Source organism: Castor canadensis, chromosome 8 (assembly GCF_047511655.1).
Source record: "Castor canadensis chromosome 8, mCasCan1.hap1v2, whole genome shotgun sequence".
Classification (NCBI taxonomy): Eukaryota; Metazoa; Chordata; class Mammalia; order Rodentia; family Castoridae; genus Castor; species Castor canadensis.
In genome coordinates this window covers 63,389,859-63,678,216 of record NC_133393.1, presented here as the reverse complement: position 1 = coordinate 63,678,216, position 288,358 = coordinate 63,389,859, and the positions used below count along the sequence as shown (strand labels likewise).

General features: G+C 37.9%; 2 protein-coding genes, 1 long non-coding RNA gene, 1 other non-coding gene and 2 pseudogenes across 13 annotated transcripts; 4 read left to right on the top strand and 2 right to left on the bottom strand.

Annotated features, from left to right (window-relative positions):
- Window positions 1-26,444: 26,444 nt before the first annotated feature.
- LOC141425724 (uncharacterized) lies at window positions 26,445-30,348 on the top strand. The gene is made up of 2 exons (XR_012450795.1): window positions 26,445-27,017; window positions 29,799-30,348. It is a non-coding gene; the product is annotated as an uncharacterized lncRNA (long non-coding RNA).
- Window positions 30,349-43,074: 12,726 nt separating this feature from the next.
- LOC109681865 (peroxiredoxin-like 2C pseudogene) lies at window positions 43,075-46,140 on the top strand (annotated as a pseudogene).
- Window positions 46,141-49,914: 3,774 nt separating this feature from the next.
- On the bottom strand, window positions 49,915-50,015 carry LOC141426070 (U6 spliceosomal RNA; annotated as a pseudogene).
- Window positions 50,016-75,023: 25,008 nt separating this feature from the next.
- LOC141410556 (small nucleolar RNA SNORD31) lies at window positions 75,024-75,085 on the bottom strand. Its single transcript, XR_012435402.1, has one exon. It is a non-coding gene; the product is annotated as a small nucleolar RNA SNORD31 (small nucleolar RNA).
- A 25,954-nt stretch (window positions 75,086-101,039) lies between these two features.
- Window positions 101,040-185,548, top strand: Stk38l (serine/threonine kinase 38 like). 10 transcript variants are annotated; one of them, XM_074083059.1, is made up of 15 exons: window positions 101,146-101,197; window positions 101,681-101,820; window positions 149,122-149,266; window positions 161,195-161,246; window positions 167,342-167,464; window positions 167,650-167,733; window positions 173,348-173,471; window positions 175,125-175,279; window positions 175,601-175,703; window positions 175,881-175,942; window positions 178,567-178,684; window positions 179,103-179,226; window positions 180,165-180,260; window positions 182,626-182,717; window positions 182,813-185,548. In XM_074083059.1, exons 3-15 carry the CDS (start codon window positions 149,133-149,135, stop codon window positions 182,938-182,940), a joined length of 1,395 nt encoding a protein of 464 aa, XP_073939160.1. In that variant the 5' UTR covers window positions 101,146-101,197; window positions 101,681-101,820; window positions 149,122-149,132; the 3' UTR covers window positions 182,941-185,548. The 10 variants fall into 10 exon arrangements, with proteins under 10 accessions (XP_073939156.1, XP_073939158.1, XP_073939162.1 ...); XM_074083058.1 differs by having other exon boundaries at window positions 101,681-101,852; XM_074083056.1 differs by having other exon boundaries at window positions 101,681-104,176.
- Window positions 185,549-192,788: 7,240 nt separating this feature from the next.
- Bmal2 (basic helix-loop-helix ARNT like 2) lies at window positions 192,789-268,689 on the top strand. Its single transcript, XM_074083053.1, is given in 16 exon segments — window positions 192,789-192,878; window positions 211,340-211,498; window positions 212,916-213,033; window positions 228,501-228,658; window positions 234,899-234,978; window positions 236,971-237,063; window positions 238,154-238,271; window positions 239,094-239,237; window positions 246,221-246,461; window positions 246,922-247,043; window positions 247,179-247,329; window positions 248,484-248,542; window positions 249,392-249,500; window positions 261,205-261,280; window positions 262,476-262,584; window positions 266,925-268,689. Coding segments are annotated over 16 exon segments (1,905 nt in total). The 5' UTR covers window positions 192,789-192,847; the 3' UTR covers window positions 267,062-268,689.
- The last annotated feature ends 19,669 nt before the right edge of the window (window positions 268,690-288,358 follow it).

Below are 288,358 nucleotides of genomic sequence, written 5' to 3'. Positions count from 1 at the left end.
AAGACTGAAACTAGATCCCTATCTCTCACCCTGTACTAATATCAATTCAAAGTGGATCAAAGACCTTAATGTAATGCATGAAACTTTGGAACTACTACAGGAAAGAGCAGGGAAAACACTGGAACATACAGTCATAGGCAATAACTTCCTGAATAGAGCTCCAGTAGCTCTGCAATTAAGAGAAAGGATCACTGGGTACCAGTGTAATCCTGTAATCCTAGCAACTCACACCTGTAATCCTAGCTACTCAGGAAGCAGAGATCAGGAGGATTGTGGTTTGAGGCCGACCTGGGCAAATAGTTTGTGAAACACTATCTCAAAAAATCCATCACAAAAAAGGACTGGTGAAGTAGCTCAAGGTGTAGGCCTTGAGTTCAAATCCTAGTACTGAAAAAAAGAAAGAAAAAGGATTAACAAATGGAACTACATAAAACTAAAAGTTTCTGCATAGCAAAAGAAATGGTTAACAGAACATACAGGTAGCCCACAGAATGGGAAAAAAAATCTTTGCCAGCTATACATCTGACAGGGGATTAATAACCAGTTTTTACAAGAAGCTCAAAAAACTAAACACCCAAAGAATCAATGACTCAATGAAGAAATGGGCAAATAAACTGAATGGAAATTTTTCAAAGGAAAAAAATACAAATGGTCAAAAAACATATGTAGAAATTTGCAACATTTCTGGCCATAGAGGAAATACAAACCAAAAACACATTAGGATTCCACCTCACTCCTGCTAGAATGTCCATCATCAAGAACACAACAACCAATGTTGGCGAGGATTCAGGGAGAAAAGGAATCCTCATACACCACTGATGGGAATGTAAATTAGTGCAGTCACTAACAGAAAACAGTATGGAGGTTTCTCAACAAACTGAAAATAAAACTACCATATAGTCCAGCAATACCACTCCTAGGTTTATATCCAAAGGAATGTAAGTCAGGATTCAATAAAGACACTTGTACACTCATATTTATTGCAGCACTATTCACAATATCCAAGCTATGCAAATAACCCACATGTCTTACAACTGATAATGGATTAAAAAATGTGATACATACATCCAAAAACCCACAGAGAATGGAATATTATTCAGCCACAAAGGATAAAATTGTGTCCTTTTTAGGTAAATGGATGGAACTGGAGCTCATCATAAGTAAAGTAAGCCAGATACAGAAAGACAAAGGTTGCATGTTTTCTCTCATGTGTGGATAATAGATCCAATACACATGCAAGCATGATCACATACACACATATCCAATAGTGGGACTGTGCTACTCAGCGGGAGTTGATGTCTCTGAGCAATGCAGCCAGCTCTACAAACGTTAGGAAAACTATAAAGTGAACGCAACTGCTTCTATGGGGAGGATGTGTTGAAGGGGTACACTGGCATGAACCACCACAAACAGGGAGTTCATAGGAAGAGCAAAGCCTCTTGGTCTTCCAGCCCTTAGTCTCCCTCTAGTGCCCCCTATTGTCAGAGCTAGCTGGCAAAGCTGATATGGGGCTTGGCTGGTAAGCCAAGCACACTATGATCCAGACACTAGGTCTGCTGCCTTAGGGGGTGAGCGAGGGCTGCAGTTGATCCTGTGCTCTTTGTAACAAGTGTCATGTCCTTGAGTGGGGCTGTCAATCAGAAGGAAGAGTCATCCATTTCTAATTTTCACAGAGGTGTCATTGAAACTGGAGTTTTGGACTGAAGCCTCAAACTCCTGGACTTCCACATGCCAGGTCTGTCCTCTTGCCCCTAAATACCAAATAAAGAGACATGATGAAGGCAGAGAAAGGTGGTTTATTACAGGACTCAGGAAATGTAAGACAGAGTAAGCACTCAGCTCTTCTTCAGCCATCTTTTGGGTATAGGCATAAGCTTTTTTTTTTTTTCTAATTGTGCTTGTGCTGAGTACAATGTGGCATTTACAAAGGTTCTTACAATGTATCAAATATATCATACTTGAATTCACCCCCTCCACTGTTCTCCTTTATCCTCCCTTACCCATTCCTGGAATAGTTTCAACAGGTATCATTTTTCCATTTACATACATGTGTACACAGTATTTGCACCATATTCATCCTCCATACCCTTTCCCTACTTCCTCCCCCTTCCCACTGTTCCAACCCTCCCCTCCTTGCATGACCTGTTCTGCCCTCCTTGATTTTGTAAAAGAAAAAATAAATAACCATTTTTCTTGTTTAAGATAAAGATAGAAGAGCTTTAGTTTTAACTAGACACAGAATTAGGGCAGGGAAAAAAAAAAAGTAAGCATAAACAGTCCCAGTCACAGATGTGGCCTGATTGACCACTATGTCAGGTTTTGTTTTTTGAGGGTTTCAGAGAAGTTGTTGTCACTGTTATCACTTGAGGAGAGTAATCTGGTTCCCCTGAGATGATTACTTTTGCTCTAGGGTGCAGCCTTGTCCTCATTTGGTAAGTGGTCTGTTCTGCCAGGCTTTGCTGTTCCTATTGGGGTAGTTTTGTGTTGGAGACCAGGCATGAACCCTGGACTGGGATATAATGGAGTTTGCACAGCTTCTCCTACCATATTTTTCCCAGTACCTGGTGTCTTGACCTTTGTTCTCATCTCCCTGAAGGATACAACCTGCTGTGTCTGCATACCAGCCCCCTGATGCAAAACTAGATAAAGTACCAGAACTGTTTGGAGATTCCCTGATGCCAGATTCATCAATACCTTACGTAAGGTGTCCTGCGTGCCTTGATGATTTCAGAACTGATGTGTTGTAATTAAGTTTCTGTAGCCTTAGAAAAAATCAGCCCACCAAACCTCATTCCTTTTACCTTGCATCAAGAATTGTTTAAGCTTTATTTTTACCTGAGTCTTTTCCTTATACTGACCTATAAAATAAACACTCTGGCTCAGGTAGGTGCTCACTTTTCCCATCAGGAATGTGCAGCCCTCCCATCCCCAGCTTTTCTGTTTTATGTCTATATGTCTGTGTGTGTCTTATTTCTCAGTCCCTGCCACTCTTAGGTTCACGCATCATACCCATGCAGGTCGTGGGCAGTTTTGGCCCTTTGTCATAAAGATATTATCTATCATTCCTGTCCTTCCTTGATTCCAAGGTGACTGCAGAAGAGAATGGCTCAAAGCAAAGGACAACAGGTATAAAATGGATAGTGGGATGCCAAGCTTTTCTCCTGCTTTTCGTTAATTCCTGGACCCAAGTAAGGAGTCAGTGCTTTTCAGCAAAGGCAGTTTAAGCACCTCTTATATCATGTGTGTGTGCACACAAAGGTTCAAGCATTAGCAATCAATTCTTCTATCCATCTACTTGGCTGTGAAAAGCATGTATTTTTTATTTTTGCAGTGCTGGGATTTGCACTCCTGGCCTCAGTCTTCCTAGGCAGGCGTTTTGCTACTTGAGCCATGCCCCAGCCCTATAAACATGTATTTTATTATAATGGTCCCAAGTAACCTTGCAGGGCATCACCATGCAACCTTTTGCAGTTTCGCGTGCAGCTCTTCCATTCATTCTTCCTTCATTTCTCACCATGAGCACTGCTTTTGATATGCAGTGTGGGTGCAGGTCCCTTCTTGGTCAGATGCTGGACTTCTAGCTTAATGTCCAGAATAAGTCTTTACTGCTTCTTTAGATCTCTTTCCTGTTTTTCCCTCTGTTGCCTTTTCACTGGAGCCACTTTGCTCCTAGCCTGCTTTGTATTAACTTAAATGCATTTAACATTTTTATTTAAATGGAGGATTAGAAGAGCTTATATCCCAATTTAATGGATGACTGTAATAGTACTACTAATAGGAGGAAGAGATAAAGTGGCAGATTGTATAATCAAGATTCTTAATGATTTCTATAGACTAAAATACTGTGTTGATAGCAAAAAGATGAAATTTGTGAGATAAAGGAAGAAGCCAGTAGAATTTAAAGTAAAAATAAAAGAAAATTTAAATAAAATACCAAATAAAGACAAACTGTTTTTTAGGATCTCGCTATGTAGTGCAGGTTTGCTTTGACCCTTTGATACTGCCTCAGCCTCCCAAATGCTGGGATTATAGGCCACTATGCCCAGCTAAATCTCTATTTTTTAAAACCTGGTAGCAATATTCTTTATGTAACAGTTTTAGAAAGGAATCATGCCATTTAAAAAATCGGTAAACAATAGTTACTGAATAGAAATTTACATATTTAATTTTGGACAAATACTATGAAAATTATACAATATATAATTATCTATGTATATTAACTTATTTAGATATATATATGTATATACTTACACAACAAAATGTCAGTGCTGGTTATCTCTAGCTCAGGATTGGTAAATTTTTATTTCTTTTTTTTTTTTAATGGCACTGGGGTTTGAACACAGGGCTCACACTTGCTAGGCAAACACTTTCCCATTTGAGCCACTCAGCCAGTCCAAATTTTTAGTTTATTTTACTACTGAAAATATTATTTTCTCTGCTATGAATGTATTTACTTTGTAACAAGAATAAACTTTTTTTGAAAAATGAAGACAACCAATGAAAAGTGGCCAAATATTTGAGTTATAAGAAATTCTTATAGAAGAATTGTCTTCTCTACAATGGTTTAAAATAGATATAAAGCAACAATTGGAAATAAAAATGATCTGATGTGTCCCATTTAATGGAACATAAGTGAGGAATACTTTGATATATCATCACATATTTCAAACAGAGTGAAAAAATAAATGTGAATCTATAACAAATTTGTAGCAAAATTGTAGGATAGCTTTACAAATAAGAATCCATGAAGGGCTTTTTCACACAGGACTATTTCAAAAGGGTGATTTGTTTGGCAGAGAAGCAAACTGATGAGAAAATGTAGGGATTTATTTCTCACTTTTTTTCTTACTTAGATAATACATGGAAATAGCCAGGGGGAAAAGCCTTTAAAATGTATAATGCTTAGAGATGAAAAGCACTTCCTGTCAGATGAGAAGAAATATTTTTGATTGGGAGAACAGATCAAGATGAAATTTTGTTCTGCTCATATTTAGAGCAGAAATTAGATTTTAGGCAGTAGTTCCATTCTAATTTTGTTCTTGATGTATTGTTTGTTCAGATAAGCCCTTCCAAGCAAGGTCTCTATTGTATGTGTTCTGTATGACTGTGTGCTCATTATCAGAACATGACAAAAAAGGACTCAGTCATAATTATATCACCATTTGGGCCAGTAATGTAGCACAAGGTCCTGGGTTCAATCCCCAACCACACACACACACACACACACACACACACACACACACACACACACAGATGCAGTACCATAATTATACCACCATTAGTGTGATTATTGATTAATATCTGAATACCCTATTTGACTATCAGCTCTATAAGATTGTGGACTGAGCTGGGCGCTGGTGGCTGTAATTCAAGCTACTCAGGAGGCAGAGATCAGGAGGATCGTGGTTCAAGGCCTGCCCACAATATAGTTCCAGAGAACCTTGCTTGAAAATACCTAACACAAAACAGGGCTGGTGGAGTGGCTCAAGTGGTAGAGTGTCTGTTTCACAAACATGTAGGTCCTGAGTTCAAACCCCAGTCACTAAAAGAAAAAAAAATTGTGGTCTGTGCCTACTTCTGTTCATCAGTGTCCCCAGAGCCCAATCCTGACTGAAACACAGTAGTTACTCAACATGTATTTGTGAATGAATAAATAAATGAAGCATTTTAGATGTAAATAATTAGAGTAGATTCCTGGGTAGAGCACTAAGGAAAGTTTGGCATTAACTTCTTAGGTACTATAAGAGAATATTCCTGAGGATTTATCACCAGGAGATTAAAAGTCAATAATTTTAAAGGTTACATCAAACCAGAAAGCATATTTTAAAAAACTACCAGACAGTCAAAAAATAAAACAAAACAAAAAACTCTGGTAAGTTTCTTACAGAGATTAAAGAAGTTTAATACTTTCTTGAGCTCTATTTGAATATTTTTCTAAAATATTGTTCCCTTTTCAGATGATGTAAAAGAGCTAATTTTTACTTATTGTTTGGGGCCTCACTCTTTTTAGGCAAGTGCTCTACCACTTGAACCACATTCCCAATCCATTTTGGTTTAGTTATTTTTCAGATAGAGTATTGGGGTTTTGCCTGGAGCAGCTTCAGACCACAATCCTTCTACCTATGGCTCCCACCAATTTGGGATCATATTCACGACTATACCCATACCCAGCTTTTTTTTGTTGATACGGGGTCTCTCTTTTTCCCTTGGTTGGTCTCTTGTTTTTCTACCTCTTTAGTAGTTGGGATTACAGGCATATACCACCACACCTGACCCTACCTATTTTCTTGAGTAAAATGTTATATCTTTATAGTGTAGGATTTGGAACAAAAAGCTGCATTGAACCTTTCAATAAATAGAAACTTTAGATTACAAAAGAAAAAAACTTTGTCTTACTTTTAAAAACACTTCTTTATAGTTTTCTATAATTTCTCCACAGATTCTTGGTTATTAGATTTTCTAAGTAAATGTTTTGACATCTAATACCTCTATATACCCCTTCTCCCATTGTCTTACAGTGTTGAAAAAATACTGTACAGTTTCCAGTGGGGGTGAGCAAAATTTTTATTCACACTGGAAAACTGGGTCATGTTCATTTCAAAATCTTTTTTCCCTTAAATCTGAGAACACATTTGAAGGAAACATGATAGAAAGTTTTCTTCAGACCAGTGGGAAATTCTTATTAGGGACAGATGAAGCGAGCTAGCTAGACAAAACAGGTATTTCTAATGCTTAAAAAAGATGTGAGAGTTAGTGGGTTAACATCTGATTCAACAAGAGGCAGAAATAGAACCATGGCCAGCTGGCTTCCCTCAGATCTGTGTATTTAAATCTTTTTGTTATCAAAGAAGCTGTTATCAAAGCCTTGTGGCTTTCACACTTCCAATTCTTAGCAGGAAGGAGGAAATGGCAAAAAAGGGAGGTGGACTAGCAGCAGCTGGCTGTTCTCCAAGGGTTTTACAGGAGCCACCATGAAATTGTCAGAAACCAACAGCTGAGCTTAAGAGACAGAGTCGCTTGAAGACAAAAATCAGAAGTAACCAAGTAAAATCTTCCCAGTGACAGCAGTGATCTCATTGTATAATATACAGCTTTTCTTTCTTTCTAGTTCTTGAAAAATGCATCAAATTTAAGTAATCATCTGTCTTGCCCCATAAGGAATTCCGCAAAAGGTTTTGTTTCTGTTATTTGCTACACTGGTAAAACTTTAAAAAATTACTTTATCTAGGACTGGGGGTATGGCTCAAGTTGTAGAGCACCTACCTAGCAAGTACAAGGTCCTGAGTTCAAACCCCAGTACTGCCTAAATAAATATATAAGTAAAATGAAAGTTACTTTATGTACCCACCTCAGTATTTACCTCAATTTTCAGAAACAGTGTAATGAGTTGTTTTTAAAGTATGGTTATATAAAATAAAACAACATTAGTTTTTCACAATTAATGTAAGACAAAAGTGAGAAGAAATTATTAAACACACAAGATTATTTAAAATACCTTTCGGTGCCTTAAGAGATCTAAGATATTTGTTAAAAAAATCTCCTCTTCGCTATGTTTGAGATTTAAGAAAGTTTTGTTTTATTTAATTAGGGAAATTTAAAATGTTTCTTTATTTTCCTTAGAGATTCCCATAGAGAGAAAATAAACTTCCACAACCATAAAACCACATTTTATTTGTAATTTTTAACTTCCCTTTATTTATAATGAATATTCTTAGAGAAAATATAGGAGATCCAATTGTTTTAAAAAAAGAAAATAGAAACCACCCATAATTTCATCACCCAAAATAACTATGTGAACATTTTGGTGTCTGTTGGTTCTGACTTTTTTTTTTTACTTTCTCATGAAATGCATATTGTTTCAATAAAAAGTGGAATCATAATGCATCTTATTTTATGCAACATGCTTTTTCCATTAAAAACATACTGAAAAATTTATATTTATCTTTATAAGTTAAATATTATCTCAATATTTTAACATCTGTTTATTTTTGAACATCTAATTTGTGTATAATCTATTATGAAAATACTTATTAAATATATCATTTATATGAAAGGCATTAAAAGTGATTAATAATTTCTTCCACTGAATTTATGGGATAGAAATACTTCTGAATGTGTATGGCCATATCACCCTGAACACTTGTGATCTCGTTTGATCTCAGAAGCTAAGCAGGGTCATGCCTGGTTAGTACTTGGATGGGAGAATTACTTGTAAATTTGGAGAGAAAATGTACCCAGGATTATACTTAAATAAAACTTTATTTAGCAACATTTGCATAGAACTATCAGACACTATGCTAAGAACTTTAGAAATACTAACTCATAAGCTGGGTGCAGTGGCTCACCTGCAATCCTAGCTATTCAGGTGGCCAAGATCAGGAGGATCACAGAGGTCAGTCCAGGCAAAAAGTTCATGAGACCCCATCTCAACCAATGTCTGTGTACACTGGCACATCTCTGTCATCCCAAGCCACATGGGGAAGCATTCCAGACCAGCCCAGGCATAAGGCAAGACCCTATCTAAAAAAAAAAACCATGCATATAGGGTTGGCAGCGTGGCTCAAGTGGTAGTTCCTGCCTAGCAAACATGAGGCCTGAGTTCAATCCTGAGTACTACCAAAAAAAAGAAGGAAGGAAGGAATAAAGAAAGAAAGAAAGAGAAATATTAACTTTCCTGGGGCTGAGTGCAGTTGCTCATGTCTGTAATCCCAGCTATCCAAGAGGAAGAGATAGGATCATGGTTTGAAGCCTAGTCAGGGCAGAAGAAAAAGATAGGGAGACATACTTTTAAAGAACAAGCCAGATATGGTGGGGCATGACAGTAATTTCAACTACATGGGAGGTGTAGGTAGGAGGATCACAGGCTGAGGCTGGCCCAAGCAAAAATCCTATCTGAAAAATAACTAAAGTAGAAAAGAGCTAGCAAGAGCAATACCCATACCCCCAAAAGAAATATTAACTCATTTAATCCTTCTAATAATTCTAGGAGGCCATCCTATTAGGAGTCCCATTTTATAGATGGAAAAAATGAGGTAGGTGGAGCTTGGGTCCCTTGCCCAGTTTTTACTCAGGTAGTAAGTTGTACAGGTAGTCTTGCATCCAAGCCCCTGCTCTTGAAAATTCCTTTAAAAACCTCTTTTGTTGTTTTCTGGGTGATCTGAGAAATGAGGTTTGTGGTGTTCGTTAGGCACCAGGAAGAGAATTTTATGGACATTACAAAGACTTTTTTGGAGTCAAAGTGACCCAGAACTTCTCCATAAGTCAAAAATAGAATGCCAGGCCTTCTTTTGTTAGAATCAAAAATAGAAAACCTCATGGGAAGAAATGGTAACACCCTCTATTCAAATCTGTTGTGATTTTATAATGCAGTTTTCCAAAACATAATTATTTTGCAGATTGTTATTTTTTCCTCTTTCCTTTCACCATTTCATTGTGAAGTAAATCCAGTTAATATAATTCATCTAGTGAGAAAAGATTTTAAACTGCCTTGACAGTGATGTGCTCTCTTAAATGTTTGCCCAAACATTTGCTACAAGTTAATTCTAAGAAATCCTGTTCTTGCAACTTTCCATCCAAGTTAGTGAATATAAAGATGAATTCAAAAGTTGTCTATCCTAAAAGCAGACCCAAACCAGACAGTTAAAACCAGGGAAAGAACTGCCTGCCCACTGTCACAATGAAACAGGCTAGCGGAAACCAAAGGCTGTCTCCAGGGATAGGTCTTTCAGAAGTTCCCCATGGTTGCACCCAGCATCTGTAACAAGGGATCATTTGTTCTGAGGAAGAACAAAGGCCTTTCTCATCCTCCCTGTGGCTACCCTTCTGTGGGGAATTTGGCACAGCTCCTTGCTGCTATTATAGTTGTAGGGCCTGGAGTTCTCAGTGCTGTCAAAGCTATCAGCACAAAGTGCAGGATTTAATCCTGACATTTAAGAAGCCCTGTCAGGGCACACTAAGGGGATAAGGGATGTTCAGCCAGGAAATGGAACAACAGACAGCACGTGAGCACCATGAGTAAGACAAGGATCTTACTCCATCGTGTCATGGCTTAGAGCTGCTTTACACCTATCACACCAGACCCAAAGCACCTACAGGAAAACTTGATCTGTTGAACTGAAAAGATGATTTTACTAGATTCCACTGGAAGTTTCATTGAGGGGAAAACCTAATTTCTGCAATACCTCTCAGATGCACCCCCACCACTGTCATTGAAAAGAACTATTCTGGAACTTTGCTGCTCTGCTGATACAGCTAAGTTGCGGTTGATTCTCCACTGCACAGCTGAGAAGGGCAGAAACCATCTTTACAGGTAACATCACCAAACCTAGTTACTGTCCTCCCCAGGCATAGGGTTCAGCAAGCTTAAAGAACCAGGCTTAAAAAAGAAATGGAAGAGAGGAGAGTGAGCTCAGAAACTCTGCATAAATCAGATTGAAGTTTGCTCAATGTTAACATAGACGGGCAGTATAATTTCACCTGCTTAGTTCCATGGCATGCAGACATGGCAAATGAACTTGGAGAATCTGTGGAGTTATTGTTTGATGTCACTATGTCTTTCTAAAATGAAGAGAGTTGAAGTACACCAACTTAGATTTTTTTCTACAAGTGACCTCAAAACTGACAGAAAATGGAAAGGGGCCAAGGTAGAAGATTAGAAACCAGTAGCACCTTCTACTTCACAGCAGCTGGAAATCAAAACATCAAGAAAATAGCTTCTTAGCAGTATGTTCTGAGGGAACACACTGAAGTTTAATATTGAACAGAGACTTGGACAGAGAGGGAGAAGGAGGTCAGCGTATAGCAGCCTGGCTGTGAGGGGAAAGTAATGGGAAGAGGGAGAGGTACAGTGGCAAAAACTAGCACAGAAACAGATGTAAACAGAAAATCTGTCTGAACTTAGCTGATTTGGGAGTGCAGAGCATGCTGGCACTTGGGAAGCCCTTTACATTTCTCAACATAAAAGTATGGTGCTGTAGCAGGAAGGCATCTTGAGAAGGTGGCATCTAAACTGCTGTTTTAGGAAACTTAAGTTTCTACATTTTCCTTTTCCTTGGAACGCACAGCAGTATTACAACACTGTCCCTTCCAGCATCTACCTGTGCTCCCGTATGGCCCTGGTGATTCAGTGTGGTCAAGTCCATTGAAAAATATATGCAGTGGGATATAGGTCGGAGACATGGACCAGACTAAAGGCTCAGGTGACCATCTAAAGAGAGACAGTAGGCTGAGCAGACACACAATTGCATGCAGGGTTGGCCTCAGAAAAGCAGCTGTGGCTGCTGGAAAGCATGAGACCTGCTGTGCTCCCTCTGACACAAGGATTAGGCAAGGAGTTAAGAAATGTGGACTGAGAATGATGGCTTAGATGTTGATATAAAAAGTAAAAAAAGAAAATCACATCCTAGCCCACTGATGCTAACAGAATGACTTGTGATATAAAGCAGGGCATTGCTGACCAGCAGCCTTATAACCCATGAAAATGAAAAACTCTGTTCTAACCATCCCAGGTCTAAAACTCTCTCACCTGACATACGGGAGGAGTTAATAGTGCATAGTCCCATCTCTAGGAGATAATACCACATAACCCAGTTTTCCAGAAGTGACCACTTTCACTTCCATTGAGCAGACCCCATAAAAGCTTGAAGTCTTAGGAAACTCAGGACAGTGTCTCTTTCTTGAGTCCCATCCGGAGGGTGTACTTTCACTTTACTTTCATTAATAATCCTTCTTCCACTAAGGTGTCCTCTGTGTCCATCTTTGAATTCTTTCTCTGATGAGACCAAGAATCTTCTGGTCTGACTTAGTGGCCCAGATCTGGCAACAGTATGTTGCCCCCCTGTGCATGCATGTTTCACAGGGGATGGATGAGATCCAGATGCACAGTGGAGCTCAGTGTCAGCTGGGCCCTGGGATTACATCAAGTCAATCTATTTGGAGTAAATTCATCCAATAAAACTTTGGTTACGTGTTACCTGGTACTAGCAAATAGGGAAACTGAAAGCCATTCCAGTCAGCTTTGGATCCGAAGCTCTCACTGACTGACTGATATGAGCAACAGAAAAAGAAAAGGGTGACTTTCCCCCAGCCTTTGCTCTAAGGGGGCACATAACCCAAGAAGACACAGAAAGAAGTGCAGATTGCAGAGGTAGTGAATATCCACTCTTGTCTGCACTACAGGGGAGATACTACCTTCTTTTTTTTTTCTCTTTTTTAAAAAGACATTCTCTTTTTGTATTTGTTGATTGGTTCATGTATATGTGTAAGTACACAATATTCTTTTTTCCCTACTCTTTCTCTTCTCTTACTAGTAAAATACTTTTATATTCTCTGTATATATAATTACAGCTTTCAATTTATGCCTTTCTCCTGCTTTCTCCCTTTTCATTTTTTGAATATTATAACTTTTCTTGATTCTTATTTACCATTTTCTTCTAATTACTATTTTCGTTCTTTATCATATTTCTACCCTACCGTTCCTGTTGTTGTTAAAGAGTTGTGGATGTCATAGTTGGTACTTGTTTTTATTTCTATATGTGGTTCACTACTATTTGTTGCTAATACTGATATTTGTTTCTATGTGGTGCTGGGAATGGAGCATGACACCTTGAGTATGTTCTGTAGATGCTCTGTTGCTGGACTGTACTCCCAACCCAGCCAACAGACAGCACATGTTGCTCTACATTCAACCCACCCCCACTCAAACCTCAGTGAATACTTTAACTCCAAGAATAGGGGAGATTAAAACTCCAAGCCAGTGTTCAAGCTCCAGATAGGCATGGCTAGGGAATGCCTGGATACCCACTCCTGTATATTTACCTCTGCAGCAGCAACAGAGAGAAATAAAAAGATTGTGGATACTAAAGCTGTGGGAGACTGCAGTTGAATGGGTTGTTCTCATACTCATTCAGATCATACATTAGTGACAAGACTGGAGCAGTATTTCCAGAAGGTGTACACTGCCTGATCAACTACAAGTATGTCACTTTTGTGAGACCTATAGGGAAAGCAGGACCTTCAGGCTCCTACACAACACACACTGGGTCAGAATAAACTAATTCCCACTAAAGAAACAGCAGGGAAACTATATTACAAAATCCAATTGGAAATATGTTCAAAACTTCCAACAAATAGATATCCCAAGACACACCATCAAGAGAAGGCTGTTCCCTAAAAAGGCCCTCATATAAAAGTGGAAGAGATATTAATCCTAAAAAATGCACAAATCTCAACATAGAAATACAATAAATTTTTAAAAACTCGGCATAACTTTTCCAAAAGCCCCTAATTCTCCGACTCCAAAGATATTTAAGTGAGAATGAAATGCCATATAAAGAATTCAAAAGAATGACTTTTAAAAGAGCAATGAATTCTAAGAAAATAAAAGCAGACAGGCCTCAATAAAATAAAAGGGTGACTGACTTACATACCCTACTCTTGCCAATAGAAAAGTCAACCAGACAAAAAATTACAAAGAAATATCAGAAACTGCACTGTAAATCAAATGGACTTAACAAACATCTGCAAAATGTTCCATCCACCAACTACAGAATGCACATTCTCTTCAGCAGCACATAGAACTTTCTCCAAAATAGATCATATTTTAGGAGATAAAACAAATCTTAATAAATACAAAAAATTTAAAAATAATTTCTTGCATTTTATCAGATTATACTGGAATGAAACTGGAAGTCAACAGGAAGAGAAACTACAGAAATACAAACACATGGAGAAATCAAGGAGAAATAAAAAAATTCCTAGGGTCAAATGAAAATGGAAATTCAACATAACAGAAACTGTGGGATGTGCAAAGACAGTTCTAAGAGGGAAGGAGGGGAGTTTATAGCTCTGAGTACCTATATTAACAAACGAAAGAGATCTTTTCAAATAAATAACCTAATGATTCATCTCAAGTTGTAGTAAAACAAGAACAAGCCAAACCCCAAAGGAAAGAAATAATAAAGATCAGAGTTGAAATTAATGAAATATAGTCTAAAAAACCAGTATGAAGGATGATTAAAACAAAGAGTTTGCCTTCTGAAAAGATTAACAAGATTGGAGACAGGCATGGTGACTAATTTCTGTAATGCCAGCTATTTGGGAGGTGGCAATAGAAAGATCTTGGTTTGAGGCCAGCCCATGTGAAAAGTTAGTGAAACACTTACTTAAAGAACAAGCCAGGTATCGAGGTTCAAATCTGTAATCCCAGCTACACAAGAGGCAGAGGTAGGAGGATTGTGGTTCAAGGCTGGCATGGACAAAATGTTTGAGACCCTATCTAAAAAACAGCTGATGCAAAAAGGGATGGGGGCATGGCTCAAGTGGTAGAGGCCCTGAGTTCAAACCCTAATATTGTCAAGAAAAATAAAAGATTAAAAAGGCTGACAAAACTTTAGCTAAACTAAACAAAAGGGAGAAGACTCAAATTAATAGAATTAGAGACAAAAAGGGGGGATGTTATAACAGATCTTGAAGTGTCCAGGCACAGCACTGTGCAGCCTGCTCCCTCACACAAAGCCCAGTCAGGAGAAATCGGCTGTGGTGGCAGCAATGGAAACTAAAACAAGGGAAAGAGAGTAGCATGCCAGGGGCACTAAGCAGCAATTGGGTGCTTTTGAGCTGAAGCGTGAAGGAGAAGAACCTACACAGTGTGAGAAGAGGAAGGAGAAAAACATAAAAACAAGAGGCAGTCACTTTAAACTATAGGCTGATCAAAGTAAAAGGTACAGAACCTTCAATACAAATATACCTGTCTATGTGAAATGGCAGTCACTTAAAGATCTGAGTAAAGAAAGCTGATGCAGTAATGTATGTGGAGCTCTTAACGGATGCTGAAGGAAAGTCTAGGGGATGTCTACTTGTTGAATTCAAGATGGAAGAGAACACATAAAAAGCTGCTGACATTCTAAACAAGCATAGTCTGAGATTCTGAACATCAAATAAGATCCTGATGGGGAACACATCGGAGAACAATGCAAACAGTGGTAGGCACAACTGATGGGTGGCTATGGGACCAGGTGGCCCAGGAATGAATAATATCTCACCCAGTATGTTCAATAATTCTAACATCCCAAATGAGATTATCCATGCATTACAGGCTGAAAGATTTGGAAGCACAGTAATTGTGGCAAGTCTTGATAAAGTTGTCTGGAAGAAACTGAAGGAAGTAGTTAGTATGGCTGGTGTGGTGACCAGAGCAGACGTTGTAAAGTCAAAGATGGGAGAAGTTGTGGAGTAAGTGCTGTGACTTCTGAATAGTCCACTGAAGCTGTGCAAGTATGTTTATAATAGCCAGTTGCAATTTGATAGACCAATGCACAAAATGGGTGAGATGGCCTTACTGAAGAGAAATCCCCCTACCTCAGTTCCACAATATTACCATTGGTTTGGAAGCAGGAGGGCAAAGAAACTGGAATGTGAACCGGGCCTGCAAAATGGGATGGAAGGCAGAGAACTTGGAATGAATAAAATGGGAGACACCAAGGGACCCTTTGGTGGTGGTGAAACACAAGGTGATTTGGATCTGGGCTGAAGAGGGGCCAAATAAATGGTGGAGAATAAATATTTTTCACGTATAAAGAAGAATGAAATTGTGTCATTTGTAGGAAAATAGATGGAACTAGATCTCTTTGTATTGGGCAAAATAAAGCAGCTACAGAAAGACAAATGTTGCGTGATCTATCTCATATGTAGAATCTAGAAAAAAAGGTTTTTAAAAATTTTTATTTTATTCACATGTGCATACAATGTTTGGGTAATTTCACCCCCCTTCACATACCCCCTCCCTTGCCTCCCTGTCCCTTCCCTCTCCCCCGCTACCCCCTCGCTACCCGGCAGAAACTATTTTGCCCTTATCTCTAATTTTGTTGAAGAGAGAGTATAAGCAATAATAGGAAGGACCAAGGGTTTTTGCTAGTTGAGATAAGGATAGCTATACAGGGAGTTGACATGCATTGCTTTCCTGTACATGTGTGTTACCTTCTAAGTTAATTCTTCTTGAACTAACCTTTTCTCTAGTTCCTGGTCCCCTTTTCCTATTGGCCTCAGTTGCTTTAAAGTATCTGCGTTGAGAGCAACAAATGCTAGCTACTTTTTTAGGTGTCTTACCTATCCTTATATCTCCCTTATGTGCTCTCATTTTATCATGTGCTCAAAGTCCAATCCCCTTGTTGTGTTTGCCCTTGATCTAATGTCCGCATATGAGGGAGAACATACGATTTTTGGTCTTTTGGGCCAGGCTAACCTCGCTCAGAATGATGTTCTCCAATTCCATCCATTTACTTGTGAATGATAGGATTTCATTCTTCTTCCATTGTGTATAAATACCACATTTTCTTGATCCATTCGTCAGTAGTGGGGCATCTTGGCTGTTTCCATAACTTGGCTATTGTGAATAGTGCCGCAATAAACATGGGTGTGCAGGTGACTCTGGAGTAACCTGAGTCACATTCTTTTGGGTATATCCCCAAGAGTGGTATTTCTGGATCAAATGGTAGATCAATATTTAGCTTTTTAAGTAGTCTCCAAATTTTTTTCCAGAGTGGTTGTACTAGTTTACATTCCCACCAGCAGTGTAAGAGGGTTCCTTTTTCCCCCGCATCCTCGCCAACACCTGTTGTTGGTGGTGTTGCTGATGATGGCTATTCTAACAGGGGTGAGGTGGAATCTTAGCGTGGTTTTAATTTGCATTTCCTATTTATTGCTAGAGATGGTGAGCATTTTTTCATGTGTTTTTTGGCCATTTGAATTTCTTCTTTTGAGAAAGTTCTGTTTAGTTCACTTGCCCATTTCTTTATTGGTTCATTAGTTTTGGGAGAATGTAGTTTGCTAAGTTCCCTATATATTCTGATTATCAGTCCTTTGTCTGATGTGTACCTGGCAAATATTTTCTCCCACTCTGTGGGTGTTCTCTTCAGTTTAGAGACCATTTCTTTTGTTGAGCAGAAGCTTTTTGGTTTTATGAGGTCCCATTTATCTATGCTGTCTCTTAGTTGCTGTGCTGCTGGGGTTCCATTGAGAAAGTTCTTGCCTATACCTATTAATTCCAGAGTATTTCCTACTCTTTTCTGTACCAACTTTAGAGTTTGTGGTCTGATATTAAGATCCTTGATCGATTTTGAGTTAATATTGGTATAGGGTGATATACATGGATCTAGTTTCAGTTTTTTGCAGACTGCTAACCAGTTTTCCCAGCAGTTTTTGTTGAAGAGGCTGTCTTTTCTCCATTGTATATTTTTAGCACCTTTGTCAAAGACAAGTTGGTTGTATTTGTGTGGCTTCATATCTGGGTCCTCTATTCTGTTCCACTGGTCTTCATGTCTGTTTTTGTGCCAGTACCATGCTGTTTTTTATTGTTATTGCTTTGTAATATAGTTTGAAGTTGGGTATTGTGAAACCTCCAGGATTGTTCTTTTGACTTGAGTATTGCCTTGCCTATTCCTGGCCTCCTGTGTTTCCATATACATTTAACAGTAGACTTTTCAATCTCTTTAATGAATGTCATTGGAATTTTGATTGGAATTGCAATAAACATGTAGATTACTTTTAGGAGTATAGACATTTTTACTATGTTGATTCTACCAATCCATGAGCATGGGAGATCTCTCTACTTTCTATAGTCTTCCTCAATCTCTTTCTTCAGAAGCTTATAGTTTTCCTTATAGAGGTCGTTCACATCCTTTGTTAGATTTACACCTAGGTATTTGATTTTTTTTGAGGCTACTGTAAATAGAATTGTTTTCATATATTCCTTTTCAGTTTGTTCATTATTAGTGTATAGACATGCTAAGGATTTTTCTATGTTGACTTTATATCCTGCTACCTTTCTGTAGCTGTTGATGGTGTCTAGTAGCTTTTGAGTAGAGTTTTTTGGGTCTTTAAGGTATTAGGACCATACCGTCTGCAAATAGGGATATTTTGACAGTTTCTTTACTATTTGTATTCCTTTGATTCCTTCTTCTTGCCTAATTGCTCTGGCTAGGAATTCCAGTACTATGTTGAATAGGAGTGGAGATAGTGGGCATCCTTGTCTAATTCCTGATTTTAGAGGGAATGGTTTCAGTTTTTCTCTGTTTAATGCTGGCTGTAGATTTGTCATATATAGCTTTTATAATGTTGAGGTACTTTCCTTCTTTTCCTAGTTTTCTTAGAGCTTTTATCATGAAATGGTGTTGGATCTTACCAAAGGCTTTTTCTGCATCTATTGAGATGATCAAGTGGTTTTTGTCTTTGCTTCTGTTAATGTGGTTTATTACATTTATTGATTTTCGTATGTTGAACCACCCCTGCATCCCTGGGATGAAGCCTACTTGGTCGTGGTGAATAATCTTTTTGATGTGTTGTTGAATTCGGTTTGCCATTATTTTGTTGAGGATTTTTGCATCAATGTTCATTAAGGAGATTGGCCTATAGTTCTCCTTTTTAGAGGAGTCTTTGCCTGGTTTTGGGATAAGTGTAATACTGGCTTCATAAAATGTGTTAGGCAGTTTTCCTTCCCTTTCTATTTCGTGGAACAGTTTAAGGAGGGTTGGTATCAGTTCTTCTTTAAAGGTCTGATAGAATTCAGCAGAGAATCCATCAGGTCCTGGACTTTTCTTTTTGGGGAGACTCTTGATTGCTGCTTTAATTTCATTTTATGTTATAGATCTATTCAGGTGATTAATTTCCTCTTGGTTCAGATTTGGATGGTCATATGTATCTAGAAATCTGTCCATTTCTTTAAGATTTTCAAATTTATTTGAATATAGGTTCTCAAAGTAGTCTCTGATGATTTCCTGGACTTCCATGGTGTTTGTTGTTATCTCCCCTTTTGCATTCCTGATTCTACTAATTTGGATTTTTTCTCTCCTCATTTTAGTCAGGTTTGTCAGGGGTCTATTGATCTTGTTTATTTTTTCAAAGAACCAACTTTTTGTTTCATTAATTCTTTGTATGGTTTTTTTGGTTTCTATTTCATTGATTTCAGCTCTTATTTTTATTATTTCTCTCCTTCTATTTGTTTTGGGATTTGCTTGTTCTTGTTTTCTAGGAGTTTGAGATGTATCATTAGGTCATTGATTTGGGTTCTTTCAGTCTTTTTAATATATGCACTCATGGCTATAAACTTTCCTCTCAGGACTGCCTTAGCTGTGTCCCATAGGTTCCGGTAGGTTGTGTTTTCATTTTCATTGACTTCCAGGAACTTTTTAATTTCCTCTTTTATTTCATCAGTGATCCATTGTTCATTAAGTAATGAGTTATTTAGTTTCCAGCTGTTTGCATATTTTTTGTCTTTACTGTTGAGTTCTACTTTTACTGCATTGTGATCAGATAGTATGCACGGTATAATTTCTATTTTCTTATATTTGCTGAGACTTGCTTTGTGCCCTAGGATATGATCCATTTAGGAGAATGTTCCATGGGCTGCTGAGAAGAATGTATATTGTGTAGAAGTTGGATGAAATGTTCTGTAGACACCAACTAGGTCCATTTGATCTATTGTATATTTTAGATGTTGAATTTCTATATTGATTTCTTGTTTGGATAACCTATCTATTGAGGATAATGGGGTGTTAAAGTCTCCCTCAATCACTGTGTTGGAGTTAATATATGCTTTTAGGTCTTTCAGGGTATGTTTGTTGAAATTGGGTGCATTGGCATTGGGTGCATATAGGTTGATAACTTTTATTTCCTTTTGGTCTATTTCCCCTTTCATTAGTATGGAATGTCCTTTTTTATCTCATTTGATCAATGTAGGTTTGAAGTTTACTTTGTCAGAGATAAGTATTGCTACTCCTGCCTGTTTTCGGGGGCCAATGGCTTGGTAAATCTTCTTCCAGCCTTTCATCCTAAGCCTATGCTTATTTCTGTCGGTGAGATGGGTCTCATGTAAGCAACAAATTGATCGATCTTCCTTTTTAATCCATTTTGTCAATGGTTCTTTTTGATGGGGGAATTAAGTCCATTAATGTTAAGTGTTAGTACTGATAGGTATGTGATGATTCCTCTTATTTAGTTGTCTTAGTTGTTTGAAGGTTTGATTGTGTGTGCCTAAATCGATGTTACTCTCTACTTTCTTGCTTTTTCTTTTCCTGTAGTTTTGTGCTGCCTGCCCTTTCATATTTATGTTGGGTTTCTCTTTCTGTGTGCAGAATCCCTTGAAGAATCTTTTGTAGTGGTGGCTTTGTGGTCACATATTGTTTTAGTTTCTGCTTATCATGGAAGACTTTTATTGCTCCATTTATTTTGAATGATAGTTTTGCTGGGTAGAGTATCTTGGGGTTGAAGTTATTTTCATTCAGTGCCCAGAAGATCTCACCCCATGCTCTTCTTGCTTTTAATGTTTCTGTTGTGAAGTCTGCTGTGAGTTTGATGGGTTTACCTTTGTGTGTTATTTGTTTTTTCTCTCTTACAGCCTTCAATATTCTTTCTCTAGTTTCTGTACTTGTTGTTTTAATGATGATATGCTGTGGGGTAGTTCTATTTTGATCTGGTCTGTTTGGTGTTCTGGAGGCCTCTTGCATCTGTATGGGTATATCTTTCTCTAGATTTGGAAAATTTTCTGTTATTATTTTGTTGAATATTTTTTTTGTTCCCTTTGCTTGCACCTCTTCTCCTTCTTCAATGCCCATGCTTCTCAGTTTTGGTCTTTTGATGGAGTCAGTGAGTTCTTGCATTTTCTTTTCTCAGGTCTTGAGTTGTTTAACTAATAGTTCTTTGGTTTTTCCTTTAATTACCATTTCATCTTGGAGTTCTGAGATTCTGTCTTCTGTTTGTTCTATTCTGCTGAATTGGCTCTCTGTTTTGTTTTGCAATTCTGTTTTGTTCTTTTTTCTGTGGTTTTCCATATCCTGGGTTGTTTCCTCTTTAATGTTGTCTATTTTTGACCTGAGTTCATTTATCTCTTTTTAATCATGTTCTTTGTTTCACTTTGGTGTTTATACAATGCTTCTATTGTTTCTTTTATTTCTTCTTGTGCTTTTTCAAATTTTCTATTTTTGTTGTCTTGGCATTTCTTGAGTGTTTCCTGTACATTTTGGTTGATCATATCCAGTATCATCTCTATAAAATTCTCATTGAGTACCTGTAGTATTTCTTCTTTTAGTTTATTCTTGTGGGCTTCATTTGGTTCTTTGGCATAGTTTATCTTCCTTTTGTTGGAATCTGGATCTGAGTATCTGTTTTCTTCATTTCCCTCTGGTTCCTGTACTAATTTTTTGCTGTGGGGAAACTGGTTTCCCTGTTTTTTCTCTCTTCCAGTCATTGTCTTTGATGTTGTTATTATCCCTGTACTGTGTACAATTAAGTATTTTCTAGCTTGTAAAAATAACAGTGGTGATATTTAGAATGGAAGGGTGAGAGGAGAGGGAAAGAAAAGAAGTTAAAGAGTGAAAAACAAATACACAAACAAGTAAAACAAAACAAAACAAACAAACAAACAAAAGTGTCAAAAATATAAACAGGGAGTGATAGTGTACTAATCAACAGTAAGCTGAACAGGCCTTAGAGAGACAGAGAGAGGATTGAGAAAATAAAAATAAATAAATAAATAAAACTTTAAAACTAAAAAAAAATTTTAAATCTCCAAATTCAAATGCAATAAAGTTTCAGTGTTAATAATTTTGCTGTTCAGCCTCCAATCCTGGAGATAGTGTCTCAGAAGTAATTGTGTCATTGTCTCATCAAAGGGGAAAAAAAACCAAACCAAACCAAACAAAAAAAACACCATAATGTGTCCCAAGTTCAAATGCAATACAGTTTCAGTAAGTTTTTCAGCATGCATGTATAGTTCGGTTGTTGTCTCATCAAAGAAAGGGAGAAAAAAAAAGTCTGGAGACAGTTCTGTGAATGGCTATCTGAGGCTGTGGCTCACCTGCCCACTGCTGTCAGTCTGCTGTTGCTGGAGGCTTTATTTATGCAGATGTTAGGAGTGAGCTTAACACTCACCTAGCCCCACAGGCTATGTTTACTTAGAGTTCTCCTGTGCATGACCGCCACTGCTACAAGCTTTCCCCTTTCCAAGCATACTGGGGGAGGTGACACTGCACCAGCTTTTTCAGGCCAGCATGTTTATTTACAGTTCACATGGGAAGTTGGCCTTCCCCCCTCTCCTGTGGAGTTTTCCTCCCACTGCCACTTTTACAAGCTTTCCGGCTCCTGGTTGCTGGGCGTGTGCTGCCACTCCTGCCTTCTCCAGCTGGCTTATTTATTTACAGTTCACATGGGAAGTGGGTCTTCCCCCCTCTCCTGTGGAGTTTTCCTCCCACCACCACTTTTACAAGCTTTCCTGCTCCTGATTGCTGGGCATGTGCCACTGCTCCTGCCTTCTCTGGCCTGGCTTGTTTATTTACAGTTCAGTGATTAATTGCCCCTCCCCCCCTTCGGCTCTCAGGGCACCCCGCCTTCTTTGCTACGTGTCTTTTTTGTTATTGCTTATTATTCAGTTTCTCTTTTTTCCCTGGGTGGGGGTCAGTCTGTCCAGGCGGCTATGCTGATCTGGCCCAGGGTTGTCTGTGGGAGTACCGCGTGCCAATTAGCTCACCTTGTGGTCCACGTCTTCCCAAGCAGTCCGGACGCTGCCGTCTGGTGGTGGTATGGGAGCCCTCCTGGTTTTTCCGTTTAACGTGAAGTGCGAATGCTACACATGGGCTGAGGGTGTGGAGGAGTCAAAGTTTTGCCTCTTCTCAGTGGTTTTTCCTGTAATGTGTATCTCCAGTGTGTCTCCAAGATTTTACTTTAGGAAGCATGCTTTCTGCTTCCTCCCTCCTGCCGCCATCTTGGAATCTCTCCTAGAAAAAAAATTTTAAATGACAGTAGAAGGGGGACTATTAGGGAAGAGGAAAGTGATGAGGGAGGGGGACAGGGAGTGAGATGGTAAGAGGGAGGTGATTATGGTCAAAGTATGTTATAGCATTATGACAAGTCACAGTGAAACCATTATTTTGTACAATCAATATATCCTAATAAAAATGTTTTAGAAAACTGATGGAAAACACAATCTGAGAACTGGTGGACTGAAATCAACCAATGGAAGACACTCAGGAAGGCTATCAAGCAAACGTTTTAAAAAAGATGCTTTTCATTTACTGTTAGTTTGCTTTGAAAGGGCAGAGAGGATGATCCTTCCATCATTCACTCTTTCAGCAAATACTTATTGTCTACCAATCACCAGGAACATCCAGAGCTGAGTAAGATAAGTCCCTGCCTTTGTGTCTGTTGCAGCTGATCAGGGGAAGCAGATTCTGTGAGAGACCCACCCTTCCTATGTGGCCATCTTCATCATGAAGGGCTGGGGTTCGGAGTTATCATTGCAGTTCATGCTTTTAGTAACTGATAGACTTTGAGGCAACAGACTACCATAGCAGCTATCACTTACTAAATGCTTTACATATATGATCTGTTTTAAATTCTTGCAACAAACAGGCCTGAGATAACCCTGTGCAAAAAAAAGTAAGTGCATCTGTGTGGTAGATGACACCCAAATGTGATGTCAGCCTTTCTCACTTCCTGAGCAGGTGACTTTGCAGCTCACAGAGGCACAACAGTACTGGAAAGACCTGTCAAAAACCTAGTTAAAGTATCATCGACCTTGTTTTACAAAGAAGGAAGCAGATTTAGAGAGGTGAAATAACTCTTTTTCCAGAGTCATTTACTCAGTAAGACTTGACTTAAAGCCACATTTGTTTGTTTTTGAAGCACTGTTGTCCCTCTACAGTTTCAATTTGCCCTCTAGTTGTTTTGCCAAGGTTTACCAAATCCCTTCTTGATGAGGCAATATTAAAAGAATCCTCAGAGTCTATGACTTCTTATGTGTGTTTTCTGGGTGATCCTGGAAGTCTCCTTCTAGTCTCTCCTGTTAGAATTGTTAACAACAACAACTTAAATGCTTAATTTTTTTCCTGTTGACACAAATTAAATCCAGATCATTTAAACATGCAATTAAATACAAATATTACTTTTAATCATTATGTAAATCTTGTGGGTGAAGACAATAGACATCTATACCTTGTAAGTGGACTGAAGCCATGCACACCAGGGAGGAATATTCTGCAACCAAAACCCACAGAAGCCCAACAGATGGCATGCTTTTCTTTACAGGAAAGAAGCTAGAGTGTGGTAATCTGCCCTTTCCTTTAGAGGGGAAATCTGTGAGTGTTCTGCACTAATCTGGCAGGACTGTGGATATTTGTAGGGTTGATTTCTCACCCTCCAGACTATATATGTGTTAGGAAGACATCTCCAGGACATGCCACCTCTTCCTCATTAACATGTGCCCTTAAAATAGATCAATGGAATTTTTGCAGAATGTCCAGACAGACATTTCTGTGGCAAAAAATGGGAGAATTAATGTAGTCCTGGGGCAATTCCATGAATATGTATTATTGCCATGCTTTATGAATGCATATTTCTTGTCCTTTTCTTTGTCAGTGCTGGGGTTTGAATTCAGGGCCTTGTGCCTGCCACACTTCCAGTCCCTTTTGCTTTTAGTTTCTAAGACAGAGTCTCACACTTTTGCTGGGGCCAGCTTCAGACTGTGATCCTCTTACTTCTGCTTCCCAAATAGTTGGGAGAACAGGCATGCAACTGTTAGGTCCCTGGCACTCTTGGGGCAGGCGGAAGGTCCCGAGTCCCTAATAAATCTTTCTTTTCCACATGTGGTGTGGTCTTTATTCAGCAGTTCCTTACATCTGGTGCCAAAACCTGGGAGAGGCTAACAGGACACTCCAGCCCAGGGCTGCTTCCTTGGCTTTCGTGTCCTGCCCTCTCCCAGACCCAGACTGCTGAATTGTCCCCACATATCTCCAGACTGTGCATTTTGGGCCTTACTGCCTTGCAGGCTTTCCCATCCATCATTAGCCTCTCTCTTCCACTGCTCTCCACCTGACCTACTCCTCTCCTCAGACTCAGTAAGTGTCACCCTCCTCAGGGCTGCCTGCTCTGTCTGGTCTGGAAGTCGTAGCACTGCACCAGATATGACTCTCTCACCCACTGGTGTGCCCCTCTGCTTAGCATGGGGATGCCTGGCTAATTGGTTGGGCATTCTGTTGGACAGTGACCCAGGCCAGGGACGCCTGCCCTTGGGAACCTGTTTGGTGACACTTCCCCCTCCCTCTCACTCTCTCTCTCTCTTGCTCTCCCTCTCTGTTTTCCTTTCCTCCACCTAGGGTGAGAGCTCAACAGCCCCTCCAGCTTACTTTGACCAAATGGCAACTGGACGATTCTGCTCTCCTTGCCTGGGTCACATAAGGGAGGCTAGATCTTGATGTATATCTATATTGGCCTGAAGAGTAAACTCACCAAGGCACCTGCCTCTCTCTCTTTCTCTCTCTCTCTCTTCTTTTCTTCTACGTTATGGGGACCACACACTCTAAATTAGACGTGTCCATACCCCTGGGATGCCTTCTCTGCTCCCTCAGGAACCTTGGTCTCCAAGATGATATAAAACCTAAGTGATTGATCTATTACTGCGACACCGTTTGTCCTCAGTACAAGCTAGACAATCAACCCAATGGCCTGAAAACAGTACTTTTGATTTTCACACACTTAGATCTTGTCAATTTCTGCCATTGCAATGGCAAGTGATCTGAAATTCCACACATTCAAGCTTTCCTTTCTCTCCGCTCTTGACCCTCCCTGCTCCAATCTTGTAATGCTGTTCAAATCCTTGTTGCCAGTGACAAACCCCCCCTCAAAGACCAAAACTCCTCCTGACCCCTCTCCTGAAGACTCTTCTCTTACTTGTGACTTCATGGGCTCTGTCTGCCCACCTCCCAACTCCTCCCGCCAGTCCTCTACATCAATCTCTTCTCCCACCCCATCCTCCCATGACTCAGACCCCCCTTCTTCCACCTCTGCTGGCTCTCCCAAACATCTGCCACCCTATTCTCCTTCTACAGAGGTCACAATTGACCCTGAGCGGTTGAATCCTCAAGAACCAAGAACCAAGAACCAACACTGCCAGCCTTGCCCTCAGTTCTTGCTACAACCTCACCATTCTCCTCCCCACCCGCATCCCATACCTGTTCCCATACCTCTTCCCAAACATGCCCAACCCATCTACCCATTCTGGGAAGTAGCAGGAGCTGATGGCATTATCAGAGTTCATGTGCCTTTTTCCATGACTGACCTCTCCCAAACTGAAAAGGGGCTTGACTCCTTCTCTAATGATTCTTTAAATTATTAAAGAATTTAAATACAAACCCAAGCATATGATATGACTTGGCATGATATATGTTATTCTTTCCTCCACTTTAACTTCAGATGAAAAGGAAAGAGTTTGATTGGCAGCCCAGGCACATGCTGATGATGTCCACTGCACAGATCTCACTCTCCCAGTGGGATCTACTGCTGTGCCATGTAACAACCCACATTGGGACTATCAGGACCTAGCCATGCTAGCCACGTGAAATTATATGCTCACCTGCCTCCTTGAGGGGCTACAGACTGCTTCCTATAGGGCAGTCAATTTTGACAAACTTAGAGAAATTATCCAATGCCCAACTGAAAACCCTGCTGACTTCTTAGGGCGCCTTACTGAAGCCTTAACCCTTTATTTCCCAATCCTTCCCTGATATTCGAAAGAAAACTTAGGCAGAGGATGACCCTCAAACCCCCCAAGGAGATCTTGTGAAAATGGCATTTAAGGTATTTAATAGCTGAGACAAGGCCCAATACCAACAAAAGGCCCAGTTTTTTGGTGGCTCCCCTGAGGCCACCTCCTCCAACTTTGAGACGGGCTGGACAACAACACACACCTCCAGGGGCCTGCTACAAGTGCAACTGGATGGGACACTGGGCAAAACACTGCCCTTCACTTCGCCCACTGCCAGAATCCTGTCCACAATGTGGCCAGAATGGACACTGGAAGGATGACTGCCCCTCTTTGTCTCTGCAGGGTAGGTCAGTCTCCCATTCCCACTCTCAACAGAGTGAAGGCCTCATGGACCTCTTAGGCCTGGCAGCAGAAGACTGACATGGCCCTGGGACCTCAGCCCCCTTCAAGATCACTTTGGAGGAGCCCAGAGTAACTGTCGAAGTAGCAGGTAGGCCAATCTCATTCCTGCTGGACACTGGGACCAGTTATTCGGTACTACCTAACTTCTCAGGTAAGCTTTATCCTTCACAGATCGCCATGGTGGGAGTAGATGGTGTCCTCCACTGGCCAAAAACTACTGGGCCACTTTCTTGCTACTTATCAAGAAAGGTGTCCCCTTTACACACTCATTCCTTATCCTGCCCTCTTGCCCCACTCTGTTGTTGGGAAGGGATTGTCTCTCCAAACTTCATTTCACCTTCTCCTTTACAATCCCACTTCCTACTCAAGACAAGTCCCAAGTCTTTTTCCTAATGGTACTTACTAATTGCCCTCTCTCATCAGCTCCAAACTCTCTCCCTCTGCCTCCTGATATGGTAAATCCAATAGTCTGGGATATCTCCTCCCCTTCTGTTGCTTCCCACCACTCACCAATTAAAATATATGCAAAAGACCCTAAATCTCACCCAAACAGGCCACAATATCCCATCTCCCTAAAACATAGGTGGGGACTAAAGCCCCTCATTGACAAACTCCTAGACAAGAAGATTCTTAAACCCACCCACTCCCCATGTAATACCCCCATTGTACCTGTCCTAAAACCTGATGGCTCATACAGACTGGTTCAGGACCTGAGAGTTGTTAACTTGGCTGTGCTTCTTACCCATCATGTGGTACCCAACCCACATACACTATTATCTCGTATCCCTTCAGACACCTTCTATTTTTCTGTCCTCGATCTTAAGGATACTTTCTTCACTATCCCCCTTCACCCTGATTATCACAATATTTTTGCATTCACATGGGAGGACTCAGCCTCAGGGCTAGTATAACAACTCATCTGGACAGTCCTTCCCCAGGGCTTCAGGGGTAGCCCCCACTTCTTTGGCCAGGCTCTGGCATGGGACTTATCCTCTCTTGACCTTTAACCCAGTATTCTGCTCCAATATGTTGATGATCTCCTTCTCTGTAGTCCCACCCTTATCTACTCTCAGGACCACACCACCTTACTACTCAACTTTCTAGCACAAAAGGGCTATCGAGTTTCACCTTCCAAGGCTCAGCTTTCCCTACCACAGGTTAAATACCCGGGGGTCCTTCTAACACCAACCTCTAGACATTACAGTAGACTGGAAGGCCCACATCAGGTCATTAATTGTCCCCTCTGCTAAAGGAGAATTATTTTCCTTCCTAAGTCTGGCTGGCTATCTCAGGACATGATCCCCAATTTTGCTCTCTTGGCCCAGCCTCTCTATGAGGCTGCAAGGGGCCCTTTAACTGAGCCTCTTGACCCAGCCAAGCCTATTAAAACTCCCTTTCTGGAGGGGGTGGGGCTGGTAAGGGAGGGGGCAGTGGGAAGGGGGGGTAATGACCCAAACATTGTATGCACATATGAATAAAAGGAAAAAAAAACTCCCTTTCTTAAACTTCAACAAGCCCTCCTTCAGGTCCCTGCTCTCTCTCTCCCAAACTTAGATGACCCTTTCAAGCTATATGTCACTGAGAGAGGAGGAATGGCATTGGGAGTGTTAGGACAGATGAAGGGTCCCACCTTCACCCCTATAGCCTACTTATCCAAACAGCTTGACCCTGTTATCAAGGGCTGGCAGCCTTGCCTGCATGCTTTGGCTGTGGTGGCCCTATTAACTCAGGAAGCCTCCAAACTCACTTTTGAGAAACCCACTACTGTCCTGTCCCCCAGCTGACTGACCTCTTGTCTCACTGCTGCCTTTTCAACCTGTCACCCTCAAGACTACAACTCTTCCACCTCACTTTTATAGAAAACCCTGAGGTTATTTTACAAGCCTGCCCTCCCCTTAATCCTTCCACCCTACCTCCTGATGTCACACCCCTGGAACACGCTTGCCTGGAATCCTTATATTCTCTAACTTACTGTCAACCTCATCTGTCAAGCTCACCTCTGCTGAACCCAGACATTTCTTGGTTTATAGATGGCAGTTCCTCACTGGATTATACAGGCAGGAGATGGGCAGGCTATGCTATAGTGTCCCTCACAAATGTTACTGAGTCCAGTCCTCTCCCATGGGGTACCACCTCTCAAAAAGCAGAACTGATCGCTTTAACCAGAGCCCTCACCTTAGCTGAGGGTAAGACAGCCAACATCTTTACTGACTCTAAATATGCTCACCACATTATACACCATCATGCTGTTCTCTGGGAGGAAAGGGACTTTCTCACCACAAAGGGCACACCCATCACCTATGGCAGAAAATCTTAGGAAACTTGCCTCCAACAGACCCTGCTCCTTTGGCTGACTGTCTGCCTTACCTTAACCTTCTCAGGGAACTTCTCAAAGAGCATGCAGACCAGATCCTGCCCCACCCTCCAGAGGGCCCTATAACAATTTCTGTTAAACCAGGAGGATCTTTGACCCTCCCCTTTGGGACCTCGGTGGACTGGCCCTCATCTGGTCATTCTCATAATGCTCACTGCTGTCAAGCTCAATGGGATCCCCCAGTGGCAGCACCTCTCAAGGATAAAACATTGCCCACCAACTTCAGACTCTTCCACTACAGCAAAAGATGAGTACTCTTGTGTGCCACTGGACCCCACCTGGCTACGCCTCTCCCGCAAACTCTCTCCCTTTTCCACTCCTACATAAGTTCTTAGTCCTCATCTGGTTCTTGATTTTCTGCCATAGGTGAATTTAAAACAAAGAATTAGGGGCAGTGAGCCTAATTCTGGGAGCATGCATAGTACTTCCCTGCTTCCTTCCCTTGGTTATATGATCTATTAGGTCCATTATAGAGGCTACTCTCTTTAACCCTAGATGCCTCCAGGATCGCCTAGGGGAACTCAGCAGACAGATTTCTCACCAGATGCTACTACAACCTTCTCCGGCCTACCAACAACTGGCCTTATCTGCAAATGAAGCTTGGGAAGAACCATCTGCCTGTGCTCCTGGGGACCTCTCAAATTTCCAAATTCCAGCTGAACTCCCTTAATGATGCCCCCATTCAGTATGAAGCAGCTGGATCGATTGGCACCCATAATACCAAAAAAAGGCTGGAATGTTAGGTCCCTGGCATTCTTGGGGCAGGCTAACACCGAAACCAGACCCCCTGATTTATGACTGCTTGCCAAACTCCCCTTATTGTTTCCCTGCTTGCAAAATCTCAGGAACTTCTAGTTTCTCAACTAGCCAGGCATCCTGACCCATTCCATCTGGCGATCACAGATAATCGGAGACCAGGAACTTTCTCCCTATCTCATGGCTTGGCCCCTCCTATAAAGCCCACTACCCATTCCAGCCAAGCTTCTGCACTCTGAACCTGAGAGACAGTCCTGCAGTCTGTCCCCTAATAAATCTTTCTTTTCCACATGTGGTGTGGGCTTTATTCGGTAGTTCCTTACAGCAACATCATGTCTGGCTTGTCGTTGGGATAGGGTCTCACTAACTTTTGCCCAGACTGTCCTCAGATTGCATTCCTCATATCTCCACCTCCTGAATAAGTGAGATTATAGGCATGCATTGAGGGTGACCAATCTCAGCCATGCCCCCTGAAATGGGATAAAGTTTTTCTTTATTATCTTTGCTGGATGGAGGGAAGTGGGCAATATTATAGACTTCCATTCAAACTTTTCAGTGCAATTTCTTTTCTTCTAAGGAAAAAAAAGAATAAATAAAACTTGAGTGTGAGTCTTACCTTGTTCTGATTAGCAAGAGGCATGACTTAAAGGACTGCTACTTTGATCTCTGTCTTGTAAGGCTCTGTGACACATGCCATCCTCACAGACCCGCTTTTTCTTTCAGTTATATTCCAGCAGCTCACTCCAGCTGCCCTGTGAAGCTGTTTTTTTCTACCAGGAGGCTTCTTTGCTGTAGCCAACAGGAAACCCACAACAAATTTATAATCCCTCTGTAAAACCTGCAACTTTGTAACACAATCTCAGTTTTCACTTTACTTCCAACCCCATTTTACTTTTTTGTCGTCCTTACTCCTATTATCTAAGATTGCTTATTAAAATTAAATAACAGCATGCAAACCAAGTGCCAGTGGAACATGCCTGTAATCCTAGCTACTGGGAAAGCAGAGATCAGAAGTATGATGGTTTGAAGCCATGCCCAGGCAAATAGTTCACAAAACTCTATCTTGAATACCAACCCAAAAGAAGAGTTGGCAGTGACTCAAGTGATAGAGTGCCTGCCTGAGTTTAAACCTCAGTACCATCAAAAAAATAAATAATAGCATGCAAATTCATGTTTCAGGATCTACTCAATGAGCTTGGTGTGACACTTTTAAAGATAGAACTTATGCACATTGTTACAGAAAATCAGAAAAACTCATGTGATCTCCCACTAGCCAGACATAAGCTTTTTAGACTGTCATCTTTATGTATATGCTTTTGTTAAAAATGGGATTAGACTTTTTCTTTAACTTATTCTCATTTTATGTATGACAAACATCTTTTCATGTACCTCTTGGTGATTTTTAAAAAATGACCATGTGTGTATATTAATTCTACCACAATTAGTTCAACTATGCTCTCGCACTTGGACATTAAAGTTGTTTCCCAGTTTTGCTATTCTAAAACAGTGCTATGACTTACATATTTAAAGGTATTTAAGAAGCAGCAGTATATCATATCATAGTGGTGGAAAGAATAAGCTCTTGAGTCAAGATGATGAATTAAAATACTGTCTACCTGCTGACTACATAATCTTAAGCAACTAATTTAACTTGTTAAAGCCCCAGTCTCCTTGTCTAAAAGTGTAATAAGAATAAGTAATAAAAATACCTTATATATAATAGGATTTCTATAAGTATTCTTAGTTAATCTGTGTAAAGCAGCTAGAATAGTGCCTAGTTCATAATAACTGTCCAATAAAAATTGACTGTTATTATAGATAATTTTCTAGGATTAATTTCTAGGGTAGAATTGCTTTAGTGCAGCATTGTGGTGCATACCTATAATCCCAGCATTCAGGAAGCCCAGACAGGAGGATGGAAAGTTTGAGGTCAGCCTAGGATACAAAGATCCTGTCTCAAAACAATAACAACAACAAAAAGTACATATTTTTGAGGTTTTGACATAAGATGCCAAATTTAGACTTAGTATAACAGTCATAAATCAATATTTATATTGTGGCTAAAATCAATGATATCTATCTGGGTGCATAATATGTTTAATACCTATGTGGGTGCATAAATATGGATTGTTTTTTATTTATCTGTTTACTTTATTTTACTCTTTTGGCCATGCTGGGGTTTGAATTCATTTGAACCATGCTTCCAGCCCAGTGTGTATCATTGTTAATACAACAGGATAAACATAAGTATTCTTTAAAATCATGTTTCAATTTGGGGAATAATGTCAGAAACATCCAGCTCAAACTTGTATCAGTGAACTATAGTAACAAACAAGCCCATAATCTCAGTAATTGGAAACAATTTAGGCTATTTCTCCCTCAACTACTCACTGTAGTGTAGTGGTCATGGATGGAGGATGTCTATTACTTAATAAGTCATGGACTCGGATTAACCAGAATTCTATCGAGATAGATGTTTCCATGAACTAAGAGACAGAAAAAAGTGAAAACATTCCATGTATTAGCAATAAAGTAATGAGAGCAATATGTGTGTATGTTGTGTGTGTGTGTGTGTGTGTGTGTGTTTGTGTGTACGTGTGTGCGTGTGTGTATGTTGCCTATTTTCTATTTGACTTTCAGATCCATTCTCCACCCTTATGGATCTGGACATTAGGTCTGCCCATATTTCTTTTGTTGGCTAAAACAACTGAAATCCTTTGTGTTCAGAACAAAAGAAGAAAAATCAAGGTATTTGGGAATAGTCTTTTCTTTTTTGGTGGTACTGGGGTTTGAACTCAGGGCCTAATCCTTGTTTGGCAGGCACTCTACCACTTGAGCCTCTCCCCAGCCCAGGAAATAGTCTTAATGGCTACCACACACACTTGATTTCATTTTTAAAAAATATAAATGGCATATCCACATGGTTCAAAATTTAAAAGGTATAAAACATTATAGAGTAAAAAGTATGAGAGCTATTGTCAGGGCTGGGAGTATGGCTAAAGTAGTAGATTGCCTGCTTAGCAAGCATGGGGCCTTGAATTCAAACCTCACTACTGTAACAACAACAACAAAAAGCTATTGCCAAATTATATCCTTCCATCTTTCTTCTTCCCTGAAGCCAACCAGCATCAACAAGTTTTTTGTGTTTCTCTGGAGATATTCCATTGTGTTAGCAATAAAGTAATAAAAAGCAATACATGTGTTTGTGTGTGTGTGTTGCCTATTTTCTGTTTGACTTCAGATTCTTTCCCCACCCCTTATGGATCTGTCCTGTGCCCAACAGGGTTGTTTCTCCTTGACATTCCACTTATGGGTGGGTTTGGCCAGCAGGAGGCATCCATAGCACATATGAGGGACAGGAGAGGAGAAAGACTGATCTGTTTTCCCTTAAATTCTTTTGCTACAGAGCCATGATTGGGATAGTCTCTTTATAAACACACTGATAGCTGGGTAGCCTGTCTCTGAGTCTTCTTTTTTTTCAGTACTGGGATTTGAACTCAGGGCCTCATCCTTGCTAGGCAAGCACACTACCACTTGAGCAACTCCACCAGCTCTTTTTGGTGTTGAGTAGTTTTGAACCATTTGCCCAGCTGGCCTCGAACTGAGATCCTCCTGATCTCTGCTTCTCGAGTAACTAGGATTAGAGGTATGAGCCACCAATACCCCGCCTGCCTCCTCTGAGTCTTGATGTTTCACAAGGTTCTGATATCAGAGTTTCTCTTCTTAATCCTTTGGGCACAGGGATGGTAATGGCTCCCTGCAATGGCGAGTCCATGGGAGTTTTAGCATTTTTCTCCTCCTCTCTTATTAAAAGGTTGGTTGACAACCACTTAAAGTGTATAGTTCAATAGCTTTTCATATAGTCACAGACTTCTCAGTATCTTTTTGTGTTTCCTAAACTTTGATTGCCCCTTTGTGAATAATTCCTTCACTGAATTTTCTTCAAATTTCCATCTATGGCTGTTTCCTGATGGGACCATGTCTAATTATACATACAGTAGTGTGCTGACACCAGCTCATAACTGAGTAAGCCAGTCTTCAAAAGTCAAAGGCCACATATTTTCTCTCATATGTGGGAGATAGAATACAAATATAAGCAATATTATGAAAAACAGGTTACGCTAAGGGGAGGTCACTAACTGGAGTGAGAGGATAAAAGAAGGAAGTTAAAAAGGTGAATATGGCTGATGTACTTTCTATACAAGAATGAATATAGAATTTTTAAACCTGTTGAAATCACAATAAGAAGGGCACTAAGCTAGAAAGGAGAAAAATAGAGGGGATGAACCTATTCCAGTTATAATACATATATACATACACAGAAATGTCACAAGGAAACTCCCTGTAGAGCTATCTTAATAAACAAAAATGTATTTTTTCTTCTTTAGAAGCAGAGAACAGGAAGGTAAAAAAGGTCCTGTCTGGGTGTTGGTACCAGTAGTAGGAGGAGAATAAAAAGAAAGGGTGAAAGAGGGTGAATGTGGTGGAAATATTATGTACTATGTATGAAAATGGAAAAATGAGACATGTTGAAACTATTCCAGGAAAGAAGGGATTGGGAGATAAAGGAGAATGATGGAGGGGGTGAACCCAAGTATGATAAATTGTAAGAACTTTTATAAATATCACAATGCACCCTTAGTACAACAATCATTAAAATTAAGTAAATAAATAAATAAGCTTACAATTAAATAAGCCATAAGAAAGGTAATAAATACTAAAAATTGGGTCTGGGGGCAAAACTCAATGATAGAGTGAGTTCTCAGCTTACACAATGCTCTATGTTCAATCCCTATCATCACCAAAACAAACAAAAAGACTACAACCTTAAATATTCAACATTTCCTAATTATTGTGCTATAATTTTCTGTGTCTGTGTTCTTGGGATTATTTTCATCTGCTATATGTATACTGTAGGAATACTATATAATGGTGTGATGGAGGTTTGCACATCTCCCAACTCTGTTCAGTGAGGACACAGTGGTACCTTGAAACTGGCCATTGTGGGAGTACCTCTACCATAGAGGCCAGCAAATAACACAAGTAAGGACTTAACTTTTTTGTTGACTGTTTAGACTTGTGAAATTGATGGCAAAATGTTAATACAAAATAAACCTGAGAATTAATAAAAGCATAGATATATTGTTTCTAATATTTGAAATTACTGTTTCAGCAGTCACACATATCATTGACATGCCAATGAAGCTCCAGAATGTGTCCTCAATGTTTACTTTCATCTTGTCAACCAACATTCATAAAACTTCTCTTGTGGGGCTGGTTGTTGATGTTCATGTGCACACACATGCACACACACACACACACAGACAGAGTTTAGATAACATTCCATACTACCAATAGAGCTTTCTCAATTTTTTTTAGGCTTGCAGTATATGTAATTTATTGATAGATACTTAGACTGTAATTTTTGCTGTTATAAAATAATTCTTCAATGGCTCACTTATGAATCATTAATAAATGCATTTGTAATTTTAATAGCCATTGCTAAATTTTTCTCTATGAAAAGTTTGCCCGTTGATACTCTAACCAATAATATATAAGAATGTCCATTTTCCCATACCCTCAGCAATATAGTATACATCAAATGTTTTGCAATCTGTTATAACATTGTTAATGGTTGCTAATCCATCTGAGTTTTTCAAAATATAATTTTAGTTAATAAGATATGTTAAGGTTTGCATTGAATAATTATTGCAGTTCTATTTTGAATGGCATTATTTAGTGATTTCTTCGAGACGCAACATAGAAACTAACCTTTCTCAGGAGAAGACTGATCATGCCAGGAGAATAAGAACTGGAAGTTGAAAAGAAATATTGACAGGTAGCCTCTCTTGAAAGTAGGAAGACACAGAACTGTTTTTGAAGATTCATACTAAGAGTAGATAGGTTAGGCCAGTCATGTTTTGGCTCATTCTCTTCTTTCACAAAAGCTATAAGGAAGTATTTTTCTAGTAGATGCTGGAAAAAGTGAATGTTAGCTTATTTTTTAAAGTACATATAAAATAAAGTGACTATACAGCTGTGCTTAAAACTCCTGTATTCTCGTTTCCTAGGTCCATGCTACCCCTTCTGGAAAGGTGAGGAAGAGATGCAGGTAAAGGGAGCCTTGTTTCTTGTAAAATGTGGCTAGATCTCACCATGAAGTTCCTCTAGGACTTTGAACACAGTTTCCATTTGCCTGCATATGGCTATCAGCTGAGGTTTGAACAGAAAACTGCATTTATGTAATTTTACTTCCTCAGCATCTCTCTCTTTCCCATTCCCTTCTCACTTCAGAAAGAAATACTGTTTTCTGTAGATATAACTGATAGAGATTCAGTCCTAAAGGACATTAAGAGTCTTGAGACTGAAAGAAGTGTATAAGCAAAGAGTAAGCCCCATCTAGCCACATGTCCTTAGTCACATCACCTATGCCTTATGCTCACAGCTCACTGCTTAGTATTTTTGTGACATTAAGGTACTACTGTGGCCTGTGACCTTTAGCTTCCTCATCACAAAAGGGGATAATAATAGCTTTGACATCATAGGTTTAGTGTGAGGAAATGAGATAATCCATATAAGGTATAGAGCTAGAGCTTGATATATGTGGTATCCATTCTTTTTATAGAACTATGTATTATAAATTATATGCACCATTATTAAGAAGTGGAGATAAGTAATTCACAGTAGATTCTTCTGTTGCCTTTTGAAGTCTTAAGCTAAAGTACGTCATCAGATAGTCCTATATAGAGATCACTGGTGAAGTAGATCTGACTAGTGAATGCAGAAAAAACAGTATTCCTCACAACCACCATAATGAGGCTTGCTTCTGTCTGGTTTGGCCCATGATACATTTCAGTTGATCCAGAATTAAAAAGTATTTATTTTCCTGAACAAAATTAGAGCTTATGTGCTTTCATTACAACAGATATTCAGGTTTGATTTAATCTCCTAGGAGAAGAAATTTACTAAATGATACCCTCAGGTCATAGAAGAGCCTACTCAACTTAATTGAGTAAGCCTTTCATTTCCATAGAGTAGGTTAGACTTTCTGATGATTCTGCATTGGCATCTAGTTGACCAGGGAGTTGGTTGTACATAAAAAAGCATGGAATACCTCCTTTTGCCCATAGTTTAATCACATATAGAAAATGGAAAACAGCTTTGCCACAAAAGTATAAATATGGGGCAGACTGAGTGGCTTAAGTGGTAGAGCAACTCCTAGCAAGTATGAGGCCCTGAGTTCAAACCCAGTGTCACCACAAAAAAAAAGTCTAAATATGTCCTAAGATACAATAGCCTGATGACAGAGATTGTGTGTATCTCATTCTGCCTTTCTGTGTCTCTCAATCTTTGACACACACACACACCTACACACCACACCTCACACACATCTCCCTCCCCTCAACCTCTCTTTTTCTCTCTTGCATATGCTAAATAGGGAAGAAACTGGACATGATTAAAAAGACTGATCTTTGGAAAATAGGTTCAGTTCATCTGAGGCCAGATTATCTATAAGGCACAGAGCTGGATAATATGAATAATAGACAAAGAAGGCAAAATCAATGCTTTCAAGAAGTCACCATCTAAGGGAGCAGACAAGTAAGTGCAAAGCAGACACTAATAAAACGTGGGAAGTACTACGCTACTAGAGTAGGAAAAATACTGTGGAAGCTATGAGGAGACCACTAATTCCACTAGACAGCAGAGATGAAGGTCCTAAGGAAAATTTGGCAGAGGTGACATTTGAATTGGATCTTGGAGGATTTGCAAGATTTTTGCAAGAAGCATAGATAGCCGGCGTGAGTGGGGCAGTGATGCTCTGTGGTGGGAGATGAAGCTCAAAAGAATTACTAAGACCAGTTTAGGAAAAGTTTCATGGTCTTGTAATAGTGTGTGAGCATAAACCTGAAAGCAACAGGGAAAATAGAAGTTTCTTGATGGAGGCAGTGACCTGAATAGGATTAGTTTGAGGGTAGGTCACTGCAGCAATAATAGGGAAACTGGAAAATATGCTAGCCAAAAGGTTGTGGACACAGCAGAAGGCTCAAAATGTAGCTCTGAAGAAAATTGAAGAATGTGGAAGAAAACAAAGGAAAGGGGCTCCTAAGATGTGATCTCCTAAGATGTGATCTTCAAGCAGAAGGAGGCAAAAGAAGAAAGGGGAAAGGAAGAGAGTGATTAACAGTGTTAATAACTGTACCTTGTTGCAGAAAAAAACCCTCAAATCTACTGGACTGAGTAACTAGACCATTTATGGTGGCTGTTTTGAGACCAGCTTCAATAGAATGAGCAGGGTAGAAACCAGATATTGGGTAAAACATAGAAGAATAATTACAGTGTACAGGAAAGTTAAAGATAGGTGGAGCTGATGTTGCCTCTCTTAAGGAAGGTGGCATTTAGGAGCAACTGATGAAAACCATGAGAAATAGGAACTAAAAAAGGCCTAGTCCTTCAAAACAGACAGATGAGAAATAATTGCAGAATGATGTTATGCTGCCTCCTTGGTGATACCATTTTGTCCCTCAGATGTTTAACCCAGATGGCATGAGTCAATATCTATATTTGGGTATAAGGAGAACTACCTTTTGTACTATGAGCCAGCTAAAAAGTCTGTTGTGCTAGTCTGGTTTAGCTCTGCCAAAGTATTCTAGGCTGTGACTTCATCAACAGCCCATGGTAGTTAATCTGTTTAATATAACACAGCTTTGAATTCCATCACACTCACTTTCATGCAATGTAATCTTAATTAGCTTTTTTCCTCTCATTTGCATTTGCAGACAGTAGGATTATATTTGCAACGGTTACCAGTAGATTCTAAAAAGGCAAATGAGGAAATATCAGAAACAACCATAATCCAAGAGTTTACATAGAAGACTGGAATGATAGTAATAGCATCTATGAATTAAGGATTCAGGGTTTGCCAGACAGATTCCATAAAATATTGCTAGTACTCACTATAACCCTGTGGTTTCCAGCTGTAAAAAAGATTAAGTACCTTGCCTGTGTTCACTCAAATAGCAAATGAAAGAGTAGAGACTCAAGCCAGACCTGACCCTAAACTTGTTGTGCTCTTTTCATCAAAGTATCATGGTGCTCATTACTACAAATGAAGAGTGAACCAAGTTATATGTTATGGTTTGACTATTAAGTGTTCCCCTACAGGCTCATGCATTAAATGCTTGGTCTCCAGCTGGTGGCACTATTTTGGGAGGTTCTGGAAACTTTAGGATGTAGAGCCTACATGGAGGAAGTAGTTTACTGGGGATGTGACCTTAGGGGCTGAATCTTATCCTAGACCCTTCTCTGTCTCTCTTTTTGCTTCTCATCTGCCATGAGGTGAGTAGCTTCTGACACATGCTCTGTACCATGGGCCAGAATCAAAGGAGCCAAGAACCATGACTGAAACCTCTGAAACTGTGAGCCAAAATAAATTGTTCCTCCCTTAAGGCGTTTATGCCAGGTATTTCATCACAGTGATGCAAAGTTTAATACATCATATCAGTATGTTTACAAGTGATGGCCTTGACACTTATTTCTAGAAGCTTTTATTAGATATAAATTACCTGTTGAACTTTTATTTGGAAGTAAATATTATCAAATGCATGTAGTTGGCCTAGTCTGAATAGTAAATGACTCCTTATTTCCAGGAGAGATCAGATAAGAAGACAAATAAAAAACAAGGAGACTTACACAACATAAGCCAAATCCTAAATTTCAAAAGTGCTCAAGATGAGCTCTTATAAGATCATAACTTCTGAAAAAATTATTTTGGCAATACTGGCAACAGAACTGAGGGGCCTCTACCACTGAGCTACATCCTCAGCCCATAGTTTTTGAAATTTTGAAAGTAGTTTTTTCTTGTTTAAATTATAGTGAGAATGTATCAAAATTTTATTTCTTTTATACTAAACTCATCACTATGACTACCAAGCAAATATGAAATAATTATTTAGGGGGAAAATGCAACCAACATTTAGCCAGAACAGATCTTGGTGCCTGGTACACAGTAGCTGTGTACATATGAGTGAGTAAGCATATGTTTATTTTATCCCAGACACTGTGCATACAGTTGTTAACTGTAAACAGAAGTTAAAAGGAGGAGCACTGAAGCATTGACTTGGGGTATTTCAGGCTAGAATACTGAGTAATCAAAAGTATGATTATTGGTACTATTAAGGGGCTATCTCCCAATGAATCATTCCAGTCAAATTATTTTGGGGAAGCCATAGGAACATCAGAGTCCTGTAGACATCCTTGAAGCATTAACTGGGAAAATATAGGAGGGAGAACAAGGGAATGCTGCTTCTAAATTCCAGTTCCTAGCACAGTACCAGGCAATCAACAAACTTCTAAAAATATTATCAATCACTTAATCATGAGTATAAGTCATGTGTCCTCGAATCAACTTTCTAAGGCCACACTTTCCTTTGTAACTAAATAACAATGGCACTCTTCAAATTCTCATCCTGCTTAATGAACTATGAAATTCTCAAGAACAGGGCAACAGCCTCCTGTTCTCAATATTTAAACCTCAACACTAACATAGTAGTTGGCATATGGAAGGTACTAGGTAAATTGTTGAGTGAGTGAATGAACCTCATTATAGGTTCTGCTCTAAACATTTCTAAGGCCATCCAGGTAGTCCTGGTCTTCATTGGCATCTCAGGTCAGGATTGCACATCAACCATTCTGAGTGTCAACTGTTTCTCTGGGGTGCTATGATCTTTTCATATAGCTTTGCTTAATTATGGACACAATTACTCCTTCCATTTACTGAAGCGGTTTGTGGGTGAATTCAGTGGTTCTCAAATTTTATTCACCTCTTGAAGTTGTCTTCATAAGGTACTGGACGCAAATTTAAAATTATATAAGAAAACATTTGCTCCTAGAATCCACTCTCGGTTTCCCCACATTGCCTTCCTCTTCAGCTCCCAGGTGGCATCAAGCTGCTAGGACATGTTTCTTCCTGCCAATAAGAGTTCCAGGCTGGCGGAGTGGCTCGTGCAGAAGAACATCTGCCTAGCAAGCATGAAGCACTGAGTTCAAGTCCCAGTACTGCCAAAAAGAAAAGAGTTTTAGTTGGCTGTGTCTATTACTGGTGAAAGAGTGTCCTCCCAAATTCATGTCTACCTAGAACGTGTGACTATGACCTTACATGGGACTGGGTCTTTGCAGATGCAAGCAAGTTAAGATGAGGTCATTGGAAAAGGGAAGGTATCCTTATAAAAAGAGGGAAGGGACTGGAGGCGCAGCGCAGCTTAGCATGTGTGAGGCCCTCAGTTTCATTCCTCAGCAAAGGAAGGATAAGGACAAGGAAAAGAAAAAGGAAAATTTGAACTGTGGGGAAAAGGCTATGAACAAGTGAAGTTTGAAGCAGGGTTCAGTCATGTTGTTAGAAGCCAAGGGACACTATTACTGGCAAAATACTGAGCTCAGAAGGCTGTCACCTGTCTTGAGAAGGTAGAAAGAGGTGAAATGATCATTCCCTAGGGCCCTTGGAGGAGTGTAGCATTGTAAACAACTTGCTTGTGCATATCTAGCCTCCAGACTGTGAGAGAATACATTTCTGATGCTTTAAGACTCCTAGTTTGTGGCAATTTGTTATGACAGCCCTTGGAAATAAAACACTTGCCTGTTTCTTGACATCTCTCCTGTACCAGCCAGGGCCAAATGTGGAGAAAACAAAAAAGAAATCTGTTCACATCAAAATAATTGCCTTTCCTGACACTCTAGAAGTGGCATATTCTATAACAAGATTCTGCTTGTTTTTCTCAATTCTGCCTTATCACCTCAAGGTCAGAGCAGTGGTCCACTCTGTAGGCCCTCTGCTCTGAGAGCCTTCCCTTGCTCCCACATCTGAAGTAGTTCCACAGACACTCACTAGCACATTATTGGCTTCTAGCTTCTTCTTAGCAGTACCTGAAACCATTTTATTTACTCATTTCTTCACTGATGGATCACCCTCGCTTAATTTCAGCTTCACAGGAAGAGACTATTTCTGGTTCACAGCTAATGTGTCAGTAATAGCTGGGTTTGGTGTTATATTCCTGTAACCCCAGTACTAGGAAGGTAGAGGCAGGGGGATCACAAGTTCTAGACTAGCCTGGGCTACATAATGAGAATCTGTCTCTAAAGTAATTATTAATTAACTACATAAGTAATAAAAAGTGCCAATAATGAAGCCTGAAATGCAGCAAGTGCTCAAAAATGTACTGATTGACTAAATGAATTAGTTATTATTGCCATAGTTATGATAATGTTAATTCCCAACTTAAAGTGTAGCTCTTGACCTGAGAAATAAATTCTGCATCTTCCTAGCAGGGGGAACAGTTATGGAAGCAGTGTTTGTGTTAATAGGCTACAGAGGGAAGACTCAGAGAGATGATTTTATAATAAGATTTTATATATATATATATATATACATACATACATACATACATACATACATATTTGGTTTCTGTTCCTAGTTCCTTTAGAACTGAGGTTCTAAAACCTAGTAATTTTCTGAGTGATGGAGTGTCTTTGTTACTCATAACAAGCACCTTTCAACCATATTGGAGCCAGTTAACTCTTGAAAGGCCCCTAGACAGTTTCAAGATGGGGGCTTGTTGCCAGAGGAATGAACCATGAGAATAGATGGCTGGAACTTTTAGCTGGAAACCCTCCTCCTGACTTCCAGGGAGAGGAGAAGAGCAATGTCTTAATCAATTGTGCCTATGTAATAAAGCCTTCCTAAAATTCCTGAAGCAATGGGATTTGGAAAATTTCCAAGTTACTCAACAGAAGGTGCTGAGAGGGTGGCAAGTTCACAGAGGGCACAGGAACTCTATTCCAGCCCTCACCTTGGCCTATGCATCTCTTTCAGGTGGCCGTTCTTAAATTCTGTCCTTCATAATAGACCGGAAATAGGAAGTGAAGCGTTTTCATGAGTTCTGTGAGCTGTTGTTTCAGCATTGTGAAATCTGAGGAGGGGATTGTAGGAATCTCCCAACTTTACAGCTCATTTATCATAAGGATGGGTAGCCCAGACTTACAACTGGTGTCTGAAGTGAGGAAAGACCTGTGGGTCTGAGCCTGTAACCTGTGGCATCTGTGCTAACTCTGGGTAGTTAATGTTAGCATTGAATTGAAAGTTGGACACTTAATTGATGTCTAGAGAGTTAGAGATTGATTCATATGAGAGAAACCTCACATGGTTGGTGTCAGAAGTATTGCAAATAACAATTCATAGATGGCTTACTACAAACCTGAACAGAAGTGATTCAACACATTTTTCCTCACAGGCATGGGGAGAGACCTATAGACTGACAGCCTTAGGTGCTTACTTTAGTAAAATAGCAGGCATGAGAGTGTTGTCAAATGCTGTGCTAAATATATGCAAATAAGTAAAATGAACTGTGATGCAATGTTGAATTTACTGGTAATTGTCCAGGATTGTTTTTAAGCTCTGAATTTTAAGGCAATTCTGAATAGAGAGAAGCTTTTGTTTTACTAAGGTTTTACGGGAATATTCTTATATTCTTAGAGCTCTGTATACTGGAGTGCTTCAGAAAGAGCAAGCTGACTAGCACCTTGGGCTTGATAAGGTTGGATGCATTAGGCAGATCGACTTTTACACAGAAGTCCATTCACTGAGCTACAAAGACACAGCCAATCTGCACTTGACCTGCCAGGAGGTCAGAGGCACATGACCTCTCAATCCTTTTACACATCTCTCTAATCAACTCCTGCTCAGTGCTCCCAAGGGCAGTTGCTCTGCTTTTGGACAAGTCTTTGAAAAAGTATATCTTTCTAATGAAAAAATGGTTATGGTGTTGTGAAGCTACATACATTAAAATTTGTGTATTTTTTTGCAGAGCATTTTTTTCCCTTTGGCAGTATGTGGTTTGAACTCAGGGCTTTACACTTGCCAGGTAGGCCCTCTACCACTTGAGCCACACCCCGCCCCTCTTTGCTTTAGTTATTTTCTATATAGGGTCTCACATTTTTTCATATAGGGCTGGCCTCAGACTCCAATCCTTTTACCTTCACCTCCAGTGTAGCTGGGATTGCAGGTGTGAGCCACCAGGCCTGATTTTTTTGTTGGGATGAGGTCTTGATAACTTACTAAGATAGAGTCTCAGCCTATGAAGTAAAAATGTTTTGCTATATAAACTATTGCAAAAGGGAAACCATTAGAATATGTGTGTGGACATGGAGGGTACAAAGTACCTCTAAGTATTCATTAGAGTCCTGGGCAACCAACAGAAGATGGATTTGAAAAGGACAGTACTGGAGAGAAGGAGAAAACTTGGGGCAAATGGAGTGGCCCAGATGAGAGGAGACACTAAACCTGGACACAGGAGCAGGATTGGTGTAGTGGCTCAAGTGGGTAGAGTATCTGCTTAGTAAGTACAAAGCCTTGAGTTTAAACCCCAGTACCACCAAAAAAAAAAAATGTTTAAAAACTGTCCATCATCTCTGGACACAGGAGTATTCTTTGGAGAGGAAAGGACAGATTCTATAGCTATTTAGGACGTGGTATGATTAGGATACATGAAGTGTTTGATTATGTGAAAGGCATAAAAGAGAAAAGGAAAGATTAAATTAAATTATAAATTATATTAAGCTGTCTAGCCGGCGGCCGACCCGGCCATTAGGGTCCCGCTGAGTTGGCCGCACCGGTCACTTGGCAGGTCAGCGGCGGCACCGCCCTGGCCCTGGCTCCGGCCTCCACCGGACCCGAGAACGGACAGCCCCTGGAAGCCGCCGTGGCCGAGCTGCCCGTGCTGGACGCCTCCGGGAAGCGGGTGCCATTCGGTGCGCTGTTCCGGGAGCGCCGGGCCTTGGCGGTCTTCGTGGGGCGTTTCCTGCGTTACATCTGTAAAGAATACGTAGAAGATCTGGCCAAAATCTCCAAGAGTTTCTTACAGAGCCCTCATGTAAAGTCAGATCTGCTCTCGGGAGGCCTTCGGAGCCTGTGGCGGGCAGTGACTGGACTTCTTTTTGATTTCCAAGGAGACCCGGCTCAGCAAGGCGGAACCCTTATTTTAGGTCCAGGTAACAACATCCATTTCATACACAGCAATAGGAATAGTTTGGATAACAAATCCATAAACCCGGTTTTGCAGCTCACAGCATTCAGCAGGTGACCTTCACAAACAGACCTGCAGTTATCCATTTGTGACTTAATAATGGGAATCTGTCACTTGCAAATGGACGATCAAAATGTGATCTGAAATGCAAGGTGTTGCATCCTAATGTGGTGTCTGACTCTATGGGCTCTACCAGACGTGGAGGGGTTATGAAAGCACCAGGAGAACAGTTGTCAAAAAGGTGACATTTTTAATTTATAGGTTTAACAATTTTATATAGAATAAAAATAAATTACAAAGAAAATTTTAATGTTACATAATTATGAACACTCTTGCTAAAATTATTTTACGTTATATCCATTCAGAAGATGCTCTTAGCAATTAAAATATAATTAAAATTAAAATATAATTAAATTTTAATTAAAATACCTTAGCATATGTTAAGGGAAGTGAATGCAACCCAAGGCCATTTTATTCAGTGAAAAAAGCAGGATGTCAAACTCTAAATAGTCTAACCACTTTTTGGTATGCATATATTTATATTTTTGTATGCTTAGATGAATGACAGGAAATAAACACACCACCACATTGCCAGTGGGTCATATGTGTGGTAAGATTCTGGTGCTTTGCTTTGTTTCCCAGACGTGTCTGCATTTCCCAAGTATCCTCTATAAGCACAACTACTGTGTATGGTCAGGAAAAGGTCTCTAAACATTACAGACAGATCCCTGTCTCTGTGGAACCTCACAGAGGTGCAGGTGACACTGAATACAGTCCACAAGTTCCATCCTAACTGCTTTACTTAGAGAACATGAAACCGAACCTCCCAGAGCACCTGGTAACCAGTAACCTACTGTCCATTTCAATAGGATCTTATGTGGTGTGAAGGCAGTAGAGGACCAAAATACTTCTTTTACATTTTTTTTTCTTTTGATGTGGTGCTGAGGATCAAACCCAGGATTTTGTGCATGTTAAGTACTGAGTATCAGTCCTAACCATATATGTGTATATATATGTATATATTTTTTTTTCTTGGCGTGACAGGGGTTTGAACTCAGGGCTTCCAGCTTACAAAGTTTTGTTTTTCTTTCCGTTTTTTTTTTTTGGAGATGAGGGCCTCTCAAACTGCATTTAAATATATATAGTCACTATGCTTTCTGAAGGGGAATTTTTTTTCCTTTTTGTTTTCCAAAGGGGAATTTTAAGAATTGTTTAAAGTTTGAAATTTGTAACTTAAATGTACACTGTGTTCTCCAATTCCATCCATTTACCAGCGAATGATAACATTTCGTTCTTCTTCATGGCTGCATAAAATTCCATTGTGTATGGATACCACATTTTCTTGATCCATTCGTCAGTGCTAGGGCATCTTGGCTGTTTCCATAACTTGGCTATTGGGAATAGTGCCGCAATAAACATGGATGTGCAGGTGGAGAACATCATTCTGAGTGAGGTTAGCCTGGCCCAAAAGACCAAAAATCGTATGTTCTCCCTCATATGTGGACATTAGATCAAGGGCAAACACAACAAGGGGATTGGACTTTGAGCACATGATAAAAGCGAGAGCACACAAGGGAGGGGTGAGGATAGGTAAGACACCTAAAAAATTAGCTAGCATTTGTTGCCCTTAACGCATAGAAACGAAAGCAGATACCTTAAAAGCAACTGAGGCCAATAGGAAAAGGGGACCAGGAACTAGAGAAAAGGTGAGATCAAAAAGAATTAACCTAGAAGGTAACACACATGCACAGGAAATCAATGTGAGTCAATGCCCTGTATAGCTATCCTTATCTCAACCAGCAAAAACCTTTGCTCCTTCCTATTACTGCTTATACTCTCTCTTCAACAAAATTAGAGATAAGGGCAAAATAGTTTCTGCTGGGTATTGAGGGGGTGGGAGGGAGAGGGAGGGGGCGGAAGGGGTGGGGGTAGGGGAGAGAAATGACCCAAGCCTTGTATGCACATATGTATAATAAAACAATAAAAAAAATTAAACCAAACACTGTGGTTTGGTTGTTATACGTATGCACATATGTATAATAAAACAATAAAAAAAATTAAACCAAACACTGTGGTTTGGTTGTTATACGTTCCTAGATGATTGTTCACATTCCCAAATTACTCTTAGAGAACTTTTTGTCATGTTTTATTTTTCTAGTCTTAATATGTTTTGGGGAAGTATCCCAGAAATTCTGATGAACAGTACAAAATGAAAATACTGGTAATTATTGACAACTATATGCTGCTTTAACTTATAATACTTTTATATGAAGCATATGAAATCACAAAAATATATATTTAATGTATCCAGATATTTGAACATATTTTCACATCTGTATAAATGACCACTTGTGTTTTTAATCAATAAAATTGAAATTTCTCATAAAATTAAAAAAAAAATTATATTAAGCTATCTTCTCCCTCTCACCTTGCTTCCTGTGTCAGACCTAGGACCTTTTGTGTGTGTAGAAACTACCCAGAGCAATGAGGTTAATCTACACAAGAAAGAAAGTCAGAAAGACAGGGAAAGGGAAGAGTTTACAAGCAGAACTGGTGTCAGGGAAATCTGAGGGACTTCAGAAGAGAGCAAGTAGAGGTAGAAGTGGTCAGGAGATGTCGGCCATCTGATGTGTGAGTCCATCAGGACAGATCAGGAAAGAAGATTTCAAAAAATTTGGCTATATTCTCCTGAATTGGTGTCCCCTGAAAGGATTTGAGTTGCTTTTCAACTACTATGTGTTTTCAAACTAGTGTTTTTTGGAACATGATTTTTTTGGATCGAATCAGGAGTGGCTTGACATTTTTCAGCTTATAATTCAGTGAGGGATATCCAAGAGGAACCAAGGCAGTATCTTAGGTTTCTAGCTTAGATGATTAAGCAGTGCCACCAATAAAGAGTGGAGGAGGAGAAGCATGTCAGAGACACATTAACTTGCAGTGACTGTAGTGATATGTTCCAATAGATAGGTTGAGCAGACAGTTAGATTTGTGTGTCTGAGGCCTCAGATGGAGGTACAGGTTTGGGAGACTCATCACTCAGGTAGCTGTTACAATTATAAAAGTGTGTGAATTTGCCAGGGAGAACACAGAGAACAAAAATAAAAGAGAAGCCAGGTGTGGTGACTCGTGCCTGTAATCCTAGCTACTGGGGCCAGAGATTGGGAGGACAGCAGTTCCAGGCCAGCCTAGACAAAAATATTAGTAAGACTCCACCTCAATCAATAAGCCAAGCATGACAGTGCCCACCTACGATCCCAGCTATGGCAGAAAGCCTAAGTAGGAGGGTGGTACTCAGGCTCACCTGAGCCAAAAACACAAGACCCTACCTGAAAAATAAAGCGTAAAAGGGCTGGGGGCTGTCTAGCAAGTATGAGGTGCTAAGTTCAAACCCTAGTACTGCAAAAAGAAGAAGGAAGAAGAGAAGGAGAGAAACAGAGAAGGAAGGGAGGGAGGGAGGTAAGGAGGGAGAGAGAAAAAGAAACAGAGAGAGAGAAAGGAGGAAGAGGGAGAGAGAGAGAGAGAAAGAAAGAGAGCTAGGGATACAACAGGAGGATAGTCGCGGAGAGGGCAGTGAACAAGGAACTCATGAAAGTGGCCAAGAAGGAATGCTTAGAAAGACTTAAGGAATATCAGGAACACATAGTATCACCAAAGCTCAGGTATGAGAATTTCAATAAGTGTTCCAAAGCATTATGGTGGAAAGAGATTCACTAACATAAAGACAAAGTATAATCAGAGACTTCTCAATAGGCCACTGCTAACTCCAGCAAACCATGTTTTAGTGGAATGATTGGACCAGACCCTGGTTACAACTGTGAACTAAACCGTGAAGCAGCAAAGACTGCCAGCAGGTACAGGTTACTTTCAAAATCTAGATAGATGGAGGATTGAGAGAGGTGGCAGCAGGTAAAAGATGGTGTAGGGTAGGAGGAAGGTTTGGAGTTATCAACACTTTTTTAATAGAAAAATATGCTTTCCCTTCATTTTGAGCAGATAATATCAAATATCATTAAGATCATGGCTTTATAACTATGCTGGTAAGTTGTTTCTTTTCTATTAAAAATCTTTTTTGTTAAACTAACCTAAATGAACAAAATAACAAGCACACACACAAAAAGTCTGTCTTTCATTGGATCCCACTGGCTATGTAAGAAAAGTAAATATTCTGATTGTGTTCTATATATTTTGTTCAGATTTATAGGGATTCATCTGGTCATGACTACAGCCATCTTCTTGTAACCATCATTTTGCCCACCAGGTGATCCTTGCATGCATCCCTAGCCATATAGGACAAAGTCATTCAGATAGTCAGTTGAGCGTGGTGTGGTGGCCACTGAAATCCAGACCAGTAGACACTTATGTTGCTTCCACGCCTTGGCTCTTGTGAAAAATGGTGCAATGAACATGGGAGAGCAGATGGTTTTACAAGGTGGTACCCTCATTTCCTTTGGTTACAACATGTGCCCCGAGGAGGGACAGCTGGGTCATATGAGAGGACTATTTTCATTTCTTTAGGAACCTCCATATAATTTCCCATAGTGACTGTAGAATCTACATTCCCACCAATGTATGAGTTTCTATTTCTCTTCATTAGTTTCTTTTTTTTTCTTGATGATCACAACAATCCTGTATTTTTAGATCTGTTTAGTACCACCGTTATCAAAGTCAGACAAATTCCACATGATCTTTTAGCAGCATTCTTTTATCTATTTTATCTTTTGTTGGCATATATAGGGGATACATTGTGACATTTACATATTTGCTTACAACATATCTTTTTTTAAAATATGGACTGCTTCACAAATGTCATCCTTGTTCAGGGACCAGGCTAACCTTCTCTGTATCATTCCACTTTTAGAATATGTGCTGCTGAAGTGAACACTACAATATGTCTTAACTAGATTCACTCCCTCCATCATTCTCCATCATCTCCCCCTTCTTTCTTTCATACATGAATACAAAATACATCCAGTATATTCACACTCCTTCACCCTTTCCTTATGCCCTCCCCCCTCCTCCACATTAGTTTTTAATTTAAACAAGATAACACTCAGAATGGGTATAAGTGGTGGGAATAGAAACCCTTACAACCTTTTTGTATCAGAATATTTAAAAATGATTATTCTCAAACACAGTAATTACACTTTTATGAATTTAGTTATTAAACTAATTCCAAGTTTTTATAAACACTTAAGTACAAGAATCTGTAATGAAACTTGGGGGAAAACAATCCAAGTATTCATTGTGAAATCATTATGGTAAATCCATACAATACAGCCAGTAAAATCAGATTTTTAGGAACACTTAGTAACAGGAAGAATGTTTATAACAAAATTCAAGTTGTACTGTTTTTTGAGATGGTCTGAATTTTATAAAATATACATTTAAGAACTATCTGTAAATAAAATATCTTCAAAAATACAGCAAGAAGCAGGCGCCTGTGGTTCATGCCTATAACACTAGCTACTCGGGAAGTAGAGATCAGGAGGATCAAAACTCAAGTTCAGCCAGGGCAAAAAGTGAGACTCTATTTTCAAAATACCCAACACAAAGATAAAGGGCTGGAGGAGTGGCTCAAATAGTATAGCACCTGCCTACCAAGCATAAGGCCCTTAGGTCAAACCCCAATATCATCAAAAAACAAAAACAAAAACAAAAAATAGCAAGATACTAATAATTCTATATAAGGATGGTTTTGTCGTGAGTGATTTGCATTTGTATTTTCTTATTATACACTTTTCTACATTCTTAAATTTTTCTACAATGACATGCACTGAATTTATAATCAGAACGAAATGTTCATAAAAATGACATTGTGCCTTGTCTGAATGGTCTGACTTGTAAATTCTGTTGGTTATAGATCAAAAACCATTAGGTTTTGATATACAGACCTATTTCTGACTCAATATCACTCAAACCAAGGGTATCTGAGGCTCTCTAAGGATGCTCAGACCTCTGAGATGCTAGAATATCATTCTGTGAATAACACTTTCCTTGGGAGAAAATCAGATAATTCTCCCAGTTTTGGCAAACAGCCAGTTTTAGAAAACTTAGATTGTCCTATTTATGAATGTTATTGGTACCTCAATTAATTATACAATGGCTGATAAAAACTGAATTATGATAGCATATGTTTGCAGTTACCCCAGAGGCAGTGGTAAATCAGGGAGAGTGGGCACTATTACTGCCATTGTTGACATTTTTCACATTTATGGGCAGAGTGCTTATGAGCCCAGGTATCTGGGAAAATGGCCTGAATTCCCTCAGAACAGAGATACTTCTTACATCTGAGTGTTCTCTTTAACCCTTTTAAGTTTGGGTAGAATCTTCTTCAGAACTTACTTTTCAGGGATTATCTAGAAATCTAGAATGAGAAAGTGTCTCAGTTCTGTCCTCATTGTGCTATGAGTTTCATGGGGAAAGTCAAGGTCTTGGCAGGTGCTTTCTCATGGAGGCTCCAGGGAAACATAGGTTCCTTTATTTTCTCCAGCTTCTAGAGCTGCAGTCTTCGCATTTATGGCTCATGAGCCTCTCTTTTATTGTCAAAGCCAGCAGCGTAGCATTGTCTTCTAATCCCAGTCTCCCTCTACTTCTGTCCTCATACTGCATTCTCTCTTCGAGGGATCCTTACTTGCAAAACCTAGATGGATGGAGGAAGACAGATAGGGGTATGGGGGTCAAAGGAGGGTTTGGAGTCTTCAATACCTTTTTAGTAGAAAAATATAATTAAAATAATCATTATTAAGTAATTATTTGTGATGCTAGGGTTTGAACTCTGGACCTCATACTTGCTGGGCCAGGTGCTCTATCACTTGAGCCACTCCATCAGCCCTGGTATTAGGTAAATATTAAATATTAAATAATTAAAACAAAACTGTCTCAGACCCAGTTGGCTAAACCAGGACAATCTCCCCAGGTCAAGACCTCCTGCTCACTCACATGTGCAGATTCTCTTTTGCTGTAAATGTAACCATCCTGTACAGGTTCCAAAGGTTAGCTCATGGCCACCTGAACTTTCCTAGTGGGGCTCGAGGGCACCAATATCCTACCACAGCACCAGATATTGGCCAGCTGCTGTTGCCATAAGGCTCCCTGGGTTCAGCATGCCAGTGCTTCTCTAGAGTAGTTTTAAAAATGTCAACACATGCGTGAGGTGTGATTTTATCCTAGAATAACAGGACCCGAGAGCTGGATGTAGAATAGTGTGGGCTCTGGAGTCATACCACCCAGTCTTCAATATCCTGGTCTCTGTCCTTTTCCTATTCAAAAGCTACATGACCCTGAAAATGTTACTTAACCCCTCTAAATCTGTTCCTCATTAAGGCAGATGACATCTGAAGCCCAAAGTTATTATGAAGGCTGATAGAGACAACACTTGCACAGTGTATCGTGTGATATACAGAAAATGTTTAAAAATAAAACTGAGAAAAATGCAGGAAAACAATTCCATTTACAGTAACCTCAAAAAAATTAAATACCTAGAGTAAACTTAACAAAAGGAAGTAAATGACTTCTTCAAGGAAAACTACAAACCACTGAAGAAAGAGATTGAGGAAGACTACAGAAAATGGAAAGATCTCCCATGCTCATGGATTGGTAGAATCAACACAGTAAAAATGGCTATACTACCAAAAGAAATCTACATGTTCAATGCAATACTCATCAAAATCCCAGTGACATTCATCAGAGATTGATAAATCTATGCGAAATTTCATTTGGAAACACAAGAGACCAAAAATAGCCAAGGCAATACTCAACAAAAAGAGTAATGCTGGAGGTATCACAATACCCGACTTCAAACTGTATTACAATGCAATAGCAATAAAAACAGCATGGTACTGGCACAAAAACAGACATGAAGACCAGTGGAACTAAAGGACCAGGATATGAATCCACACAGCTAAGCCCACCTTATTTTGTAACAAAGGGGCCAAAAATATATGATGGAGAAAAGACAGCCTCTTCAACAAATGTTGCTGGGGAAAGTGGCTATCTGCCTGCAGAAAACTGAAACTAAATCCATACCTGTCACTCTGTACTAGTATCAACTCAAAGTGGATTAAGGACCTTAATATCAGATAGTACATAAAAGAGCAGGGAATACCCTGGAAACAATAGGAGTGGTCAAGGACTTCCTCAGTAGAACCCCAGCAGCTCAGCAACTAAAGGATGGATAAATGGGACTACATGGAATTAGAAAGCTTCTGCACAATAAAAGAAATGGTCTCTAAATTGAAGAGACCACCCACAGAGTAGGAGAAAATATTTGCTAGCTATACATCAGACAAAGGACTGATAACCAGAATATACAGGGAACTTAAAAAACTAAACTCTCCTAAAATCAATGAACCAATACAGAAATGGGCAACTGAACTAAACAGAACTTTTTCTAAGGAGGAAATCCAAACAGCCAAAAAACACGTGAAAAAATGCTCACCATCCCTGGCCATAAAGGAAATGCAAATCAAAACCACACTAAGATTCCACCTCACTCCTGTAGCTATCATCAAGAACACCACCAACAACAAATGTTGGTAAGGATGTGGGGGAAAAGGAGCTCTTATACACTGCTAGAGGGAATGTAAGCTAGTATAACCACTACGGAAAACAATATGGAGGCTTCTTAAAAAACTAAACATAGATCTGCCATATGATCCAGCAATACCACTCCTAGGGATATACCAGAAGGAATTTGACTCAAATTATAACAAAAGCATCTGCACACCCATGTTTATTGCAGCACTATTTACAATAGCTAAGCTATGGAAACAGCCAAGATGCCCTATAACTGATGAATGGATCAAGAAAATGTGGTATTTATACACAATGGAATTTTACTCACCACAAAGAAGAGCGAAATTTTGTCATTCACAAGTAAATGGATGGACCTGGAGAACATCATCTTAAGAGAAGTTAGCCAGGCTCAAAGGTCAAAAATCACATGTTCTCCTTCATATGTGGACTTTAGACCTAAAACAAATGCAGTAATATTATTGGACATGGGTCACACACTTAAGGGGAGAACATGCACTGGAGAAATAGGGAAAGGAAAGGCAACCTAAAATGTGAATGTGGTTGAAGTGCTCACTGTTGAAGAGTGAATATAGTAATCTTAAACTGGCAGAGGCCACTATGGGAAGGGAACCAGGAAGTAGTGAAGAGATCTGGTAGAGATGAACCAATGTGGGTTGCAACACACAAGTGCATGGAAGAAACTCTTGGAATCTCTCTATCTTTATCCCAAACTAGCAAAAACGCTATTTCTTATTATCTCTTCTTTTCTCTCTTCAATAAAATCAGAGAAGAAGAGGGCAGAACAGGATCTGCTTGGAAGCGGCGGGGTGGGGGGGGGCGGTGTGTGAAAAGGGAGGTGGCACAAACAATGTATACATGTGTAATTAAATGTAAAAATGATAAAAGAAGAAGGAAAAAATTAAAAAATTTAAAAAATCCACAAAGCTAAAAAAGAAAATGTTCAAAAATAATTAGCTGTTATTACTACAATTGATCTATCTTCCTTACTTTACAGATAAAAATAAGAGGCTTAGAAATCACAAATGGCTTCTCTTTGCCTTGCCTCTTTGCCCTTAGAAGCTTTAGGTAGGCAAAGCCCATGTGAAACATGGAGAGCTATTTGGATCCAGTTGAGAAGCCCTTACCCACCTGCCCAGTGCTGGAATGCCACCTCACAACTGGGGTCTCCATTCCATGCGAGGAGAGCCTATGCTCTTCCTTCAGGCTGAAAGGGGCCGATGTGGTGACATACACATAGGTCCTTGCAAGTGTCCTGCAATGCTCCACACTCAGGCCCTCAGACTTGTCTTGGGAAGAGACAGTCACTATTTTGGTTAATGGTCCACTGTTATAAATCTCATTGCTATTACTTCTTGGTTTTGAATGTCTAATTTGTATTTCAGAATTAATATATCCAAAACCAAACATTTGAATTTCCTGACCCCAAAGATTCTGCCTGAAAACTGCTCATCTCAGTGAATTCTCAGAGCACTCCTCCCTGTTCTCAGAATAGACATATTAGTGATTCTATCGTACTTTATGTCCAACCTGACAAGGAGACTTCTCCCTTCTCCCTTCAGTGCCAACTTGTTGTTACTCTATTGACACCACCCAGTGGAAGGCACCAGCATCTCACATCTGGAGAATGTTATAACAACTCTCCCTACTTTCTCCCTTTCCCTTACAACACTTGTACAGCATAAAGTTGAGTTTCACTACTCAATCCTTTCCCAATGGTTTAACTCTTAAACAAAGTCCAAAGTCTTCACCATAGCTTACAAGGCACTGTATGATCTGGACCTTGCCTTCTTGTCTTATCTTATTTCTTACCATTTTTTTCTCTCTCATACCTCTTTGAACCATACTGCTCTTTTTCCCCCTCCTAGGGATCGAACTCAGGGCCTTGGACATGATAAGCAGCAGTCTACCATTGGCTTTCTTGCTGTCTTAGTAACACCCTAAGCACACTCCTACCTCAGGACCTTTGCATATGTGGTTTCCTTTGCCTAGAATATCATCCCCTTAGATAGCCACATGATTTGCATCCTTGTTGAAAATCATCTCCTCATAGAGGACTTTCTTTTACATTCTATGTAGAAAAAGCAGTCTCATCATTTTATTTTCTTTAAAGTGCTTATTATTACATCACACTATATTATATACTGTAATCAGGGACCCATGGCTCACATCTAAAATCCTAGCTACTCTGGAGGCAGAGATCAGGAGGATAATGATTCAAAGCTAGACCCAGCCAAATAGATCTCAAGACCCTATCTCAAAAAATATCTAACATGAAACAGGGATGGTGGAGTGGCTCAAGTAGTAGAACACCTACCAAGCAAGTGAGAGGCCCTGAGTTCAAACCCCACTGCACACACACACAAAAGCTGTATTATATACTGTATTATGTATTGGTTTGATATCTGTCATTCCCACTAGATAGAACCTCCATGTTTACCATTATACTTATTTACTATTTCAGATTCTGAATTGGCATTTGATATATAAAAAGGTGTTTGGAGGAAAAATCAAAATCTTCTCCCTACTGAAAGACAAATAGATCAGAACAAGATACCAATAGTCTCACTTTCCTCACATATGACAGAGCCTCTCTATCTGGAAATTTCTTCTTCTAGTTTTAAGCATTTTATTTGTCTGTTTGTTTTTACCACCATTGTCTTAGGATTACACTTGAAATCCTTTATTTTTGTATGCTGTAATAGCATGGGGCAAAGAATTTCACATTCCAGATGTCTGTCTTCCTGTCATCTCTTACAGCTACTTACTTCACGGTCCAGTTTTAGTTTAGTTTAGCTTTGTTTTTGTTTTTGTTTTTTTTTTTTGTCCCAATACCAAGTCCTTTTAGAGGCAATGATGTCATTCATTGGTTTTTCTGCAAACGGTTTACATTCTTTGCTCTTGGAACCATTTACAATTTCCAGTTGGATAAAATTTTGTCCTGGTGAAATTCTATTTTTGGAGTTTTTCCTATTAGTTTAAAAATACACACACACACACACACACACACACATATATATATATATATATATATATATATATATATATACACACAGTATCTTCCCACTGCCATGCTTCTTTCAGTTTGTTTATAACTTTGGCTTCTGAGGTATTATGGAATGTCAAACCCTCCAGGTTTACCCACTGATTGGAATGCTCACCCTACAGGGAAAAAAGTCCAGGGGACTAGCAACTGCAACAGAGCTAACTTCAATGTTCGTGGTTCAGAAATCGTGAAGTCACAACAAAGGTGGCTGCTGCCTTGGCATGTGGTAGACAGGGTCTCTCTGTCCTGGGGAAGTTCTCCGGAGGTGGCCATTGGCCACAGCTGCAGGGAAAGAGAGAGTGGAACTCAGGAGCATGCAAGGTGTGGAAGTAACTGGGAAGCAAGGCAATTGACCCCACCCAAACCCAGTTGTGCCCCAAGTGGCAATGGGATCTTTAGCATTTCTTCCTTTCCTTTCTCTCCTTTCTTCCCTCTAGTTATCATCTTTCCTGTCCTTGAAATTCATACTGTCTTATTGTCTCTGTTCTTTTAATGCAGAAAAAAATGCTGGCATGAAAGTAGACTATTCAGTGGGGTATTTTAAAAAATATATTCTCAAAGGTGTATTTGCAGAGCTGAGCTCAAAAGGGCAGGTCTGTCATCCTTCTACTTAATTCCCTCTGACCATTTCAAGGAGGAGACAGAGAGGGTAAGAAATGCTGCTAGAATGTAGGCCCACTCAGTTGCAGAGTCCATCTCTGTTTTCCCAAGCCTGTTCCATAGAGAGGCCCTAGTTCTTCTCTTTTAAAATTCATACTGTATGATTACAATGTACCAGGTATTGGTGCTGGGTTATAGTGATAGTCAACATAGTCGATATAAAAACAGTCCCTGCTCTCACATACCAGCAAGGAACAAAACCTGCTGAAGTAATTCCAAGGGTGATGAGTGTTACCTAGCCAATTGAGGATACCGTGGAAGCCCAGTGAGGAAACTCACCTGATTTCCTTTACCTGTGGATTCAGCCTTTGTCTAGTTGGTGATCTTTAGAATCGATCTTGCCAAAAATGGTCTAGAGAGCCGTGGCCATCTATGTAGACCTACCAGATATAGTCTTCCCCAGTTACTTACTAAGTAGGTAACTATAAGCCCAGTAAGTCTGGGCTTTCATCTCAGTTCCATTGGCTGGACTGTAACTCCATTGACCGTAATTCGAACCTTTTCACTTTGGTCCCTCTCCTATGAGATCAAATCCTTTCTTTGCTGTCTTCATGACTGATGGAGTTCTTCTAGGACTGGACTGCTCTCCATCCACCTGGATTGGATTCTAGCCTGCCTCAAGGATTCATGTTATTTTGTGTGCTACCCTCTAAGAGTGGACCAACTTGGCCAAGCCAAACTCAAGCTTGCTCTGGACCATGGAGAGCTTCCAAAACTCCTTGGGGTGACCCTCAATCATTCTTCTGACTCTTGGTTTTTCTGTTTTGCTTTGCTGTGATGCCTTAGCTTTGTGGCTAAGTCTGAGTTGTGACATTGTTACCTAGAGCTTGTTAGCAAGGAATACCTATTCATTTCTTCTTTCTCCTTCTTTTTCACAGTGTATGTATTGCTTGTTCATTCAACAAAAATTTCCCAAAAGCCCACCATGTGCCAGGCACTATTCTGTGCAGTAAAGAGTCTGAGCTTTTAAACATACCCATTCTGTATGTGCTGACCACAAATTACAGTTTTAACATTAAATGTATTCTGATATGAGATTAAGCAGGCCCTCAACTCAATGTACAAAACACACCATACCTCCAAACCTCCAAATTTCCCAAGACAAAGGGCCCCACATATTGCCTTAATCCACACCTTTCACCTCCTCCATTGAAAATGAATCCCCTATGTAAATAATTTTCAAACCACCCTGCTTGAAGCATGACGTCACCCCAAAAATTACTGTACCAAGTTTATAAACCACAATTGATAAATGAGTTTCAGGCTTAGAAATCAAATAATTGTTCTTTGAGACTTGCAGATGAGGCAACACAAATTGCTCAATGATTCAGAGCTAAGGTTTCTCTTTTCAAAGACTTGAACCATGCTGTTTTAGGGAACACACATCTTAATTTTGCACTTTTGCTCTGATTACAACTTATTATAGTAATATGAACCACTGCTGAATAAATACTACTTTATTTCTCCTCCCAATGGTAAGTGTAATTTGGATACACACACACACACACACACACTTTCAATGTGGGGCCTAGAGCTATAGATAGTAGGAGATGCAGTTTCTTTAGCTGTTTTCTTCTGTGTTCACCTCTTTCCAGTTTCAGAGTTCTCCTATTGACTATGATAATTACTGAACAAACAAATATTACCTATCAAGAGCAACTACTGTTAAGCAACATTCAAAATCATTCCCTCAGATAGAAATATTTCCTTGGGCCTTGAGACAAATATTGTTGTACACCCTAGCTGAGTAACAGAAAAGCTAAGGCGCTTAGCTCCTGGTACTGCCAACATGCACAGAAATGTGCCAGCAATGTGAGACAGAGCAGGCCAGACATCGGATAGGTGGAGTGGGTAGCTGGCCATGTGGTGTGATGTGACAGATTCCCAAAAAAGGTACTAGTTGGAGAAAGTCCCTCCTCTCTGTTACAGATGGGAGTTGTGATTATTGGGATTAGTAAGAGGGAAGTCTCACCACTCCTACTCCTAGCGTGCTTCTGCCAACATCTCATTTGACAGAATTCCAATCCAGGCAGGAAGCCCCTATCCTCAGGCCTTTGGCTACTGGTGTAGAGCTGAGTGATAAACACAGTCTGTCCTGGATCCCAGGCTGATGACTGACCTCCACTGACAGAACTTACCTTCTTTTATTCATCCTTGCTTTCTCTACCATTTGGCAGTGCCATCTAAGAGCAAGGCACCGTGTTAGACACTAAGAATGCAAATCTAAGTAACACATACAGCCCTTCTCTCAAGGATCTAATGAGAATTTTAAAAAGAGATAAACATTTAAATAGAGATGCAAATAAGGAGATCTTTGTTATGATGGAATAGTTTTCTATCTTGATTGCAGTAGTGAGTTCATAAATCTGCATAGGTGCTAACATGGCATAGAACTACAGACATTGTTTCATTGTCAAGTTTGACATTGTACTATAGTTATGTAAAATGTAACCATTGGGGAAAACTGTTGAAGGATACAGTGGACCTCTCTGTACTACCTTTACAATGACTCCATCATTATTTAAAAATAAAATGATTTAGCTCATTGTGGTGATATACACCTGTAACTATAGGTACTCAGGAGGCAGAAACCAAGAGTTTCAGGTCAGCCTAGGGAAAAAGTTGCCTAGACTCCATCTCAACAAAAGAAACCAGGCAAGGTGGTGCATATCTGTAATCTCAGCTACACAGGAGGCATAGGTAGGAGGATCACAGTCCCAGGCTGATGCCAGGCAAAAGTAGAATCCTATCTGAAAAAATGACTAAAGCAAATAAGGACTGGGGTGTGGCTCAAATGGTAGAGTGCTTGTTAAACAGATGTGAGGCCCTGAGTTCAAAACTCAGTATTGGCAAAAAAAATTTTTTTAAAGAATGAAGGAAGTAAGTGCTCTAATTTCCATTTTATATCAAGAACATAGGTTAAGGGAAGTCTAATGACTTGGTTAAAGTGGCAGAATTGAGTGTGTGCGTTAAGGCTGGAGTTCAAGGGCAAATTCTAGTTGTGTTTATGGGTTTAGAACTCACCAACTTTGGCCTGGGAATTAGAGGTGTGGAAGAATGTTGGAGAGCTGAGATAGCATCATTGAAGGTCATAGCCAGAAAGAAAGGAGGGAAACCAAAAGGATAGCTAGCTGCCATTGGCCCCTAGAGAGGGCAAGCACAGTGAGGACTGGTGTCCTCTGACTTCTGCCACTGGGAGGCCATTTTGACCCTGGGGAGAGCAGTCACCATACAGCACTTAGAAATGAGTAAGAGGAGAGAGACTGGAGACCACTAGTCTCAGACATACTTTCAATAAATCTGGTGTGAGGAGAGGGAGAGGGTTGGGACAGTAGATGAAAAAGGAGTTGGGCTGTAGACATGAGCCTCAAAGAATCAATAATCGAGGCCATCTTTGCATGTTGGTATGGATTTACATCTACACTACATTACTGCCTCTAAGGCTGCACAATGCTCCATGGATGTTTATACCTCAAATTACTTAGCTGGCCCTTACTGAGGGACATTAAGGTTGCTTCCTATTTTTCAACATTATAAACAAATTTGGAATACATCTTCACAAATTTGTGTTTTAAATCCTGAGAACAAAATCCTCCAGTAGATTTGTTGCACTGTGAAGATTTCTGAATGATCCATCCTTCCTTTCCTTTAGGGATTTGAATGCCACCTTTGTCACATACTCACATATTAGCGCCCAGGTGTCTCCCACGGCCCCACCTTCTACACAGTCCCAGGACTCCAGCGTAGTGTTAGCGTGTGAGATCCGACCCAGACGCTTACTCAGGCAGCCCAGGGCATTTGAGTCCAGGAAGAGGGGGAGAGAGTAAATGAATCCGCGCCGCAGCAGTGTTTGGGAAACAGGGCTGATTCACAGCTGAGTGGAACATTCATGGGCGGCTCCTTCAAAGCACAAAAATAAACAGGGATCTAACAATGTGGCAGACTGCCTGACATTCCTTGGATGGCAGCATAGTGATGATGGCTCCTCTATTCTGCCCATTGCTTTAGATGGAGGTGTGACGGCCACTCTCAGCAGACCTCTCACCTGCTCCAGCTCCAGGATCTGCCTGGGTGAACACAGATTTCCAACTGACCTTGGAAGGAACCCCCAGATTGTGGAGCCCCCACAGCCTTGCCTCATCGCTTTCCCTCCCTCTATTCCATCCTCAAGATGCTATTGCTCTCTCTGGGGCACCCACCCCCAAATGCATTGTGATTCCTCCCTTTTGGAGGACAATGGTGATGTGATTTGTCTTTCAAGAGTGGCTGGTCTCTCATATGTGGAAGATAGATCCAAAGAAAAACATATACACAAAAACAAGCATGATTATATACAAACTCAGATGTAGAACACATTAACAGTGGAACTACTCTACGAAACTCAGGGAAAGAGGGAAAGGAAAAGAGAATGATAGAGGATCAGTAATATTGCATGCCATACGATGTGAAGGTAGACGGTATAAGGATGAGTACTGAACGCTGATGAAAATCAGGGGGTGGGAGGTGAAGGGGTAAGGGAGAGTAATGGAAGGGTTTGGATGGACCAAAGTAAAGAACACCCACAGAGGGCATACAATGACACATCCCTTTGAATGTCAACTTAAATATTAATAATGAAAAACAGGACTGTAAAATAGATACAGTGTAGGGGGGTGTAGTAGTGGGAGGGGGAGGGTGAATGAAGGAGATTAAGGTGAGGGTATGTGGTTGATGAACTTCATATGCCTATATGAAACAGAGCTAAGAAACCTCTTGCAAGTGCTTTAAGTGGGGTGGGGAGGGGGCTGAGGGGGAGGGACAATGTAAATAATATACACTATAAGTCTAATCAGAATTGTCACTATTGAATCCCCTCCTGTGTAATGGCTGTGGTCTACACGTTTGGATCCAAACTTATTCAAATGGCATTACTAGATCCTCACATTACTCTTTCTAAGATAGCTTCTTGAAGTCCTTGTACAACAATACCTCCCCCCCAAAAAAAGAGTAATTTTTAGTGTTGCTTCAGTTGAGGCATTCTGTTATATAAATTCTTGAGCAAGTAATTGTTTTTTGTTTTTAAATTGGAAGAACTTATCATGCACTCTCATCACTGCTGCTCTTTGTGTCATTCCAAGAAGTTGGTGGTGCTGGTGCCCTTCTGTTTTTGCTCAGCCAGGGCAGTTGGCTGCTGGCCACTCCATGTCCAGAGATACTTCTATTGCGCCATTATCCAGAGCTGGATTGTCATTCTCTAGTCTTAGAACTTAGCCACAACTGTTGTTCTTTAATCACCAAAGCCAAGCTGCCAGCTGAGCCTCACTTATACTGATGTTGGGAGTCCTTGCTTTGGGGGAAGGAGCAGCCTGCCTCCCCTCCCTCCCTCTGGGATGGCCAGGGCTGCCATAGGTGCTTGTGCAGTGTGAGCCTTGAACAAGGGTTGCCTGGATGAGGGGCAGGTGAGGGATGAAATTCAGGGCTGGACACAGGATTTCTGGCATGGTGCTAGGGAGGCAAGTGGAGGGTGGGTGGCTGGCTGGCCTGGAGAAAAGTGCACTTCTCTAATTTGCACAAAGGCCCTGCATGGTCTGGCAGCAGTCCTGGGGACTTGGAGAAGCCATAAGTAGTCTGGAGTTTTAGCCTTTTGCATTAGGAAAACAGACCAGATGAGGGTCCGTTTCAGGTGTTCCATGTTTTAGATAATTTTTTTTTGAGACAGCATCTTACTATGTAGTTCAGGTTAGCAACAAACTCCCTATGTAGCAGAGGCCGGCCTGAAACTCTTCATCTTCCTGCCTGAGTCTCCTGAGTTCTGGGATTACAGGTGTTCACCACCATGCCCAGCTTTTAAGGTACTTCTTGTGAGTTTCTCTCAGTGCCCCTCAATGAAAAGCCTCTTGTCATCAACTGCATTTCAAATGAATGTGGACATTTTACTTCTCCTTGCCTTTGGCTGAGACACACCTGTGCTACTGATGAAAGTCTGTCCTCAAGGTGAAGTGTATGGCTCTTCATTTGCCCTCTTTTTAAGTAGGACAGACCCTGCCCTCAAAAAGAGGGCAGAGAATATCTATGGAAATGTTTGCCTGGCATCCTTCTAACCCCCTTTTCCTAAGACTCTGTCTCTTTCACCCTCTCACCCTTCCTTCCTCTTACCCCATTCCTGTGTCAGGAGCTGTCATGTTTATGACAACATCTCCTGTTAGGGTTTTTGTGTATATGTGTGTGCAGCACTGGGGTTTGAATTCAGGGCCTCATGCTTTCGAGGCAGGCACTTTACCACTTGAGCCACTCTACCAGCCCTTTTTTGTGATGGATTTTTTTTAGATAGGGCCTCAGGAACTATTTGCCTGGGTTGGGTTCAAACTATGATCTTCCTGATCTCTGCCTTCTGAGTAGCTAGAATTACAGGCATGAGCCACTGGCTCCAGACTCCTGTTAGGTTTAGTCCAACCTGGCCTCCAAATTTTCCTAATTAAAATTAAGAGAGACTGCTGGGCACTGGTGGCTGGAGATTTGTGTATGGCTAAGTTTCCTCCCTGGTAAAGAAGGTGGATATACAGCAAACAAGAACAAGATTAGCAGGTGAAGAAAAATACATTCCAAATGGAGAGTAGAAGTCCTAGCAGCCTTCCAGTCCCTGGTTTCCATTGTTCCTGGGTCCACTTGCATCCCAATTTTCCTCCAGCATTTGGTTATTTGCCTCCTTCTTGGATTTGTGAATAAGCACCTGTATCTTTAGGCAAATTCAAGCTATCTTTATCATTTTGCAGTCAACAACTCTATGCAAATGAGGTGCTGTGTTTTTCTGGTTAGACTCTACTGAGCCTGACTATAAATATTACTTCACTTAAATGAAAAGATCATCTATCATTTGGACTGCTAAATAGGATTTATTATTTGCTGATGGTTTACAGTAAAATGAATAGTGAAGGAAATAAGTCCAGAAGGTTTTTTTGGTTCATAGTAATGCTGATTTCCTGAGAGAACTGCTTGACCTAGCCAAGGTATTTTCTTTTTTTAAGGGAATTGCTTTGTTTTTAAGCAACAGAGGGCTATTGTATAGCAAGGCATTCTTGGGATGACTTCCTTTCTGTACAAGTACATGGGCAAATTAAATAATGACAGAAGCAGAATAAATAGTAATGAAACTGTATATGTGTGAAGCACAGTTTAAAGGGCCTCTGCTGAGGTTTTGTCCATGGTCTCACAAGATCAAAGTCATTGTAGACCTATTTTTCATGTTTGCATTAATGACATTTTCTCAAGTCTCCATTTATCAATACATACTTTATACACCAGAGTTAGACAAAAGAATTCCTTACAGGGTGCTCATAATGCTGTCTACAAATATACCTGTGCAAAATATTAATACAAGGCCAACTGAAGTATGTGCTGTAACAAAGGGAACAGTCTGGAAGCATTAAGGGAGGAGAAAGTGATTCTAGCTGGAGCAGGACACATGTGATCTCCACATGGCAGATTCACCTTAACCAAACTCAGAGAAATTATTTCCAAATCTAAAATGTCAGGTTATTTTTTTAATGATAACTGCTCTGATGAGGGTCTAGGCACTTCTGTGTTGTACATAGCTAACCACAGGACTCTTAAACTGACAACTGGCACTTAGCATTTTATGATAAATATTTCTCAAAATATTTTATACTTATAATGCTATTGAAAGTAGAGGAGATAATACATCTTATAGTCATCACAAAGTGATCTGTTTCCAATCAGCCCCATCAGCTGTGTTGCAATAGTCTGATTTCAAAATAGGCTCTGAATTAGAGGTTTTTCCATTCTTTCCAGGGCTATCTAAGGTGATTTTAAATTTTAAAGTCAAGTGAAATTGGAGAAGTGATCTTAATTTCTTATATAATGATGTCACTCAAAGTTCTAAAGCAAAGAGATGATTCCTAGTGTGACAGCATTACTAAGAGGTAAAATCTACCTCACTACTTCCTTAGTATGGCAGTACCAGGAAACTCACTATCCCAGAGAGGCTCCCCCACAACCGAGACTGAGTTCTATCCAGAGTTCTGTCCTTGATCTTAAAGTTTCCTACCTTTTAAATAAAAAAGCTTAGTTGACATGGTGGCACACCTCTACACCTCTGTAATCCTACTCTCAGGAGGTTGAGGCAGGAGGCTCATGAGTTTGAGGCCAATCTGGGCTACACAGCAGAACCCTGTCTCCAAAAAATAAAAATAAAAAAAATCATTGAAAAAGTTACACTTTAAGCTCCTTTAGTTATTTATAAACAAGTGGCTTTCTAATCCCAGTTCAAAAGACCAAATAAAACTTTAATTTGTTGACTATTAGGGTCCACTGTGTTGGTTATAATTACTAACTAATTACTACTGCTTATTCCAAGAAGATAAATCCCAGGTATTGTCAATAGTCTTTCTTTCACATTTTATTTTTCAGTGAAGTGATACAATCACAGGGTTTTGTTTTCATTTTTGATGGGACTTATAAAGCAGGTACTCTACTGCAATGTGGGCTGCACCTCCAGTGGACATTTCTGTGGTTATTTTTGGAGATGGGGTCTTTAGGGTTCATCTGCTAGTTGGGGCCAGGCTGGCCTCAAACTGCAATCCTCCTGATTTCAGCCTCCAAGGTAGTAGAATTACAGGTGTGAGCCACCAGCACTCAGCCAATCATAGTACTTTTAAAAATCAAAAATGAAAACGTGTGAAGATGGCGGCTAGAGGGAGGAAGCAGAAAGCAAGCCTCCTATAGTGAAATCTTGGAGAGACATTGGAGACACACTTTGCAGGCAAAATCACCAAGAAGAGGCAAAATTTTGACCCCTCCACACCTCCAGCCGGCACAGAGAATCTCCACTTCACGTTAAACGGAGAAACAAGGAGGGCCCCCGGGGCTGCCAGTCGCCCGCACACAGATGGCTTGGGAAGACGCAGACAAGGTGAGCTTCACTGTACCGTGGTACTCCTACAGACAAGCCTGGGTCAGAGCAGCATAGCCCCCTGGACAGACTGACCTCCACCCAGGGAAAAAAGAGAAACTGACTAATAAGCAAGAACAATAAAGAGGGTGGGGCACACTGAGTGCCAAAGATTGGGGGAAGGGAATCCTTCCCGGGACTGTAAATAAACAAGCCGGGCCTGGCTGGAGAGGCTCTAGTGGGAGCAGGGGCGTGCCCCCAGCAACCAGGAGTGGGAAAGCTTGTGAGAGTGGCAGAGGGAGGAAAACTCCACAGGAGATGAGGGAAGACCCACTTCCCACGTGAACTGAAGACAAACATGGCGGCTGGCAGGAGCAGCAGCACCGCCCAGTAATCAGGAGCAGGAAAGCTTGTAAAAGTGGCAGTGGGAGGAAAACTGCACAGGAGAGGGGGGAAGACCCACTTCCCACATGAACTGTAAATAAACACACAGGCCTGAGAAAGCAGCTGCAGTGTCACCTTCCCTAGTGTGCTTGAAAGGGGAAAGCTTGTAGCAGAGGCTCTCTCACAGGAGAACTCTGAGTAAATAAAGCCTGCAGGGCCAGGTGAGTGCTAAGCTCACCCCAGAGATCTGCATAAATAACGCCTCCAGCAACAGCAGGCTGACAAGCCACAGCCACAGATACCATTCTCAGAACTGTCTCCAGATTCTTTTTTTTTTAAAATTTCTCTTTTTCTCCCTACCTTTGATGAGAGAACAATTGAATTACACCTGCATGCTGAAAAACTTACTGAAACTGTATTGCATTTGAACTTGGGACACTTGGTGGGGTTTTTGTGTGTGTGTGTGTGTGTGTGTGTGTAGTTTTGTTCTACTTTATGCATCCCCTTTGATGAGACAACTACAGAACAACATCTGAGGCACCACCTCCAGGATTGGAAACTGAGATGGACACCCAAATTATTAAGACTGAAACTTCATTGCATTTGAACTTGGAGGTTTTTTGGTTTTTTGTTTTTGTTTTAAATTTTCTATTTTTCATTTTATTTTATTTTATTTATATATATATTTCTTTCATTTACTTATTTTTTATTGTTATTCTTATTTTTTTTACTTTTCTTTTTTTTTATTATTCATATGTGCATACAAGGCTTGGGTCATTTCTCCCTCCTGCCCCCACCCCCTCCCTTACCACCCACTCCGCCCCCTCCCTCTCCCCCCCACCCCCTCAATACCCAGCAGAAACTATTTTGCCCTTATTTCTAATTTTGTTGTAGAGAGAGTATAAGCTATAATAGGAAGGAACAAGGGTTTTTCCTCTCTCTGGCTCTCTAATGCCTGTTAAGCTTACTGTTGATTAGTACACTAACGCTCCCTGTTTATACTTTTGAAACTCTCTTGTCTGATACCTTGTTCTGTTTTCTCCTTCTTGTCTGTTTATTTGTTTTTCCCTTTTCTTTAACTTCTCACTTTCCATCTCTGCTCACCCTTCCATCCTAAATATCAAAATTGTTATTATTACAAGCTAGAAAATACTTAATTGCACACAGTACAGGGACAGGAACAACACCAACGACAATGACGGGAAGACAGAAAAAACAGGGAAACCAGTTTCCCCACAGCAAAAAATTAGTACAGGAACCAGAGGGGAATGAAGAGAACAGAAACTCAGATCCAGACTCCAACAAAATGAAGATAAACTATGCCAAAGGACCCAATGAAGCCCACAAGAATAATTTAAAAGAAGACATACTACAAGTACTCAATGAGAATTTTATAGAGATGATACTGGATAGGGTCAACCAAAATGTACAGGAGACAAGAATTTGAAGACAACAAAAATAGAGAATTTGAAAAAGCAAAAGACGAAGTAAAGGAAGCCATAGAAGCACTGTATAAACACCAAAGTGAAACAGAGAACACAATGAATGAACAGATAAATGAACTCAGGACAAAAATAGACAACATTAAAGAGGAAACCACCCAGGATATGGAAAACCTCAGAAAAAAGAACGAAACAGAAGTGCAAAACAAAACGGAAGGCCAATCCAGCAGAATAGAACAAACAGAAGACAGAATCTCAGAACTTGAAGATGAAATGGTAATTAAAGGAAAAACTGAAGTACTATTAATTAAACAACTCAAGACCTGTAAAAAGAAAATGCAAGAACTCACTGACTCAATCAAAAGACCAAACTTGAGAATTATGGGCACCGAAGAAGGAGAACAGGTGCAAGCGAAGGGAATGCGTAATATATTCAACAAAGTAATAAAAGAAAATTTCCCAAATCTACAGAAAGATATTCCCATACAGATGCAAGAGGCCTCCAGGACATCAAACAGACCAGATCAAAATAGAACTGCCCCAAGACATATCATCATTAAAACAACAAGTTCAGAAACTAGGGAAAGAATATTGAAGGCTGTAAGAGAGAAAAAACAAGTAATATACAAAGGTAAACCCATCAAAGTCACAGCAGACTTCTCAACAGAAACATTAAAAGCAAGAAGAGCATGGGATGAGATCTTCCGGGTAATGAATGAAAATAACTTCAACCCCAGGATACTCTACCCAGCAAAACTATCATTGAAAACAGATGGAGCAATAAAAGTCTTCCATGATAAGCAAAAACTAAAACAATATGTGAACACAAAGCCACCACTACAAAAGATTCTTCAAGGGATTCTGCACACAGAAAGTGAAACCCAACATAACCATGAAAAGACAGGCAGCACCAAACCAAAGGAAAAGAAACAGCAAGACAGTAGAGAGTAACTTCAACTTAGGTTCACACAATCAAACCTTCAAACAACTAACAACTAAATGACAGGAATCACCACATACCTATCAGTACTAACACTTAATGTTAATGGACTTAATTCACCCATCAAAAGGCACCACTTGATGAAATAGATTAAAAGTGAAGATCCAACAATTTGTTGCTTACAGGAGACCCATTTCACCAACAGAAATAAGCATAGGCTTAGGATGAAAGGCTGGAAGAAGATTTACCAAGACACCGGCCCCCAGAAACAGACAGGAATAGCAATACTTATCTCTGACAAAGTAGACTTCAAACCTACATGATCAAATGAGATAAAGAAGGACATTCCATACTAATAAAAGTGGAAATAGACCAAAAGGAAACAATAATCATCAACCTTTATGCACCCAATGTCAACGCACCCAATTTCATCAAACATATCCTGAAAGACCTAAAAGCATATATTAACGCCAACACAGTGGTTGTGGGAGACTTTAACACCACATTATCATGAATAGATAAGTCATCCAAACAAAAAATCAATACAGAAATCCTACATCTAAAATACACAATAGATCAAATGGACCTCGTTGATGTCTACAGAACATTTCACCCAACTTCTACACAATATACATTCTTCTCAGCCGCCCATGGAACCTTCTCCAAAATAGATCATATCCTAGGGCACAAAGCAAGTCTTAGCAAACATAAGAAAATAGAAATTATACCGTGCATACTATCTGACCACAATGCAGTAAAAGTAAACTCAACAACAAAAGTAAAGATAAAAAACATGCAAACAGATGGAAACTAAATAACTCATTACTTAATGAACAATGGATCATCGGTGAAATCAAAGAGGAAATTATAAAGTTCCTGGAAGTCAATGAAAATGAAAACACAACCTACTGGAACCTATGGGACACAGCTAAGGCAGTCCTGAGAGGAAAGTTTATAGCCATGAGTGCATATATTAAAAAGACTGAAAGATCCCAAATCAATGACCTAATGATACATCTCAAACTCCTAGAGAAACAAGAACAAGCAAATCCCAAAACAAATAGAAGGAGAGAAATAATAAAAATAAGAGCTGAAATCAATGAAATAGAAACCAAAAAAACCATACAAAGAATCAATGAAACAAAAAGTTGGTTCTTTGAAAAAATAAACAAGATCAATAGATCCCTGGCAAACCTGACTAAAATGAGGAGAGAAAAAACCCAAATTAGTAGAATCAGGAATGCAAAAGGGGAGATAACAACAAGCACCATGGAAGTCCAGGAAATCATCAGAGACTACTTTGAAAACCTATATTCAAATAAATTTGAAAATCTTAAAGAAATGGACAGATTTCTAGATACATATAACCATCCAAAACTGAACCAAAAGGAAATTAATCACCTGAATAGACCTATAACACAAAATGACATTGAAGCAGCAATCAAGAGTCTCCCCAAAAGAGAAGTCCAGGACCTGATGGATTCTCTGCTGAATTCTATCAGACCTTTAAAGAAGAACTGATACCAACCCACCTTAAACTGTTCCACGAAATAGAAAGGGAAGGAAAACTGCCAAACATATTTTATGAAGCCAGTATTACACTTATCCCAAAACCAGGCAAAGACACCTCCAAAAAGGAGAACTATAGGCCAATCTCCTTAATGAACATTGATGCAAAAATCCTCAACAAAATAATGGCAAACCGAATTCAACAACACATCAAAAAGATTATTCACCACGACCAAGTAGGCTTCATCCCAGGGATGCAGGGGTGGTTCAACATACGAAAATCAATAAATGTAATAAACCACATTAACAGAAGCAAAGACAAAAACCACTTGATCATCTCAATAGATGCAGAAAAAGCCTTTGATAATATCCAACACCATTTCATGATAAAAACTCTAAGAAAACTAGGAATAGATGGAAAGTACTTCAACATTATAAAAGCTATATATGACAAACCTACAGCCAGCGTTATACTTAATGGAGAAAAGCTGAAACCATTCCCTCTAAAATCAGGAACTAGACAAGGTTGCCCACCCTCTCCACTCCTATTCAACATAGTACTGGCATTCCTAGCCAGAGCAGTTAGGCAAGAAGAAGAAAAAAAAAGGAATACAAATAGGTAAAGAAACTGTCAAAATATCCCTATTTGCAGATGACATGATCCTATACCTTAAAGACCCAAAAAACTCTACTCAGACGCTTCTAGACATCATCAATAGCTATAGCAAGGTAGCAGGATACAAAATCAACATAGAAATATCATTAGCATTTGTATACACTAATAATGAACAAACTGAAAATGAATATATGAAAACAATTTCATTTAAATAGCCTAAGAAAAATCAAATACCTAAGTGTAAACCTAACAAAGAGATTGAAAAATCTACCGTGAAATTTATATGGAAACACAAGAGGCCACGAATAGCCAAGGCGATACTCAGTCAAAAGAACAATGCTGCAGGTATCACGATACCTGACTTCAAACTATATTACAAAGCAATAACAATAAAAACAGCATGGTACTGGCACAAAAACAGACATGAAGACCAGTGGAAGAGAATTGAGTACCCAGATATGAAGCCACACAACTATAACCAACTTGTCTTTGACAAAGGAGCTAAAAATATACGATGGCGAAATAGCAGCCTCTTCAACAAAAACTGCTGGGAAAACTGGTTAGCAGTCTGCATAAAACTGAAATTAGATCCATGTGTATCACCCTATACCAAGATTAACTCAAAATGGATCAAGGATCTTAAATCAGACCACAAACTCTAAAGTTGATACAGGAAAGAGTAGGAAATACTCTGGAGTTAGTAGGTATAGGCAAGAACTTTCTCACCGAAACCCCAGCAGCACAGCAACTAAGAGATAGCATAGATAAATGGGACCTCATAAAAAACTAAAAAGCTTCTGTTCATCAAAAGAAATGGTCTCTAAACTGAAGAGAACACCCACAGAGTAGGAGAAAATACTTGCCAGCTACACATCAGACAAAGGTCTGATAACCAGAATATATAGGGAACTTAAAAAACTAAATTCTCCCAAAACTAATGAACCAATAAAGAAATGGGCAAGTGAACTAAACAGAACTTTCTCAAAAGAAGAAATTCAAATGGCCAAAAAACACATGAAAAAATGCTCACCATCTCTAGCAATAAAGCAAATGCAAATTAAAACCACACTAAGATTCCACCTCACCCCTGTTAGAATAACCATCAAAGCAACACCACGAACAACACGTGTTGGCGAGGATGCAGGGAAAAAGTAACCCTCATACACTGTTGGTCGTAATGTAAACTAGTACAACCACTCTGATCCAGCAATACCACTCTTGGGGATATAACCAAAAGACTGTGACACAGGTTACTCCAGAGGCACCTGCACACCCATGTTTATTGCAGCACTATTCACAATAGCCAAGTTATGGAAACAGCCAAGATGCCCCACCACTGACGAATGGATTAAGAAAATGTGGTATCTATACACAATGGAATTTTATGTAGCCATGAAGAAGAATGAAATGTTTCGCTGGTAAATGGATGGAATTGGAGACCATCATTCTGAGTGAGGTTAGTCTGGCCCAAAAGACCAAAAATTGTATGTTCTCCCTCATATGTGGACATTAGATCAAGGGCAAACACAACAATGAGATTGGACTTTGAGCACATGATAAAAGCTTTAGCACACAACGGAGGGGTGAAAATAGGTAAGACACCTAAAAAATTAGTTAGCATTTGTTGCCCTTAATGCAGAGAAACTAAAGCAGATACCTTAAAAGCAACTGAGGCCAATAGGAAAAGGGGACCAGGAACTAGAGAAAAGTTGAGGTCAAAAAGAATTAACCTAGAAGGTAACACACACGCACAGGAAATTAATGTGAGTCAACTCCCTGTATAGCTATCCTTATCTCAACCAGGAACACCTGTTCCTTCCTATTATTGCCTATACTCTCTCTTCAACAAAATTAGAGATAAGGGCAAAATAGTTTCTGCTGGGTATTGAGGTGGTGGGTGGGAGATGGAGGGGGTGGAGTGGGTGGTAAGGTAGGAGGTGGGGGCAAGGGGGAGAAATGACCCAAGCCTTGTATGCACATATGAATAATAAAACAATAAAAAAATTGAAAACATGCGAAATGATTTATACTAAAAATCAATAGTTTCCTACGTACTTCACCAAAATCAAAATAGAATTTTACAGATCCTTGAATTCCAGAATGACTAACTTGGGAATTTCCAAAGGAGTAGGACCCATGAATCTATATTTTTTTTCTTATTTTTGGCAGTGCCTGAGTTTGAATACAAAGGAACATTTTATATTCAACAATTTGTAATTTATCAATGTTTAACATAGTATATTGACTTCTTTACAATGGGAGATGAAATAACTCACTCCCCTCTGCTCTCATTTTAAAATGATTACATCCCCAGTTTTGTTTTCATACTGCTTCGTTAAACTACTAAAGGCTGGTGATGTGGCTCAAGTAGTAGAGCACCTGCCTAGCATGTGTAAGGCCCTGAGTTTAAACCCTAGTAACACCAAAAACCAACCAAACAAAATATGCAGGAATTGTACTACCACTACATTCCAGAAAAGAAGGACTTTTTAAAAAAATTAACTATTAAACCACAGAGCTAAGTGCCACAAAAGCAGTAAGACAGGAGACATTTTACATAAGGAGGAGGTCCCAATGACTTAGGCTATAAAGCTAACATGTGAAATTATGTTAGAATTTGGTTGTATTTGACATGACTTTGAAGTAAATGCCCTCTCTCAAGGGAAACTTCAAACACACAATGGAGTTTATTTGCTGCTAAAAATAAAAGCACTTTAGAAATGAGGTGATATGGCAGTAGATGGGACCTCTAGTAAAAACTAGAAATGGTTTATTTTTGTAGGGCTAGAGAAGGAGGCCTGGTTAAAAGTGGAAGACCAGTGGCTGATAAAAATTGAAGACTTGACATGACAGAGACTGCTAGCTGCTTGCTCAACTTGAATTTAGAGCCTCCATATTATTGTGTTTGTCAATGTGTCCAGTCAGACAAAAGTATTATGTTTCTTCATGGAATGGTATTATGCAGCAGCTGTCTAGTGATCACCGTACAATGTTGAGGATGGTACCCACCACTATGAACAGGACTTCAGACAGAGAAAGGAGACTGGTAAACACTGATGACATCACAGAGCAACTCTATAGCCCAGATTTATCTTACATGAGAAAAACATTTCTAAACTGTGGTAGCTATTTGGGTTTTCTATTTTTAATATTTGAACTTGGTTCTAATCCACACAGTCCATGTTCACAACCCATTGGCAAAAGATCAGACCCACTGTCAAAATTAACCATCTCTTTCAAAGCAGTGTATAACAAGGCATCAGCAGAGGACAAAGTTGCAAATAACTAGCACAGACCCAGATGGACAGCTAACCAGCAGCAGAGAGGTCTAGAGGAGGCAACAAAGACCTGTCAAGTAGGCAGGAAATCTAACCCTTGTGGAAAATTGGGTGGAAGGAATAGAATTCCTTCTAAAGGGATGTGTTCTTGAAGTCATTTCAGGATGGACAAAAGACACCAGGCCTCCTGACACCAGGACTGACTTCATAAATGAAGGCTTTGGATTTTAATTCAGTATCATGCTGCTGCTTAGTGGCTTACTACTAGGTCACAAATTTGTGTTGCAGACTTTTGTGGCAAAATTTTCACATGTTTCCAATGAATGAGACAAAGAATATAATCTAGGTAACTCCCAGAGATAGGAACTTGAATACTGGATTTGAAGAAAGGATTCCAGCCCTGAGGAGAATGTGGGACTATATAAACACAGCTATGACTTCTTCCCAACTCTGTTTTTTGTCTTTTTGATTGAAAATTAAATCTCTTTACTATCCATGTTGCTTGGAGGAAAGGCACATTTGTATAAAGAACATGTCTCACATTTTATAGAAGCCACAATTCCAAAAAAATTCCTGCTGTTAAAACTTATTGAGCTCATAACTCAGAAAATACCTTTCAGTCACAGTAATCAGATGGGGGTTGTTCCCAACATTTAAGATTCTTTTTTTTCTTTTGATCCTTCCTTTCTTCCTCTTTCTTCACATTTCTTTCAATTTTTGGCATTCCAAGATAAGTCTTAGACTTCCCACTAGAAGTCATTGCTATTGCTGAATCGATAAAGACCAAACTTTCCTGTCTGACCCCAAGACCCTCTATAATCTAGTCTCTGCCTAATTCTTTGTTTGAAGTCCAGAAAATCAAACACTGGATGTTATTCTGCCTCCTGCCTCCAAATCCTGTCCCCAGTTGTTCCCCCATTTCAACACACCTTTTTTTTCTGGAAAATTCCATGGTAGTCCTTGATTTCTCTTGTTCCACCTGTAAGTAACCCACTCTTTGCTGGACTATTCATATAGTTATCCAGGAAGGAATCTACAACTGGCACAAAACATACCCCCCAAAAAACCTGGAAATTTGTTGCTGGTAAACCTGGATTTTCGCAAGCATCTCCTTGTATAAGTAGAGAGACTAAAATTAGTCCAGCTCTTATTTTTTGTGTCTATACTAATCCATTGTTTTGAACTTGAACACATAAGGGGAAAATCTATTATTAATAAACCTTCACTGACTTCCAAGGTCAAGGAGCCTAATTAACTAGAGGATCAATCCAAGGGCCTTTAGCATACTGACACAGGAGGAACAAATGGGTGCTGTGCAAGTTTAGGAGAAGCTGGATCAGAGATAAGAGAGTCTCAGAGGTAGGAGGGGGACCATCTGAGAAGGCAGGGATAGATGTCACAAAGGTTTAACACTGGAGGGATAAAATGATGTTAAGTTTAAAAATAGAGATTTAAAAGCTAAAATAGACATTTTAAGACTAAAAATAGATACTTTCTTTTCTTTATTTTTTTCCAAAGGGAAAAGCTATATATTATTGCTCAGTGGAATTTAAAAAAAAACAAAACAAATTTGTTTGGTCCATTTGTCAATTCTTGTACTTAGTTCTTGGGCAATTGAAATCCTACTCAGAAAATAAACACCTGTGTCTATAGTTTTAAGAGTTTTCCCCATGTTTTCCAGTGGTAGTTTCAAAGTTTCAGGTTTTACATGAAGATCCTTGACTCATTTTGAATTGATTTTTCATAGGGTGAAGGATAGGACACAATCAAAGGAAACAATTATCAGGATGAAGAGATAACTCAAGAATGGGAGAAAGATTTTGCAAACTATTCAATGGATAAAGGATTAATATCCAGAATATTTAAAGAATTTAAGAAAAGAAAGAATTCAAAACAAGAAGGGTGTCAGTGACTTATGACTGTAATTCTAGCTACTTGAGAGGCTGAGATGGGAAGGACCGAGGTTTGAGGCCAGTCCAGGCAAACAGAGTGCACAATCCCCATCTCAAAAAATAACCAGAGCAAAATGGACTGGAGGTTTGACTCAAGAAGTAGAGTGCCTACTTTGCAAATTCATGCCATGAGACAAACCCCAGTCCTGCCAAAAAAAATACATAAATAAATAAATACACACAAACACACACAAGATGGACTTTAAAATTCATCTGTTGGAATTAAAGACCCTCTGGTGCTGAAAACAGACACACAAGAGACAGAAAATCTTGAGAAGGCAATTTCTCTTGATCAAGAGGATGCAAGCATGTGTTCTGTCCTGCTAAGCAAAATGCAAGCACAAAATGGCTGACAGTGGTTCCTCCTTACATCCTTGATACAGTTGTACCTGCCCCTCACCTGGGATTTGTCCAGGTCAAAGTTTACAATCTTTCCCGATTGGCTAAAAGGCTTGGGGGATGGGTTAGGCATGCAGTTTGGCAGGAATGGAGTTGTACAGGAATCCGGAAGAAGAAGCAAGGACCATTAAACATGCAAGTCACCTAAGATGGCAACCTGAGGAATTTTTAAGCAGTCTAAGAGGGTAACAAATACTTTGATAGAAGAGATTATTTTTCTTACACATCTAACAAGCAGTGTGTGTGTGTGTGTGTGTGTGTGTGTGTGTGTGTGTCAAGACTAGAGTTTGAACTCAGGGCCTTGAATTTGCTAGGCAAGTACCACACCTCCAGCCCACTAACAAGCATTTTTATGCCACTACTGTGGGTCACATCCTTTGTCACAACCTAGAGACACAGAAGAATAAATAATTCCACTCTAGCAGAGGATATAAAACTTCTTAAATTGAGGCTTGGATTTATTTTAGAGGATGAAGGTGTCATTAATTGTCTTCTCTTCTAGAAACATGTGAAAATAACACTAGGCAAATGAAAAGGACGTGGTTACCTATCTTCTTAAAGCAGGTAGTAGCCCCACCTCCTTCTCAGAGTGGAGTGAAGTGAACTCTGTGGACTTGAGTTGGGAAGGGAAGGAGAAGACATGATAGTCATGAGCACTGACTTATACCTTTAACTGGCAGGTCTAGCCTAACTGTAAAACTGGCCCAGAGAGTGCCCCCAACTCAAAATAATGATCTCAGTCATTCTATAACCCTGAGTACCACCTGTGTGATCTAACTGAGTTTCTACACCACCCTAATCTTGTTTATCTTTGAGCCAAGTAAAAGTCTCCTTCAGTGCTCAATTGGCACTCAGTCTTATTATTGGTTCCACAACTGCAAAAGGAAAAAAGGACCCAATCTGGTATCAAAAACAAGTAACAACTCCTAGAGGAAGAACAAAATGGGTGAATCAAGAGGGCAGAAGTGTGGCAAGGGTTCTTGGGCAAAGGTAAACCCATTATGAAAATGTTAAGTACAATCCTTCCCTCTCCAAAGTTTCCCTTGCTTGTATCTTTTTTTTCTTGAAAATGATTAGCACAAAAGACATAGAAGTGATTCAGTGTTCAACTAGATCATGATCAGACACAATTCCTGCTATTCAATAATATATATAATATATAAGATACTAAGGAGCATATTGATGCAAAAATCAGGGATCAGCGGCCTCCGTATATTTTCTGATGCAATGTTCTGGGCCCCATAATCACATCATAGCATCTCATTGGATTATTGAGAGATTGAATGAGTTTTTTAAAAAGATCTATGAAGTATGTAAAATATTGCAACTTGAGCCTTAGTTGTCATTGCAGTAGGATGAAAGTCCTTTCCTGAAACAAGGGGATGTGTGTGGCACATTTCTATATATGCTGTCTTAAAATAAGCAGTTTTAAAGTTGGGCACATCGTCGCCCCAAAGAAATTGGGAGTTTTGTTAGTAAGGAAGAAGAAAGGATATTGTGTGGGCCACTGTTGTATCTGACACTTTTTGTTAAAATCCCCACTTAAGAAGCAAAAACAATTCTGCCAGATAAAGGAAGACTGTGTGTTGAACAAGTTTCTGTTTGTGTGTCCAGTGATGATATGGTGTCAAGAAACAGAAATTTCATCTTCTTTTGAGATCACCGGGGATCCTCTTCAGGTGGCATCCACTTTCACGTGTTGGGTAATTCAAAAAGAAATGAGTCTAGCGTACAAATGAAATGATGATATTTCTACCCTATGTAATGGTAGAAATAAGTAAACATGAGTGTGGCCTTTTGATTTTCCTTCTGAATTTTGTATTTTTCTAGAAGTCATAATTAAGTTACTGGCATAATTAAGGTTTTCTGTTGGGCTTATAGAGTTTACTCATTGATACTTGGTTGGTAAACTGAGGAGAGACCAATGATTGCAGCCTTTCTCCTGAGGCTGGATGGTGCAGGGGTTCATTCAAAAGGGAGGTCTCCAGGGAAAACCAAAATAAGCAGAATGAGATATTTGATGTTGAGGAGGTTTAATGCTCTCTACTTTGCTGAAGTAGTCTTCTCTAATCTGAATGTCTCTAAAGCTATGGAGAAAAATTCCGTGTCTCTAGCTACAGGGAAATACACTTAGCTTTCTGCAGCCACAGTAAACATAATGACAAATTTAGAAAGGATGTAGGGAGACATAGTTGCCTCCTTGTCTGGTCTTGCCCTGTGCTCAGAGCACGGAGCTGGCTGGCTGGTTATTTCTGAAATACAGTGATGTCATACAAATAAGGCTTCAAAGCATGGGAATATGACATAATGGGGAATACATTGGGGTCTTCGCCATTCACAGAAAAACTGATACATAATATATTTTCTTAAGTAGTTTTCCTTAAAGTCTGAACAATGTTTGTTATTTACCAGTAATTAGGACCTCCATTTCAGCTTGTTCTCTCACAGAAGGAAAAAACATGATCAGTTGTAAATTGAGGAATTAAGGATTTTTCAATAATATTGTTAATTTTAAATAAAACACTTGTACTATAGAAAATAGACAGAAGTATAAGAATGATTAAAATTACCCATAATTTCATCAACTATATGTAATCAATGTTATAAAGTATATTCTTTCAGTCTTTCATATTCATAACATTTAAATATTATTTTATGTAGGTAATATATATAATATACATAAATGTGTACACACAGGTATGTGTATGTACACACATAAGTGATTAATTGGTACTGTGCTTTGTACACTGTTGTTATGACTCACAAGGCACACTGAACCTTATTCATGCCGTTAAGTTTTCCTCTAAAGCACACTTTTCAAAGTGTGAATTTGTGAATTTGTGTACCAACTTATTCAACAAACTCCTTATTAATGGATGTTTCAATTCCCTCTGGATTTTCATTATTCTAAATTCTGTGATGAATATTCTTGTAACTAACTCTCTCATACCCCTGGTAATGTCCTACGAGGACAAGCATTGTATTTGGGTGCCACAGTTTCTGTCTACTCAGAATTCCTTCCTTTTTCAGATGATGGAACTGGCCTCCCACCCTCTCATCCACTTTCTTTTAGGAACTGCCTCTGCCCACTTGTGGAAAATTTAATCACATGGCTAGGATTGAGTAGAGCACCCTGCCTCCTGTCAACCCTGAGTCAACACTCAGTGTCCAGTCTGGGACTGGGCACATGATCTGAGAGTGACCAAAAGAGGGAATTTTATCAAGTCTGATCATGGTGCTAGGATAATAACATGTCTTTTCTTCTGAAATTCTTAGATAGTGCCAAAGATCATTTAACATTGGGATTGACAAGGGCCATTTTGATGCAACACCTAAGAAAGTAGAAATAGACAATGGAGCAAGAAGGGGACTTCCTGATGACATCATTTGAGTTCTTGCTTCCAGTCATGCCAGAAGCAACATGCTCCCTCAGACTTGTCCAAATACTCATCCTGATTTTTAACTTCTTACTTAAACTAATTTGACTTGGCTGCTTTTGACAGTCAAGCCCCTTGACTAATGTATACAGTCTTATATTTTCACACTACCTTCCAGATCAGTATTGCCAAATATATTTGTGGAATGTGGAATTTTAAAATGAATCAATATTGATATTGCTGCAATGGATCTGTATAAAATCAAAGTATGAGACTATCTCACCTCTTCTTTTCATACTTACATCCCCACCTGACCTGAGAAGAACATTCCAATCAAATCATAAAATTAGGGCTGTATCTTGCTGATGCATCAGGCTAAGTAAAAGCTCTTGCTATAGGAGTGTGTGGGAGGTCAAAGTACCCAGTAGCTACCTCCATAATGAGTCTCCTATACCTTTACTTCCTTCCTACCCTCAGAAGTTAAAGTTAAGAGAGTCTAAAGATGGGCCAATTCCAAGAAGGGAGTTGCATTGATCAGGAAAAGTTGTCAACTCCAGGATAATGAGCTGAGGCAAAGAGCATTTCAGAAAGAAACTATGTCACTACACTAACTGGGACCAAGGTTTCTGAGCAACTAGTGGGCAGCTGTGGGAGTAGGTGGGTGGAGAAGGCTAAAATAACACTAGAAAACAACTCCAGCATGATACTGGAATGAACTGGAAGGCAGCAACCATTACTCCAATCTATCAACTCTTTATGTAGCTGAGAAATGAGAGCTGGGGTTCAGCCTCAGTGAAATAGATTTGGTCCTGTTCAGTCAAATTTCTTTTTTTTTTTTTTTTTGAAAAGAAAAATCCTTTTAGTTTTCAAATATGAATCCACAAAGAAGACATTTTTACAGAGGATTCAACCCCATTTGGCCCAGCATTTCATGTACAAACTTATGTTTAGTAATTACCCAGAATTGTTATTTGAGGTCCCTCTAAAACAGTCAGTTCTTAATCATTTTAAAAACCAGGAACATTCATTCCTTTTATTTTTTTTTTTTTCATTTTTCTTTTATTATTCATATGTGCATACAAGGCTTGGTTCATTTCTCCCCCCTGCCCCCACCTCCTCCCTTACCACCCACTCCACCCCCTCCCGCTCCCCCCTCAATACCCAGCAGAAACTATTTTGCCCTTATCTCTAATTTTGTTGTAGAGAGAGTATAAGCAATAATAGGAAGGAACAAGGGGTTTTGCTGGTTGAGATAAGGATAGCTATACAGGGCATTGACTCACATTGATTTCCTGTGCGTGGGTGTTACCTTCTAGGTTAATTCTTTTTGATCTAACCTTTTCTCTAGTTCCTGGTCCCCTTTTCCTATTGGCCTCAGTTGCTTTAAGGTATCTGCTTTAGTTTCTCTGCATTAAGGGCAACAAATGCTAGCTAGTTTTTTAGGTGTCTTACCTATCCTCACCCCTCCCTTGTGTGCTCTCGCTTTTATCATGTGCTCATAGTCCAATCCCCTTGTTGTGTTTGCCCTTGATCTAATGTCCACATATGAGGGAGAACATACGATTTTTGGTCTTTTGAGCCAGGCTAACCTCACTCAGAATGATGTTCTCCAATTCCATCCATTTACCAGCGAATGATAACATTTCGTTCTTCTTCATGGCTGCATAAAATTCCATTGTGTATAGATACCACATTTTCTTAATCCATTCGTCAGTGCTGGGACATCTTGGCTGTTTCCATAACTTGGCTATTGTGAATAGTGCCGCAATAAACATGGATGTGCAGGTGCCTCTGGAGTAACAGTCTTTTGGGTATATCCCCAAGAGTGGTATTGCTGGATCAAATGGTAGATCGATGTCCAGCTTTTTAAGTAGCCTCCAAATTTTTTTCCAGAGTGGTTGTACTAGTCTACATTCCCACCAACAGTGTAAAAGGGTTCCTTTTTCCCCGCATCCTCGCCAACACCTGTTGTTGGTGGTGTTGCTGATGATGGCTATTCTAACAGGGGTGAGGTGGAATCTTAGTGTGGTTTTAATTTGCATTTCCTTTATTGCTAGAGATGGTGAGCATTTTTTCATGTGTTTTCTGGCCATTTGAATTTCTTCTTTTGAGAAAGTTCTGTTTAGTTCACATGCCCATTTCTTTATTGGTTCATTAGTTTTGGGAGAAATTAGTTTTTTAAGTTCCCTGTATATTCTGGTTATCAGTCCTTTGTCTGATGTATAATTGGCAAATATTTTCTCCCACTCTGTGGGTGTTCTCTTCAGTTTAGAGACCATTTCTTTTGATGAACAGAAGCTTTTTAGTTTTATGAGGTCCCATTTATCTATGCTATCTCTTAGTTGCTGTGCTGCTGGGGTTTCATTGAGAAAGTTCTTACCTATACCTACTAACTCCAGAGTATTTCCTACTCTTTCTTGTATCAACTTAAGAGTTTGGGGTCTGATATTAAGATCCTTGATCCATTTTGAGTTAATCTTGGTATAGGGTGATATACATGGATCTAGTTTCAGTTTTTTGCAGACTGCTAACCAGTTTTCCCAGCAGTTTTTGTTGAAGAGGCTGCTATTTCTCCATCGTATATTTTTAGCTCCTTTGTCAAAGATAAGTTGCTCATAGTTGTGTGGCTTCATATCTGGATCCTCTATTCTGTTCCACTGGTCTTCATGTCTGTTTTTGTGCCAGTACCATGCTGTTTTTATTGTTATTGCTTTGTAATATAGTTTGAAGTCAGGTATTGTGATACCTCCTGCATTGTTCTTTTGACTGAGTATTGCCTTGGCTATTCGTGGCCTCTTGTGTTTCCATATAAATTTCACAGTAGATTTTTCAATCTCTTTAATGAATGTCATTGGAATTTTGATGGGAATTGCATTAAACATGTAGATTACTTTGGGGAGTATCGACATTTTTACTATGTTGATTCTACCAATCCATGAGCATGGGAGATCTCTCCACTTTCTATAGTCTTCCTCAATCTCTTTCTTCAGAAGTTTATAGTTTTCCTTGTAGAGGTCTTTCACATCTTTTGTTAGGTTTACACCTAGGTATTTGATTTTTTTTGAGGCTATTGTAAATGGAATTGTTTTCATACATTCTTTTTCCGTTTGCTCATTGTTAGTGTATAGAAATGCTAATGATTTTTCTATGTTGATTTTATATCCTGCTACTTTGCTATAGCTATTGATGATGTCTAGAAGCTTCTGAGTAGAGTTTTTTGGGTCTTTAAGGTATAGGATCATGTCGTCTGCAAATAGGGATATTTTGACAGTTTCTTTACCTATTTGTATTCCTTTTATTCCTTCTTCTTGCCTAATTGCTCTGGCTAGGAATTCCAGTACTATGTTGAATAGGAGTGGAGATAGTGGGCATCCTTGTCTGGTTCCTGATTTTAGAGGGAACGGTTTTAATTTTTCTCCGTTAAGTATAATGCTGGCTGTAGGTTTGTCATATATAGCTTTTATAATGTTGAGGAACTTTCCTTCTATTCCTAGTTTTCTTAGAGCTTTTATCATGAAATGATGTTGGATCTTATCAAAGGCTTTTTCTGCATCTATTGAGATGATCAAGTGGTTTTTGTCTTTGCTTCTGTTAATGTGGTTTATTACATTTATTGATTTTCGTATGTTGAACCACCCCTGCATCCCTGGGATGAAGCCTACCTGGTCGTGGTGGATAATCTTTTTGATGTGTTGCTGAATTCGATTTGCCATTATTTTGTTGAGGATTTTTGCATCAATGTTCATTAAGGAGATTGGCCTATAGTTCTCCTTTTTGGAGGTGTCTTTGCCTGGTTTTGGGATAAGTGTAATACTGGCTTCATAAAATGTGTTTGGCAGTTTTCCTTCCCTTTCTATTTCATGGAACAGTTTAAGGAGGGTTGGTATCAGTTCTTCTTTAAAGGTCTGATAGAATTCAGCAGAGAATCCATCAGGTCCTGGACTTTTCTTTTTGGGGAGACTCTTGATTGCTGCTTCAATTTCATTTTGTGTTATAGGTCTATTCAGGTGATTAATTTCCTCTTGGTTCAGTTTTGGATGATCATATGTATCTAGAAATCTGTCCATTTCTTTTAGATTTTCAAATTTATTTGAATATAGGTTCTCAAAGTAGTCTCTGATGATTTCCTGGACTTCCATGGTGTTTGTTGTTATCTCCCCTTTTGCATTCCTGATTCTACTAATTTGGGTTTTTTCTCTCCTCATTTTAGTCAGGTTTGCCAGGGGTCTATCGATCTTGTTTATTTTTTCAAAGAACCAACTTTTTGTTTCATTAATTCTTTGTATGGTTTTTTTGGTTTCTATTTCGTTGATTTCAGCTCTTATTTTTATTATTTCTCTCCTTCTATTTGTTTTGGGATTTGCTTGTTCTTGTTTTTCTAGGAGTTTGAGATGTATCATTAGGTCATTGATTTGGGATCTTTCAATCTTTTTAATATATGCACTCATGGCTATAAACTTTCCTCTCAAGACTGCCTTAGCTGTGTCCCATAGGTTCCGGTAGGTTGTGTTTTCATTTTCATTGACTTCTAGGAACTTTATAATTTCCTCTTTTATTGCATCGATGATCCATTCTTCATTAAGTAATGAGTTATTTAGTTTCCAGCTGTTTGCATGTTTTTTGTCTTTACTTTTGTTGTTGAGTTCTACTTTTACTGCATTGTGGTCAGATAGTATGCATGGTATTATTTCTATTTTCTTATATTTGCTGAGGCTTGCTTTGTGCCCTAGGATATGATCTATTTTGGAGAAGGTTCCATGGGCTGCTGAGAAGAATGTATATTGTGTAGAGGTTGGATGAAATGTTCTGTAGACATCTACTAGGTCCACTTGATCTATTGCATATTTTAGATCTTGGATTTCTTTATTGAGTTTTTGTTTGGATGACCTATCTATTGATGATAATGGAGTGTTAAAGTCTCCCACAACCACTGTGTTGGCGTTTATATATGCTTTTAGGTCTTTTAGGGTATGTTTGATGAAATTGGGTGCGTTGACATTGGGTGCGTACAGATTGATGATTATTATTTCCTTTTGGTCTATTTCCCCTTTTATTAGTATGGAATGTCCTTCTTTGTCTCGTTTGATCAATGTAGGTTTGAAGTCTACTTTGTCAGAGATAAGTATTGCTACTCCTGCTTGTTTTCGGGGGCCATTGGCTTGGTAAATCTTCTTCCAGCCTTTCATCCTAAGCATATGCTTATTTCTGTCGGTGAGATGAGTCTCCTGTAAGCAACAAATTGTTGGATCTTCTTTTTTAATCCATTTTGTCAAACGGTGTCTTTTGATGGGTGAATTAAGTCCATTAACATTAAGTGTTAGTACTGATAGGTATGTGGTGATTCCTGCCATTTAGTTATCTTAGTTGTTTGAAGGTTTGATTGTGTGTACCTAACTTGATGTTACTCTCTACTGTCTTGCTTTTTCTTTTCCTGTGGTTTGGTGCTGCCTGCCTTTTCATGGTTAAGTTGGGTGTCACTTTCTGTGTGCAGGATCCCTTGCAGAATCTTTTGTAATGGTGGCTTTGTGGTCACATATTGTTTTAGTTTCTGCTTATCATGGAAGACTTTTATTGCTCCATCTATTTTGAATGATAGCTTTGCTGGGTAGAGTATCCTGGGGTTGAAGTTATTTTCATTCAGTGCCCGGAAGATCTCACCCCACGCTCTTCTTGCTTTTAATGTTTCTGTTGAGAAGTCTGCTGTGATTTTGATGGGTTTACCTTTGTATGTTACTTGTTTTTTCTCTCTTGCAGCCTTCAATATTCTTTCCTTAGTTTCTGAACTTGTTGTTTTAATGATGATATGTCGTGGAGTAGTTCTATTTTGATCTGGTCTGTTTGGTGTCCTGGAGGCCTCTTGCATTTGTATGGGAATATCTTTCTCTAGATTTGGGAAATTTTCCGTTATTATTTTGTTGACTATATTACGCATTCCCTTCGCTTGCACCTCTTCTCCTTCTTCGATGCCCATGATTCTCAAGTTTGGTCTTTTGATGGAGTCGGTGAGTTCTTGCATTTTCTTTTCACAGGTCTTGAGTTGTTTAATTAATAGTTCTTCGGTTTTTCCTTTAATTACCATTTCATCTTCAAGTTCTGAGATTCTGTCTTCTGTTTGTTCTATTCTGCTGGATTGGCCTTCCGTTTTGTTTTGCAGTTCTGTTTCGTTCTTTTTTCTGAGGTTTTCCATATCCTGGCTGTTTTCTTCTTTATTGTTGTCTATTTTTGTCCTGAGTTCATTTATCCATTTATTCATTGTGTTCTCTCTTTCACTTTGGTGTTTATACAGTGCTTCTATGGTTTCCTTTATTTCTTCTTTTGCTTTTTCAAATTCTCTATTTTTATTGTCTTGGAATTTCTTGAGTGTCTCCTGTACATTTTGGTTGACCCTATCCAGTATCATCTCTATAAAATTCTCATTGAGTACTTGTAGTATGTCTTCTTTTAAATTATTCTTGTAGGCTTCATTGGGTCCTTTGGCATAGTTTATCTTCATTTTGTTGGAGTCTGGCTCTGAGTTTCTGTTCTCTTCATTCCCCTCTGGTTCCTGTACTAATTTTTTGCTGTGGGGAAACTGGTTTCCTTGTTTTTTCTGTCTTCCTGTCATTGTCCTTGGTGTTGTTACTGTCCCTGTACTGTGTGTAATTAAGTATTTTCTAGCTTGTAATAATAACAATGGTAATATTGAGAATGGAAGAGTGAGCTGAGATGGAAAGCAAGAAGTTAAAGAAAAGGGGAAAACAAATATACAGACAAGAGGGAGAAAGCAGAACAAGGTATCAGACAAGAGAGTTTCAAAGGTATAAACAGGGAGTGTTAGTGTACTAATCGACAGTAAGCTGAACAGACAATAGAGAGACAGAGAGAGGATTGAAAATCAAAGATAAAAAAAATAAAAAATAAGTATATGAAAGTAATATCTATTTATAAAAATGAATTAAAATAAAATGGAAAATAGGAAATTAAAAAAAAAAAACCCAAAAACTTCCAAGTTTATATGCAATGCAATTTCAGTCTTAATAATTTGGATGTCCGTCTTAATCTCCAGTCCTGGAGTTGGTGCCTCAGATGTTGTTCTGTAGTTGTCTCATCAAAGGGGATGCATAAAGTAGAACAAAACTACACTCACACACACACAGAAGAAAAAAAAAAAAAGCCCCACCAAGTGTCCCCAGTTCAAATGCAATACAGTTTCAGTAAGTTTTTCGGCTTGCAGGTGTAATTCGGTTGTTCTCTCATCAAAGGTAGGGAGAAAAAGAAAAAAAAGCGTCTGGAGACAGTTCTGAGAGTGGTATCTGCAACTGTGGCTTGCCTGCCTGCTGCTCTCAGCCTGTAGCTGGAGGCGTTATTTATGCAGATCTCTGGGGTGAGCTTAGCACTCACCTGGTCCCACAGGCTTTGTTTGCTCAGAGTTCTCCTGTGCGGCGGCCTCTGCTACAGCCTTTCCCCTTTCCAAGCACTGGGAAAGGTTCCACTGCCCAGCGTTGTCAGGCCTGCGTGTTTATTTACAGTTCACATGGGAAGTGGGTCTTCCCTCCTCTCACAAGCGTCCCCGCTCCTGATTGCTGGGCGCGCCCCACTCCCGCCAGAGCCTCTCCGGCCCGCCTGGCTCGTTTATTTACAGTCCCGGGAAGGATTCCCTTCCCCCAATCTTCAGCGCTCAGGGCGCCCCACCCTCTTTCCAGCGTGTCTTTACTGTTCTTATTGCTTAGTACTCAGTTTCTCTTTTTTTCCCGGGTGGAGGTCAGTCTGTCCAGGGGGCTATGCTGCTCTGGCCCAGGCTTGTCTGTGGGGGAACCGCGGTACCGCGAAGCTCACCTGGTCTGCGTCTTCCCAAGCCGTATGGGCGCCGGCCACTGGCGGCCCGGGGGCCTCCTCGGTTCTCCGTTTAACGTGAAGTGGAGCTTCTCTGCGCAGGCTGGAGATGTGGAGGGGTCAAAGTTATGCCTTTTCTCGGTGATTATGCCTGCAAAGTGTGTCTCCAGCGTCTCTCCAAGATTTCACTATAGGAGGCTCGCTTTCTGCTTCCTACCTCTAGCCGCCATCTTGGAATTTTCTCAGTCAAATTTCTATGAGGTCATTGATAGTGGACAGAGTTCCTACTCGAGGCCTAACTAGACCAACCCCAAATGGAGCCATTTATGTTACAGCTTCATGCAACTAAGTTTCAATGGAAGCTAAGTTGTTTATCTGGTCTTCCAAGACATCAAGAGAGAGAAAGGGATAAAAACCAAACCACAACAAACCGTTTTATCCAGCATGATAAAGAAATTCCTTTTTTAACTTAGGAGGAAAATGTCTTTGAAATGACTAATCTAATTTTTCTTCCTTATATTTGCTTTCATTACCCCTTTTTGCCTATTAGGCTCATGTACTCTGCTCAATTCATCTGAGCGCCTTTTCTAAATTTTTAGAGATTCTGCTCCAACTCATAAATCACAAACAAAAGCCGATGAGGTCATTTAACTAAATTCATTGCAATTTTGTCTTTTGACAATCCTCAAAAGGACATGGAAACAGCATTATTGGCAGCAGCCCATCTAGGTGGTTAGTCTTGAGATGATCTATATTGGTCATTGGCCTGGTGCTGGCTCCTGAGAGTGGGTGGCTTGTTTTACCTCTCCATTCACATACCTTTTCTGGCTCATATAATTACAAACAAATAAAATTATAGAGAAGATGAACTTCAGAAAAATGAGAACCAAACTTTTTTTAAAAGAACATTTTCTGTTCTTTAGCTGGTGGAAGTAAATTGTTAAGAAAACATTCCCTGGTCTATCCTGGTTTAAATAGTGAGTGGGGAACAGAATAAAAGACCCAGATATGAAGCCACACAACTATAATCAACCTATCTTTGACAAAGGTGCTAAAAATATACGATGGAGAAATAGCAGCCTCTTCAACAAAAACTGCTGGAAAAACTGGTGAGCAGTCTGCATTAATATTATATAGTTTACAGATCTTAGTCATATTCTGCCAGTTGTCCCAATAATGTCCTTTTAGCAAATAATAATAAAATTCTGGTCAAGGATCTAACAGAAGACTAAATGTTACATTTACGTGTTTTATTTCTTTGGTATTTTTAAATTGCAATTGGGAGCTGGTGGCCCTTTCTGTAATTCTTGCTATTCAGGAGGTAGAGATCAGGAGGATCAGGGTTAGAAGCCAGGCAGGGCAAAGTTTGTGAGATCCTGTCTGGAAAATACCCAATAAAAAAGGACTGGCAGAGTGACTCAAGTGGGAGAGTGCCTGCCTAGCAAACATGAATCCCTGAGTTCAAACTCCAGTACTGCCAAAAAGAAAAAAAAAATTGCAGTTTCTCCGTTTGCTTTTTGATTTTTATGACATTTACATTTTAAGCATTATAGGTCAATTAATTCATATAATATCCCTCACTCTGTGTTTGTCTGATCTTTATGATTAGATTGAGATGAAGCAGGGCAATACAGAAGAGATGTGACCTCAATATATCTCATCAGGGAGCAAAATAAAATATTTTTGAAGAGCAATGTTTATGGCTGTTTTTTTTTTATTTTTTATTTTTTGGTACATATAACATGATAAGCCCAGGACTGAGAATGGGGCTTTCAATGGGCTGGGAGTGGATGCTGTGGTGCACTACCAAGGCTGTCACTTCTAGGACTGAGGATGATACTACAATAGTTACAGGAAACATTGACTTCTGGAGCCCCTCTCCAGTTGTTGCCCTCAGCCAAGTGAGCGTTCTCTCTAATGTGCACCTGCTAGTTGAGGTTGTGGTACAAAGGTAGGGCCCACACTTTATCTGCATCAACTCTACAAGGCATCCCACCTCCAGGACTCCCAATGGGAGAGGGGAGGCCTCTGTCTAATCCTGCTTCCCTCCCTTTCCCACTTGGATCGTCACATAGAGCACTCCCCAATAAATCTCCTGACATTAATCTGAGAGTTTTAGGGTGTTTTGCTCAGAAGAACTGTCCTAGGACTGGGTCATTTTACATGTGTGAGTAGGTCTTTTAATAAGCATTTCAAATATTCAAACAAGTGTATTTATAAACATTTTAAATCTGTAAAAATATTAAGGTAATATTTGGGACTGCAGGAGGTCCCAAAAGTGATAATTGGCCAAGGAGACACTTCTCCTTCCCAGGAAAAACATCTGTTTGCACCTGAGAGATATCTCTGCCCTTGGGCAATACAAAAAGGCTATAAAACCCAATTTCCAACCTTGACCCACAGGACCACTGGTTTCTGGTCCCTCTGCATACCCCCATGCAGCCTTTCTTTCTCTTCCCTTCTCTTCAAGTAAAATCTTTCTGACCTCTGCTACTGGAGTCTGCCTCTGCTTTCATTCTCAGAGCGGACCCAAGAACCCTCAACAGCTGAAAATTCCTGCATGTCATAGGTGTCTTAGTAGTATGCATATTAATCTTGTTTTAAGAATTTTACTCCATCATGATTCTACCATAGACACTGTTGTAGTCAGAGACCAACAAAACAAAGATGTCAACAAGAGGTTGTGTCTCACCTACTTTAGGATAATGTTATTGTTTGGATCTGAAATGTCCCCCAAAAGCTCATGTGGTTCTCAATGCAGCAGTGCTGAGGTGGGGTCTTTAGTAGGTAACTGGATCATGAGGGCTTTGATCTCATGAATTGATTAATCCATTTATGGATTCATGGGTTAATAGGTTTGGGGGAAGGGCTTTGTTATTAAAGCAAGCTCTCTCTCTCTTTTGGCTTCCTGGTTGCCACGTGGTGAGCAGTTGTGCTCTGTCATACGCTTCCCATCACCAAGTGTTGCCTTCCTTCAGGACAAAGGAACTGGGCCAATTTCAGGAAAAATTGAGTATTCTCATATAACTCCACCTGTTCTATGCACGTTTGGGGACCTCTCACTGACCCATTCCTTTCCTGTCATGCCTCAGTGCCCTATATCTCTCCTAGGGTGATACCTCCTCCATAAATTAAGAGCCTCCCTTTACATTTCTCCTTTCCTTCCCCCTTTTACCCCTCCACTGCCTCTGCCAACATGATTCTGTTAGAAGAAGTCTCTCACTGATTCCCCAAGACTCTTGAACCGACCACCCACTCATCAACCCTATTGTATGGGAGACAACCAAACCCTAGGTAGCCTCTCATCATAAACCCATCCTAATCTCCCTCAAAAATCCAGCTTCCTACATTAACAGCTCCCAATATAACCTAAACCCCCTTACCCTCAAGGAACTCAAGCCCATTATCCTCCACTTCCTCCAGGCCAATCTTCTTATTCACATCTGCTCCCCCCACAACACTCCTATTCTGGGAGTTAAAAAGCTTAAATGGTTAATACTGCCTGGTCCAAGACCTTAGGAAAGTCAATGCTGTCATAGTCCCAACCTATCCCAACCCCTACACCCTTCTGTCTACCATTCCACACACCACCACCCATTTGTCTGTCCTGGACCTTAAGGATACCTTCTTCACCATTCCCTTGCACCCTTCTTCCCAGTTGCTGTTTGCTTTTACTTGGACAGATCCTGACACATGTCACAACAACTAACATGGACAGTACTATCCCAAGGATTTTGGGATAGCCCCCACTACTTTGGCCAAGCTCTCCAAAAGGACCTCCTTTCCTGCCAACTTAGCCCCAGTCATTTAATTCAGTATGTAGATGACCTCCTTCTCTGCAACCCCTCTATCCAAACATACAAAGCCCACACCAAACTCTCCTGAATGCTTTAGCCTCATGGGGATAACAAATCTCCAAACAAAAGGCTCAGCTTGTCTCTTTGCCAGACCAGTCAGTTACCTGGGCTTCCAACTTACCCCGGGTGAGCACTCCATTCCCCTAAAATGACTACCTCTTATACTAGACACCCTGTTACCCACCATAAAACAGGAAGCCCTGTTACTTTTATGTCTTTTAAATTATTTCAGAATCTGGATCTCCAATTTCTCTCTTATAGCACAACCCCTTTATGAGGCCACCAAGGGATCCCCAGAAGAGCTTCTCTTGGCCCCCTCTTCTTTTGCTTCAGCCATCCACACCCTTAAAACCTCCTTCAGCAAAGCCACTTCTTTATACCTCCCTAATCCCTCCAAGCCCTTTTTTCTCTTCTTCCACTCTAATAAAGTTCAGGCTCTAGGCCTCCTCTGTCAAAAAGGTGGTGACACCTTTCACCCCATAGCTTATCTTTCTGAAGAACTTGATGCTGTGCATTGGGGGATGGCCTCTATGCCTCCACATCCTGGCCACCGCGCCTTTCCTGATCTCCAGGGCCAACAAGCTAACCTTACACAACTCCCTGACTGTCATGACCTCCCACTCTGTCCAGGATTTATTAAACCATCAGGCTTTCCTCTCTCTTCCTCCCCCTCAACTCCAATTCCTCTATGACTTCTTATTAGACCCCTCAGTAACCTACCAGCAATGTAAAGCCCTCAACCCAGCCACCTTACTCCTAACCCCTCACCAGTCCAGAACCCCCTTACACTCCTGCACTGAAACTTTAGACCTAACTCTATACCCTTTCTCACACATTCTAGATCAGTACATCATGGGAGCTCCCAACTGGTTCATCGATGGGAACTCACATAAAACCTCCCCCTCTCAGGCAGGATATGCCATCATTGAAGGATACCATGATGATCACTCCTGTTTCCCTCCTTGACAGATTATAGAGGTCTCTTCATTACCACTTAAAACTTCATCTCAACAGGCAGAATTGATAGCTCTAATCAGAGCTCTCACCCTAGCAAAAGACAAATTTATCAACATATATACAGACTCCAAATATGCCTGTAATATCATCCACTCCAATGTTCTTATCTGGAGGGAGAGAGGTTTCTTAACACAAAAGGGAACACCCATCATTAATGGACAACTCATAGAAAAACTCCTAGAGGCAGCTTTACTCCCCTCAAAGGCTACAATCATTACTATAGAGGACATCAACATGATGGTCACTACATATCACAGGTCAACAATGAATTTGATAAACTAGATAGAGAGGCTGAGCTGGGGCTCCTCAGTCCTCATTATCTCTTCTTGGCTCACTCTCCTACAGCTTTCCCTTCTTACTCCCTAGCTAAACAGGAGTTTCTTTCCTCAAACCAAGGAAAAATATAGAAGGGTGGTGGTACCTACACAACAAACAGGTCCTTCCCCATAACTACTCACAATCTGCTCTGCAATACCTTCACAACCTTTTTCATCCCAACTTACAGTCACTTCAAATCTTTCTCAAATCTCAAATCCATCTAACACCTCTGGACCAGTTAATGCTGCAGAATCTAAGACCTGTTCTATTTGTCTAAAGGCCAATCCCACCTCTAACATCAGACCTCCATCTTTCCCCACCCATCAAGCTTGAGGAGTCCTCCCAGCCTCAGACTGGCAGATAGACTTTACCCACATGCCCCCTGTTAAAAAATTTAAATACTTCTTGGTCCTGGTAAATAGCTTCTCAGGGTGGGTAGAGGCCTTTCCCACCACTAATAAAAGAGCCTCTACAGTGGCTTCCATCCTAATATGGGACATTATTCCCCATTTTGGGATACCTACCTCTTTGCAGTCAGATAATGGGCCCAAGTTTGTCTCCACAATTACACAAGAGATAGTTCAATATCTAAACATCCCTTGGAAATTCCACATTCCCTACCATCCACAATCTTCTGGTAAGGTGGAATGTGTCAATCGAACCTTAAAAACCACCCTAACCAAACTGGCCATTGAAACCCACCTACCCTGGATTAGCCCTCCTCAAAATAAGGGCTATGCCTAAGAAACCCCTCCAAATCAGCCTCTTTGATATTCTCTATGGGTGACCTCTCCTCATACCAGGGCTTTTACCCTCTCCCCTAGCCACTCTGCCCTCACCACTGCTTCAACCACTCCTATCTCACCTCAGAGCTGCCCTTTGGGCCCACTCAGATTCTCACCTTCCCCAGCCTCTGCCCTCCACCGAGACCCCCTCCTCTATCAAAATAGGTGACTCAGTTTATCTTTCCAAACCTCACTCTAACACTTCCCTAAAACCCAGGACCTACAAAATTATCTTAGCCACACCCACAGCAGCCAAATTGAAAGGATACCCAACCTGGGTCCAAATATCTAGACTTAAATGATACCCCCCCCATTCATATCGCTCCACCCACCCTTACAGGTCTTACCTCCCTGAAGATCTCTTGGCTTCCATCCATCCTGGAACATGAAGAAACACCTAACTAATGTTCTCTAGTCCCCACTTTCTATAATTCCTAACTGACCTTAGTATTGACCTTCAAAACATCTACTCTCCTTCCCTCAACCTTTCTATCTCACAGTCCCTAGATTTGCTTGAGGAATTCTGGCTCCAGGGAACTTTCCCCTATTACACCCCAGACCAAATAACCTTCTATTCCCTTTGCCTTATACTTTTGTTGTTTTTTCTCTAAGTGCCTCACTCTCACCAAGAAATGCTCAGCCAGCACCACCATTGCTTCCTATCCTAAATTCCTTTGCATCATTATTTTTTAAAACTAACCCCTCCTGGTCAGCATGCTGGATTTGCACTGGGCCTTGACCACCCAATGGCTCTTTATTCTTGTACCCCCCGATGTCTGGACCACCTCAATCTTGGTTCTCTCCTTTCCAGACCCATTCTTACCCAGAGACTGTAGGTTACATCCCACCATTCCCTCTGACTCCTGTGTTTTCCTCCACGAAAAAACTGGAAGACTGCCATCAGAAAAGCTGGTAACCTCCACCAATTCGCCATAGGTACAATCCCTCATGGCTGCACATCTGAGCACCATCTTCAGCTCCTACCACCGAGAAATCAACACAGACTAGGTAAAACTCCTCATTAAGATCACATCCTGGAACTGCCCAGAGTTAAAACAGGGAGTATTTTTCATTTGCAGATATGCCTGCCCTCTAACTGGACAGAAACCTGTACTCTGACACACCTACTTCCTCCTTTATCTTACACCACTGATGCCTCAATCTTTCCCGTACTTGTCACTCATTTTTTGAGACAATGAACCACCAGCTCCCTCACTATCTTTGGTAACCTCCCTGCATGGCTCCTGCCTGTTATCACCTCTCTCATTGTAATCTTGTTACTGTTAACTTTTCTTCTTTGATTTTTGATCAATCAAGTGACTGCCATATCCCAGACCACAACTCACAAACAAGTCAAGACCATGCTCATCCTCCAGACTTTAAGGGGTCCCCATGTATCATCGGTGCCCCTTGGTCAGCAGGGATCAGCCAGAATATGATACCGTCATCCCCGCTTCTTATATCCCTTTAGAGTCTGGAATAATGGAATGTTACAAAAGACTTGAACAAATAACCCTGCCTTTAGGTTACCTCAAAATTCCTCTCCTCCCCTGAACAATTGCACGACTTCAACATGACGTATTTCACCCACCCAGACACCTGTTCTCCCTTCCTGGAACCAACTACCTGGTGAAAAATTTTTCCTCCTCCCTCCCTACTTCAGGACTGTGCTTTACCACAACCATGCACCACTTACTTTGGGATTCATCTGGGCGTGTTTGGTGCCCCTCTCTGGCTTTTAATAAAGGCCTGTCCAGCCTGTTGAGGTCAGTTCATTTTCTTTCTCATCTATCCTTGCTTCCTTAAATTGAACCTTGAGCTCAAATGTGGACCCCAAATGTGATCCCCCTTCCATATACAATGTGACTCAGAGGTACACGCTTCCCTCTTTCCTTCCCTCCTTAGTCTGTCCTGTCCTCTGTCTCTAAGCAGAGACTATGGAAAAGAGTTATCTCTGCATCTGACTTCTCCAGGCTCAGATCACAGTGCATGGAGCTCCCAGGTATAAGTTAGAGACAGTCTTCATCTGACCCATTTTTCCAGTTCTAAGAGTTTCAACATCTGAAAAATAAAAATAACAAGTAAAGCAGATGACTGAAGGGATAGGACTTGTTCTTAGGGTCACTGAGTGGGGTGGCTATAAGAAAATAAAGAAATCTGCACCACAAAAGATGGTAGTGTTACACGCCAGTTTGAGTGTTATGGGCTGGTGAGGAGGATTCTTGCCTTCACAGGACAGAGAACTGGCTCATAAGGCAGCTGACTGATGAGCCAAAGCCGGTATACAAAGTAGGATTTATTAGAGAGAAAGGAAAGGCTACAGCTAGAGCAGTGCAGTGGAGCCTGGAAACTGGTAGATTTCTGCTTAGATGAAGGCTGGGGCTTTTATGGAGGTTTTAACTCTGGGTTAGGTAAGTCTTTTCATTGGCCATGGATTCGCAGGCTTTCTTAGGTGAACTGGTCTGTTTGCCCCTTATTGGGGGAGGGGAAACAACATTGAGAGCGTTTTGCTCATCAGCCCTGTGGCAGATCTATCAGACCCTGTATCTCTTCTTTAGGATGCAGGAATGCAAGTTTACAACTCCTTTCTCAGGATGCTGGAATACCGATCTATAACTCCTTCTTTGGATGCAGGAATCATAGTGCTCTCCATGAGGGGATGGAATACTCACTCTTCTGCTTTAGGTCTCAGACCCAACAGTAGCTATAAAAAGGAAACTCCCTTCTAAACTCTCTTAGTATACAGATTTTTGAAGACTTGATACCACCTCTAAAGAGCTAATTTTACTCAATCAAACAGACTTTGAAGCAGAGTCCTAATCACTTACAAAAAAATCAACTATTTACAAATTCTGGCAAATTTAGCATAGATTTAAAAAAAAGGAAATAAGTGGATAAAAATTCATATTAAACTGCAGGTTAATAAGTTTAGAAATGGCCATGGCATATATCTGTTACCTGGACTTATGACTTGAACTTTAATTCCAATGTCTGAAAAAATTAGTGATAAGAATTTGGAAGCCCCTACAAAAGGGTTTTATTAAGTCTATAAACTTTGATAGGAAAAAAATAAACAAATAAAATGTATGCAATTTTCCTATTTAGCAGATGTGTACATTTATATTTTTCACTGAATCCTAACTGAAAACTGCTGGAACATCAGGAAACACTGAACCAATGCAAATACTGGAATTGCTGGAATGTCCAGACAACAACATACATGCCCATCCAACTCCAGTGACCTTCCCGCTGATGTCCAGTACCTCTCCCATCCTCCTTCCAAACCATCTTAACTAATGCCCATCCTCCTCCAACCCCCTTTTCCTGCCACAGGATGTTTAAATCCCCAGCCTGTAAGAGAAACATGCTCTCTCCTCCCCCCCCCCCCAGTGTTACTCTGATAGCCAAGGGTCCCTCTCAGGTCTCCTCTCTTAATAAAGACCTGCTGCTTATGAAGGTCACAGATTCTTTCTCAGTATGTCACTTTTCCATTTCTTCACTTTCCCTTCAAAAACTAACATTTCTTCCACTATGAATGTAGGTAAGAAACCATAATAGGGCTGGAGGTATGGCTCAAATGGTAGAGTGCCTGACTCACAAGTGCAAAGCCCTGAGTTCAAACCCCATGCCACCAAAGAAACCACAGTAATGTTAGCAGCACCTGTTACTTTTTCCCTAATGGAAATGACACATATTTTGTGTAATATTAAACTTGTTTCAATTATCTTAAAATATTATTATTGCATATTACTACTGCAAAATTACTGCAGGTCTTGATCTTATTATTTGATGCATTAATAATTAAGCAAATTTATAACTGTTTTAGTATGTAACAAATTACTCCCCAAAGTTTGTAGCTTAAAACAACAACTATTTATTATCTCATAGCCTCTGTGGGCAGGAATCTGGCTTGGCTCAGCGGGGTCTGCTGGTTCAGGGTCTCATGTTATGTAGGGCTGCAGTCACCTCAAGCCTCCATCGAGGGAGAATCTACTTCTAAGTTCACTCAAATGATGTTGGTAGGATTCAGTTCCTCATGGGTTGCTGGACCAAGAGTCAATTTCTAGGTGATTTTTGACTGATGATTTCTCTCAGTTCCTTGCCATGTGGGCCTCTCCACAAGGCAGATCACAACATAGCAGCTGGCTTCCATCAGAATGAACAAGTGAAAGCAAGAGAGGACAAGGGAGATGAAAACCAGAGTCTTTTGTAAACTGTTCATGGAAATAACATTTCATCACTTTGCAGTATTCTCTTTTCTAGGACCAAGTCATGAGAGTCAACACATACTCAAAAGAAGGGAATTTCACAAGGCAGGAATACCTGAAGGTAAGCCTCATTGGGTGTCATCTTAAGAGCTACCCATCACATAAATGTATTATAAACTCACATTTTAGTATTTTTAATAATTGTTTATTAATATTAACTTCCCTTCCAGCCTTAGATTTTATGAATTGCAAAGCATTATTTTAAAAAGGGTTACATAGATTTTTACCAAATTTCTAAAAAGGTACGTAAGCTTTGTTTCAGTTTGGATACCTTCAACAACCTCCTGAGGAAATTTGTTTAGAATGGTCCCAAGCTAGAAATTGGATCAAAGCTTTTGCTTAATCAGCATTAATCTAGTCTGATACTCTGGATTAGTTCATATTACCCTAGTGCTTTGAAAAAGCATGACACATTTGGAAACAAACTTACCATAAAACTGTTCTTGTTCTGCCCCACCTGAATCAATATATGCAGTACAGGGAGTGGGGTGGGTAAGACTCTGTCAAGGTTGTTAAACTTACGATGCTTGTGTATGACAACTGTTATTTGAGCCTCAAAATGATCATAAGCTGTAAGTGAAACTTATCTCCTCAAGCATATACTGATAAACAGACTAGTGCTTTTCCCAAGCTATGTATGAAAAAACATAGAGTATAATAAAGAGGGGCATTTCCTAAGTCTGTCCTAAGCATTTCACACTTGTCACCTGGCCTTGATGTATTTAACTGATATTTTCTGCAACCTTCATAAATATTTTGCTAATTTATTACAATCATTGGCAGGAATAGGGTTTAAATTCAGGGTCTTGCCATGAGTAACCATGCCCTTAGTCCTCGTATATTGTTTTAGTAGTCTAAAAGCTAAGGGCATTTTATAAAACCTTCAATATTCAGATTAAGAGTGAATTTGTTGTTTTCACTCATATGTGGAAGCTATATCTATAAGTTAAATGTATATATATAGGTACATACATGATTATTTATATATACATGTACATAATGAGAAAGAGAACAAAATTGTATTAGTCTCTCTGAGGGGCCTACGGGAGGCAGGAGAGGAAAAAAAAGAGAATGAAAAAATTAAAACAACCCACTTACATATGAATATAATATAATGTACTGTACTGTAAGCTGTTGAATATTAAGGGAGCAAGGGAAAAGAGAATGAGTAATGGGGGGAGCTAATTTGATTAAAACATGATATACAGACTTGAAGTACCAAGGTGAATCCCCATTGGACTATCAATATACATCTAAAAAAATGAAGGGCAGGAGGGTAAAATAGGTCTTTTCTGGGGGTGAGTACCAGAGGGAGGTGGGAGGGGACATAAGGAAAGGGGGAATGAGGGTGAATATGGTGGATGTATTTTGTACTCATATATGAAAATAAAAGAATGAAAACTGTTGAAATTGTTTTGAGAAGGAGGGATGAGGGAAGAGGGAGAATGATGGGGGGTTAATTTAACTAAGATAATTTGTAAGCACATATGTAAATATTACAATGTATTATATTCTAATAAAATTAAAAATATTTCACAGCATAAAAAAAAAACAATAAATTTGTTGCTGGTTACTGGTGGCCCACACCTGTAATTCTAGCTACTTGGGAGGCTGAGATCTAGAGGATTATGGTTCGAGGCCAGCCTGGGCAAATAGTTTGAGAGATGCAGTCTCCAAAATAACCACAGCAAAACAGAATGGAGCTGTGGCTCATGTGGTAGAGTGCCTGCTTTGCAAGTACAAAGCTCTGACTTCAAATCCCAGTCCCACCAAAAAAAAAAAAAAACCAAATTTTTCAATAGTTATTGGAAGTGATTCTCTTATTTGGCTTGCCCAAAAGGCCAATTTTGTCTTCCAATGCAAACTGCTTCATCTTCCCAAAACCCTCCCTCTGAGTCATCCTATAGAAGTTGACTTTCTAAATACTGCATTTCCATCCCTCTTAATTTACATACAGTGTCACTTCCTACAATTTCAGTTACCACAGTCAACAATCGTGGAAGAATTTTAAATGGAAAATTCCAGAGAAAAATGATTCCTAAGTTTTAAATTGCATGACATTCGCAGTAGCCTGATAAAATCTTGCACGATCCCACTCTGTCTCACCCAAGAGTTGCGTCATTCCTTTGTCCGGGGTATCCACATTGTATATGCTACCTGCCCTGAGTGAGTAATCCTCTCAATTATCAAATGGACTTGCAAGAACCGAGAGTAGCGATTTGGATATATCAAAGAGGAGCTGTGAAATGCTTCCTTTAAGTGATAAGGTGAAATTTTTAAACAAGGATTTATTTTGGTATAACAGGATAAAGTATGGAAAATAGAAAAAAAGGAGGGAGAAACACAGGAAAAATGGGAGCAAAGACTCAAAATTCTTGATCTAAGGAAAGAAAAGAATATGAGGTTGCTAAGATTTATGGTAAACTATTGTTAATCTTTTACTGTGTCTAATTTGTGTTAAATTTTATCATAAGAATGTATGTATGTATGTATAGGAAAAACAGTATATATGGTGGTTCTATACTCAGTTTCAAGCATACACTGGGGGGGTCCTGAAGCTTATTCCCCTTAGATCTGGGGGGACTACAATTCTTGGATCCTAGTGATATAGCCAGAACTGTCCATTATTTTAGATTTTCCAAAATCACTCAAGCAAGTTTTTCACGTATACAGGAAAGTGTTCCGCGGCCTTATCAACTCCCTCCGGACCAATCAGGGCTTCCCGCTGCGGAGGTGGGCGGGGTCGGGCCGGCGTTGAGGACCGAGGGATACTTCCGGCTGTGGTGCGTATGACGACAGGGCAGTCGGGCTGGCCCAGCCACCAAGAAGCCGAGGAGGGAGGGCTCGCGAGAGTTCAGGGTGGCCCTGGCCCCACCTCCCCAGGGCGGAGCGAGGGCGGAGCGGGCGGAGCGAGTAGACGGGCGCGGGCCGGTGGCGGTCCTGGCGGAGGCTGAGCCGGCTGGTTCGCGGTCCTGACTGAGGCAGGTGAATGCGGAGTGGGACGGGGCGGCGGCCGGATAGGGAGGTGCGGTGCCCCAGCCTGCCAGCCAGGGTGCGGGAGGGCTGCTATGTCTTTAAGTGTGCGGGGGACTGGGGGCTAATTCCGGAGCTGGAAATGTCTCCAGGGCTGGAAATGTCTCCAGGGCAGGGCCGGCGGCGGCCTTGGCGCTTGAATTCCCAGGTGCTACCGGCCCCGCGTGTCCGGAGAGGTGGGTTCGAGCCCAGGGAGGAGCCTTTGTGTACCCCCGCCCCTTTCCTCTCTCCGGCCTAGCCCCCTCTCGGGTCCCTGCCTGGCTTTACAAACACCAACAAATGTCGTGGGTCCTGTCCGGGTCGGTCCCCTCTCGCGTCCCTGCCCTCCCGCCGACGTTGTGGAGAGGACGGGTTCTGAGCGCGGCTCTTCAGTTGTGGGGCTATTGGTGTGCCAGTCCTGAAAACTGATGCGTCAGATCATCCAACCTTTGTCAGTCGGACTCCGTGAAACCGCCGAGCTGCCGGGACACGGAGTGTTCGAAGCCGGCCTCGGGTCTGTCCCTACCATCGGAACATCGATTTCTCCTACGCCCCGTTTTCACCTGTGCTATCCAGAACCAACGAGTGGTGGTTTGGTATGTGAGAATATGAAGATTCTACCCTCCGGGTAAGGGACGTTTCACCCTTGAAAAGTTGCCAGGTGGACAGCAAAAGAACAAACTATTTTCTCAGCCAGGGTCCTTCCGTTTACGGATACTGCTTTCGTTTTATGGGATCGCTTTTCGGGCTCTAAGTTCGGGGAAATGATATAAAAAGAAATGGGAGGCGAGGGTGGGGGGACGATGTGCTGCTGGTGCTAGAAGTAGTGGCTTGTCCAAAAGTGTGATGGTGTTCCTCGCTTGATACAATGCAGTTTCACATAACTTGGGATAAACTTTGATAGAAGCCACTTCCTTGGAAGTGTTCTGAGTACTAGCTTTATTACTGCTAAGATCCGAGGAGACAATTTTAACTGGTTTAAGTTATGCTTCCTTGATTTTAAGATAGGGATTGATGGATGAAACCTTGTCTTTTTTTTTTTTTTTTTTGCGTCGTTGCTTAAATTTGACAGGTCTCCCTACTTTAAGTTAAGGCCTATTGTTCTTACTCCTGTTTTGCTTTCCTAATACAGATTTTTTAAAAAAGTTTTCCTATATCAATCTTATATGTATATATATATTATATAAGATGCTAGAAACCTCTTTGAATTTCACTGGCTTTTCTCTCTATGTCTCAGGATATATAAAACAATTAGCTTTATTATACTGTCTCTCAAGTGCCTGAGAGGTATTGTATGTGAATTAGCCACTCTTGTGAAATTAGTCAAATTTCTCTTGAGAAATTAGTCAAAGATATGTATTAAATTGTATTTATTCACTGCATAGGTTCATCATAGTACTTTTATCTGAAAAAAATCCTCATCTCAAGAAATACAATGGTTAAATTTTTTTTTTTGCTTTGGACTCACTTAGCTTTGTGTTTCTCTTTAGATGGCTGATTATGTTTCCCCTTTGGCGGGGGTGTGTTTAGAATAAGTTGAGTTGGGTGTAGTTTTTGTACTCTTTGAAAGGCCGTGCCACTGGGGAATGAGAAAATTACACTTAGAAAAACCACGTTAAATGAGTACAATTCTTCTCTACGGTTTTGTTTCTGACTTTGTTTAAAAACAAGTCAAAGAATAGAGCTAAAATTACTTGTGCAAATTAAAAGCTGTCCTCAGCAATTTTTATGCTGAAAATTTAATTTCAAAAGGTAAGAACAAAGGAAAATTGTACTTGGAAGAAAATGGTAGCAAAGCAGTGGATTCAATTTAGCCATTTATTTTGAGAAAAGTTCTTTTCCCTCTAAAAGTAGGGGAAACATCATTGCTTTAGTAAAGTTGGCTAACACACATTAAAATAAAATTTTGGTTGCACTTTTTTAAGATGGAAAAGAAGGTGCAAATCAAAGCCAGAAAGATTTGCCTCTCAATGTAATATTAAGGTGATATTTACATAAATAAATGTAGGGTCAATTAAGCAAGATATTGTCACTTAGTATTACATTAAAATCAAATGGGCAAGTTATGATTACGTTAGACTTGACAAATGCAGAAAGTATGATACTCTTATATTAAAAGCTCCATGTGCTTTTTTGGAGGAGATAGTGAAAGCAAGCTTAAGGCTTAATTTTTTTTTTTAAATTAAAAATTAAGTGAATCCTCATTTCTTTCTCCCTTCTCCTCCAACAGTTTTGTTCAAATCTTAAGGGAATATTTAGCAGGTATGCCCAGTACTTCTGTCTCCAGGTAAAAGTTTTGTTAATTGACAGGGTATTATTTTTCACAACTTTTAGTTTAGAGGGAAGGGAATGAAAGGCAACAATGAACAATATTTTTGCTTGGTACATTCAGATGACTGTGGTCTCTGTCTCTAAGGAGGTATAATCTAATGGGGGAGAAATGTGCCCGTTCAAATAAGTAGAATACAAAGTGCATTTTATGTGGAAGGCAAGGAGGGAGGGATTAAATTCTACTAGCCCAGCGGAGAATTTTTTTGAGTAAGAAAAGGCATTTGTGTGATGATTGGGGTTGATTAATCACATGATAATGACAGTCAGGGAACACTCTATAGAATGCTGCTTGCTGCTAAACCCTTTTCCTTATATTAGTTATTTACTTGGGTCTAATTCTCACAACAACTGTTTGGAGTAAGTGTTTTTGCTGATGGAGTGAATGAGGTACCAAGGTCAGATAACTAGTAAGTGGTAGAATCAGAATTCCAACCAAAATACAAGTATGCTGGCTTATATATGTACCACGGTGCTTACCTGTTGCCTTTATTTTCTCTCCCATTCAGATGGTCTTTCTCAGGTCTATAGTTTTAAAGAATTGATTTGGGAAAATGCATATCTCTGACAACTAAATTTGGGGATCAGTTTTCTGGAAAGAACTCCGAAATAATGAAAACATAGGTGAATAAGTTTTTTGGCATATAAAATATTATAATCCATTTTTGAAAGTTGCTTTTGGTGCCAATTAAATGAAATCATCGAATGAGACTTTTGATAATTTTGACTTACTACCTGTCATTACCTATCGGGATTCAGAAATGAGAAGTCGTAACTATATTAACTACTTTGCATAAATGGTTTGACTCAGTATATTTTGCTTTGTAGTTTTTAAAAGCAACTTGGCACTGGTTGTTTTCTGGATTGAATTAGAAGTTGGGATTTAGTTAATGACTGAATGTCAATCTCAGCCCTTTCAGTTTTTATTTCTACAAATAGCTGTGCTGATTATGGCTGAAACAGGATTGTGAATAAAGGGTTGTACATATATAATAAAATGAGAGAAGTTCAGCCACTAATACTTGATATTAGGGCAACTTTGAAAGTTCTTTGGAATCGTGAATTAAAAGTTTCTGTGGAAATATATTGTACCTCCTTAATGGCCTACTGAATAAAGGGTTGCTGAAAGAATGGTCCAGCTCATTTTATTTACAAATTTTCAGGAATAGTCCATATTTGTTAGAGGTTATCAAAAAATTGGAATCACAGCTAGATTTAGCTGTGATGGTGAGTGGATGGTGATAGGGCTACTGCCTGCCCTTACGCAGCTGTGTATTGAGATCTGGGCTCTTTGGCTTCGTTAGTGTACTGATTGACTCATGGTTTAAGGAGAGTGCCAGAGGCCATTCTCTGTGAAGGACTGTAGTAAGTATTCTCTTCTTGGATGAATAGGGTAAATTTTAGAAATTATCCTACTACAAGTAGGATAATTTATGATTGATGAGCTTAATGGGACAGTAGCACTATCCCAGGATTTAAAACCCATGTATTTATAATATTAGAATAAGAAAAAAATGACAAAACAAAAACCCCAAAAGTTACTTTTAACACATCTTAAATTAGGTAGTGATGGTATACTGTCTCCATTTACCATCCCTTGATTGACAAAGTCAATCAAGATATTTAGCCCATAATTTTATGGAGATGCTTATAAGTCTATGTTGTTATAAAAAATTTACATATTTCTCTAAGTACAGGCTTGGTTTTGAAAGGTTGTATTTAGTAAAAAAGAGTGTAAGTTGCTCCATCAAAGGGAAACGAGACATACTGTCACCTCCTTGCAGATGGAAATGTGGGGGGGGCATCTTTTTCCACAATAGAATACTTTTGTCTACCTTGAAAATCCACTGAAGCATGTAGCCTCCTGCTTAGGTGATCTCTGCACAGATCTTAGGGAAGTCACAAGTCATGTAGTGACCTGACCATTCACACTGATGTCCTGTAAATTCAAATATGCCTCATGCCTTGTCAGTTGTCTGTGGCTTGTGATAATAGCACTTGTAGTATAATTAGCTTTTAAATTCTTTTTTTTTAAAACTAGCTAGCATTTGTTGCCCTTAACGCAGAGAAACTAAAGCAGATACCTTAAAGCAACTGAGGCCAATAGGAAAAGGGGAACAGGTACTAGATAAAAGGTTAGATCAAAAACAATTAACCTAGAAGGTAACACCCACGCACAGGAAATCAATGTGAGTCAATGCCCTGTATAGCTATCCTTATCTCAACCAGCAAAACCCCTTGTTCCTTCCTATTATTGCTTATACTCTCTCTACAACAAAATTAGAAATAAGGGCAAAATAGTTTCTGCTGGGTATTGAGGGGGTGGGGGAGACAGGGAGGGGGCGGAGTGGGTGGTAAGGGAGGGGGTGGGGGCAGGGGGGAGAAATGAACCAAGCCTTGTATGCACATATGAATAATAAAAGAAAAATGAAAAAAAATTCTTTTTTTTTTTTTAAATTTTTTTGCGGTACTGGAGCTTAAACTCAGGGCCTTCACCTTGAGCCACTCTGCCAACTTGTTTTTTAATGGATATTTTCAAGATAGGGTCTAGCAAACTATTTGCCTGGGCTGGCTTCAAACTGCGATCTTCCTGATCTCTGCCTCCTGAGTAGCTAGAATTAAGGCGTGAGCCACCAGCACCTGGCTTAAATTTTTCTCCCCTTTTTTTTTATTAGTGTATATTAATTATATAAAATAGTGAGTTTAATTGTGACATTTTCATACATACATATAGCATTCTTTGATCATATTTTACCCCCATTACTTTAAAATTTTTGAACAACTCCTTGCCTTCTCCTAAATTAACACTGGAGCACTTGGCAGCTCAAATTGATGTTGAGTCTCTGATCATATATACAGGTTTCTTGTTTTCCTTGTCTTTTGCTGACAAGTATACAGTTTTCACATATAATATGTAAGTCTCTGATCCCCATGTGTACAGGAAACATTCATTGTTTTTTACCTTTTTCAGATACTGTCATCTTTACATCTGATTCAGGAGGGGGAATTGTTCCCCTTCTTTCTAAATTTTGGAACACTTTTACAATTCCTGAATAGTATGGAATTAATGTTTAATATCTTATCAACCATAAATACAGCATACTTCCAATGGCAGCAACTAAAAATGACTGTGCATCTACTTTTTGGTATACAGAAATTGCTTTGCCTTTGCTATGGGGCTTAACTTTCATTCTGTCTATGAAAGTTTAAAAAGTTAAAAGTTTAGGATAGAGAAGCTTCTGTACACATTGATAATATTTCTTCCAGCTCTCCCATTGTTATTCTGCTGTTATAAATACAGTCATTGCTCTTGTGCTTTTTATGGCTTAGAGATTTTTACTATAGTTCTAGATTCTTCAGCAATCCTGGATACATAATCAGAAATTTTTATACTTTTTTTGGGGGGACTGCACCATTTTCTTTCTTTTTTTTTCCCCTTTATTCATATATGCATACAATGTTTGGGTCATTTCTCCCCCCTAACCCCTACCCCCTCTCTTTCCTTCAGCCCCCTCCCTCTCCCCCCCACCCCCTCGCTTCCAGGCAGGAACTGTTCTGCCCTTATCTCTAATTTTGTTGAAGGAGAGTATAAACAATATTAAGAAGGACAAAGCATTTTTGCTAGTTGAGATATGGATAGCTATACAGGGAGATTCCTAGCATTGCTTCCATGTACAAATGTGTTACATTCTAAGTTGATTCTTCTCAAACTGACCTTTTCTCTAGTTCCTGATCCCCTTCTCCTATTGGCCTCTGTCGCTTTAAAGTTTCTGCATTAGTTCCTTTGCATTGAGGACATCAGATACTATCATGTTTTTTGGGTTTCTTACCTATCCTCATACCTCCCTTGTGTGCTCTTGCCTTATCATGTGACCAAAGTCCAATCATCTTGCTGTATTTGCCCTTGATCTAAAGTCCACATATGAGGGAGAACATACAATTATTGGTCTTCTGAGCCTGGCTAACCTCGCTCAGGATGATGTTCTCCAGTTCTATACATTTACTTGTGAATGATAAGATTTCATTCTTCTTCATGACTTTTATTCCATTGTGTATAAATATCACATTTTCTTAATCCATTCATCAGTAGTGGGGCATCTTGTCTATTTCCATAACTTGGCTATTGTGAATAATGCTGCAATAACTGTGTATGTGCAGGTGCCTCTGGAGTAACTTGTGTCTCATTCCTTTGGGTATATCCCCAGGAGTGGGATTGCTGGATCATATGGCAGATCTATGTTTAGATTTTTAAGATGGTTGTACTAGTTTGCATTTCCCACCAGCAGTGTACAAGGGTTCCTTTTTCCCCACATCCTCGCTAACACCTGTTGGTGGTGTTTCTAATGATGCTATTCTAAAGGGTGAGGTGGAATCTTAGTGTGGTTTTAATTTGCATTTGCTTTATGGCTAGAGATGGTGAGCATTTTTCATGTGTTTTTTGGCCATTTGAATTTCTTCTTTTGAGAAAGTTCTGTTTAGTTCAGTTGCCTATTTCTTTATTAGAAAATTTTATACTTAATATGAGAAATATTTTAATGTATATTTCTGAAACTTCATCTGCAGTGGTAATAGATTTAGCTATCATCTCCTTAAATATTCTTGGCTCCTTTTTCTTCCTGAATGTCACCTATCAGGGTACAAGTCTAATAATTTTATCAACAACAGTAACTACTTATTGCATACTGTGTATAAGACAGAATGCTAACTAATACCCACACACAAACGCACACACACATATATTTAAAATCTAAATGAATATCAACAGGGACCTTATGAGTTATTATCTCTACTTACAAAGAAGGGAACTGAAGCTTAGAGACATGAGGGACTTGGCCCAGATCACAGGGATAGATGGTAAGAGGTAAAGTATTGATCCCTAAGATACAGGTTTGCTGTCTTTTGGATTGCTTTATTTTATTACAGAAACTTATCCTTTTCAATTTGTTTGCCTCCCCCTTCTAGTTCACCTGACATTTTTTTTCCTCCTTGTTTTTTTGATAATTTCCCTTTTAGAATCTATTCAGTTTTACATGTCAAAGATGAATTTCTTGGGAAAAGTATTCAGAAATAATTCGGATGTATTCAGATTTCCTATAGAGGGGGATTTGCTCTTATAGTTTATTTTAGGAGTAATACTAGTTGTAGCACTTTATATTGTGTATGTACTTAATGTATATAACACAATAGATACACATATATAGATATATGCTTTGTATATATCTATATATTGTGTTTTATATTTGTGTGAGGCACTTTTATACTTTTCTAACTTAATCCTCATAGCAATCATGTGGTATGTGCAGCAAGGATATGATTGTTACACCCATTTATAGGTAAAGAGATTGGAACTCGGTTTAAGTAATTTGCTTGAGACTTCAAAATAAGAGAGAGAGCCAGAACTTAATCTTGGGCCATTAACTCTACTATAAACAGTTTGTTTGACACCTGATCTTCCTAGTAGATTAAAAAGCATTATAAGGAGAGTGTTTACTAAGGACTCTGAATTTTAGTTGATGAGACATGGTTCTTGTCCTCAGCAGTTATGCTGAAATACACAATAGAATCAAATGATCTGACTTCAAACCAATTAAGAGCGGGTAAATGTCATTATAGCACAGTGTTACAGTTAGAAAGTGTTACAGTTTTGAGCCTTGAGCTTTTATGCTTTTATTTTTTTTTATCAAAGTTGTGAGGCTGGGATTTTAGTTTTGCGTTTTTAATCATGAAATGTAAAGTCCTTAATTCTTAGTTGTCTATATCATCCTGCACTCAATAGCTTGCTTTCTAACCAAAACAGTTATGGTGAAGAAATGGGGTGAAGGAAGGAGAGATATAAACAATGAAGTTAAAGAATTGAGGAGGCTTACAAGGGCTATTGTATAGTAGCCCAGTTGTAGGAAAGCTACTATAGTTTGTAGTTTCCAGTTATAGGAAATTGAATGTGAATTTTATTTATTTATTTATTTTTGTGGTTTTAGTGATTGAACCCAGGGCCTTGCACATGCTAGGTAAACACTGTATCACTTGAAACCCACCCCCAACCCTGGATATGAATTTTAAAAATTTTAAAATTATATTTCCCCTTGTATTATGAGTGTACCTGCATATGAATTTTAAAGATGGATAAAACTTCAAGTGTTCACTTCTGGGAAGTTGTATTCTTTGAGACATCAAAGAGCTTGTTTAATGATCAGTTGTTGAAATATTATCTTGTATTAGTGTCTTGTTTTATTAAATTGAATTTTTACTAGCTGTGGATATTTTTATTTAGCTAAGCATTTGCCCATTGACTTGCCGCCATTATAGAAATACCCCACAGTGTTTGCCCTTCATGACTTTTCTGTATTTGTCAGCAGGAGCTGGTTGCCTGGTTTAAGCAACAGAGAGTTATTCTTTATTGTATTTTTGCAATAGAGACCCATCTCATTTGGACATATCTCTCAAATCTGGTTAGGATATTCTCTTATGTCTACTATTATCTAGCCAAACAGAATGGACTTTTCTATTTTTGTGGCTTGAGTGGAAAAATTTTAGTACTGAATTGTATGTATTTGCCCCATTGATAGTCTTAATACTGGTAAATCCTAAATGAATCACAGACTCATAATATTTTAGTGAGGTTAATTATCATAATTCAGCATTTGTCAACTATTTGTAGGGCACTGTGTTAGATACCTGACAAAACACAGACAAGATATGTTGCTCTTCTATTTAGAAAGGTGCAATTCTCTTAGAGGTATAATGTATGTGTACAAATAACTAATTCAACAGTACACAATAATGAGTATCAGGGCACTGTGGGAACAGAGGAAGGAGAGATTGCTTCTGGGTGGACAGATTAGAACTGCTTCCTATGTGAACTGAAATATGACTTGACCATTTAAGAGTTAAGGACATGCTAGGCAGAGGGATTAGAGTATATTGGGCAAGTCTTTATAACACTGGGTACATTATATGTTAATTATTTATTTCTGTCTCTAATGAATTGGATTTGAGCCCATGGAGCTTAGGAAATAAATGTTTTTCAGCTCTTCTTTCTCTGCATCATCAACTGCTCAACTTGGTACATTTAATTAGAGTTATAATTTAGGAAGATTACAGTGGTAGTAGTGTATATGGAATGGATTCAAGGAATGAAAGACCAAAAATGGGAAGACAAATGAAAGGTCTAACTTGTATATAATCTAGGAGGTAATGAAGTTCTAAACTAGTTGAGATTGCAAAAGAGAGACTGGATGGATGAGTGTTGCCCTTTATGTTGAAATCTAATTCCTTCACTCTTGAATTACCTATGATTGTGCTAAGGGGACGTGATGTGAGAATAGAAGGACATAGTGCTTCCTCAGAAGGCAGGTAGGCAATTGACTGTAGGGGAGCACTCATAAGTGGAGAACTAGTAACAGCAGAACACTGCTGCTACCATGAAAGAACAGTAAGAGGAGCTTCTAGAGAAACTGAGAGCAGCTTTCCCAGGGATATGGTGTTTGAGCTTAGACTTGAAGGCCAAGTAGGAGTTTTTCAGGCCACCAAGCCACGGGAAGACATTATCTTATAATGATATGGGACTGAAACATATCTAGGGACCCACAAGAACCTGTATTGTCTTCATCTTGGGAATGTGAGGCTGAATAGGATAAATGAGCCTTTTATTTGCTGTGCTTTTTTGATGTTTATTTTATCCAGCTGAGCATGCTGACCTTTTGAAAAGAAATGCTTCCGATGCCTCTTAGTGGAAGTATCTCTGTTGAGCATCCTGTCCCTAAGCCTGCAAGTGGAGTGCCAGCAAGAAATTGTTTCTTGCTTCTATTTTGTGAAATTGGAAAAAGTAATGATATCACCAACTAGAGAGATAAAGAAAAACATAAATCCATTAAATGCTTTTTCTTTGATGAATGCCTAGTTGTTGTATAAAGAGTGCTGCATCAAAGCATAGCCAAAAACATTTGAGTGTGTGAGTGTGTATGGTGGGGCTGGGGTAGGAACCTAATTATTTGCCTGTCCCATAGGGTTTTATGAACCCTTAGAAATTTCTTGGACTAGAATACTGTAATTCCTGAAATTCTTTCATTCTATTTCTAGCGTTGATTTTTTTTTCTTTTGAAATCTTTTCTAACCCTTGTTATATTTAAAAAAAAAAAACACCACAGTTTAAGAACTTTGCATGACTTTAAGCATCAAATGGTATCAAACATTATCTCTAGTCCCATCCCTCCCCCATTTTTGTCATGCAGTGACCTGAATCTGCAAATCATAATTCTGAACTTTGTAATTCCATTGCTAGAGCTGAAAAACACTATAGGCTTCTTTTTCACAAAAGTTTACTGATGATTAATTTAGATCTTGTGGATTGGGCCACTGAAATGTTAAGTTGTTTTCTAAGGACAAGTAAAAAATTAATGAGAGACTCTGATTAGAATTATACCCATTATATTTCTAGGCCAGGGTTGGCAGCTACATTAGTTTTAGTGCCATTACTGGTAATAGTAAAAGTTTATAGGTTATGGACACTGCCAGGAGGAAAGTGAAAGACAAGAACAGGAGAGAGAAAAAATTGAAGGCTTATAGAGTAGTGGGAGAGGTATAGGATGAGGACTAGAAAAAAAAAGGCATGTAGTTTAAAGAAGTACTTCTAACACCTGTTCCAGGTGCCACAAAAAGCCTCAGTATCCACCATTCTGTTGATCAGGTACAAATTAAATTACTTAAGTCTCCAAACTTGTTTTCTTGTCTATAAAAATACTTACTGCTATACTGTTCTGGTCATGGGTTTGCAAGGACCACATTGTTGCTAATAACCTTCCTATTCTTTTTTTGTGCAACAGTAATTTACAGAGTAATTAAAGTAAAGCTGCTTCATAAAGCATTAATCTTCTGTTCAGAATTAAGAGCTCTGAAGGTGATATTTGTGCATTGTAAAACATTTTCCATGGCAGAAAACTCATAAAATCATTGAGTAGTCAATTTAGAAGTGGCTCTTAATTGTAGCATAATACAAGTTGTCATATTTAAAGTACACCCAGAATAAAACAAATACTTGTTATATATGGACTCTGTTTTAATAGGATACTTTGTGTCTGTCTCATCCTGTATTTAGGAAAGGTCTGAGAGTAAAAGACGGTATATGTAGAAAGCTTTTTATGTGGGATATTTGTACTTTTTTGGAGGTGCTGTACTGGGACTTGAACTCAGGGTCTCACCCTTGCTAGACTTGAGCCACTCAACCAACCTCTTGATATCTCCTTCCTGAGTAGCCAGGATAATAGATGTGAGCCGTTGGCCCCTGGTGGGACATTACTACTTTGCATATGGAAATATGGCTTATTGGTTGGCAGTTACTATTTTCTATCTTACTAGCATCAGGGAACTGCAGGAGTTAAATTGAGGCTCCATGAGGTTTGGAGATTTACATAGTAACATCTTATAAATAAGCAGGACTCTGCTTCAGGTCTTTTGTCTTATGCATTTCTGATTTTCCCTTAGAGACTGTCATCACTCCATTATACCTAAAGAGCCTCCATAATATCCCTCAGTGTGGTGCTGAACCATCCTGTTTCTTGTTGAAAGAATCAGCAAGATTTAAGCACTTATTGAGTGCTTGTCTGCATTGTCCTAAAGATTGTGGCAGGGAGAGAATAAGGGATGGCTCTTGCCCTCAAGGAGTATGGAATTCAATAGAGGATATGTGACTATAAATATACCTATATGAGAGTGTATGATTAAATGCCTTATTGTAAGATTCTTTTTTATTTTTATTTTTTGCCATACTGGCCACACCTTGAGCCCCTTCACCAGCCCTTTTTTGTGATGGATTTTTCAAGATAGGGTCTCGGGAACTATTTGCCCAGGCTGGCTTCAAACCTCAGTCCTGATCTATGCCTCCAGAGTAGCTAGGATTTATAGGCGTGAGCCACCCTGCTAACTGTAATATTCTTAATAAGTGCTAGACAAGTTCTAAAAAGTGAAACATAAGGTTGGAGAAATCAAGAAAAGCTTTGCATAGGAGGAAACATTCAATGATTTCTTTAAATACAAGCAGAGGGAAAAGAAAGAACCGTTTTATTTTTTGTTATTTATTTATTTTTGGTGCCTTGTATTGAACCTGGGGCCTTGCACAGGCTGAACACATGCTCTACTACTGATTTATAACCCCATCTCTAAGAAGGACTACTTTTAAATTTAGACATTCCAAGGCTTGGTGTTAAGATTGTTTATGGATTGCTGTGGATTTTAGAGTCACATGTTTATCAAGATGGGAAAGTAGGAGAAGCAAATGTTTATTAGGACTCTGTTTAAGGGGGAGCAGAGAGTAGCTAAGCAACCAAGGAGTACTGCTGCTGCCCTGATATGGGGATGGGGCAGGCTTTTATGGCATTTGGAATTTGCTGATTGGCTGTCTTCTTTTTTTGTGTCTCTTGTTGATTTGTTGTTTCTTCCTGTTCAGTTCAGCATTTTGTGTGTTCAGCTGTTTCCTTCCTTATCCCTCTGGGCTACTGGTGTTTGTTCCTGCCATGATTCCTTAAGCAGAAGCTTTCCTCCACATTTCCCACTGACAGAACAAGAAAACCGATCCTGGTTTTAGTGGGGCTAATGTCTCATCTTCTTGGAACTGCTTTGAACTTGGTAGGGTCGTAGAGATGTCCCTGATTATTTGTTGTTGAGGCAGAGGGTTATAGGACAGTTCATGGGAACATGGAGGGATCAAACTGAGTACTGGAATAAAACTATATAGGAGCCTGGTCTGGCAGGTAAGGAGCACTGGCCTACCAGATATTAACTTATGCTGCAACATCATCTGTAGTTTTATGGCCAGGAGACAAGAGGAAACAAACTTGGTGAGACTATTAATAATGCAAGGTCCAATAAGGAAGAGAAGTAATAGGGAAAGTAGGGGTTCCGAGAAGGGAAGGAGCCAGAAAAGCCATGATGAGGTATTTTCTCAAGAGAGTCATCTCAAAGATGAGATTCATGGTGGGTTAATTTATGAATGTTGGTTTGAACTTGTCCTGATTTTTTAACCCAAAAGAAACAATCTTCCCCAACCATAACACAGGTTTCCCCTTGGACAGCTATGAGCTTATCAAAGCCTTTCTGTTCTGTTGAGTCATGACTGCTAGGAAGACAGTTTGTTGCCATATATTCATGAGGGTTGGGGCTGTGATGTCTACAGCATCAGCCACCTCTAATGATAGTTTGTGGAGATCAGGGAGGGTTTCTCCTGGAACTATAGAAATAGCAGGTGATTAAAAAGGCAAAGATGCAGCTTCTTGTCCACTTGGAAGGTAGACATGCATGGTTTTACTATCAGGGAACCATGCTTATGAACCATTTCTTTTCAATCTCCTTAGTTTAGTTATTTTTGGGAGGTTAGCACAAGTGACTCCAATTGGACTCTGACAACTTCACCTTGTCTGAACAGTTTTCTTTAAAGATTTCTACTGATTAACCATTCTGTGGTTTGACTTTAATGGTCCCTCATGGCCAGGATGAGAAGCCCTGGTTGGTCTGATCTGATCCTACCTCAAAGGCAAAGTGAAAGGCAAGTCAGGTGGGAGGCAACGCCAACAAGACTTTTTGGCTACATTTAAACAACAAAGAGGTTTAGAAGTGGCTCTTAGACTGGGCTTACTGGAGTCCACTGAGTTTAATTGTGTCTGTTTTATAGGTGATGTACCTCAAAAATGCTGCTCAGGTTGCTTTTGCTAGAAGTTGTCTTTCTGTAGAATGTCAACAGATACTAGTTACAAAATTGTACAAGGCAAATACAAAATAAATTCAACAAAATCAAATACTTAAGTGCTAACTTGTTTGGCAAAGAAGTTACTTGTAGGAGTCATCCTTTATGAGCTGGCTACAAATGTTCCAAAGAAGGATCAAAACTGCAATGACAAAAGGCTTAGAATAGCCATGGTTGAAATTTTAAAGAATAGTTTAGCAATTGACAGAACATACATACAGCATACAGCATTTTAGGATAATTGTGACTAATAACATTATATCAGCACCATCAAGCTCTTCTTGTTACAACTAGGAACACATGGACATAAACCAGCAATTTTTATGGGGTAATTGTGAATTTTTTGATTGGCTGTCTCCTTTTTCTTGGGCTTTTTTTGATTGGTTGTTTTTTTTTCCTGAATCATTGTTTGAATTTCATGTGTGTGGGAAAATTTTGCATGCTTGAGCCCTATTACCTCATTCTAGCATTACAAATGCTAGGCCTTTGCTTCCTTATCCCCCTGAGCTACTAATATTTTGTCTCCTTGAGTGGGGAGGGGGCTTTCCTCCATATCATGTCTTTTAGTTATGAGGGAAGAGACGATGAATAGTGGAAAATAAAGTTAAGTGTTTAGGTTGAGGCCAAATTATGGGCTTTAATAAAAGCAAGGCATCAAAGTTTAGATTAGGGGGCCTTTAAAAGTGGGGTTTTTTTTTTCTTTTTTTTTTTGTGGTACTGGGGCTTGAACTCAGAGCCTACACCTTGAGCCACTCCACCAGCCCTTTTTTTGTGATGGTTTTTTTCAAGATAGGGCCTTGAGAACTTTTTGCCCAAGTTGGCTTCAAACTGCTATTCTCCTGATGTCTTCTTCCTGAGTAGCCAGAATTACAAGCATGAGCCACCACCACCTGGCTCCTTAAAAGTTTTTGAGCCAAGGAGTGGCATCACCTCGGTTCTAAATAAGGAGAAGTAATTTAAAGGTAGAGAGAATGGCATCAGCAAACCAACTCTGTTGTGATAAGGGGCTGCACTACTATGGGGATGGAAGTGAGAATGCAGAGTAAGATTGGGTGAGGGAGGCCAGGAGTGGTGGCTGAAACTTGAAATTGTAGCTACTTGGGAGGTGGAGATCAGGAGGATGTGGTTAAAGGCCAGCTCAGGAAAAAAGTTTGTGAGACCCCCATCTCAACCAGTGGCTGAATGTTGCACATGCCTGTTGTCTCAGCTATGCAGGGAAGCACAAACAGGAAGATCATGGTCTAGGCCCACCTAGATAGGTATAAAGCAAGAATCTATCTTAAAATATACCATCTCAAAAAGGGCTGGAGGAATGGCTAAAGTGAAGTGCCTGTTTAGCAAGCATGAGGCCCTAAGTTCAACAACCAGTACTTCCCCTCCCAAAAAAAGATGGGATGAGAGAGATTTTGATAGTTTATTAATAGACTTGAAATGGGTAAAGGAGAGATGAATTAGGGTTGCTTTCCAAGCTTTCTGACTAGATGGAAAAAGGGATACTGCCATGGGCAGAAATGGAATTGCTAGAAGATTAGCTGTGGGAAATAAATATGAGTTATCTGTAAGATGTTTAAAACTGAAATGTTTATCAAGTGGTACAATAAGAGACTGGTTATTGACTAAAAGATGGGGTTTGAAAATTTAGGCGCATTTCATAGCCTGGCTTAAAGCCAGGAGGAAAGGATGAGCTCCTTCAGAGTTCAAAGACTGATGTTCAAGGACTGGAATTCATACATAACTTCTAACAGATAAGTCTGAAGAGCACTTTGTATACATGTTGGCTGAAATTACTTCATACATAATTTCCCTGCCCCCCATTAAAAGAAATGTAATGCTATTTAGGAAATTTATTTATAAAAGTATAAAGGACAAAAGAAAATAATTTGTAGTACTTAAGTGGCTTTCCTGTTGGCATTTTCCTCATAAAGAAGTAGGAATTGTATACATATATGTATATGTATGTATCAGATCATGAGTCCTTTGTTTTGTTTTGTTTTTGATTTTGAAACAGGGTTACATGATCCTCATGCCTCAGCCTCCCCAATACTGAGATCACAGGTGTGTGTCACCACTTCTGGCTATGTACTCTTGTAGCTTGCTTTTTTTTTTCATTTAAATTTGTATCACGATAGTTTTCCTTTGACATGAATTATTGTTTGAAAATACTATTCTAAAAGACTATTTTTTTTCTCATTTGGATTTATCTTTATTTAAATATAGGTCTATTGAACATTTAGATGCTTTTGATTTTTTTTGGGGGGTATTGAGGTTTGAACTCAGGGCCTTATGTTTGCTCGGCAAGTACTCTACCACTTAAGCCATTCCACCAGCCCAACTTTTGACATTTTTTGCTCTTAATAATTTATTAAGCTTCTGTGAAAAATAAAATCTTAATCTGTTACTTAAATAGTAGCTTTTTGAAAGCAGAAACTTCTGTCCCCACACCTAGAAGACTTACCTGGATATAGTAATTGCTTGATTTTAAAAGATGGATTTTATGAAAGAACATTAAGTGTTCATTTCCTCTTGCTTCCTTTATTTTGATTCCCTGCACACCCAGGAACTTCTGATTATGGTTTGGCTGTCATGTAAATCTGGCTGTAATGAAAGCATTGGCCACGTACCACCATAAGGAGGCATTCCTATTTCTGCTGCAGTTGTATTTGTCATTCTGTATTAATAAATGTACATTCTGATTTATGCTGAAGCTTGCTAATTTCGTTTGCTTCTAAAAGGATAAGTTACTTTGTTGATGCTGATAAAATCAAGTTTTTGAACCTGTAAGGTTGATGATTGGGCCTGGGTTGTGGTAAATGGCCACTCTACCAAGAGCCCCCTGAAGAAGACAGTCTACTAGTCTTCACCAGATAGGAACTCCTCGCAGTATCACATTTTCTAATTTGAATCCCTGTGGTACAACGAAAAGATAGATGCTTGTCTCATTTCAAATAATATTTTAACACACATGCACGCGTATACACACACACGCACACACACACACATATACGCATACATTATTGGCAGTACTGGTATTTAAATTCAGGGCTTTACACTTTCTAGGCAAGTACTCTACCTCGTACTGCAATTCTCCTACCTCTGTCTTCCATGTAACTGAGATTACATGTGTTACCACCACACCTGGCTCTTTTAACATAATTTGACATGGCAAAAGCAATGTATCTGACAACTTTTTTCTTAAAAATATATTTTCTTGCCACTTAGAAGCTAGTTCCCTAGAGAAATAGTGTATGTAGAGGTTTATGAAGGTGATCTAGAGAATCTTAAAGTAACTTTGCAGTATTTATGAATTTTTTTCCTGTGGTAATAATTTGAATAAATATTGCATGTTTATTTAATAGAAGCACATTATGAAGAACTTTCAATTCCAGTTCGCACATTCCCCTTGTACCTTGAGAAATTTTTAGAAGAGAATTAGAGCATTCCTAATTCTATTAGAGAAAGACCAATGGAAAAACCTAGTAAAGGAGGGTGAATATGGTTGATATACTTTCTATACAAGTATGAACATGAACAGTTGAAACCTGTTGAAGTCACCTTAAGGAGGAGAATGGTGTAGGAGGGAGAATAATGGAGGGGATAAACCAATTTGGGATATAAAACATGTATATATGAAAATGTCACAATGAAGCCCCCTATGTAACTATCATATACTAACAATTTTTTTTTTAATGTGAAGAACAGGAAGGTAAAACAAGTCCTTTCTGGAGGTGGGTACCAGTGGGAGGGGGAAGGGCATAAAGTGGGTGAATATGGTTGATAATATGTTGTATTTATGTATGAAAATAGACAATAAAACCTGTTGAAATTGTTCTGTGAAGCATGGAGGAAGTTATGAGGTTTGATCCCATTAATCCAGGGTTCAGATTGGATAGGACAGCTATTCAGAAGCAGGATGTCTGGGTATCTTTTACTAGAATGTCCCTCTTCTGTTCTCAACTCTTTCTGGGGGGCATTATTGCATCTAGCATAGCATCTGTGTTGTACAATGTTTTCCAAAATGTACTGTATGAAACACAAATCATGGAAGAATCACTGTATAAATCCTCATGTAAAAAAGATCCCAGAGTCAAGGACCTGGGAATTCTGTTCCTTTAAGAGTCACTTGTTTAGCCTAGTATTTTCCAAACTTGTTTCTCTCCTTGAACTCATTTTCTTCAGACATATTTAACAAAATTTTTTTTTTGTAGAACACACTTGGACAGATGACATTTTGTATCATTACCTTATTGTTTTTCTGCATAAATTAGTTTGAGTCAATTTTAGAGTTTCAGGATTTTATTTCTGTTGCAGGCTTTAAGTTTTTAAAATAAATATCCTTTGTTCTAAACTAAGATTGTTACTTTTCTAGTGTCTACATTGTTTCAGTAATGAATAAATACTAAATTGTTCTTTAAAAATTTGAAGTGTCAGAACTTAATGTATCTATACAATGCAAAGAAAAATAATGAAAGCAACATCAAAATTTCTACCACAGAGATTATGAAGTAGAATTTGATCAGTTTCCCAGAAGCTCCCTGGGTGTTCTTTATCCAAAGCATCTCCTACCTGTCTGCTCCTCCCAGGGGCAACTACTGTCTTTAATTTTATAATAAGCATTCCTTTGCTTATTGTTTCACCATTAGCAATATATCCCATTGAATCAATTGTTTAGATTTGCATGTTTTTGAACTTTATAGAAATCACACAATGTGTTTTTCTGTATTTTAAACATTTTTTGGAGATTCAGCTATATAGTGATACTTTGTTCATTTTCACTGCTATTTAGTTTTTAATTATGTAAATACAGTTTTCTTTTCCACTTGAAGGTCATTTATGTTGTTTCTTATTTTATTCTTGTCTGTACAAACAGTAGTTCAGTGAACATTATTAAGCATTGTTCCACATAAGCAGTATTATTCAGTATATACCTACTGTGCAATTGCTTGGTTATTGAGTATTGTGTGTGTTCAGCTCTGCTGAAGTATGACAAACAGAATTTCAAAACAGTTTGAACTGATTTGTACTCTCACCAGCAGTGGATAAATGTTCCCATTGTTTTTCTTCCTCGGCAAAACTAAGTATTGACAATCTTTTAGGTTTCTGCTAATCTAAAATATGAAATGATATGTTTTTGAGGTTTTAATGTTCGCTTCCCTAATTAGAATTATAGTTGAGTATATTTCATTATGTTTTTGAGTCATTTCTATTTTGTCTTGTGAAGTCCTGAGTTTTTGGCCTACTTAAATTTTGTTGTTTTTGTTTTCCTGTTGATTCATAGGTATTCTTTGTGTATTTAAGACACATGTATTATTTAGAACAGTGCATGAAACAGAACTCCATAAGAGTAGCTACTATATTACTATTGTTGTATATAATCCTTTTTTAGAGGTACTGGCATTAGAACTCAGGGCCTCACGCTTGCCAGGCAGTTGAGCCATGTCCCCAGCCCTTTTTTGCTTTGTTCTTTTTCAGATAGGGTCTCATAAATTTCCTGAAGCCAGTCTAAAGCCATATTATCATTCTCCTACCTATGGCCTCTCACTGGGATTAGTGTTGAGATGGTGTCTTGCTAACTTTTTGCTCAGACTAGCCTAGAACCAGCCTGGCAATCTCTGCCTCCTAATCTGTGCCTTATAAGTGGCTGAAAGCCTCCACACCTGACCAAACCTTTCTTTTTATGTGTTGCAAATATCTTCTACTAGTTTGAGTTTTTTTGTCAATACTATTTTTTAACTTAGAATGCTATTATGTAGAAATTAAAGTTTATATAAAATCTTGAATATTCTACATATTTATAACAATGAGATTCATGATATGGGTTATATTTCATAACTCACATCTTCAATATTCAGTACCATCATTTGCTACCCTTCTCTCTCTTTTTCTCCTCCTCTCACTCTCTCCTCCCTCCTTCCCTCTCTTCTTTTCTTCCTTCATCCCCAGGAAAGAAATTAACTTGTCTAATGAATGCCCTGTTCAAACTACTATCATTTTATTTTCCATGTTGCAACCATGTAGATGTACTTTTCTCTCCAAATGTATTGTGATTATTTTAAAGCTAAACCTTTTTTGGCTATAGGATTTAAAAAGTTTTCAAAAGCAAATCTTTATAACTTAGGAACTACCTGAAATCTGCAATAGTTGTTCATGAGATCCAAGTGAATCTTAAGCCTTTATTTTACTTGGGTTCTTGTGATGTTAAGTCACCAAACTTCTTTGGAATATGTAACTTGCTGACCAAACTGTCAGTGTATTATTTCCTTTAGTTTATTAGTTCAGACATCTTATTATCTTTTGTAGACTTTTCCACTTATGAAAATGATAAAAAGGACATGTTAACAGCATAATTGTAAAGATAACAAATGATGGTAACATTGATAATAATAGTAAGAGTTTCTTTAAAAATTTTTTTGGTAGTACAGGGGTTTGAATTCAGGGCCTTGCATTTGCTAAGCTGGTACTCTATCACTTGAGCCACATCCCCAGCCCTAATAACAGTTTCTTCAAATTGACCATTTACCATTGGTAAAGTACTGTCCTAAGTGCATGACATGTTTTAATTCACAACAATCCTTTCAATCAATAAAAACCAAGGTCCAAATGAAGTGACTTTTCTAAAATCACACAGCTGGCAAGAATGGCATTCATTAGGAATTCAAGCTGAGCAGTCTAGTTGCAGAGTCTTAGAAAATAGACTCATGATATTTATCAGTTTAACATCTGAAGAAGTACTAATTCATTTTTAGTTTTAAGAGGAGATTTTACTTAAAACTGTAAAAAATGGAATAATGGTGAGAAAATGGGAAAACACATTTGTAGCACAATGTGTGGAAACACATACTTTTAAGATAGGAGCAAATCTTGGAGCTGGAGTTGTCTGATGGAAGGTTTCATGTAAACAGCTTTGTATCTTTGTGAGTGGACAATGGCCTGTGAAAGATTTCAGGAAATCCATAACCTTTAATTCAATCCCTCATATGCTACATTCAAATATCTGGAGCGTAGTCAGTGGAGATTGGTTTTAGAAAATAGCACAGAGGGCTCAAACCAGTTTTTGAGGTTGAATAGTTACTATCCAATTGAGACAGCCATCCTAAAAGACTGCAATATAGGAATTCTTGCCAGGTGCCGGTGGCTGGCGACTGTAATCCTAGTTACTCTGGAGACAGAGATCAAGAGGATCGGGGTTTGAAGCCAGCCTGGGCGAATAGTTCAAGAGACCCTCTCTCGAAAATAACGCCAATCAAGGCTGGCAGATTGGCTCAGTTGGTAGAGCACCTGCTTAGCAAGTGTGAGACCCTGAGTTCAAACCCTAATTCCTCCAAAGAAAAGAAAAAGGAATTCCTGTACAACTATTTGGGAAGTAGCTAGACATACTTGAAAATTGTCTGTTGTTTATCTTTAGTTAAAAATATTTTCATCTTCTAAATCATTTAAAGCACCCTTATTGTTCATGAAGCAATTTTCTTTAGGTTGCTGTTACTACTTTGGCTATTGGCTACTTTCAGATACAGTTTTCATATGGCTGTGGTTTGTTTTCTCAGCTATAGTTTAAAACCTACATGTATTTTTCTCTAAAAGTTATAGACTTGAATGAGTAAGTAAACATAATGAAATATGTTTTAACTTCTCACCTATTCAGTTTTGAGTAGAATTAGCACAGAGCTGAAATGACCATGTATAGGAAAGACAGTACTGAGGTGATCCTTATAGGTTATTAGGCTGATGATTCAACTAGGGTGTGGGTACTAATGAAACAGTTTTTATTTGCTATGGGCCTTAGATATTATGCTTTTTCCTTTATTGCTTCCCCTTCAAGGAAGGACTGGGAAAGTAGTTATTTTCCTCCTTTGTATGGTCAAATAAAGGATTAAAAAATTAATTAGCGGTATTGAAGGCAGCACACAGAATGAATTCCGTATTTGCTTGGAAGGAAATGCAGACTTCTGTGTGGGTGACTGGCTCTGCTTTGTGAGTCTGGGTGCAACTTCCTTGTATTCAAGGGCAAATCATCTTGTCAACAGCCAAAGAAAGGCCTTAAGAGATGGCGGGCACTTAGAAGAAATTAGTGCACTAAATGTGGTTTGTTTTTCATGTTTCTTTCACAACCCATCCTTCCCCCAACACACTCAGTGCATCAGAGAAATGTACCTGCCTATTTCTCAGTAAGACATTCTGTGAGTTTTAATTGCAGACATTGTTTTCTATTTAGACTGGGGACAGAAAATTGTTCTTTAACCTTTTATTAAGTCTTTGATAAATACCTAAAAACTTGGCAGTTAATTTTGAACTTTAAAACAAACACAAAAAGAAATACTGGGAAATAAAACAAACAAAAAACTCCTGCAAATTAGAAAACTGAAATGCATCACTTCTTAAAACTAGTTTCTTTTATGATTTGAATTAAAGGTGGCCTTGATATGTCAGAAAGGAAACTTCGTTGGCTTTTTTTAAAAAAAAGATACTTGTGACCTTTGTTGTTATATTGACAAAGCTATTTGTGTTTGACTTTTTTCTTCTTTATTTTATATTTCTTTTTTCTTTAAAGAAAGGAATGGATTGTATACTGCTAATTTCCATGGAGTAGTTATGATTTATTTCATGTAGCATGTCCAGTCTTGGAGTGTGAGAGATCCTGGACTAGGCACTCCATGGCAGCTTCATTTCTAAATGTGTTACTTAAATGTGTTTCTAAATGTGGTCACCTTTCTGAATCTCAGAATTATAGTCATTTCCTAGATGATCTGTCTTTTTGTGTTTAATTTTTATCTTTATTGAAATAAAGATGTTTGTTTGTTTACTTGTTTTTTTAGTGCTGAGTATTGAACCCAGTGCCTCCTGCCTGTTAGGCCAGCATTCCACCATTCAGCTACATCCCTAGCCCAAAGGTAGTATTTTTTGAGGAAAAAAATATTGGTGTTGTTTTGTAAAAATTGAAAGAAAAGTTCCTGTGCTTTGTGGCACCTAGGACCAACAGATTGCTTCTTTCTGAAGTTTCTTTTAGGAATGCCCTTTTTAGGGGTTTAGATAAAAGACATTATAGCTTGTAAGGGAAAAAAATCTATTGTAGGCTACATGTGGAAAGTAGTCTAAATCATAGCAAGAATTTAATTACCCTCTCTACTGTTTTAAGAAATAATTGTGGGGGCTGGACATGGGACTCAGTGATAAAGCATTTGCCTAGCATGAGCAAGACCATGAGTTCATTCCCAAGCAACCCCCACCCCAAAGAAAGGTGAAAAATCGTTGCAGATTGCAAAGATTACAGAAGGGTATAAAAGCCACCTGAAAACCAGTTCTGCTTTTTCCTTGCTTGTTGTGCTTTTTATCAAGTCACTGTGCCATGTGGCAGTGAGCAGAGAGAACAGGCTGTTTCATGTGTTTATTAAATAAATTTATTGCATTCAACACATAGCCCACATTCATTAAACATCTACTGTGTGCTAGATGTGCTTGAAGCTTATAACCCAGGATCGATGAATAAATATTACTGTTTTCTGCTACAGCCTCTATTTTACCTTGACATATGGGAGGAAAAAACAAGTAAACAAACAAGCATCTTTATTTCAATAAAGATAAAAATTAAACACAAAAAGGTCATCTAGGAAATGACTATAATTCTGAGATTCAGAAAGGTGACCACATTTAGAAACACATCTGATATTGAAACAAAATATTGTCATAGAGTACCTCAAATCTGCATTTCCAAAATCCTTTTTTCTTTTCTACTTTTGAGAAGGAACTTATTACCTTTATTGTACATTAACAATTACTTGCTCATATAAACTCTTATGTTTTCTTTTCCCTACTCTCAAACCCAAGAAAGTACTGTAACAGTATCTCAGAAGTCTTCACTAATACTCCTCTGGTTCAAGCCCTCATATCCTGCTGAATCATTTTAGTTATCTCCTAATTGCTAGGTAAACCTCTGTTCCCTTCTTGCCCCCTTTCTTAGTACCTTGAACATCACCTACAGTCACCACATTTATTTTCCTTCTCTAGCAATTCATTTTCAAGGTAAATTGGACCTCATCGTGTCCATGCTTAAAATCTTTAAATGGGCTTTCTTGTCACTTTTCAAGGTCCTTTTCACATTCCTTGGCAGCACATTCATGGTGCTTCTCAACCTGGCCCCTACTTTCCTATATGGTCTCATCTTCTGCTACTTTCTTTCCCTCCTATGTACAGAATTATTTCCAATTCCATGTTGTCTTGCATTGCCAAGACCTTTTGATATTTTCAGCTCCATTAGGGCTATTACATTGACATTGTATTGCCATGATTAGGCAGAGAATTTTACATCAGTTAACTTTGTATTCTACTCCTGTGTCATACAGCATGGTACATAGTATGCATTCTCTAAGTGTTTGTGAAATAGATAAATGAGGGATGGTCATTTACTCCTATATTGCCACAGTGTATACTAATAAGATGGAGTTTTTAAACTATATTTTATATTATCTGTAAGTCAGTTTCATAAACCCAATAATTTTGTTACATCTGAAAGTGAACTTAAATGTCTCATCTAACCCTTTCTTTCATTTTTTAGTAAATAAACTGAAAACCAAAGTGACTGAGAAACTTGGACAGCGGCATCCCTCTGACTAGTGGTAGTATCAGGACTAATCCTTCCCTGGCTGCCTGATGTCTGTGCTAAGGACAGGTCTAACCAATTGAAATGTCGTCAAGACATTTTACTACAATGAAAGTTAAATCATTTATTTTAGTTTTTGGAATTTTTTTTTTTTTTGATGAGGAAGAAAACGATAGCCCAGGCTTGAACCCTCAATCCTACCTCAACCTCCTGAGTATTTGGATTATAGGCATGCATCACCATATCCTGCTGGGATTTAAAAAAACCCCACAAATTATGGAAAAACTTAAATATGCACAAAAGTAATTTCATCTGAAAATGCCTTAATATTTTATTATATTTGCCACTGGTTTTATATAAATAACAAAACATTGCAGATGTGGTTCAGATGCCTTGGTAATTCTTCCCTTTCCTTCCTCTCTAGAGTTGTTATCCTAGATATAAAATTTGTGTTGTTCAAGTGCCTGTGTAACCTTAGGTTGAAAAGTGTCTTGCCTTTTTATTTACTTATTTTTACCTAGTACATAAAAATTGTACATGTTCATGGGATCCCATGATGTATTTATACACTGTGTAGTGTTCAAATCAGGGTAAACACATCTCAAACATTTTTCATTTCTTTATTATAAAAGCATCCAAAATCTTTTCTTCTACTGTTGTGATTATTTGTGAAGCATCTCCCCAAAAGACTTACGTGTTGAAAGCTTGGTTCCCAGCTCATGGATCCAATCATTGATAGGGGATTGGATCATGAGGCTCCAACCTAATCAGTGGATTAATCTTCTAATAGAGTTATAATTTAGCACCTGCCTAGCAAGCATGAGGCCCTAAATTCTCAAACCCCAGTACCACCAAGAAAAAAAAGAAGTTCATAATTTAATGGTGTTGGGAAGGGATGGAAACTTTCAAAGGGGGAGCCCCTCATTGGAAGAACTAGGTCACTACTTCTCCTTTAAACAGTTGCTTTAGGTATTTGTCACAAGAAGAGGCTGACAGATCTATCTTTAAAAATTTTTTAAAAATCATTATATATAGTCGCTGTACTGTGCAATAAAACACTGGAACTTCTTTCTCCTATCTAACCAAACTTAGAGCTGTTATGTACTTTATAAAGCAATTTCATTGTTCTTCACAACTCTTGAATACATAGGAAACTATTACATATTTATTTTACTTCTAAAAATGTACAATACACCAAATTATTGCAGTTTCACTTAATGCAAAGCCTTAAGGTGTGACGTGTAGTGTTTTATGATTTAAAGTGTATCTCATTAAAAGAGTCTGAGGCTTGTATGTGAAACTTTTATACTATACTGTGTTCCCCTGCCTACTGCACCAGTAATTACCTTTAAAAAGTGTAAACAAAATAGTAGAACAGAAGGGAAATTAGAGGGCTAAATAGTCTTAACTGATTTTAGTAAGACTGCCTTAAAACCAACTTACAAGTGAGGTTTTTTAAAATCTATTTGCAAAGAAAATACTTAAAGAAAGAAGAGCTTCCTGAATGATGATTCTGGAATAACAGATAGGTAAAGCAGCCGTGGAGTATTTTGCTTTGTGTTATCTCATGCTTTAAAATTAAATAACTATGTTCATGAATGGTGGAACATGCCTATAATCCCAAGTACTTGGGAGGCAGAGAATTTGGGTTAGAGGCAAAAACCAGTTAAGAGACCCTTTCTCAGCAAATAAGTTGGGCTTGATGGTGTTTGACTGTAATCTCAGCAATGTGGGAGGCATAGGTAGGGGGATCATGGCCAGCCCCTGGCATAAAAACAAGATCCTATTAAAAAACTAACTAAAGCGCAAAAAGGGCTGGAGGCCTGGCTTAGGTGAAAGAGAACCGCTTAGCAAGCTCCAAGGCCTTGAATTCAAATCCTAGTACTGCCAAAATTTGAGTATTACAAAATGAATACATGTGTTGAAATACTGTAAGGTACCCTAAAAGTAGGTATAATTTTTATGTTTCTTTTTTTCCTTGGGATATATTTGTTGTACGGGGAGGGGAGATTCATTGTGACAGCTCCAAATAGGCTTATATTGTACATTGGTTTATTCACCCCCATCATCTCTTATGTTTCAATTAAAAGAAAAATTTATGAAGAATTAATTTAATTTTTAAAAGCAAATTTCTGCCCCAGTTCCTTCTGAATAATTTTCCCAGCTATATTTAGCGTTACTTTTGCTGTTTGGAAGGCAATACCATGCTCATCCTGTTTATTTAGCTTTAAAAATACATTTTTCCATTTTTTTTTTTAAACAAAGCTGGTTAAAATTTCTGATTCCGTAATTTTGGAAAGAATTACCTCTTTTCCACAAATAGATGAGCCCATAAAGAAGGTCTTCTGAGTGGACTAGGAAATTTCCATGATGTCAGGGAACTGGGTGGAGTTTCTGTGAATGCAAGTCTTCTGGAACAGGGACTTTTCAGGTTATGTGTAGAGTGAGCAGGAACTGGTTTTAGTATGAAATAGCCTAAAAGGTACATAGTACTAGGGGATTTTCCCTTAGGTTAATCTAGTGGTAGCAATGGCTTATGGGTATGATCTTGCTTACAAGATCAGAGAGAGTGCCCGTAGTGTAGCCCAACCTTGATTTATAAAGCTGACTCTAAAATTTGATCACCCCCAGGAATTTAGTTAAGCAGGAGCTGGGCTACTTGATTTGTTAGTTTTTATCTGGCATGTAGCTCATGCTGATTATTCCCTATTCTGAAGCCTTTCTTATCTCAGAAAGGATGATACAGAGTAATTGGTTTTGCACTAATTGTTTGTGTGGGTTAGTCTTACTTTATTTCAGTAATATTGTAGGAGTCAGGCGCCCGTGGCTTGTACCTGTAATCCTAGCTACTCAGGTGGCAGAGATCAGGAGGATCGAGGTTTGAGGCAAGCCCAGGCAAATAGTTTGTGAGACTCTATCTCAAAAAAAAACCCATCCCAAAAAAGGGCTGGTGGAGTGGTAAGAGTGCCTGCCTAGCAAGTGTTAGGCCCTGAGTTCAAACCCCAGTGCCACAAAAAGAAAATAAATATTGCAGGCTATGAGAGTACTTACTTTTCTTAGTATTTGAGTCTCTTGTTGCTAGCATAGTGTGTGATACAGTACAGACATTAATGGTGTAATTATTTGATTAGCCTTACCTAAAGCCAGTGGAACTATTAGTTTACCTTGTTTCTTTTCTTTTTTTCTCCCCATCTATGGTCATCCTGAAAGTCCAAATGTTTTGCAAGCAGTAATAGCATTTTTTGTTTTGTTTTGTTTTATGACAGGGCCTTCCTCTGTAACCTAGGCTGGCCTCAAACTCACCATTTCCTCTTCACCCTCCCTTGTGCTGGAATTACAAGTGTATCCCACAACGCCCAGTTCTCTAATAGATTTTTAAATACCTTATTTTGTTTCTGCAATCAGTAACAGACACTTTAAGTTAGGATGCAACTTTAAAACATGACTCATATTCATACTTCTAAGTCTTAGGGACACATGTTTCCCCTTAGGTTTTCAAAAAAAAGTTTGCTACATTCTTAAATATGACAGTACTTTTACGAGAGATTGAGTTTGTTGCTTTTCTACAAATTTTATACTAGAAAGCGATGAGAAACATAAAATTTGTTATAAAGATCTTGATGCTGTTGGTAGCAACATATTCTATTCTAAGTAAGAGGCTTGCTGGGGCTGGGGCTGAAGCATTTCACTGGTAGAGGGCATGCTTAGCATACATCAATCCCCAGCACCAAAAGTCTTACCCATTTAAAGAGAAAGCTCTGATGAAGACCATGTAGCTGAATGAGTTGTGAGTGTAGGCTTTAGAATGAGACTGAGCAGGTTCCATATACTGGTTGTATGTCTTTGAGCTGGTAACTCAACTGGGCTTGTTTCATCATTCCTAAATGTGGGTAGCACCTACTTCATAGAATTGCAAAGATAAGAGAACATCATTTAGCACCTTGCCAAACATAGAAGTGTTACTTATAGTTATTTTATCAAAAAGACGTTTTTGATTAAAAAAAGAGAAAGAACTTTGACGGGTATGTTTTAAATTCTCAGGAGTTTCATAGTTTTCTTGAGGGAAATACGTAATTCTTTTTTCCCTTAGCAAAATGGACTGAAAATTTGATTATGCAGTGAAAGAGAAAATCAGTGCAGATTCTAGGTACCTTTCTCATTTGAGCAAGTCACTTGCTGCAGTGAAGTTCATTTTTGTGGAAAACATGAGAAAAATAAATAAGTTGTAATTTCAGTGACAAAGAATTAGGTCAGATATAAGTAGAACTTTCTAAACCTAGGCTTCCAAGCAGGTAAGAGAGACTCCTGTGTCACTGCTAGGAGACCATGCCAATGGAACTTTCCCTTTTGGGTCTCCTACACTCTTTCAGGGCTCTTGGGAACCCATCTAAATGGAACTTAGACCTGGACTTCACCCAAGTCCCTGCTGATGACACTTTTGCCAGGATTCTGGATGTCACTCAGTGTTCCTTAATCTTCCTGTTCATACAGTAAAGCACTCTGAAAGCTTTTCTTGGTTTGTTAAATAAATGAGGGTAGTATCACATAGACAGTTCATATTTTTGAGATTTGAAATAATTGCAGGGATTCTTGGCAGACTATAAAAATCCTTTATTTATTTATTTTTTTATTATTCATATGTGCATACAAGGCTTGGGTCATTTCTCCCCCTTGCCCCCACCTCCTACCTTACCACCCACTCCAGCCCCCTCCCTCTCCCCCTATCCCTCAATACCCAGCAGAAACTATTTTGCCCTTATTTCTAATTTTGTTGTAGAGAGAGTATAAGCAATAATAGGAAGGAACAAGGGTTTTTGCTGGTTGAGATAAGGATAGCTATACAGGGAGTTGACTCACATTAATTTCCTGTGCGTGTGTGTTACCTTCTAGGTTAATTCTTTTTGACCTCAACTTTTCTCTAGTTCCTGGTCCCCTTTTCCTATTGGCCTCAGTTGCTTTTAAGGTATCTGCTTTAGTTTCTCTGCATTAATGGCAACAAATGCTAACTAATTTTTTAGGTGTCTTACCTATTTTCACCCCTCCGTTGTGTGCTAAAGCTTTTATCATGTGCTCAAAGTCCAATCCCATTGTTGTGTTTGCCCTTGATCTAATGTCCACATATGAGGGAGAACATATGATTTTTGGTCTTTTGGGCCAGGCTAACCTCACTCAGAATGATGTTCTCCAGTTCCATCCATTTACCAGCGAATGATAACATTTCGTTCTTCTTCATGGCTACATAAAATTCCATTGTATAGATACTACATTTTCTTAATCCATTCGTCAGTGGTGGGGCATCTTGGCTGTTTCCATAACTTGGCGATTGTGAATAGTGCCGTAATAAACATGGGTGTGCAGGTGCCTCTGGAGTAACCTGTGTCACAGTCTTTTGGGTATATCCCCAAGAGTGGTATTGCTGGATCAAATGGTAGATCAATGTCTAGCTTTTTAAGTAGCCTCCAAATGTTGATCCAGAGTGGTTGTACTAGTTTACATTCCCACCAACTGTGTAAGAGGGTTCCTTTTTCCCCACATCCTCCCCAACACCTGTTGTTGGTGGTGTTCTTAATGATGGCTATTCTAACAGGGATAAGGTGGAATCTTAGTGTGGTTTTAATTTGCATTTCCTTTATTGCTAGAGATGGTGAGCATTTTTTCATGTGTTTTTTGGCCATTTGAATTTCTTCTTTTGAGAAAGTTCTGTTTAGTTCTCTTGCCCCTTTCTTTATTGGTTCATTAGTTTTGGGAGAATTTAGTTTTTTAAGTTCCCTATATATTCTGGTTATCAGTCCTTTGTCTGATGTATAGCTGGCAAATATTTTCTCCCACTCTGTGGGTGTTCTCTTCAGTTTAGAGACCATTTCTTTTGATGAACAGAAGCTTTTTAGTTTTATGAGGTCCCATTTATCTATGCTATCTCTTAGTTGCTGTGCTGCTGGGGTTTCGTTGAGAAAGTTCTTGCCTATACCTACTAACTCCAGAGTATTTCCTACTCTTTCCTGTATCAACTTTAGAGTTTGTGGTCTGATTTAAGATCCTTGATCCATTTTGAGTTAATCTTGGTATAGGGTGATATACATGGATCTAGTTTCAATTTTTTGCAGACAGCTAACCAGTTTTCCCAGCAGTTTTTGTTGAAGAGGCTGCTATTTCTCCATTGTATATTTTTAGCTCCTTTGTCAAAGACAAGTTGGTTATAGTTGTGTGGCTTCATATCTGGGTCCTTTGTTCTGTTCCACTGGTCTTCATGTCTGTTTTTGTGCCAGTACCATGCTGTTTTTATTGTTATTGCTTTGTAATATAGTTTGAAGTCAGGTATTGTGATACCTCCAGCATTGTTCTTTTGACTGAGCATTGCCTTGGCTATTCGTGGCCTCTTGTGTTTCCATATAAATTTCATGGTAGATTTTTCGATCTCTTTAATGAATTTCATTGGAATTTTGATGGGAATTGCATTAAACATGTAGACTACTTTTGGGAGTATAGACATTTTTACTATGTTGATTCTACCAATCCATGAGCATGGGAGATCTCTCCACTTTCTATAGTCTTCCTCAATCTCTTTCTTCACAAGTGTATAGTTTTCCTTGTAGAGGTCTTTCACATCTTTTGTTAGGTTTACACCTAGGTATTTGATTTTTTTTTTGAGGCTATTGTAAATGGAATTGTTTTCATATATTCTTTTTCAGTTTGCTCATTGTTAGTGTATAGAAATGCTAATGATTTTTCTATGTTGATTTTATATCCTGCTACCTTGCTATAGCTATTGATGATGCCTAGAAGCTTCTGAGTAGAGTTTTTTTGGTCCTTAAGGTATAGGATCATGTCGTCTGGAAATAGGGATATCTTGACAGTTTCTTTACCTATTTGTATTCCTTTTATTCCTTCTTCTTGCCTAATTGCTCTGGCTAGGAATTCCAGTACTATGTTGAATAGGAGTGGAGATAGTGGACATCCTTGTCTGGTTCCTGATTTTAGAGGGAATGGTTTCAGTTTTTCTCCATTAAGTATAACGCTGGCTGTAGGTTTGTCATATATAGCTTTTATAATGTTGAGGTACTTTCCTTCTATTCCTAGTTTTCTTAGAGCTTTTGTCATGAAATGGTGTTGGATGTTATCAAAGGCTTTTTCTGCATATATTGAGATGATCAAGTGGTTTTTTTTCTTTGCTTCTGTTAATGTGGTTTATTACATTTATTGATTTTCATATGTTGAACCACCCCTGCATCCCTGGGATGAAGCCTACTTGGTCGTGGTGAATAATCTTTTTGATGTGTTGTTGAATTCGGTTTGCCATTATTTTGTTGAGGATTTTTGCGTCAATGTACATTAAGGAGATTGGCCTATAGTTCTCCTTTTTGGAGGTGTCTTTGCCTGGTTTCAGGATAAGTGTAATACTGGCTTCATAAAATGTGTTAGGCAGTTTTCCTTCCCTTTTTATTTCATGGAACAGTTTAAGGAGGGTTTTTATCTGTTCTTCTTTAAAGGTCTGATAGAATTCAGCAGAGAAATCATAAGGTCCTGGACTTTTCTTTTTGGGGAGACTCTTGATTGCTGCTTCAATTTCATTTTGTGTTATAGATCTATTCAGGTGATTAATTTTCTCTTTGTTCATTTTTGGATGGTCATATGTATCTAGAAATCTGTCCATTTCTTTAAGATTTTCAAATTTATTTGAATATAGGTTCTCAAAGTAGTCTGATGATTTCCTGGACTTCCATGGTGTTTGTTGTTATCTCCCCTTTTGCATTCCTGATTCTACTAATTTGGGTTTTTTCTCTCCTCATTTTAGTCAGGTTTGCCAGGGTCTATCGATCTTGTTTATTTTTTCAAAGAACCAACTTTTTGTTTCATTGATTCTTTGTATGTTTTTTTTGGTTTCTATTTCATTGATTTCACTTCTTATTTTTATTATTTCTCTCCTTTTATTTGTTTTGGGATTTGCTTGTTCTTGTTTTTCTAGGAGTTTGAGATGTATCATTAGGTCATTGATTTGGGATCTTTCAGTCTTTTTAAGGTATGCACTCATGGCTATAAAGTTTCATCTCAGGACTACCTTAGCTGTGTCCCATAGGTTCTGGTAGGTTGTGTTTTCATTTTCATTGACTTCCAGGAACTTTTTAATTTCGTGTTTTATTTCATTGATGATCCATTGTTCACTAAGTAATGAGTTATTTAGTTTCCAGCTGTTTGCATGTTTTTTGTCTTTACTTTTGTTGATGAGTTCTTCTTTTACTGCATTGTGATCAGATAGTATGCACGGTATAATTTCTGTTTTCTTATGTTTGCTGAGACTTGCTTTGTGCCCTAGGATATGATCTATTTTGGGGAAGGTTCCATGGGCTTCATTGGGTCCTTTGGCATAATTTATCTTCATTTTGTTAGAGTCTGGATCTGAGTATCTGTTTTCTTCATTCCCCTCTGGTCCCTGTAGTAATTTTTTGCTGTGGGGAAACTGGTTTCCCTGTTTTTTCTGTCTTCCCGTCATTGTCTTTGGTGTTGTTACTTTCCCTGTACTGTGTGCAATTAAGTATTTCCTAGTTTGTAATAATAACAATGGTAATATTTAGAATTGAAGGGTGAGCTGAGATGGAAAGCACAAACTTAAAGAAATGGGAAAAACAAATACACAGACTGGAAGGAGAAAACAGAACAAGGTATCAGACAAGAAGGTTTCAAAGGTATAAACAGGGAGCTTTAGTGTACTAATTGACAGTAAGGTGAACAGACATTAGAGAGACAGAGAGGATTGAAAATCAAAACTAAAAAAAAAGATAAAAATAAAAAATAAGTAAATGAAAGAAAAATCTATATATAAAAATGTATTAAAATAAAATGAAAAAAAAAGAAAATTAAAAAAAAACCCAAAAAACCGAAACACCTCCAAGTTCAAATGCAATGAAGTTTCAGTCTTAATAATTTGGGTGTCCGTCTCAGTCTCCAATCCTGGAGATGGTGCCTCAGATGTTGTTCTGTAGTTGTCTCATCAAAGGGGAAGCATAAAGTAGAACAAAACTACACACACACGCACCAAAAAAAAAACCCACCAAGTGTCCCAGGTTCAAATGCAATGCAGTTTCTGTAAGTTTTTCAGCTTGTAGGTGTAATTTGGTTTTTCTCTCATCAAAGGTAGGGAGAGAAAGAAAAAAAGAGTCTGGAGACAGTTCTGAGAATGGTATCTGCAGCTGTGGCTTGCCTTCCCACTGCTGTCAGCCTGCTGTTGCTGGAGGCATTATTTATGTTGATCTCAGGGGTGAGCTTAGCACTCACCTGGCCCAGCAGGCTTTGTTTGCTCAGATTTCTCCTGTGCGGGAGCCTCTGCTACAAGCTTTCCCCTTTCCAAGCACACTGGGAAAAGTGACACTGCACCCACTTGTCAGGCCTGCGTGTTTATTTATAGTTCATGTGGGAGGTGGGTCTTCCCCCCTGCTGTGCAGTTTTCCTCCTATGGCCACTTTCAGAAGCTTTCCTGCTCCTGATTACTGGGCGGTGCTGCTGCTCCTGCCAGCCCCCATGTTTGTTTACAGTTCACGTGGGAAGTGGGTCTTCCCTCATCTCCTCTGGAGTTTTCCTCCCTCCACCACTCTACAAGCTTTCCTGCTCCTGGTTGCTGGGCACGCGCCCCCACTCCCGCCAGAGGCTCTCCGGCCAGGGTGGCTTGTTTATTTACAGTCCCGGGAAGGGTTCCCTTCCCCCAATCTTTGGCGCTCAGTGTGCCCCACCCTCTTTCCCACGTGTCTTTATTGCTCTTATTGCTTATTACTCAGTTTCTCTTTTTTTCCCCGGGTGGAGGTTGGTCTGTCCAGGGGGCTATGCTGCTCTGGCCCAGGCTTGTCTGTGGGAGTACCGCGTACAGCGAAGCTCGCCTGGTCCGTGTCTTCCCAGGCCGTCTGGGCACCGGTGACTGGCAGCCCGGGAGCCCTTCTGGTTTCTCCGTTTAATGTGAAGTGGAGATTCTTTGCGCCAGCTGGAGGTGTGGAGGGGGCAAAATGTATGAGAACATATTGATAAAATAACTAAAAGTAAAAAGGGCTAGGATTGTGTTGAGTGGTAGAATGCCTGCCTAGTAAGTGTGAAGCACTAAGTTCAACCCTCAGTATCACACATGAATAAATAGTCTAAAAGGATGAAATAAATATGTTGATATTAAAGGGTATCTGTAAGATTATAAGGGAAAAAGCAAATTACAGAACAGGTTATATGAGCCCTTTAATAGTAAAACTGTGTGCTTATATGCACTAATGTTTTAGAAGGACATAGCAACAGTTAACATTTAAGGAGCACTTGACTGAGACTCAGTCACTATTCTGAGTGCCTTAGCACATATCCATTAGTCACTTTATTAAAATTAGTTAACATATACTGGGCATTTGGGACAGTGCCTCTACTTTGTAAAGTACTCAATAAACAATAGTTATTATTTTTCACATGCTGTCGTTATCTCTGTTTTGTAGATAAGGACATGATACACTGAGAGTTCTCATAGTTCATAAGTGACAGAGCCAGAATTTAAATCCTGGCAGTCTAACCCTAGTCTCTCACTCAGCATTTAAAAGTAGATATTATGGGAGGTAAGATTGTGAGTCACTTTCGCTTTGCAGTGTATATACTTCTGAATATTTTCACTTGAAACATTTTACTTTTGTATATAGAAAAAAATACATGGAATTTGGAAAGAACAAAAGTACATTTTATATTTTAGAATTTTTTTCCCTCTTGTTATCAAATACGTAGGCAATTCCAGAGATCTGAATATATGTATATTTAGGTCTGTCTTCATGCTCAGGTGTCCTCGGAAAGGAGTGTTCATATGTCCCCATACAGTACATAAGGTTTTGAGTACTTACCTTAGTACACCTTTTTTTGTTTTTTATATAAGGAAGTAATTATAGACAGTAGTAGTAGCTCAAGCTGAATCTGTATCAGTTAATGGGAACCAGCTTCTGTAATCAAAATTTTCACAGCTTTCAAGAAGCCAGCAGTCATATTTTGATTTCCAGAAACTTTAGGATAAAAGTGTCATTCTTGGGTCATCTGAACAAAGCAGGCAGAAGCCAGTTACAGATCTGTAAACACAAGATAGGAAGCAGTGGCTTAGCACTAGCATGGGTATCTATATTAAAACCACAAAGTGCAGGCTTCATTCCTGGGTGTCAGTGTTCTGACCCTTAGTTTCTCCGCACTCTCCAGCAGGAACAGCAGCTTCACCTGAAGGCCAAGTCCAGACTTTTCTACCAAATACCCAACATGTCTATGGACTTTACTTCTATAGAATGAGGGAGATGGACTATATAATATAGTTTCTGTCACTTAAACAGATAAGATAGCCTTATACCACGTAATGGTGACCAACTTCTATAAGCAAAATTGATTAAAGCCGGTATGGCACATGACTGTAATCCCAGCTGTATGGGAAGTGGAGGCAAGAGGATGGTAAATTCAAGCTAGGCCCTGCAAAGTTAGTTAAACCCTAACTCAGAAATAAAATACAAACAAAAAACCGGACATTCCTCAAGTGGTAAAGCCAAGTCCCCGAGTTCAACCTCCAGTACCACAAACAACAACAGCAACAAAAGATTCAGTTTTGTGATGGTTATACCTAGTGGTGCACAAAATTTGCCCTTTTAGACTTGTAGTAGAGTTTAGAAAAATAATAAACAGAGTTGAACTCATAAGCTGATTTATGGGAGGATTTGCCAAAGTACTTAGTTGAATTACAGGAAATCCTTAATGCTGGCCAACTATACAATTTACGTTTTATTACATTTTAGGTATTTTTCTTCCTATATTTATTTTCCAAATGATCTAGAATTGTATTCTAAAATCACAAGTCAACAAAAATGGTTTGGTACTGTTCAGTGCTTAGGTAATAAGTTGTTCAGGTATTAACGATAAAGATCACTTGCACTTAAAAATTTTTTTAGTCTTAAAATTTTTTGTATTCTGATATCTTAATGAAGTGGATACCTTCTGGATTTTCTCAGGGTTCCTGAAGTCAAATAGACTGTGCTTAACACAGTATTACAATCTGATGAGTCACATGGTGTGTCTGTTTAGTTGGGAGTTTTCTTTGGTCACTTGGAATAGTCAATAATGTCTCTTAGGAGCATTCAAATGATTCACAATACCTAAAAATCACTCATAGCTACTGAGGTATTAAACTGTAAGCATGATGATGTCATGTTCTAATTTTACTCCCCCCAAAACACTGCTGCTTCTGCTCTTGAATTGCTGAATTAGTCTAATTTCTTAGGAAGCAGTTTTCATTTGAAAGCACTAGCAAATAAAATATCACAGTAATTTTTTAAATTAAAATTAAGAAATACTAAGGAATTAGTACAGTTGGGAAATGGCATATAAGTCTCTTCTGAAGCTATTTGGCGATGTAGATTTGAATATTTTGAATGAATGCAAAATTAAAATGTGACTTTATATTTTAAATTAATGTTGTGTTTACTTAAGAAATGTTTTACATCCTCACTTAAAGTCAGTCTATTTTCAAGTTTCATTTTGTATGTAAATGTCTTTCTGTTTCTCCCTCTCTCTTGGTCATTCCCTGCTGGAAGCTTTAAGAAAGTGAAAAGCAAGTGTTCAAATATGACCAAGCTGTTTATCCTCAGCCACTGGATGATTCATCCATCCAGGCTGCTTCCCAAGATTGCTCCTCCCTTCCCTTTACCAGGATGTCACACCACATCTCACCACTTGTCTCCTTTCCCTACCTTGTCCATTCATTGGTTGGTCTCTGGTCACACTAGACCTTTACCCTTTAGCACAAAATCTGCATTTTTGGCTGTGCTGGTGTTTTGAAATGAGGCATTATCTTCCTTAAAATAAGCAGAAGGAGTAAAGGGGGGGGGGCGTCGTTTTAAAACCAAGAACATTTTGTTTTTCTTTTGAATGTTTTGAAGGAGAATTTCCCTTACTTTTTGTTTATTTGGGTTTTTTGGTGGTTGTTGTTTTGTGGTACTGGGGATTGAACCCAGAGCCTGGAGCTTGCTAGGCAAGTGTTCTGCCTCTTAAGCCATGCCCCCAGTACCTTTGTTTATATATATATAAACAAAGGTTTTTATATATATAATATGTTTTAATATATATATAAACAAATGTTTTTATATATATAATATAAAAGTATATATATATATATATATACTTTTTTTTTTTTTTGAGACAGGGTCTCTCTACCTATCCCTCCTCCCCTGCCACACACCACCACCAACACCACACATGCACACACTGGCTTCAAACTTCCAATCCTCCTGATTCCACTTGCCAAGTAACTGGGATTTTAAGCATGCACTACCACACTTGGCTCTTAAATAGCCTTGAAGGTGACTGAGCTATGATTTATGCTGCCTTACCTTTTGATTTTGATATGGGCTTTTTAAGTCACCAATAGAAAAGCTACTTGAAAAGGTAGACAATTTGAGCCATTGTAAATATGCACAGGCTACTATAAGACAATTTTCCTAAAAGGAAGTTGTTATGGTTTAAATATGAAATGTCCCCCACAAGTATGTGTGTTGAATGAAGAAATGGTAGAAATGTTAGGAGTTGGGGTCTAGCTGGAGGAAGTAGGTCATGAAGACGTGCCTTTGAGGATTATACTTGGTCAACAGACTCTCTTTCTCTCTCTTTCTTTTTTTAAATGTTCTTATTAGTATATGATAGGGGTTTTTGTTGTGACATTTCCATATATATATGTATTATATCCCAATTTGATCCATCCTGTCCATTATTTTCCCTCCTACCTCATTCTCCTTCTTAATGTGACTTCAGAATGTTTCAGTGTTCCATATAGAAAATACAGCAACTATATTCACCCTCTTTACTCTCTTCATTTACCTTCTCCCTTCCACTAGTATCCTGCCCTTAACATGATCTGTTTTACATTTCTGTCTTCATTGTTTAAGTGTCTGTTTATTGTTCAGTGGGGATTTTGCCTTGGAATTTTACCTGTAAATATATTGTGCTTAAAGCTCCGCCCATTACTCTTCCTCTCCCTTTTTTCCTTACCCTATGTTGTTCAACAGTTTTCAGTGTGTTTTGTTCCTACACAGATGTGATGTATTTTATTGTTATTCACTCTCTGTCATTCTTTTCTTTCTTCCCTCCTCCCTTAGTCTCCTCTAATATTCCTACTTTTGGATACATGTTCTTATACATTTATGGTAATATGTGTATTTGTATTGGATCTGTCTTCCACATATGAAAGAAAACATGCTATTTGTCTTTTTGAATGTGGCTAATTTCACTTAAGATAATCTCCAAAAATTAAAAATTAAAAAAAAAAAAAAGATGATCTTTTCCAGTTGGCAAAATTTCATTCTTCTTTATTCTGTTGTGTATATGTACCACATTTTCTTAATCCATTCATCAGTTGTACGGCATTTGGGCTCTTTCCATAGCTTGGATATTGTGAGTAATGCTGAAGTAAACATGGGTGGGCAAGTGTCTTTGTTGTAACCTGACTTAAGTTCCTTCTGGTATATACCTAAGAGTGGTACTGCTGGATCATATGGCAGTTCTATTTTTAGTTTTTTCAGCTTTCCATAGTGGTTGTTCTAATTTACATTCCCACCAGCAGTGTATAAGGGTTCCTTCTCCCCACCACTTGCCAACATTCGTTGTTTGTGTTCTTTATGTTAGCCATTCTAACAGGAGTGAGGTGGAATCTTAACATGGTTTTGATTTGTATTTCTTTTATAGCCAGGGATGGTGAGAATTTCTCCATGTGTTTCCTGGCCATTTGTAATTCTTCCTTTGAAAAATTTCTGTTCAGTTTATTTGCTCATTTCTTCATTGGGTCATTATTCTTTGGGAGTTGTTTTTTGAGCTCCCTGTATATTCTGGTTATTAATCCCTTGTCAGATGTATAGCTGGCAAAGATTTTCTCCCATTCTGTGAGCAGCCTCTTCAGTCTAGTGACCATTTCCTTTGCTGTGCAGAAGACTTTTAGTTTCATGTAGTCCCATTTGTTTAATTGTATATATTTGGTTCATAAACACTTTTCCTTTCCCAATTAAAACTTTTAAAAACTTTATAGTTCAGAGGGTTTCTTAGTAATTACTTGGATCAACATAGGTAATCTGCCACTAGTATTATTATTTTAGCTGAATAAGCCTTTGGGAACTCAACCATTGAGCCATATTTTTGTCAGCAAAAAATGTTTCTAAGACAGTTTTGAAAATAAAAAATAATAATGTTAAGTTCATCACCAAGGTTGTGGCTCACAGAAGGGGCAAAGACAAATGTGAGATTTGCTTCTCTGTGCTACTGAAAGGGCATACACCAAATAGAGAGGGCCACATTAACTCAAAACAAAACAAAATCTCAACACCAAAACTGTGTTGCTTTGGGAAAATTTCTCCATTTTATGAGAGTGATTAGTTTTTCTCCTATCTTTTGTTTTTGTTTTGTTTTTTAATTTCAAGTGTTTTAGAAACTGATAGTTCTTTGTGATCCATTTCTTTCTTCCTCCATTTTTAAACTGTCAAATCAAGTAGGTATTAATATAGAAAGGGAATTTCTGTTAGAGACTAAATTTACAAACTAGTTGACTTAGGATAGCAGTCCAAGAGTAGGGAAAGGAAGAAAATTAACAATATCTAAGCATCTTTTTTATTTATTGATTTATCAAACATCTGATATTATCAGTGTGGCAGACACTATTTCTAAGTTTTCTTTTTCCAAATACTAACTTTCATCATTTTCATAAATCTTACATTAAGCAAACACACAGTGGGCCCCAATTATCTTTATTTTATTCAACAGGAAATTTAAGTACTGAAAGCCTAAGTTAATTTGTATCGAGGCACACAGCTAATGAGTGGCTGGGCCAAAATTCAGTGCCCCTCAATCACACCTTTTATAACTGTGCTCTGCCACCATTAAAACATCACACCAACCCTACAAGAGTGGTGTTTATAATCTCCATTTTAAAGATGTGGATCTTTAGTTTCTTTCCCCACTAAATTAGGTCTTGTTATACTTCCTGTACTTGATTTCATCATCCAACTGAAATCCAGAATTAATTCTAGATTTCATTCTTTCCAGCTGAGTACCTGAGCCCTTCTTTATTGCTCTTCTGTTACTGTCTTAATTTAGGCCTTCATTATTCTGTACTAAACCAAGGATAGTATTCAAAAATGCTTACTCAAAGCAGGCAGGTAATAAAATGGGTGAATGAGGCTGGACATGAGGGAGTTGAAAGTTAATGGATGCTGGTAGGATACATTATTTCATGGAAAAGTGCTGCTTCGCACAGCAACTAAGAGATAGCATAGATAAATGGGACCTCATAAAACTAAAAAGCTTCTGTTCATCAAAAGAAATGGTCTCTAAACTGAAGAGAACACCCACAGAGTGGGAGAAAATATTTGCCAATTATACATCAGACAAAGGACTGATAACCAGAATATACAGGGAACTTAAAAAACTAAATTCTCCCAAAACTAATGAACCAATAAAGAAATGGGCATGTGAACTAAACAGAACTTTCTCAAAAGAAGAAATTCAAATGGCCAGAAAACACATGAAAAAATGCTCACCATCTCTAGCAATAAAGGAAATGCAAATTAAAACCACACTAAGATTCCACCTCACCCCTGTTAGAATAGCCATCATCAGCAACACCACCAACAACAGGTGTTGGCGAGGATGTGGGGAAAAAGGAACCCTCTTACACTGTTGGGGGGAATGTAGACTAGTACAACCACTCTGGAAAAAAATTTGGAGGCTACTTAAAAAGCTGGACATCGATCTACCATTTGATCCAGCAATACCACTCTTGGGGATATACCCAAAAGACTGTTACTCCAGAGGCACCTGCACATCCATGTTTATTGCGGCACTATTCACAATAGCCAAGTTATGGAAACAGCCAAGATGCCCCAGCACTGACGAATGGATTAAGAAAATGTGGTATCTATACACAATGGAATTTTATGCAGCCATGAAGAAGAACGAAATGTTATCATTCGCTGGTAAATGGATGGAATTGGAGAACATCATTCTGAGTGAGGTTAGCCTGGCCCAAAAGACCAAAAATCGTATGTTCTCCCTCATATGTGGACATTAGATCAAGGGCAAACACAACAAGGGGATTGGACTATGAGCACATGATAAAAGCGAGAGCACACAAGGAAGGGGTGAGGATAGGTAAGACACTTAAAAAACTAGCTAGCATTTGTTGCCCTTAATGCAGAGAAACTAAAGCAGATACCTTAAAGCAACTGAGGCCAATAGGAAAAGGGGACCAGGAAGTAGAGAAAAGGTTAGATCAAAAAGAATTAACCTAGAAGGTAATACCCACGCACAGGAAATCAATGTGAGTCAATGCCCTGTATAGCTATCCTTATCTCAACCAGCAAAACCCCTTGTTCCTTCCTATTATTGCTTATACTCTCTCTACAACAAAATTAGAGATAAGGGCAAAATAGTTTCTGCTGGGTATTGAGGGGGTGGGGGGGAGAGGGAGGGGGCTGGAGTGGGTGGTAAGGGAGGGGGTGGGGGCAGGGGGGAGAAATGAACCAAGCCTTGTATGCACATATGAATAATGAAAAAAAAAAAAAAAGAAAAGTGCTGCTTCAACTGCTTCAGCTATCTATTTCTTTCCTTCTCTTACTACCTCCCTTTTTTCTTTCCATGCTAGGGATTGAATCCAAGATCTTGTACATGATAGGCAAGCATCCCATCCCCATCTCAAATCTTCCCATATGTATAATCTTCCAGTATCTAAACAAAATATGGCTATAAGCAACCCATCTGTTAGCCCCAGCTATTAACTATTGAGGCCTCCTTGCCTAATTTGCATTCCTTAATCTAATCTGTACCCCTAGACGTTTTGCTATTCTTCATCTATTAGCATAGTCAATCCAAAGTGCAGCTCAGGTAAGATTTTATATCTGGTTACAAAGATAAATACATTAAGACATGTAACATTCTCAGAAAAGTTCTTCTTTGGCTATTTTCACTTAATTAAAAGCTTTGAATGACTTAATTTTTTAACATGGCAAAAAAAGGTACTTGGCTGGTGGAATGACTCAAGTAGTAGAGTGTCTGCCTGGCAAGTGTGGGGCCCTGAGTTCAAACCCCAGTACCACTTGGAAAGGTATTTTATCAGGACTCTTAGCTGTATTTCTACCATCATCTTCTGCTGTTTCAGTCAGATATGTTTAGTCCATTTTATACACTAAGTATGTTAATCTGTTTCATGCCTTTAGTGATGCCTCTGTTATGCCTGACTGGTCATCTCTATAGTCCCCTACAAATTCTTGCACATCTCCTTCTATTAAACCTTTGACTACACTTTCCTTTGAAGATCTCATTTCTCCCTGCTGTGTTCCCATAAGATTGTGAACTCCCTAAGGACAAGAACTGTTTTCTATGTTTGTATTCTCAGTACTTTGCACAGTGCTGGCCCGTAGGTTGTATTTGCAATAAATATTAGTTGCAACAATAGGAATAAAAGTGTTGAACATGAACCCTTACCTGACTGAATTTCTTGCTCTTCCAGCTGTATCTTACAGAAGAAAGAGGCTGTGGCTGTTCTAGCATTAGGGATCCTGTATACACAGTGTCCGGTCTGAGGAGTTGTAGCCTCAGGCATTATGGTTGCAAGTAATGATGAATTTAGAAAGATTTTTATATTGCAAGGCAAGATAGTAGCATTAAGGATACTTTTTCATCTGAATTGCAGTATGTGAAAACTGAGGTAAAATCACCACTTAGTTTTTTTTACTAGTCAGGTAAAGCAGTTGTTTCTCTTCCCTTATAAGGTGGATGGTAAGTGGTTTAGATACCATGTCTATTTATAGGTGGCCTGAGTACCAGATTTGTTACCTCCTTTCCCCCGGCTTGTTAAACTAAGGAATGCTGGACTTAACTGTTGGTAGTGTCTGGTAATGAAAAGGGGAGTCTGGAGAAACAGTGAACAGGAAATTCAAGGACATCTAGTGTTGTTTTTATCATTACAGAAATTCTTTACTTACAGATTATATCCTTTTCCTTTTCTGGCAAAAGAAAGGGCTTTAATAAAGACAAAGAATGGTGTTAAGTCCATTAGAAACATGGATTTGCAATATAACAACTACCAGCCATCTAAAGCATTGTTTATAATAATATGAGCATTTGTTAGTCTTTTGTAATTAAAAAATTTAAAGCCTGTTTGTGTTCAGTTAGAAGGAATTTTTTTGTGTGTTTTTTTAAGCCAGTCTCTAAAAAGATTCTATTTAATCAGGACTAAGGATGAGAGTTTAGATTTTTCTGCAAATCTGTCTCTAAGATTTGTTTTTGAGGTTAACATGATACCAAATGATTCTGTGGTTTTTAACACAAATGAAATTATTACATATAAAACAAATTCATGGCTTAAAATTCATTAAATTCATGCTGAGTTATTCACATCATCATAGAATGCCTACTGTGTGCTTAGCACTTTGCCAGATGCTTTCATTACAAAGATGAATAGATACAGGTTTTGCTCTGATCTGGTTTTTAAATAAGGCATGAATATATTCATAAAAGGAAGAAACATATTAATCATGATTAAATTATAGTGCCTAAAATTTTTTTTCATTATTTGACATCTATTTCTGAATTTTGTTGTGAAACTTCTTACATAATCTTCTGATGGAAGAAATTTCATATTCTATTTATTCTTCTATAAAGACATCAGGCTCATAAATATCTAAAATGACCTCATTTATTTCTATACTACTAATACAGACAATTTCAGTTGTTTGGATTTGTTTTGAATTCTCTTGGCACTCTTTTGTGTTTCACAAAAATCTCTCTAGAGGTTTTGCTCCATCATATTTTAGCTTACCTCTGTCCCTAAACCTGCTTCATTTTGGGAAAGTTCAATCACCAGTAGAGCCTGGTACCGCTGACCTTTCCAGCCACTTTTCAGTTGTCAGGAACCGTAGGCAAGACAGCAATCAGTCTTCTTCTTCTCTTCCTGCTCCTCCTCTTCCTTCCTCCTCTTTTTTCTTCTCCTTGTCATCTTCCTCTTCCTCCTCTGTTCTTCCTTTGTCCTTCTTCTGTTTGTTTGGATGCCATGCTCAGCAAGCCATTTTCTAAAAGGAAAATACTGGTGAAGGCTTCACATTTAGCTTGCCTACAAGGATAGAATGCTTTGCTACAGGATGCAGGTATCTGTTCTTGTTACTTCATTTCTTATTATGTAAATCAGTAAATTGCTTTTCTGCCTTGCATATCAGTCTTTTGTGAACATGGTTAGGATATAGTAGCTTCCAGAATTTGATTGACTGAGATGCTGGCGGCTGAAGACCTTGCACTTTGGCAGACTGAGCAGGGCAGCCTGTTCTACAAGGTCCTTTGGCAGCCAGTCAGCTTCCTTCTAGGCCATACCCTTTCTTTCTTTCTGACTTCTACAGGCATTACTTATAAAACACATGACTCTATAATTGATGTACTATTTCAGTTATTTTTCAAGACTATTATAAAAGGTTTTGTTTTTTCAATATTAACTTTATAGGCCTAGAACAATTATAGTTGGGTCGTGACTATTTTTTTCCTCCTAGGAACTGGTTAACAATTTTGAAAGTTCTCTTATTAGCTACAGATCTTCTAGACATTTCCTGTTGACAAATACCTGTCTAGTAAAAGAAAGACAGGGCAAATCAGAGAACATCCTAAGATCCCTAGTTATTGCTCTTGATCCGAGCTTTTAGATAGGCAATTATTTGCTTAAGTGTTAGAAGTATCTATGAACCTAAATTTTAATCTCCCTTTTCTGTGGAGGGTTTTTTTGAACCACAGTCCTCCTGATCTCTGTCTCCTGAGTAACTAGGATTACAGGCATGAGCCACTGGTGCCTGGCAATTTTTTTATAATTCCTCCAACTCTCCCCACATTCTCCATTCAATAGATTGTTTCATTCATTCATTACTGTCTACTATGTACCATAAATGATGTTGTGATAAATGTTCAAATGAAATGGAGATTCAACACTAGATTCAAGAATGAACTTCACAAAGAAAAAATTATAAACCAGGAGAGTTTATTGAGATAGAAAAGTGTCAAGTGGGAGGGTAGAGCCCCAGAGTTGTAGGGGTAGGGGGGTTTCCCAAGAGAGGGTGCTCTAGAAATGATACGAAGTTTTTATCCTTTTTATCTCAATCTCTATGCTAATTAGGCGTGCAGAAAGCAGCATTTTGGTTGGCTGCACCTGCAACATTCTGATTGGTTGGTCCTGATCCTCACACCTTCCATCCTGCCTTTCCTTCTTCCACCCTTTAAAGTCACAGAGAGGTCATAATGGAGGTTTCCAGGGTCCTTTTGTCTCACAAAGATAAATCAGGATAAGTTCTTGCCCAGAGGACTACCTAGTTTAGAGGGATAGGCAAGTGGAGTGATAATGATAAGCACCAGTGCCTGAGATATATAGGTTACATATGTTTCAAAATATGAAAGAATGACAAATGTGTCTCTTCTAGTCAAGAATGTTAGGGAAGTCACCATTGGAAGACTTGAACAAAATTGGGCTACCAAATATCAGAATTTCTGCAGACTTAGAAAGTGCTAGATATAACTGGTTCAGGAATAGGTTATGTGAGGGCCTGAAGGCACTAGAGTGCCTCAGGGATATTGGAAGAAGACTGAGTGTTAAGGGAGAACAGCAGATGAGGCTACATAGGCGAGTTGGAGTTCTGACTCCACAGGTACGGGACTTTTAAAACTTCAGTTCCCTATTATACAGGGGTATTGTAAGGATAAAAATGGGAAGTGCTGCTATCTTAAGTCCTCAGCAGAAAAAAGGGGGCAATCAATGAATAAAATTCATTTATTAGATACCAGCACTCAATATGTGTGAGCCCTGTTTTTTTAAATCACGGTAAGCTAATTTGACATTCAGTAGGCAGGAGGAACCATGAAAGGTCAATTTCTATAATGAAATGATTTTAAAATAGTCTGTAGAGGAACAAGTTTATAATGTCAGAACAGTAGATTCCTTTTCATACATAATGAATTTGAGTTTTAGGTAGTACCTTGAGTATAAATCCATAGGAAAACAATAAAATTTATCATAATTAAATTATTTACTTTCAATCTGTGCTTGACTTGCTAGACACTGCATTATAAGAAAGACCTTTTGATTATATTCTACCATCCCTAGAATCTACTTCAGTTCAGTTCTATATCCAGGGGTTGTATTTTATATAATGAAAATGCATGATGGATGTTGGGGGTGGGTGGCAGGTTTGGGGAATATTTTTCAGCTAAACGCAACTTTGGATGGTCACTTTCAGCAAGATGGGTATTCTCTGGAATGGCCTATTATGATCCTCATCCAGATATGCAAACTGCTCTTTAACATATGTCTTTTTGGCCTAGCTATGGCCTCTGTTAAGCAAATGTCTTAGGGTCATTGCCCACCTCTAGCAGCCATGAGAGCTCAGTCTACCCCCGTGAAGCAGCCATTTTGCTTCATTTCTTATCTTGTCTAATTGTTCACATTCTCTTCTTCAGATCAGTACTTTGACCCTAAAAGTTGGCATTTGAATGCCTTTAAGCAGACATACCATGTCAAGTTGATGCCATAGAATGCTACTGTTACCTAGCTTGATTCATATATTTGTGTTTCTTGCCTGATTCTTCAGGCATTTGATTTTCCTTTGAAAATAAAATGGACCTCATAGTCTAGAGAAGTATGCTACACCTTATTGTAGCACTATCTGGAATAGCATAGAATTCCGAATGAAAAGGAACAGTTATTACTCCATCCAAGGTGTCTGACTCTTAACAGTTTTCCCCTAAAGCATTACCTACATGAATTGCTTCCAGGCTGATTCTTATATATATTTGATACAACCACTCATGTTTAATAGAATTTATATGGTAGAAGCTACTTACTATTTAAACTACTTTAACTCTTAGAAGACTTAACATTTATTGGGGATATAACCATAGTTATTAGCAAAATCTTGTAAGTTTTATTCAGTAATAAGTAAATCAGCAAAATGGGTCAAAGCTTTATTGTTTTGAATGCTGTTGAATATGACCTTTTATATATGTGTCTTTATTATTTGTACCCTGCTACCTCTATACTATAATTAACCCCTGTTTTGCTAGTATACAATTAATTTCTCTTGCTATAGGAATAGTGTGTCTTTTTCTTCACTTATTAGCTTTGCACTTATAATGTCAAAGACTTGGATGTGCTCTTAGGGTAGAATTTTTCTTAGTAGAAATTAATTTGTTTTTACTATGTCATTTCAGTTTCTATTACTATGGCAATGACAGCGGGGACTACAACAACCTTTCCTATGAGCAACCATACCCGGGAAAGAGTGACTGTAGCCAAGCTCACATTGGAGAATTTTTATAGCAATCTGATATTACAACATGAAGAGAGAGAAACCAGGTATAGGAAATGCTGGTTAAAATTTTGTTTAAATAAACTGGGCTGAGTATGGTGGTGCATATCTGTAATCCAATACTTGGGAGGTTGAGGGAGGAGAATTAAGAGTTTGAAGTCGTCTGGAAGTTCAAGTGCAGCCTGGGCTATACAATAAGACACTGTCTCAAAAACAAATAAACTGTTTTGTTTATGGATCTCCACATGTTGTTTTTGAGTTTTCTGCACTGACAGTGCACCTTGTTGCATGTTTTATTTTCATGAAATAGTTTTCTGGTGTACTCAGAAGTCTTGTGCATGCACATATGTATATCCTGTGTCAAATGATGTTTTAAGCGAACCTTTTCCAGGTATGAAATTGTGCTATATTTTTGTCCAAAGACATTTATAGTGTTGTGTGTATATTGGTGGGAATGAAAGAATGGAAAAGAATGGCATGTTATTTTGCCTTCATGAAACTTACAGTAAGGGAGATAATACATAAATATTAAAGAGTGAAGAGTATCAGTGAAAGGACAAAAAGGGAGATTGCTTTTGACTAAGGCAACTGGGAATGATTCATAAATGGTGGTGGCATGTAAATGAGGCTCTAAAGGAAGAGTCCTATTTGTATGTCATAAAGGAAGAAGAAAGAAGTAAGAGAACAGGAGAAAGGATATTACAGATAGAAGAAGCCACCTTCAGGTCAGACAGTGTCCAGTTTAGCTAAAGCACAGGATGTGCTAGGTTTTAACATCCTGGGAACCTCGGATGCTTTGTTCATGGTGGTGGATAGCCTTGAAGAATTTTGAGCAGAAGAATTAAAGTATCACTAATGTTTCTGTGGCAGAGAGCTTTAATTATGATTCATAGAATGAATCAGTGAAGTGAAGAATTAGAATCAGGAAAGGCTAGTGATGCAATCCAGGCAAACAGAAAGGAGGATTTGAATTAGGATTGATGACAATAACAGAGAAGAGGTGACAAACAAAAAGATTCACATGATATGGCAACTAGCCAAATATGAATACTGGCCCCAGAATTTCATGCCTGGACAAACTGAGAGTGGTGCAGGACTAGAAAAGACAAGTTGGATTTTAGGCAGATAAGATCAGATCCAGGTGAGAAAAGAATTAGTGAACTAGAAAATAAAATCCAAGTAATTATTCAGAAGTCAATTTAGAGAAGATAGACTGGAAAACATGAGAGTTAAGAAATACAGAGAATAGTGAGAAAAGCAGACATATCTTTATTTAAAGATCCCAAAGGAAGAAAGGAATGAGATTGGAGCAAAGTCAGGCAAAAATTAAGACTCCACCATCAGGAAAATTCCAAAAGATTCAATTCAGACAAAAGGAAAGTAGTTAAAAATAGAATGTCTAACTGGCAAATACATGGATGAGTCAACAAAAATTGTACAGTGATTCAGTTTATGACTTTTTTTTTTAACTCTATGATCCTGCAAACATGATATGCAAACTAGAAGTGGTGGTACACACTTATGATCCTAGCACTCAGGAGGTGAGGCAGGAGGATTACAAGTTCAAGGCCAGCCTGGGCTACATAGCAAGACTCTGTCTTAATGAATGAATGAGTAAATAAATAAATAAAGACTGGTGGAGTGGGTCAAGCAAAACAGTATCTGCCTAGCAAGTGTGAGGCCTGGTTCAAACCCCAATACTGCCAAAACAACACAGAACTTAAAAAAAAAAAGTGATATGCATTCAGTAGAAACTATAGTTTGAATTTAAAATTTTGGTCTTTTCTCAGACTAGTGATACATAGTGTGATATTTTCTCATGATGTTAGGCACAATGTCAGCTGCAGCTCCTTGTCAGCCACCTGATTAAAGGGTAAGCTACTGATACTCTACAGTATAGTAGACCCTGGTCTACAGGTATCTGATTGCAAGAAGACCAGCATTGAGGAAAACCTGCACATGCTTAAGACACTTAGAGTTCAGGGCTTCCTGCAGATGCTGGATTCATTTTTCTCATTACACTACCGAACTTTTGCTAAAGGTATACCTCCTGCAACAAATCTCACATTTTCATGTTATCACTTTAATTAAGCATATTCCCTTTTACCTTGCTTTTCAGGAGGCAGATTTTCACAAAATTAAGGGCAGGGAATGTCACACAAAGATTTAAATACAACTGACAATAATATGGTACTGACTGAGAGTTTCTTTGTGTCAACTGAGCTGTGGAATGCCACAGGGAATTTAAAATTTTTGTTTTGAAATTTCTTCTGATCTATTTATTTTTAGTCATTTTTGATCATGCTTGATCAAAACTGTGTAATAAATCTGAAAATAATGCAGGCTTACTTTATATTATGTTAAGCTATGATGTTTGGTAGGTTCAGTATATTGATACTTTCAACTTTTGTTTTGTTTGTTTTTTTGCTGTGAATAACTTTAATGTGAGGTATTAATTGGTACTTCTAATCCTTAGGAGAAAAAAAAATGAGTGTCTAGACAACTCAGAATTCTTTGAGTTCTTACTCAGGAACTTTATTTTTTTTTAAATTTTTTCTTTTATTCATATGTGCATACAATGTTTGGGTCATTTCTCCCCCCTTCCCCCAACATCCCCCTTCCCCTACCCCCTCCTTTACCCCCATCCCCTCCCTCTCCCCCTCACCCCTTTGCTACCCAGACAGAAACTATTTTGCCCTTATCTCTAATTTTGTTGAAGAGAGAGTGTAAGCAATAATAGGAAGGACCAAGGGTTTTTGATAGTTGAGATAAGGATAGCTATACAGGAAGTTGACTTGCATTGCTTTCCTCTGCATGTGTGTTACTTTCTAAATCAATTCTTCTCAAACTAACCTTTTCTCTAGTTCCTGGTCCCCTGGTCCTATTGGCTTCTGTCGCTTTAAAGTATCTGCATTAGTTTCTCTGCATTGAGGGCAACAAATGCTATCTAGTTTGGGTGTCTTACCTATCCTGATACCTCCCAAGTGTGCTCTTGCTTTATCATGTGATCCAAGTCCAATCCCCTTGTTGTGTTTGCCCTTCATCTGATGTCCACATATGAGGGAGAACATACGATTTTTGGTCTTTTAGGCCAGGCTGACCTCATTCAGAATTATGTTCTCCAGTTCCATCCATATACTTGCAAATGATAACATTTTGTTCTTCTTCATGGCTGCATAAAATTCCATTGTGTATAAATATCACATTTTCTTAATCCATTCATCAGTAGTGGGACATCTTGGCTGTTTCCATAACTTGGCTATTGTGAATAGTGCTGCTATAAACACGGGTGTGCAAGTGCCTCTGGAGTAACCTATGTCACATTTTTTGGGTATATCCCCAAGAGTGGTATTGTTGGATCATATGGTAGATCTGTGTTTAGATTTTTAAGAAGTCTCCAAATGTTTTTCCAGAGTGGTTGTACTAGTTTGCATTCCCACCAGCAGTGTAAAAGGGTTCCTTTTCCCCCCACATCCTTGCCAACACCTGTTGTTAGTAGTGTTGCTAATGATGGCTATTCTAACAGGGGTGAGGTGGAATCTTAGTGTGGTTTTGATTTGCATTTCCTTTATTGCTAAAGATGGTGAGCATTTTTATATATGTTTTTTGGCCATTTGAATTTCTTCTTTTGAGAAAGTTCTGTTTAGTTAACTTGCCCATTTCTTTATTGGTTCATTAATTTTGGGAGAATTTAGTTTTTTGATTTCCCTACATATTCTGGTTATCAGTCCTTTGTCTGATGCATAGCTGGCAAATATTTTCTCCCACTCTGTGGGTGTTCAGTTTAGAGACCATATCTTTTGTTGAGCAGAAGCTTTTTAGTTTTATGAAGTCCCATTTATCTATGCTATCTCTTAGTTGCTGAGCTGCTGGGGTTCCATTGAGAAAGTCTTTGCTTATACCTATTATTTCCAAAGTATTTCCTACTCTTTCCTGTACAAACTTTAGAGTTCGGGGTCTGATATTAAGATCCTTGATCCATTTTGAGTTAATATTAGTACAGGGTGATAAACATGGATCTAGTTTCAGTTTTTTGCAGACTGCTCACCAGTTTTTCCAGCAGTTTTTGTTGAAGAGGCAGTCTTTTCTCCATCGTATATTTTTAGCGCCTTTGTCAAAGATAAGTTGGTTATAGTTGTGTGGCATCGTATCCGGGTCCTCTATTCTGTTCCACTGGTCTTCATGTCTGTTTTTGTGCCAGTACCATGCTGTTTTTATTCTATTATTTTGTAATATAGTTTGAAGTCGGGTATTGTGATACCTCCAGCATTGTTCTTTTGACTGAGTATTGCCTTGGCTATTCGTGGCCTCTTGTGTTTCCATATAAATTTAATGGTAGATTTTTCAATCTCTTTAATGAATGTCATTGGAATTTTGATGGGAATTGCATTAAACATGTAGATTACTTTTGGGAGTGTAGACATTTTTACTATTTGATTTTACCAATCCATGAGCATGAGAGATCTCTCCACTTTCTATATCTTCCTCAATCTCTTTCTTCAGAAGTTTATAGTTTTCCTTGTAGAGGTCATTCACATGCTTTGGTAAGTTTACACCTAGGTATTTGATTTTTTTTTGAGGCTATTATAAATAGTATTGTTTTCATACATTCTTTCTCAGTTTGTTCATTATTAGTATATAGAAATGCTAATGACTTTTCTATGTTGATTTTATATCCTGCTATCTTGCTATACCTGTTGATGGTGTCTAGGAGCTTTTGAGTAGAGCTTTTTGGGTCTTTAAGGTATAGGATCATGTCGTCTGCAGATAGGGATATTTTGACAGTTTCTTTCCCTATTTGTATTCCTTATATTCCTTCTTGCCTAATTTCTCTGGCTAGGAATTCCAGTACTATGTTGAATAGGAGTGGAGATAGTGGACATCCTTATCTAGTTCCTGATTTTAGAGGGAATGGTTTCAGTTTTTCTCTGTTAAGTATAATGCTGGCTGCTGGTTTGTCATATATAGCTTTTATAATGTTGAGGTACTTTCCTTCTATTCCTAGTTTTCTTAGAGCTTTTACCATAAAATGGTGTTGTATCTTATCAAAGGCTTTTTCTGCATCTATTGAGATGATCAAGTGGTTTTTGTCTTTGCTTCTGTTAATGTGGTTTATTACATTTATTGATTTTCATATGTTGAACCACCCCTGCATTCCTGGGATGAAGCCTATTTGGTTGTGGTGAATGATCTTTTTGATGTGTTGTTGAATTCGGTTTGCCATTATTTTATTGAGGATTTTGCACCAGTGTTCATTAAGGAGATTGGTGTATAGTTCTCCTTTTTGGAGGTGTCTTTACCTGGTTTCAGGATAAGTGTAATACTGGCTTCATAAAATGTGTTAGGCAGTTTTCCTTCCCTTTCTACTTCGTGGAACATTTTAAGGAAGGTTGGTATTAGTTCTTCTTTAAAGGTGTGATAGAATTCAGCAAAAATTCCATCAGGTCCTGGACTTTTCTTTTTGGGAGACTCTTGATTACTGCTTCAGTTTCATTTTGTGTTATAGATCTATTTAGATGTTTAATGTCCTCTTTGTTCAGTTTTGGATGATCATAAGCATCTAGAATTCTGTCCATTTCTTCAAGATTTTCGAATTTATTTGAATATAGGTTATCAAAGTAGTCTCTGATGATTTCTTGGACTTCCATGGTGTTTGTTGTTATCTCCCCTTTTGCATTCCTGATTTTACTAATTTGGGTTTTTTCTCTCCTCGTTTTAGTCATGTTTGCCAGGGGTCTATGAATCTTGTTTATTTTTTCAAAGAACCAACTTTTTGTTTCATTAATTCTTTGTATGGTTTTTTTGGTTTCTATTTCATTGATTTCTGCTCTTATTTTTATTATTTCTCTCCTTCTATTTGTTTTGAGATTTGCTTGTTCTTGTTTTTCTAGGAGTTTGAGTTGTATCATTAGGTTGTTGATTTGAGATCTTTCAGTTTTTTTAATATATGCACTCATGGCTATAAACTTTCTTCTCAGGACTGCCTTTGCTGTGTCCCACAGGTTCCGGTAGGTGTGTTTTCATTTTTATTGACCTCCAGGAACCTTTTAATTTCCTCTTTTATTTCATCAATGATCCATTGTTCATTAAGCAATGAGTTATTTAGTTTCCAGCTGTTTGCATGGTTTTTGTCTTTATTTTTGTTATTGAATTCTAGTTTTATTGCATTGTGATCAGATAGAATGCATAGTATAATTTCTATTTTCTTATATTTGCTGAGGCTTGCCTTGTCCCCTAGGATATGATGTATCTTGGAGAAGATTCCGTGAGCTGCTGAGAAGAATTTATGTTTTGTAGAAGTTGGATGAAATGTTCTATAGACATCAACTAGGTCCATTTGATCTATGGTATGTCTTAGGTCTTAGATTTCTTTATTGATTTTTTTTGTTTGGATGACCTATCTATTGATGATAGTGGGGTGTTAAAGTCTCCCACAACCACTGTGTTTGAGTTACTGTATGCTTTTAGGCCCTTCAGGGTATGTTTGTTGAAATTGGGTGCATTGCCATTGGGTGCATATAGGTTGATAATTGTTATTTCCTTTTGGTCTATTTCCCCTTTTATTAGTATAGAATGTCCTTCTTTATCTCGATTCATCAATGTAGGTTTGAAGTCTACTTTGTTAGAGATAAGTATTGCTACTCCTGCCTGTTTTGGGGAGCAATTGGCTTGGTAAATTATCTTCTAGCCTTTCATCCTAAGCCTATGCTTATTTCTGTCAGTGAGATGGTTGTCCTGCAAGCAACAAATTGTTGGATCTTCCTTTTTAGTCCAGTTGTCAAACGATGCCTTTTGATGGGGGAATTAAGTCCGTTAACATTAAGTGTTAGTATTGACAGGTATGTGGTGATTTCTGTCATTTAGTTGTCTTAGTTGTTTGAGGGTTTGATTGTGTGTAGCTAAATCGATGTTACTCTCTACTTTCTTGCATTTTCTTTTCCCATAGTTTGGTACTGCCTGCCCTTTCATGGTTATGTTGGGTTTTACTTTCTGTGTGCAGAATCCCTTGAAGAATCATTTGTAGTGGTGGCTTTCTGGTCATATATTGTTTTAGTTTCTGCTTATCATGGAAGACTTTTATTGCTTCATCTATTTTGAATGATAGTTTTGCTGCGTAGAGTATCTTGGGGTTGAAGTTATTTTCATTCAGTACCCAGAAGATCTCTCCCCAAGCTCTTCTTGCTTTTAATGTTTCTGTTGAGAAGTCTGCTGTGATTTTGATGGGTTTGCCTTTGTATGTTATTTGTTTTTTCTCTCTTACAGCCTTCAATATTCTTTTCCTAGTTTCTGAACTTGTTGTTTTAATGATATGTTGTGGAGTAGTTCTATTTTTATCTGGTCTGATTTGTGTTCTGGAGGCTTCCTGTACCTGTATGGGCATAGTTTTCTCTAGATTTGGGAAATTTTTCTGTAATTATTTTGTTGAGTATGTTATGAATTTCTTTTTTCTTGCACCTCTTCTCCTTCTTCAGTGCCCATGATTCTCAGGTTTGGTCTTTTGATGAAGTCAGTAAGTTCTTGTATTTTCTTTTCACAGGTTGTTGAACTTATACTCAGTTTTTCCTTTACTTAACATTTCATCTTTGAGTTCTGAGATTCTGTCTTCTGCTTGTTCTAGTCTGCTGGATTGGCCTTCCATTTTGTTTTGCATTTCTGTTTTGTTCTTTTTTCTGAGGTTTTCCATATCCTGAGTCACTTCCTCTTTAATATTGTCTTTATTTATCATGTTTTTGTTTCATTTTGGTGTTTATACAGTGCTTCTGTTGTTTCTTTTATCTGTTTTTCTGCTTTCTCAAATTCTCTATTTTTATTGTCTTGGAATTTCTTGAGTGTCTCCTGTACATTTTGGTTGACCATATCCAGTATCATCTCTATAAAATTCTTATTGAGTACTTGCAGGATTTCTTCTTTCATGTTGTTCTTGTGGTCTTCATTGGGTTCTTTGGCATAGTTTATCTTCATTTTGTTGGAAACTGGATCTGGGTATCTGATTTGTTCATTTCCCTCTGTTTCCTGTGCTAATTCATTATTGGGGGGAAAGTGGTTTCCCTCTTTTTTCCGACTTCCTATCATTGCCCTTGCTATTGTTACTGTTCCTGTACTGTGTGTAATTCAGTATTGTCTACTTGTAATAATAACAATGGTGATATCTAGAAAGGAAGAGTGAGAAGTGAGGGAAAGGGAAGAAGGTAAAGAAAAATGGAAAACAAAACAAACAAAAAAATAGAGTCAAAGAAATAAGCAGGGTGAGATAGTGTACTAATCAACAGTAAGCTAAAGAGGCATTAGAGAGACAGGGAGAGGATTAAAAAAAAAAAGCCCAACTTCAAATGCAATAAAGTTTCAGTCTTAATAATTTTGGTGTTAGTCCTTCAACCTCTAGTCTTGAAGACTTCTCAGTGTCTGTGAAGTAATTCTGTCAGTTTGTCATCAAAGGGGAAAAAAACAAAAATAAGAAAAATATATCCCAAGTTCAAATGCAATACAGTTTCATTTAGCCTTTCAGCATCTGGTGTTGTTTTCTCATCAAAGGAAAAGGAAAAAAAAAAAAGAAAGGGGAGTCTTGAGACAGCTTTGTGACTGTCTATCTGAGTCTGCGGCTCACCTGCCTCCTACTGTCAGCCATCTGCTGCTGCAGGCTTTGTTTATTTAGACTTCTCCTGGATTCATGTCCCTTTTGCTTTCTCCAGTATTCAGCCCTACCCGCTTTTTGCAATTGCTGTCTTTTTTTTTTTTTACTTACAGTTTGTGTGGAGAAGTGCCCCTTCCCCGCTCTGGTGGAGCTTTCCTTATGACAGCCACTGTTACAAGCATTCCCCTCTCCAAAATTGCTGGGCTGGTGCCACCACTCCTGCCTTCTCCAGCCGGCTTGGGCTTGTTTATTTACAGTTGGTGTGAGGGATTGCCCTCTCCCCCACTCTCCAGAGCTCAGGGTGCCCCACCCTCTTTGCTACATGTCTTTTTTTTTTTTTTTCAGCTGCTTGTTTATTATTCAGTTTGTTTTTTTTCTCTCTTTTTTTTTTTTCCCCTGGGTGAGGGTCAACCTGTCCAGGGGGCTATGCTGATCTGGCCCAGGGTTGTCTGTGGGAGTACCGCATGCCTCTTAGCTCACCTGGTGGTCTGCTTCTCCCAAGCAGGATAGGAGCTGGCATCTGGCAGCACAGGAGCCCTCCTGGTTTCTCCGTTTAACATGGAGTGGGGATGCTATGCGCGGGCTGGGGGTGTGGAAATACCGGAGTTTTGCCTCTTCTTGGTGGTTTTTCCTGCAAGGTGTATCTTCAGCATGTCTCCAAGATTTTACTTTAGGAAGCACGCTTTCTGCTTCCTCCCTCTAGTTACCATCTTGGAATCTCACTCCTACTTTCAACTTATGATGGGTTTATTGTCATGTGATCCTAGCATCAGCCGAGGAGCATCTGTATACAACCATAGCAGGAATAATAATGTCATTGCATTTTAGAAACAGAATTAGTGCTGAGAGAATAGTTCAGTGTAGGATACTTGTTTGAGGCTCTAGGTTCCATCCCCATCAGCACAAAAAATTAATTAATTAATTAATTAAACTAAAAATTAGAATTAAAATATTTTCCAGAGATAGACTGTAAGCCAGGAAAGCAGTAATTGGAATTAAATGTTAAGGATCATTGTACAAAGAGAATAAAGATTAATTAACTTTAAGCTTTGACAAGTTAAGCACATATGTTGTAATTTCTAGGGTCGCCACTAAAAGAATAAAAAATAGTAACTTCCAAACTAGTAAAAGGAAAAAAAAAATGACATAAGAAAAAAGAAATCAGTTCAAGAGATTAAGAAAAACTGAAGAATTACCCCCTCCCTGAAAGAAAACCTGAAAAAATAAAATAGAAAGGAGAAAGTAAATCAGAGATGATTCAGAACATATCCATAATTGTAGTTAAAGTCCTTGACATAGATCATAGAAGAGTAAATAAAATACTAGAGAACCAAGAAATGAAAAACCTGTGCTTTAAAAAAAAAAAAACACAAGCACTTCAGTTATTCCTTACAGTTTTAAAGGTTCTCTCTCTTTCTCTGTGGCTGAAACTTTAAAATGACTCAGTTTTGTTTTTTGTTCCCAAAGGAAAGTAAGAATAAAAATACCTGCTTTTTAAACGAATTCTCAGCATGGTGCTGTGGAAATGACATTAGCTAAGCAGCTCATATTTTCTGAAAGCTTATACTTTAAGAAAATATGTGATGTATTTTTGAGGCTTAACTAAATGGATAAATGCATAAGCCTACTCAAGTACTAACTGATTAAAGGGTAAGAGCATTTTAGAGGGAAAGCTACTTTTAAAAGGGGTACATGAGAAGTCATGTATCTTCCTATTCAGATTTGATAGAAATGGATAAAATTTGCTGTTATCTGCTTCTGGAATCAGAGATGATTTCATGAAGTATTAGTCTTGGCAAAAATTGAGGGAATGGTGCAGTACAGGTTTGACAGACAATTAAGTTATTTGTGAGTTGATTATCCCTCCCAGAATGATGGTCCTCTTACTCTTAGAATCTTCCTCAGAGAAAATTAGAAATCACTCACCAAGAGACACAGAATCTGATATGAAATGCTTATTCCACTTTAAGGGTGAAGTCTGGGGAAATAATATGTAAGCAAAAGATGAAAGTGTGATAAGTGCTTCAATAGGTGCATATGATAAGTTGTGGGAAAGGTGTGGATGGAGAAATACTAAAACTCATCTTCTCCTTCAAGTTGCTGATTTACCAAGAGGCTTTAGATTCTTTGTAATGAATTTTCTGTAGGAAAGAGAAATAATTGATCTTAATTATGGTTTAAAAAAGAGAATATGTTTGGATATATGTCACAAATACCGAATAACCAAAAAATGTACATGATAGTTTGAATCTTCAACCCTTTTATGCATTTGGGTAAATCCTAGAACAGTAATCTGTCTGGCATATTCCAGAACTAATTAGGAAGAGTTCTCTGACATTTATATTTAGGAAAAGTCAATGCAATAGAAACAAAATACTATTTACTTGAAAATGAGTTTTAAACTATTCCATAACCATCTCTAGATACTTGACCCACACCTTCCCAATCCTAAATTCCTAACTAATTTCAAGGATGCCATTTAAAAAATAATGAATATCTAAATTTGGCTATATCTCAGAATACAAATGTTCTGATAATTAGGTTATTTTTTTAATATGGCCTTCTAATTTTCAAAGAACTTTAATAGCTAGGCGCCAGTGCCTCACGCCTGTAATCCTAGCTACTCAGGAGGCAGAGATCAAGAGAATCACAATTCAAAGCCAGCCCAGGCAAATAGATCATGAGACCCTATCTCAAAAAAACCCATCACAAAAAAGGGCTGGTGGAGTGGCTCAAGATGTAGGCCCTGAGTTCAAACTCTGGTATCTCAAAAAAAAGAAATTTTAATAAAATAAAATACACTCAATTGCACTGAACATTTTTCCTTGATTAAGAAAAAGAAAGGGACTGACACAACCTAATTTCACTAATAAGTGTTAAATTAAAACCAGGACTCAAACTCAGGGATGTCCAACTTAAAAATGTATACTTTTAGCATCGTTACCTTTCCATACTTCTAGCTTAAGCATTGAGAAATACTAATGATATTAGATAATAGAGTTCTCCATATTTAAACATGAGTCACCTTTCCTAACTAGCAATCATTTATGCAAGAAAGTGAAGAAAGCTTTGGACTGGTGGTACAGGTCAGTAGTAGTAGTAGAGCACTTGCCTGCCACATGTGAGGCTCTGGGTTCAATCCCCTGCACCAGAAAAAAAAAAAAGAAAAGTTAATGTTTATATTTTGAGAAAGAAACTATTCTTAGTGAATAGTTGAATCTTGATCTATTTGAAAGATTTTTTATACATAGCATGCAAAAATGGTTAACTTGAATAAATAAATGTATATTTCTTAAATGGAAATAGGAACATTCTTAAAATTCTATTTTTTCCTTTTGAAAAGGCAGAAGAAATTAGAAGTGGCCATGGAAGAAGAAGGATTAGCAGATGAAGAGGTAATGTAAATTACATGTAATAACTATACAAAAGTAACCCCAGTGATTTTCTTTCATTTATCACTGTCAGCTGATTTTATACCTTAATAGGAATTTCATCATTTGAATATGGGCTTCTTTATTGCAAACATGGATGGATACCTTTAGAAGGAGACACCTTTTTTTCTAAATCCAAGAACATATATTTTGTGAACATTATCTGTAGTACTTGGTATGTGGAACAAGAAACATGACTCCCAAAAGGAATAGTTCATTGCTTCACTCGTCTCAAAAAAACGTTTGTTGTTGTTGCAGTTCTGGGATTTGAGCCCAGGGCCTCACACTTGCTAAGCAGGCACTCTATCATTTGTGCCACTCCACCAGCCCTATTTTGTGATGGGGTTTTTGAGATAGGGTCTCATGAATTATGTGCCTGGGGTGGCTTTGAACCGTGATCCTCCTAATCTCTGCCTCTCAAGTAGCTAGGATTATAGTCGAGAGCCACTGGCGCCCAGCTTCAAGTTTTTTTTCTGAAAAAGGTTGTTTTTTCTTTTTTTTTCTGTACTGGGGTTTGAACTCAGGGCAGGTGCTCTCTACCACTTGGGGTATGCCTCCAGCCTTTTACTGCTCTGATTAGTTTTTGGAGATCCGGTCTTGCCTTTTGTTCATTCCCACTTGGACCAAGTCCTCCTACTTTATGCTTCATGACAGGCACACACCACCACTCTCAGGTATTTTTGTTTTTGTTTTGTTTTTCCACTGAGATGGTGTCTTGCAAACTTTTTTGCCCATGCTGGCCTGGAAGTGGGATCCTCTGCTCTCAGCCTCCCAAGTAGCTAGAATCATATGTATGAGCCCCTGGCACCTGGCCTTTTCTATTTTTTAAAAACCATTTACATCTCTGGTATAGCACAGCTACCCTAATTTAAGCTGCTATGTATTTTACCTGAAAAATGATTGTGTCCTGAGTTGGTCTCTCTACTTGCTGCTCTGGTTTTTTTGCACACTTCAAAAAGAGTTACCTATCTGAAAACATTTAATCATGCCCCGTTTTTGCTTAATATTCTTTATTACACTTTCAGGATAAGGGTAGACTCTTTAATACTGGTTTATAGGACTTTTTACATTGGCCTCTGCTTCTTTTTCTCTAATCTCATCTCTTGTCACTGCCCCCCTACGCTGACCAATATTAAATTACTTTAATTTCCTATCTTGCTTGTGGACCTTCACAGGCTATTTCTGCCACTTGGAACTCTTTTTTACTCCTATTCAATTCCAACTATTCAAGGAGTTTTAGGTCTCATTTTATTCATCATTCCCACTGGGAAATCCTCCCTAATCAAGTACTTGTCCTACATTCTACCTTAACATTGTTTCTATACTTGTGGTAGCCTTAAAATACCATCTTTCCAGAGTGTAGACACTCCATAGTGTCTCTTCAGCATTCCACCTCCAGAACTGGCAGAGAACTAGAATAAATGCTTGGTGAATAAATGAACAATGGCCTCTCCTGGTTTTCAAGAAGTTTGCAAATTAGGAGAGATTATGTATGTGTATGTATGCTTGTGTGTGTGCATGTGCTACTTCTGGAGGGGTAGATCAGAGTAGAGCCATTGCCTAGCACTGCACCCCCCCCCCCCAGAAAAAAAATTTAAAAATATGTCTGCACTATAGAATTTGGCAGGCTTTGAAAATGCAGGTTGTTCCCCTGCACACACATACTCAGGGGATCAGAAAATATGTCATAGAAGAGGTGACAATTGATTTGAATGTAAAGAATGGATAGAATTTACATTATAGGAAAGAGGTATATACAAAGTAACATACATGCAGAATAATGAGTAATTACATTTGAGCTATAAAGGGGGCAGTAAAGAAAACTGTAAGGTAAGTTAACAGGACCAGTGGAAAGCTAGCTTTAGAAGAGTTTACTAAAAAATATATACTTTATTTTCTAGGTGATGGAGAATCACAATCTCGATTAATTAAAAGTTTCTGTAATTAAAGAGTAGACCACCAAATAATGACTTTAAATAAAATTATCTAATCTTCTCTGTCGCTGTGTCTTTATAGTGCAATGTTTAAATCAAATAAAAAACTTTTGCCAGGCACTGGTGGCTCATGCCTATAATACTAGCTACTCAGGAGGTAGAGATCAGTAGGATCTCGGATCAAAGCCAGCCCAGGCAAATAGTTCCCTGAGACCCTATCTCGCAAAAAACCTTCACAAAGAAGGGCTGGTGGAGTGGCTCAAAGTGTAGGCCCTGGGTTCAAGCACCAGTACCACAAAAAAGAAAAAAGAAAAAGAAAACTTTTATGATCTATACCAAAGGTGGTCACTTTTTAATCACTTGACTCAAATCAGAAAACTCAAATATTTTTACATTTTAAATTTAGAAAAATATTATTTAAATAAAATAAAATAAATATTTAAATAAAATTATACTTTAAAAAATACTTTTATAAATACTTTATAAAATAAATAAAAACTCATTTTGTTTATGCTCTTTAAATTTTAATAAGAAATGTGATAATTTAAGTCTATTCCAATCCATAGAGAAAAAATAAAACTGACCACATCTTTCTTTATTTTTCTCATCAATCTTATAACTTTCTTATGACTAATAACTGCATAATTATAGTTGGATTGATGTAGAAATCTTAAACATAAAATCTTAACTTGAAGTCTAGGGAGAGATTACAGAATAGATGTCTATACCGGGTGTGGTAGCACAGGAAAATTTGGCTTAAAATGTATTGTTCCATTGGGAGTGGTGGTCCATGCCTGTAATCCCAGCTATTTGGGAGTCAGAGATGGAAAGATCCCAGTTCAAGCCCAGACTCCATCTCAGCCAATAAAAATCTGGGTGTGGTGGTGGCATGCATATGTCATCCCAGCTATGTGAGAGGCTTAAATGGGAGGATCACAGTCCAAGCTAGGCCAGGCATAAATTTAAGACCCTATTCAAAAATAACTAAAGCAAAAAGGATTGGGGGCATGGGTCAAAAAACCACACACACAAAAAATACAGTTCTAGCTGGGCATGGTGGTGTATCTCTGTAATCTTAGCACCCTGGCATTCAGGCGGTTGAGGCAAGCTTGGATTACATACCAAGGTCTTATCTCAGAAAAGATAGCCCAAGGGTCAAGCAGGTAGGAGAAACAAGGCAGGTTGGTTTCATTATGGAATACTTAGGTTTATTGTTTTTGACCCAGACACACTTTGTTTGCATATCCAAGCCATAAGATTCTTATTATTTCATTTTATTTCTACAAAGAAATTGAAGACCTACCAGTTTTCACTTTACAATAAGAAACCATGAGCCTCTGCTCAATTAGATATGTCACCTGGTGGAGGGCATCAATCACAGAGACGTGACAAATTAGGGAATTGTTGCCTAACTGAAGGGGATTGCCCTGTAGTTGGTCCAGAGTAGCCAAATTCCTGTTTTTCAAGAAGAGCTGGAAGTTTGGACTTTCATATGAAATCATCTGCTTTTTAAAAATACTGACAAGTGATTAGAATATTGGCCTTGGAGTTCAAATCAAATACATCTGAAGGTTAGATACAACTTGTAACTTCCCATTTGCACCCTCTGATCTGCATCAACAAGTACTAACTATAAATGCAGCTATTTTCTTTAATTCTTGAAAATAGCTTGTAGAAAATGTGAAATCACTTTATCCATTAATCCAATTTTTTTCTGTAAAGATATTGTAATACCACAGATGCTTAATGTTTGGTCCCATGCTGGGTCCTACATTTTATCAAATTCTCTAATAAAAATAAACACTTTCGCACTTAATGTAAAATATATTGAAATTGTCATGTGGGTGGAGCTTTTAATAAAGGTATTTTATAACAAAAAAAAATCTAGTTCTCTAATGAAAAGTAGTACTCATCTATAATTCATTCCTATAATAGAAAATGATTTCTGAAATAGTTCATGAAAATGAGTTGTAAAAACTTGAAACCATATAATGTGGCCATGTAAAGTATATAAATAGATGAAGTTGCTAGGTGAGTGCTTTCATATCTCAAAACTTTAGTATACAGTCTGTCTTATATAAAACCTGAGCATTTTACAAATTGAGTTTGAGGAATTTAAGAAGAAATGGAGAAAGGAAGAAAATTTCTAGTTTCATCTCTTCTAAGAATTCCATCAAACATGGGTTATTATATACTATAAAACCAAAATAAACTAATTTGAGCTGTAAAAGAGAACCATGTTAAACCTGTCCAGATTTTTGTTGTATGTTAGTTAACACAAAAGATGTCCTTTGTCTTTCAAAGCTACTTAGTCTCCACAATTCATAAGCACATATATTAACATGCTTTCCCATGTATTTGTTTTTTAAGATGTGAACTTGCTTCAGCTTCCTCTGGACCACAACACTGACTAAAAAAAACTAAAATCATGGGATTTATTTTTTGAAGTAATGTAATCATGTTGCAAGCAATTCCTTTCATACGCTTGTGATTCTTCCTTTTTGCTATTAAATGGTTGTGTCCCAAATTATGTAAGCATTGTTTATTTGCTGTATTATATAGCTTATCAGATATTCAACAGATGTTGTTTTTTTTTTTTGGTTGACGCTTGTCTGTATATTTTAAAAAACTACCAAATCGGTCCATCTTTTCCATTCACTGTTTTTATAATGCAAGAAGGGAGAGATTCAGAATTATCTTTCAAAATTCTTATATTTTTTCATTTATGTAATTTTAAAAACAAAAACTTTTTACTACCTGGAAGGACATGCTACAATAGTGCCACCAAGTGACCTCTTTAAAAAAATTGTAGTCTTAGAATTTAAAATAAGCTCTGTTTGGGGGCCATAAAGACCTACTACATACAAAAAAGAGTACAGACATTATGGTTATGTAAAAAGAGGTAAAAATGATCCTCATTGTTGCTCTAGAATTCACTTTTTTCATAATTATGTAAATTAATTTTAGCTGCATAAAACTATTTAAAAGATTAAAATTTCCCAAATCCTATGTTTAGTGCAATCTATTAAAAAGACAAAACAACTAATAGCTACTAGATTTGGATAGCTTTTTGATAAGTGAAGTAATGACTGTCGTATCTTTACTTTAGTTAATTTCCCTTATAACCTGACTGTTTATAAAAACTGAGCAGGTGTTTAATTTTTCACTGATTTTATTTCCCATGCTATATTACCTTCCCTAGGAAGTTATCAAAAACCAGAATTTTATTGGGTGAGGGGAAAAAATGAGATTTAGAACAATGAAATAAACGACTATTCCAAATGTAACCTTTGGGTATTTCAAAATGTTACTCATTAGTATTAATTTTTGAATCAGTTACGAAATTACTGACTTGGATATTTTAATGATCTGTAGGGTTTTTTTTGCTGTTTCATATTTTCAGGAAGTTGTGTGCTGAGTCTCAAGCAGTCTATTGAAATTTATCCAAGAACAAATTCTACCATAAGTAAATCTCTGTGGAAACACTGCCATTGTGTGATTTGGTTGTCACAAATCTTAGTAGTTATGAGAGAGCAACCTTGGAAATTAGAGAACTGAAGCAAAGTAGATTTCTTGACAGATTAAAAGGAAATATAAGAATATTACTAGCATTTTCTGAGGTTTAATTTTTGTTTATGAATTAGGTTAGCATATATGTCAAAGAACATTTATATATGTGATGAGCTAGTTAATTTCTTTTCCTTCCTTTTTTTGCCGTACTGGCGTTTGAACTCAGGGCCTTTCATTTGTTAGACAGGCAGTCTACCACTTGAGCCATGACTCCACCCCTAGTTAATTTCTTTATGGATTAAGTTAGCATATAGGTGAAATAATGAACTTTAAATATATAGATATAGATAGATGATATAGATTTAAATAGATACATATAATAAACTAGTTAAAATTTAAACATTTTGTGGAGTTTATTTTAAGAGTAAAGATATCAGTTGTTAAATGTTTTAAGATTATTTTGTTTCTGTGTTTAATAAATACTTGATGGTAAATCATGACACTAATATATAATATTTAATATACGTTAACCCTGTTTTTAAATGTGTGTCATTTTTTAAGTGCCTTTGAAACAACCTTATTTTAAAATCTTTTTAAATTATCTTCTTTCGATAGAAAAAGTTACGTCGATCACAACATGCTCGAAAAGAAACAGAGTTCTTACGGCTCAAGAGGACCAGACTGGGCTTGGATGACTTTGAGTCTCTAAAAGTTATAGGAAGAGGAGCTTTTGGAGAAGTGAGCTGCTTTTTTTTTCAAGTCATCAGTGTTGAAAATATTGTCTTAAAATATGTATTAAAATATAATTCCTGAAATACCATCAGAGGCAAATTCCAGCTTTCTTAAGTTACTTTTCACTCTTGAACAAATAGTTGTGACTATTTAACATTTATAATATATGTACATTATATTCTATATTCTAGGTGCGGCTGGTCCAGAAGAAAGATACAGGCCATATCTATGCAATGAAGATATTGAGAAAGGCTGATATGCTTGAAAAGGAGCAGGTATGGGTTCTTTCACACATGCAGTGCAAGGGAGCATGTGTGACGAGGTGTTAGAGTGAGTGTTTCTGTTGGGATTTTTAAAAAGAATTCTATCTTGCTGTGTAATCTATTTTTTTTTTCTTTTCTTTTTCTATTTCTTATTAGCCAGGGTCTAATTATGTAACTCAGGCTGGCCTGGAACTTGTGATTCTTCTGCCTCAGCCTCCCAAATGCTGGGATTACAGGCACATACAACAACACCCAGCTATAATCTGTTAATTTTTAGTAGCCTGTCTTAGTGTTTTTCAATTCTAATATTTAAAATGTCTCCAAATTTGTAATCTGTATATTAGTCTGCTTGGGCTTCTGTGACAAAATACCACAGGCTGGGTAGCTTTACAATAGAAACTTATTGTCTCACAGTTATGGAGCCTGCAAGTCCAAGATCAAGTTTATGGTAAGTTTTGATTCCTGGTAAAGCCACTCTCTGTTCCTGGCTTGCATATGGTCTCCTTCTCACAAAGTCTTCACATGGCCTTTCTTTGGTGAGTGCAGGAAGAAAGAGAGCATGTGAGACCTCCTGGTGTCTCTTCCTGTAAAGACTCTAAGCATACCCTTATGACCTCATTTAATCTTAATTACATTTTTAGAGGCTTCATCTCCAAATATAGTCTCACTGGGGCATTAGGGATGAATTTTGGGGAGACTCATTCAATCTATAACAAAATACCTTCTGAACTAACTCTATTTTTGACTTTAGTGAAAATAAAGTACAGTTTTCAACACCCTCAATACTATCACATATCAAATAAGCAAAATTAATTCCCTGAGAAACATATTTCCAAAGTCTGTTCAGTGCTCTTTTTTATGCTTGTAGGCTCTCTCCATTTTTCCTATGAATTAATGCAGTTCTATGAGGTGGTCATAGTGTCTGAAAACACAATAGCAGTGTATTCACTTGTATTTCCAGATAGGAAGGACGCTGTAGAACTCTAACTTGAGTGCATATGCTAGTAAAGGACCCAAGGATGGGGGTGAACAAAGAGATCTTTGTGTACCATATGCTTCATTTGTCTTTTATTCCCTACTCACAGCTTACTTCCTTTTTTGTGCTATGGGATTTGAACTCAGGGCCTTGTACTTGTTAGGCAGGCACTTTACCACTTAAGCCATGACTCCAGCCCTAGTTAATTTCTTTGTGAATTAAGTTAGCATATAGGTGAAAGAATGAATGTTAAATATGTACATATACGTATGTGTATATATATATGTGTATATGTATGATAAACTAGTTGAAAATGAAATATTTCAAGGAGTCTTTTAATCATTAAAAAAATTCTTAAGATTGTTTTTCTTTCTGTGTTCAATAAATACTTGACATATTTAGCACTAGTATATATTTAACATACCTTACCCCGATTTTTAATGTGTATAATCTTGTAAGTGCCTTTGAAACAACCATGTTTTTAAATCATCCTTTTAAATTACCGTTTTTCAAAGATTAGAATTTTTGGATTTTCACTGCATTCTTTTATTTCGTTGTTTATTTCATTTGACAAATATTTGAGTGTCTACAGTGTACCAGATACCACTGTTGGTTCTGAGACCACAAATCTTTGTTCTTTTGTAATAGTGGAGAGAGTGGGCAGACAGCTATTTCAAATTGTCATGATTGGTAAATATTACACAGGAAAAAAAAATTAAGATAAGGTGATACTAGTCAGGACTGATGGTTCATGTCTGTAATCCTAGATACTTGGGAGGCTGAGACTGGGAGGATTGCAGTTCGAGGCCAGCCTGGACAAATAGTTCCCAAGATGCCATCTCCAAAATAGCCATAGCAAAACAGACTGGAGGTATGGCTCAAGTGGTAGAATACCTTGTGTTCAAACCCCAATTCCACCAAAAAAAAAAAAAAAAAAAAAAAAGAGAGATAAGGTGATATATATGATCCGGGTTTACAAGGAGTAGGTAAAGTGCCTCTGAGGAAGGAATATTTGATGAGAGACTGAATGAAGAGAAAAATAACATATAAAGATCTGGACAAGGGTCTAAGTAAACAAGTACAGAGACCCTGAGGCGATACTAATCTTAGGCTGCTCAAGGAGGAGAAGGAAGCCATTATGGCTGGAGAAGATGAAGTGGGCAAGGTCAGAAGGTCTATATCACATAGGGCTTTGAAGGCCATGATCTAGAATTCATGTTTTATTCTGAATGCAGTGTGTTGGGGAGGTGTTATTGAAGGGTTTTGTTCTATTTAAACAAGACAGTGGTATATCTGATTATGTTTTACAAAAATGAAGCAATCTTGCTGCTTGCATGTAGGCAAAACAAGAGTTGAAGCAGGGAGACCAGTTGAGAGAGTATGTAGCATTTCCAGCCAAGATGTTATTGTGGTTATACTTTGGTTACAGCAGTAAAGTTGAAGGAAAGTGAAAGTGGGTTAAATATATGTTTTGAAAGAAAAGCCAGTAGAATTTGCTTGGATGGACTGTTGGCAGATTAGAAGATGGGCAATAGTAGTAAGGGGAAGGGGAGAATAAAGGAGAAAGTAAATTGTCTAGGGAAGGAGTTTAGATAGAGAAGAGGGCCTGGATCCAAGTCCTGGGGAATACCAGGCAGAGGAGGAAATCACAAAGGTGACCGAGAAAGAACATCTTGGTGAGATAGAGGAAAACTAGAACTATGGTCAGGGAAGCCCATAGAAGAAAGGGTTTAAAGGAGGAGGTGAATTGTCAACATTTTTGAATGCTGCTGAGAGAGAGAGAGAGAGAGAGAGAGAGAGAGAGAGAGAGAGAGAGAGAGAGAGTGCAGGAGGAGAACAAGCCATTGGATTTTACAACATGAAGGCTTTTAATATCTTAGCAAGTTCAGTGAATTTGAAGGGAGCGGTCTAATTGGAATGGTGGAAAAGAGAATGGGAAGCAAGACCTAGAGAAAGTGAGTATAAATTTTTCATGTGAAGCAGAACCAAGAATAAACTGGTAAAGTTTTGTTTGTAAAGGTAAGAAATGTTTCCATTAGAAAGGGAAAGTCTGAAGATGCAGCAAGAGAGGGGAGATAATTACATCAGTATACTGGAAGACGGGAACAGAACCCCATTTATTAAAACAGCTTCCGATTCTCTGAAAAGCAGAGAAAATGGTTACAAATGTAAGGTGGTCAATCCAGCCTGAGTGTGAAAAAGTGAGGTCATCAGGCTGTAGTGTAAAGGAGGGATGGCTTGTTAAAGGATGAAGAAAGTTGTAAAGTAGTCTTCTTGACATGTGAAAAAGCAGAACTGCTAGGGAATAAATGTCTATTGAGGTTTGCAATCATGAATTTAAAGTGAATCCATTTGGCATAAGCAAATAATTTTCATTCACCTAATTTCTGTAGTGTGAGAAGGTAATAGGAATCATTCAGAGATGAGGTTATAGGGGACTGTTATTGACAGTCTTCTTATCTGTGACAGAGATAAGAAGGTTAGACGGCAAGGAAGGTTGAGCTATTGAATTGGCTTAGAGAGTTATAAGGATTGGAAGAAGGTCCTGGGTGAAGATGTATATCCTCAGACAAGAAGGTAAATGGAAATGTAACCTACCCATAATGGGATAAGTCCTAGATAAGGTTTAAAAGGAAGAACAAAAAGGCAGCACTTAGTTCAGGCTGTTGTCCAGCTACTAGCCACATGTGACTACTACGCACTTGAAATGTAGTTAGTCTGAATTGAAATAAATGCAGAATACATATAAGTAAAAACTTGGTGCCAAAAAAATAGTGTAAAACAGCTCAGTGATTTTTGTACTGATTACATGTTTAAATGATAATATTTGGATATATTAGGTTACATAAATGATATTATAGTTAATTTTACCTGTACCTTTTACCACATATGGCTACTAGAAATCTTAAAAGTACATATGTGACTTGTATCATATTTGTATTGGACAGACCTGGTCTGGAATATTTTGCCTGAAGTTGAGGAGCCTCTGGACCTCTGCTCTTTCCTGACCAGGGCAGTCTCACTGGAGTTTATCTTGCACTAGGTTTTGCATTTTGGAGTGTCCCTTCCCCCTCCCACCCACATAAATTAATCTGCATTTGTCACCACTGAATTTCATTATAGAAAACCTTTTCCTAATCAATTTTAGTACATCTGTATTTTAATTTTGATCGCATTTACTCTAATACTAAGCATCCCACAAAATTAAGTAGCAGCTGTTGTTACCAGATTACTGTACACATCTTTTCCAACCTTTGGATCCCATTTTAGATACATGTTCTGTAACATGGCTTTAAGATATTTAAAAATAATCAAGCCAAGTTTATGATGAGTTGTTTTTCCTGACATCACATATAGCCCCCAAAACTCAAGGCTTTTCCTTTACCACCTTAAAATGCTTTGTAAATGGCAATAGAGAAGAATTTTTGTTACCAGTCTTCACTTAATGAAACAGATCCAGAAAGAGATTATAATCTTTTATGCTAAAAAGCAAGTTTTTACTCCCTGACTCTTGTTCACTGATGTCAGAGCATTTACTGTACCAGGTAATAAGGCAGTAATCTCCAAAATGGTATCTTAAAGCATATCATATTTTATTACCCAGGAAAGGCTTACAAATACATTTTCTAATGTGCGTTAGGCCAGAGTCCATTAAAGTTGTTATGAAAATTTCAAAGGTATAAAATCAAATTTGATTGTTAACTAATCTTTGAAGAAAAAAAAATGTATAAATGTATGCATGCAAAAGCAGCTGGAAACTGACCAGTTATGCCAACCCCATAAATTACTCAGTTTATAAAATTTTCCAATCTATAAAATGTTTACATAGTAGTACCCTTAGTAATTATGTGTCTGACAAATTGAGATCAAAACCTCAAAAACATACACTAATTTGCTATAGCTAATATTTATAAATATTGTAGAGGGTTAATGTTAATTTAATATAATCTAAAGTTATTATAAATGTCCCTAATTCTTTTAAAAAAACTATCAAATAAAGATTAAGCCTGCTCTTTGATAGTTAGAAGTAGTTTGCTGCCAGGGCCAGTACAGGCTCATGCCTATAATCGTAGTTACTCAGGAGGCAGAGATCAGGAAAATCGTGGTTCAAAGCCAGCCCTGGGCAAATACTTCTTGAGACCCTGTTCCAAAAAACCCATCACAAAAAAGGGCTGGTGGAGTGGCTCAAGCAGTTAAAGTGCCTGCCTAGCAAGTGTGAGGCCCTGAATTCTAACCTCAGTACCTCCAAAAAAAAAAAAAAATAGTTTGCTGTTTTTAGCAAACCTTGGCTTTGTCATACTAGTCTACAGGACATCACTACTTTGAACTTTGTAGTCAGATTAGCACCTAAACAAGTCAGGCTTCTTGGCTGGAGGAGGTGCCGGTTAGATGTTTGTAGGGTAGTCATTGTCCTGCTTCAAAGGCCTGAGCTTCCCATATCATACCTGATGATCTCACCTTTTCAGGCCTAAAGGTATAAGCTAAAATAAATTTTTCCCGAGGTTCTTTATATTTAATGAGAATATGAACATGTATATGTTTCAGATCTTTTCTAAAACTGTAGCTTTCCTTCATTGTCAGTGGATAAGTAAGATGTAAGCATGAGAAATGTGCAGTATGTTAACATTTATTTTAAATATATTCATCTAGGTGGCACATATCCGAGCAGAAAGAGATATTTTGGTAGAAGCAGATGGTGCCTGGGTAGTGAAGATGTTTTACAGTTTTCAGGATAAAAGGAACCTTTATCTAATCATGGAATTTCTCCCTGGAGGTAAATGGAAATGACAGACTAACCAAGCACATCTTCATATGTAATATGACTTTGTTGACTAATTTTTCTTACATATTCATAGGTCTGAGATTTTACATAGTCACAGTTTTCCATTATTTACTTCCACAGTAATGCCTCATTTTGACCACAAACAGTATTATTTTGAATGAATAAGTTGGCACATTTTAAATACTACCATTGTGCACTCACTGTAACCAATTATACTGTTACAAGTATAGAGTTAAGAAAAAGAAGCCAATAAACAAAAAGACAAAAATCCCAATGGACAAGTGATAGACAATGCAAGAAGAGAAACATTGACTGGTCTATAAATATTAGGAGAAGGTTTAACTTAACCAATCAATACTCAGGGAAATGCAAATTAAAACAAGAATAAGATACCATTTCACTCGTATCAGATTATCAAAAACTTTAGTCTGATGATACTGAGTGTTGGTTAGGCTGTGAAGGACACTTGCATCTTGATCTCTAACTTTTATGGAAAGGAATTTAAAGATATCTAATGAAGCTGAAAATGCATGTGTCCTACCATTCAGCACTTCCACAACCTGGAGATTCTCTCCACATGTACACAGCAGACTTGTAAAAGAATGCCCATTGCAATATTGGCATAATAGTGAAAACCTGGATGCAAAATAAATGCCCGTCAGTAGAATGGAAAAACAGAATCTGACATATTTATTTGGTGAATTTTTTGCAGTAAAGTCACAAGTTTAGCAGTAAAATCTCAGCAGTAGAGCCAAGTGAAATAAAACAAGCTGTGGAGTCACATAGATAGCTTGATACCATTTATGTAATTTTTAAAAACAAAAGACTAAATTTATAGATTAAAACAAGTGTATATGAAAACAAATTTTAAAAATAAGCTGGAAGGACACACACCAAACCAAATCCATCCATCATTGCTCTTCCAAGAGGGGAAGGGAAATAGAATGGAAATAGAGGACAAAGAATGCTTCTATGTACTATTTTTTTGAAAGACTCAATATAGATATGAAGAAATGTTATCCGATGTAAATTCTATGTTGTAAGTACACTAGCATTTACAGTAGTTAAAAATACTTATTTGTCCTTTTTTAAAGAAAAAAATTCTTGAAAAGAATATCTGGAAGTGACTTTTTTTCTTTTTTTCTTTTTTTTTTTTTTTGGTGGTACTGAGGTTTGAATCAGACTTGTACTTGCTAGGGAGTACACTGGAGCCACACTTCCAGCCTTAGAAGTGACTTTTTTTTAGTGGACTGATACACAGTTTTAGTTGGACTAACAAACTCAGTCTGTTTTTGAAACTTGAAAAGAATATATCTGGTTTCCAGATAGGTTTATTCTGAATCTTTTGCACAATTTGACATGTTTTCCTCAGCAACTTATTCTGTTCATTGAGTGGTAGATATTATTTCATTATAAGCTCTGCTCTGATTTGATTTGATACGCTCTACCCTAAAACCATTACATGCCATATAGTTTTTGCTTATGCAGTGACACTTTTATCTGGCTCCAGAGATGGTTATAGGTTTACTGGGTGGATCATAAAATACCAAATCAGACATATATTCTATAAATACAAAGAAAGCTTTTGCAAAAGATTCCCTCTTTGAGGCATTTTCAGTTAACATGATACTTTCCTTTACTTAGGTGATATGATGACATTGTTGATGAAGAAGGATACCTTGACAGAAGAGGAAACACAGTTCTACATTTCAGAGACTGTTCTAGCAATAGATGCAATCCACCAGTTGGGTTTCATCCATCGAGATATTAAGCCAGACAACCTTTTATTGGATGCCAAGGCATGTGATAAACTGGAGCATTATTAGGCTGCTGGTTATTTTATAGAGTAATCGAGCTGATTTTGTGATTGGAAATGGTCAGCTACATTGTTTCATAGAATGGTACAGTAGGAGAGGACTGGAGTAGATGACATCATGGGGATATGGCTATCTACTTTTTAAAATCATCATCCTCAAAAATTTATAATTTTACATTTTTACCTGTATGAATTCCAAGCTAAGAATTTTTATACTAATTACATTTCAAAGCATTTATAATAAAGGGGTTTTTGTTTCCAAATTAATATAATCTAGTTTTATTAGATTTTTTTTTTTTTTTAGGGTCATGTAAAATTATCTGATTTTGGTTTATGCACGGGGTTAAAGAAAGCTCACAGGACTGAATTCTACAGAAATCTCACACACAACCCACCAAGTGACTTCTGTAAGTTTGCTGCTTCCTCTGGTTATAGCTTATTTAACTTGATGCTGTTAAGGATAGAAGATTCTCTTCTTCTCCCTCTCCCCTAAGTTTATCCATGTATTTTAGAGGTATATGTGTGATTTGAGGTTGTAGAGAAGTTTTGCCCTTGTGCTTACAATTCTACATTGTTGAAATTAGCATTTCAGAACATGAATTCAAAGAGGAAAGCAGAAACATGGAAGAAGAACAGGAGACAATTGGTAAGTCAACTACATTTTTAAGAAGGAATTTTGTGCCCTGATCCTAAAATCTTATCTATTTTTTCCCTGATTGTTTTGTATCTTCCCAAAGATCAGTGCGTATTCATTGCAGTAATGGTGTTTGTCCTGGAATCTCGCAGCTTCCTTAGTTTCTCTTTATAGTTTTCTTCCCTATAAAGCAAACTCAATTTTTTGAGAGTTTTTTTAATTATCATTTTTTATTGTTGTTGTATTAGGGGACATTGTGACATTTACAAACATGCTTATCCTAGTTAAATTCACCTCTTCCATCATTCTCCTTTATACCCTTTCCCCCCATTCTTAGACTAGTTTCAACAGGTCTCATTTTTCCATTTACATACATGTGCATATATACCCTTTCCTTATATCTTCCCCCCTTCCTCTGGTAACAACCCCCCAAACAGGACATGTTTTTCTCCCTGTCCTCCATTTTGGAAAAAAAGATATTTTTGTTTAAGATAATCTATACGGAGAGTTTCATTATGAAATTTCCATGTATATATGTATTGTATCCCAAATTGGTTCATCCCCTCCATTTTTCTCCTTTCTTCCTTAGTCCTCTTCTTATGGTGATTTCAACAAGCTTAAAAATTCTATATTCATTCTTGTATAAAAAGTTCATCAACCATATTCACCTTCTTTACTTCCTCCTTTTACCTGACTATTGATTTTTACTTTATGGTTTAACTTTAGAGTACTTTGTCAAGCATACCTGTAAGTAATCTGTCTAATAGTAATTAACATTTTAAATAAAATTCACTGAGATAAGTGTGATTTTTAGTGAATGACTTCCTATTTCCATTTTTCCATTTTCTGAACCTGATACAACAAATACCAATCAGTAAGTTATTGGTTGTAAGTTTCTAAGAACTTGTTTATAGACCACTGAACAAGAAGTTTGAAATGTCAACAATGTTATAATAAAATAGATATGAAACTTTACCAAAAAAAACCCTTCATTTTGTTGTTAAATGTGTCACTTTTAGATCGGATTTTATGTAGTTGAGAATTGCAGTGTACCCTGCTTTTAAAGGAAAAGAAATGAATATTACTTAATTACTCCTTTAATGTAGAATTACACTGTTTTTAACCTCTATTTCCGCTCTGTTATTTAGCAAATATAATAATTGTTTTCCCTCTTCCTTCTTTCCCTTTATCTTGTTAACCAGGACTGTGAACATTCTTTAAGATTAGGAATGTGCCTTTTGACTTTGATTTCCTAGTTTCTTTTATGATGCTTGGCATGTATAGATACTCTATAAATGCTTGTTGAACCAAGTGAGGAAAGTGATACTAATCCGTCATTCCTTCAGGGAAGTAAATAGACTGAAAAATAAGTCTGATACCCTCTAAAACCATGTAAATGACCTTTGTGTTATTGAGCTCATTCTCTCATTAGCCCAAGAAATTGCAGAGTTTTTATGCTAGTAAAACATTTCATTACTTTTGTTCATTTGTTTGAGACAGAGCCTTGTTATGTAGCCCAGGCTGGCCTCAAACTTGAGATCTTCCTACTTCTGCATCCCAAGTGCTGGAATCACAGGCAGGTACCACCATGCAGGGCCATTTCAGTTTTTAAAAAGTTTATTGAGCCACGCATTAGGTGAAAAACTTCATTCTACTTTTAAATCACATTTGATCAGATTTTACAGGTAAGAAAAGAATTGCAGTATTCCCTACTTTAAAAGGAGAAAAACTAAAGATTGCTTAAAAATATGGCAGGGGGGGTAGATATGGTAGTACGTACCTATAATCCTAGCTGAGGCATGAGGATCTTGATTTTGAAACAAACCTGGGTTTCATAGCAAGACCATGTCTGAAAAAAAAGTGGATATACGACAGGGGAATTCTATACCACCGATTTAGAGTTTTCACAGGTAATAACTCGTGTGTGTGTGTGTGTGTGTGTGTATTACTATTCTCATGGTCGGCAGTCATCATGTCAGTGCTTCCTCCAGGAGTAGACAGGGCAGGAAGTTCCTTCTCACTAACTGCCAATCATGTCTTTCCCCAGGTCATCAAAATGACAAAGTTTGTTGTCACACATTTTCAGATTTCCCCTAAAACACTACCCTCACTGAGTTCTACTGCCTTAAAGAAATAGTTTTTGAGGATTTTATATAAATTAAGAATAAAAAAAAGTATAGTTTCCTAATGGATAGATAATAGTGCTCTGGAATTGTTTATAATGAAATATTTGATGCTTATATAGTAGTTTGTAGTTTACAGAGAACATTCATTTTCTTGCTTATCCTCTTTTAGGGCAGGTTTTATTATCCTGATTTTATTTAGGCAGAAGCTGAGGCTCAGAGTGGTTGAATAACTTGCCTAAGAACACATTAATAATGGCAGACCTGCTTGGTTCAGTATTTTCAGTCTGTTTGAGATAGACTTAGCTACTTCTTAGGGGGCAGAAATCATGTATTCGGTAACATAATATCTGACTCAATACCTATCCTTATATCTTACACATGGTAAACATGCAAAATAAGTATTAAATGAAAAAATAAGTTCTTTATGTAGTACTTTTTTCTAGGTGTAAGCCATGTTCAGATTTTTTTTTAATGTTAAGAATGCTGTTTTGACAAGCTGCTCCTCTGTAGGCATACTCCACAGTTGGGACACCAGATTACATTGCTCCAGAAGTATTCATGCAGACTGGATACAACAAACTGTGTGACTGGTGGTCTTTGGGAGTGATTATGTATGAAATGCTAATAGGTATGTTTTGTCATGTATTATGTACATAATATGTACATTTCCTTGAGTGCCATTGTTTAGAACATAGTACAGATATCATGTACAAAAATAGCTGAACTATTTTAAACGTTTGTCTAACATTCCTCAGTGTTAAATGCTTACTGATAAATACCAGTGAACTCTCCAGGGGATCCTGTTGCAGGAAGTGAGGTATTTAATCTCAATTCCCACGTATCAAAATTATATCTCCGTGAATTTAGGGAGATGCTCTAAATCCTTTATTGACTTTATTGGCAATTTTATTGTAAATTGATGAATGGTGTAATTATTTTATTGTTAAACAGAGCATTTAGCGTTGTTTTGTTGTGGCATATATTTAGCAAGTGTAATTTAATTGATCACAAAAGCCAATAAGCCATCCATTTTCGTTGATATATAGGCTATCCACCTTTCTGTTCTGAAACGCCTCAAGAAACATACAGAAAAGTGATGAACTGGAAAGAAACTCTAGTGTTTCCTCCAGAAGTACCTATCTCTGAGAAAGCCAAGGATTTAATTCTCAGGTTAGTGGTTAAATTGCTAGTGTAGCTACGGTGTCATAAAACTTCATGAGTATCTCAGAGATCCATTTCACTTTTGAGGGGGAGAAGGAATATTACTGATCTATACAGTCAGCGAGGTCAATAAAAATAAAAGTTTTTTTTTTTTTTTTTTTTTTTTTTTTTAATGCAAACTCTTAAAAGCAGGAAAGGGCCTTACATTGTCTCAGGTACCGACATATATATATATATATATACATATATAAAGCAAAATATTAATCCTGTTAGGATGTAAAGAAAAGAGAAAATAAATTTTTTAGTAACAGAAACTCATATCATGAAAGTCTGTATATAAAATCTAAGCAAAAGATTGAATTCTGTTCCTTGACTAAGATGAAGTGTTTTGGAACTGTTCTGAGTGACTGGGAAGCATATAAATCGGGACAACTTATGAGAACAGTCAACTGGCAGAATATTATATAAAATGTTTAAACTGTATATGACCTTTGACCCAGCAATTCTGCTTGTATTCATATATGTATTATATATATAGTCATATATATATAAAGATTTAGGTATGTTTTAGTGTTATTTTAGTCATGAAAATTTGGAAATAATCTAAATGTTTAATAACAGGGGACAAACTAAATATATTGTGTTATCTCCATATACAAATTTTTTAAATGAATTTATAGAAAAGTATTTGAGAAATTTTCTCAATCTGCTAAGTGAAAACAGTAGTCCTAAAATAGTCATTACTATATCAACATAATATTTTTAATATTTTATAGGAGATTAGAAGGAAATTGCTTCAAAATATTTGCAGTAGTATCCCTAAATAGTGCAGTTACAGAGGGTTTTTATTTTCTCCCATTTTTTCTGCAATAAATAAAGTTAACTTCAGTAAACAAAAAAATTACTTTAGATGTAACTTGTATTCGACTTCTGTTTCCTTGTTCTAGATTTTGTGTTGATTCTGAAAACAGAATTGGGAACAATGGTGTAGAAGAAATAAAAGATCATCCCTTTTTTGAAGGTGTAGACTGGGGGCACATAAGGTATGTTCCTAGGCTTTAAATGGGAGCAGTGTCAATAAAATAAGTTTCTAGATTTCATTATTAATTTAACTTTAATTCTACATAAAATTAAGAAGTATCATGTTAGGTTATTAAGTCAGTGTTTTCTGAATTAAGTGAGTGAGACTATACTTGCTACAGCTAAATGACTCATTTTCAGTTAATGTCCACTCTAAGGGAAAAACATATTGTACATCAGTTTACAGTCTTTTTTTGGTGGTACTTGTATTTGAACTCAGGACCTTGTATTCTTGCTAGGAAGGTGCTCTACCACTTGATCTATACCTCTAGCCCTTTTTGCTCTGTGTATTTTTGAGACAGGGTCTCACTATTAACTGGACCAGCCTGCACCATGATCCTCCTATTTATGCTTTCCACAGTAGCTGGGATGAGAGGTGCAAGCCACCACATCCAGCCTTTTTTGTTGAGGCAGGGTCTCTACAGAACTTTTGAGCCTGGGCTGGCCTTGAATCTTGATTCTCCTGATCTCAGTCTCCCAAGTAGCTGAGATGACATGCTCATAGTTCCGTGCCCTGCTATTGGTTGAGATAGGGCCTCGTGAACTTTTTGCATGGGCTGGGCTTGAACCATGATCCTCCCAATCTCTGCTTCCCAAGTAACTAGGATTACAGGTGTGAGCTGCTGGTGCCCAGCTGAATTCTTATATTCATAGTTATATAATGAAGACACATAGCACATGAAAGACATATTTATACTTCATACTTCAACTCTTCAGTTGTCTTTCTAATACAGCAGGCTATGTCTTCTTAATTAATTTATTAAAACATACAGTTCCTTTAAACATTGATGGAGGGGAGTTAAATAAAGTAAGTAACATTGAAGAATTTGCTTATAGCTATTAGTTGTGAGCATTAGACTTTTTTCAGTTTATGGCCACACTACCTTCAAGAGTTCTGGTCTGCTGGGTGTGGTTGCTCATTCCTGTAATCGTAGCTATTCGGGAGGCAGAGATCAGGAGGATCAAGGTGCGAAGCCAGTCCGGGCAGAAATCTCAACAACACTCAATACAAGAAAGGGCTGGTGGAGTGGCTCATCTTGGAGAACATCTGCCTAGCAAGTGTAAAGCCTTGAGTTCAAACCCCAGTACTGCCCCACCCTATCCCAAAAAAAAGAGTTCTGGTTTGTTGTCCTCATAACAGTTGAGAAATGCAAATCTAATCATACCATTTTTCCTCCTTTTCCTCCTTCCCTTTCCACTTAACATGAAGCTAACAACTCCAATTGGCTTTTTAGGCCTGCCTAGCTATGGCTCTTGCCTTATCTGTACAAGTTGAATCTTGTATGGGCTTTCCTACACCTTCCACCTCACAGTTTTGTCATTTGTTATTTATTCTCCTAAAGTGCCCTTTTCTCCTCTGCCCTCATTCTCACCTCTGTCCCTGTGCTGCCTAGCCAGTCTTTTTTTTTTTTCTTTCCTTCTCTTCCTTTCCCTTCCCTGTCCTTCCCTCCTTCCTCTCCCTCCCCTACTCCAGTCCAATTTCTTGTTTTTGTAATAAAAAAAAGTCACAGGGCTGGGACTCGCCTGCCTAAGTTCATATTACTAGCTAACAACAAGTTAGAGCTCAGAGATCTAGGGTCAATGGTTCGTTCCACTAAACTAAGTTTATTAAGTTAGTATATTAAGTAAAAATACATTGGAATACTTACGATTAAAAATATATATAGTATAGGCTTTTATATAATTTGGTAGACTTAGAACCATTAAACATTTGTTGAAAAAATAATAAAAACTGATTGCTTCTTTTATCTCTTTCTATAGTAGAATTTTTTAGTATAACCAGAAGTCATTCTTATGACTAGTTTGTTTAAGCTGACATACCTGATTCTCTTAAAATTTATTTTATGACTGAAAGGTTTGTGATTCAGATTTCATCACAAATACACATTCCCTTTATCCTTTGTTCCCTGTTTTCTCAAATGGTTTTGGATTTATGGATCTTCTACCATAATTCTAGTCCAAAATCACTTAGGATCCTGTTCCCCACAATGCCCCATATACTTTATATAATTATAAAGTCTTTTAAATAAAACCTCTTCTATTTTACTTTTCATTAGTTCTTGGGGGTTTTTTTGTTTGTTTCACTGAAAAAAATACTATGAGAAAGCCTTGTTAGGAAAATATAAAAATTACAAGTAAATGAAAATAATCTTACTAAAAAAATTATACTCTACTAGTTTGAAATCCACTTAACTATTCTCAAATCCACAATGTCCTTAACCTTCTAATATCTATAAAATAGCCTCTAGAATTTTCAAGAAGAATTATTTGTTGGAAAATTAAGAATTCAAGAAAATTTACCAGGACTGCTAATTCATCTTTTTATAGGGAACGGCCAGCAGCAATCCCTATAGAAATTAAAAGCATTGATGATACTTCAAATTTTGATGATTTCCCTGAATCTGATATCTTACAACCAGGTAAGAACAGTTTTATAATACAACTATGACTAAGCCTAAAGATGGTTACATTTCACTAATGAAATTCCATTGGTTAATTTAATTTTTCTTTTTAGTGCCAAATACCACAGAACCAGACTACAAATCCAAAGACTGGGTTTTTCTCAATTACACCTATAAAAGATTTGAAGGGTTGACTCAACGTGGCTCTATCCCCACCTACATGAAATCTGGGAAATTATGAATGAAGATCAGATTCACCTACAACCAAGAGAACTCAGGTAGCTGCATCACCAGGCTTGCTTGGCATAGATAACACAACACTGAAATACTCCTGAAGATGGTGGTGCTTACTGATATTAGAGGAAATTCTACAGGATTAGGATTTCTGAGACTATGACAGGAATTGGTTGGCAGTGCCAGCTGGCATTTTTAAAAAATATTCTATTATTTTTGTTAACTTTATTATACAAAGGTACTGGAATAAAAGGGACTTACATCCCTTTCTAACTGTACTGCCTACATGCATATTAAGGTCCCTGTGTATACTGTGGCTTTGAACTGTAACACCTCTAATCAGTTCAGGAGAAATACATATCATTTAAAGCAACATAGGCTAACCTGTAGGTAATACTGCAGTATTGCTGTTTTGCTGCAAATCTTATGGGTCTAGATAATCAGTACTGCAAAACAGTTGCTGTTTTGCTGCAAATCTTATGGGTCTAGATAATCAGTACAGCCATCTTCCATAGTTGCTGTTAGAACATTTTCCCTATTGGTTTGGACATCTATAGAATATATATGAAGACAATTTCTATAATGATTTAAAGAAATTTTAAAAGAAATAACACTGGTTCTTTAAAAATAGAATTTACCATCAAGTTGCTACACAAACTCCACAGTAGGGACTAACAAGTTACTAATAAGGAAGAGGAAGTTTACCACCTTCACTCAAGCGCTCCAATAAGACAATTAGTGTTCAGACATACTGATGACTTTTATTTATATTCATAGTCTTTATACTTACAGGAAAATGTACTGTATTATATAAAGTGTAAAGCTGCTTTTCTTGTAACAAGAGGACTTTTTTTTTAACAAGAGGACATGGCATTATTTCAATTTGATTATAGTGAGTTGAATTTCAGAAATGACCATGAAGGCTGCTTGTAGAACCTAGTGTATTTTTATTAAACTATTTTTTTAAATGTCAGACTTCTGATCATGTAGGAAGACTTGTAGAGAACTATGAACTATTTTGGTTTTCTAAAAGTTGCTACATATCATTGCTTTTATTTCTTTTGATGAAAAATTTTCCTTTGATAGTACTTGTATTATTGTGTCATTGTTCTTGTGCTCCAAATGTACCAAAGATCTTGAACAGCATGGATGTTCACAGTGGAGTAGAATTTTACTTTCCTATGGGAATGCTGTATTCAGACATAACAGATCTGATGGCAGTGAACTTATTCAAGGACAGCACTGTGATGTTTAGCTACATCACTGTGGTTAACACCAATAGAATTAAATGTAGACCAGGGGATTGTGATTAGAGGACTGGGGAGATAATGTCAGCATCAAATTATTTGGATAATTCCTTAAGAATTAACTAATCTTTTCTTGCTCAACCTTTTAATTTTAAAATGACTTCCTAAGGTTTTGATTTCATATGTTCTAGTTGAGGAATAACACTTTATCAGAGAATACTTAATGTTTATCTTAACTGTTAATTGATAGATTTACAAAATCATCTGTGGTCAAAACCTTAAGCGACAATTTATTTGTAGGAATCTCTTCCTTAAGGGGGAAGAATTGCAGAAGAGCATTGTGCAAATCTACAAAAACTTTTATAAGTATGCTGCTTGGTAACTCCATAATGTTTTTAGTAAGGCCATTCTGGTTGTCCCCCTCATTTATTTGTTTCTGTATTTTTAAGTATTTGGTGAGTACTTATTTTTTGTCCATTTCTGTATTTCTGCTCTGGACCATATGGCTGAATATTGAGTAGAGAATTATGAAGACTCAACTTGCCTGATTTTTCTAGTTATAGCTGCCTTTAATTAACAAAAACAATTTTTTAAACTTCTGTTGGGGTTTATAATATTTTCTCACTCCAACTCATCCAGTTTTTTAAAGGTAAATGAGCAGAAGTCCCTGACTACTAAAGACATTCAATCTTTGAAATGTTAAAATTCAGAACATTCAAAGTGACTGTTTTGCTGTAACCATGATTAAAAAATATTTAAATTTTACCCTTTAAAAAAAGCATTTTGCCACTGTGATAATGAATAGTTAAGACATGAATATAAAGGAGATGAATTCCCCAAACTTTTACATTGCATGGGAATAGAACATTTTAGTTCATTGTCATTATCGGAAAGAACTTAGAAATATGATTTCTTGGCAGTGGAAGGGATATTTTGGGAAGTTTGTTTTGTTTGGAGTCTCCTTCTTTCCTAGAGTTAATAGAGTGATTCACAATCTTTAAGGATTTCTAATCATTAAAGCATTTCATAAGTGCCTATCTAAAGCAATTAAAGACTGTCTTCCCTTTGAAAACTAAGAATTTGATTCACGATGCAAATTAACCAGATAATTTGCAAAGTGCCCTTAAGATTGACTTTTACACATTTCCCATATTTCAGGTGAATCGTTTAACTTAAATGAGAAAATCCTATTTAATCACTGGGCATAATGACATTTTCTTTAGGCTATTTTAAAACTAAGAGTTTTGTTACAAACTATGTTTCTGGTTTTTCTAAGTATATAGAAGCTTGTATAATTCAGATTTTTTTTGGTTTCCTGATTTAATGTAGATTTTGGCTTTTTATTAAAAACATTTGTATTAAAGTAAATTATGATATTTTTCTTTTATGTATTTGTTATTAACATAGTTTTAAATCTTTAAAAGTATTAAAGCATCATGCTGTCTGAAAATGGGGAATTTCCACTTGTAAACCAGCTACTTCTAAAAGAAATATATAGATGATTTAATAAGCTTGTTAGTTTAATGGAAGTACCAAATGTGGACTGTTAAAAATGTCTTTGGTTGTTAAGGCTTGAAATAGTGTTTTGTTTATTTCCATAATAACGTTTTTTTTTTAACACGTACATAACTGTGTTAATCTGTAAATTTAAAAATAATTTTAAGCATATTTATTTTTCATGTTTTAGTGTAGAAAAACTTTAGACAATCAGTCTCTACTGGAAGGAGAAAAAGCTGTCTATCTTTTGATAGCCTACAAATAAATTAATTGAGATTTTAATCAGTAGAGATAGCTGACTCCTAGACACATTTTCTTTTTCAATTATTACAATTCAGAACATTCAAAATGACTGTTTTGCTGCAACCATGATTATTTCCTGTTTTCTTTATTTAAAATTTGTTTTCTCTTTAGAAGTGCACTTATTTCTGAAAAAAAGATATTAGCAAAACAAACACTTAGAACAAATATACATACAAGACATTTGGGACTATTTAGAGATACTTTAGATTTTTATGACAAAAATGTGAGGGGATATTGCTTTAAAAAGGGAATAAAGTAATAATATATATCTTAGTAATTTTTCAAAGCAATATAATCCGGCAGTTGTATAGAAAAATAATCATCAGGCTATTGAGTTTTAGTGTTTCAAAAATGTTTTGGTGGCATGAGGGTTTTTTCGAAAACTGAAGGTAAGACAAGAATAAAAACTATGTTTACAAAACTTCTGTTGGTGATTTTTTTTGTTTATTTTTGAATTTTGAGATAAGTGTTATGCAAAATTCAAGAAAGACTTGAGAAAATAATTGAACGACTGTTACACCTGAAGATCATGTCAAGAACATAATAAATATTTGAAGTTTCAATTGGGTTAACATTTAAAATAGCAATTCAGTTAAACAAGTTTGTGTTTGAAATCTTTCAAGTCTGTAGCTAAAAATACATAACTACAGAAACTATATGGTACTCGCTTAAAAGATATTTTGGGTACTTGCTGGGCATGGAGCTTACATAGAGTATCCCATACAACTACCCCAGCAAGTCAAAACGAGCTTACAAGCAGTAACTTGAAAAATACTTAAAAGAGCATAGTGGTAAGTGGCTCACTTCACTATATCCTTTCCCTTGGAAGACACAAACAATCCTGAGATTTTTTTCCACTGAACCCAGAGAGAACCAGTCAGAATCCCATTCAGCCTATTTGAGTTCCAGCTGTTCCCTGACATACATCATCTTATTAATGCCATTATAAGACAAAACAGTAAAAACAGTGACTGTTGGAACTTGGGCATGAGAGCAAGCTTGGAGAAATTCAACTTTCAAAAGCCCCTAGTGATACAAAGAACTTACATCTGTATAAAAATGCTTTCATTTACATGATTCATTTTTTTACAACTATTATAAACATAATTACCATCATTTTATAGATGATGAGCATAAGGCTGAGTGATTGTGACACAGATAACAAATTTTCTGGATGCCAACTCCAGCACTCCTTTAACTCCTTCCAAATCACAGAGCATGCATTGGCAGATTATCTCATATGCTTTTAGCACCTTAGAAGAATACATGGGTGACATGACAGAGTTGTTGTATGGGGAACTTATGCCTGCAAGTGACACAAGACAGGTAAAAATGGCTTCTCCAACAAGGAATGTGAATAGCTCATGTAACATAAAGACACTGGATAGCTTCCAGGATAATTAATTTAGCATCTCAGAAGCATTGCGGACGTAGGTCCTTTCATCTTTCTACTTTGTCATCTTCAGAGTGCTGATGTTGTCCTTGGCCTTATTTTTCTCAGAGAAGCTGGATAGCTGAAAGGTTCTAAGCATCAAATCCTCACACAAAATGTAATGTCTTAAAAAGAAACTGTAGGGGCTTCAGGTATAGCTCAGTGAAAGAGCACATATTGAGGTCCCAGCACTCTTTTTTTAAAAAGAAAGAGAGCCTACATCTTGAGCATCCCTTCCTTTGAAAAGCAAGAAAAAAAATCTTTTCCAGAAACATTCTCAGCAAAGTAATTCTCATATCTCATTGGCCTTGATTATGTCATCTCAATCACTAAACCAGTACCTGGCGTGGTGGTTAATTTACATCGATTCCCATCCCTGATACTGGGGTGTGTTCACCTAAAGCACCTGGTCAAATTAGACTTCTGACAAACTACAAGGTAATCCAAAGGGTACCAGAAGCTGGGCATGGTGACATACATCTGTTATTTCCTGTCTTCCCACCCCCCTGAAAAAAAAAAAAAACCCAAGACAATAACCACAGGGGAAAAAGGTGCCAGATTCATAGTAATGGTTCTTACTTGAAGCCATTGCACCTAGATTATTTTCCCAGAATGCCTGTAAATGGCTGGTGGCTGGAAAGATGTTAATCTTTCCTGACTTATCTGTAAAATAGGAGTACTAAGAGCCTCTATGTTACATCATGGCTCAGCTGTTCAGATCCCAGGTTTTTCGTCCTTTGGAAAGTCACAGGAACAAGGTTGGATCTCTGGATATCATAAAATGATGTATGTTTGGTCTAGTGACCAAGCCTTGGTCTTCTTAGTTCTTTTGCCCCCCACCCCCAGTACCTTGCAGCTCCTGTTCATCACAGCAGATCATATCTTCACTGGCCCATCACCTCTAAAGTTGCTATGACAGATCCTCCTCAACTTAATTCCTTCCCAGACCCAGCCAGGGGCAGGGTGAGCCAACTGCTGTTGATTTGATTGCTTTGTCTGAATTGGGAAGAAGGCCTTTGACCATCTTATTAAAACATTCGCAATGAAGCCCCTAAACAGCATGGCTTTTAAGTCTCTTCCAAAATGAGAAACTCCTTACAGAAAAGGGAAACAATGTTAGGCTAAACATCTTTCTTTTCCTGTGGGATAAAATAATCTTGAACAAACTTGAAGAACTTTTTTCCTTTGCAATTCTATCCAAGGAGGACCCAGGACACCAGTCCTTTTTTTTTTTTTAACTAGGATATATTTGCTGTACAGAGGGGATTCATTGTGACAATTCGAAATAGCTGTACACTATACATTGGTTAGATTGCCCATCATCTCCCCCCCCCACACACACACAATCCCACCCCACTTAAGGCAAGGGGTTTCATTGTTCTATTTTATATATGTATATAAAGCCCATCAACCACATTCCCTCACCTTCATCTCCACCCTCTACCTGTCAAAGTACTCCCCCACACTGTACATATTTTCCAGTCCCGTCTTTTGTTACTAACTCCAAAATCAATGTTCAAAGAGGTGTCTCGATGTATCCCTGCTGTGAGTACACTTTACTTTGGTCTATTCCACCCCTTCCATTACTTTCCCTTACCCCTTCCCTCCCAACCCACCCCCCTGTTGTTCAACAGCTTTCAATATATATCTTTATATCCTCTACCTGCATAGATGTATTTTGATATTTCTAGCATTCTCTTTTCATTTCCATCCTACCCTGAGTTGCATAGACTAGTTTCACTATTACAGACATGTTCTGTATATAAATGTGTATGTGATCACATTTGTTTTTATGTATATGTTTGTCTTTTGGATCTGTTTTCCACATATGAGAGAAAACATGTGGCCTTTCTCTTTGAACCTGACTTACTTCACTTAACATGATGTCCTCCGATTGCATTCATTTACCTTCAAACCACATGGTGTCATTCTTCCTTATGGCTGAATAAAATTCCATTTTGTGTTTGTGTGTGTGCGTGCCACATTTTCTTGATCCATTCATCTGAAGTAGGGCATCTGAATTGTTTCCATAGCTTGGCTATTGTGAACAGTGCTGCAATAAACATCAGTGTGCAGGTGTCTCTATTGTATCCTGAGCTACCATTCCTTTGGATATATGCCCAGGAGTAGTATCATTGGGTCATATGGCAGTTCTATTTTTAGTTTTTTTTTTTAAAGGAATCTCTACTGCTTTCCATAATGGTTGCACTAATTTGCATTCCCACCACCAGTGTATAAGGGTTCCTCTTTCATCGCATCCTCACTGGCATTTGTTGTTTTTGCCCTTGAGTATGGCCATTCTAACTGGGGTTGAATGAAATCCTGTACTTTTGATTTGCATTTCTTTTATGCAGGCCTCCTTTAAGTGTGTCCAAACCTGCAAAAGCATTAGTTCAGGTTTTTACACACACGAAAACAAAAATCCTAGGGGGGGGGGAAATCACCTTAAGCAGTAACTCCACATATAGTCAGTGCCTACATCAGTGCCCTGGCACATAATAGACGTTGGATGAAAATTTCTGAACAAATTAATTAAATAGTTGCTTTTTTGTAGATGGCCCTACTTTACAACTAAGGCCAATTTCAAAATCTTTTCACTTTTAATTAATATGATTCCAAAAGCATTAAAAAATGAATGTAGTTTTTTGCTGAAGTTATTTTCTAGAAAAATATAAAGGTATTTGCATTACACAATGAGGCTCCTGAGCTGGAGGCGTGATTCAAGGGGTAGAGCGCTTGCCTAGCAAGCATGAAACCCTGATTTCAAACCCCAGTATCACAAAAACCAACCAAACAAACACAGTGAGGCTCCCTAAATATCCTCTATCTCCTTTCCTTTTTTCTACCTCTCTCTGGAGTACACTCTCCTCCATTATCTTCTCTGCTTCTCTCCTCTTAGGCCAATCTGAAGCTGATCTTTCCTATACCAGAGGCCCACAGTGGGATTGTCTGTTCCCTAGACATACAGGGGACTCTCTCCACACCCCGCTCTCCTTGTCAACCCAATGAGCAAATCTTAAGAGTACTGGGGCTTGAAGTCAGGCCCTACACCTGGAGCCACTCCACCAGCCTTTTTGTGTGTGAGATGTTTTTTTTCTTTTTTTTAAATTAATTATCTAGTGTCTAATTATTTTGCATATATAAAATGAATTATCCCAATATTTCTTAACATGTCATCACTGTTGAACAGTTTAAAATGCTATTTTTGTCACACTCTGTATTTATTGTATACACATCAAGGAAAATCGAACAGTCCCCAGCATATTGGTGTAATGGGTTTTTTCAAGATAGGGTCTTGCAAATTATTTGCCTAAACTGGCTTTGAACCACAATCCTCCTGATCATAGGATTACAGTTGTGAGCCACCAGCACCCAGCTGAGAATGTAGTTTTTAAAATGTCACTTATGAGTTCAAACATAAGTAATTGTTATTTATTTTTATGCATCATTGGAACAATATCTTCAATTTAACTACACTCTGAAACAGGTGGATGCTTTTGTCCAGACTAAAATAAGTGGATTTAAGGGAATCCCAAATTAAGTTACATTGTTAGAACCCAAGCAGGTTGCAAAGATAAATTTATAGCCTATGAGGCAGTGGTTCCTTCCAGGTGGGCAAACCTCTTGCCTGTGTACTTAGCAGCAAAGTCTACTCAAGGGTAAGCAAGGATTCCTGAAGAACAAGGCTATTTCTGGACTTTGGGCAAGGGATCAGTGTTGACCAAAAAGAATATACCATATGCTCTGTGAATCATGTTTCAGAGCACGTTTCTTACATTTTTCCTAAAAAGAAAATAGGAGCAAACCACTGATTGGAAATGAGATTACCTTCCTAATCATCTAGCAAGATATTCTGTGGTCTCATTTTTTTCTCCTGTGGAGTACAATGTAACTATCCTTAATTTAAAAAAAAAAAAAGGAAAGGAAAAGAAAACCACCTCTTAGAAAGTAAATCTCCCAAGCATAAACAAAAAGTAGCAAGTAGGATTGAAACCTGGATGATAGGGAGAGCACATTAAACAGTGAGAGTGATTTGCCCCCACAGAATTCTGAGGGTCTCCTTTGCCTGTGTTGTAATTACACTTCCTGCTTTCAAAGTGTGAAGTCTAGATTCCTCCTCTCTTGCTTTCAGGTTTTTGGTGGAAGTTATTCATCATTTCTAAGAAACAAACTGCAGTGATTCACAGGCGAGCTTATTGGACACTATGTGGAATGTGAATTGAGAAGCCCTGATTATGATCTTTCTTCCATTATCTACTGAGAGTTCCTGCTAAAATATTCATCATTTCTGAACCTCTGTTTTCCTGCTGACAATACAGGAGTTAGAGATGCTCAACCATCTAACAGAGGTTGTTGTGAGAGTCGCTGTAATGATAAAGGGAAAATGCTTTTTAAGGTGATGTATAGACTAGCACTGTACATTTTAATTAACCATGGTCCTAGCAATTCTGCCTCCCATTAAGAAGGTACTTAAAACATCATGTTCGTGTCTGAGAGATTCCTCACACACACCTTGGGACATCACCAAAGAGCAGCATACACTAGTCTGGAAAGGCATAGTTTGAGCTGGGAGGCCGACTGTAGATCTCAGACTATTTGCCAAGGTGTCTGAAGAATTAGGTTTGAGCTGCCGCTGGGCGAAGCTGCTGTTGGTGGAATCCAGGATGTGGTTCCAAATCACAGCTAGGAAGCAGATCTTTCAAGAATGGTTTTGATTAGGGTGTGCCTTTGTGTGTGGTGGAGGCAGCACAGTTTTTAACACTTCTTTCTACCTCTTGAGTGCATAAAGTCCCAGTCCCCACTTACAAGACTAGGCCATTTTTTCCTATCACCTACTTTTGCCCGGGGAACACACTTCCAAGCTCCCTTGCCAGATTCATAATGGCCATAGGTGCTGCCGTCAGGATACATAAGCAGCTAGTTAAGATGCTGCAATTGAGTCCTTGCAGGAAAATTACTAGATTTGTGCAGGTTGGTTCTAAGAGCTAGTGTTTTCTCTGCTCCTTTGCTTCCCTACCTCTACTAGGTAAACTGTAACCAAGGAGTCCGTCTAGGGACCAGTGGGACAGAGAGAATCAGCGTATTCAGAGGCATAATTAAGGGATTCAGAGCTGATGAGATCGCCACCGGGTCTTGCTTCTGGATTTCCCCGACTGTTCCAGGAGCCAAACGCCTCTCTCCGTGGCACTTTCTTGACATTCACGCCTTAATCTCTGCAGCTAGTCCCTTCTCAAAACCCAGAGAAGTTTCCCTTCCAGCCCCCTCGCGGTGCGCAGTGATCTGCACCGTCCTTCCCCTTCCCGCAGCCTGCGGCTGGGCGTGAGCGCGATCGCGGAGGCTTGTCGGCACAGGCCACCCTCCGCCTCGCGCCGCGCCGCGCCGCGCCCTGGGTGGCCCATCCCGCACGCCCAGTGCCAGGTCCGGCGGCGCCCGCGATGGCGGCGGAGCAGGAGGCTGCGGCGGCAGGTGAGGCGCGGCGGGGCCTCGTGGGACCCAGGCCGCCCCGGCCTGGGAGCGGGCGGCGCGTCGTCGGGGCGCCCGGCTCTCCGCCGCCCGGTTTCTCCGGCTCGAGCTGGCCAGGGGCGGCCATCGCCGGTGCATCCTTCACCCCCCCCCCGCCCCCACTCCCGGGTGTCTGTTGCCCTGCGGCATGGACTGACCCAGACTGTCACTAATTGCCGGGCCCAGCCCGCCGCGCTCCCGGTGATCACCGGCGGTCAGCTGCGGGCGGCTGCTTTCCCCGCTAGGGTTTAGGGGGAGCCGAGTGGACTTAGTCCCCTCGCCCCTCTCCGAACCCCTCTTTCCCCATCTCCCCAAACCCCATCACAACCCCGGGACTGTGCAGCGAACCCAGGAGCTCTCTGCAGCTGAGCGACACCCCCAGCCCGACTTGGTTTATCTCTTATTTTTGAGGAGCTTCTGTGCATCGAGTTGGGAGTTTTGTTTTGCTTTTTCTTCTTGCTAATGCACACTGGCAATATTCTGTGGCTTCTTCTGTGGAAGTATTGTGACTACTACTCACAATTATGGAATGATTATAAAAAGCTGTTATTTAAGGCAGATGGGGGTCAGGAAGAAACATGGCAAAAACTAAAGGAAGACGTGCGGAGAAATTGGGGGAAGCAGTTATTTAAATCTCCACTTTCCCTTCAGAATATGGTGACAGAGTTGTAGATTCTTCTCTGAAATAAGGCATCAAGAAGAGGAGGCTTTCGGAATTGTGATACAATGGTGGAATTTAGATCGGGGGACAGCTCAAAAATTCTATCATTTGAACATTTAGTCTTCCAGATTATGTAAAGACATGGGTGAACATTTTGTTGAAGACACCCTCCAGCTCTAGCTTGTGACTGAGCTATTGCATTGTCCCTGGGGTCATTCAAAATCGAGCAACCTAGGTCTCCTCATCTGTAACATAGAGATGGCCACTGTAATATCTGCGTTATGGGATATTATTAACACAAAATATAAATGCCCAATATTTGAGAAATAGTGTTCCATAAACATTAGCTTAATGCCATTATTAATTTACAGATTCAGTTTGCTTTGTGACGTTAATGAGTTGAAAGTGGTGTCACACGTGAGTTAAAACTGACCAAATTGAATATCTGGGCTTTGTGTGTGAGGGGGGAGTGAAAATGCAACTAATAATTGAAGAGCAGCTTTTCTCAGGTAAGTCTTACAGATGTACAAGCCTTTAGATGAATAGTATTCTATTTAGCGAAGTATGAAGTGTGATAGAGGTGATGATCAAAGTAGTTCCATGAGGGCTGGGAGAGCCAGCTTTATTGAGAACCTGCTTTGTCCCAGGCATTTCACAAAAGGTGCCTCTGTTAGTCAGTCTCACAGCCTGTGATGTAGATGGTATTGTATCCATTTCTCAGATGAGAAAAGAGAGGCCTGCCCATAGTGACACAGCCAAAGGTGACAGAACTGGAGCTAAAATCCATGGCTGTCCTCCATCTGCTTTCTTTTCTTTCCCATCTCACCTCAAGGGTGCTAATGAGCAAGTGTGCTCACTTCCTCATTATTAAGGAGGGTGAACTTTTTAAAATATTAATTAATTTACTGTTTCTCCCCATTCCTGGAGAAAAAACAAAACAGGTCTCTCTATGAGACACCAGGGCCATGTTTTCCTTACACAAATCACTGAAGACCCCTTTTCCTTAGGCAGTTTGACGTTAGGGTGTTCATGGTAAAAAGAAGAAAAAAAAAGTCTAAAACTGGTGGTGGGGGCTGGATACACAGTTTGGCCTAAACTGTTGACAAAAACTTTAGGGCTGGATTTAAAGATGGCCACCAAAAATTAAGTAATGCTCACTTTGGTTTTTTGGCAGGCTTATGGTAAACAATACTGCCAGGTGACTAGTCATCCTCCTGGTAGATGATTCCAGAACCTTGGAGCTAGGGAGAAGGCAGTCTGAGGGAGCAGCACATTTCCATGACTGATGGCCAGCGGTGGTCTTGGCTCTGAGCCTCTGTGGGGCAGCTCTCTCACTGTCCTTTTTCGTACCATCTGGTTTTCACCTGTGACATTATCAGACCCAACACTGTAGCGGTGTGGTTCTACAGATACAGTGATTTAAATCCTTACTTGTGACTCAGAAACCAAAAGTCATGTGCCAGTCCACTCTGCATAAGGTACTGTTCCTGGCCTTGATCCTCAGTTTCAGTCAGAAATGCCTTATGCAAGATAAACCAGGATGCTCTTATGTGGAAGGGTTGCATTACTCGGGTGTTGAGATCTGGGTCATTAGTCAGCCTCCTATTATCAGGGACTTAGTGTGAAATGCTCTGCAGGAGGCAAGAGTACCTAGACATCTGCCTGCTTTGTGAGACAGTGAGTTCCTTTCCTGGTTTTTGTAAAGTCTGCCAACTGGAGGGGCTGTCTGGTTCCTGACATCCCAGCATCTCATCTGTAAAATGGGGAGAGCCATTTTACAGTATCTGCTTTAAAGCAGATTGTTAGGATTAGATGAGATATAAGTGCATATAAAATGTTTAGCCCAGCCTTTTAGAGTCCCCTGCATGGCTCAGTGTCCCCACTTCCTTCCTGGTGCTGTGAAAACTAAGAGCCCACAATTTAAGTTCTTATGGGAGTTGGCATCAGAGGTGGAGTATGTTCTCTGTGGTAGTGGGCAGTATTTCTAGGCACTTACTGTTAATTCATGAAACACTTGGCTATGTGTGTATCTACTGTAGTTCCTTCTCTTACTTGGGTGTTCATATTTACTGGTCCCTGATACATTCTATTTGTATCACATTAGGCTATAATATCTTATTTACCTTAAACTTAAAATATCCTTAAACTTCTTAACAATCAGCCCAGTTATATAGTATAAAAATGCTCATCTGAAATTTGTAAATGCTGACTGGCATGATAGGAAAGCAGACATTTAGGAAATTATTTGTGTTTAGCTTCTGTAGTCTTTACTTTTAAGGTTTAAATTTCCTTATAGTGAGATTAAAAAAAGAAAAGGAAATGTAGAGAGAACATTCCTCCACTTAATATGGCTTGCATTGTAGAGGATTTAGAATTGAAGGTTAAGGTTACTATGGTAAAACAAAACTTTCCAAGACATTCAAAATGCTTTACTTAAGGCTGGTGGAATGCCTCAAGCAGTAAGAGACCTGCCTAGCAAGTGTGTGAGGCCTGAGTTCAAACCCCAGTGCCACCAAAAACAAACCAAAAAAAAGCATAATATTTTATGTATTTTAAGTAGATACAAAACATACTTGTTGGTATTGTCCAAGCACATCACAGAGAATGTAGAGAATTATCTAGATTTGTCTTCCAAAACACCTCCGCTTTGTCTCCCTTATATGTCTTGCTTGGTTATGTGAGGGCTGCCTGGCTGCCTTTCCATCATGATCTCCATAGCTCCACTTTGAGGCCTTTGCTCAGGCTGCTGGCTGCTCCTGGAGTACCCTGCTCACCCCCCAGAAGGCTGTAGCATCTTTTTGTGGGAGGGGGGCAGAGGGCCTGGGGATTTTATCCAGGGCCTCATTTATGCTAAGCTTTAACCCACGCAACCTGGAGACTGAGTTCAGATGTCATTTCTTTCATCTTTGTCTGTGAAGGACGAGCTCTGATGTAGAAAAATCAGCAAGAGATGTAGAGCTATGCTGTCGGGCATTATTTATCTGCTGTGTGACTTCCCCCAAATTATTTAGCTTCTCCCCAATTTTCTTTTATATATGTTGGACTTAAAATACCTAACTCAGAAGGTGCTTGTGGCAATTAAATGAGATAGTAATTACAAACTGTTTAGTGTACTCTGACTTCAACAAATGCTTTTTCCCCTTTTCCTCTTGAATCCTCAACCTCTCTTCCAAAGCTGAAATGATTCTTCTCTCCTGTTTTCACATTGTAGTATTTTGTGTGTGTGTGTGTGATAACACTCCTGCCTGTTTGCCACACGTTATCCATGTAAGTTTTTCCTAGGAGGGCAGGGTCGATTCCCACTCATCTTTACAATCTCCGATTCCTTGCACCTATTAAGTACTTAATAAAGATTGTCGGTTCTCAATAAGTGATGGTTAGCTTAAGGTGTGGACAGAGTTGGTTCATTCATAAAGGATCTATTAAATACATACTCACTGTTTGCTAGGCAAACAGAGATGGAGAAAGCAAGAGTTGATAAAGACCTTACTAAGTGTATTCATCTAAGTGAGAAATGCAGCCCAAATGTTTGTAATACAAACATGATATGTTGAAATGCATAGACTACTTGTAGAGACTCAACCCCTCTCCCAAAGCTGGGAGCAATTGTGTAGTTTGTGAAAGGGGGACATTTGAATATTGATGGACAGATGACTCTTGGAGAAGCAGTGAAGAAGTATTTTGGAAGGCAGACTCAGCATGGAAATGGAAAATCGCCAGTGGTGTGCTTGGAAGAACTGACATTGGTATTCTTGGGTTTGGTTAGGAAATTGGATGAGGAAGAACTGTCTTGTCAAAGTCCCATTGCTATTGTTGTGTTGGGCCTCTTGCCAGATCTATGGTGCCACATGGGCAGTTGACACTGAAAGCCTGTTTTAGGGGCAGGTGGTTTTCCAAAAGGAAAGATACATGCATCTTTTTTGGGGTCCTGGTCAGCCATAGAGTTAGTGGGTTTTTTTTGTTTTGTTTTGTTTTCTTGTTTTTGCTACAGAGCTTTTATGTCACCAGGTGAATGATGGCACTATTCTGTTGAGACAGTTGGAAAGTAGACATCTGGTTCCTCCCAGAGGGTTGCCCATTAATTCTTATCCTTTGCTCCACATCTGTCTGGTCCCCTTCCTTTTTTTATCCTCCTTTCGTCTTTATATCTTTAAATCTTCTGTAAAGCAGAAGCACAAGAACTATGTAGCTCATTCCCATTACAGCCTGTTGGGAGTAGGTATCTGCCATTCCCAAGCTATTCCACATAATGACCCATGTTCTCCTACTGTCCCCATCACTTACGTCCCCTCTCCATGGGCATATGCTTTTAGAAAAGATCATGGGACAAAACTAAAGACTTTCAACCTTGAATCCAATACAAATGTTTAATGAGAATTATAAACAAGGAATCCAGGGTCTTGCAATCAGAACATGTTCCTAGTATCAAAAGAACACTCATGGAAACATTTATGTGTGGTGACATAAATTGTTCTTGTGTTACTCAGATGCAGAGCAGAGGCTTTGGCTTAGACATTACTTATGAGCAGATGTGCTACTTATATCACAATATACCTTCACCTCCTTTTCTTAGGAGAAAAGACTATAGGGAGACTATCTTGTAATTCGAGTCCCCAGCTATAGGTGTAATTCACAAAATGCAATGTTTAAAGATAAATTAATTACAGTAGGTGGGATTGTAATTAATTCACTACTTTACAGAATAGTTATCAATAGATGTTTACAGGAATAGACAGTTGTCAAGATTAGTAATTGTTTTGTCAGTGACCTAGGGAAACATTTTGATGAAGTGTTGGATATGATTTCCATCTCAAATTTTATTCTCTGAATACATGGCAGCTCCCTGGTTGGAGAATTAAACTTCCTCTCTGAGTTCACATGGTACCAAGGTAGGCTGTGTGTACATTATCACAGAGACAGACCATACTGCATTCTAGTAGCCATCTGGTTACCCAGGCAATCACACTGACCTAGAGAAGCCAAAACCAGTTTTCCATGGATTCTGATGCTTGTGGCTTCCCCCATGGGACTGGAGTTTGATCTCAGGACTTTGTGCTTTAAAGCAGCCCTCTGCCACCTGAGACCCACCTCCAATCCATTTTGCTCTGCTTATTTGGACATGAGGTATGGGGAACTATTTGTTCAAGTTGGCCTCAAACTACAATCCTCCTAATCTCAGCCTCCCAAGTAGCAAGGATTACAGGTGTAAGCTACCAGAGTACAGCAGCTTATAGCTCCTTTTTCTTAGTTTTCAACTTGAAATATTAGGACTTTTGACTTACTGCTTCCTTTCAACAACAGTCATAGCTACTTCTGGGACATGTGACCATACATCAAACAACCTGATTGAGGGATGTTCAGATTCACACCTTAAATCTTAGAAGGCCTCTAGAGCAAATTATTTATTGAAAGGCTTAGAAATAATTTTTTGTTAGTGATTTTTCAAGGGGCTAAAAGCAGTTGTAGATTTTGATCATCGTTACTATGGTAACAGTGGTAGAAAGAACATAAATGACAGTTTGTTTTTATTGTTTTTAAAATTCATATTGTACCCTGTGTGGTGGTACACTCAGCACTTGGCAGCTGAGGCAGGAGGATCTTGAGTTCAAGGCCCAGCTCACTATGGGCTACATATTGAGACCCTGCCTCAAAAATAAAATGATGTTGTTTCAGTTTGTAGAACTTCAACATTTATTTATTGCAATGATGTATTTCCTTTTTTTTTAACTTTCTTTTTCTATTGTTTTTATTAATTTTATAGGGGGGTTCATTGTGACATTTCCTCATATGTGTACAACATACCCTAGTTTAGTTCATCCCCTCCATTATTCTACCTCTTCTCTACCCTCTTTTTTTTATTGTTTTATTATTCATATGTGCATACAAGGCTTGGGTCATTTCTCCCCCCCCTGCCCCCACCCCCTCCCTTACCACCCACTCCACCCCCTCCTTCTCCCTCCCACCCCTCAATACCCAGCAGAAACTATTTTGCCCTTATCTCTAATTTTGTTGAAGAGAGTATAAGCAATAATAGGAAGGAACAAGGGGTTTTGCTGGTTGAGATAAGGATAGCTATACAGGGCATTGACTCACATTGATTTCCTGTACGTGTGTGTTACCTTCTAGGTTAATTCTTTTTGATCTAACCTTTTCTCTAGTTCCTGGTCCCCTTTTCCTATTGGCCTCAGTTGCTTTTAAGGTATCTGCTTTAGTTTCTCTGCGGTAAGGGCAACAAATGCTAGCTAATTTTTTAGGTCTAAAAGTTTAAAGATTATTTCTAGGATAATCACCATTTATTGAATAGATACACAAATATTTTTATGAATACTGATGAATTTTTTTTTAACCTCAAAGTTAAACTAAAGATGTCTGTTGATGTCTGGGATGGCACAAACCATGAATCTTTTGTAAGGTCTGTGAAAAATTTAGCAAAGCTACTCATGTCTGCCTAATGGCCTATTTCATGTCTTCAATTTACTCATAACCTGTAGAAATTATATTGTGTTGAGCCATATTTTCCCATGCATAGCAATGATGTAGGTGGAGACCATCGAAATCTACATTTTTCTGCCTTTCGAAAAACCTGCTGATGTTGAAAATGTTAGACCTGCATTCTTCTTTTGCCATGGGGATCATCAGGTCTGAAACAGGTTAGGGGACTTTCCTATTGCATGTGGAGTTGAAATTCTGATTAACTTTTGCTTTTGCCCATCCCTGGATTAGGTAGAATGCCTATGAACTGTTGACCTCTTCTGGAATATTCACCATCAAGGAAGCATTCTCCGTGCTTACATCATTCTTGTCATCACCTGCATCACTACTGAGTTTTTTCCTATAACTCCCATTTCCTTACAGTCAACACAGTGTTTCTGCTCCTTCTATGACTCCTTGCAAAAGCTTAGCAGGTGTCATTTGCACTACTAAAAAGCTAACAGTCCTTGCCCTTTACTATTTACTGTGTGCTACGTGTTCTGAGTGCTTTCCATGGTATACTTCATTTAATCTGCAGCAGCTCTATAAGGAAGGTACTATTATTATTCCATATTTCAGATGAGGACAGAGGCACAGAGAATTTAAGCACATTGCCTGAGGTTAAGGTTGCAGAAGCAGGATTTGAACCCAGGAAAACTGGCCACTGGAGCATTTAACCTTTTCACCTGGCCCTGGATTCCGTCCTCAATGCCTAGAGGCATTCAGAGAAGTGTTGTTTCTGTGATGTCTGAAACAGAACTGCTGTTCTGTTGAGAGAGTGTGTGGAGTCCTAGCCTCCTGTGGCTTTGAGAGAATCTGAGCTCTTTCATCTATCTGTTATGTTGTGTTCAGCAGGAATATTAGCCAGGGTTCAGTCAGAAGAGTAGAGCTAGTAGGAGATATGTATTAAGAGATCATTTCAAGAATTGGCTTATGCAGCTGTGGAGCTCACGAGGGTGGACTGGAATCCACAGGATGGGCTCTCAGTAAGGCAGGCTGGAACTCTCCATGCTATCCACAGGGAGAGTTTCTTCCTCAGAGAAGTTTCAGCTCTGTTTCTAAGGCCTTTTGACTGATGAAACCAAGCCCATCCAGATTTCCTAAGAAAATTTCTCTTACTTATGGTCAACTGATTGTGGACTTTAACCACATCTACAAAATAGCTTCTCAGCAATACCTACCTTAGTGTTTGGATTACTGAGGACTGTGGCCTGTCCAAGTTGACACAGTAAAAAGACCATCATAGCGAGTTTTTCCATTGCTCAGAGCCTCTTTTCCTCAGATGGTAAACAGAGGTAGTAAACACCATAGGGTGATTGTGAGGATTTTGTTACACTTTTTTGGGGGGGGGGTGAAGGGTGTGGCTGAGCCTGGGGTTTGAACTCAGGGCTTCACACTTGCAAAGCAGGCACTCTACCACTTGAGCCACACTTCTGGTTCTAGGAGTTCATGAGATATGTGAAGGGTCCAGCCGCTGGTATCAGAATGCAATAAGACTATGTTATTTGCAGTAGTGGTGGTAGTCGTTGTGAGATGAATGACAGCAGGGGCAGCTGTGGTCCCACCTACTCTAGCGATTAACCTTTTTTTGTCACTCTTCTGTTCACTCTGGCTTGCTGCAGTTGTTGGTTTCTTAATTAGTTTTCTTGCCTCAAATCTCCCCTAATTCACCTCTATTATTTTCTCAAGGCCATCACAAGAGGCTTAAGGTAGCCCACTATGCTTCATCTTTGAAAAATGTGCCTCTGAAATCCAGACACTGTTGTTTATAGCTCTTCTCAGGATGTTATCACAACATTACAACTGCCTCCAAAAAAGTGTGTCTCCACATCCCCCTCATTAAAAGCTAGGGAAGGAAAGGTGAGTTCTGCAGTAACTCCAACATCTTTTATTCCTCTTCTGTTTCTATAGTGACTGAGGGTGGAACATGCAGGAGCACAAATGAGAATGTGGTTTTAAAATTTGGTTCCTTTTATTTAAACTGGGATATAACTCATAGTTGGGCATATTATCTCACCACTCTGACCTCAGCTTCCTTGGCTATAAGGTGAGTGAATTGGACAAGATGATTTCATTTTTTTTAGTCTTTTTTTTTTTCATGTTTGCTAGGCAAGTGCTCTACCACTTGAGCCATGCCTCCAGCTCTGGACTGTAAGATTTCTTTTGTTCCTTTTCCCTCCTGTCACTCTTATTATAAATTAAGAAAACCAGGTATCTTTTTAGGATTGTCTCCAAATCTTTTACAGTAATCTTTTCTGTCTTTAAGAACAAAACTAGTTTATTTTTCCATGTCAAACCAAATATTTAACAGGCAATATTTCAATATAGTTGAATCAAATTACTTTAAAAAACTTAACCAAGAAAGTCCTCTACTATCCTACTCTACCAAATAAGAAACAGTGTGAACAAATGAATGAACTTGGGAACTGTTCCAATCTGTTGGACTTGACTCTTTGGGGCCTTATTCTGAACTGCTTGTCCATTTGCAATCCACACTAAACTCTCAGGCATATGTCTGAGTTTTCTGGCTCATAAGCTTTGATTTTCCTTCCTAATCTTCCCACTTTTGCTTATCTCCTGAATGTAACAGTTAAACCTTTATTTTCAAAGTGTTGCTTCCATGCAACCATGATTCTGGCTTTTCCTATGGTTACATGGTCTTTATCCATTGTTGCTAAAGAAAGTATTCTGTTCCCATGGTCTATGTTCAGACTAACACAACTCCTATTTGGTGTTAAGGATTTTGAAGATATGTTTTAAGACACTTCAAGGGCAAAACACAGGTGTATGGTTAAGTAAGAGATAATAAAGACCGTGGAATAACATCTTTGTGTTGAATAACCTTAGGCAAGCTATATAACCATGTACCTCAAAACTTCGAGATTGTATACTACATTGTCTTTACCAGCATGCATAAGTGATATCATAGCTCAGTAATTTTGGCCTTCATTTCAATTGCCCACACCACCATTGGCACTCAAGCCTCTAATTAGTGCCAGATGGAACTTCAGGACACACAAGAGAAGCTATTGGACTTTATTTCTGTGAAAGAGTGGTTTCTTTCTTTGGCCCCATCATATTCCCAGCCTCTAGCATAGGCTGTGGTTCACAGTACGTGCTTGATGAATATTTGCCCATTGAATGATCTGCAGGACATGACAGGACCACAGTTGACTAACACCACTCACCAAGTGACCAGCCACATAAGAGGGAAGGCCAGCTCTTACATCCTTTCTACTGAATTGTCCTAGGGAATGGTTTCTGAGTAAATTCTACAGTTTGAAAGTTATAAACATCATTTCTTATTCATGCCCATGCAGTTGGTTTGTTTTACTCTGAACACCACACCCTCAGAATCAGACAGGGGAGGCTTAGTACATGGTGGGCAAGAGATCCAGAGCACCTGCTGATTGTAAGGCCATCTTTAGCAACACATTCTAGTGTGAGTAATACAAGCAAATTCACATCCAACCTCAAATATGCTCTAGAATACATGTGTCTTTGCAATGAGTAAACCTAGGAAGTCCCTGGCCTTCCTCTGTGGTCATTTTAAAGCCTGAGGCCCAACAGCATACCTGAAGTTCTCTGATACCCTAATATTACTCCCTGACTGCTCTCTCCATTTCAAACTAGTCCAGTTTTCCCACCTGCTGAGTGATTGTTCATTTTGTTCTGACCATTGACATCTCTTCCCTAGTTTCATAATTTTATTAACTTTCCTCTGTAACCTTGGTGTCTCTGCATATGCTGTATTTGGCACTAGTGAGAAAATTCCCTGCTCTTCTCTCTTTGACCTTTTTTTAAATTTGTTTGTTTGACATGATAGATAATGAATCATTTGGTTTAAAAGTCTTGCTGGTCACTTTTGCACATGGCATGTTTTGGTGAGGCTTAGAGAGAAGTTAGATAAAATCTGAATCCAAAAAGATTTTGATAGGAGCCAGGCCCCACTGGCTCATGCCTATAATCCTAGCTGAAATCAGGGGCTCCCTACTGCAACCAATAGCTGGGTGTGTGGGTATGTGCCTGTCACCCCAGCTACATAGAAGGCTAAGACCTGGAGGATCACAGTTCCAGACCAGCTCAAGCAAAAAAGTTCATGAGACTTCATCTCAGTGGAAACATGCTGGGTGTGGTGGTGCATACCTGTCATCTCAGCAATGGCAGGATGCATAAAATAGAAGAATGGCACTCCAGACTAGCCTGGGCATAGAGAGAGACTCTGTCTCAAAAATAACCAGAGCAAGAAGGTCTGTGTATGGCTTAAGTGCCTGCCTAGAAAACATGAAGCCCTGAGTTCAAACACTAGTACTGCCAAAAAAAGGAAAAAAAAAATGATGTTATAGGGAGATACCAAAGTAGATTTAACTTAAAAAAAAAACTCCAGCATTTACGTATATAAAGAAAGAAGACATGAAATGGTAAAGATGTGGCTTAATAGCCTATAGGAAAGACAGATGTGGGTTAATTCAAGGACAGTCCTATTTGGGAGCCAGGAGACCTGTTCCTCCTTTACCACTGTCTGACTGTTTTTAGGGCAAATAATATCAACTGTAATTCTTTCCCAGAAAAAGAGGAATTTATATTAGACTATCTATAACATCAACTCTAATTCTAAAATTATATAAATGAATCAACACGTAAAGTGAAAGCCTAATATATAAAATCTGATGCAGTGCTATCAGTTATGAAAGTGTAATACTTGGAACGTTATCAACAAAGTTCTACTGTCCTCTGTTTGGACTCTATAATTCCAAACTTCCAGAAGAGAGCAATCAGGTTGGCAGTGAGGCAGACTATGCATAACGTTTGGAAGTGTCACATGGTTTGGTTTGGTTAAAGAGAGAGTATAATTTGGGACAGATGTATAGGGTGTTAAGCTTGTGAACAGAAGTTTGTGGAGTTCTACACTAACAGCTCATCTCAGATGCCACCTCCTTCATGAAGTGCTTATGGAGTGTTGTGATCCAGGGTTCTCCAAAGACACTTTCTGCTACGTCGTGTGATTGGGTTATTTTTATAGTTATCTACTTGAGTTCTTTGAGAGCAAATGCTATGTTATATTTCTCTTTGCATCTTCTGTGATTTATGCCACAGTGTCTTGCATAATAGTAGGCATGCAGATACTTACAACTAAATTGAAAACTTATTAAACTTATTAGACATAGGATTGGTGAATAGAAATTACAAGAGAAGTTTTTTGGCCTTCCAAGATGTAAAGTTTTCAAATAACTGAAATGTTCTAAATTTACAAGGAGTGCAAGATAACACAGCACATTAATTAAAATGGATAAAATTTAAAATGTTGGCAACACCAAGAGTTGGTGTTACAGCTCATACACTGCTGATGGAAATGCCACAACCAACTTATAAATACTGTTTAGTAGTTCTTAAAAAAGCTAAACATGTACCTACCTCATCACCCATTCTCCTAAATGTTTACCCAATATGAATGAAAATGTTTGTCTACACAAAGACTTATATGCAGAAATATACACCAGCCATATTCACAGTTGCCAAAAATTGGCTATCAACAAATTAATTAAATGGATAAACAAAATATGATATACCTACACAATGGGATATCACTCAGTAATAAAAAAGACCAAACTAACAGTATATGCAAGAACATGGGTGACTCTCTAATCCCTGAATCATTACATCAAGGAAACGATGTCAGACTCTAAGGGCATATGTCATATGATTCTATTTATTTGAAATCCAGATAATGCAAAGAAATATTTAAGTATTGAAAAGCAAGTCAGTGTTGCTGAGGTTGAGGGTTGGAGGGGGAGATGAACTGCAGAGATTTGAAGAAACTGGGAGAAACCTTGTTTTTGGAACTGGCGTTTGAACTCAGGGCCTTACACTTGTCCCAGCCGTTTCTCTTGTGTATAAAGGTTTTGATTACTTTATTTCTTGCTTTTTAAGAGATTGTTCCCAGGGCCTCAAATGTGCTATGTAAGCACTCTACCAGTGAGTTATGGGTCCAGACCCTGTATGTTTTAATTTTGTAATGGTTTTTACAGAAATTAAAACTTTTTTCTTTCTTATAGTGTTGATGGGGCCCAGGGCCTTACATATGCTAGGCAAGTACTCTACCACTGAGTTAAATTTCTAGCCCTAAACTTTTTTTTTTAATTTTTCTTTTATTATTCATATGTGCATACAAGGCTTGGTTCATTTCTCCCCCCTGCCCCCACCCCCTCCCTTACCACCCACTCCGCCCCCTCCCTGTCTCCCCCACCCCCTCAATACCCAGCAGAAACTATTTTGCCCTTATTTCTAATTTTGTTGTAGAGAGAGTATAAGCAATAATAGGAAGGAACAAGGGTTTTTGCTGGTTGAGATAAGGATAGCTATACAGGGCATTGACTCACATTGATTTCCTGTGCGTGGGTGTTACCTTCTAGGTTAATTCTTTTTGATCTAACCTTTTCTCTAGTACTTGTTCCCCTTTTCCTATTGGCCTCAGTTGCTTTAAGGTATCTGCTTTAGTTTCTCTGCGTTAAGGGCAACAAATGCTAGCTAGTTTTTTAGGTGTCTTACCTATCCTCACCCCTTCCTTGTGTGCTCTCGCTTTTATCATGTGCTTATAGTCCAATCCCCTTGTTGTGTTTGCCCTTGATCTAATGTCCACATATGAGGGAGAACATAAGATTTTTGGTCTTTTGTAGCCCTAAACTTTTTATGTAGCCATTTGTTTTACAAGTTTTACTTTTGGCATTAGACCTCAAAAGTCTCTTCTTACTTGAATATTATATATTCACCTGTGCAATTTCTTCTTATACTTTTATGATTTAATTTCCTTACATTTAATTCATCATATTTTTTTTTGATGAGCAGAGAAACAATGATGTAACACTTCTGTATAGTTAAGGAACTGACCTGACACCAATTATTAAATAGCCCATCATTTTCTCATTTATGAGTGTGGGTGATGTGTAAGAGATTGTGGTAACTGGTCCCTGCCCTCAAGGATCTGTGCCTGGGAAGGGAAACTGAGTGGAAAAGAGAAAATAACAGTGAAGTGGGTTGCAGCAGTGGCATCAGTCACAAAGTGCTACCATCATATGTAGAGGAGCTCCAACAGGGTGACAGGTTTTGAGGACAGTGTCAGAGAAGGCTTCTTTCTGTCAGAAGTAGCATCTGACCTACGTTTTGCCAGATAAGCTTGTGCTAACCTGATTTGAGAAAAGGTAAGACACCCAAAAAATTAGCTAGCATTTGTTGCCCTTAACGCAGAGAAACTAAAGCAGATACCTTAAAAGCAACTGAGGCCAATAGGAAAAGGGGACCAGGAACTAGAGAAAAGGTTAGATCAAAAAGAATTAACCTAGAAGGTAACACACACGTACAGGAAATTAATGTGAGTCAACTCCCTGTATAGCTATCCTTATCTTAACCAGCAAAAACTCTTGTTCCTTCCTATTATGGCTTATACTCTTTCTACAACAAAATTAGAGATAAGGGCAAAATAGTTTCTTCTGGGTATTGAGGGGTTGGGGGGGAGAGGGAGGGGGCAGTGGGTGGTAAGGGAGGTGGTTGGGGCAGGGGGGAGAAATGACCCAAGCCTTGTATGCACATATGAATAATAAAATAATAATAAAAAAAAAATATTTTATTTCTGTCTCTGATCTTATATGAAGCAAAGAATGTGCTTTTAGAGTATGTGTTTGAGGCATGGGAATGAGGAGATGCTTGGAAGTCTAGGATTACATATAATGGAGTGTTCAAAGATAGTGTATATATATTTTTTTGATTGGCTATTTGAAGTAAGAAGTTCCTCCAGTTTTGCTATGGAGAAAGATGGTGCTCTGACATCCAGAATCCATTAAAATTTGAAGTCTAGGGCTGGCAGAGTAGCTCAAGTGGTAGAGCATCTGCCTAGCAAGCATGAGGCCATGAGTTCAAACCCCAGTACCACCAAAAAAAATTAAATTAAAAGTCTAGGGACTGAAACTTTAATTAAGCTCATGAGATAAGTGGTAGTCCTGAGTTGGCCCTTATTGGAGAGTCCAGGCTTAGAAGTCTTGGGATGTCATATATTAGAAACTTAGTTCCCAGGTGGCCAGTGATCATTGATAAAATTCTTCTCCCTGTCTCTTTTTTTCAAGTTTTAGCAAGAATTTATTTTACTATCACAGGATAAAGTATGGAGAAGTGGGGAGAGAAAGAGAAACATTTCTTGTTCCCTGTGCAGGAAATGGAAACAAAGAATCCCTTCTCTCTACTTCTTTATCATGAGATCTACCATACTTATGGAGGGTGGTGCAAACTTTATATTTTAAAAAACAAAACAAAAACATATCTGTGAAAGAAGTAGAACATGAATTTCTCAGGAGCCTCATTGACTGCATTCCCCTTTTCTCCCCAGAGAGAAGGCTGTTCTGATTTGTGTTAACTGTTGTTTCCTTGCTTTTATCTATTGGCATAAAAAGTAGATACTGGGGCAAGGCACTGTGGTAGAACGCTATAATCCCAGCTACTTTGGAGGCAGAGATAAGAAAATTGAGGTCCAAGGCCATCCAGGGCAAAAGCACTAGGCCCTGTGTGAAAAATAATGAAAGCAAAAAGGGCTGAGAATGTGGCTCAGGTGGTAGAGCACTTGCCTAGCAAGTGTGAGGTGCTGTGTTCAAGCCCCAGTTCCACCAAAAAAAAAAAAAAAAAGAATAGAGACTGTACTTCATGTTCTATTAAATGGATAAATATTTTTCCATCTTGGTTGGTGGAAATTTAAATAGTTTCCATTTTTCTCAGGTTTTTGTTTTTGTCCTTCAATTATAAGCAGTTTGGCCAAACATTTCTTATACATGTCTCCTAATAGACATGGGGAGTTTTTTTATGTACCTAGGAACAGAATGTTGAGTCATATGTTGCACACGTGTTTATTAGGTAATGCACAAAATGGTCTTCAAAGTGGTTGTAGCAGTTCACATTCCTGCCAGCAGGGCATGAGTGTTTCCATTGTTCATTCTCTACAGCTGGATTGCTGTCATCAGGCTTTTTTCCCTTGTAGTAGCCATCATGCATTAGTATGTCACTGTAATGTACTGTGGATTTTCCTTACTACTGGTGAGAATGAGTAGCTTTTCACTTGTGTATTAATAATTGGACTTTGAGTAATTTATCCAGTTTTCTATTGGATTGTTGGTCTTTTTCTTATTCAAAGGCATTCTTTATAAGACTTAGATATAAACCCTTTGTTATGTAAGTGTTAACAAATATCTTTTCCCAGTTTGTGGCTTATGGTTTCATTTTCTTTTTAGTATCTTTTGACCAATATTAACTTAACTTGAAGATGGTCACACTTACCATTCTTTCTCTTTGTTTCTACTTTTGATGCCTTCAGTATTTCTATAATAGTAACACAAAGATTCTCTTCTTCAGAGGTGTCCACATATTGGAATAGTTTGTGTGAGGAAGAATATAGAGGACTGGGGAGTGGCTCAAGTGGTAGAGTGCTAGCCCAGCAAGTGTAAGGCCCTGAGTTCAATCCCAGTACTGCCAAAATAAGTAAATAAACTCTGTTAATTTTTAAAACATATAAAAATATTCAGGGATTCTTTTTTATTGCTTTAATAAGTTAAAATTCTGTCGGTATTTTTCTATCTAAATTTTCAAATATTTAGCATAATGTTCATTAAATTTTTATCTTTTAACTGTCTAGAGCATTTTAAGATATGACCCTGTGTTCATTCCTGTTTTTATTTGATCCTTTTTTTCCCTTAAAAAATCTTGCTGTAAAGTTATTAGACTTTCTAATCATTTGGAAAAACTTACATTTGCTTTTTAAAAAAAAAGTACTCTTATGTTTACATTCCTGGATTTATTTTTAGGATTTTTGATTTCCTTTTTTCTCATTCTTTGCATTTATTTTGCTGATCTTTTTGTAACTTCTTAAAATATTAGTTCATTAAACTTTTATTGTTCTTTTTGGTAAACATTTAAAGTTAAAATTTCCCTCTCAGTAATGCTCTTGTATCTCCACACATCATGATATATAATATTTTTAATATTAGTCTTAATTTTTTTGTAATTTTATCTTTAAATTCTTCTTTGTCCTGTGAATTGTTTGTATATTTTAATTTCCAAAGGGATTTTCTCTTTGTCCTTTTGTTTCTAGTATAATTACACAGTACTCAGAAAATACTTTATGTACATAATTGAAATTATTGAGACTTGTAATTTGGTCTCATCTATTGTGAGTTTTTACAACTGCTCCATGGGTAGGTATCCCCAAAACTAGATTTTGGATCACTTAGGTGCAGGGGTCCATACGTGTCTATTATATAAGCTTGTTCATCATGTGGATCACATCTTCTTTATCTTTCTTTGATGTTTAGTCTACTGGTTATTGTTAGAGATATAGTAAAAAATCATCCACCATGTACTTTCAGTCTATGTTTTTAGGTAAAAATGAGTTTAAACTTGTTATATCCATTTTAATGTAAGAAATATAATTATTTAAGTAGACCCAACTTTTGACTATTGGTTCTTTATGGTTCATAGATTCTGGTTTTTAAATTTTATAAAATATTTCATATTTTACAGTTGAGACAAAAAAGGATTTTATTATCATATTTAGCAAGTCATGGTTAAAAATACTCATGTCACTTGACCTTGCTAAGTCATCTTTGGGATACTATCCAAAAGAAACAACCAGAAGTAGGTAAAAAGCTTTATGCACTAAAATACGTATTCACAGTAGCAAAAAATAAGAGCAAACATGGGTTCTAACAATAGGAGAGTGGCTAAGTGACAATATGATGGTATATTCTATTGGCATTAAAATAATTTAGAAGGACTTTATGATAACACTGTAAAGTTACTATGTCACCATTAAGTGTAAATAAAGATTATACTCCAGATAATTCCAATTACTTTAATGCCAACCATAGGAGAGGTTCTAAAAGGAAATATCTCCAAATAGTAGCATTGGTTAGCACCCAATTAATATGTAAAAACTAAATTTAAAAAATAGTAACAGTTTGGTAAAATTTGGTTTTTCCCCTTCTCTTCTTTTTATAGTTTCCATATTTTCTTTAATATTCAAATTTCTTTTACAGTTAGGTAGGGAAAGTGAACTTAGAGATATGGACAAACAAATACATTTCTAACTAACATTTGAGTGTCCATAATTAGTCTTCCATCCTGCTATGTTGCTCTTTTTTATTGCTGATAGTTTTTAAATATCAAGACAAAAGGTCATTTAAGTTGTGTTGATATGGTGATATATAAAGTACAAGCTAATATTTAAGATACTTATCTTACTGTACTTTCTCTCTCATAGGAAAAGTGTTAGAAGACACCCAGGGCATTACTTCTATGGTTTGTAGTCACATGAGCCCCAGGACAAATCCAACAGTTCTTGAATCCTTCAGCTTACATTTGATGGAGTTTCCAAGAAAATGCAAAGGAAGTGATTCTGACCCATCTCAATGAGTGAATTGTTGCTGTATCCTCCTGAAATCTTTGACTCCAGGGAAAAAAGAAAAAGATTACTATGTAAGTCATTATTTGTAAATGTATGGTAACTTGGTGATTATTTATCCACCCAACTTCTACCTGTCATTGATTGACCTGGAACCTTTCCATCCAACTCTGATGATTGTTAAGTATTCAGGAGGCTCAACTGGAGTCTGAAAGAGATGTAGGTAGACGAAGTTAATTTGCTTAGTATGATTAATTTGCTTAATATGGTCACAGCTAGATAGTTGCCTTCTGTTTCAAAAAAACAGAATTACATCTGTGTGTTAGGTTTAAAATAATAATTGCCACTTTCCACCTTACTCATCATTTATATAATAACCGACCCTTGATTATCTTGGTGAGCTTAATAATATGAAACTCTAATTTCCATATTTATTAAGTCAAGTAGATAATGAAGTCAACATTGAGAATATTTACTATCTGCATGTTTATTTTTATTGTCTACTGCAGCTTATAGCCTGAAATATTCTTTAACAGCCTCCCCAAACCTAGTATTTATATGGTGAAAACACCAGAGCAAAATAAAGGTAGAAACTCTTCCTAGGATGGCACTTTATAGAAGTATAAAAGTTGGTTGTAGTTCCCCACCATAAGTGAAGGGGAAAGTCCTGAGTTAGGTGAACAAGATGAGAACATAATGAAACATCCAAGCTTTAAAAAAAAAAAAACTCAGTTCTTCTCAATATACTTTATAGTTTAGCTTCAATTCCTAAGACAACAGAATCAGTGTTACTCAAATGTAAGTACCAAAGCACTTCCCAAGCCACTTATAAATAAGTGGAAGATTTCCTAGTGGTTTTGGTTGTCTGTACTCTCTTAATCTCTTCCATTAATATGGATGCTGATGAAAATTGCAGTGGACCAAATTGACAGTCTATTCAGAGCCATTTGCCGTTTTCATCAGTTGATCGTCCCTACTTACCTTGAGCAAAAAGTAACTGTTAGTCCTTCTAATTTTCTCCCTTGTTCTTCAGAATCATAAACACCACTGTTCTTTCTTATTATCAAAATGAGATTGTGGCTATTGAAGTTAGACTAGCTACTATACCTAATAGAGTTTTATACCACATAGCAGCCATGGCTGAGACTTTATAGTGGTTTGAGAGGGTGAATAGAAAATATAGTCAGTCCTGGGAAAAATATTAGATGCATGCAAAGAAACGTGCTGGGACAGATTATGATTCATTGGCAGCAAGCAACAGTAATTAACTGCCCACTTCCTAGAAAAAAGCTAAGACTCAGAAATGTCATGAAGCTTGCCTGACATTCCACAGTGTTAGAATGTCTGTTCTTGGTGTGGTATGTTCTTCACTGATTAGGGTAGAGTATTTGTAGCTTGAGGGCAGTCTTTTGTCTGTTTCTCAGCATGACCCAAGGCCTCCTTCCTTCCAGGTCAGGAATCATGACAGAAAAGGTGGAAGAAAAGCTTTGCCAGCATCCCTTTACCTATCTTCTTTCAACAAGGATAGACATATCAGCACCTAGTGGCAGCAGGTAAGTCTGAGATTGTGTTTGTCATATTCCCTCCCCTACTTGATGAAAGTGCAGAGTGGAAGTAGAGAGATAGTATACATCCCAGAGACTTAGGGCATGAGAGCCAGTCAACAGATAGTCTAATTTCATTATGTAGCATTAATTAAACATTAATGAGTGTTTAAAATTGTTAAACAAAGAAGAATGTATGAGAATGATCACCCTTCCTGTGGAACTGTTGGTTTTGAGTGGAGGATTGATTCTCTTAAAGGATCTTTGACGAAGAGTCTGTGGGATGTAGTCATTAAACACCAAGAATCTACTCTGTAGGCTGGAGGTGTGGCTCCAGCAGTAGAGCACCTGCCTAGCAAGTATGAAGTCCTGAGTTCAAACCATAGTACCACCAAAAGGAAAAAGAGAGTGTCACCTACTATGTAGATTAAGAGGGAAAGAAACAGATAAGACACAAGTAAGTCATACAGGTTGGAAAGATACAAATTTTTGTTATATATCTTGGTAACTGCCATAAAATGAAGCTGGGTACTATGGTAACAAAGTTTGGCATTTAATTAGACTAAGCTGAGGCTTAATTTTTTTTTCTGTTTAATCACATTTTAAAAGTATCTATATGATATGCAGTTGTATAATACAGTTTGAAATATATATCCACTAGTCTACTTTCTAGCTCTTTGCATTTGCCTATTTCATATATATCAGACAGGTAGAATCAAATGATATTTGTCCTATGTGACTGGCTTATTTCACTGACAAGGTTCATCCATATTGTAGCATGTGTGAGAATTCCATTCCTCTTTATGGCTGAATATATTCCATTGTATGTATACATAACCATGTTTTGTTTAGCCCGTCATTTGCTGATGGGCACTTGGTTGTTTTCACTTTTTGGCTATTGTCAATAATACTTCTATGAATGTTAGTATGCAAAGGCCTGTTTGAGTCCCTGCTTTTAGTTATTTTGGGTATATACCTGGGAGTGGAATTGCTGTGTTCTAAGGTAATTCCATTTATTTTGTGGAGTTTGGCTTCATTTTTAAGGAACTGCTAAACCATTTTCCTCAGTGACTGCATAATTTTACATTATCCCTCTAGCAGAGTACAAGGGTTCCAGTTCCTCCTCATCCTCACTGATACTTAATTATGTTTAGTTTTTTAAAATTACAGCCATCCTATAGATGTGAAGTATACAGTACATTTGGAATTAGCATGGAGGATGGCAGAAGGTGGAAAGCCTTGTGCAGGCAAGGAGAACATGTGGGGAGGCCCTGCTGAGAGTCGGTTTTCCCAGCATTGGTCTAAGACAGTAGCCTTGGACAGGAAGGGTAGGGATATATGATACATTCAAAAGATGGAGGGATTTGGGACACATCTAAAAATGGCTGTTGATTGAGAGAAAAGGAATATAATAAGTGTCCATGTCTTCTAACTTAAGTTTCTTGATGGAAGATGGTATTTTCCTTCACTGAGACTGAGGGGAAAAGTTCAGTTTTGGACAGAGTAGGAATGGTGGCATGTTTATGGAACCTTCAGGCCATGAGAATCTGGAACTCTGGGTTGACATCAGGTGGAGTCAGATGTCATTACTCTACAAGCAGTAATTTCAGTGATGGGTGTGGATGCCATGACCGGTATATGTGTGGTGGGAAGACCGGGGGCCAAGGTTATGCTCTGGAGTACATTGATCCAATGACAGTAAAAGGAGAGGGGACCCGTTCACAAAGTGAGAGGGGATGGCTCTGGCATGGGAAGGGAATCTTAGAAGCTACAGGAAGCAAGTTTCTAGAGGGGTGCACATGAAAAGTAGCAAATCTGCAGACTATCTTGAGAATGCGTCTGCTTCTAATTTCTTTTTTTGCTGGTACTGGAGTTTAAACTCAGGGCTCTCTACCCCTGGAGTTATGCAGGCCCCCAGCTCTGCTTCCAACTTCATTGGTCTTTTTAGGGAGAATGCCTACATTTTATTCAAAATGCAGTGAAAGTAGTTGACAGTTCCTTGAAAACTTCCCCTGTGTTTTAAAATAATTGTGTTGCTAATAGTGTAAGATGCTATGAAGAAAATGTATCTAAGTAAAGCAAATGCTATTAATATCAGAAAACATTAAAATCCATTTGTGAAAAATTATGACTATAGTTCACATGCCTGAATGAAGACAATGCATAAGTCACAAATTTATTAATATCTAGGTTTGTGATATTTATTAATATCTATGTTTGTTTGTCTAAGATCATGTCTTTATTCTCCCAGAGATGACTGGATTTCAAAATATATCTGAATTTCACTAAGGAGATAAGTTCACTCAATGAATTCATTTGCTAAAATACCAATAGTCATAGCAAAAACATGATATGAAAAAGCCATTTACCTTTTAAAATTGAAGTAATGTATATATGTATATAATTCCAGACTGTTAGGAAGAAAATCATTCACCTGCATAATTATTTTCTGTTTTATCCCTTAACATGAAGTCAAGTTAAAGAACAAAATGGGGAAAGAAGCTGACTTAGTCTAACCCTTTTTTTGCTTCAGAGAAGGTGTTTGGTTTTCTATAGAGTAGCCACACAGCAGACCGACAATGAGGAGAGAAACAGTGAGGCACAGTGGGTGGCAGGCACACTAGTCACACAGGTTGAGCTGCACTTGGCTTCCTATTAGTTAATGACCTTAAGCAGTCATTAAGTTTACCCTGCTGGTTTCTTCATCTGTAATATGGGGATGGTGATAATTATATCACTGAGTTGTGAGAATCAAGTAACATATGTGAAAATATTTTTGAAAAACTATTCATTATTTAAATGGCAAGAAGGAAAAGGACCATTTGGTTATGCTTTTATCTTAGTTGGGTTTTGTGTGTATGTCTGTGTGTGTGTGTGCATGTGTGTGTGCGCGTGTGTGGTGCTGAGGGTTGAACCCAGGGCATTGCACATGCTAGGCAAGCTCCCTACCACTGAGCTACATCCCCAGCCTTATTTCTATGGAAATTTTACTCTTTCTCAAAGTTGGCATGAGATCTCTTTTAGATAGCACACCAGTTATAGTTCATTGTCGTTAACATGGATCCTGTTGCCTATCAGCTTTAGAAAGTTGGTCATGTAAGTGTAGTGATCAGGGCATTAGGTGCTCAAAATAGCATTTGTAGTTAAAGATTTAAGAGGAATTTGGACACTTAGACTTAATCTCATGTTTACTTCTCTCTCAAGAATTACGGAAAAGCATTTTAAGGAAGTTTAATATTTGTAGAATGAAAAATGGCAAACAAGTAAAAATAAAGTTGTTTAGATACGCTGAATTGTGTCCTGATGGTACTTGGTGGGTGGAAAATGTTGCACGTGCACGCACACACACACACACACACACACACACACACACACACACACACACGTGTACCTTTAGCCAAAGCTATAGACCTTGGGAAGATAGAATGGAATTGTGAGTGGTAGGTTTGTCTCATTTGTTATGCTCTAAGAAGTAATGTTATCAGGGACCTATTACTCTTCATTTCTATTTACTTGAATAGCACTGTGACTTTTGGACCCTATAAGTTCCTCTGAGAATAGTTGTTTATTAGAAATAACGAGTTTCTTTAAATCCTAGAGAACAACTGATTCTTGCTGTACGCAAATCAGAATTACTTATGTGGATGGAACATCAGATGAAATCCACATCATAACTTCTTTGACAATTGTTTGAACATATTTTTTCAACAACCGCGACCCATTTTTTTTCTACATCGGGCATCATGGCTGGATCTGAGTTTTATATTTTCTCTGTTTAATCTGTTTTATGATGTGATTCTGCAAAACACTGGCATGGTTCAAAATAGTGGTAACAATGTATAGAAGTAAGGGCCTGAGGGCTGATAAGTTAACAAGCAGAGAAGTGGCCTCTGGATAGTGTGCTTTTCCTTAACAAAACCCTCCAGAAATCTTTTCAGGTGGCTCCTTCAAGTAAAGTACCTATCTAACACTGATCATCCTATCCTCCTCTGAGAGTCCTAACTCCAATCACTGTCATCCACTGTTCTCCACAGTGCTCTTGCTCATCTCCCTACAATCCCAGGTAGAGCACCCTTCTTCCTGTCCCTTCCAAGAGTCCATTACCTCTGCCTGTGTTGATAGGTAACACTAGTAGAAAGAGGTGATCATCTAGAAAAAGTGTGATTATAACATTCTTTTAATCATAGCACTTTAACCTAAAAGTTGACCCAGGAATAGACTGATTTATGCCACTAGTATACGTAGATAACAAAATTTTATGTAAATGCACATACAATTTGAATTCCATCCACTTTATCCCACAAGTCTACATTTTGTTCCAGGAATGGCACTGCTGAGGGCGAGTGCCATCTTCTACTGCCACTTACCCTCTTTCCCATCAAATTGCCCCTTAGACTCTTCTCATATAGCAGTCTGGAGCTACCATGGTGCCAATACTGTAGGAGAAAGAGACAAATGTTTACAGGAAGGGTGAAAAGTAAAACAGAATTTTTTGGGGGTGCTGGGGATTGAACCCAAAGCAGCATAATTCTTAAAATTTAACGTACACTTTTTTCCTTTGCTTCATTTTACCATCTATGGAAGTGTCTTATCATCAAGTCCTTGTTAGTAGTGTCTCTTATAACCAATGGTGTCTACAGTTAATGAAATATGGTAGCAACATGAAAGGTACTGAGAGAGGGGAATGGTTAATCATGAAATAGTCAAAATAACTTGGCTGTGTTTTTTTTTATTTTTAAAAATTTTTTAATTTATTATTTTATTATTCATATGTGCATACAATGCTTGAGTCATACCCCCCCACAATCCACACCCCTACCCTTACCACCCACCCCGCCCCCTCCTTTTCCTCCCCACCCCCTCGATACCCGGCAGAAACTACTTTGCCCTTATCTCTAATTTTGTTGAAGAGAGTATAAGCAGTAATAGGAAGGAACAAGGGTTTTTGCTAGTTGAGATAAGGATAGCTATACAGGCAGTTGACTCACATTAATTTCCTGTGCATGTGTGTTACCTTCTAGGTTAATTCGTTTTGATCTAACCTTTTCTCTAGTTCCTGGTCCCCTTCTCCTATTGGCCTCAGTTACTTTTAAGGTATCTGCTTTAGTTTCTCTGTGTTGAGGGCAACAAATGCTAGCTAGTTTTTTAGGTGTCTTACCTATCCTCATATCTCCCTTGTGTGCTCTCGCATTTATCATGTGCTCAAAGTCCAATCCCCTTGTTGTGTTTGCCCTTGACCTAATGTCCACATATGAGGGAGAACATACGATTTTTGGTCTTTTGGGCCAGGCTAACCTCACTCAGAATGATGTTCGTCAATTCTATCCATTTACCAGCGAATGATAACATTTCGTTCTTCTTCATGGCTGCATAAAATTCCACTGTGTATAGATCCCACATTTTCTTGATCCATTCGTCAGTAGTGGGGCATCTTGGCTGTTTCCATAACTTGGCTACTGTGAATAGTGCTGCAATAAACATGGGTGTGCAGGTGCCTCTGGAGTAACCTGTGTCACAGTCTTTTGAGTGTATCCCCAAGAGTGGTATTGCTGGATCAAATGGTAGATCAATGTCTAGCTTTTTAAGTAGCCTCCAAATGTTTTTCCAGAGTGGTTGTACTAGTTTACATTCCCACCAACATGGTAAGAGGGTTCCTTTTTCCCCACATCATCGCCAACACTTGTTGTTGGTGTTTCTAATGATGGCTATTCTAACAGGGGTGAGGTGGAATCTTAGTGTGGTTTTAATTTGCATTTCCTTTATTGCTAGAGATGGTGAGCATTTTTTCATGTGTTTTTTGGCCATTTGAATTTCTTCTTTTGAGAAAGTTCTGTTTAGTTCACTTGCCCATTTCTTTATTGGTTTATTAGTTTTGAGTGACTTGAGTTTTTTAAGTTCCCTATATATTCTGGTTATCAGACCTTTGTCTGATGTGTAGCTGGCAAATATTTTCTCCCACTCTGTGGGTGTTCTCTTCAGTTTAGAGACCATTTCTTTTGTTGAGCAGAAGCTTTTTAGTTTTATGAAGTCTCATTTATCTATGCTATCTCTTTGTTGCTGTGCTGCTGGGGTTCCATTGAGAAAGTTCTTACCTATACTTATTATTTCCAAAGTATTTCCTACTCTTTCCTGTATCAGCTTTAGAGTTTGTGGTCTGATATTAAGATCCCTGATCCATTTTGAGTAAATATTGGTATAGGGAGATATACATGGATCTAGTTTCAGTTTTTTGCAGACTGCTAACCAGTTTTCCCAGCAGTTTTTGTTGAAGAGGCTGCTATTTCTCCATTGTATATTTTTAGCTCCTTTGTCAAAGACAAGTTGGTTATAGTTGTGTGGCTTCATATCTAGGTCCTCTATTCTGTTCCACTGGTCTTCATGTTTGTTTTTGTGCCAGTACCATGCTGTTTTTATTGTTATTGCTTTGTAATATAGTTTGAAGTCAGGTATTGTGATACCTCCAGCATTGTTCTTTTGACTGAGTATTGCCTTGGCTATTCGTGGCCTCTTGTGTTTCCATATAAATTTCACGGTAGATTTTTCGATCTCTTTAATGAATGTCATTGGAATTTTGATGGGCATTGCTTTAAACATGTAGATTACTTTTGAAGTATAGACATTTTTACTATGTTGATTCTACCAATCCATGAGCATGGGAGATCTCTCCACTTTCTGTAGTCTTCCTCAATCTTCTTCAGAGGTTTATAGTTTTCCTTGTAGAGGTCGTTCACATCCTTTGTTAGGTTTACACTTAGGTATTTGATTTTTTTTAGGCTATTTAAATGAAATTGTTTTCATATATTCATTTTCAGTTTGTTCATTATTAGTGTATAGAAATGCTAATGATTTTTCTATGTTGATTTTATATCCTGCTACCTTGCTATAGCTATTGATGGTGTCTTGGAGCTTCTGAGTAGAGTTTTTTGGGTCTTTAAGGTATAGGATCATGTCATCTGCAAATAGGGATATTTTGACAGTTTCTTTACCTATTTGTATTCCTTTTATTCCTTCTTCTTGTCTAACTGCTTTGGCTAGGAATGCCAGTACTATGTTGAATAGGAGTGGAAATAGTGGGCAACCTTGTCTAGTTCATGATTTTAGAGGGAATGGTTTCAGTTTTTCTCCATTAAGTATAGCGCTGGCTGTAGGTTTGTCATATATAGCTTTTATAATGTTGAAGTACTTTCCTTCTTTTCCTAGTTTTCTTAGAGCTTTTATCATGAAATGGTGTTGGATGTTATCAAAGGCTTTTTCTGCATCTATTGTGATGATCAAGTGGTTTTTGTTTCTGCTTCTGTTAATGTGGCTTATTACGTTTATTAATTTTCATATGTTGAACCACCCCTGCATCCCTGGGATGAAGCCTACTTGGTCGTGGTGAATAATCTTTTTGATGTGTTGTTGAATTCGGTTTGCCATTATTTTGTTTAGGATTTTTGCATCAATGTTCATTAAGGAGATTGGCCTATAGTTCTCCTTTTTGGAGATGTCTTTGCCTGGTTTTGAGATAAGTATAATACTGGCTTCATAAAATGTGCTAGGCAGTTTTCCTTTCCTTTCTATTTTGTGGAACAATTTAAGGAGGGTTGGTATCAGTTCTTCTTTAAAGGTCTGATAGAATTCAGCAGAGAATCCATCAGGTCCTGGACTTTTCTTTTTGGGGAGACTCCTGATTGCTGCTTCAATTTCATTTTGTGTTATAGATCTATTCAGGTGATTAATTTCCTCTTTGTTCAGTTTTGGATGATCATATGTATCTAGAAATCTGTCCATTTCTTTAAGATTTTCAAATTTATTTGAATATAGGTTCTTGAAGTAGTCTCTGATGACTTCCTGGACTTCCATGGTGTTTGTTATCTCCTCTTTTGCATTCCTGATTCTACTAATTTGGGTTTTTTCTCTCCTCATTTTAGTCAGGTTTGCCAGGGGTCTGTCGATGTTTTTTTTTCAAAGCACTAACTTTTTGTTTCATTAATTCTTTGTATGGTGTTTTTGGTTTCTATTTCATTGATTTCAGCTCTTATTTTTATTATTTCTCTCCTATTTGTTTTGGGATTTGCTTGTTCTTGTTTTTCTAGGAGTTTGAGATGTATCATTAGGTCATTGATTTGAGATCTTTCAGTCTTTTTAATATATGCACTCATGGCTATAAATTTTCCTCTCAGGACTGCCTTAGCTGTGTCCCATAGGTTCCAGTAGGTTGTGTTTTCATTTTCACTGACTTTCAGGGACTTTTTAATTTCCTCTTTTATTTCATCAATGATCCATTGTTCATTAAGTAATGAGTTACTCAGTTTCCAACTTTTTCCATGTTTTTTGCCTTTACTTTTGTTGTTGAGTTCTAGTTTTATTGCATTGTGATCAGATAGTATGCACGGTATAATTTCTATTTTCTTATATTTGCTGAGGCATGCTTTGTGCCCTAGGATATGATCCATTTAGGAGAAGGTTCCATGGGATGCTGAGAAGAATGTATATTGTGTAGAAGTTGGATGAAATGTTCTGTAGACATCAAGTTGGTCCATTTGATCTATTGTATATTTTAGATGTTGAATTTCTTTATTGATTTTTTTGTTTGGATGACCTATCTATTGATGATAATGGGGTGTTCAAGTCTCCCACAACCACTGTGTTGGAGTTAATATATGTTTTTAGGTTTCAGGGGATGTTTGATGAAATTGGGTGCGTTGACATTGGGTGCATATAGGTTGATAACTTTTATTTCCTTTTGGTCTATTTCCCCTTTTATTAGTATGGAATGTCCTTCTTTATCTCTTTTGATCAATGTAGGTGTGAAGTCTACTTTGTCAGAGATAAGTATCGCTACTCCTGCCTGTTTTCGGGGGCCATTGGCTTGGTAAATCTTCTTCCAGCCTTTCATCCTAAGCCTATGCTTATTTCTGTTGGTAAGATGGGTCTCCTGTAAGCAACAAATTGTTGGATCTTCCTTTTTAATCCATTTCGTCAAGTGGTGCCTTTTGATGGGTGAATTAAGTCCATTAACATTAAGTGTTAGTACTGATAGGTATGTGTTGATTCCTGTCATTTAGTTGTCTTAGTTGTTTGAAGGTTTGATTGTGTGTAGCTAAGTTGAGGTTACTTTCTACTTTCTTGCTTTTTCTTTTCCTGTGGTTTGGTGCTGCCTGTCCTTTCATGGTTATGTTGGGTTTCACTTTCTGTGTGCAGAATCCCTTGAAGAATTTTTTGTAGTGGTGGCTTTGTGGTCACATATTGTTTTAGTTTCTGCTTATCATGGAAGACTTTTATTGCTCCATCTATTTTGAATGATAGTTTTTTTTATTGTTTTATTATTCATATGTGCATACAAAGCTTTGGGCATTTCTCACCCCTGCCCCCACCCCCTCCCTAACCACCCACTCCGCCCCCTCCCTTTCCCCCACATCCCCTCAATACCCAGCAGAAACTATTTTTCCCTTATCTTTAATTTCGTTGAAGAGAGAGTATAAGCAATAATACGAAGGAACAAGTGTTTTTGCGGGTTGAGATAAGGATAGCTATACAGGGAGTTGATTCACATTAATTTCCTGTGCGTGTGTGTTACCTTCTAGGTTAATTCTTTTTGATCTAACCTTTTCTCTAGTTCCTGGTCCCCTTTTCCTATTGGCCTCAGTTGCTTTTAAGGTATCTGCTTTAGTTTGAACGATAGTTTTGCTGGGTAAAGTATCCTGGGTTGAAGTTATTTTCATTCAGTGCCCGGAAGATCTCTCCCCAAGCTCTTCTTGCTTTTAATGTTTCTGTTGAGAAGTTTGCTGTGATTTTGATGGGTTTGCCTTTGTTTGTTATTTGTTTTTTCTCTCTTACAGACTTCAATATTCTTTCCCTATTTTCTGAACTTGTTGTTTTAATGATGATATGTTGTGCAGTAGTTCTATTTTTATCTGGTCTGTTTGGTGTTCTGGAGGCCTCTTGCATCTGTATGGGAGTATCTTTCTCTAGATTTGGGAAATTTTCTGTTATTTTGTTGAATATATTATGCATTCCCTTTGCTTGAACCTCTTCTTCTTCAATGCCCATGATTCTCAGGTTTGGTCTTTTGATGGAGTAGGTGAGTTCTTACATTTACTTTTCACAGGTCTTGAGTTGTTTAATTAATAGTTCTTCAGTTTTTCCTTTAATTACCATTTCATCTTCGAGTTCTGAGATTCTGTCTTCTGTTTGTTCTATTCTGCTGTATTGGCTTTCCATTTTGTTTTGCATTTCTATTTCATTATTTTTTCTGAGGTTTTCCATATCCTGGGTGGTTTCCTCTTTAATGTTGTCTATTTTTGTCCTGAGTTCATTTATCTCTTTATTAATCTTGTTCTCTGTTTCACTTTGGTGTTTATACAGTGCTTCTATGGTTTCCTTTATTTCTTCTTTTGCTTTTTCAGATTCTCTATTTTTGTTGTCTTGGAATTTCTTGAGTGTCTTCTGTACATTTTGGTTGACCCTATCCAGTATCATCTCTATAAAATTCTCATTGAGTACCTGCAGTATGTCTTCTTTTAAATAATTCTTGTGGGCTTCATTGGGTCCTTTGGCATAATTTATCTTCATTTTGTTGGAGTCTGGATCTGAGTATCTCTTTTCTTCATTTCCTTCTGGTTCCTATACTTATTTTTTGCTGTGGGGAAACTGGTTCCCTTGGTGTTGCTATTGTCCTTGTACTGTGTGCAATTAAGTATTTTCTAGCTTGTAATAATAATACACTGGTGGTATTTAGAATGGAAGGGTGAGAGGAGATGGAATGCAAAGATTTTAAAGAAAAGGGAAAAAGAAATAAACAAGTAGAAAAAAACAAAACAAAGAAACAAAAAAAATTTCAAGGATATAAACAGGGAGAGATAGTGTACTAATCAACAGTAAGCTGAAAAGGCATTAGAAAGACAGAGAGAGGATTGAAAAATAAAAAGTAAAAAATAAAAAATAATTAAAAAAAAGAAAAATCTCCAAGTTCAAATGCAATAAAGTTTCAGTCTTAATAATTCTGGTGTTCATTCCTCAGCTTCCAATCCTGGAGATGGTGTCTCAGAAGTAGTTCTGTTGTCTCTTCAAAGGGGAAAAAACCAAACCAAACAAAACAAAAAAAACCCACAAAGTGTCCCAAGTTCAAATGCAAAACAGTTTCAGTAAGTTTTTCAGCATGCAGGTGTAGTTCAGTTGTTGTCTCATCAAAGGAAGGGAGAGGAAAAAAAATGAGTCTGGAGACAGTTCTGTGAATGGCTATCTGAGAATATGGCTCACCTGTCTGCTGCTGTCAGCCTGCTGTTGCTGGAGGCATTATTTATGCAGATCTCAGGAGTGAGCTTAACACTCACCTAGCCCATCAGGCTATGTTTACTTAGAGTTCTCCTGGGCACAAGTACCATTGCTGCAAGCTTTCCCCTTTCCAAGCACACTGGGGGATGTGACACTACACCAGCTTTCTCAGGCCTGCGTGTTTATTTACAGTTCCCATGGGAAGTGGTCTTCCCCCTCTCCTGTGGAGTTTTCCTTCCACTGCTGCCTTCTCTGTCCCAGCTTGTTTATTTACAGTTCCGGGAGGGACTCCCCTCCCCCCACTGTTCAGCATTCAGGGCACCCCACCCTCTTTGGTACATGTCTTTATTGTTGTTGTTGCTTGTTACTCAGTTTCTCTTTTTTTCCCTGGGTGGGGGTCGGTCTGTCCGGGGGGCTATGCTGATCTGGCTCAGGGTTGTCTGTGGGAGTACCACATACCGCTTAGCTCACCTTACGGTCCACGCCTTCCCAAGCTGTCTGGGTGCTGCCGACGGCCTGAGGGCCCTCCTGGTTTCTCCATTTAATGTGGAGTGGAGATTCTCTGCGCAGGCTGGAGGTATGGAGGGGTCAAAATTTTGCCTCTTCTCGGTGGTTTTGTCTGTAAGGTGTATATCCAACGTCTCTCCAAGATTTTACTTTAGGAGGCATGCTTTCTGCTTCCTCCCTCTAGCCACCATCTTGGAATCCTCCCCTTGGCTGTGTTTTAAAGATTTATTTAGGATTTTCCCAAGAATATAAAAGGGAAAAACACTGCAACTTTAGTAAAGAAGGAGGCATGGAAGAGATGTGAGACAACACAGTGTGTTTAACAGTCAGCAAGTCATTTTGGGCATTGCTGATGTACAGTGTTTTCTGCTGTCTGGAACAGATGTGGAAGGATGAAACTGGAGAGGTAGGCATAAGCCAGGTCATGGAGAGCCTTGAAATGTAATTAGGGAGCTCATGGTTCCTTTGAGGTCATGCACACACTGAACAGTCTTATACAGTGGGATGTGATGAGAATGATAATGCTGAAAGTCGTGGGTAGCACAGACTGGAAGAAGAAAACACCAAAAGGGATATCAGTTGAAAAGGCTTGGAGAGGAGTAGTACAAAAATCCTAAAGTAAGGTAGTGACTGAGTAGATGGAGAGGAGAAGACATACTTAAGAAACATTTTAAGAAGTGGAAGCTACAGGAGTTCATGATGATTTAGCTCTTCAGGGTGACAAAGGGTAAGGATCTCGAGTGAGTCTAGTTGTGTCACAAATCAAGACACAGTGTAGAGAAGGAAGAACAAACTGGGATGATGGAGGAAGGAGGCATGAATGTGGGGTAAGCTGAAGAGAATGCATTCAGTTTGAGATTTCTTGAGTTTTAGGTTTCAGTTTCTTGTGACATGCTTAGGAGCATGATTCTGGAAAGTATGAAGAAGGTTTTCTTTTTTTTTCTTTATTCATGTATTCATATGTGCATACATTGTTTGGGCCATTTCTCCCTCCTGCTCCCTGCCACCTCCCTCTTCCTCCAACCCCCTTGCTTACAGGCAGAACTGTTCTGCACTCTTCTCCAATTTTGTTGAAGAGAAGACATAAACAATAATAAGAAAGACAAAGCGTTTTTGCTAGTCTGAGGTAAGGATAGTTATACAGAGAGATTCCTAGCATTGCTTCCATGCACAAGTGTATGACAACCCGAATTGATTCATCTCTACCTGACCTCTTTACTACTTCCCAATCACCTTCCCTTACTGACCTCTGTCACTTTAAGATTACTGTATTAGTTCCTCTGCAGTGGGGACATCAAACACTTTCAAGTTTTGGGTTTCCTCCCCATTCCTCCTGTATGTGCTCTCTCCTTGTCATGTGACCCAAGTCCAACCACATTACTGCATTTGTCCTAGATCTAAAGTCTACATATGAGGGAGAACATACAATTTTTGGTCTTCTGAGCCTGGCTAACCTCGCTCAAGATGATGTTCTCCAGTTCCATCCATTTACTTGTGAATGGTGAGATTTCATTCTTCTTTATGGCTGAGTAAAATTCCATTGTGTATAAATACCACATTTTTTAAATACATTCATCAGTAGTGGGACATCTTGGCTGTTTCTATAACTTGGCTATTGTGAATAGCACTGCAATAAACATGGGTGTGCAGGTACCTATGGAGTAACCTGAGTCACATTCCTTTGGGTATATCCCTAGGAGTGGGATTTCTGGATCATATGGCAGATCTATGTTTAGTTTTTTAAGAAGCCTCCATATTGTTTTCCAGAGTGGTTGCACTAGCTTGCATTCCCACCAGCAGTGTATGAGGGTTCCTTTTTCCCCACATCCTTGTTGGTGGTGTTTTTGATGGTAGCTATTCTAACAGGGATGAGGTGGAATTTTAGTGTGGTTTTTATTTGTATTTCCTTATGGCTAGAGATGGTGAGCATTTTTTCATGTGTTTTTTGGCCATTTGAATTTTTTCTTTTGAGAAAGTTCTGTTTAGTTCACTTGCCCATTTCTTTATTGGTTCATTGATTTTGGGAGAGTTTAGTTTTTTGAGTTCCCTGTATGTTCTGGTTATCAGTCCTTTGTCTGATGTATAGCTGGCAAATGTTTTCTCCTACTCTGTGGGTGGTCTCTTCAGTTTAGAGACCATTTCCTTTGTTGTGCAGGAGCTTTTAAATTTTATGTAGTCCCATTTGTCCATCCTTTCTACTAGTTGCTGAGCTGCTGGGGTTCTATTGAGGTAGTCCTTTCCTATACTTATTACTTCCAGAGTATTTCCTGCTCTTTCCTGTACTAACTTCAGAGTTTCAGGTCTGATAGTAAGGTCCTTGATCCATTTTGAGTTAATACTAGTACAGGGTAATAAACATGGATCTAGTTTCAGATTTCTGCAGGCAGATAACCACTTTTCCCAGCAACATTTGTTGAAGAGTCTGTCTTTTCTTCATCGTGTGTCTTTGGCACCTTTGTCAAAAATAAGGTGGGTCCTCTATTCTGTTCCACTGGTCTTCATATCTCTTTTTATGCCAGTACCATGCTGTTTTTATTGCTGTTGCTTTGTTATATAGTTTGAAGTCAGGTATTGTGATACCTCCAGCATTGCTTTTTTTGCTGAGTATTGCCTTGGCTATTTACGGTCTTTTGTGTTTCCAGATGAACTTTAGGGTAGATTTTTCAATCTGTGATGAATATCATTGGGATTTTGATGGGAATTGCATTAAACACGTAGATTGCTTTTGATAGTATAGCCATTTTTACTATGTTGATTCTACCAATCCATGAGCACAGGAATCTTTGCACCTTCTGTAGTCTTCCTTGGTCTCTTTCTTCAAGGGTTTGTAGTTCTAAAGGAAGTTTTAATAGCCCATGGCTTCTAAGCAGTTGTAAGTCCCTTTGAGGGAAGGGGTCTCTGAGGGTGGGCTGCAGAGTGAGAAGAGACCTTGGTGTGCACCAGCATGTAAGGATGGAGGACCTGGGTAAGGAAACTGAAGGATGGAGCAGAGCAGGAGTGGTCACAGAGGCCAAGTGTGAGAGAGGAATGTCCACTGTTGAGTTTGACACAGGAGGGGTAGGGGACCAGCAAGGAATGGCATGAGAAGGGTGATTCTTACTAGAATAGCAAGGATTTTGAAAGGTTGATTTAAAGATGGAGAAATGCCTGGGAAATGAAAAGTTCAGTGGCAAATGCATGCTTTCAGGAGCCTGCTGAGAAGGGGAGATGGCAGCAAGAACAACAGCAGCACTAAAACTAGAATTAGGAAAATAATTTTTTTCAGAGGAAAGGAACTAGAGCTCATCTCTAGAGCCATAATAACTAGTTTAACAAGGATGAGGTTAAGATGCTGCTGATGCCACCCAAATACCAGAGAAGGGTTTGCTTTGAACAGAAGAATGCCACCTCTGCCTCTGTGATCGGAGGAGGTAGAACAGCCACCATGGCTCTCAGACAGATGTCTGAGTTCCCAAGGGTTTCTGGAAATCAGTAAGTGAGGGTTTGGTCCAGGGCAATGGATGTGGTAAAACAAACCTGAATTTTACAAGGGCTTTTCCTGTTGACTGCAGCTCTTTCTTCTCTCCTAAGTGGTAACTGCAGGGCTGGAGTTGGGAGGAGTGCATTGTGTGCTTGCTGGGCTGAGCACCTCTCCAGGGAGCCTCTGGAGTAACCGTGAGTCTGTGGGTCTGCTGAATGTTAAATATAAAGGAGGTTCTTTCTCCTTTTAGAGAAGCTCATAGCCAAACAGAGAAGCGGAGGAGGAAGAAAATGAATAATTTGATTGAAGAGCTGTCCACAATGATCCCGTGGTGCAATCCCATCACACAGAAACTCGACAAACTCACAGTTCTAAGAATGGCTGTTCAGCACTTGAGATCCTTAAAAGGTGAGTGTGAGAAAGATTGTAGTGTCTAGTCTCTGATTGCTTTGTATTGTTGTTAGTGGCTATTGAGATGCTATACAAATATGTTTATCCATTTTGTAGACATTAATTTTGATTCTTGTCCATACATAGTCTGTATATAAAGAATATATGACATTTGATGTCAGAACACTTGGTTGTAATAAAAGATTTATCCCATTTTTACAGTGTGAACTTGAAAGGCATTTAAGACATTTGTACTTATGTTCCATGTATGACATAAAGAGAACATTACCTGCCCTTGTAAGTTTTGAAGTATAGTGTTATGTTATAATTTAAAAGTATTAGGGCATTTCTGTTCTCTGAAGAGGAAATATTCTTCAAGTCAGCAATTTCTCTAACATTTCATGCAGATTTGTCAGTAGTACCTTAAGATGCATCAGACTTTACTGATCTCAGTATTCTCCCGTGTAAGAGACATCAGGAAAGGAAGTCCTTAGCCCTTGCCTTTTGGTTCTGTGTATGTTTGTTGCTGACCTTAGCAGTTTCCTAAGATCATCAGATGGCTGCCGGCAGATTATGGTGTTTTGGTCCACAGCAGAATTACTTTAAAGACAAAAGGATAGTGAAATGATTTTTTTTCTCACTACACTCCCAGCAGTGTCTTTCAAACTAAGTGTTTGAGAACAGTTGTACCCCTGCCCCTGCCTACCACTCAAGTCTGTTATAAAATGTAATTCGTTACTGGGAAAATGACCAAGAGCTAGGATGATAGGAAAAAATTCATATTTCTTAAGTGACTAATTGCTTTTTTTTTTTGATGGGACTGGGTTTGAACTCAAGACTTCATGCTTGCAGAACAGGTGCTCTACTGCTTGAGCCACACCTCTAGTCCATTTTTCTCTGGTAATATTAGAAGTGGGATTCCATGAACTGTTTACCTGGTCTTACCTCAAACTTCAATCCTCCTGATCTCAGCCTCCCAACTAGCTAGGATTACAGACATGATCCACTGGTACCTTGCTTATTCTTAAGTTCTGTCCTCATCTCATACTTTGCTGATTAAAGATCTCTAGATCTGTCACATTTGAGTAGCCCAGCTCTGTAGGGTGCACTTTTATAGAGCTTGTGGGCATTTTTGTGTCTGTTATCTGCTACCATAGGCTGTCAAGTACAGTGGTTCATGCTTGTAAGTCCTGGTGGAAAATCCCCTGATTCAAAGCCTGGCTATGTGACATACTCAAATTACTTAACATTCTAATCTTTAATTTCCTTATCTCTAAAATAGGGATAATGCATTTGCCTCATGGGTTTGTTGGTAAGAATAAATAATGATGCATAGATGGGGGAGGTACAATGAATGCAATGATTCATTGATTGGGGAGGAAGTGGTAAGAGTATTAGTAGCTTTTATTGTCAGTTTCATCCCCTCCCCACCAGCGTACATCATGAAAAGGGAAAGGGTCATGTTGCCTTGTTTGTTTTTACTATTGGAAGTCTGAGAACACATATATTAGATCTCAGGGGCAGGTGTACAGAATATCCCAACATGCATGTGTTTAGCCAACCTTCCCAGAGCTTCAGCTCTACCTGCACTACCCTCGTTTTCTCTCTAGCATGTCCTCTCTCACTCACCTGGTCAGTGCACCCATTCTGGCAGATTTCCACCCAGGCTTCCCTAGCTCACTTCTACTGTGTGTTCTGTCAGCCTTGCTTCATGACAGACCTGGAAATGTCCCATGTTGCTCAGAATTGCTTCACTACTGTGCCCTGGCTTGACCCTTAGTCTGCACCCTTTATCCCATCCCAGCTCCTTCCTGCTTCAGTCCACTGCTGTGTCATAATAATCAGGAAACGTAATCTGGGTAATTCTTTGAGACCCAGGATGTAGGTAGATTCTGACAGAAGAACTCCTTTTGTTTTTGCCACACTCTTCAGGATACTACCAGTCTGAAAAAACTTTATCAAATCATAGTGTGAAGTGCTTTTGGTTTTCTGGGTCCCCCTCCTCACTTACGGAATCAGTAAGTGTGGGCTAAAGAGCTATCCAAGGGCCAGTTTGTGTTCAAAATGTCTCGGGGGAGCTATCCTTTCTCTCTCTGCTTCCTGGCTGCCATAAGGTTGAATAGCTCTACTCCACAATGCCCTTCACCATGATGAACTGCTTCATCAAAGGCCCAGAAACAATGGAGCCAGGTGCCATGAACTAAAACAAACTGTGGGCCAAAATAAATCCTTCCTCCCTTAATTTGTTGCTTAGGTATTTTTTTCACCGCATTGATAAAAAGTAGCTAACAGAAAATGGGTGCCAGAGAAATAGAGTGATTGTCGTGACTCCATGACCAGGGGTTCAGAAGTCTTTCGAATTGGGTTTTGGGAAGAATTTGGAAGGGTTTGGAGAAACGGTCTAGCAAAAGCCTGGGGTGCTAAGCAGAACTTAATGGATGATTGTAATTGAGCTCAGAAGACCAGAATGTCAACAGGACTGTGGACAGTAGACTGTGCTCCTGAGAAGGCACAGATTAGAAACATCCACCATTTTTGACTCCGTAAATGGAAAGAGTCAGGTAACACAGGAGAGACTATATTCTGAAGAGAGAAAGAGAGGAAGAGCTTCAGGACTCACAAAAGAGGTAAGAGGATGGCAGAAAAGCACAGAGAAACTGATGCAACAGAGAATGTAACAAATGATTCCATGCTTCCTTGGAGGATAGCGAGGGTTGGTGGGGGAGAGAATCTGAAGACACCAAAGATGCCATCACAAGGGAAGACAAACAGCCCTGGTGACAGACTGGAATTATACCTGCAATAAACTCACACCTCCTGCAAGCCTTAAACCTAATGCAGGGATTTGTGAGTCAGTGATTGTTCTGGTGGAAGGCTAGCCTCAATGAAGAAAGACATTCTGTTGCTCCCCCTTATCTTGGATGTTGATAGCAAGTACCATCTTAGAGAAGTTCTGTTGTTTGAGACTGAGATACTATGGGGGCCTGAAAACAAGGAACACTTAGGACTTAGGGAGTCTTGGGACACCCTGTCACAGTGTCTTGGAAGATGGCCATGAGAGGTTGTCAAGGAGAAGGAGAGGGTCTGACATTGTCCTGCAGAGAAGTTCAAGGAGGAGGGAGCTCCAGTGGCAGGGAAGGGCCCCAGCCTCCCTGGCAAGGAGAGGCTGAGGCTCAAGCAGAAACAAATCACCCAGCCTGTGGCTGGCTTAGTATTGGCCTCCAGAGCCTGCTTCCTGGCACATGTGTTGACGGCTACATGGATCAGAGCCCTGGGTCCAGATCCTCTGTATCATGTGATATCTATAGTCTCCTCCCACCCACAGGAAGGTGAATTACTGAGCACGGCATGAAAGCACTGAGGCTGGCCCTTAGAAACTACATCTTGGCATGTGTTTGCTGACAGGACTGAGGGCCCAGAGTATAGGCCTTCTGATCACAAAACTTCCACAGCCTTCTCCACAAGGGAGGTGAATGCTGGACAGAGTCTGTAAGCATTGAGACCAGCAGGTAGAGTATCTGGGTCTCTCAGTTCTCCCCCAGCCAGTGCAGAACTCAGTGCTCTGTTTGCTCCCCCCATTTGCTGATGCATTCAGGGGCTACCCTGAGGCTTGGATGCTTGCTGTCCTTGGGGGCCAAACCAGAGGCAATCTGGAGCAAGTTGGAACCTGCCAACCAACAGGCCATGAAGCTCCCTAATGCCAGTAGTGGTTCCCAGTACATAAAGAAGGGAAGCTTCTATAGTGAAAGCAGCCAAGATGTAAACAACCAATCCTTCTACAAGAGGCTCCAACTAGTCACCCTCAATCTGAGCCGTGATGGGGATCAGACCTGGTACACTGAGCAAGCAGGAAGTGCTTGGCTACTGAACCATATTCCCAGTCCAATGGTGAGAAATCACACCTGAGTTTATCCAGTACACTGTCCTGCCTGAACACTGAGAATATTTCACCAGAAAGACTATAGGTGATTAAAACTTCCAACCAAAGAATTGGTCTTATACGCATAAATCTCAACAATAGTAATAAATAAATAAATCCCAACAAGTAATATGAAAAAACCAAGGAAACATTTTTCCCCTCCAAAAGTCAACAATTCCACAAGAAAGGATTTGAATGATAGTGAAGCAGACAAAATGTTCAACAATGAATTCACAAAAACAATGCTAAGAAGAATCAGTGAAATTAAACAGTACATGTATAAGCACCTGAATGAATTCTAGGAGGGTACAAATAAACAGCTGAATGAAATAAGACAATGCAGAATATGAAAGAGGAATTCAATAAAGATATAGGAATCCTGAAAACTGTGATCCTAGAAATGGAAAGCTAATAATTCAAATATACTCAGCTGCAATCCTCAAAGGAATTGAAAATAGAGTATCAGTAATTGAAGATAAAGTAGAGGAATTAGATCAATTAGACAAAGACAAAAATACTAAGAAAATAGGAATGAAACATGTAAGACCTCTGGGACACCATCAATAGACTAATTAAATCTACTGATCCTGGGTATAGAAGGAGAAGAGATAGAAGCTAAAGGCATAGAAAGTCTATTCATTAAAATGATAGCAGAAAACTTCCTCACTTTTGTGACAGAGAAGGTCATCCAGGTACAGAAGACTTTCAGAACACCAAACAGAAAAGATAGGAAAAGAAACACTCTGAGATATAGAATAGTTAAAACATTAAATAAACCAAAGAAAGAATATTGAAAGCTGCAAGAGAAAAGCAAATAGTCATGTATAAAAGCAAACCCATCAGAGTAACAGCAGATTTTGTAGCAGAAACTCTAAAAGCAAAGAGTACATGGAATGATACATTTCAAGCCCTGAAAGAAAACAATTGTCAACCTAGATTACTATGTCCAGCAAAGCTATCCTTCATAATTGAAGGAGAAATTAAAAACTTTCCATGATAAACAAGAACTAAAGGAATTAATGACCACTAAACCAGCAGTGCTAAAAATATTTAAAGAAATCCTACACAGAAAAGGAAGATAAATGCAACCATGAAAATACAGGAAAGAATAAGTCTAGATGTGTAGATTAACAAAAGAGCAAACATCACAAAAACAACAAAATGACAGGAAATACTCCATACCTTTCAATATTAAACTGAATGTAATGGTCTCAATTCTCCAATCAGAAGAGTTCTATTAAAAAGCAAGGCCCAGCCATTTGTTGCCTACATGAAATGCATCTCAAAGACAAACATTGGCTTAGGGTAAAAAGATGGAAAAAAATTTTCTAAGCAAATGGACCCCCAAAGCAGGCAGGAGTAACTATATTCATATCTGATAAAACAGACTTCATATCAAATCAAAATTAATCAGAAGAGACAAAGATGATCTCTCTCTCTCTCTCTCTCTCTCTCTCTCTCTCTCTCTGTCTCTGTCTCTCACACATACACACACACACTTTAGGGTGTTATCCCACCTTTCTCTTGCATGCATGTTTTCTTACAGCCCCCACCAGAAGAGGATGTTGATGAGGGAGGTTGAAGAGTATAAAGGAGGAAAAGTTGGTTGACTTTGGAATCGCCCTTTCCTTGGTTATGGTACACCTGAATTTATGGCCTAGCTTCTGTGCCCCCTTGTGGCCACAAAGGGCTATGACTTGTCTAGCTTGGTGCATACCCAGATGTAGTTTTGATTTTTTCATCATTTGTCTCAGATCAAACATTTACCTAAGTTTTATCCTAATGAATTTCTTATCTTTTTGCCAACCTTTCAGTTGCTTTAGATACTTTCATTTTAGTGTAATTAAACTCAACTAAGGGCTTAAAATGAGGTATTTAATTTATATTTTATATATTTTTGTATTAGTAGAACAGAATTCTCCATGTGATTATTAAAGGAACTTTTTAAACTTTGAAATACTATAAATCCATAAAATTTGTCTAGAATTCCAGAATTTCCATGTTCAGAGTAATTCATAGAAATTGCCAGAGTAGATATAAATTCTTGAATATGTTTGTATACGTATTTTATTGTAACACTTTCTTTTTCAAGTTCTTATTGTGGCACATTTGAGTATAAAGGAATAAGTAGTCCCAAGAACTTACAATGTAAAAGCAAGATATTTTTTCTTGTAACATCAATGACAGTAGTTAAAAGAGAATACTAGAACATTCAAGAAGAGGAAGTGTCACCCCCTACCATCATCACTGTCAACAGCAGCATCATCGCTGCTAATGTTTACTGAGCACTCATATTTCCCTCCGATACCTTTTGTAACTTTTCATCTGTTTATTTTTAGGCATGACAAATTCTTATTTAGGAGATAATTACAGGCCTGCATTTATTCAAGATAATGAGCTCAGGCACTTAATTCTTAAGGTAAGTAAAGAGACATATTTGTCTAAGTTGTCCTTTCATTTTTATTTGAGCAGGAGGCAGATTTTCTTCACTTTGCTTCTGTTGTCAACCTACAGGACACTGTATTTCCTTAAATGTAGATGTTTAAGACATGGAAAGAATTATGCCATATCAGTGTGCACTAATGAAAGTAGAGATGAAAAAACAGGCACTTTCTAGAACGTGGAGCAAGGTGTCTTTCACTCTAACTCCCTACCCAGCCTCTGTTCCTGTGATCACTGCCTCCACAGCCACCACCTGGTGTTCTATTCCTTCAGACCCTGTTCTCTGAGGATTAATGGTTACTTCCCACTTGTTAGTTGTTAGCTGATGCTCTGACATTTGTGTCCTCATCCCTCACATGCATGGTATTCAGATTCTCTGGTCTGGAGGTTTCTTTGACATGAAATATGAAATAAAATTGACTTATCTTGTTCTGACAAGTGATAAATGTCTTGGTCATGTGCTGTGACGTGAGCTTTAAGCCATAATCTTATTAAGTAGAGTCTTCACAGATGTTTTTATTCATTTTTCTTTTTTTGGAGTTACTGGGGTTTGAACACAGGGCCTCACGCTTGCTAGGCAGGCACTCTATGACTTGAGCCACTCAGTCAGTCCTTTTTTGTGTTAGGTATTTTCTAGAAAATGTGCACAGGCTGGCTTCAAACTCTGATCCTCTGATCTCTGCATCCTGAGCAACTAGGATTCAGGCATGAGCCACTGGTGCCCAGCTCTTTTTTCTTTTTGTTATTTTTTTTCTTAGCAAGCTACTCTTTTATTTGAACAGTTAAATTTAAATAAATATTTCTGAGAGAAATATAAAAGATTTTTTAGAGATAGCAAAACAATTTTAAAGATAAAGTATTATACAGAATGCTTTGGAAGCCTTCTCACCAATTTTTAAGTTTTTTTTTTCCAATCATAACTTTGTAACACTGGGTCTGCCCCCACAGTGTCTGCCTAATTCACCTCATGTTTGTTTCCAGTTGATTAAAAAATGAGTCAAAGATCCGCCATGGGCAAGTGCCCAGCTCATGCTCCTAGGCATCCGTGTTCAAGTCTATGCAGGCAGCTTGGGGTGGGGGGTGTTGCTAAATAGATGTTACGGGAGTACATGCCATGCTAGAATTTTCAAATTTTATTTTTGAATGGTTGATACCATTATTCAAAAAGTATGAAAAATTGTATGGTAAAATGTGTTCAGCCCTTCCCATCTGCACAGTCATTCTGTGCCTCAGAACACTTATAGGCAGTTGTTGCTGTCTTGTGTTTTGATATTGCTGGGGATAAACCCAGGACCTTGTGTGTGCCAGGCGAGCACTGAGCATGGGCTATAGCTCCAGCCCATGTTTTGATAACTTTACAGAACTTCTGTGTTTAGTATAGTGGAATTTGGAAAAGGTGACTTTTGGGGGTAGTATTGGGGTTTGAGTGCAGAACTTTGTGCTTGCTTCTTGAACCATGACTCTGGATATTTTTGCTCTGGTCATTTTGGAAATAGGGTCTCACTCTTTTTTACCCAGGCCAGCTTAGGTCATGGTCCTTCTATTTTATACTTCTTGCCATCACTGGGATGACAGGTGCATGCCATTGTGCCCAGCTTATTAGTTGAAATGAGTCTTGCAAACTACTTGCCCTGGTTGGCCTCAAATCACGATCCTCCTGATAGCACCTCCCAAGTAACTAGGATTATAGGCATGAGCCACTGTGCTCAGCTAAGGTGATTTTTATATTAGGAAATGTCTCAACTAAATATTCTAAACTTTCCATATCAAAAAACTTAGTTTAGACTGGAATTCACTTTGACATTTTTTATACATCTTTTTAAATATTAACAAAATTAAATTAATTTTACTAACCATAGAACCCCTCTGTTAGTTTTATTGCCACAGTACTTGCCTCAAAATCTGATTGAGTGTAAGAGAGACAAGATATTTTAAATTATGTACTTTTACATATTTTTTTTAATCCTAGACTGCAGAAGGCTTCCTGTTTGTGGTTGGATGTGAAAGAGGAAAAATTCTCTTCATTTCTAAGTCAGTCTCCAAAACACTTAATTATGATCAGGTATCCAAAATGGTGTTTAATGTTTGGAACAAATACATATTTTGAAAATCTGTTTCTGAGCATGTTCTTTCCCCTGGGATATGGGGTTAAGTTCCGCTAAATTGGAAGCCAGGAGAGATGGAAAGATGTGAGGAAAGAGAGTGCAGTTTTATCACTGACATTACTGTTCTCTTCCCAACCTTCAGCACATTATTTAATTTCCTGAGCCTCAGTTTCCTTCTGTGTCAAAAGTGGAAATGACGATTATGGCTGCCTCTTAAGATGTTATGACTTAGTTAGTATGTTAGAGAGCACCTGAAAAGCATTGGTCACCCACTCTGTTCTTTCCAGTAGACAGCATTATCAGTAAGTTCTATACATTGCAGAAGAGCTTTTGATCAAATCTCTGGGACCTACATCTTTTACATAACTACCTTGTTACTGAATTTAATTTAATTTCAGCTAGCTACTCCAAACCTATCATACTGAAGCAAACCTAGTAAAATGAATAAACTAGTAATAGAAGACAGGTAGACAGCAGCTTTGACCTTGACTAATTCACAGAAGTTCCCTTCTGTTCAGGTTTGAGGGGCTATCAGAGCAAGCCAAGGCATAGCCCTAGGGGTACTAGGAATGGGAAGTGAAAGATATTCAGGGTTGGATTTTTTTCAGTAGTATGGTGATTTTTTTTAAAGCAATGTAGTAAGTCTTTTGAGTCATACCATAAAATCACAGACATATTGTGACTTCCATTTTGTACTATAATGTAGTATCTTCCCTTTTATTAAAGAAAAAAATCAAAGCAAATCATAATAGCTTAGAAATAACATGTGAATTGAGGGATGTTAAAGTACAGTAGCAGAATTTAACAGAGTGTTACCAGTAAGCATTTGTATGTGGCTTGTGTATATCCAGTTATGTTTCTGTATGCATCTTTTCTCTGTCTATAAATATTACCTTGCTTCTAAGTTAATGTTATATAATATAGTGGACATATCTTTGAGCTTAAGAAAAATCAGACTTTAACAAAAAAAGGATATTTTTCATATGTCTGTGTGAGGAAATGTAAAAAGGTTATAGTACTGATTTTAATTGAATGTCTTCTGAATAGGCTAGTTTGACTGGACAAAGCTTATTTGACTTCCTACATCCAAAAGATGTTGCCAATGTAAAGGAACAACTTTCTTCTTCTGATTTTTCACCAAGAGAGAAAGTAATAGCTGCCAAAGGTGAGTACTCACTCAGCATGCTTACCACTTCCTTTAAAGGTCAGCATGCTTACCACTTCCTGGAAAGGTCAACATGCTCACCACTTCCTGTGAATGTCATTATTACCTCCAACAGTGTTATGAAAGCAATTAGTTAAGGTTATATCATGAGCAAAATTATTCAGAAAACTTTATTTTTTTACCTAAGATTAAGATATATAGCTGTATAGAAAATTCTTGTATTCATGCAGACATATAAAACAAATACATCCATATGAAGATGCTTTGGGGAAAATATGAGTGCTTTATTTTTATAAGAAAGTAACATTTTGGTTAAAAAATAGCTGGTTTTCATTATTTAGCTATATGTTGAGAGATGATTATTCTCTTCTTTATATGGGTTAGATTTTCTCAGTATAAGGACCTTGTATAATTGGGCTTTGAATTCTTTATCTTCTCTGGAAATGCCTGATTTCTAAAAAGTCTTAGTGCAAATAGTTATTTATGATATAAAAACACTGGTGTTCTATGTCCTTATTACTGTTGTCATTGAGTTTTTCTTCATTTATTTAATTTCATTTAAGTTAAGTTCATTATACACCTCCCAGGGAGTACAGATAAATTGCAAGTGCTTTACATTGTCACAATGTGATTGCTTGACAAATACCCTTTTTGTAACGTCTCATATCAGGATGTACAATCATATCATCACTTTCAATAGCTATTTCTTCAATTTATTTTTAAAAACTCTAGTAAATGATCAGAAAACATTAGGAGGTAAAATTTTAAACTGTTTGAAAATAAGTTTCCCACCTATTCTCTTTCTCCATTGTGCTATGAAAGCTGGTTTACAAATTCATAATAATTGCCACATCAGAAAGGTTCCTGTGTATTCTGGCTCCAGGCGATCTTTTTTCTGTTGAATGAAGACTTGTAAAATTTCCATCAAAGATGAGCATGGATGTTTACCCAGCTCAAACGAGAAAGGTATGGTCATTTTGAAATGTTAAGTGATATAAAGCATGGGTATAAAATTTAATGTCTTGTATTTCCAATGCAGAAAAAATAAAATGTATGGTCAAGACAAGTAATTGAGACCTAAAGCACCTAAATAAGTAAGATTATTTTTAGCCAAAATTATTTAGATTATCCTGTCATATTTTCAAGGTAATTTCATGCTTTCTTTGTTGCTCAAGACTCTCATACTATACTTGAAATTGCAGTTTGGGGACTATCAATCAAGTCAGAAATAATAGAAAGGGAGGAAAAGAAAACTTTCACTATGTAACTCTTTTTGTTACTTTTTAAAATATAGAAGTTTCTTTTTAAAACTTTCAGTAGTACATGAGCCAGATTTGATTAATTTTGGTGTAAGTTTCTCAAAATGTTCCAGATGTGGTTTTAGTTTTCATAAACATTGTAACTCTTTCATACTTGTTTTCTTGTGATTCTTTGCTACATTTGTCTTTCAGATATTTACTTTTTCAATTTATTAAACCTTCATCTATTTAATATAGTAGGGAATTTTAGGACCTGGAAAATGTCTTGGTTTTGTTTTTGTTTTTGTCTAAGAACACACAGTAGACCCTTGGAATGCATGGGTATCTGGTTCTCAGGAGCCCACCATGGAAGACAATCTCACGTGCTCAGGATGCATTGAATTCAGGGCTGTCCTGTGGATGCTGGATTTATTTTTCCCATCATGCTGCCTTCCAGAAGACCTCAGATTTTCACTTGATCACTTCAATTAAGCACATTCACTTTTATCTTGCTTTTTGTGCACCATTTGCTCTTTGGGAGGCATACCACATTTTCAAGAAATTACATGCAGGGAACACTCAGCAGATCCTGCAATAATTTCAACACAGCTGATGATAATGCAGAACTGACCAAGAGCTTCTCTGCATCCACTGAGCTGTGGAGTGTGTGAGGGAATTTAATTTTTTTGGTTTTGAAAACTAAGAAAGCATAATTATATTGTGGTCATTAAATAATACATACTTTTTAGAGAACAAAAATATTTTATCGTTAATAAATCGTTAAATTGTTCTTAAAACATTATTTTTGTCTTTTTCTCTTATATTTTTAATTTCAGTTTTGTGTTTTGTAGCACACATGTTAGTATAATAGTACATGTAAATATATAATTTATACACATGAAGGATGCTTAAAATTTTTATGGTATTCAAAATGATGTTTGAAGATCATTGATTTAGAGATTAGAGAAATACTAGGTGGGTCTTGGGAATGCCCTTTGGGGCATCTGAATCTCTAGTAGATGTGTAGCAGAAGAAAGGATGTTTTTCTGTCTTATTAGATCCAATGAGAGCTAAGTGCCATTGTCATTGCTTTATGAAGTACTAAGTCAGTTGCCTTAAACATCTGTCTTAGGACTTCATATTAATATTGAGGACAGCCAGGACACATCAGAACACCTGAGAGTTCCTCAAGAAACATTTCAAAATAGATTAGGTCTTTTTCAGCTCATGTTTTTTGACATTCCAGGACAAATGGTGACTGAATACATGCATTTTCTTAGATGTGGAAGCCCAAGTCAACCACTGATAATAACCTTGGAGATATAATGATTTTTATGTCTGTTTTTTAAACCCTTTGCAAAGACATTTAGTGCAAATGAGAAGTCCTCCATGTAACTGCCTGGTCTGCAGTAGTATTTTGAGGCAGTCTAATAAATATGGATTTTAAGCAAAAATTAAAAAATCAAGGCAGCCAGTCCTTCCATCTGATTTCTAAAAGGATTTTTAAAAACTGAGCTTTAGACATAAAGAGGCAAGAGAGATTTCTTTTGTTTGAAATAAATGATAATCTTACTTGGAAAATATAGATATTTCAAGAATATTTGGAAATGGGCAATTGGCATTAGTTCATGGCTGAATTCTGTGATGAGCTTATGGAACTAATGTATCTTTTGAGTCCCTCTGGTATCCTAGAGTCTCACCCTGGGCTCTGCTTCACAGCAACCATGGTGGTAGACAGGATTTATGGCAGAGTAGAAAGTGCCTGGAGTCTGAATTCAACAGTTTTAGTGTCAGGTCTGTCATTTGATAACTTGTAATCCTAGGTGAGTTCTTAACATACAGGAAACAGGTGTTATAGACTGAGTTGCATTTCCCCCCAAATTCTTATGGTGAAGTTCTGTATTTGTAGTTAGAATATTTAAAGAGGTGATTAAGATTAAACAAGATTGTAAGGATGGAGCCCTGATCCAATATGACTGTTGTGCTTACAAGATGAGCAGACACCAGAGATGTTCATACACACAGAGAATAGCCAAGGAGAGAGGCCTCAGGAAAATCCAGATCTGCCAACAACTTGACCTTGGACTTCTAACCTCCAGAAATGTAAGAAAATAAATGTCCATTATTTAAGCCCAGTCTGTGATATTGAGCTATGTCAGCCTGCATTGACTGACACAGTAGAGGTAACACTAGCAGCACTGAAGAGTGCTATGCTACTCAGATTGCATGAGGTTCATGCACTGCTTCATCCCTATGCACTTCAACAAATGGTAGCTATTGTTTGTGGCTCAGAAAGAAGAGGAGGAAAAATGAAAAAGCAAGGAGGGGATATACAAGTAATCTACTACATGCCAAGCACTTTGTAAAATCATGTAATTTAATCAGCCTAACAATCCTGTACAAAACACCTCTGTCTTGAAAATAGGACAATGAAAGTTAAAGAAGTTACATAGTTTTCCTAAAGTAACAGAAAAGTAGCAGAATCAGGAATCTGGCTTCAAAGTTTATATTTTTTTGTCTGCTATGACATGCCACCTACTACAGTAGCTTCCTAGATGTCCAAGGTTTTTAATGAGTGATATCCATTCTGGATAATTTCTGCACCAGGCATGCCACATAGGAGTGGGCTTCTTATATAGGACTGTGTCCTGCATATACAAGGATGCTCACTGCCACATCACACTGGGCCACACAGATGCCTGCAGTCAAAGTCAAATATTTCAGAAAGGAATTTGTGATCTCAGAAATTTGAACCAAGCCAGGCACCAGTGGCTCAAACCTGTAAGCCTAGCTACTTATGAGGCTGGAATTGGGAGGATCTTACTTTGAGGCCAGCCAAGGTGAGTAGTTCATGAGACCCGCCTCTCCAAAATAACTAGAACACAATAGGCTGGAGGTGTGACTCAAGTGATAGAGTGACTGCTTTGCAAGCCTGAAGCTCTGAGTTCAAACTCCAGTCACACTGGAAAAAAAAAGAAAAGGAAAAAGGAAATTTGAACCAAGTATTTGCCTTCCATACCAGTGCTTTGTACTGAAGACATGGGACAATTTGGCTAAAGGAATGGTACGGGCAGGTGTTCAATCAGTGTCCTCACAGGACCTGGGCCAGAATAAGGTAACCACAGAATATACTCCTGACTGATCACGTGATGACTTCCTTGTGAGATCATTTTGTCCTACTTTAGCCAAAGAGAGTGTCAAGTGAAATTTTATTCTGTAGATACTTTTCCACTAAAGTGTTCTTTTTAATAATAATTAGCCAATGGAATTTTTCTAAGACTACTCCCTAATTATAGTGAAAACCTGGCTTAAAGGTGTTTTCCTTCCATTTTACCATAGTATGTCAATTAAATTTAAATTAAAAAAAGAGACTAGAAAGTAGTCCTTTTGTGGTAATTGGAAGCTGAATTATAGATTCAGAAAGATTATTTCTCAAGACAAGTTACTGAAGTGGGGCTTCATTATACTGTTCTTCTGACTTTATGTTTGCTTGAGATTTCCTGTAACAAAAGGTGTTTTTTTAAAAAAAATCCTTAACATTAAAAAAATTATTCCTAGCCTGAATCAAACATTGATGTCATGGATTCTGCTTTCAAGATAGGGATAAAATTACTTAGGGATCTCAAGATAGGCTAATGAAGAACGAGTAACTGCTATCAAATGTCTTAGGTTTTCTTAAGCTGACTTGCCTAACTGTACACTAGTGAGCAGTAGAGCAGTGCACACAGAGTCCATTTGTGTCCTGTGCATGTGTGACAGATACGTTTGTGCCAGTGCTCTTGGACTTCTCCCCTGGTACTTGCAACTTCAGGCAGGTCATGCCACTTGACTTCCAATGGTTAGCCCTTTTTCTGGTCTTTGTGGCCAGTTCAGCTCGGGCAGGCAAGTGAGAGGCAGATGCTTAATGATCAAGTGTTAAATTATCTTCTTTCTCTTCCCTGTCTCACTTTCCTCATTTCCCTACAGTGTTCTCAGGAACCACTCCCCTGATAAACTGCTTATATTTGAATTCTTGTCTGATCTGCTTCTATAAGAATTCATACTCAGAGAGAAAAATATCAATCTGCAACTTGTTAAAGAAAAATTTCATAAATGATTTTTGAAAGAATGGCCTGTAAATTAAGATAGTGTTTGGTGGTAATACAGAGTTCTCCCCTTCTTAAAAATCATTAAGTACATTTCACTTGATCTGGCCTATGGAACTGATGTAAATAAATGGTTTGTCAAGAGTTATGGCTCATGATGCCTACATTTTGGTAAAGATTCAAAGGATTCTTAGAATCAGTTTTTTTTCTTACTAATACATATTAGTTGCATTATTAGGATTCAGAGTGATATCTCCATACATGCATACAGGGTTCATCAGTCATATCCATCCAGCCTTCTTCACCCTTGTGCCATCATCCCCAGCACCCTTCTCTGTCCCCACTAACCAGTATTGCAATATAAGATTGACTTTTCTTTCAGTTTCAGTATATGAGAGACAACATGCAATACTTGTCTTTCTTAACATGATGTCTTCAAGTTCTGTCCATTTTGTTGCAAATGACAGAATTTCACTTTTATGACCATATTTTCCTTTTTTTATTTATTCATCTGTTGATTGACACCTAGGTTGATTTCATATCTTAGCTATTGTGAATAATACCACATTAAATATGGCATCCAGGTATCTCTTTTCTATGTTGACTTCATATCCTTTGGATATATCTTTGGGAGTGGGATAACTGGATTATATGGAAATTTTCTTTTTAATTTCTTGAAGATCTTCCAAATTGTCTTCTATAGGATCTGTAATAATTGACGTTCCCACCAACAGTATATATGACTTTCTTTTTCTTCACATCCTCACCAGCATTTGTTAATCTTTGTGCTTTTGATTATAGTTTTCTCACTATGTAGCTTTTATTTGTATGACTTATTTCTGGGATCTCTGTTCTGTTCATTGGTCTGTGTGTCTTCTTATGCTGATGTCATGCTGTTTCTATTACTATGGCTCTGTAGCATATTTTGAAACCAGGTGTGTGTTACCTCCAGCATTGCTCTTTTTTGCTCAAAGTTGCATTGGCTATTCAGGGTCTTTGTATTTCATGTGAACTTTAGGATTGTTTGTCTAGTTCTGTGAAGAATGTCATTCAAAGTTTGATAGGGACTGCATTGAGTCTATAGACCATTTTCAGTAGTATGGACATTTGAACTATATTAATTACTCAAATCTGTGAACTTAGGATATCTTTCCACCTTTTAGTGTCTTCAATTTCTTCAATGCTTTGCAGTTTTCATTGTATAGGTCTTTCACTTCCTTAGCAAAGTACATTCCCAGATATTTTTATTTGTTTATTCACTTATTTGTTTATTTATTTATGTGGCTGCTGTGCACAGACCTACTTTCATGATTTCTTCCTAGCAAATTCATTCTTGGTGTATGGAAAAGCTACCAATCTTCATACATGATTTTGTGTCCTGCTGCTTTACTGAATTTGTTAATTAGCTCAAGTGGTCAGTCTTTAGGTTTTCTATGTATAAAATCATATTATCTGCAAGCAGAGATAATTTGTCTTCTCCTTTATAATGCACACACCTTTTATTTCTTTCTCCTGCCTAAATGTTCAGGCAAAAACTTCTAGTATTGTGTTGAATAAGAACTGTGAGGGTAGACACCATTGTCTTGTGCCTTACAGGAATTGTTTTCAGTTTTCTCCCCATTCATTATGATGTTGGCAGTGGATTTGTCATGCAAAGCATTTATTATGTTGATGTATGATCTTCTGTTACTAATTTGTTCAGAGCTTTGATCACAAAGCTCTTGATTTGATTAAAATGCTTTTTTTCACCTATTGAGATAATCATATGATTTTTATACTTCATTCTGTTTATGTGATATATTGCATTTATTGATTTGCATATGTTAAACCATCCTTGCATTCCTAAAATGCAACCAACTTGATCATGCATGTTTCCTTTGATATGCTTTGAATTTGATTTGCTAATATTTCACTGTAGATTTTTACATCTATGTTCATCACAGATATAATTTTCTTTTTGTTGCTGTTGTGTTCTTATCAGGTTTTGGTAACAGGTTGATACTGGCCTTGTAGAATGTGCTTGGTAGGGTTCCTTTCCTTTTAGTTCTATGTATTAGTTTGAGAAGCACTGGTGTTAGATATTCTTCAAAAGTGGTAAAATTCAGCAGAGTAGACATCCAGCTGTGGGCTTTTCTTTTTTGGGAGACTTTGCCAACTTAAAACAAGATTGTTCTGCTCTTTTCTAAATCTGATAACCAACTACTATTTCAAATAATTTTTATCAGGTTTTTCCCTGCTTTTTAACCATCAGGTCACTTTTCTGAGGAGTGCATAAACTACACACCACTCCTCGGTAGGCCTGTGTTGCAGTCCATTGTTTTCTTAAGTGTTTCCCAATATTTGAGCATTATTTACAGTTTTTATTCTGGTGGCTCTGTTTGACAAGCTGTTTCCTATGAGTCAATTACTTGTGATTTTTATTTTCAAAAAGTGAAGTTTTAAAGTTAGATTTTATTTTTATACATTTTATTATAAATGTTTCCAAAAGTTCCCTAAAATATTTTACAATCTACTATAAACATATATATATATTAATCATTATAAGTGCTACTATAAATATTAATGTAAAAGATTTAATAACTTGTTCATAATGATCCAATGTGCTTTTCTAAAATTTTTGAATTAGATCATAGAAAGTTCTATACCATCCACTGCACTGGCTACTTGAGAAGCTGGCCTCGAAGTATTGTTGGAATGGAAGAAGAAAGAGACAGTAAGAAAGACAGCAGTCATTTTACCTGCCTTGTTGCCTTTGGAAGGTTACATCCATATATTATCCCACATAACAGTGGAGAGATTAAAGTGAAACCGACTGAATTTATAACCCGATTTACAATTAATGGAAAATTTGTCTATGTAGATCAAAGGTAAACATTTACATGCTAATGACTGGAGTTCAGTGGGATATCTGAGACTTTAAAGATGTGCCTTAGTAGCAGTACTGCCTTTTTTTCTAAGGTTACAGAGCAAGAAAAAAATAAAGTTTAAGTGAAATAAGGGTATGGTAGTAAATTCATTCAAACCAAAAGGTAAACTTGGAAAAATATTTCTTAAGCAGTGGTACCAGAGAGTGGGCATGTCAGTGGCCACAATGTTGCTGATAAATGTTGGGAAGGTCATCCCTTGGATTGATTTGGGGGCCATGCCTGCCTGGGTGTCTATTCTGTTTTGCAGCTCTAATCTGGGACTAGGACAGCCCAGGGATGTACACAAGTTGCTTGTCCCCTCAGGCCACTGACCTGCTATCCTGACTGTGGATGGGCTGACAGTATTCTGGGAAGGAGTGCACTCACCAATTTTGAAGTTTGTTTTCAATTTTAAAACCAGGGCCACAGCAGTTTTAGGATATCTGCCTCAGGAACTTTTGGGAACATCTTGTTATGAATATTTTCATCAAGATGACCATAGTACTTTGACTGACAAGCACAAAGCAGATGGGTATGTATTAAGTGGGGTACTTTTTGGGTAATTTGTAATACAACTTCAACTCCTAAGATCTCATGTCTGTGAAATCTGAAACTTGAATTAATTCTCAATTTTATAGTAGTACACTTTTGTGCTGATTATAATCTTTCCTTGTTTAGTTCTACAGAGTAAGGAGAAAATATTTACAGACTCATACAAATTCAGAGTGAAAAATGGCTCCTTTGTAACTTTGAAAAGCCAGTGGTTTAGTTTCACTAATCCTTGGACCAGAGAACTGGAATATATTGTATCTGTCAACACTTTAGTTTTGTAAGTAATTTTTATGTCATTAAGACCTTTATATTAATTTCAAATGAATATCTCTGCTTTTCTCATCTCATTAAACCATGAAAACCGTATGTATCATCCTCTGGCCTTATATGACAACTTGATATGCACACACACACACACACACACACACACACACACACACATGTCTCTCAATATCCACAGGTGATTGGTCAACTATGACTACTCAGGTCACTTATATAAAATGGAGTAGTACTTGAATATAACCTATGCAATGCTTGTGTATATGTTAAATCATCTCTAGATTATTTGTAATAACTAATGCAATGTAAAGTGTGCCTATAGGTGTAATGCTATAATAATGACAAGAGAAAACATTTGCACCTGATTGGTACAGATGCAATTTTTCTCCAAGTATTTTTAATCTGCAGTTGGTTGAATCCACAGATGCAGAGACCAAAGATGTAGAAGGCTGAATATATTTTGAGTAATTCATTTACTCTTTATTAACATTCTTCAAATTAAGCTAAAACTTTGCCCTCTTGTAATGTACTCCTTCTTGGTTGGTGTAATATATGAAAGTAAAGCATTTCCTTCCTACCCTCCTGTGAATGTGGCTTTAAACTGTAGGAAAATATCTTTTTCCTCTGCAAATTTTTGTGTGTACGTCTAAGCCAGGGGTGTTCGATGAAAGGATGAGCAGAAATCCAGTGTTGATAGCTGTGTCAGTCTGAAGGAAGAGCCAGCTTCTCCTGATTGGCACAATGTCCGGCATGCTTCTGTTCTAAGCTTCATTGTTTTTCTATAAGTTTCTCTTTGAAATTGCTATAAGCTTTCATAGAACCAAAAATACAAAAAAAAAAAAACACCAAAACTTTAGCATCTCCAGTATTCCTTGTCATCCATCCCAATCCTTGCTTTCTTGTTACTAGAACATGAACTGAGAGTTTGTTACTGTGAGAACATAAACTTTATAGAGGAAAACAGGGCATTTGACAAAATGCTAACACAGCACACCAATACCTTGATTTTTAGTAGTGATACTAGCAATACCTGCACATAAAACATAAATGGGCCAAGAACTGGTAAGTCAAATACATGGAGCTTAATGTAATTGTTTTAACAGTTTCCTTCGCCGTAGAAAAGAAATCACCTATGTTGTTTTTTAATCCTAGGGGGCACAGAGAGACTGGAAAAGCATCATTATGTCATTACAGCTCTCAGTCATCAGAAGGTAAGCTTAAGTTTTAGATAGTGGAACACTTATTACTGAGATACATTATTAAGGCAATTACTACTATTATGAAGTTAGTATCTTTTTCTGTCTTGCAGAAGGGAAAATATCAAGGTGAAATTAGAAGATTTCTTTGGGTTTGGTATAGGCTGCACAAATTTGGTTTAGAAGACAGTAGGTTCAAAAAGAAACATACCACATTTGAAACTTCCAGGAGTACCATCATACCCTCTTCAGAATGCTACAGTACTTTGTTTACATTTCCATTATAACTTTACATTGTACTATAATTAGCTGTTCACCTGACTGGCTTCCCATGGGGCTGTGAGTTCTTCATGAGCAGGAATGGTGTTTTAAAAATTCTCTCTCCATGGCAGCAGCATTGTTCCTGTCCATTGTGGTGCTCATAGAGTATCTGTTTAACAAATTAATGAGAAATATTAAGGTGCAATTTTTGCTTATCTGTGTTAGTTTTTTTTTAACCACTGGGATACATTTTTTTGTATAAATAAAAATAAAAACATTAGGATATATGCAATACCAAGTAGCAGTGCTCTGGCTTTAGTGTGAAGATTAAGGTGAGGAGAGACTGTGCTAAGAGTTATAGATCACTAGTATGTCCTAGGTGACTTCTACATACCTGGTTGAGGTCATGGGTCATAAGCACCTCAGACCATCACCAGTTATGTGTATGATGCAAGGACACATGTTTTCTGACATTTCAGATGTAGCTAGTCTATTTTTTTAAGCAGACATCTAAGAAATTACTTGAATTAGAAGAAAGATATTAACCAGAGCTATATACTTTTTTAAAGTCCTCAATTGGAGTTTTCTTCTGCCGTTGCTTAGGATCTTCTAGACAGTCTTGTTTCAGAGTGCCTGGAATGTCTGCTGGAACTGAACTTGGTGCCGGTAGGATTGGTACAGATATTGCAAATGAAGTTCTGAATTTACAAAGGTAAGGTTTTACTACTGCAAATATTTTCACAAGTAAAATTATTATATTTATAAAATCAATATGCAAAAATCAGTAGTTTTCCAAATGTAAACAATAACCAGTATTGGTTATTGAACATAATGGAAGAGATTATCAATTTTACAGTAGCAACAAGAAAAAAATATTCACATAAATTTTACAAAAAAGTGTATAGACCTATATTTAAACAATTTTAAGATCTACACAAAAGGTACACAAAAGATATCTCAAAGCCGGATGTGGTGGTACACACCTGTAATACTAGCTATGCAGGAGGTGGAGACTGGAGGATCACATTCCAACACCAGCCAAGGTAAAAAGTTAGCAAGACCCTATCTCAAAAGCAAGCTGGGTGTGGTGCTGTGTACCTGTAGTCACAGCTATTCAAGAGGAAGAGGTAGGAAGGAAGATCTTGATCCAAAGCCAACTCTGGGCAAAAACACAAGACCCTATCTGAACTGAAAAAATAAAATAAAATAAAGCAAAAAGGGCTGGAGGCATGGCTTAAGTGGTAGAGTGCTTGAGCCCTGAGTTCACACCCCAGTGATGCAAAAGAAAAAAACACAACTCAAATAATTTTCCTGATATACTCTAATTTTTTAGTGGGAAGACTCAGTATTGTAAAATGTTAGTGGCCCTTAACCTATGAATTCAGCATACATCCCCCATGCCTAGCTATGGCATATATTTTTAACTCAGAATTTCTTTGAATTTTTAAAAAACAGTGTTTTGGAATTTGTCTTAAGGGATGTATGTGACACCTCTAGAGAAAATTATTGAAGCCGTTTTGTAGGTATTTGAGATTTTTACTCTCTAATTTTATAGTTGTTAGAAATTTTCCATATTAGAAGTTTAAAATACATTTTTAAAGTGTATAAGTATGTGTACTACAAGGAATGAAGTGTGATTTTGAAAAGTAGTCTCAGGTCAAGGTCAGGTTTTGCTAGGCTCACATTTTGCTGCAAATAGTCATGAATTTTTTCTCATTTTCATATAGTAATACAAAAATTTTGTCCAGATTGGACAGATTAACTTTCATATTTGGGACTGAATGTGAGAGACCAAGAAGTGAAGAAGAGGAAGAGGGATATTTTTGCTCTTTATTTAATGTTTTTTCAGTTTTCAGCATTTAAGTTTTTAAAAATTTTTTAAACTGAAAAATAACTGAGATATTTGTTGTGTGTCTTTTATCTGTCTATTTTACTAAATCTATTTACTACTTACTATGCTGTGTACTTAAAGTAATGATTCAGTTCTAAAATATATACACAAAGTCACACATCTATCATCCATCATATGATTTGATCATAATTTCTTCACAAGACTTACTATATAGAACTGGTTCTTCCATCTAGTATATGACTAAGTGTGCAAATACACAATTTGCACATTTTTGTCATCCAATCATAGACTTTTATTACAGGATCCAAGATTTCTTCCAATATGAAGAACTCTGTGCCCTAGGTACTAGAAAAACTGGCTATCAGTGGATATGGGTACATTTTAACTTTTAATCATGATAAAATACACATAACAAAATGATTATTTTTGAATATACAATTAAGTAGCATTAAATACATTCACACTGTGTTGTGCAGTCATCACCACTAAGCAATAACTCTCTATTTCCCCTTCTCCTGGTCCCGGGCAACCACTATCTACTTTCTGTCTCTGTGAATTTTACTACTCTAAGTGGTTCATGAATAAAATCATACAATGTTTGTCCTTTTCTGACTGTCAATGTTTGGCAGTCAACCAACATTGGACTTCACACAGTATTTTCAAGATCCATGTTGTAGTGTATATAAGAATTTCCTTTTAAGATTGAGTAATACTGCATTTTAGGTGTATACCACATTTTCCATTGATGGACACTTGACTTGCTTCCACTTTTGAACTATTGTGAATAATGCTACTTACAAATATGGGTGTATGGTAAGAGGTTAACTTCATTCTTTTGCATGTGAACATTCAGTTTTCCTCATATTTGTTGAAAAAAACTATCCCCTATTGAATGTTCTTGCTAACATTTTTGAAAATTACTTGACCGTATATGTTTCAAGGAGATCCTGAGAAAAGTGTAAATGAAGCCAGACATTGACAGTTGGCTATCATTAGAATATTCAGGGTACAGTAGGGAGGGTATTAATGTATACAAGTGCCTCAGCTAATGTACATAGGTGAGTGGGAGAAATCTGATATTTTCAAAGGACAAGGAGACTAAATTAAGAAAGGAGCTGGGCTGGTGAGCAATAGGGAGTTATAACTAAGTAAAGTCAAGGAGAGGAGGGATTCAGATTTCTGTCCAGAGGACTAATATGAAGAAAGCTATAATTCAGAATATTAACCTAGTAGTGTGAGGTGTGAGGAGAGGAGTAGTTTTCATTATAAATCTGAGGCTAACTGAGCAGGTAATAATTTAAAACATGACCCAGGACAGATGTCAGCAAGATAGAAGAATAGGACTTACAGCACTCTTCCCATTGCAGAAAAATCAAGTCACGCCTCACTCCTAAAAAGACCTTCACAAGATCTAAGGCATCCAAGTGGAGCAAGAGAGTGAAGTGAGAACCCAACTTTGCTGTGGACACTAGCACAAACCCAGCCCAGTCTCCAAGGCCCCAGGCCTCAACTTAGCCTCTAGGCCCAGCCAATGCCAGGACAGCTGCCATGACACTAGACCCAAGCTAACCATGACAGACTCAGACTCTGACTCTAAACCTGACTCTACAGACTTGGGTTCTAGTGGATCCAGGGATCAGGCGTGCTTTAGCAGACATTGCTACTGGACCATCCTTCATGAGACAAGGCTCTATAACTGCCAGTATGGTTCCAAGCTCCAGCCTACTGCAATGCTGAGGTGGCCCCCATAGACTTAGACTCTGCGTTCTTCTCCATGAACCTAGTTTTCAAGCTCATCCCTAGCACTGAACTGCCTCCCAATGGACTTAAGCTCAAGGTCTGGTCCAGTGCCAGGTTGATCCCCATGGATGCAGATTCATACCAGAAGAGCTCCAGGCCCACCCCAGTGGACTTAGACACCAGGCTGGTCCCTTTAGGTAACAGACCCATCCACTGGACCCAGGCAACAGGCCAGTTTGCTTAATGACTCTAGCAGCACACTGACTTAAGGGCTCCACCAGGTGCTTTCCCCCTGCCAAGAATCTTTGCACAAGCTGCCTGCTGAAGTTCTTTCCCTGCCAAACCATTTGTAAAGACTTTGGAACAGGGGCCTACTTCTTCAAGTGTGCAGATAGCAATGAAAGGCTAAAAGAATCATCAAAAATCAGGGAAATGTAACCAACCAGAATGTAACAACCAGAAACCAACCCTAAAGAAATAGAGATCTGCATGAGACTACAGATAGGCAGTTAAATAAAATCAGAAAAACAATAGACAAAATGAGAAGTTCAACAGAGATAGACTCCACAAAGAAGAACAAAATGGAAATTCTAGAGCTGAACAATATAATGAACTGAAAAACTGAATATAGAGCTTCAACACCAGACTTAATGAAACAGAAGAAAGAATAAGTGAGCTTGAAACAGAGGAAAGAGTAAGTGAACTTGAAGGCAGATCATTTGTAATTACCCAGGTAAAGGAACACAAGCAACATAAATTTTAAAAAGTAAAGAAAGCCTGCAGGAATATGGACACCATGAAAACAGACTAACATAAATATTGAGGGAGTACCAAAAGGAGCAAAGAGGAAGCAATCTTGTTTAAAGAAATAATGACAGGGAGAATTCACCAAATTTAGAGAGAGAAATGAACATCCAGATCCATGAATCTCAAGAGCCCAAAGTAGATTAAATATAATACGATCTTAGCTAGCACCAGTGGCACATGCCTATAATCATAGCTACTTGGGAGATCAGGAGGATTTTGGTACCAGGCCAGCCCAGGCGAAATGTTTGTGAGACTCCATCTCCACAATAATCAGAGCAAAATGTAATAGAGTTGTGGCTCATGTGGTAGAGAATCTGCAAGTGCAAAGCCCTGAGTTAGAACCTCAGTTCCACTGAGAGAGAGAGAGAGAGAGAGAGAGAGAGAGAGAGAGAGAGAGAGAGATATCTTTATAGCCAGGCCTGATGGCCCACACCTGTAATCCCATCACTTGAGAGGCTGAGGCAGGAGGGTTGCAAGTTTGAGGCCAGCCTGGGCTACCTAACAATTCCCTATCTTAAGAAGAAGAGGAAGATGAGGGAGAGAAAGAAGAGGAGGAGGGGAGAGAAGGAAGAAAAAGGAGAAGAAAAGATATTCACCAAAACACATTATAATCAATTATCAAAAGTCAAAGACAAAGAGAATTTTGAAAGTATAAAGGCAAAAACAAATATACAAATATATGCAATATGCAAATATAAGGAACCTCTTTAAGAATACCAGCATAATTCTTAGCAAAAACTTGTAAGGCTAGGAGAGAGTGAGCAGATACATTCAAAGTGCTGAGAGAAAAAAAAATTGCCAACCAAGGGTATATGGCAAGCCTGTTTTTCAGAAATGAAGAAAAGATAAGGACTTTTCTAGACAAAAAAAGCTGTGGGAGTTCATCACTACAAGACCTACCTTACAAGAAATACTAAGGAGAGTTTTTCAAGTTGAAATGAAAGGACATTAACAATGTAAAAACATTAAAATCTAAGACTCACTGTAAAAGTGAGAATATAGCCAGATTCAAAATACTCATACTGTAATGATGGTATGCAAATGACATTTAACTCTAATATAAAAATTAAAAGCAAGAAGTATTAAAATAGCATAGCTACAATAAATTTTAATGCATACAATATATAAAAGATGTAAATTGTGATCCCAACAACATAAAATGTGGGGAGAAGCAAAGTTAGAATTTAGAGGATTTTTTTCGGTAGTGGGGTTTGAACTCAGGACCTACACCTTGAGCCACTCCACCAGCCCTTATTGTTTTGTGATGGTTTTTTTTTTTGAAGTAGGGTCTCACAAACTATTTCACTGGACTGGCTTCGAACTGTGATCCTTCTGATATCTACCTCCTGAGTAGCTAGGATTACAGGTGTGAGCCACTGGCACTGGCTTGAGTTTAGAGTTTTTGTGTGTGATAGAAATCAGCTTAAAATGGCCTGTTATAACTATAAAATGTTTATGTAAGTTTCATGTAACCACAAAGGAAAAATCCTGTAGATACAAAAAGAAGGAAATAAAGTATAACCACCCCCAAAAAGAAATTGTATCACAAAGGAAGACAGCAAGAGAGAAACTACAAAACAACTAATTAAACAATAAATGAGTGGCAGAAGTAAGTCCTTAACATACAAAGGGATCAAATTCACCTCTCAAAGACATTCAGTGGCTGCATGGATGAAAGAATAAGATCCAACTCTATGCTGCCTACAAGAGACTCATGTTAACTTTAAGGACTACATGTAGGCTGGCAGCAAATAGATGAAAAACAATATTCCATAAAAATGGTAACCAAAAGAGAACAGGGGTGGCAATACTTAGACAAAATAAGTCTAAAACTAGGACAAGAGGGACTGGAGATGCAGCCCCTGTGGTATAGTGTCTGCCCAGCAAGCATGAAGTCCTGCGTTCAAACCCCAGTACCACCAAAAAAATTGGCAACAGATAAAGAAGGCCATTATATTAATGATAAAGAGGTTATTTTATCAAGAGGATATAATTATAAATATGTACGTCCCCAGCATCAGAGCACCTAGATATATAAAGCTAATTTTGGCGAAATTGAAGGAGCGGATAGCAATGAAATAATAATAGAGATATCAATAACACAGTTTCAACAATAGATAGAGTCATCTAGACAAAAATCAATAAGCAGTGGACATGAACAACACTTTGTACCAAATGGACCAAAGAGACATATACAGAATATTCCATCCAACAGCTGCAGAATACACATCCTTCGCAAGGACAGTTAGAACATTCTGTAGTATAAGTCATATGTCATGCCACGGAGTTACTCTTAAAAAATTTAAAATTGAAATCCTATCAAATAATTTCCTGATCACAGTGGTATGAAATGGTTATTGTTATAGCAAGAAGAAAGTTAGAAAAATCCACAAATATGTGGAAATTAAACAACACACTCCTACATAATCAATGAGTCAAAGACGGAATTTTTTTAAATCCTAAGGTGAATATAAGTAGAAACACAACATACCAAAACTTAATGAGATGCAATAAAAGCAGTTTTAATGGGGAAGTTTGTAGTAATAAGTACATACCTTAAAAAAACTCAAATAACATAGCTTTACACATCCAGGAATTAGTAAAAGAACAACAAAATAAGCCCAACAGTGGCAGAAGGAAGGGAGTGATGCAGAAATAAATGAAATGGACACTGGGGAAGCAATAGAAATTATCAATGAAATTAAGAATTTGAAAAGATAAAATTGATACATCTTTAGGTAGACAAAAAAAAAGAAGACTCATAAAATTATAAGCAGTGACAACACAGATAAATGCAGAGGACATTATGCTACAGAATAATCTACACAGAAGTGAAAATTATCTCACTTAAATGCAGAATGTTAAAGAGGGAGGAGGAGTTGAGTAAACACAGAGAGTAGAAGAGTAGTTACCAGATGCAGAGAGGGGGAGAAAATGGGAAGAAGTAGCTGAAAGAGTACAAACTGGCTTTTAAGTAGAATGAATAAATCTAGCAATCTAAGGTAGGACATGAGAACTGTAGCTGATAATACTGTACACCAATAATTTACTGAGAGTTGATTCTAGATGCTATTAGCACACACACAAGTAACTGGAGAGTATTAGGTATGTAAATTCCTTTGTCTGCAATAATAATTTCATTGTATATATATCAAAACATGTTGTACACCTCAAATATATATAGTAAAAATAAATTTAATTATAAATTAAAGAGGAGATTTTATGACTGATAGCATAGAAAACAAAGGATAAGAGAGTACTTTGAGTAATTATATACACCAGTGAATTGGGTAACCTAGAAGTAATGGATAAATTCTTAGAAGCATACAACCCATCAACACAGAAACATGAAGAAACAGAAAAGCTAAACTAACTAATAGTGGGTAAAGGAGATTGAATCAGTAATAAAGTCTCCCATCAAAGAAAAGCCAGGACCTGAAGGGCTTCACTACTAAATTCTACTGAACATTTAAAGATGATTATAATGCTAATCCTTCTGAAATTCTTCCAAAAAATTGAAGAAGAAGAAGCACTTCTAAACTTATTTTATGGGATCAGCGTTACTCTGATATCAGAGACACCAAATGAAAAGGCCAGTATCTCTCATGAACATAGATGCAAAAATCCTCAACAAAAGTCTAGCAAACTAAATTCCACAACATTTTTTTGGTATTCAAGACTGACCTTGAAATTGAGATAACTCCTGCATCAGCCTCCGAAGAGCTGGAATACAGATATGCAGCACCATATTCCAGATTTCAATAGCATATTAAAAGTATCATACACCATGACTGAGTGGTATTTATCTCTTGGATGCAAGGATGGTTCAATACACAAATCAATAAGTGGGATACCACAATAGCAGAAGAAAGGATAAAAATCATAGGATTATTTCATAGATACAGAAAAGCATTTGAGAAAACTCAACATCTTTTCTTGGTAAAAACTTACAACAAACTAAGCATAGAAGGAATGTAACTATACAAAATAAAGGCCATATATGACAAGCCTGCAGCTAACATCATAAAGAATGGTGAAAGTTTTTTCTGTAAGATCAGGAATGAGACAAAGATACCATTCCTTACAATTTCTGATCAATATAGAATGGGATGTCCTCTCCAGAGCAGTTAGACAGAAAAAGGTATAAAAGGCATCCAAATTGGAAATGAAGAAGTAAAATGACCATTGCAAATAACATCTTATAGAGAGAAAATCCTAAAGACTCAATCAAAACTTTTTAAAATAACAAATTTAGTAAAATTTTAGGATACAAAAATTAACATACAAAAATCAGTAATATTTCTGCCTATTAACAATGAGCTTTCAAGAAAAGAAATCAAGGAAACAATCACATTTATAATACCTACCAAAAATAAAATAAATAAATTTAAAGAAGGTGGTCAAAGATCTACACAATGGAAGCTAAAACATTCAAAGAATTTGAAGATGACACAAATAAATAGAGAGCTATCTAATATTATGGATTAGAAGAATGAGTATTGCTAAAATATCAGTATTACCTAAAGAAACCTAAGATTCAATGTGATCCCTATCAAAATTCCCATGATGTTTTTTTGTGGGGAGTGGAGTATGAGAAGCCTATGAGATCTTGACATAAGCACAGCTGACATATTTGACACAGCTGTGTCAAATAATCTGCAGGCTGAGTCTGGCACAGCCCCAGCTGCAGAAGAGAAGAGGCAAGTGCAGCTATGCCCAATAATCGGCAAGCTGAGTTTGGCATGACCCCAGCCACAGAAGAGGGTGAGGGGAAAATGCAGCACAGCTGTTTTTCCTAAGATGTTTATGTTCAGAGAGTAGTGGTCACAGGTTTCTCTTGTTACAGTGTCACACCCCTCCCTGAGAACTGTTGCTCCACCTCCTTGTTTGCAACTGTATATAAAAGACTCGCTGAAGGAGGACGTGGCTGGGTGGTTGGTTGGTTGGCTGCTTGTGAGGGGCCGGCTGCTTGTGATGCTGCTGGCTGCTGGCTGCTGACAGCTTGCTGGTGTCTGCGAGTCTAAGGACCAAAACTTTAGAAGTTATGCTAGAGATTAGAGGAAACATGGGACAGTGCAAGTCTGAGGACCAAGACTTTTAGAGAGATTAAAGAAAACATGGGCCAATGGAGTCTAAGGACTGAGACTTTAAAGAAAAGAGAAAAGAAGTAAGGCTTCAAAGAATAGAGAAAAGAAGCAAAGTAAAAGAGGAGTAAAAAAGAAGCAACGAGGCTGTTGTGCATCTCCATCTGAGTTCCCAGCACACCCCAACTTCCTGCACGTTTATCTTCTATCTTTTGTCCTTTCTGCATCTCCAGTCACTCCCAGTTAGGTCAGTAGGCAGGGACTCATGAAGCTCTTGAGAGTTCTTCACATAAATAGAAAAAAAAATCCTAAAACTCATACAGAATGATCTAAGAGCCTGAACAGCCAATGCAATCTGGAACAAAAAGAATAAAGCTGAGCTGGGTGCTGGTACTCATGCCTGTAATCCTCACTACTCAGGAGGAAGAGATCAGGAGGATCACGATTCAAGGCCAGCCCAGGCAAAAAGTTCTAGAGACCCTATCTTGAAAATACCCAACACAGAAAATGGCTGGAGGAGTGACTCAAGTGGTAGAGCACCTGCATAGCAAGTAAGAAGTCCTGAGTTCAAACACCAGTATTGCCAAAAAGAAAAAAAGAAACAAAGCCAATACAAGATACTATCCAATTTGAAAATCACCTTAAGGCTGTAGTAATCAAAACAGCATAGTTTTGGCATAAAAAGAGACACAGAAAGACTGGAAATACAGCTCAGTAGTAGAGTACTTGCCTCAGATGCATGAGGCCCTACCTAGTTCATTCCCCAGCACCACAAGCACAAAAATAAAGAAAAGGAAGGATGGAGGTGGAGGGAAGGGAGGAAAAGAGGAAGGAAGGAAAGAAGGGAGAGATGGAGGGAAGGAAGGAAGCAGATACAGAGCAGTGGATCAGAATAGAGAACCCAGAAATAAATACACACATTTATGGCCAACTGATTTTTTTCTATAGTAGCCAAGAACACAAAATGAAAAAAGGATAGTGTCTCTCACAATTGATTCTAGAAAACTGATGTCCACAGGCATAAGAATGTAATTAGACCCTTACATCACACCATGTACAAAAGTCACTTCCAGTGGGATTAAACACTTAAAAGTAGGATGTGAAATTGTAAAATTACTAAAAAAAAATTTTAAGAAAAGCTCCATGACATTGATATGGGCAATGATTTTTGGATCAGGTCCAAAAAGCACAGGCAACAAAAGCAAAAATAGACAAATAGGATTATATCAAAATAAAAAGCTTCTGCAGAGTAAAGGGAACAATCCAACAGAGGGAAAAGATGGCCTACATAATAGGAGAATATATTTACAAATCCTGTATCTGACCAGGTATTAGTATCCAAATATGGGAAACTCAAACCACTTGATAGTAAGAAAACAAATCACTCAATTGAAAAATGGGCAAAGGATTTAGACAGTGATCAAAAGAAGACATCAATGCTCAGCATCACTATCATTCAGGAAATGCAAATCAAAACCACAGTGATTTATCACCTCCAGTCTGCATGTCTTTTGTCAAAAAGGTGAAAAATAGCAAGTGTTGCCAAGGAGGTGGATTAAATGAAGTCACTTTACATACCATTTAGGGGAATGTAAGTTAGTACAGCCATTTTGGAAAACAGTATGGAAGTCCCTCAAAAAATTAAAAATTGAACGTGATCCAATTCCATTACTGAGTATATAGCCAAAGGAAATGAAATCAATATATTAAAGAGATAACTGCACCCCTGTGTTTGTTTCACAATAACCAAAATTGACTTAAATGTCCATCAATGGATGAAAAGATAAAGAAAATGTGGAATGTTATTCAATCATAAAAAAGAAGGAAGTCTATTGTTTTCCACAAAATGAATGAACCGGGAGAACATCCTAAGTGAAGTAACTCAGACACAGAAGGACAGATACTGCATGATCTCATTATATGTGGAATCTAAACCTCAGCCAGGTAGAGTAGAATGTGGTTTTCAGTAGTGAGGTACAGGAAGATGTTGGTGAGAGGGTACAAAGTTTCAGTGAGATAGAGTGAATGAGTTCTGGAGATCTGCTGTATAAAATGATGACTATAATTAATGTACTACAGTTTGCAAATTGCTAGGAGAGTAGATATTAAATGTTCTCTCCACTGAGAAATGGTATGTGAGTAAATACATCGTTTGGATTTCATCATTTTACAATGAATATCTATATCAAAACATCAGGTTGTACACTGTAAATATATATACAGTTTCTATCAGTTATACCTTAGTAAACCTGGCAGGGGTGAGGAACATGAACCACAGAATGAAAGGCTGGCCAGGCTATTTACATTGACTGTCCTGTGGAAAATTCTCAAGACGAAACACCAGTTTTTCCACATTTGTGTTTTCCTACCTAAGTTATTTCATGACTGTTTGGTTTCTTCTTTGATTTTTGGTCAACTGCTTTCTTGGGAATATATAAAGGTTGAGTTATGTTTGTGCCATTCTGTTCTCTGTGTATATGTTTGATTGATTTTGTACCTGGGATGACCTATTATAGTAAAAATGGAAGCTATTTTCTACTTGAAAAGGTTATAGAATGTTGGCAAATCTTTCATTACTCTCAGTTCTGTTGGGTAAGATCTTGATGAGAAACATACTTTTTTTTTTGAGGGCCTATTTTAAACTATGGTTCTGTTGCTTTTTACCATGTACTACATTAAAAGATAAGATGATGTAATTGAGAGCTTTTACCTCAAAACTGAATTTTTCTATTTTCTATGGCGTATTTTTCAGCACTCCATAGTCAAAAATAAGTCTGGCACCTAACAAGTCAGTCTGATTGTGAAAACTCTTAAGATATTCCGTCTTAAGCTTCTTGCTGTATTTTATCAGTAGATTGTTAAGTATTCAGAGGAGAAAATTTCCTTCTAAAATATGTAAGCATAACAAATGTTTTCTGTACACTTTTTTAAAGGGTACAGTCGTCATCCCTTGATGATTCAAGTCTGACAGATCTGATGAAAGATAATCACCCTGTTAACTGCAGGAATGTAAGTACACTTATAAATGGTGATTTTCACAAGAATAAAGAGCAATAAAATTTGCTTCTTGCTGATTATTTCTTTTGAGAAAAGAAGCCATTATGAAAAAATAAATGAACTTTCTGGTGACTCCATGGTTTTCAAGAGGCTGTGTAGTCATGGTTGAGGATGAAGTTGTTAGATGATCAACCTGGGTCCAGGTCCTCAGCACTTACTGCTTCATAACCTTGGGCTTGTTATTTAACTCTCTGTGCCTCCTTTTCCTGCTTTTCACATCAGGGATAAAAATATATCCCCTGGAGGAGTGTGAGAATTTAGGTGACTTAATGTAAAACCCAAAACTCTTAAAACAACAACATACACAGTAAATGCTGAGTGGATGGTACCTATCCTTGTTATTTTAATAGTTCTAATTCAGTGGCTCAAATATGTTCTTGTAGTTTGAAGAAAAAGTTTAAAGTAAGTCACAAGATAAGTACTATATTTAATTCAATTAAAATGCATTGTGACCTATACAAAAACTGAGTAAACCTAGTGCTATCTGGAAAACTAAAATACAATATAATCCTCATATGGCACAGACAATAAAAGTCACTAATGTAGACATGTAAACTAGGGGGTATAAGAATATGGGAGAAAAGAGAAATTATATCTGACCAGGGACAAACAGGAATTCAAAAAAATTCTATAGATAAAGTGCATCAATTTAATAAGAAAATAGGTAAATGATTTCTTATTTTGATGAGCATTATTACATTGTTTGGCATGTAATAGTGAAAGAATGTTTTGGCAGTAGTTTCATAGGAAGTATAGGTTTGCCATCATTTTTGTTAATTGAGATAACTTTGACCCAAAGCATCCATGGTCGTGAATTTTTTCTTCTTAATGAAAAACTTACAGTACAGACTTTCAGTAAAGATTGTTAAGAATGTGGTCTTTGGAGTTATAGTCTTGCTTTGAATCATCAGACCTTACATTCTTTAAGTTTCAGATTCATAACCTGTAATACAGCTGCCTCGCAACATCTGGAAAATAAGATGATACACGTGGAGTGCTTGGCACACAGTATCACAAAATTCAGACTGCCATGTTGATTATGGAGTTGGTGCTGGTGGTGGCAGGCCCATGTCTGATAATTGCTAACTATTTTTTATTACACTCTAGTAGGAAATTTACTAACTGTTCATTTCTCTGTCTTTTTCAGATGTCAAATAAGGAGTTGTTTTTAACCAGTCTTTCTGAAACCAGGGAGCTAAAGGATACCTCTCAAAACCTGGGTACAGATGCTGCCCACAGTCATGAAGCACTCCTTAGTATGTTGTCTTTGGCATCTGCCAGCCATGTCAGTTTTCCAAAAATTCCATCTTCATCACTAAGTTTTCAGGCACAGGAGATTTCTGAAGAAGTAAACAGTTTTAAAACTAAGATTTTCCTATTCAGAATCCTAAATGCAATAATCATATTCCTTATTTTAAATCATATTCCTGACTTTAAAATGTATTTAATGAACCTGTCAAGATTAATTCAGTTATCAATCAAATCAGTTATGGATATTGCTAAATATACACAAGTTAAATAAAAATAAAGTGTTTCTATCTAGGAAAAAAAGCCCATTCCTAGGAATTATCAAGAATTCTTAAAGGATCCAGGTGCCAGTAGCTCACACCTATAATCTTAGCTACTCAGGAGGCGGAGATCAGGAGGATTGTTGTTTGAAGCCAGCCTGGGCAAATATTTCACAAGACCCGGTCTTGAAAATACTTAACACAAAAAAAGGGCTGGCAGAGTGGCTCAAGAAGTAGAGCACCTGCCTGCTTAGCAAGCATGAGGTCCTGAGTTCAAACCCCATATCATCAAAAAAGGTGTGTGTGGGGGGAATTCTTAAAGGATACAAGTCACAAAAAACATAAGATTTAATCACCTATTTTAACAATATTTATACAAAGTCTAAGCCAAGTAAATTGAAATAACAAGGTTTCATACTCCCATAACTGACATTCCTCATCAGAAAGCAAATGTTAAGACAAGCAAAGAACTTGAAGGAACCTGGATATCAGTTTCATATGCAGAATCACATATTAATCATCCCAAATTTTATTATTCTTAGAAAGATATCCAGAAAAATTCTATTAAACTTCACCTGCATTTTAACCTTTAATTTCCAGAACCTCTTCATTTCTCTAACTTAAATTTCAATTCTGCGGTTCTCTTGTTATGGGAAAGCCAGTCCCCTGGCCTCAATGCCAACTCACAAATAATAGCAGCAAGGTTTTTGAGGAAAAGGAAATAAGTTTTTTATTATTCATCAGATGAAGAGGAGGACAGTGAAAGGCAACCTCTCAATGCTATTGTCCTGCTTCTGAGAGAAAATGTCTACTTTTTAAAGGGGAGCTCATGGGCCCAGTTTGGAGGTATCTCAATACCTGACTTCAAACTATATGCAGAACCATTGCAATAAAAACTGCATTGTACTGGCACAAAAACACATGAAGACCAGTGGAACAGAATACCCAAGAGTAAGTCCATACAACTACAAGCCACCTGATTTTTGAAAGAAGGAACCCAAAACATAAAATGGAGAAAAAGACAACTTCTTCAGCAAATGTTGTTGGGAAAACTTGATATCCACATGTAGAAGACTGAAACTAGATCCATGTCTTTCACCCTGTACAAGTGTCAAGTCAAAGTGGACCACAGACCTTAATATTTAAGCCCTGAAACTTTGAAATTAGTGCAGGAAAGAGTAGGGAATACACCGGAACATAAAGGTATAGGCATAACTTCCTAAATAGAACCTAGTGATTCAGCAATGAAAAGGGATTGACAAATGGGACTACATGAAACTAAAAAGCTTCTGCACAACAAAAGAAATGGTCACCAGACTAAAGAGACAGCCCACAGAATGGGAGAAAATCTTTGCCAGCTGTACATCTGACAAGGGATTAATAACCAGAATGTACAGGGAGCTCAAGAAACTAAACTCCCCAAAAAATCAATGACCCAGTGAAAAAATGGGCAAATGAATTGAACAGAAATTTTTCAAAGGAAGAAGTCCAAATGGCCAGAAAACACGTGAATGGCCGAAAAGGAAATGTAAATCAAAACCACACTAAGATTCCACCTCACCATTGTTAGAATAGCTACCATCAAAAACATCATCAACAACAAATGTTGGCGAGGATGTGGAAAAAAAGGAACCCTCATACACTGTTGTAAATTAGTACAACCATATGGAAAACAGTATGGAGACTTCTCAAAAAACTAACAATAGAACTGCCACATGATCCAGCAATACCACTCCCAGGGATATGTCTGAAGGAATGTAAGTCAGGATACAATAAAGACACTTGTACACCCATGTTCATTGGAGCAGCATTCACAATAGCCCAGCTATGGAAACAGCCCAGATGCACTACAACTGATGAATAGATTAAGAAAATGTGGTACACACACACACACACACACACACACACACATAGACAAGAATATTATTCAGCCATAAAGAAGAATGAAAGTTTGTCATTTGCAGGTAAATGGATGGAACTGGAGAACATCCTGCCAAGTAAACCAGGTTCAGAAAAACAAAGGTCACATTTTTCCTCTGATATGTGTAAGATACAAATACAAATATAGACATTATCATATATGCAGAACACGTTTCCAAAAGTGGGACTGTTAGAGGAGAATAAGGGAGGAGAAAAAGAAGAAAAGAATCATAGGAAGTGAGTAATATTGAAATACATCACATCTTTTTAGGAACAAGATAACAAAATGCACTGAAAACTGTTGAACAATACAGAGTAGGGGCAAAAGGTAAGGAAGTAATAGAGGATTTAGTACTGATTAAACTACAATATGTTTGCAGTTAAATACCAAGGCAAAACCCCACTGAACAATGAACAGACAAACAATGAAGGACAGGAATATAAATCAGGTCATATTAAGGGAAGGATAGCAGTGGTGGGGGAGGGCAAAGGATATTAATATGGAACACTAAAACCTGTTGAAGTCATTTTTAAGAAGGGGAGTGGATGGGCTGGTGCAGTGGCTTAAATGGTAGAGCACCTGCCTAGCAAGTGTAAGGCCTTGAATTCAAATTCTAGTACTACTAAAAGAGGGGAAGTAGGGGAAAAGGGAGAATAATGGAGGGGATAAGTCACACTGGAATGTATATGAAGATGTCATATGCAACCCCTATATAATTATCATATACTAATAAAAATAATTTTAAAGTTAAGTCCAGCATGAGCTCACTTGCATGTGAACGCTAAAAACATTTCCACAGAAGTAAAAAATAGAATAGTGGTCACAAGAGAATAGGAAGGGTAGGAGGAGCAGGGATAGAGGGAGGTGGGGTAAAATGCAGTTCTATGGTAAGAATAGGTTCTCGTGTTCTATAATACAGTAGGGTGACTATAATTCAAAATAATTCATCACATATTTTATAAAGAACTAGAAGAGAGGGGTTTGAAGCCCCTCAACGCAGAGAATGGTAAATGTTTAAGGAGAAGGAATTGTTTAATTTTACACATTGGATATATGTATCAAATTATTAATTGTACCCCGTAAATGTGTACAAATATGTGTCATTTAAAAATAAAAATAAATTCATCCAGGAATTTAGCACAATTTTAAGAAAGTATCTTTAAAATGTTTTGATAATGTTCCGTAGCATATATTGCTATTTTATTTGATAATGTCCATTGACTAAAAATTATCATTTTGTTGTCACTGCAAACAATGCTATAATAAACATCTGAGAATATACATCCTTCGTGTTTTTTTTCTATGGGTTATATTCTCAGGATAGGATTGTAGGTCAGAATTATATGTACTTTCAATTAAATAGACATTAGCAGATTGTTTTCCAAAAGTGTTATACTAAGGAATATTTCCTTAAGCAATGTAGAACAGTGGTTGTGTTGACGCATTCTCACCAATAGAGGGGTATGGTTGGTTCCATTTTTACCAGGCTAAATGTCATAAAGTACCATCTGCCTAATTCAACTTACATCTTCTTTTGCTCTTCCATAATTGCTTATTTTTTATTAAAAGTTTTGGTAGCCATTTCATTGTCAACTTATAAAAACTGTGTGTTATGCAATATATATTTGTATTCTGTGTGTCAAGTTATCAAAAACTACTGTTTGTCTTTTGAGAAAAAAAGAAATCTGGTTATTCCTCCCCATATAAGAAATCTTCAAGTTGTGAAACATGACAGTGTTCTCATTTTAGCATTAAACATGAATTTTTCACAAGGCAGATTAAAGTTAAATTTCTCCTTTTGGCTCTCCAAACACACAGCCCCTAACTTCCCACTGTCTGGAAGTCTCTGCCCTTTAGCAGTGTCACTTTGTTTTTTTTTTTTTTTAGCAGTGTCACTTTGGATTAGAAAACTCATAGACTAGCTCACTCTGTGTATCAGATGAATTAAATGCACTTATCTAACAGCAGCTTGTTATAAAAATAAGTGACCCATTTAAAAATATAACCAGGCTTCTTCAGTTTAAGACATAGACTTCATCTTTTAAAAATACATTGCATAGTATTCTAGCCATTTTTGACTATAATAATTTTTAAGCTTCTAGATGTGTGACATGTATGACTTTACAGATCACCTTAACTTACACAGGCCCATGTTTTAATTTCATAGGTGATGGTGCCCAGCTGGATTTCGATGCACTGTGTGACAATGACAACACAGCTATGCTTGCATTCATAAATTACTTAGAAGCAGATGACAGCCTGGGAGACCCCGGGGACATCAGTGACATCCACTGGACATTCTAGCATTTGGTTTTTAACTCTAAGGAATGAGAAATGTGTTAAAGCATTTCATTTACAAAACACTATCTGTTCTTCAGTACTGTATTGATACCTTTTATCTTTTATTAATGCCCTACCAATTTTGTATAGGTTTGCACCTTATTCTCACAGGCATGTGGAGGAAATAAGATGTTTTCTTCCAAAGAGAGTCAATCAGAGTTTACTGCAGCCCCTTACCACTCAGCAAAGCAGCTTAAAACAGATTACTTACCATAGCTTTGCTAAAATATTTCTGACTCAAAACACCACATATATATTGTTTTGGCTTTTTTTGCGGGGGGCAGTACTGGGTGGCTTTTATTTTTGACACAGTTTGTTTTAGTTTGGGGAAATTAATATATTGGCATTTTTCTGTGTGTAAGATTCATTTACAGTAGACTTATGATACAAGTTTATATAATTTGAACATCTCCATTTCTTGAATATTTCCTTTATTGAGGTTAGGGTTATTGGTAAATATTTGAACAGTATAATTTATAGTCATGATAATGACTAATACTGTATTTGATCTCTGTAGAGTTTGACAAGAACATAGCCTGGATGTTTATGGTTGGTCAAGTACATGAAGATGGACTTTAAATGAGATAACTTTCTGTTTAAAACAAAGAAAAAGCCAAAAGGGAAAAGGAAGGATCTTGCACCCTAGATCTGGGTGAACAACCTTTGTACATAAAATTTCATGCAGTCATTACAGATTGAACAGGTTTTCACTGTTAAAAACATGCTTAGTGATAGATTAGTCCAAGAGGAAGAAATAGACCAGGCAGATTAAATGTCTTGTGTAAAGTCACACATTAAACTTAGGGCTTTTTTTAATGTTTAATGTATATAAAGCAGTTTCTTGATACACATTTGCAAAAGCAGTAGTCTCACTGGTTAATGAAGAATTCATTGACCATAATTGTGGCCTTCTAGATTAGTTGGAAATTGTAGTTATTATTGCCTTTAATCAAAAGTAATAGAATAAATGGTAAGTCCAACTTTTTAAATCATGAGGTAATGAGAAATTTAAAAACCAACTTTCTACTTATATTTAAAATTTTAGAGAGCATTTTTAAAACAGTAATCTGATGCAGCTCAAGCTGAGTGTAAGAATTAAGATTATTTAAAATTCGATGTATCTACCTTCTTAGGGATTATGCCTTTTAAATACTTTACACTTTAATAGCTCTTTACAGTTTACCAAATGTATTCCCATATATTCTCTTTTGTGCTTCACAAATAAAAATAAGATAGGCTGGACTCCAAGGTAAGATTCAAATCTACTTTTTTCTCTACATGATGCTACATCTTTGCAGAAAACTTCCTTCTGATCCCTTCACCACAGCAAAGTGTTATTTTGGCCTGGCACGTTATTTCTTTAGGCTGTTGGTGATAAAAATAAACTTTTTGCTGATTATGTTAATAATAAACATCACCAACAGGCAGTGACCAAAAGCAAATGTTTATTTCTGGTGTGAAATTTGTGGTGGCTGAGTAGGTCAGGACATATTAGCTTGCAGTCCTCTTAAGATGATACAGTGACCCAGTGATGTTGGGGGTCAGCATTTTCCTGGGCTGATACTGAGCATTTGAGAGACATCCAGGCTTAGGAGAAGCTGAAGAGACCTGCAAGATGGGGGAATGAGTGTGCTGCAGCCTCCACATTATAGTTAAGTCTAAAGAAGCAGAAAGAACCTGTCTGTTCTCTGAGTCAAGTGGAGAGGTCTGCCTACAGATAGAACTGCATCACCCTCGCCAGTTGAGCTTCACCTTCAGAGTCCACCTAAGGCAGTGGCAGCAGGATAAGTCATCCAGGCAAGATGGCCTCAGAAGTGGGTGGGGCAAACCCTTGTGTTTTGAAAGGCAGATTTCTAGACACAGTGGCAGTTTGTTCTTGTTTTTCTCTTTACAAGAAGAGGGCAGTTCCAAGTATGAGATATTTGATATATTGTAAGAACTTTTGTAAATGCCACAGTGTATCCCCACCTAGCATAATAAAAAAATAAAATTGGAAAAAAAAAAAGAGGGCAGGTCCATAGCCTGGTGGGCAGATAGCCATTTGAATGCTCTGTGTGCATGTTTGCATACTTTTTTGGACCACTCAAATATTTTTCCATGGATCTTGTCCTAAAGCCAGAATCCAGCTCATCCTTGCTTCTGTGTACTATAGTTCCTCCACGTTTAGTGTGTTCTCAGTGCATCCCACCAACAGTTGATCGCTATTAGGACTGACATATTTTTATGGCTTATACCGTATTTTTCTTCTATAAACTAATTTCTTAAATTTTGGCAAGAATAATGATCTACAACATGCATGAGACTATCATAAAAACAGGGTTGGTTTGTTTTTGTAACCCTAAGAATTATCACTAAAATAAAATAATAAAGTGGGAAAAGGATCTAGAATCAGAAGACCCTGTTCAGCCTAAATAGACATGTGTGAGTCAGGCATGCTGATTCAAACTCTGTGCCTCAGTTTCCTCATTTCTAAAAATGGGCCTGATCTCTTAAGTTTTCTTCCAATTCTGTGGTCCTGAGCACAGGATTGTGCACTGGGGTAGACTGGAGCTGGGCTGTCCATTCCCACAGCTGCTCACCACACATGGCTACTGAGCACTTGCAACATGACCACTACACATTGAGACACATGGGAAATGCAAAATGCAATGTAAACAAGACCAAGTTCAAAGGCTTAGTATTACAAAAAAGAATGTGAAGTGCCACATAAATGATTTGATATGGATTATTCAAATAATATCTGGGATACACTGAATTTAAACAATAAATTTAATTTTGTTTTTATACTTTTTTATTTTTTTTGAAACAAGTGCTCACTATCCAGCTCAGGCTGGCCTTAAAACTGCAATCCTCCTGCTTCAGCCTCCCTAGTGCTGAGATTACAGGCTTGTACCACCATGCCTGGCTCTTTTTACTTTCTTTTTGTAGTGATTTGGAATTTGGACTCAGGGCCTCATGTTTGCTAGGCAAATGCTCTACTACTTGAGGCACTCCACCAGTCCTCTTATTACTTTTTTTTAGTGTGGCTACAAGAAATTTTAAAATTACAGTAGACCCTTGTTATCCATGGGTGTGTGGCTCCAAGGAGACTACCATTGAGGGAAAACCTTGACTACTGTAGATGCTGGATTCATTTCTCCCATATCACCGCCCAACTGCCACTACACCTTCACTGCCTTTCAGCAAATCTCAAATTTTTTACTTACCACATAAGCATATTTACTTTTACTTTGCTTTGGGGGCACCTTTTACTTTTTGGGAGGCAGATTTCCATATAATGAAGGGTAGGGAAAATTCAGATCACACAACAATTTAAACCCAACTGACTGGACAGGCTGAGAACCTCTCCACATCCACCAGGCTGTGTGATGTGCATGGGAATTTCTTTTTTTTCTTTTTTTCTTTTTTTTTTTTTTAACTGTGCTTGAGCAAAGTTGCATGTAATAAAATTACAATAAGGCATGCTCACTGGCCATGTGGCTAGCATATTCTAGTCAATGCTGCTCTGGAACATGGGCTTTGGTCAGTATTTTTTAAAAAGACTAAAGGTTATATGGTCAGGATGATGTTTTCCTCTGAATATTTTGTTTAAAGAACATTTATTGATCCTCGATAGAGTACAATCTTGAACCTATATCCGTGTACCAAATTTAAAACTTTAAAAAAAAATAATAAATTTTAAAATGTTACCAGCTATTTTATTACATGAGAGCCTGAAGTCAGATGAAACTTGAGTTATACATTGACACCATATGGTTGCTACTAAATTTAGAAATCCATTGAGAAACAGAAAGACAGGAAAATGCAGGAGACTTTTAGTAAATAATGGAATTTAAGGGTAGCGTTTTTTTAGTGTTAAGACAGAAAAGGCTCTGTGAGTGGTGGTCTGTGAGGGGTCTCTGGAACCCGGGGCACTGGTTTATGAGCAATGTCTAGTCCCTGGACTGTGTTTAATGGGGTTCAGTGTCAGATTTTGCTTCAGAAACACCCTGCCCCTCTGATCCCTCATCAATGGACTTTGTAATTGAACTTGGATTTGCCCAACACAGTGTTAGAAATAGAGCAGGGGGAAGTCTAGAATTATCAAGAAGCCATAAAGAGAAATTGTAAATGGCCACTAGGTGCCACTTCTTTTTGATAATGCTTTATTTTATGTTCATTAAATTAACTTTTGTGAGCTCCATGGGGTTACAGCTTCTGTGTCAAAGAGAAGTCAGTCTTTGGGTTGGCAGGGGGTGGTTGCTGTTTGAAGAGAAATGCTTTCAGGGTAAGCCTAGAAGGGAAGACCTCTCTTGCACAAAGCAGGAGCTTTTCGGATGTGGTGCCAGTAAGTAAATGCTGACTGTAGGTATCCTGTGCCCCAGCATCTGCTTTCCCAGCTCCTGGGAGTACGGTGTGTCGCTGCTGCACACTCCTGCTACATCGCTCAAACAATTTCCCGTTCTTTCCAATTCATTTGCTCTTGTTCATATATTGGTATTTAAATGTTTGTGGTAAATAATGAAAAATAAAATTATATTTTATAAAAATTATTAGTTTATATTTTATAAAAATTACTAGTTTTCTTTTATTAAAATTTAACAAACGTCCTCCAAAAAATATGTCCTTGGCCACTTTGTAGAGACACTGATTAGGGAACTGATGCCAGCTTTGCAGTCCCAGGGCAGACAGCAGCATCTCTGTCTGACTGCATTTGGGGACGTGTTTATCAGTGCCAAATCACTTCGATTAAATAGTTTGGTTCTGAACTTCCCATTATGTGACAGCATGTCACTTTTTCTTCTCTTTTCGTATTTTCTGAAGTTTTAAAAGTATAATTTAATATACTTATTTATGAAATGTTACTAAGATAATGGTGACTTTCTCGGGCTTCATCATTTCCTTTTATTTATTTATTTGGCAGTACAGCAATACAGATGGGTGCTCTGCCACTTGAGCTACACCTCCCACCTGTTTTTGCTTTAGGCATTTTTCAGGCAAGGTCTGGCATTTCTGCCCAGTGGCGGTCTGGGACAATGGTCCTCCTACCCACAGCTTCGCACATAGCCAGGTTGACAGGCCTGTGTAGTTACATCCGGCTTATTTGTTGGGGTAGGACCTGGCTGACCTCAAACCTTAATGCTCCCAATCTCTGCCTCCCCAGTAGGTGGGATTCTGTAATCCCATCAGCTACTGTGCTCAACCTACTGTTCCCGATATATCACTTCAGTAAATGAATTTCACTGTTAAAACTAAGGAATACTTTTAATGAGTTCAGCATTCTTCGAAGCTTCTATTACAAGTAGAAGTAGATGTCTAATTCCAGTATGGTTATATTTGGAACAATCTGCCCAGTGCTTCAATTTATATTCCCTTGAGTCACTGAAGTGCTGAGGGAATAAGAATAAAATCTAACCCTTATTAAAATTTTCGTGGTATCGGGATTTTAACTCAAAGTCTCATGCTTGCTAGGCAGGTACTCTACTGCTTGAACTACTCTGCCAACCGTTTTTTGTGTTGGGTAATTTGAGATAGGGTCTCACTGTTCACCTGGCTGGCCTTGAACCTCAATCCTCCTGATATCTGCCTCCCAAGTAGCTAGATTATAGGTGTGAGCCACTGGCACCCAGCCCTTATTAAATTTTTAACATGGCAGGTACAATTCCTAAACTTTTGGCCCTCAGGTTGTTTCCTAACAACCTTGAAGATAAACACTGTGTGTTTTGCACTGTAGCTTAAAGTAAAATAACTTGCCAAGGTTGCCCAACTCAAAAGAGTATGAGTCAGAATCCCAACTCTAGCAGCCCAGACTGGTGCCCTTAGTCATGCATTGTGACAAACTCTGACTTACTAACACTCTTATGGTCTCTTGACGTTTTCCCAATCCCCTTAACTCAATACAAAGTAATTTTTAAAAAAAATTTAAAGGCAAGGCACGGTGGTACATACCTATACTTCCAGCATTTGGCAGGCTGAGGTAGGAAGATCATGTGTTCAAGGCCATCCCGAGCTACATAGTAAGTTCTAGGCCAGCCTGAGTTATATAGCAAGTCTCTTAAGATAGATGATAGATAGATGATAGATAGATGATAGACAGATGATGGATGATAGATAAATAGGTAGATAAAATTTACTGTGTTCAGTTCAGTAGTAGGAACTGTATTCCCATTGTTCAACAACAAATCTCTAGAACTTTTTTCATCTTACAGAACAGAGACTCTGTATCCATTGAACAAGACCCCATTTCTCTCCATCCCCAGGCACTGGCAACACAATTCTATTTTAAACTCTTTTGAGCAGTTTCCCATAGTGCACTCTTTTCCATTCCGAGCAACAGTACATAAGAGTTTCAGTTTCTCCACATTTTTGTCAACTCTTGTTACTGGCTTCTTTTTAAACCGTTGCTATCCTATGGACCTGAGGTGGGTTTGATTGCATTTCTGTCATGATCAGTGATGTTGGAAGTCCTTTCATTTGTTTGGTGGCCATTTGTACATCTTCTTAGAGAAATAGCTATTCAAGTCCTGTGAGCATTTTTTGAGATTAGTTGCTGTTCTTGAGTTGTAGGACTAATTTATATATTCTGCACATTAACACCTTATCAAATATATGGTTTGAAAATATACTTGTCATTCAGTGAATTTTTTTGAGACAGGGTCCTCCAGTCTCACCTCAAAGTTGTTATGTGGCCCAGGCTGGCGATAGACTAGTCTCACCCTCGTACTGGGATTATAGGTGTGCCCCTCCACACCCACGGTAGATTGTCTTTTCATTCTGTTGATTGTTTACTCTGATGTGTGGAAGTTTTAAAGCTTGTAGTCCCATTTGTCTGTTTTTCTTTTGTTGCCTGGACTTTTTTTGTTTGTCTTGTCTGGTGCTAGGGATCAAACACAGGACCTTGCCCATGCTGGGCACGCACTCTAGCGCTGAGCTGCATCCCTAACTTCTTGAAACTGTCTCCATGTCGGTTGCTAAAACTGTGTTCTGTGTATTTGGGGAAAACTAAAGCTCTTAAAGGGTACAATGAAATGAAATGTTAAAACCTTAGGAAATCTCTTGAGACATGTAGTCATGTAGTTATGAAAATTGTATTTACAGCCCATTACTTAGTTCGGTGCAATAAATATGAGAAGCTAATTTATGTAACTATAAAAATGAAAGAAAAAAGAACTGCCTCTTGAGATATCTGGGGTGAGAGCAAGGACAGAGCATTTGTGCCCCCAATCCCGTGACACTCCGGGCAGACATAGCAAGCGAAATCTCACACTTGTACTGTTCAACCTCAATGGGCTTCAGAACCTTCTCAACACAGAGCTTCAGGTGGCCATCCTCAGACTGGAGTGAGAGTGTGTTACATGAAATCTATTTGTCAGCTGTCCTCTAAAACATTTCCAAAAGTATGTGAGCTAAGGCAGAATTTTAAAAGCTTCATAGTTGCCAGTGTGTAATGGTCACAAGCATATGAAACACACTGAAAAATCCCCCAGACATAATATAATTAGAAATTATTTTACTAATTAATCTATCATTTCCTAAGTGAATTTGAGTATGGAACACTTTTGTCTCATTTTTTCTATTAAAATATAAAATAGTATTACTGAAATGTCCTGACATTTCCCATAGAATGATTATTTATAAAAAAAAATTGCCGTCAGTTCTCTGAAAAATGTTAATCAACTTTGTTCCACATCTTATCTATTTTGTGGAATTGGTCTCCACAAAAAAAGTTTAAGTTTTGAAAGTTAAAAAATAAACATTAAAAAACCATAAAACGTCACCATATCTTCAACCAGGAATGAAAATTTCAGAGTGGGAAGAAGGAAATTCTAATGTACAGCCTAACTTCTAGTGATTACTTTAAGCAAAAATGATTTAAAAGATTGAATAAACCACAAAAGAGATAATTTTGTTATTAACAGGGTATCTACTGGATATTTGAGAGGCTTGGAGGTACTGGGGTTTGAACTTGGGGCTTTACACTTGCTAGGCTTTTGGAGATAAGGTCTTGCTTTTTGCCCAGGCTGGTCTGGATGATCCTCTTTATGCTTCCTGCCATAGCTAGGATGACAGGTGCACACCAGCATTTCAAGATTTTTGCCAGTTGAGATGGGGTCTCATGAAAATTGTTCCCCAACTGGTCTCAAACTGTGATTCTCCCAATCTCAGCCTCCCATGTAGCTAGGATTACAGGCATGAGCCACTGGCTCCCAGCTTCTAGCAGATATTTTATAGAAATGAGAAATCATGGCTGCTGAGACTCTCATTCTACAGTCTGGTTCTTTTAGTTCTAGATGTGTATTAACATTGCATACAGGACTAGTGAGCATTTATTATTAAATTGCTCCTCTTCTAGAGCTCATAGAAAAAAAAGTTAATTAAAAATCATAGCAACAATCACTCTGAACATCCAAGCTTGAAAAGCATCTTGGGGGGTACTGTAGTTTGAAATATATATATAAATAATATATAAATACAATATAAAATAATATTATATAAATATAAAACAAAAAAATCATTTTACCTATTCACAATCTTATTTGTTCAACATACTAGATATTGGTGATAGAAATTATGACTGTCTTTTCCTATATTAGTCAAAATCTTTTAAAAACAGCTTGACACAGGGCTGAAGATATATCTCAGTGGTAAAATACCTACATGGCATATGGCTAGTATGGGCAAGGCCTAGAGTTTGAGTCCCAGCACTGCAAAGAGCAAACAAACACAAAACAGAAGAGACACAAATGGTGGCAAACTTAGGCAGTAATAAGTCTTTTATGGATGAAACTTTTGACTATATTTTTGTTACTGGAACCAGTGAGGTTCCACTGAGGAAGTATTCAAAAGGAAGGAGTCTTCTATCTAGCTCATGGTGCTGTTGCAAAAGAGAATTTTAGGACACATCAAGGTAGAGACCTAGACAGTTTATTAGTAAGGCAGAGCAAAAGATAGAGAACTAGTATCAACATAGAAACGAGCATGGGCACATTTCATAAGAAGTGCAGTGAGGACTGGAGGCATCCCTAGCAAGCATAAGACCCTGAACTCAAGCCCCAGTACTACCAAAAACATAACTAACAAAATAAAAATAAATAAAATAAAGGACTTCTTTGAGTCTGGCATAGTAGTGCAAGTGGTAGAGTGCCTGTTTAGCAAGTGTAGGGCTCTGAGTTCAACACCCAATGCTGCCAAAAAATGATTGCCCTTATACCAGATGTACTTAAGTAGCCTGGGATTTGGCTCAAGTTTGACCTGTTTCTCTTTGTTCTGGACACCTGGCATCTTTAATTCTTATCAATTGGGCTCATAGATATAAAGGCTGGTTTACTAAATTTGTGTCATTTTGACATAGATGCCTGGGTATCCCTTTAAACAAAGTATGAGTTCTATCAGAAGCACCTTTTGAGACAGGTTTCCATTCTTAAGACAAATATTTTTCTTTGCAAACACTTTTCATAATCAAAAGAGTCATGTTAACAAATGCCTTCTCTCACCCACCTTAGAACAAGCTATCCTTGCTGAGTTCTCAGAGAGGGCAAGGTCAGTTGGAGAGTGATGCCTCTTTTTTTTCCCAATGTGTTACAACTTAGTGAGGGAGTATAAACCTGAAAGAAAAAAAAGTAGTGCTTGTGTTTTAAGCAAGCAATTCATTAATTGCTCCTATTCATTAATGGCTCTTATTTCCTGTGTCTCACTTTCCCTGATCTATGCTGTCTCATCTTTATAAGATATTCAATTGTTCTCTAAATGGCTATTTCATATAGTTTCTTTGCTCACATAGTCAAGAATATAGTATTCACTGATTATTTATTGCAGTTATTCATTCAATTATCTGATCACATTAATAATTATATAGTTAATGAAGCTGTACTGTGGACTAGGAATGATTATCTGTGCTGTGAATCTAATTGCAGGCAAATCATACATGATACCCCAAATCACCTATTTAGAGGCTAGTAGAAAATATGGATAAATAAAGAAGTAATTAAATATAGTAGGAGAGAAGTAGGTATTATTGGAACATTTATGCCTGTAACAGAATTTGTTTCTGGGGATAGCTTCCTAGAACAAAATGTTAATTAAATTGAGGATAGAAGAATGAGTGGAAATTAGTCAAGTAACAGGAAAATAGGATTGCTTCAAGTCAAAGAAAAAACTTCTAGTCTGAGGAACTAGAAACAGAGAGAAAGTTGAATTTAAACAAAAAGCATTTCTCACACTAAAACAAAATATTCTTACAAGTAAATTGTGAAAAGACTGAAGTGGTGCACAAGTCCAGGCCATAAAGACCCTTGTAAATCACAGAAAGGAGAATGAGATTGATAACCACAGGAGGATTTTAAGTAATAACATGTGATCAGTTTGTATTTTCAAAAGATCACTTCAGCTAATTTGCAAAGATCATAATTAAAGGATAATCCAATAAACTGTATGAAAGAAAATAATGGCCTGTGTACATGTGGTGGCAGTGCTGATGAAGGAGACAGGATAATTTCCAGAGCTTGTGAATTGCATGTGGCAGTGACAAGGCAGATAGAATGCTAACCTGTATTCATATGATGATGAAGAATCTTTTAAAACTTTCTTCAATCAAGGTATAATTTTCATATAAATATTAAAGAACTAATTTTAAGTGCACAGTTTAAGGAGCTGTAACAAATATATGTACTCAGGTAAGCACCATCCCAAGTGACTTGTAGAATATTTCTACTACCCCAGAAAGTTTCATGTCCATTTAGTCAAACCTCATCCTCCAAAGGCAAGTGATCTGCTGATTTCATATAGTCTAGCTCTGCTTGTTTCTGGATTTAACATAAGTGGAATAATACATTATGTCATCCTTTGCATCTGGTTCCTTTCACTTAGAAAAATGCTTTTTAGAATTATTCTATTAGTGAGTTTATCAATAGTTTGTGTCTTTTCAGGCTGGATGGTATTTATTCATCACAATTTGTTTATCCATTCTCTTGGATAAATCTACATATTTAGATTGCTATAAATATTTGTGCCCTGTGGGAAAAAACCTGTTATAAACTTTCTAATACCAATCTTTTCTGTTGGGTACACACCTAGAAGGGTAGTTTCCAGGTCAAAGATAAGGCATATGTTTAAGTTTATAAGCTAATGCTAGATTTTTCCAAAGTCATTGTAACATTTTATGCATGTAAGATTTTTACCTTCAAATCCTCTCAAATACTTGGTATAGTCAGCCTTTCATTCTATTAAGAGTAAAGTGGTATCTCAGTGCAGTTTAATCCTGCAGTAATTACTGGTGGCGATCATCTTTTAATGTGCATATTTGCCATGGATATATCTTCTTGCGTAAAGTGTCTATTTAAGGTTTTTGCTATTTTTAGTAAGGTATTTTTTATAGTACGGATTTGTTTTTTATTGTCTATATTTCCAGTGAATTTTCCTATTGATTTATTTTAAAAGGATGATTTATTTCCCTAGGGTTAGTTATACTAGGTAAATTTAAGTCCTTATTTGATAAATAACAGCTGGGTAGTCTTTAGCTTGGCTTCTACTGATTGCCTTTTCTCTTAAAAATGGGTCATGTTATTCATACTTATTAGTATATCTAATAAGTTTTGTATTGTATCCTGCCATAGGAAATTATTTATTTTAAAGATTATATACCCTTCTCTATTCTTTTCAGAATACTGATTTTTAATAATTAATCATTAAATAATCAATGATTATCTTGACTGGGCTAAAATTCCAAGCTCTGTCTTTTCCAACCTGGATGACAGCTAAGTTCATGTGCCTTTCTTTTGTTACTGTTCATCAGCTCACAGTGTGTAATATCAGTGTGACATTCAGTGACCAGGTAGAGATCAGGTTATACCATAATTTGGAACTATGATTATTTCTCTTAATGATATTTGGAGGTGGGCCCTTTGGGATGTGATTGGGTTATGAGGGCAGAAGGATTCACCCATTCAAGGATTAATGGATTGATGGATCAATAGGTTACTGGAGGATTGCCTTTGTTGTAAAAGCATATACTCATTGGCATACTTATGCTGTCCTGCTATTCAATGCCTTCCCCTAAGTTATGAGGAAGCAACAAGGTCTTCATCAGATACTGAACAAATGTCAGCACCAATATCTTAAACCTCCCAGCCTCCAGAAACGTTAGCAAAACAAACTTCTATATTCATTCCATGGCATTTGGACTATGAGTTTTATCAAATTCATAATATCATGTATCCACCATTACAGATTCATACAGAATCATTTCACATACTGAAAATACCTCTGCTTCATCCAGTCCAGTCATGCCTCCTCTCCACCTACCTTTTCCCACTCCTAAAACCCTGGCAATCACTGAGTGGTTTGTGGTCTCTAGAGTTTTACCTTTTCCAGAATCATACATTATGTAGTCTGTAATAATTGGCTTCTTCATTTAGCAAAATGCATTTGCTTCCTTCATGCTTTTTGTGTGTCTTCTGAGTTCATTACTTCAATCAGTGACTATATTCTGTAGTCTAGATGTAGTACGGTCTTTCCATTCTCCTATTTAGGGATATCTCCTATTTGGTTCATGGCTGTAATCCCAGCTATGCAGGAGGTGGAGATGGAAGGATCATAATTTGAGACCAGCCTGGGCAAAAAGTTAGTGAGACCCTATCTCAAATAAAACAAGCCCTGTGGGAAGCAAAGTTATGGGGATTTTCCTCCAAGGCCACTCCCAGGCAAAAGTGGAAGATCCTATCTGAAAAAATAAAGTAAACCAAAAAGGGCAGGGGGTATGACTTGAGTGGTGGAGAGCCTGCCTAGCTAGCCAGTGCAAGGTCCTGAGTTCAAATCATAGTGCCATCAAAAAGAAAAAAAGAATATCTTACTTATTCTATGTATAAAGGTCTTATAATTATTAATGTGAGGGTACTTATGTGGACATGGCTTTCAAACCAGTTTTGAAAAAAGACCTAGGAATATGATTAATGGCTTACATGGTAATGGCATCTTTAGTTTCATGAGGAACTGTCAAACTGTCTTCATGGTAAATTCTCCATTTCGCATTCCCAGTCAACATAAGTGAACATTCCTGTCATAGTACATCCTTGTAGTCCTCTGGTATTGTCAGAGTTATGTGACATTGTCAGGGACTTCTGACCTTCTATAGGTGTACAGTGATATCTCATGGTTGTTTTAATTTGTACTTCTCAGGTGACATGAGATGTTGAGCATCTTTTCAAATGCTTGCTTTTTTTTTTGTCTCTATGCCATTCTCAGCGAGATGTCTGTTTAGATCTTTTGTCATTGTTTACGTTGGATTTTTTTAATTTTAAGAGTTCTTTGCATATTTTGGCTAATAACTTTTTATCAGATGTGTCTTTTGCAAATATTTTCTAGCAGTCTGTAGTCTATCTTGTGAATTTACAAAATCTTTTTAGAGAGAAGATAATTTTAATTTTAATGAAATTTAACTCATAAATATTTCCTTTGTAGACCATGTCTTTCATGTCATATCCAAAAAAATCTTTGCCTAACTCAAGGTAATCTAGGCTTTTCCCATGTTATCATTAAAAAATTTTACACATTTTTGCCTACCTTTAGGTCTATGATGCATTTTGAGTTACTTAAAGACTGCATAATGGTCTTTTTCTGTTAAGGTTTTTATAGTTTTCATTATCAAGATGAAGTTATTCTTTATTCCCAGTTTGTTGAGACAACTTACCATTATTGGGTGTTGGATTTGGTCAAATTCTTCCTGCTTCTATTTATATTATCATATATTTTCTTTATCTTATTGATGTAGTAGACTACATTAGTTGATCTTGAATGTTGAAGTGGCCTGACAAAACTGCAGAGAAGTACATTTAGTTCTGGTGTATAATTCATTTATACATTGTTCATTTAGATTTGTTAATATGTTTAATATTTTGGATCTATGCTGATGAGAAGTCTTTTGTTTTATTTTTTCTTAACTTTACTGGTTGTGTAATTGGTAATGCTAGTCTCACAGAATGAGATAGTGTTCCTTCTTCAATTTTCTGGATAAGATTGTAGATATGCAGTATAATTTCCCTCATACACATTTGGTAGAAATCACCACTGAATCCATGTCTCATCCTTTCTGGACCTTGTGGTTTCATTTTGGATATTATTGTTGCTTCAATTTATTTTATAGGTCTTTCTAATAATCCATTTTTCTTTGAGTGAGTTTTGGTAGATCCTGTCCTTCAAATAACTGATCCATTTTATCTTAGTTATCAAATTTGTAGGCATAAAGTTTTTGATAACATTCTTTACTTCAATGTCCATGGAATCAGTAGTAATGGCCCTCCTTTATGCCTGATATTGATAATTTGTGTCATCTTTGGTTTTCCTTGGGTAGCATGAGTAAAATCTTCTCAGTTTACTGTTCATTTTGAAGAATGAACATTTGATTTCATTGATTTTCTTCATTATATCACTCTTTTCACCTGTATTGTTTTTGCCTTAAGTTTTGCTGTTTCTTTTCTTCTGATTGTTTTTAATTTTCTTCAGTTTGAATATTATATAGCTAAGTGTGCATTTTATTTCTAAATCACTCTTATAATTCTCTAAGCTTCCCAGATCTATGGATTGTTGTCTGTGATTAATTCTGGGAAATTCTCATTCCTGTCAAATGTTTCTCCTGCTTCTTTCTTTTACCTCTTTCTGGTCTTTCCATTTCCACTGTGTCTTTTGTAATTGAAGCAGTTTCCTTGTATATTTTGTTCTTTTTCATTTTGATTCTTCTTTGTTTCTTCTACTTGCAATTCAGCTTGAGAAATTTCTATGGACATATCTTCAACCTTATTCCTACTTTCTTTGTCTAGGTCCAGACTGTGGGTAAATCCACAAAAGATATTCTTCATTTTGTTGGATTTATTTATGTATTTATAGCATTTCCTTTTCATTCTTTCTTAAAGTTTCCATTTCTCTTCATACATTTCCTTACTTCATACATTTATGAGAATTAGAGTTCTGTAGAGGAACAGAATATATACATATATATGTGCATATATATATATATGTGTGTGTGTGTGAATGGATTATTAAATTGAATTACATAATTAGTAGCTGCATAATCCAACAAAGGCTATTTGTACATTGGAAAGCCAGAGAAGTAGGAAGCTGCACAGTCCAAGAAGCTGGAAGCCTCAGAACAATGGAGACTAATGATACCGTTGGAGGCTGAGGCTCGGAAGTGTCTGCTGATGATAGCAGCAGTAGATGTGCTCACTTTGTAAGAAAAGAGTTTGTACATTCTGGATGGCTTTCTACTTTTTCTACTTTCATTCCATCAGGGCCTTCAGTCTATTGGACAGTGTTACCCACATTCAAGCAGGTCTTTCCCCCTCAGTTGCTGTTTCACTGTCAGTTTCTCTGTTTGTACCCTTATAGGCACATCTAAAGTGTGATTTACTAATCTCTCAGGCATCCCTCAATCTAATCAAGTTGACAATTGAAATTAACGATCATGAAGCCCAATACTATTTCCTGATGGCCTGATTCTGGATAGAAAACTGGGAACATTAGAGAACTCAAAAAATGTATACTTAATAAATTCCTGTATTTCTTCCTAAGCATTAGGTGTCTCAAGTGAATGTTTAGCATCAATTAAATGACAGCTAATTCAGGATTGAATTTTGCTACAAATGTTTGACTCCTCAAAATTTCATATAATTAAAGATCTCATGTATTAGAGATCAGATGTACAGATGGTAATATTGGTACTTTGTTGAGAAAATGTTTAAAAAATCTTTTGTATTCTTGTCAGAAAAGGATATTCTTATTTGCATACAGATAAACTATGTATGATCCAGTTATCTCTGAAGTTTTTATTATGTCAGGTCATATGCAACCAACTCATCAAATATATACATGCATACATATATATGCACTTGATATGTTCTGTGTGTATATTTCTAACATTCCAAAAAAGGGATACACATACACACAGACACAGTGAGATTCTACTCAAATATTTTAAGAAATATTGTTTCCTCAAAAGGCCTTCATCAGGCAATGAATCACAGGACCAGCTTGTATTCTTAAATTATTAAAAGATCACTATTTTAGAGCTTGTCGTCCATATAGTTTCTTTCCATGTAAGGAAAGGTTAGAAGATATACATGAAGTGAAATGTTGCATAATTTTCTGGTACAATTAAAGTAGAATATAGCCATAATCAAAAGAGAACAGTATTAACTAAAACTTGCTAGGTTTTCACACTTAAAATATAAGCATGCCCAGTTTCTGTTCAGGCTAAAAGCAGAAAGTCTAAACCTAGACTGGCCTAGTTTTAAATTCTAATTCTAATTTTAATTCTGCTTTCATTTGTCTTATAACCTTGGCTAATTAATCTCTTAAAAATCTCTATTTTCTTGTCAACTAAAGATTGTTAAATTGAATATGACCTAAAAGTACCTCCATTCGTTGGATTCCTATATAGGGAACTGCAACCTAATTTAGTAGGTAAACAAACTGCAACTTAACTTAAGAGTATATTCTTACAAAATATATTTGGTACTAAGCCAATCTTAGCAGCCAAGCTTCAGCCACTCACAGCCTGAAAACTGTCAGGTAAATGTCTATATAAGGCACATACCTCATCATATGCCCAAGTAAAATATATGCACATCTGCAACCAACCAGCTGTTTTTGTAGGTCACTTCTTTTTTCTCTATATAAATAATGTTATCTACCATTGCTGGTTGGAGCTCTTTGAACATCTCCTGGTCCTGAGTACTGGCAAGTTCATAAATTGTTCTTTGCTCAAATAAATTTGGTCATATTTAAGTTGTCTGCAGCCATTCTTTTAACCAGAAAATACAATTGTACTTTCTTAATTGGCAAGTAGACTGTTAATAAAGTTAAAATGAAAATATATTTTCAGTTTAGGTAAGATATTCATATACTAAAATATGATAAATAGATGTCTTGATATTATTGATATACAGGATTCAGAATATTTCCTTTATATTGGTAACTGCACTATTTATACATACTTCTCAATAGGCATTGAATGTTACAAATATGTTAAACAAACAAAAGTGTTATTTCCCTAATTGTTTTCCTGTTGCATCATCTCCTTAAGTTCTATGAAAAAAAAGAAAAAAGAAAAGCATTCTATTTGTTACTTAATGCTTTACTAAATACTTTGTTCTCAAAGCTTCAATACTATCTGCATTTAGGAGGAAGCTACAAATTTGTTGTAGATTATTTTATTTGTTTTTCTACTTGGTTTTTTCTTTTTAGTTAATGAGGAGGTTCCTTTGAAATTGTATATCGCAAGCATTTGATTTTAATATTGAAGAACATCTATTTAGTATTTGAAGCACTTATGTTCAGTAATATTGTCTAAAAATCCTTTAAAAATTTTATTCTGCCAAATAAAATTAAATCACTATAAAAATATTATTAAATTATTAGGCAATGTTGGTGAAAATTTCTCAAAATATCAAACTGACACTGACTCATCTATTTTATTTATATTGAATGGATACTCATGTTTTTCATTTCATCCTATAACATACTTGAATGAATACAAACTCTATTCTAAATATAATAAATAACAAAAATCAATGTATTTGTTGTTGATGCCAGGATCAAAAATCTAAATTTGACTTGAATTTTATTGTAAAGGATAAAATCTGAATAAGTATAATTAAAATGAATCATTCATTCAATCTTAAAAGTTCAATTATTTTTAAAACGAGTTGCACACTAATTTTAATTTGAAATCTTTCTTTACATCATATTTTTAGTGTCATCAATAAATCTAATTTCCTAATATAATTTTAAGCTAATGTGAGATTAGAACTATTTAATTAAACTGCAACATGTGCTCAATCTTAACACTTTGCTCTTTCAGCCATCATTAGATAAGAACTGCACTTTAAAATTTGTTATTACCTTATGCTGCACAACATAATCTATGCCTACCAATATTAGTTTTGGAAAAATAAACTTTGTTAGAATAGGAATTATTAATATGCTTTGAATTTAGAATGATTTTAAATTAATTTATTGTATTTCTTGCTTACTATTTGTGTAGTTAGCTAAATTAAGTTAGAGGACTGATGTAATCAAAATAATTTTCTAGTACCATAGAGAGAAAAATGAAAATAAAAACCCAGAGGAAAATGTGGTATCTATAGCAACAGACTTAGTGTAAATTAGAAGTTTTTTGTCCTCCAATTGGTCAGACAGACAAACAGAGCATATAATAATCAAACACCAATGGAAACAACAAATGTGCATCAGCATCTGCTGTGCAAGAAGCAATACTAAATCCTAACTGCCAATCTAGTTAGGGAAAGAAAAAACTCGTTTGACTTGAATGGAGGAGTTATACTGAACAACAAAGGAATGAAAGGAAAGAAATATATTAAGACATATTGTGGAAGATTTTGAAAGGAGAAATTAACATTTATTGGATGTGCACTATGATTCAGGTACAATGTTGATTCTTTGAGAGGTGGGGATGTAGCTGAGTGGTAGAGCACTTGCCTGGCATGTATAAAGCCTTAGGTTTTCTCTCTCTCTCTCAAATATGCATATAATATGTATATATTATATGTATATATATACATATATATATATATATGTATGTATTTATATGTGTGTGTGGAGAGTAATTCACCACTACATAATATGTGTAATATATATTTATATAACATATATTACATGTAATATATATAATGACTCCTTAAACACATGTTTAATTGATTTATAAGTAAACTGAAGTTCACATGTCTTTAGTGATATTATGTGAGAACACAGCATCTCAGGCAGACAATATACAAGTCCACCATGCTAATTTTATCACCCAAAGTAATGTGTAATTTCTCAGCTGCATATTTTCTATAATTTTCTTTGCAACTATTAAGCAAAGAAAATATGACAAGAGGACTTAGGACAATACAAATATCTTGCACCTTACCAGAATTCCTTTTTATACTTAGGGCCCATTGATTTTTGCTGGATCTTTACTATGATTATATAATTTATACAAGCAACTATATATGGTTGCAAAATGATGGTCTCCCAACCTTTACATTCTTTCCGTATTTGCCATTCTTTTCATATTTGTCAGTGAGCTCTTCTACAAGGTTTTTCTTTTTAGGAACTGTGTCACAATAAAATATAGCAAATTGAGTCATGGTATGGGTAGACTTGGATGATAGCTATATGAAAGAAATGGGTGAGTTAATAATAAGTAAACAGATGAAGAATAAACAGAAGAGTAAGGGATTGGAAATGTAGGGAGATCCAAGAACTGTTCACACTAAAGAAGAAAAAGGAAACACAGAAACCTAAAATGAATGAATATATGAGAATGATTGGAGCAGCTTCAATTTAGTACTCCGCAGAGTCACAGCACAAGAGGAATTTACAAGGCAAGTTATGTCAAGATTCAAGTAAATAAGTGTCATCTCTAATGACACTAATGGTGGTAAATGGAATGCTGGAAATTTACAATAATCAATTTTCAGAAGAGGGGGATCAGATGTAAAATTGCAGAGCTTATAGTCAAAAAAGAAAAGAAAAAATGTTGCAGTATTTACATATTTTTAGTGAGATAAAAGCTCAAAGTTGTTAAGCAAGTGAGGAACAATGAAGAAAAGATTCGTTAGGGTTTATTATGGGGATTTTTGCTGTTCCTATTTTTTTGTTTTTAGTTTTAGAGTTTTTCCATGAGACTGGAGTTTGAACTCAGGGCTTTATGCTTGAAAAGCAGGCACTCTATTGCTTGAGCCACACCTTTGTTTTTAAGATAGAAGAGAAATGCAATGTATTAAATTTGGAGGAGTGGTGGCTAAAGATAAGCTGCTCAAGGCTGGGTATAGAAGTGAATTTCTCAGCTGTCACTTCATCAAGGTATTAAAAGGAACTTGAATGTGAATTACAAATTCAGCATACTTTTCCTGAAGTCATTTTTCAGGAAATGAGAAATTTGGTTAAGGAGAATAGATCTAATGGCTTCCATCTCTTCAATGAACCAAAGGTGAGTTTATCAATGAGTCTACAACTTAGGCAGAGGGTAGAATTACTTGCTGGGAGGGGACGGTTCTCTAATAAATCAACAAGCAAAGAGGCTACTATTAAGTTGGTTTCTATACTGGAAAAAATCTGCATGGTCATCTGTCATGTCCTAGGATCACTTTGTGACCCCAAGCAAGAACAGAAAAGCAAGTATGAAATTATAAAGCCAAGGACTTGAGGGAAAAATGCAGTAAAAAGAGTTGTGAAATGGTTGGATACAAAGTTCAGACTGTAGATGAAGTCTCCATTTCCTGAAAATTGACAATCAGAAAAATTTAGGCATTTGAGATATAAAGGGCCTTTTATATTTATAGTGTGTATAACTATATAGTTGTGTACAGCTGTATAGAACTGAGTGAGAACTGAGCCCTCTAGTAGCTTAACCCTGTAAAAAATTTCTGCATTACGGTAGGTATAACAAAGCTAGAAGGGTGTTTAATACTGGAAGTTAGAATTGATTGATACTTCCAATATTAATTGGTTTTGGAAAGACAGGCTTATCACAGATTTGTTATAAAGAATGGATCGTGTTAGCTCATTGAGAATAGTAGACCATTAATATTATTCATGACTTAGGGAAAAACAAGTCATCAGAAACTCAGTGAAATGGAGAGCCATTAATATTATAAAACACATATACTTGAATAATGCAAATTGAAAATCATATTTCACTATTAAAAGTATTCTAGAGGCTCAGTGCAGTGACTCACCCATAATCTCATCTATTGAAGAGGTGAAGATACTGAGGATCACAGTTCAAGGTCAGTCTCTGCAAAAAAAGAAATTGAGACCCCCACTCAACCAATAACTGGGTGTGGGGGAATCTGCCTGTTATCTAGCAATTCAGGAAGTGTAAATAGAAGGATCATGATCCAGTCTGACCAGGACAAAAATGTGAGACCCTATCTCAGACATAACCAAAGAAATAATGGCTGGGGACATGCTCAAGTGGTAGAGTGCCCGCCTAGCAAACATGAGACCTTGAGTTTAAACCCTGGTACCATAAACACTCACACACACACAAACAAACACACACATACACACAAAAAAATACATACACATATATACACAAACACATATACAAACACACATACACACACATACACACATACACAGACACATGCATGCACACATACATACAAACACATACACACATACACACACATGTACACATAAACACATACACATACATATACACATACACACATATACACATACACACATACACACAGATACACACACATACACACATATACA

What these genes read in the sequence shown, in the direction of transcription:
- Stk38l (XM_074083054.1), top strand. Translation starts at nt 101,653, where the DNA reads ATGCGTCAGATCATCCAACCTTTGTCAGTCGGACTCCGTGAAACCGCC. An exon ending in CAACCCACCAAGTGACTTCT is followed by an intron (nt 175,704 to 175,880) that starts GTAAGTTTGCTG and finishes TGTTGAAATTAG; the next exon opens with CATTTCAGAACATGAATTCA. An exon ending in AGAAGAACAGGAGACAATTG is followed by an intron (nt 175,943 to 178,566) that starts GTAAGTCAACTA and finishes GCTCCTCTGTAG; the next exon opens with GCATACTCCACAGTTGGGAC.